Below are 288358 nucleotides of genomic sequence, written 5' to 3'. Positions count from 1 at the left end.
TTCTAAAAAAATTTAATTCAATGGGTTTTCTACTTAGTAACATCGTTTTCTAAGCGTTTTATAATAAATAGAAATGTAAATTTTGAAAAAAAATTAGATTCAAATGACTGCAGTAAAAAAGTGGCAGATTTTTTTCATTCGATCAAAAGTTACTTTTGTAGAGAATTTCATTCCCTACAAAATGGCACCTAGGACATTTTTTAATCAGTTATATTTAGTAAGGTATAGAACATTAAGTTGGGAAAAAAAATTTTTTTCGGAAAATTCTTATTTACGCGAGCGCTAACTGAAAAATGGACATATCGAGCTAAAATTTCAACACGATTTTTTTTTTGTGTGACACAACCTAATTTCCGTATGGGACCGAAAAAAAAATATCGATTTTATTTAGCACAGTCTAATGTTCATACAAAATGTGTACTCTAACGGAACGCCACAATTTAAAGGCAGGTCGGCTCAATCACGATATCTCAGCAACGGCTTATCTAAAACAAAAAAATTGAAGTGTTTTTAACGTGTTTAAATTATTTTTAAATAAAAACCAAAAAAATCTTACCAAAGTTTAATCTGCGATGCCTGCACCGTACGAAGGGCCTTCTTCTTGTTCAAAACTGTCGTTTGTTTCTAATTTTGCCTTCTTTCTTTCCGTTCTGTTCTCTTTTGATGTGTCCAGGCTGTGGCGGTTCATATATTCGATATACCTTTAAAATCGTGGTTGTCGACCTTTAGATTCAGAAAAATACACTTACACGGCTCGGATCTTCACAAAAATTTGACACTAATGCCTGGATGCATATACATTCAAAAAAACAAAAACGACTTTTCAAAAATGACCAACTAGACTACATTTTCAAATTTAAGTCAACTAAGTCAAATTCAAGTAATGTAAATGAGATCATATTTTAAAATATGTTGTTCATTTATTAAAAAATGGATCTTATACTTGACTATCTTTTGTCTTGCTTGACTTGCTTTATTTGTAATTTCTACAATTCCATCAAAATCAAGTTATTTTTCCGACCCGGGAAACCTCCTTGTCCTCGTGTAGGATTTGGAGGTTTAAACCACTTTTGTAATTCTGACTCAGACTCACTGACAACTGCACTGAAAAAAATCAGTCTGTCAGTTGACCCTGCGGGCCAGCCCCAAAACGTCCCGCCGTTTTCGAGCTCCTGGAGTTCGAAAAATTGTTGTGGATACATTTTTGAGCTCTTCGAGCTCGAAAATACTTTTGTATGCCTTTGTTTTCAAAAAACAACGTTTTTTACCATTTTTTCTCAAATGATATCTCTCGAACGAATAAACCGATTGAGACGGTTAAGGTGGCAATCGACGCGTTTTATTGAATTCTACAACTGATCATATTTCGAAATTGATTTATCGAGTCGTTTTTAATAAATTTTGAAAATACTAAAAAATTTTTTTTTTTTAATTCTTTCGACAGAGGTTTCTCTTGAAAGAATTAACCGATTTTGATGGTTGAAGTGGCATTCGACGCGGCTTATAAAGCTTCAGAGCCTAGTTGATTTTGGAAGCAATCTATCGAGCACATTACAAATTATCCAAAAAAAAACATTTTTGAAAAAAGTTTATTTTTGGAATATCTCTGAACGAGCCCTACCGACCAAGCTCATTTTTTTCAGCTTTTAGATATTGACAAGCCGCAACAAATGACACCTTGACGATCAAAGTCGGTTCATCCGTTCAAAAGTTATAGACATTTACATACGTACACTCGAGCATCATCGTGAAATAAGTCAGAATAGCTTACTAGAACCTCAAAACTTCAATATCTCTTAAAAATTTAATTTTCGAAAATCGGACTGAAACCAATAACTTCCTGAATTTTTGAGAATTTGCAATTTTCTTAGCGGGAAGTTAAAAAAAATATTTTTTCTTTCGGAATCCAAAGTATTATCGATTCAGTTCTCCTATAGTAAATAAACGTTTTCTTACTGCTAAGAACCTGGTATAATTCCCACAGCAATACCGAGTCTTATTGTAGAACTAGAACTTTATGCTATGCATGAATAGCATAGGAGATACCATAGCAAATGCTGTGGTATCTCCAGCGCTAATACGTATCCTATAGCAATTTCCGTTTCTTGCGTTTTTACCTCACAATATTATGAGATAGATATACGAGAAAAATGCAAGTGTTTACAAATATTAAAAGAAAGCGTGCAATGCTATCTTCATAATTATCGAATCATTGGCTAATGGTTATTTATTTCTCGACTCAATTAGTAATAATACATCTATTATAATAAAAAAATGCTGCTGATCACATAAGTCCACGCATTTCAATAAAGTAAGATTGTTCTTTTTATTTTGACTGTATATACAGTAGTATTATGCCTATAGTAATACCGAGTTTTTCTACAGTCAGTATATGCATTGCTCTGTGAAATAAATTTTGATATTCTTACCACAAGAATACCAGTATTGCTACCAAACCGAAAATTTACCGGGTGGAAAAGAACTTTTTTTTTAGTGTGTGTTAAAGACAGTCCATGTTAAATTTTTTTTTCGTTGATTAACGGCTTTGCCTCGGCCAACAATTACATGTGATCTAAGACATTTCCTACTTTACTGCTCTAGGTATGTCATCAATTGATGTAACGGAACTGGAGTCCCCCTCCATTTTACGGGAGGCCGATACCGCACCCTTTTGAGCATACTCGCGTTGCGTATCCATTACCTTCTACCGTAATATTATAAAAGTGAAATGTGAGCATAAGCTCACATTAGCTTACCCTTTAGGCATGCAATGCAAGTGGGTGCCTTACCTCCAGCCACCATGAGTCTAACCTCAATTGGCCCCATCACTCCTCCCATCTCAGGAAATAAAGAGACTCTGGTCGAAGTGGGGCTCGGAGTGCCCCCCCCCCATGCTACCAATTCCCTGTATTGAACTTCAGGTTGCAGATTAGTGGTGAGATGTTTATTAAACTAATAAAAAAGATTTTTTTTTCTTATGCTCGCTGCTTCATCCTATTGGCCTGGAAGCAAATTATCCTTCCGTCCTTCCATATTATTTTTTTCACCATGCCTACAGTGTGGCTGTGGACCGAGTTTGTGCTTCTGTACTGCATCATTACTGTGATTCCTTATACCCCACCTTTGCAGTGGGAATCTAGTGGCAAGAAGAAACCACAGAGAAAACCCATTGCCTGTACAGTTTTTGAAATGGTCGAAGTTCCAGTGATCAATATAATTCCCATTTTACCAATTACTAGATCTTCAGTCCATGTCTAGCACACAAAGACCTTTGTTGAAGCTTGATGCGTGGCTAAGCGGTCACCCAACCAAACAGCAACCATGCTCGATGCTACATAACTTTAGTTGAAGAATCCCAATATTATACTATTATTGAAATCAAAAGTTTGCGAATTAATGAAACGATTTATCTTATTAATCTTAATTGATAATAAAAATGAATAAAACATCTGATAGTCAATTGTGAACACTTTACTAAACAATTAAATTAAAATCATATTTACTAAAATTAGTAGTGGTACTCGGGCAGTCACGTGGTGACACTACAGGTTGCTAGGATTTAATGAAATCGATTAGTGTATTTTGAAAAAAATTTATTTTTAAAGCCAAAATCAATTAAAATTTTTATATCTTCTTCTATGACTTATTATCATAATCATTGGGAGGTTATGAATTTTAATTCTTTAAAAAAAGGATTTTAGTTTAATGCACCTTAGAAATTTGTGTCATTTAATTTTAATACAAAATTATTTTTTGTTTTTTGTTGTTCTGGAAAAGAGATATTACCTGTTAAATTTTTTCGTTTTAATTCCGTGTAAATATGAATTATATGAAATTTAGAGTTATTGCTCTTTAGTTAAATAAATATAAATATTTTTTGTCGTATGTAACTTTTGATAACATAAAAGAATATATGTAGATAAGTAAACATTAATAAATTTAACAGTAAGCATAATTCAAACAATTATAATTTCTATTTAATCAATAATGCTGAAGTATCTAATTAACTAAATAAAATTATCTTTAAAAATAAAAAAAAAATGGACATCGATAAAATAAAGATGACACTTGTATACATGTAGATATAATATAAAATAAGGTTTTGGATCAAAGTCGCAGCTGAGATGTAGTTCTAGTACGACTATGAATAGAATCTCTAACTCCTTGGCACGCGCACTACTCAAGTCATCCCTACAATTATCCGGTCAACTCATCTGGTACAGCTGTACTGCCTTTATAACATTTATACTACACACAACACAGGCAAGACGTAGAAAAGTAGTCACGCGCGATCTAAGTAGATCATGTTCTACAATTCAACCAGTGAATCTAGAACAAATGATGCTCTTTCATAGGTTATCATTCAAACCACTTCCGTGTAATAAAAAAATTATAGCAATATTAGCGATGGCGCTAATAAAAATACAATTTATATATATATATATATATATATATATATATATATATATATATGTATATATATATATATATATATGTATATATATATATATATATATATACATATAGTATTTTTAAATACATTTGTTATACATTCTTATATTATATCTACGTGTTACATTATATATATTATCTTTTTTTCACACGTGGATATCTTATCATTATACTGAGTGACAAAATTAAATAGCCGTGTAAATAATGACAACGACAATGACACTACACTAATATGACTCGTGGAAATTATTTGAATCGAGTTGTTCATTGTTTCCTTATATTTTATTGTTGACTTTTCATTTTAGTTTTAATAGACTAACACAATTTTTTTTTTTTTTTTTTTAATTCAGATACAAATTACTTTTTCAATTAAATTTTGAGTAAATATTATTATTTTTATACAGTTTAATTAAATTTAAATTTATTTTGATTATCAAAGTTATAATTATAGGGGCATACGGTTCAGTTTAAAATCTTTAAATAGTTAGATCAAGGGCTAAACACTTTTTTTGTACTATTAATAGCTAGTTGCCCTATATTCTAATATCTATCTACATCTATGTCTTGAATATATACTTACATGTTGTAGGATGAATCATAAAGTATGTGATATTTGATATGTAAACATGTGTATTAAATTTTATTATTTATTATAAATACGTGGGTGTATTCTGTACTTTTTTTAATTATTTAATAACTTTATATGAAGCATAATTTTACAATTTACGTAGAAAAAAAAAAATTCAAAAACGTTCACAATGGTGAATTTAAAAACTTGAGACAATTTAGAATATCAAATTGATGGTTTTTATTTTTCGAATATTCTAAATCAAGACAACGCTTGGCTTGTACTTATTTATATTATTATATTTTTCAAATGTATATGATAAAAAAAAAAATACACTAAATTTTTGAGGTCATACTAAACGAAAAGCTTAGTGCCAATAAATAGTGTATTTAAATATAATTATTGCTAATACTTTTTAATTTCAAAAGATTCAAAGAAGTTCAAAATTGTTAACGTGAAATTTACAATTTTCGTCACATGTGAACATTTATGGACCAAAATTTTTTTTTTTAACAGGAGGTTAATAATATGCAGATTTTATAATTTTTTAGTAAACGATTGTCTTATAATTTTTGGCGCTAGAACATGTTTTACATTTTTGGTAGAAAAACTTTTTGTAAGTATTCATTATCTGAATTTTTTTATTAAGAACTGGAAGAGTCTTACTCAGGTTTGTATACCTCATAATAAAATATCCTAATAGGATAGTTTTTTATACTGAGAACTGTCTCTGAGGTAAAATGGACCACAGTTATAGAAGAAAATATTTTTCACCGAAGAGGTTTGATTGACCATATTGTTTGGACTGATCAACTTGCCCCATCTTTTTCTACAAACCATTAACTATTGTTTCTAAACGAAAAAAAGCTATTTAGGAATAAAAACTGACTGGCTTATAATAAACACCTTTTGCTAATTTTTTAGTAAGATGATTATTACTTACTCTTTAATTCAGGGATGTAACAAATCACTCTAAATTCGTCTTAAAAGAAAATGTCAATATTAAAATGAAATATTATATTTTTAGGACAAAAAATATTTAATGAAAAAAGAAAAAAGTTACATTCTGGTGTTGAATGAGTTGTGTGCGACTGTTTTCATTTGAAGTCAGTTATGAGTTCAAATATTATGACGTTAATTATTTAGTGACGTCATGTGCTCATCAGCGACAACGAGGGTCAATACAAATGAAAAAATAAAAAGAAGATGATTACTGGCATGAGATTTGATACTACACAATACACTATAAAGATTTAATAGAAGTAGATATGTACGTTTTGTTACGGCTTACTAAAAGTATCTATAGTAAATAAGACAATTATCAAGCGACTTGATAATCGTATCAAGATTAAAAAATTTAAAAAAATTAAACATTTATCAATATTTCATTTATGGATACTAGTTTGTATGATATATATATGATTTTTCAAAATTTTTATAACTTCGTTCATATAAATTTAGGAACATTGCTTTTTATTTAATCTCATAATTGGCACATAAAATTACATGATCGAGCGAGCTCGCCGAAGGCTTATATTTTTAATAATAGGTCTGTTATAGAAGGTATCGAAATCATTAGTTTTTTTAAATTAACCAGCTGAATTTTTAATTACTTCTATATCCACACCTTTAGCCTTTGCTGAAAATGTAGATGCATGTCTAAGGCTATGAGGTGTAAATTTAGAACTAATGCCTCACTCAACTAAGAAAGCTCTAATCTAGCGACTTATAGAGTCCTTAGAAGCAATTTTGTGAGGTTTTTTGATGGTAATAAAAAGAGAATCGGTTGTCATTAATGTTTCTGTAACTCTCATATATTCTTCTAACACAGAAACAACACGCAATTTAGGATTTTCTTTAAATTTATATAGAATTAACAGGGGTTGAGACGCTCCAGGCCTAGATGTCTTGATAGAATCCGAAACTTATATCTCCAAACCATTGTTTGTTCTTTTAATATTACTTCTTTTAATTACAGGGTTTGCTTTCGCTGAGCGGTAATTAAAGATAAAATAATAACTAATTTAGTACTTAAATGTTTTAAATTCTGACTACTCAAGGGATAAATTTTCTCTAATTTATTCAAAACTGAATCCAAACTATAAATGCGCTCATACCTAGGCTTGGAAGGTCTTAACTTATAAATCCCTCTAAGCAAACGACAAATCATCGGACTTTTACCTATATATTCCCCACATAAAAAAGACAAAGCTGATCGACAAGTATTTAATAAGCTATACGAGGCACCCTGCTAAAATTTTATTCCTAACCATGCCATTATCCATAGTTCATTTGGTTTAAAAACATTGTAATTATTTTTGTAACAAAATTTTGTCCACTCCAAAATAGGCTTCTCATATTGTTTCTGAGTAGAAAGAGTGATTGAGTTCATTAATAAATTAATAATTTCTTTTTTTATTCCACGTTTTACGAAAGCTTACCTGATAATCTCTCTGTCATTAGAGTCAGCGTGCTGGTGAGTGGATGCTGTAGCCTCCTACTGGGATCGAGTGGTAAATTATCAGATGGTTCAAAAACAATGGGGGGTTGTATCAATAAAGACAACCAAAGAAAGTACCAGGGTCGAGTAAACCATTCTGGTACCACTACAATACCACAATCTTGGTCTATTTGAATTTTTCTAAGAGTCTTTAAAATCAAGGAAAAAGGTGGGAACACATAAAAATAAAAAGTATCCCACTTAATAGAAAAAACATCTATACAAAAAGCTTCGGGTTCTCTGTGTCAGGAACAATAATCAACACATTTCTTATTATTTACCGATGCAAATAAATCTATTTGCGGCTGACCAAACAGATTAGAAATTTGTCTAAAGGCCCAAGGAGCCAATTCCTACCCCGTATCAATATTATTAATTCTAGATATCTAGATGTCATTGTTAAATAAAGTTAAATGAAGTGTTACAAATATTATCCTATTGTCGATCCCAAATATTATATTCTCCATACCTTCCAACCACCATTCTTTCAACAGGTTATGGGCCCAGGCTTATAGAGAATATAATATCGCGAATTTAAAGTTTTATTCGGAAGTTTTTAATATTTCGTAGACTAAAGTGCTAAAGAGTGAGTGACTATAAAACTGTGAATACATTAAAAGTGTAAAAATACCTGACTCGTGGAGCATTAAGAAACTGAATGATAATAATTATGGAACGTGGAGGAGTAAGTTAGAATTACTTCTCATTAAAGAAAAAGTTTGGTACGCCATTGAGGAACCAGAACCAGACCCGACTACTGATGAATGGAAAGAACATAATAACGATGCCCGTGCAACAATTGGACTTCTAGTGGAAGATAATCTATTGGAACACATTGTGGGATTCAAATCAGCTAAGGAAGCGTGGGATGCGCTTAAAACTCATCACTGTAAGTCATCTTTATCAGCTATAGTAACATTATTTAGGAAATTATTCCGATCAAGTTTGCTGGAAGAAGGTAATGCCGAAAAGCATGAAACTAGTTTACTAGAAATAGCAAATAAGTTAAATGGATGCAGCGAATGCTTTAAGGACAGAACGGTTGCATCAATTTTACATGGCAGTCTACCAGACTCATATGATCCATTTATTATGAGTATTGAGAGTAGAACAGACGAACTTACATCAAAGTTTGTCAAGGGCAAAATAATTGACGAATTCAGGAGGCGTCAAAATAATGCTGTCCATAACACCGAAATTAGTGAAACGGCAATGAAGATCCAAGATAATAAGGTCGAAAAGAATAATAAGGTTTGTTTCTTTTGTAAAAATACCGGCCACTTAAAGAAAAATTGCTTTAAATATAAGGCATGGAAAAAGAAACCAAATAATTCAAGCGCGAATAAGATAATCGAAAATAATCAATGTTATATGACAAAAGCACATACGGGGCTGTCGCAAGAAACAAAAAATGCATGTTTTAAAGTAAAGGATATTAAAAAACGTAACATGGTTTTTGGACTCGGGGGCGACTAACCATATGGCGTGCGTAAAGGATGTTTTCGTTTCGTTCAGGCTTGAAAAAAGGGGTTTTGTTAGTCTCACAGATGAAGAGGTAAACGTCCAGGTCGAAGGAATTGGGAAGTGCGCCATAAATTGTCAACTTAACACTGAAATAAAGGAAATTGTTGTTGACAACGTTCTGTATGTTCCCAGGCTTAGCTCGAACCTAATGTGATTAAAGAAACTAGCTAGAGATGGTTATAAAATTATTCTCGAAGGCGAACAATGCAACATCTTCAAGGACGTGGAGTTGAAAGCGGTTGTAAAACCTTAGGGCGATCTGTACGAGCTAAATACGGTCGGAAAAGCGTTGATAATAAAAAATCCTAAGTGCAGTAAAGACTGTATACACCTGTGGCACAGACATTTAGGACATCGAAGTTTGGACGCAATAAAAAGCTTAACTGAAAAAGGTCTAGCGAAAGGAATAGTAATTACGGACTGCAAAGAAAACACAAATATTTGTGAATGCTGTATAAAGGGAAAAATGGCAAAGAAAAGTTTCCCAAAGGAATCTAAGAGCAAGACCGAGGAGCCTCTCGATCTTGTACATACAGACGTTTGTGGCCCGACTCAGACAATAACCCTGGGTAAAAAAAGGTATATTCTAACCATCATTAATGATTTTAGTTGATACACTAAAATTTATTTAATGGAAACAAAAGATCAAGCGACAAAATGCGTCAAGAATTACAATGAACTTACCAAGACAAAATTATCAAGAAAACCGAAAATTATTCGTTCGGACCGAGGTAAAGAATATGTAAATAAATACTTACAAGATTATCTAAATAAATAGCCATAATTAACAGCTGGGCAAGCTGCTATAATATTACCTATAAAACAGGCGAAATCTATAATTACACAGGTATCAATTATTTTAAATTTCTTAACTAGTTCTAGAATGTGTTCTCTCTTTTTTCAAGTTAATTCTAAAGTCATCGCACTAGAATCCAAAACAAATCCTAAGAACTGACAAGTAGTTGATGGACATAGATCGCTTTTGTCAACATTGATAACAAATCCTAACGATTCTAACAATTTTTTAGTGACAGAAACATTTTCCTTACAATCTTCCATTGTCTTAGCAGTTAACTACCAATCGTCTAGATATACAATTGATACCCATCCCAAACTTCTCAAATAATTGATAATGGGTTTTGTAATCTTAGTAAATAACCAAGGCCCTGTACACAAACCGAAAGGTAAACACACATACTCATACAATTGTCCTTTCCACCGAAATCTTAAATATTTACAATAATTTTTATGAATTGGAATAGTTAAATAAGCGTCCTGCTGATCAATACTGGCCATGTAGTGTCATTTCATCATCAGCTTCAAAATTTTTCGAATATCTTCCAACTTGAAATGTTTTGGATCAATAAAAGTATTTAGCTTCTAAAGATTTAATATTAAATGCATTTTCCCATTTCTCCTAGAAACCAGAAAGATATTTGAAACAAACTGCCTGTTACAATAGTTACATTTTCGAACTTCCCCTATTTTTAACAAATGACTGATTGCTTCAGACATTCCCACATCTTCTGCAGCAGGAACTGAAAATTCCGGTGGTTCGAATGATTGAACCGGAATAGATACAAAAGGAATTTTATAACCAGAAATAGTTGATAAAATAAAATTATCCGAAATAATTGAAGACCAAGCATAGGCAAAAAATTTGAATCGACCAGCAATTTTCACCTTTACTTGGCTGCTGGATTGTTGAATTGATTCAGACAACTCTGAGATCTCGTTGATGAACGAGTTGGACCTTGCTGAGCTGGAGCACGGTTAGAACGAGGGAATTCGTTCCGGACCTTTTGATTGAAGCTTGACTGTTGACGTCCGCTCTGAGCCACAGTCGAGCTCTTCCTGTTGGAAAAATTACGAGATTTTGATGAATCAGCCTTGTCAGGTTTTGTTCTTAAAGACAATCCTACTTTTTCCACCATTGTAGCTGATTTGATCCTTTTTCCAAGGTCCTCACCGAAGAGAAACATCAGTCTTTGAGTCCACAAGTACAGTCTTCCTCTTATAATCAACATAGGAAAAGACTTGATATTTACGAGTTTTGGAAAGCTGGTGCATAAGCTCACAAAATATCTGACTGGAGTCGCACAACCATTCCAACAGGACGTCCTTCTCGATAGGTTCCTTCTCATCGTTAATAATAGCCCAAATAGATGTTCCGAGTGCTACTAGACCGTGACCTCAAAAATCCTGACTTGAAACCAGGTGTTTGTCCCCACTCTTAGCAGTCTTGTAAAGAAGAAGAAGTAACTCCGGATTTAATTCCGGGGTGATCAAAGAACAATTACCTTTATTCGGATAAGTTTCCTCAAAAAATTTCTTAACCTTCTCATCGAAACCAGAGTCCAGAATCTCATTCCAGCAGGCTGGTAATTCTGGATGAAAATTAAAGGGCTGATCCTTTAATTGACGCTTGGCAACACCAATTAACAAAGAAGCCTTCTCACTGAGTTGTGTAGGCGGTTGCTCTCCGTCAACCTTCGTCTCTTGTAGCTCATGAGATGTTGATTGTGAATTTATTTCACCATCGGGACTCACAGTCTCCAGATCATCATTTTCTGAGCCTACAGAGCAACAGTCTAGGTTATAAACAACTATTAGAATAAATATCCTAATAGATCACTATATAACCCAGTCATCTGGTACAATAATGATGAAAAAAATCACATTATCCATGAAAAATAAATTTAAATGACTCTAGTCGAACGACTGAGTCAGATGGCGCAATTCAAATAAATTGCCCGATATTTATTTGAAAACTTAATTATTCAAAGGTATTTGACTTCCTCCATTAACTTTTGATATTTTTTTTAACTTTTCTGCATTAAACTGCATTTTCTCAGCAGATTCATCATTACGACGTTTACTTATGTTTAATTATTATAACTAATCGACAGAAATAAAATAAAAATATTTGAAAAAATAAAATTTATTAAGCAATCACACGGATTGGAACGTTCGACCTTCTCCCGTGGTGTGTATACAATTTTTCACCAGACCTGTACCTGAAAGTTTAAATTTTTACCTCTATCTGTGGGAAAAGTAGCACATGCGCTAATTTTTATCATTCATTTTCTCATACAAAAATTTGATTATAAATTCTGGCTTTCTTGCTGAGAATTTATTTTATTGAAGACACTGATTTGTTAACAACAATCTTTACACTTTTGTATTGAATGATACCCTCTTCGTCGTTAACGATTCTTTTGGTCTTCACTTTGTTCTCCACTCGCTGAGGTAAATTCACAGGCAGATGTGTAACTGTCTAACTTGTCGGCTTGACCGATTCTCTCTTCTTTAGCTACTATCTTACGCTTATATATCCTTACCTCCATCACTTTCGACAATTATCGGAAAACTGCCTTCTCCCTTAATTAAAACTAGAACCAAGATCTAAGCTTCTTCTATTAGCGCGCCTGAAGACAAAACGGAAAACTGATTCTGATATTTATTTGGGGTTACGGCTTGGGTAACTGACTAGCCGCAGAAATTACGATTATTCACGATGATAAATAAATTTTACCCCGTTAGTCCAGATGATGAGTTTTGTCCCACATGTTGAGCAACCCTCCACTAGCACGATCTTGGCCCTTATCTTTGTCCAGTATACCCTAAAAGATTCCCAAGACGAAAAGGTGCCTGGTAGTAAGATATTTTTGATATGTCTCAATGTTTCACAGATATATACTATATTTTGTTTAAGCGTAGTAATATCCAGAAGGTTAGTTATACTTCAACAGTTCAAGCAGGTAATTTTCAAGCAGGATAATGTGCTTATTAGATGAGGAAAAGGGATTAAATGGGAGAGGGGATATCATATATACATATATATGATTATATATAAGATTATATATAATTACATATAATCATATATGATTATATATAAGATTATATATAATTACATATAATCATATATGAAATTATATATGATTATACATGGACATACATGGAATTATATAAAATCATATATGAACCTATATATTATTAGATCTGATCAGATCTAACTGATGAAAGCAAGGTATAATCATATATAAGCCTATATATATATGATCAGGTCTAATTATATATGTCTATATATAATTAGATCTGATCAGGCTTCATTGATATGAAATCTATAAATATTTAATTACGTAGGGGTAGGGGGGGCGAAGCGGGGTACTTAAGGAAATACTATGGTTCCAAGGATTCAAATACGCTAAATTTTTTTGTTTTTAATGATATGTGAAGTAAATAAACAAAAATTTCAGTTGCCGTTGAAACAAAAAATTTTCACTTTGGCGGGCAAAATAGGGTATCCCCTAAAAAAGGCCAAAAAAAAAATTTCTGCATATTAAAAAAAATTGATCAAATTAAATTTTTTTGTGAGCAATTTCCATAACGAAACATTACATTTTACATGATTACTGGATGCAAAAGCAGAAAAAAAACTTTTTTCTGGTTTGTATCATAAATCAAAAGCCATCAACATTTTTTGACTGAAAGTCGATTTTTGAAAAAGTTTAACAAAAATATTTAAAATATTACTCAATTATGTTTACAAAAGTGATTTTGGAATAATTAAAACATAAAATTTTCTCTCATGAAATTTTGGGGGTATCCCGTTTTACCTACCTTACCCCTTTTGCGCCCCCTTCCCCTACATGGGTATATATATATATATAACATAATGTGACGATTTTAATATTAATTTAATTAAATTTTTATTTTGTCAACTATCAATCAAACTTAAATCCTCATTACTCGAAAAATATTCAAAAATTTCGGCAGCAATTTAAAAGTATAAATCGATATCGATTTATATATGGATATTTATAAGTTTATAGATAAAAAGATTTGATTATATATCTATCTGATGAATTCTATCGTCATTTATGTACAAAACTCAATTCATCATTAGGTGCATTATTTAAGTAGGATGTATCAATTTGACTATTTGAGTTAAGTTATACTACAAACTTTTCTTTATTGTAAGTTCATAACAAATTAGAGGATCAGACTACCATCCAGCGATTACCAAAGTTAAGCAGCATCGACGTGGATCAATAATTGGATGGGTGACCCCTTAGTACAAAAATAGTTAACCGATAGTAATTTTTTTTTTTTTTTCAATTTAAATTTAACCAACATTTCTATTAATGAAGACAATAAATCCTAATTTAATTACTTAAATAATAATTTTCAGATATTTTCAATGAGCTTTTAAGAATGACTATATTCGTTCATGCATGATTATATCTAATTATATATGATTATATATGATCGGATCTGGCCAATTTTCAGATCTGATTATATATGGATTTATATATAATTATATATAATTATACAAAATCTTTTTTTATCGGGTAGGGGAAAAGAAAAGAAAGAAGGAGCAAAGAAAAAGGATGCCGTTAGTTAAACAAAGAAAGGTCTATAAATATATCAGAAAAAAAAGAAGATGGTGATTGTCGGTATGGAGGTGAATAAATTATGGGGCAGTGTCAAAGAAGTGGTGGGAGGGAGTTCAGAGAAAGACTAGTAGTATAAAGGAAAAAAAGTTCAGAAAAAGTAAATGGTGGGATAGAGAGTGCAGGAAAAAGCCAAAGGAGGTGGAAAAAGACTATAAGAAATGGAGAAAGATTCAAAGAAGTATATATACGTAAGCTCAAAAGGTTTTGTGAAGGAAAAAAATGTAAAGATCAGAGGAGCTTGAGCAGGAACTAAAAGGATTGAAAACTAAAACGACGATGGGGAAATATCTTAAGAAAGGAAGGACAAAAAAGAGGGGGGAGATTGATGATTTAATCGAGATGAAAAAGTGGAGAAAACACTTCATACGATTGCTAGAAGACGTGGAGGAAATACTGAATTGTAAGGGAGTGAAAAGAAAAAGAGAAGAGAAGAAAGAGGAACTAACTGAGAAAGAGATAGAGATGCAAATAGGAACGATCATATGAGGCAAGGCAGCAGTGGTAAATGGGACAAAAGCTGAGGCATGATAATTTAGTCAAGAAAAATTAATGACAAAGTTGAAGGAGCTGGTAAAGAAAGTATGGGATGAGGAAGGGTTTCCATAAAAGTGTAGGGATGGCATTATTGCGCCTATTTTGAAAAAGAGAGATGCGGAAGAGGTGACATATTGTAGAGAGCTTACTTTTCCAAGCACTACATACAAAGGGCACGTGGTGTGCTAGCAGAGAGGTTAAGAAAGGATGTGGAAAGGAAAAGAATTCTGATAAAATCTTAAACAGGAATTAGGACAGGAAGGGAAACAAAGGATAATATTTACATGCCGCAGCACGGAATAGGAAGATTGATAGGTAGGACAGAAAGTATTGGGCGTTTTCATGGATCAAGTTGGCTTTTAATAGAGTGAAATTATAGGGCAATGAAGAAGAAAGGAGTGAGAGCAGTACTGATTGATAGAGTGAAGGAGGTGTATGAGAAAACATAATGTGCGGGTCAAGTAAATGGAAAGAGATCGGAATGGTTCTAGACTAAGGCGGGAGTTAGACAGGAATGCCCAATGAGTTAATACTTTTCACCCTTTTGATAGCGGATAGGGAAGAGGATATAAAGAAGGAATAGTGGGAAGAATGGGAGTGGAGAGTGAAAGGATGTGAACGATGGCATATGTAGACGACATTGTGCTGCTGGTAGAAAGTGAGGAGGTGATGGAGATGAGGAAAAGGGTGAGGATGTACGTAGGAAGAAAGAAACTGACGCTTTACGTAAAGAAGTCTACGATGATAATTTTTAGAAAAGGGACAAAAGAAAAAGAAAGATTAATACTGGGGAGAAGAAAGGATAGAGGAACTAGATGAGTTTAAGTACCTTGGTTTCTTGATGAAGAGAAATGGGGGAATAGGGGCATGGGTAAAAAAAGTTTGTGGGAAGGCGAACAGGACGATGCGGCAAGTATTGGAAATAGAAAAAAAAAAGGCTTAGAAATGACTTTAGAAGGAGGATAATGCTGTGTGACTATCTAGTGAAAAGAGTGATGTTCGGATTGGAGGTATGGTAATGGAGAGATTGGAAGCAGGTCGGAAGAGTGCAGGTGAAATATATAAAGTGGCCGCTGGGATTGGATAGGTGGACACCATATTATATTGTATACAACGAAACGAAGAGAAACGTAATATATGTAGAGACAGGAATCAGAGTGGCAATGTTTGAAGATAAAATAAGGGAGAGGCAAAAGGTGGTTGGTAGCGTGTTTAGAGGAGAAAGAGAGAGAAGTAAATGGAGGGGAGATAAATGAGAGAGAAAGCTACTACAGAAGGAACGCATATAAAGGCGAGGAAGTGAAGAGAAGTAGATAGAAAACGAAAAGGCTAGAGGAGAGAAGAAGTCAAAACAAGGACGTGAAATAAGATAATGGATTAAAGGTATAACGGAAAGGTCCGAAAAGTAATGAAAAATGGCAGACAAGAGTAACATAGTATCATTGTAACATGGAGGAAAGAAATAGGTTCTGGGAATAAGAGAAGGAAATGAAATGTAATATTCAAGGGATAAGAAAAATTGAAACATCTGATGGCACACGTAGGATGAAAGAAAGAGGTAGAGAAAAATGGGAATTGCAAGATGGAGGAGGTAGGAAAAGGGTTATCGAGCGGGTAAATAGATGAGTTGAGAATGGAAAAAGGCAGGAAAAAAGTGTAAATAAGAAAACTGATAACGTAGAAATAGAATTTAAAGGACATATAGAGTAGGGAAAACGAAATAGGGGTGGAAGAGAATGTGTGTGTAGAAAAAAAAAAACTTTAAAGAAATAAGTCCTCAAATTTGGCCATTAGATTGCTTGTGTCATTAATAAAAAAAATACATACAAAATAATATAAATTTGTAAGTATGCTAAAGTTAACATATTTTTTTTTTATTTTGATCATACGTATGTGGTAAATATCCAGATTAACAAAAATAGCAAAAAATTTAAGTAAAATAGTTATACAGTCATCGGTTTAAATAATTGCTTTGTAGTTTATCATATTTTTCACACAGATTCTTACGATCATTCATAGAGCAGTAAAAATAATAAAACTTCAAATTATTATGACAATATTTTACTGTAAATATAAGATTATTTAAAAACACAATATCAAAATGATTTTGCTGTAATTTTTTTTTTAAATTTCAATGATATAAAAAGATAAGGTGCTATAATATTAAACGAAATTCGATAAGCATTTAACGCGTGCTATCATCGACATAAAAAAATACGAACCTAAATAAAGAGTAGATAATAGGACATATTAAAATAAAATTAGTATCTAAAATTTAAAAAATTACATCTGGCAGCCAGAGTGGAAGGTAAAATTTCTCTGAAGAAATTTAAAAAAATTTGAATCATCAGATCAAATTTTTCACTTACTTCTTCAAATTTGAGCCCAAAAGTTTCCACATTGTATCGATATTTTCAATAATAGAGCCTTAAAACTGTATAATTTTGTTAACTCTATACTTTGATAGCTTGTAAGCATATTGAGATAAGAAATATCGAGTTTAGAAATTTGACTCTCAAGACATTTTTTTAGAAAATTTAATGCCCTACAAGAATATTTTCAAGCCAACTTTTTATCTCAAACGGTTCATAAGTTATAATATTTTTAATGAAAAAAATTTTTTTGGCATACTAAAAAATATATATCCGGAAATATATCCTGGTAAAATAGCATAGATACGACAATACTAAAGGTATAAGCCGGATATATACTAGTTTTCCGGGATATATCTTTTTTCGTGTGGATATTTAAATACGAAAGTTCAAATTGCCACCAATACCTTTTAAAATTAAGCTAAAAAATTATCTCAACGGGAAAATTTTTTTCTCGATACATAGGTCTTTTGAAATCCATAAATTCGATAGGTTGGTTTTTTTTTTTCACCCTAATATATTTGCATGTATATATGTATGTATGTATGTATGTGACTATGACAAAATTTTTCGAAAAATCTATCATGAGGAAAAATGTAATAGCCAGATTTCTTTGAAATATACTTGAACATTGAATACAATTAAATACTACAAAATATGTAGACGGAAGAAGGATAATATATGTATGTATATGCTACAGCTAAAGCCCGAATTCCGGATACTGCTAAGTTTAGCCGGATAAAGCTAGGTGCATCGAACGTTTTTGGATAAAGTTGACTGCAACAAAATTATATTATTAATTTCGGACTTTATTCGTCTAAACTTAGCATTATCCAAATTTCTCTGGCTAAAGTTGGAGTCAACGTTAGAGTAACTGAGAGTAAGCAAAATTTTGTTTCTCACAAATAATATATTCTTGTTATGAATTTTAAATTTTTAAAATATGCAACTACATAAGGTTTTTTTTTATTTATTTGTGCAGCTGTGGTGACATTTTGAATTACAAAGGACGTCTGCCAATTTGCACTTGCATCTCTTTGTGTTGCACCCTTACTTACAATTACACCCCTTACATCCTTGACCTCCAGTGTGTGATTGAATATTAGCAAGTTTTCGTAAGCTCTTTATTTCTTCGGATACCTCTGATAAATGGACAAGCTCTGCGTTGTATGGTGTAAATTGATTCCTAGTAAATTTTGTGTCTATTGTTCCATCAGCATTGCCTAATTTGTAAAGTCCTTTATCATCTACATGAACAATCACCATTAAAATATTCCTCCATTAAGTCTCCTCAACCTCTGTCGATGTCCGGTATCGGTACTCTGACAGTATCCCCATTTTTACAGATCAGAAATCGAAAATTTGACCTAAATGTTCCGTCGTAATTTGTGATTCCTCTTCAGTATGAAAGTAAACTTCTTTCGTTATCCAACAGTATGTAGCAAATGCTAGAGTTAGCCGGCTAAAGCCCAAAATTCCTCATTTTTATCAACTTTATCCAGTTGTTTTGGATAGAACTAAGTTTAGCTGGCTAAGTCCAGCTTTAGCCAATATTGGGCTTTAGCCGTAACATATATATTAAAACTTATCCGCATACGGTTTTTTTACAGAACAATCTGCAATAGGGTCAGCAGCCTTGTATTACATTATCACTTTTTATTATACATTTATATATCGTTTTTAAACATTTGCATATTCAGTACCATTGATATTATACAAATACATAAAATTTGTTACTATATTGTATTAATATAATTAAATTGCGGATCCTAGTAATAGTGGTACGATATACAGAATCCCAGAGTTCAGCGCATACACTTGACTAAATTTTATCTGTGATAACGTTAATTTGACTGATTTGAACTCTGCAATACATACGCGTGACTGATCAAGCATATCTTGTGTAAAAAAATTAAATAATAGAAGAGGAGGGGGCAAGACAGCCTTCTTAAGGATTTTAGTAGTTTGTTATTGAACTAATCTTTAGATTTTATCACGATTGACTCGAAAATTAGTTGTTCGTAATTTAATTGCCGCAAAAATTTAAAAATTGGTAATATAATTGATATATTTCAAAATTGACTCACCTCTAACGCTCTATGAGCTGCTTCGGATGCTGCCTCAAGTATCAGAATCGAAATAATCGTTCAAGAGATGTCATTGTCGAAAGATGTCAAAAAAGTTTTTTTTTTTAATAAACTCAAAAATACCAAAACTGATTGATTCTGAAAAATTTTTAGCATTAGAAGCTGAAAGCATGCATCCAATGCTGCCTTAAATCTCAAATACCGTTGATCAGGTTAAAAGATATCATTGATAACAAATTAAAAAATGAATAATTTGCTCTATTTTTTCCGGATAATATTATATAGCATTCCGAATAGTATAGCATTATATGCAATTCATCGTCTGTCCCAAAATTTATACCGGCCCTTAGTTTTTACAGTCTTTGATGATCGCTCCATAATTTATTGCAATCGACTTGTTAGTTTAAGTAATATCATTCACAAAATTTCGAACAATCATTGTTTTTGACATTGTTTCTCGTTTGTTTCATATAGTAACTCTTTGGATTGATTCAAAGCTCAAATTACTCTCCATCTTAATCATTTCTCAATCATATTTTCTAGCTCACAGAGATTGAGCATGGATTGGCAATAACGTTTTCAAGCTCCTTGAGCTCGAAAACAGCTAGACGTTTTGAGACTGTCCCGCAGGGTCAACCAGTTTCTAGAGTTTTTTTTTAATTTTAAGGAGGAAGCTGTGATAAAATATAATAAAGGAGTCTATTGCTCTTCCTCCCCTAATTCATTAATTCAAATAACAATTTTTTAACGTAGAAAATGCAGCAACTTTCACCGTGAATTTTATAACTTTTTCAAAAGTCACATAATTTAATTTCAATTCATTTTGTTACTCATGATTTCGTCAAAACATAAATTCGTTCAATTACAATTTAAAACAAGTTGATTATATAATTAGTAGTTATAATGTAATCCATTATAGATTAAAAAAGAAAAAATACATTTAAATAAAAATAAGTGAAGTTGTTCAGTAACATCCATACATTTGCATTATCAATAATACTAGTGTAGTTATTTTATGGAAGGACATGTACTAAGGCAAAAGTAATCGTGGTTGTGATGCTGCTTAAAAGTAGTAGTGGAAGTTGTAGTCCGGCCAGTCCGGCTTTCTCGACGAGAAGTGCACCTTGGCACACTTACTAACAACCCCACACCACTCTACGGCCAGTTAACTTGTATTGAAGCACGCGGTCTCTCCTGCTGAGAGATCTTTTCAAACTCACTAAATAAAACCCACAAGACTTGTTTGATCTGAACGTCCATTCACTTATATATTGGAATACGCAACATAGTCTGTCGATAAATAATGTAATTTGATATTATGAACTCATCCTAGACAACTTATATGTTGTTGTTGTTTTTTTTTTCTTATTTCAACTTTTCTACTTACTCCTTTCATTATTTTTTTACTTCTTTGTTTGTTGTTTTGAATGTTATGTAATAATAAAAAATAATAATAATAAACATTTGCCTGTTCACTAGTCGTGTATTGAATAACTTTTTTTTTTTTTTTTTTAGCAAAACTTTTTTTTTTCATATAGCGCATTGTTATTTTTTTTTTAATTATTAGAAAGGTGCGAACTATAAAAGAACTAGGGTTTTATTTTTGAAGTTTTTCGTTTAAAAAAAAAAATTTTTTTAAGGTTCTGATCACATTTCTCATGGTTCCATTCACGCAACGAAAAATTTAAATTTTTCTCTTTGGCCCCAAAGTTATGACCGTTTAAGTTAGTTTCTCTCCTCTGTTACATTAACGAACTATCTATCTAATGTCCCTTGAAAATTTTTTGTAAAAAAAATACAATGTTTTGTAATTATGAAATTATTGAGCAATAATTTCATTAATATTTATTACGAGTAATACTCCTGCCCACTTCGTTGGCTGTCAATATAATTTTTAGCTATAACTTTTTTTTATGATGAATTCAATGATTCAAAATCAAAACTCATGAAAATAATAAAGAAATTAAAGAATGTTTAGAAAATTGTAATCATTTTTCACTAAATTTTTTGACGTTTTCATCCATACAGTATCAGCTATATTTTTAAATATTTGAAAGTTTTTGCGTTTCGTGAAGAAGAGAAAGACTTTCCTACTCCACTAGTGTCAGTAAAATGGAACATAAAAATTTTTTTGAGATTAGAAAAAAAATATATCAATAAAATATTGAAAGTACAGATCACATCATAAAAATACCTTCTCCAGAGCTCACTGAATCTCAATATGATATGAGTTTTATGTTGATGTAATAAGTAGTTAGGAGCTTAGTATTTCGCGGTTAGTGCGGCTACAAAAGATTTCTCCTTATTTATCAATAATTATTTGTTAATAATAAATATATAAAATAATAGAAGATATTTTTAGAGAACACCCTCGTCTCCTCTTGCAACATTTTAATAGATTTCAGAAAAAACTATTGCATTTGTCCTTATGGTGGGATTTTCATGAAATTTTGCTATAGTCTCTGATATAATTAGTTGAATATGCTCCATAAGTACCATTGGTTCAAAATTTTTTGTATATATCTACATTAGAGTGATTTATTTTGAACAATTATTCTCTATTTACTTCCACTACAAAATATTGATGTTTTTATTAAGAGAATAAATCCTGGCCAAAATTATTATTTAAAAAATAATATTTGAAACAAATTTAAATCAAAGACGATTTTTCTCGCTATTGTTGCATACATATATATTGTAATATATACTTCGACTTTTACTAAAAATGAAGCAAAAATCCAATTTCAAAAGTTTCTGTGCATTTTAGTGAGTATCTTTTCTCAATGGCCAATTGGGTGAAGCACTCAATAATTTAAAAAAAAAAGTTGCCGCCTCCATCTAAATGGACAGTTAGGATATATTTTTTGTTTATGAAAAATTTATATTATTTCTCCGAGTAAAACATTTCTACTAAATAATAAAGTGTAAAGTAAATAACAAATTGAACACTTTAACTGTTCAACGCACTGAGCTATTGAATAATAACTGGTTGTTGTTGAATGATTTTGGGTTTTAGTACATTATGTCAATCATTCTCATCAAAGACAATAATACTTGCCTATAGAGTAATAATTCCCAATGATTACGACCGTGAGATAGCAACTACTACCATCGCTATGGTGTGAAAAATATTATCGAGTGATTGTCATATTTGTCATGATATAATAGTAGCTACTATTTTTATGATAATTATTAATACACTAATTTAATACCCGGGATGATAACTATTACCATCGTATGTTTTAATTATTAACATATTATATAGTTAAGCTTACAATAATTATGAGATTAATGTGTATCGCGAGAAAAATATTAATTTCACCTCAATGAGTTGATAATCACTAGCATAAAATTCTCAACGTGTACATATTAAGTTTCAAGCGGTTAGTATTTTTGAAGAAAATGCATACATATTTATAGCTTAATGGGCTCTCATTAGCTTCGCTCTGTATTTATTTATTTATCGATGGCCTCATAGCTGACGCCAATAATCGAGCTATTCCATATATATTGAGCAAAAGTTATAGTTAATGTATTGAGACAAATCGCTTTTTGTCTTTGCGATTTTTACCAGCAGCCACCAGAATTTGCGGGTTGAACCCTGACTTAGGCTGGCTTCCAACAAATTTTTATTTTACTGGGACAGAGCAATGGGCTAGGATTCTTGCAAACCAAAGACCCACACTTATTCACACACGACAACGTATGTAAAAACTCACTAACTTACCTCACGGCTTATAATTTATAGATTATTTTCTTATTGTTGGTTGAATTATCAATTATGAGTTAATTAATAATACTTTTACTAAACTATTTAAGAATCTTACCAGTAAAATAGGATATAAGAAGGATGAACAGTGATATATAGAGTAAAAGAAGTTAATTAGAAAAGTAAAAGTTTATTACCAATTATAATAAGATTCAAGTACTTACAATAAGCGTTTCCGCAAAATATAATATAAGAATCGTCCTGGTATAAACGCTGGAGGTTCAATAATTATCTACGTGGACAACGTAGTTACAGCACTCTGAATTTATTATTTGGCTCTGAGATTATTTATAACACGAGTATACCGTCGGTCACGTACAATAGTGGATACTTAGCTTAAGTTTCCCATACAAAGTTCGGAAATCGGCCCTAGATTGGGCCATTACTGGGCCAATAATGTCGATTAAAGGCTCGGCACTGGCAATTTTTATTAGCCGATAAACGGCTTAAAGCTAGGTTGATGACCTCAGCCCATTAATGGCGCTCGACTATCGGCCGATTAATGGTAGCCAACAATCCGCCAAGCAAGCAAATTAATTTAATTAAAAAAAAAATTTTATTTTTATTATCCTAGTAGAATTAATGATCATTAACATATAAACTATTTAAGTGTGGTAAATGATGTGAAAAACACTCGGTAAAAATTCTGCTGGGCTCTGGGCGCGAACTGCCGTCCTTCTGATTGTTGGGCCTGAACACTGGCTACTTAACGAACCTACTAAAGTTGAGCTGATACTTTTATATGAGCTAGTTATTCAGTCTACTTCAACCATTCAGTTTTATGAAATATAATAAGCAATTTCATTAATATGTTTAATTAAGAAAAAAAAAAACTTCGTATTATTATATTATAATTACATAATTTTCCAAAACAAAACTTATTAAATTTAATTAATTATTTATCAAGAACCCAGTATAATTATCTTGCTCTACCACCATTATTAAATATAACTTTTATTATAACAATTTATGACTTATTTTTTAATTAAATTAATTTTTGTAAGTAAAGGTATGCAATTGCGGTTGTTGATTCCATTTAATAACGAAGTAAAAAATATATAAATTGTTAGTTGAAAATCACTTTAATCGGAAAATTGAAATATTTATTAATTAAAACTTAGTTTACTTCAAAAATAAATAATTATTAATTACAAAAAACTATAATAACAAGTTATTGGAATAATTAATAATTGATTAGTAGATTTTTTTCATTTTACAACAATCAATCATGGAACTCGAACTCCCAACTGTAGCCCAACGTTGCGAACCGATAATCGGCCAGTCATAAGTAGCCATTCATGGGCCAGCCATCGGCAGCGTTGTACGACTGGCGTTTCCTTTATGGAAAGTCACATTTTGATATCAAACCAATAATACCGTTTACATATATATTCAAAAATTTTATTAAAAACTTATTTCGATATGACTACGCTATCTTAATAAAAAATGAAACGGCTACTGGTAATTAACCAGTGACGGCAGTCAGACATCAGCCAACCTACGGAATTTTTTCCATTAATGGCGGCTTTGTATGGATTATTTATAATAATTAACAACTAAACAGTAAAATATAATAGCGAAACTATTGCTTGATTAGTAATTAATTGTTAAGTATGATCAAAACTGCACGTGATTGTCTTCCAGAAACCTATAGAAAATTCTAGACCCTTGTGATTAGTTATTTAAGCATCGGATGTGTACATAATGAGTCAGTCATAGAGTTGGTTCTAAACGAACAGTATCGGATTATACCGAAATATTTCTTGTATTTATATTTAGTTGTACTTTATTATATTCAAATAAAATGCGTGCTTTGTAATTGTTAATTCAACTGGAGATTATTTATGTAACAACATTAATTTTTGCCGATAAATTGCCGGAATTCATACTGAACAATTTATAGAAAAGACGTCTATACGCTAATTCATCCAGGATCGAAGTGATTGACCGATAATTAAGGTCCTAGGACTTGCCTCGGGACTCTGTCCCCACTTCACCCTTACAGACATGCGTCGACGTGAGAACTTGCCATGTGACCACGGCACTATGACTTACAAGTTCAGACGGCAACGAGACGGGGAAAAACGGGAATCGCAAGACTGAGGACGACGAAGACAATTTACATTGTCTCAGTATATGATACTGAAAGTAGCAGACATCAAACAATTTCTTTATTATCATAAACAAGATACTTGTGAGTAAAATAAAGTTTTTTTAATATGCACAAAAAGATTGTTAAAAGTTATTAACATGCAATTTAAAAAATTTTTCTATGAGTATTTGTAAAGTGAGCGAATGCTCAAAAAGGATCTGGTTTAGGTGTGATGGAATCTTAACAACTAAAAAATTACACAAATTATAATAAGAAATGAATTAGATATTTATTGACACTATTTACACTTAAAACTGTGAGAAGATAATATGAAACAGCGAATGCAACAAAATATCTACGCGATAGCAAATGCAACCATGAATAATTATATTAAAGCAGAGCGGTTTTAGAGTACGAAGTTGTACTCTTGAATTCAGGAGCAAAAAGACGCCGGAGAAAAAGTTGTTGAAAGCGACGTTGAGTCGACGTGGATGCTTGGTGTCGACGTGGCAGCCTTGCTCTATAAGACAAATTTTCCGATTGGCTTAAAAGCGCGCCAATAGGAAGTAGTTGATAGCAAAGTCTCTCATTGGCTGGCCAATATAAAACGAATTATATGATTGGCCGGCTCGTAGCGGGTTCTCATGGCGTCTTGACACGGCCATGAGTTAGAAATTGTACGTACCGGGCCCAGATAGCGAGTGAACCGGCACTATTCTGACGTGCAGTCAGTAGCGAGTTCGGCAACTCCCGGACTTAGCGGAAATGCACGAAGCTTTTCAAATTGTCTAAGCTCGTGACTGAACAGTATTTTATTTGTTTACGCAAGGATGGGTAACCACTGGTATGGCCAAACCTGGGTTAGCTATAGTTCTTGCCCAAAGTTAGCTAATCATAGGAATGGCCAAGGTTGAGTACCCAGTTATGGCTCAAGTATGGGCCAATATAAGTTAGCCCAAGCTGGGTATCCCAACGTTGAGCCAGGAATGACCCTTCTGTCCAACTCTGGGGACCTGCATGGATTATCAGGTGATGAGCATAGGGTCGAAAAATTCTAAAATTTTATATACTTATTAATGTTATTAAAATACAATTACCATTAAAATTTGAATTCGATTGATCTACTCTAATTCGTGATATTTATAATCAAAGTTTGGATCATTAACATTGTGAGCATTGAGTAGAACGCGTTTCCAGTCGCGTTCGTGATTCTAATAAATAAAACTAACCGTCAAAAACTTCTGAGAAACTAACAGGAAATTAATAAATTGGTCCTGAATTTAAGAAAAAAAAATTATGCACCATCTCATTTCTGAGTTATAGCAACGCAAAGTTCAACAATAAATGAAAAAATATATATATGTCGGTGAATTGGACAGAAGAAATCTGACAACACTGTACGCGAGTATTGATAGTACTATTTGAGCGGTAAATTTAAACAAATACTCAGTATACTATACAGCAACGGGTAGAGCATATGCGACGTTGTCAGATTGTAATTTAAAAAAATGTTTAACAGTATTTGTGTATACGTATATGAGTAGCGTGTAGGTAAACTTCTCATGGGTACAGTGTCAAACAAAAACAATGTTTCGTTTTAACTACCACATAACCTCTTACCGTGCCTATAGCTCACAATTTTTTGACAAAATTGTATCAGGATAGCGGTGACACGCGTTAATATCCCCGGACAAAATATCCCCGACAAAACTCCTCGCGACAAAACATCCCCGGACATAATATCTCCGCGACAAAATATCCCCCGACAAAATATCACAATGGTTCGAAATTTTTATAAACAATCATGTTAATAGCTTTCAATGTGTAAGTATGTAACAAGCTTATGTGTTGGTTAATTTACGAATAAACACACACAAAAGCCGTGATAAAAGAGCACATCACGGTGAAAAGCTTATGTGTTGGCTTATTTACAAATAAACACACACAAAATCCATCACAAAAGGGCACAGCATGATAATAAGCTAATGATTGTTCTCTACTAATGTTTTTAATTCATTGAAAATTTTTTATTTATATGCTTTAATAGGCAAAGAGAAAGCAATAGACCTTGTGGGCCATCCCTGAAAAAATGAATCTAATAATAAAACTATTTTTTTTTTATATTTTATCACAGAGATATATTGTTTCTGGGATATTTTCTCGCGGGGATATTTTCTCGCGGGAATATTAACGCACGTAACCCATGACAACTACTTTAAGTGATATGTCTGTGAAATCTCGAGTGTGCTATATGGTGACATATGGATCCTAGCATGAAAATATGGCCAAGAGTGTTCAAAATTTTTCTTTGATTAAACTCTGGGACATATTTCTTACCTTTACTATAGTATTTTATATATAAACATCATTAAGTTTGATTATATACTATTATTTTTCAGAATTCAAAAAAAATACATTAACAACTTAAAAACGGTTTGAGGTCAAAATCATACCTGGTTTCATTTAAATAAAGGTTTACGTGATTTGCTAAGCTGGCCGTATTTTTGTATAAACCAGTTTAGTTGTTTTCGACGTTATCAAAAACTATTGTTTCTTTCCGATTTTTCGTTGAGGATTTCCCTCAAATGAACTAACCAATTTTCGTCAAATAATTAGTATTCAAAGTTGTTTATTCATTACTGAAATTGATTAAATTTTATCGTTAGTTAATTAAATCTCGTTACGAAAATATTCGAAAAAAAAAAGTTTTTTTTACCATTTCCTCCTCCCGTGAAATCTCTCAAAACGAATCAAATGATTGATACGGTTCAGGCAGCAATTCGTCCCCTTTCTACGTCAACCTCGTATCTGCAAAATCGTATTTTTTGGGAAATCAATAAAAACATTTATTATTACTTAACTTTTGTAAATAGTTCAAATAAATTAGAAATTTATACTCTTTATTTATTACTTTAATGGAATTAAACATAAATTATACGTGCCGCATCGAAATGCTCGTTTTATTTATAAGTTTGTGTAGATACGCGTTTTCGTCTCAAATATCCCGGTAACTTTTTTGTAGTTACGAGTTTATGAATAAAAAAAAAAAAATTTTTTCCCATACGATCACTGAAAAAAAAATTTTTTGCGCCCGATTCTCAATTAATTGTTATTTCATATGAGGGAAGAGGGGAGAAAAATAGGCCCTTAAAAAATTTTGGATGCCTCGAAATATTTAGGGGTAAAATGGGTCCCTAAAAATTTTTAACATGAAAAGTGTTGGGGGGGCGGGGGGTAAATGGCCTGCCTAGACTTCGACAACCTACGAGTATCTTTTAACCAAACGGGTTCCTAAAATTTTCAAAATGTTTTAAAACATAAAACAAGCGAGAAACATACATTGAGTTTTGTTGGAGGCCTGTTTTAGCCAACTTTTCAGGATTTTTTAATTTTGATAGACACAGCAAATTAACACAAAAAACTCAGCAGAAGGAAAAAAAAGTAAAACAAGCGGAAAAACTCACATTATAAAAATTTTTTGAGGGGGCCTATTTTGCCCTACATTTTTTAATTTCTTATTTTTAATGGACAGAATAAATTAAGGTCAAAAACTTGGCCTTGGCAAGTACTTACGGTAGATACGAGGTTTTTAAATTCGAACATGTAGATACGAGAAAAATCAAAAGTCTCTAAAAACAATTCTATCATCATCATCATGAACGTTTGATATTTTTTTTGCGTAAAAGTAGTGCTAAGGAATGTTTATAATTCATAATTTCAATTTCGAAAAAGATGGAGTTACGAGGTTTACGTAGAAAGGAGACGAATTGCGTTTTATTAAGTTTTAGATCTGATTAGATTTCGAAAGTAATTGATTGAGTCATTTTTGAGAAATTTGAAAAAAAAAAAAAAAAAAAACAATTTTTTTCGTATGCCTCAATTATCTTATCGCCTGAAATTTACAGAAAAATTAATGACTAATCAGCTCTTTTTATTGCCGCAAAAATCATTTCGATCGATTCATTAGTTAAAAAGTTATAAGGAGTTCACAGACAGACACATACACACATTCGGACATCATTTCAAAAGAGTCAGAATAGCTCCTTGAGATCTCGAAATGTCGACATCTGATGAAAACTCTATTTTCAAAAGTTGGATAAAAACAATGACTTCCTGAATTTTTTGAAACTTTTAATTTTTTTAATAGGAAGTTAAAAAGAATACCTTCGCCCTCTTTTTAGATTGCAAACAATATTTATGGGCCAAGAAAAAAATTCTTGAACCTAGTATCCTTATTTTTTATGCGTAAATACTATTTTTTTTGTAATCTTTATTTTATCGAATTTTTAACTTCATTGTTAAAATACTGTAAAAATCCTAATATGAATAAAACATTTGTAGATCATCGGATACTTTAAAAACTTATGTGTGGAAGGTGGGTTCCTAAGAGTGCTCTTAATTTTTAATTGTTAAGACAAATGATTTGTCATAAGTAAAAAAATTTACTAAAACTGTGACACAGTTTTCGGTTTTTGTCAATAGTTAGAAAATATTTTTTTCTGTATCGATATCAATAATGTTAGTGAATTATTATTTTCAATTTAATCAAATAAATTTGTTTACTTTTAATAATTTGTTAATAATTACAGTCACTTGTTATGACAAAGTTGTTATTAGTTCAGGTATTATTGATGTAGTATTCAGTGGCGGCACGTGTTACGTATCTAGCAAACGTATCATAATGATGTATAACTCAAGAATAAACTCTGATCGCAAGTTTGTGTGTACACCAAGTATGTATTAAAACACACAACACCCAACGCAGTGTATCATAGTTGTCGTACGTTCATTCATAAATTTGTAGATAAAACGACCATGACAAAGTACTTGACTTTAATCAATCTTCGTTGTTATATTTAATTTTATCCATATATATAAAAAAAAAATTTAATTTTTATTTTTCATCAACAAAAGTTGTAAAATGCATATTTTATTTTTTCTGATTTAGAAAATTTTTAAAATAAAACTAATATGATTTTTTCTTCTTTTTTTTCAAATTTTTTATTTTTTATATTGTCCTTAATTTATTTTATGTACAATACAACTGTATTACGACGGTGATGACCATACGTTAAATAAAATGTCAATTGGTCATAGCGCATGCGCATGAAATTGTTAACGAAACATTTTCACTTTCAACTTCAGGTCGTGGGACGAACTCCGTAAACTTCGATGAGCCATTCAGCTTTATGGTGACTGCCCACACAAAGAGTGATAAATAATACTGATAAACAAATGATCAACTTTCAAAGTACTTTTTTACCTTAGCTTTTATGATTTATCGTAAATATATATGTGTATATTTATAGTGATTGTGAGAATAGCATAATAACAATTATTGGGAGGTAGAAAGGAGAGGGGGAGGACCTATAAGAAAAATCTCAATTATGTCTACATGGTTCATTTTGCTTTCAATTAATTTTAATATATAAAAAAAATTTAAGGGCACATTTTGCCCCCTTCCCCTTTTTTGTTACTTACATGATTAAACAATTTAATTTGTACGGTCCGTCATCAAATTTGATACACGAGAGATTTATTCTAAATACCAATAATTGAACCAAAGATCGCGTGATGGTCAAAATCTATTTATATTTATGATTTGTTTCCATATGTATGAAAAATAAAATAACTTATTTGGTTCTGTTTAAATTATTAAATAGACATAAAAAGTGAAGAAAATAAAAAACTTAAAGATATAAGTATCTATTCTTTTTGTGGTGACTATATCAAACCATTTAGAATTTGACGAGTGTAATGGTTGCAATTATTATTCAATGATAGATTTAAGCACGTGGGCAATACTAACGTAGGTCGAAACCTACAATGCGTGTCATCCATCGTTACTGCACTTACAATCACTCAGTGGGTTTATATTACTACAGATTTTTAGATTAAAAAAAAAAATGTAATTATTAATTTTTATTTGCAATTTTTATCTTCCCGCTAAGAAAATTGAAAATTTTGAAAAATTCGGAAATTTATTGGTTTCGGTTCGATTTTCGAAAATCGAATTTCTATCAGATCTTGACATTTTGAGGTTCTAGCAAGCTATTCTGACTAATTTCCAGATGATGTTCGAGTGTATGTATTTATGTACGTACTGTACATACGAATGTAAAAAATCTGTAACTTTTGAACGGATGAACCGACTTTAATCGTCAAGGTGTCATTCGACGCGGCTTGTTAATATCTGAGAGCTGTGAAAAATTGAGCTTGATTAGTAAGTTGCGTTCGGAGATATTCCAAAAATAAAATTTTTTCAAAAATCTTATTTTTGGATAACTTTTAATGTGCCCAGTGGATTGATTCCAAAATCTAATCAGCTCTAAAACTTCATAAGCCGCGTCGAATGCCACCTCAATCATCAAAATCAGTTGATTCGTTCAAGAGAAACCGTTAACGAAGGAATTAAAAAAAAAAAAATTTTTTTTTTAGGTTTTTTTGAAATTTCTCAAAAACGGCTAGATAAATAAATTTCAAAATCTGATCAGCTCTAAAACTCAATAAAACGCGACGATTGCTACCTCAACCGTCTCAATTGGTCAATTAGTTTGAGAGATAATATCGTTGGAGGAAAGATGGTAAAAAACCTTTTTTTTTTAGAAAACAACGGCTCTTCGAGCTCGAAAATACTGTTATATGCAATTATTATTTTATGAGATTTTCAAGCTCTAACAAGTTACGTTTTATGCTAGAATTTGAAAATTTAAGAATCTAAAATCATTAATGAAGAAGCGGCTTTTAAATTTTTATTCCCGATTATGTTCTATGAAATAAATGTATTGAGGCAGAAATCAATGTCAGTAATCAAAATCAAGATTTGAATGTGTTTTGACTTAGGTCAGTGCAATAATATATGAAATATCCGAGAAAAATATTAAAAACTGAGTTTTTTCAATTTCTTACTGACAATATGATTAAATCTAAAGAACAAGTTCGATGACATGATATGATGATCGAAAGAGACTATAAAGAGAAAGAGTTGGTATGATTTCGGACACATTTTAGCAAATTATATTTTGATTTATCCGGAAAAAATAACATTTTATGTTATTTTTTAAACTTAAGCGCCGATATCTTTTAACTAATTAACCGATTTTAACGTTTGAGGTGGCAATCGGCGCATTTTCTTGAATTCTAGAGCTGATAAAAATTTTGAGTTGATTGGTTCAGCCGTTTCGAAGATATTTGGAAAAACCCATTTTCCACCATTTCTTTCTCCAAAGATATCTCTCGAACACTACAACCGATTAAGATGGTTAGGGTGGCAATCGAAGCGATTTATTAAGTTCTAGGGCTGATTATATTTTTAAATTGATCGGATGACTCACTTCAAAGATAATCGAAAAAAAACCGTTTTTTACCATTTCTTTCTCCACCTGAATAGAATTTTGGCTAATGAAGAGTTTAGAGCCAGTGACTAGCTCATCGTTACTAGCTAGCAGATTTAGCTAATAACGAGCTCACCGTTGGCTAATTTTTTTTTTAAGAATATTCTTAGCTCACCAATATCTCGTGAGTGAACAATATTTATTATTTACAAATAGCGCTGCACAAGAATTAAATATTGATTCACCATTGCCTCACAACTGGCTGAAAATAATTAGTTATAGATGGCGCTGTTATCTAATATAAAAATAGCTTACTACAAGCTGATAACTGGTCATTATTTATTATTTACATATGGCACTGTAGTGAAATAAAACGCTGGCCCATCATTACCTCACAGCTGGCTCAAAATAATTAATTATAGATAGCGCAGTTTTGAATTCAATAAATGACTCACTATAAACTCATTGCTGGCCACTATTTACTATTTACGGATGGTGCTGTATAAAAAGAATTTGCTAAGTCGTCATTGATTCTTAACCAGATAATATTTTTTGTTCAATGTAACCAATTTATAATCAGCTTTAGAAGCATCAACTATATGAAAACAATACATTAACCTAACCTCAAATAAGTATAGACAGCGCAACATAAAAATATAATTGTAACTCATTAGTATCTCATGGTTATCTAACAAAAATTAGTTATAGATAGAGTTGTACAAACAAAAATTTTACCTAACCAGTATCTCATAGTTATCTCGTCGCTAATAGTTACAGATGGCGCTAGATAAAAATATAACTGCAGCTCATCAGCATCTCATGATTGTCCAGTTAACATTAGTTACAGATGGAGCTACATAAAAATATAAATGTAACTCACGAGTATCTTATAGTTGTCTAGTCACTATTAGTTACAGATAGCACGACATCAAACATATATGGATCATCGAATAGTAGTCGACTCCAACCAGCTGTAGCAGCCCAGTGGATATCACGCGAAACTCGTAATCACATGGATCCAGGTTCCCGTCGCCGCCGAACTGGACATCACGGTTAATTCGATAATAGGCTGACGAAAAAAATCTAAATATGAATTGTAAACTGAAAAACGGACAAGCAAAGCCAGTGCAAAATAAAAAAAAAAATTTTTTATTTTTTATTATTTTTTTTTTTTTTAAATTGACGAGTCATCATGAACTCATATTTTTTAGCTAACCACTGGCTACTTTTCATATCTTGTCATTAGCTCATACTTTTTTGCCAGCGATTAGCTATTTATAATTTTACACTCACTACCTCATTGTTTTAACCTAGCTATTGGATATAAGTTTGAATCTATCCACTAGCTTGTTCTGATCAGTCAGCCATCGGCTTGGATGGCGTTACATAGTGAGGTTATGGCTGGCCAATTCTATTAGACAGTGATGAGGTATGCCTCAAATCTGTTAGCTACGGGCTGGCCAACTATAAGTTTCACTTCTATTTGGGCAACGATATCTCTCGAACGAAATAACCGATTAAGATAGTTGAGGTCGCATTCGACGCGGTTTCTAAAGTTCTAAAGCCGATTAAATTTTGAAGTCGACCAATCAACTCGTTTCTGAGAAATCAAGATAAAACTAAAAAAAAAAAAAATTTTCCGTAATTCGCAAATATTTTCGAGTCTACTTGATCAAATGATCTGAATTTTTCAGGAAAGTTGATGGCCAACAAACTCTTTCGATTGCCACCTTAACCATCTAAATCGGTTGATTAGTTAAAAGTTATAGACCATTCACACACACACACACACACACACACACACACACACACACACACACACACACACACACACACACACACACACACACACACACACACACACACACACACACACACACACACACACACACACACACTCGGACATCATTTTGAAAATAGCCAGAATATTTTCTTAGCAGAAATATTAAGTTTACAAAAAAAAAAAAAATCTATGAAACAGTTGAACCTGTGGGTTAACTTCAAAACTTTCCACTGTTTCCGAGCTCGGAAACGCTATTGTTTGTAAATTCTGAGCTCTTTGAGTTGAAAAAAACTGTCGAACTAAAAAAAAATTTCACTGACATGAAAAGTAATTTTTGTCCGACAATATCTTTGGCATAAATCGACTGATTTCCACACGTGCTTTATTTTATGGTAATCGAAAGTACTTGCCGAGACTTAGCTTTGATTAAATTTTGAAGCAAATCAGTCGAGCGGTTGACGAGTTATACGAAAAAAACCTCAAAGAAAAAAAAAATTAATTTTAATTTCTCGTATAACCTGTAAATTACTTGTTCGATCGACTTCAAAATCTGATCGGATCTAAGTCTTGATCTCCTTCGATTGCCACCAAGTACGTCCGAATCGGTTAATTCGTTCCAACGATACCGTGCGATAAAAATTAGTTTACACCCCCCCCCCCCACACACACACACACGTACATATTGGCGGACGGGTGGAAATAGTCAGAATAGCTTCGCACGACCTCAAAACGTCGAGATCTGACGAAAACTCGGTTTTCAAAAATCGGACCGAAACGAACGACTTCCTTTTTCTTGAAAATTTTCAGTTTTTGTAGCACAGTTAAAAACTGTGTACAAAAGCATAAAGCATCTTCTTTGTGTTAAAGACTTTAGCATAATTACCTCAGGAAAAGTCAAAAATGAAATATTTATTTTCAAAAAATTTAATAAATTATTTAACAGTACGATCTTACATTAATTTCAATTTTTTTTTTATTTTTCGAACAATTTTATGTGGGATTTATATTATTCTATATTTTTGAACATCTGTGTTATATAAAAATATATAATATCATAAAATAAAACAAATTACCTAGTATGTTTTCATCATACTTTTTTATTTCTTAAACATAAGGATGAAATTTATAAGAATATTACGATAATACAATTATAAGTGAAAACGTAAATAAGAATCAGATGATTTAATATTTTTCTTTTCTTTTTTTTTTTTTTTTTTTTTTTTTGCACAAGCATATTTATGAAAAAAAATGTTTTTTAATTTCAAGCTTATATAAAATTAAAAAATTTAATAATTTATTAAAAACTTTATCCTTGTGGTTGATCATGTCACAGAACAATCTATTTTAAATAAGTTTATAAAAATAATTTTTTATTAAATAACACTCATTTAAAAAATTAAACACAGATGGTCCCTCAAAACACTTAGACAAAATTTTGCAATAACGATGTATTGATAACCGTTAAACATAATTGTACAGTACGTGTCACATGTCTCGCCAGTGTCTGTGAATAATATTAAGATAATCTTTGATTTTATGTTCGTGTCTAGCGAAAAATTATAAAATTATTATCTATTTCTAAAATATATATGTACTTAATACTCAGATTTAATATAAATTATTAATATCAATAATCAATAGCATTACTCAATACTGAAATTTTTTTTATTCATAAAAAAAAATAATAGTACACATTTTATTCAAATTTATCATGAGTACTTAATGAACAATGAGCAAGTTATCAGTATAAAGTCAATGACCTTTATATATTCTTATAAGAATTCAACGAGTCACTTGCGACACGCGCACTTTTTTCTTATTTTCATAGAAGTGACAATTCGATTGCTGAGTTGTAAGTTATCATGTTTCGATAACGATGCTTACACTACTTCCGACTACGTTGCTTCCAAACCTGCAATGTAAACAAATAAATCTTGTAAAGTCTCTTTGCCTGAAGTCAAATCACTTTTTCCATTAAATAATACGCTTTTCAGAAGGAAAAATGAATTTATATTTTAATTTTACAAAACAATTTTAATAAATATACGCCACCAATTAAGAAAGATCAGGGTAAAATAAGACACCACTTTTGAGATAAAAAAAAAATTGTTTCTTGTATAAAAAAGGTTAGTTGCGGTTTGTAGAAACGAGAGGGGCAAGTTGATCAGCTCAGACAACGCGGCTAATTAAATATTTTCATAAACTTTAGTGTTTTTTTAATGTTTATTTTCAAAAATAGTTTATTGATTACTGGAAACAGCTTATTCTGAGGTGAAACGCGCGGGAAGTTTACTTTAGGTATAAAAAATGATATACATGTATATCAGATAAATTAGATACATAAATATACGTGTAGTATTACTGAAGGATTCACACTACCTACACTAAACGTATCAGACTAAAGACTTATTAATTTAAATTATTCGTATATTTTAGTAGGATAACCCACTTATATTCAGTTTCACTGTAATGTATAAGTAAGTCAGTCTTCATGCTATTATATATATGAATGCATGCATATACATGTATATATATATATATATATATATATATATATATTTAAGCTTGAAATTGTATATTTATACAGTTGTTGTATCTACTATTGTATTATGAGGACAAGAAAAAAATTTTATAAAACAAATAAAAATTATTACAAAATATTTTTTTTGTATTTAAGATAATAAAGTCTACTTTATCATAAGCGATATAAACTTTTATATGTATATTTTTTAATTGTTAACCTCATTTCGAGGCTTAAGAGTATGTTACATACAGTTGTAAACCTAAGAAGACAATAAATTAAAAATAATCATCTCCAAAGAGTTTCCAGATACGAATCAGATACTCTATCGATGCTTTTAACTTTTATATATAACATCTATATACATTTGATTATATAAATGTGTATTTAATTTTTGCTCACATATTATACTCCAACGATGCGCTATGTACGACCTTGTCTTACGCCTATGGTTCGCAAGCGTTAAAGCATATTATATCACAACTACTATACTTCTCTACATTTAATATGTGCTCCCTAACACTTATACACCTACGCTAATCAATTACGATTTATTAAAATTCTGTAAATTATTGTTTTCTTTTTTTATTTTCGAAATTGTCTGTAGCAAAGATTCATATAATAGAAAGTTAGGATTAATTAATTAAATAAATGTTTAATTACAGTGGTAAAAATGACATATTTATGAGTTATAATAAAAAATATACTTTAAACAGCAAAAAGTTTCGATAATTTAATCATTTAATTTATGCATATAATTTTTTTTTCTTTATTACAGTATTTGGAATATTATCTTCATTACAACAAAAAAAAAAGAAATAAAATAAAAATAAGAAAAGATGTATTTTCAGTGACTTAAGATTATAAGTCGCCCGGAAATCGTTCAGGTCAAATAAAGGCGAAAGACGTATATGATAGTGATAAGCACGCGCCAGATTGTATACACTTATCAATTTTTTTTTTGTTTAAAATGATTTAAATTCTGTATTTCTTATTATTGGATATTATATTTTTATAATAATTTAAGAAAATAATATCCATTATTTATAAGAAAGAAATACAACTAAACGTTAATGTATTAGATATAAATATTTACTTCCTTTATTATAACTTTGTCAAATTCATATAATTTTTTATTTCCTATGACTGCGCATGATAAAATGATTTAGAAATTTCGAAATGTGGCCCACCTAATGCACTCTAATGTTGTATACAAGACACGCTTTCGCTTAAAAACTGCCTAAAATTATCAACTTTTATCTACGCTTTCATTTTCACTTTCATGCTAGACGGACAAGCATATAATTAATCACATAATTTTGTCAGACATAAAAAAAAATTACTATACGAACTATATTAAAAAAAAAAGTACCCGAAATTTTGTTGTATATGTCGAAAAAAAAAATTTCCTTTAAGTTACAGTCCTTAACATTAATTTTAAATACTTTCCCTGAGCGTAAAAAGTTTTTCCATTTAAAAAACACCTAAATCAAGATTTTTATTGTTTAATTTCTATAACTCCAACAGGATTTTATGCTATTGAATCGAGCTTTGTCGCGATTTACTCAGAAGTAAACAATCTACAATAGTGTCTACTGTGGCGAAAGTGTAATTTATACTGACGAGTTGATACAAGTCATGAAGTTGATTTTCATCTAAAATTGTCGTATTTTTGAAGTTATCTCTAAAATAATCGACTTTACGAAAAAAATTGTAAATAGCAAATTTGTTGAAAACTCAATTTCCTACAAAAAAAGTCCTATAGACCTAACTGTTTAGACTACTATTTTCTGAGATATTGAACTTTAACTCATTATTGGTATAAAATTTTTATGGTTTATCGAATTTTGCAAAAGTGAAATGTAGTCGAAAAGTAATATAATATGAATAATCAATAATTTCAAACTTTTGATTCGATAAACCATGAAGCTATTTCTTTAAGTACCCCATTTTTCCCCCTCCTCCTATATATATATATATATATATATATATATATATATATATATATATATATATATATACATATATATTTTATTGTTTATTTATATACCAATTCAATATAGTGGACACCTAAAACATGCAAAACTTCTCAATAAGACAATTTATAGATAAATTGAGAAAAATATAGATAGCCCGAACTGGTTTGCCTATATATTAAAAACCGTAAGATGGACGGTTGAGTAAAGGACTTTCATGATATAATGTAATTTAAATAGTTATTATACTAAAAATTACGTTTATCATTAGAAAATTGTTATTATTAGTAAAATAATAATAATAATAAATTCTTAACATGTACATTAAAATGAATGAAAGTCATGTTAAATATTCATTAATTAATATTTAAATGTAATATATGTCTTACTGTCCATGTACAAGTATAAAGAATGAAAAAATAAATGTTACTAAGGTGATTAAAAATATAAAGGTCACATCATAAGATGATTCGTAACTTGTACTTACAGTAAAAAAATATAGTAATAATTAATGTAATTACAACTTTGGTCAAGAAATCTTTATAATTAATTGATCACCTATACTTATTATAATTTTTTAGGAATGTATCAAAGCCAACGACTTATTGCTCACTAATGTACTTGATACATTGCTGTATAAGGGCAGTAAAATACGAATTCCAATTCGTCAATACAGCAATTGTCTTATTACTTACCAGTAACCCAGGGAACGCCGTGACTCGAACATAACCCTTCCACTCTTGACGAAATAAAAATTGCAAATTTTCTAGCCAGTGGCCCTCGTTAGAATTCAAATAAAATAATATTCCATAGATGCTTCACTAGACCTATCAAGTGATAGATGCGCATATATACACTGTAAAAAATAAGTTACTGACACCAATCATCCCTAGGAGTTTGACGAATTTCCTCTTCAGTGAAACCAAATTCGTTCGAACCAACAAAAACTAGTTTGTCTCAAGAAAATCATTTTTATTGAATTAAAATCTCTACTCGATTATGAGAAATTGCTTAAGCGTTTATGGTAAAGTTTTTAAGTTTGACCGTAATTAAACTAACATTTGATTGAATAGTAAAATATATTTAAATTAAAGTTTGGATGTACTTGATTTAAAAATAAAAACTTCTTGAAGCAAACTTTTCAATTTTGAGAAATTTAACTGAAACTCTTGAAACGTTTGGTTTGACAACTACATATTTCAATGAAATTAAAGTAGTTTCCTATAATACCGAATGTGTTGTGTCAACCGACGAGTTTCTTGGAGAAAGAATCCGATGAAGTTAAAGGAACAATTTCACGCACTAACATTAAAACTGAAAAATATTCGACAAGAATATAAATGTATTCGTTACAAAATATCAAACTATATTTGAATGAAAGTCTTTATGTTATCGATTCGATAAAAAAATTTATTTATAAAAAGAATCACATATTTGTCTCGTTTAGATCAATCTATAAGCAGTTGTCTGTATATATCCATTTAATATGAAAACAAAGTACTAGAACCACAACTCAACTAAAATTTTTCTACTGGTTTCGTAGCGTAGCGGTAAAACGCCTGACTCTCGCGCGTAGGGTGCTGGGTTTGAATCCTCTGGATGTCAATATTAAAATTATTTAATTTTTTACTAAAAACTGTGAGCATGTTAGGATGATTTGTAAAGTATAATTGATGTAATATAATAATATATTTTAATTGTCCTAATACTTAATAAAAAAAAACGATAATAATAATAATGAAAATAAAATACTATTAAAAATAAATGAAAAAAAAATTTTTTTTAATTTAATTATTAATGAAATAATTGAAGGCAATATTCACTTGATTCAGATTACTGTTTTTTTTTTTTTTGATCAATGCAATATAGCAATTTGAAATAATTCGATTTTTTATTGAATCAATTGCAAAGACAGTTTCTATGGACCTAAAAAAATATTACATTTCCCACTAAAATTCATTAGCTTTAATAAAATTTTGACTTAACTAAAAATTCATATCTTCAATCACCTTACAATTTACTTTAATTGGAATTTTTAATTATTTTATACAAAACAAAAATCATTATACTGTCAAACGTAGAGGGCGGTAAACTCAATCGCTTGACGCGCTTGGCGTACTTGAGCCAAACGAATCTGGTTTGACGTTAAGAATGTTTTTTTATAGTGTAAGTAAATCACCGTTAACAAATTATACTATACAACTTTGCCGTTTATAATACAATTTGTACACATGTTTACAGTGATGGTTTAAATCAAAATAATAAAATTAAAAAAAATAGACTAATCTAATTTTTATGATTTGCTCATATATTGATAGTGATTGTTTGAATGAGAAAAAAAAATTGTTCATTTGAACGGCTGTTAAGATGTTGATATGTGTCTGAGGAGCAAAAGTCTGTGCGCTCATACGCCACTTAGTGGTGACTCCTGAAACTACGCCAAATGGATTCAGGAGTCACTAAGCGGCGTATGAGCACACAGATTTTTCTTCCTTAGAAACATGTCATCAACCTTTTAGCAGCCGTTCAAATGGACAATTTTTTTTTATTGTTATTCTACACAATTAATATTCTAAAAAAAATATAATTAATAGAATATCTTAATTTTGGAGAAAAAAAATTTTTAATTTCTTGACCTTGTACTTACTGTGTTCTTAATATTAGAAATATTAAAAATATTAGAAACAAATGTACTTAATACATTAGAAATAATAAAGTTTTTATTCAATGTACAGACTGTTAATATATTTTTTCATTTATTTTTGATGATAATAATTGATAAAGAGAGAAATCATAACAATCATATGATGAAATTTATTTAAAAGCAGCCTTTGATAACTTTTTTTTTTACTGAATTATTTTGACCAGGTTTTGGTTAGCTGAAAATGTCCTAAATACTTGTGTTAAGATGTGTTCAGTATCTATAAAAGTATGGAAGCGGCGAATGAATAGAAGAGCGTTACTTTTATTGAGAGATTATGAATAGTGAATGTGAATCGTAGAAACTTATGTTAATGGATCAAGTTATCTAAGTATTGAAAGGAAAAGTAACTATTAATTTCATTAAACACGATTGAAATTAAATGAATTTTTTCTCAGTTGATTTTAATTATTACTATAGCGGTTAATTGACTAAAAAACCATAAGAAGTCAATGTTTTGTACGTTTTTCAAATCCATGTTAAGGATGAAAAAAAAATATTTTCTTTAAAAAATCAAAAATGAGGCTGGAGCGGAATTTATTCAAGTTTCTAAAATTACTGTGCAACCATTAGTTGCTGAGATATCAATAATTAAAGACAAAAGGATCCTTTTTCATTTGAAGTCTGATATCTCAGCTGCAAATTGACATGCAAAGAAGAAAAAAAGCAAACTGTAGCTGAATAAATTTCCTAAATGATTCATGAAGTGGTTTTCTCGAAAAAAAAATTCCCGACCCCGTAGACCAAAAAAAAAAAAAACAACCAAAAAAATTTAGTACATTTTTGTCTCGAGCTATTCCTTACGATTACTCAATAACCGTGGCTCTAAAAGTTTTCGTGCTAAAAGATCTTCAAACTAGTGAATTCAAGCTTCAGATTGCTCTTTTTAAGTTTTCGATACGACCATTTTCCTCGAAATTACAGTCTTCCGAAAATCACTAAAAATTTTATAAAATTTTTTGGTTCTTTAAATGTTTTGGATAAGTGTATGACGATTATAAAAAAAAAAATTTATTTGGCAAATTTTTGAGGGGGTCCATCGTACCCTGATCCTCTTCTATTAATTTTCAATATTCTGGTTGTTTTTTAAAAATGTTAAATATATCATTTTATTGTATTTGTTTAATATTTTATTTAATAAGTTACCTTATAATTCCAATATTTATATAGTAATTGACACTAATCTTTTAATAAAAAAATTACAATACTAAAATAAAATAAAGGAAAGATTCCAGCTAAAAGGATTTTGATGTGTCATACTTGTAATAGAAGGACAATTGTCTTTTCCTTCACATTCTCTATACTATACTCTCAAACATGTCTGATTACTAAGCAATGTATCTTTTTTTTTTTAAGCTGTTACTATACGATGAGATCCAGTTACAAGCATATAACTAAACAGAGAAGATATTAGCTGTATAAAATGATTGCAAACTATTTGAAACAGTACAATAAAAAGTTCACAACAGAATGTATATTATGTTCGTGATTCGTTTCTTTGGCATTAAGATGGGATAAATCTCATTCTAATATAAGGGAATGTGTCCTTGTATATATTATATTCCGGAAGAGTAAGTCTAAGGTTAAAGTAATTTTATTTAAATCCTAGAGCTAAATACAAAATAAATGTAATTCTATATCTTAAAATGACTAAACGGAGTGATTAATCAAACTTGAACTTTACTGTTAATTATGAAAATTTTTAATCACCAAAAATATTATTAGGGGAAAAAAGGTTAAAACAAGCGTCCTAAAATTTTTTATTATTTAAGATTATAATGGAGCAAAATGGGCTCACGAAATTTTCTTTTTCAAAAAATGTGCAATAGACGCAACTTGACCTTATGAGGCAATCAGAATCACTCAAAATTTTACAAATCTTACAAATTTTTATTTAGATAGTTCGAAGTAAAACAGGATTCGTCAAAATCAACAAATATCGTGTGTAAAACGAACGGTTTATACTTATTTATGTTATTTTAACATGTCGTGAGTGTTGAAAAAGTTACACATATATATGTTGAAAGTAGAAAATTTTCCAAGAATTCTTTTGTGATGGTCGCGATTATTTTTAACATATTTTGAGGGTTGATTTGACAATAACATATAAAAAGTGTTACTTTCATACAAAATAACATTTTTGTGTGTTAAAAAATCAATCGATTGTGACAGTTCAAACGAGATAAATGCTGTGTGTTAAATTGACACACAAAAGTGTTAAAAACTCGACACTCAGAAATTTAACACACGCTCTTTTTACACATTCACGACTCGATTTTTACTGTGTTTAATTAAAATGGTTTTTTAAATAAATCAAAATTTTGTTGTTATTTTTTATTGAAAAATTAAATTTTTATAAAAAACTTATATATTCAGATTTGAATTTGAAACAGTAATCGAATATAGGAACAAAAAAAAGAATTTTTTCATGAGAAAGAAAAAAGTCAATTTCATTTCGAGAAAAGTACAAAAAGTTTTAGTCATTGAGAGAAGCCCATTCTGCTTTCGACGGCTAAATAAAAGTAAAATTAAGTAAATTATAACCACATATTGATCTTTTTTTTTGTGCCAAAAAAAAAAACACCCCGAAATTTTTTGAATTGAAATTTTAAAACTAAATGTTTTAAGTTGAGTTTCTTTTTCTCAAATGACCGTAATACAAAGAATGAAAAAGTGCAACATTAGAAAAAAAAATTATAGAACGTAATATTGAAAAAAACACACATAAATTTATACATAAAACAGAAATAAAATTTTTAATAAAAAATTAATTACAGTTCAAACGGATTAAAACACTATTACGGTTTTAAGTTTTTTAATATATCTTATAAAAACTTTATATCTCTAATCAAAGGAAAAAAAAAAATTTATAGTAACATCATGTTTGACACTCAAACTAATAAATTGTATCATGATAACGTAGACTTTTATTAATTTCAACTTAACTTTGAAGTTGGTATAAAAAAATATTTTTTTGACACACTTTGATATGTATATCACGCACGTGTATTTATATATATTGATTAAAAATATAAAATCCAAATAATGTATATTTGGACAACATTTTTAATTAATTGACTTTAATGAGCTTTAATATATTTGAATATATAAATGAATATATTTAAATTCTAAAACCGCCAGCTTCAAATTGTGAATTTACACTAACAATTAAATGCTTGAAGAATAATAACATGATATTGATATAATATATACATATATATATGTATATATATATATATATATATATATATGTATATATATATATATATATATATATATATATATATATATATATATATATATGTGTATATTACACTTGTGTAAATACACGTATCAAAAGATATTATATGTAGTTGCAGAAAATATTTTTTTACGACAGTAGCAATGAACTGTCGTCAATATGTCAAAAAATTAAAAGTTTGAGATAAAAAACATACATTTTGATAAATATACATAATTCAAAGAAAAAAAAATTTATCAACTGATTATTAAATTCACAAAAACTATAGATACAGATACCAATTTATTTTATTTATTATTGTTATTGTTAAAAATATTAACAAATGTAATATATTTTAATTCTTAAATAATATGTTGGTGAATGTCGGATGTAACATCACGTATGTAGTAATCTCAGCATGCATATCAGTTGTATCACAGTGAATTACGCATTCACACAATGCGTATAATTGAACGGCATTGAACTGTAACCCGCATCTATGGTATATACTCATAAGTGAGTAAAGAAACACTACTTTTACCATCTCTACTACTTCGCCCTCTCGACACTTATTTTCAATTAATCTTCACTGTCTCTTACATTTAATGTGTTTGCGTGATCTTTTAATCATTCACTTGAGCTAAATATAATAATTGGTGTTAAAATATTTTAATGCTTATTTTTTTTTTTTTTTTTTCGATGTAATTATTATGAAATTATTTTTTTTTCTTTTTTTTTTTAAATAAATTATTGCCCAAAGAAATTATTCACCAAAATAATTATACATTTTTTTTACTCATGTTTACATTTAATTCAACCTCTATATTTATGTATTTTATCACCAAATATTGAAATAAAAAAAAATAAAAGAAACAATAATTTATTCCGAACTTGTATCATAATTTTAGAAAACTTTAGCTGTTCACACAGTAAAAAATATTGTTTTAAATCAAGATAATCTTTGTGTTAAAAACAGTCCACACAATATTTGTTTTGTTTTTTTACACACACTATTTGTGTTGAATCTAAACACAAAATTTGTGTTAAAATTTAAACACAAATTCAGCTAATGCGAGAAGTGAATTTAATACTTTTTAAATGTCAATGGCAACGCAAAAAAAAATGTTAACTTATACATTTTAATTTTGAAAAAACATGGATATTAAGAATAATTTATATACATTTTAAGATTATCAAAAGCGATAACAATTATTATTTAACATCCAACTATTTTTTGATCATAGACAATGTTTTTATTAGCGAAAGTAATTTTTACATTGCATAAAATAATTCGAAATCATAACTAAATCTTTTTGATCAGTATGATAACCATTACAGTTTTCAGTAAATGGTTTCTTCAATATATGAATAATAAAAGTTTTCAGTTAAACTGACATTCATATATTTTCGATTTTACTTTTGTTTTTCTGTAATAATCCTTCTGTGAATATTGATTGAGTTTTTAACTTAGATTTATTGTTAATTTTAAAGTAACACTTAATAAATATTGACAATTAAAATTTTTGTATTAAGTAACACTTTTGAAGTATTAAATAGTAGATCGATTTAAACTTTTTAAGTAACACCGTGAAATATGTTGATTTAACACAAAAAATTTAACGAACCGTATTTTAACACAGATACTCGATCATTTTTACTGTGTAAAATAACTCCACCCAGAGCCAGATAAAGTCATCTTATGCATTATCATCGTTTCTTTTTCGCTCCCTTTATTCTTTTATTTTGTAATAAACATTTAACTGATACATATTTACACGTAATGCATCATATCGTAAATAAATAATATGGCGTAGTTAAATTTATTATTAAATAGTGCTGTATTTTCAATAAATAATCTTATTATTACGATTCGTTGTCTGACGTCGATCATGTTGAAAATATTGACTATTTATAATTCTTTTCATATGATAATTGTATACACAAATAATAATATTATCATATATTTATTATTATGATTATTATTTTTTTTTTCCTTTATCCTTTATTCACAGATACATTTATTTTATTATTATATTAAAAATAATAATATTAATTACAAAAAAAAAAAAAATATGCAATAATAATAAGTAATAATGTAAAATGTTTTGCAGTTAGTTATAGTTAGGAACGATAATTCTAATCCACAGTTAAAATAGCGTGTCGCTTTCTTGCAGCGCAGTGACCTGATTTCTTGAGTGCAAGAGTAAGAGTATTTTTCGAGTAAGTGAAAGATAAAGAGAGTAAATCGAGTTCTTAAGAGAGAGAAAGAGAGAGAGAGAGAGAGAGAGAGAGAGAGAGAGAGAGAGAGAGAGAGAGAGAGAGAGAGAGATAAAAAGGAAGAGAAGACTAGAGACTGTAGTTTAGCCACGTAATCCCCGTCACGGTAATAGTGCCTTCGATATTATAGCGTTGCTAATGTCATTAATTTATGATATAATGGAAAAGAAGGCTCGACTATAGTCTAATGCTCTCATGTTCACCAGGGGATAATACAACTCGTCGTTGAATGACGAAAGTGTAATTTCGCCTTCTATTCGCGCTCTGCCATCTGCGGCAAACCACATCCGGAGCACTTATTCTAAATATTAATTCACGTTATTAATGTCTCACGATTGATCTCCCGCCTCTTAAATTGCATTTTTAATGAATCTGCAATTTAAATATTATAATTACAAAAAATCTTTCTTCGACTATTATTTGTACACTTTTGATTTTAAGGTAACAAAATATTATTTATATTCATTATTGGAACTACAATTTTTTACATTTAAGAATTACTTTCATAAAAATATATAGGGATAGGGGGGAGGGAGCGAAACGGTACCTCAAAAATTTTATAAAAAAAGTTTTGTTTTTTAAACATTCCAAGATCACTTTTGCAAACATAATTTAGCATTATTAAAGTTTTTTTTTGTTAATTTTTTTCGTAAATCGAGTGTCAGTTGAAAAATGTTAATGACTTGTGTTTTACGATGAAAACTAATTAAAATTTTTTTTTTTTCCTTTATATCTAAAATTTAATAATTATGTAAAATGTAATTTTTCTTTATATACACTTATCCAAAAAATTAAAGGAACAAGAAAATTTTATAAAATTTTTAGCGATTTTTGGAAGTCTGTATTTTCGTGAAAAATGATCGTATCGAAAAAATAAAAAAAGCAAATCGAAGCTTAAAATCTCTAGTTTAAAGATCTTTAAGCCAAATAATTTTCTGAGCCACAGTTTTTGCGGCATCATATGAAATAGGCCGAGACAAAATTTTTCTAAATTTTTTGGTTTTGTTTTTTAGGTCTATGGGGCCGAGAAAATTTTTTCTGAAAAAACCAATTCATGGTTCGTTTAGGAAATTTATTTAGCTACAATTAGCTCAATTTTATTTCTCTGTACGACAATACACTGCTGAGATATCAGCCTTCAAATGAAAAAGGATTCTTCTGTCTTTGATTATCGATATCTCAACCACTAATGGTCGCACAGTCATTTAAAGAGCAGTTTGAGAAACTTGAATAAATATCCTACAAGCTCCATTTTCGATGTTTTTGAAAAAAAATTTTTTTTTCATCCTTAATATCAATTTGAAAAACCCACAAAAATTGACATTTTCTGGTTTTTTAGTCAACGCATCGCTACTTTGTAAATATCGATAAAAAAGAAAATGTTGCCAGGTGATTTTACAACTTAATGTACCCCCAAAAACCCTGGAGATTTTCAGATTGATGAAATGAACCGTTTATCCGGGCCGATTGCTCAAAGTTTTATAAAACAATTGAGGAACAAGTTTTGTTCCTTAAGTTGTGTAATCATTACCAAACTTAAAAAATTAATTTTTTTCGGATTTTCGCCCATTTTTACGTAAGTTATTCAGTAAATGTAAGGTAAAGAGAAAAAAATTTTTTTTTTTTTTAAAAACGAGATAATACCAGAATTTTTTACTTTTTCTTTTTTTACGTTTTCTATGTTATTCGGGGGGTTTTCTTTTTTTTCGTTTTTCGGAAAAAAAATTTTTTTTTCTCTTTACCTTACATTTACCGAATAACTAACGTAAAAATAGGAGAAAATCCGAAAAAAATTAATTTTTTCAGTTTGGTAATGATTACACAATTTAAGGAACAAAACTTGTTCCTTTAATTGTTTTATAAAACTTTGAGCAATCGGCCCGGATAAACGGTTCAATTCATCAATCTGAAAATCTCCAGGGTTTTTGGGGGTACATTAAGCTGTAAAAGGCCTATTGCTTATGATTCCGCAAAAACCGTGGCTCAGAAAATAATTTGGCTGAAAGATCTTCAAACTAGAGATTTTAAGCTTCGATTTGCTTTTTCTATTTTTTCGATACTATCATTTTTCACGAAAATACAGACTTCCAAAAATCGCTAAAAATTTTATAAAATTTTCTTGTTTCTTTAATTTTTTGGATAAGTGTAAATTACTTACACAAAAATTAAATTTGATCATATTTATTTAGTATCTGTAAAATTTTCTTTTTTCTCCATATATAGGGGGTACCCCATTTGTCTGTAGAAATGAAATTTTTTTTTTTTCAACGATAACTGAAAATTTTTACTGTTTACTATCAATATCATTAAAAAAAAAAAAGTTTTAGCGTATTTTGAGCCCTCGAAAACGTATACTATAATATTTCCTCAAGTACCCCCTTTTGCCGCTCTCTCCCTTTTATACTTTTTATAAAGTGCATTAATCATAGTAAAATCATAATAGTACCGCAGGTTCTTGAACTAAATTTTAAAAATAAAAATAAATATTACAATTTTGAATACTGTAACATTTTCTCTTTCAATTATTAAGCTTAATCACTTATTAATTATGACCAATTATGAAGAATATTATAATAGTTAAGGAAAGACGACCCAGGTACGATGGACCACCTGAAAAAATAATTAATTCTTGTGACTTTGAGCGAATAAAAATTATTTTCATCTATTTTGAAAAAATTCACCATCGATTTACAATAATTTTAATTAATAAAATCAGTAAATCGCTTGACCCTGCGGGCCAGCCCTAAAACTTCCCGCTATTTTCGAGCTCTTGAGTTCGTCTTCGTGTTAATGCATTATAAGCCTTACGCTCATGTCGCGACAATATGATTGTCAAATTATTCGCTCCTTTTAATACACACGTAGCATAAACTACTAATACTTTACAATATAATTGTACATAAGCTTATATACGGTATGTTTTGATTACACATTCTATTCACCATCATTGTGATTAAAACTATTTCGAAATTCAAGTAAATAAACATGCTATTAATTCACAGTAAAATTATTACATACGATACCATGCAGGCGTTAAGGACATTGACTTAACCCTGATTAAAAGAAACAATTCAAATCGATTCGGAAAATGGAAATTTCAATAATCAATTAAAAAGCATTCAAAACGATTCGGAAATAAAAAATCGAATACTTTTAAATCTACATTGAATCTACATCAACAATTAGATTGCATTAAAAAAGATTCAAAAAATCTAATCGTATTGCATCTTTTCGAATCGACAAATAATAATTGAATTTTTGCATCGCGGGGAGATTTGAAAAGATTTCCGAATTAAAAAAAAAAACAATTCGAATCGATTCAAACCGATTAAAAAAAAAGTTTTTTTAATCGTTTTGAATACTTTTGAATAGATTTAATCTACCATAGTTTTTAAACAGCAAATGAAAATGAATCGTTTTGAATCGACGTACCCAAAAAAGATTAAAAACAATCTAATTTTTCAAATATCAACAAATGCTTTTGAATCGACAAATAATCGCCGAATTTCTGGTTCGTCAAGACGATTTAAAAAGATTCAATCCGATAGAATTTTTTAAATTGTTTTGAATACATTTTAATCGACAACTATAGTAAACTAATTTCTTATTCGCAGGTAAATTCAAAATAATGCACAACGATTTGATGGTTTAAATAGTCTTTAATACTTTTGAATCGACAAATAATCGTTGAATTTCTGATTCATATAACGGTAATACGGTTAGAAAAATCTAATCGTATTAAATCTTTTTGAATCGAAAAATTCTGAAAATTATTGGTCGATTCAAAATGATTTAGGACGATTCGAAAAATCGAATCGTATTGAATCTGACAAATAATAATTACTATTTGTCAAAAAGTAATATAGGATATACTATATTACTTTCAAAAACGGCACATCACTCTGTCAAATGATCAAGGAGTACTCGTGTCAGAATTAGTCTTGGGTAGTTCGCGAACGACCTAGGTCGGAAGAGCGCTCCTTTAGGTGAACTATGCGAACTAGTTCATCGATGATCTCGCTCTTAGTTCTTTTTAAATTTTTTTTAGCGTCGGTTTTACTAGACACTGGCACTATGTGACCAACCGAGTTATTTACTTTTTCTGTGCGCGCCTTGATATTTCGAGAGACTATTTATATATTAGATCATTACTCAACGAAACTAGCTGTTGACTAATGATTAATATAAATTATTTAATTTTTTCATTTTTACTTAAGTAAAAGATTTGATGTGCTATAAAAAAATGTCAACTTTAATTGTAATAATTAGCATTTTTTAAATATTGTAATATAATTACGCATTATACTAGAAACGAGACTAGCTGTTGACTAATTATTAATATAAATTCTTTTATTTTCTCACTCTTATTTAAATAAAAAATGTTATGTTCCATAAATAAACAGAACCTGCAATAATCATAAATATATTTTTTTCTCTATTTATTGTTTTTATCAAATTATTTAAAAAAAAGAACTAATGAACTAAATTGAGCGCTCTCAGTGGTGACCGATTAGGCCCAAGACTAGTCAGAATCGCTGCTAAGTTTGGAATATAAAAGTTCTAAAATAAGTTTCTTACCAGGGACACTACGATTCGTAGGCGCGATCTCGTGGCAAGTACTGAACCACTCCCACTGCTGGTGCCTAGCACCGGTGACTCTTCTCTCCTCTATATGAATCTTTTCTCTCAAAAAGTTTTTCTCTCGGTTTAAGTAACTTTTTTTCTTAGTTGAAGCATACGAAATTTTATACGTTTAACGCCCCCATGGAAAAAATTGATGTACAATATGTATGTTAAAATATAAAAAATACATGTTTAATCGCTCTTTTATCCGACTATCGTATATATTTTAGATTTTTTCTTGTAATTAAAATATATTTGAAATTATAAAAAAATATATCGCCATAATGATATAAAAATATATTAATAATATAAATCAAGTGTACAAAAAAAAAGATTTGTTGGTGCAAAAAAATTTTTATTCTCTCCAAAAAAACTTTTACTTAGCCTAAGAAATTTTTTTGTATTAAAAATTAAAAGCAAAAATCATCTTGGAGCAAGAAAATTTTTTTGAGTCGAGAAAGAAATTTTTGCGCCAAGAAATCATTTTTTTCCGGTATAAAAAATATACTTATGAAAATATTAAAAACATAGTTTTAATTTGATCAACGACAAGGAAAAAAAAAATTATATAAATAATATAAAAAAAATTATATGAAAGAGATATAATTTTTTTTCCTATGTTGTTGAGTAAATTGAAAATTAATCTTAAGAATTCCATAATTATATTTTTTGTATATTTGAAATTTTATGGCAATATATTTTTTTTATATCATCATATCGATATTTTTTTTTATAATTTTTAACACATATTTGATATATTTTAATTATATTTTCATGCATATATTTTTCATATTTTAAGATATATTTTTAATATTCACTCATGCAAAAAATTGAAGGAAAGAAATTTCTAGAATTTTTTTTTTAGTAATAATTGCAAGGCTATAACTGTGTGAAAATAAATCGTATCAACATTTTGAAAAAGCATCTAAAAGCTTGAAATCTCTAATTTCAATCGGTTTAGCTAAAAAAAATTCACGGCCTGTAAACTCTTTAAAGGAAAAAAAAAAAAAAAAAAAAAAAATGGAAGATATTTGTCTCGCGGCATTTCTCATGTTTGCGCGATAGTCGTAGTTTTAAATAAATTTTGATAAAAATATATTGAAACTAGAGATTTCAGGCTTTTAAATGCTTTTTTTCAAATCTCGATAAGAGTTTTTTTCACAATGTTATAGCTTTGTAAAAATCACTTAAGAAAATCTATAATTTTTCTGTCCCTTTAATTTTTGCATGAGTATATTTAAATTACACTTAAAATATATTAAATGTATACCAAAATCGGCGAAAAGCTAGCTATTAATAATATACTTTTTATACATTTGTAAGATATATTTTTTATATTTTTTTAATGAATTTTTTTCATGGGGCGAATAGTGCTAGTTCCGAGAAATTTAAATTTCTTTAAACAAGAAAATGCAATATTACCACAAAAAACTATCACATCTTTATTCTTGAAACAAATAAAAATTTTTCTACTAAGTATCAAAATATATATTGACTTGAGGACAAAAAGTTTTGATTTTGCAAATCGTTAAGAAGTATAATTTTAAAAGTATTCGTAACAATTTGAAAAATTGAATAGTTTTCAATTGTTCTAAATCTCCTTATGAATCAGAAATTCAACTATTATATGTCGATTCAAAAGTATTTGAAACTATTCGAAATATCAAATCGTTATGAATTGTTTTGAATCTGCCTACGAATCGGAAATTAGTTTACTATTTGTCGATTAAAATGTAGTCAAAACAATTAAAAAAATTAAATCAAAGAAATTCAACTATTTTTTGTCGATTCAAAAGTATTTGGAAATTTTTGAAAAACTAAATTGTTTTAAATCTTTTTTAATCTTTTTGTTTACGTCGATTCAAAACGATTTATTTTCATTCACACTTAAAAAACAATGTCGATTAAGTCGATTCGAAAGTATTTAAAACGATTAAAAAATTTTTTTTTCGAATTGTTTCTTTTAATCAGGGAATTCAAACATGTATACTTAGTGTAACATACTGTCTTATCTTACATTTATCAAGTATGAAATTTAAAGATTAATGCGCCCTACATGATTTACCGTTATATTTTTTCTCCAAAGATGAAATAGTCAAAATAATTGAATATTCACTAATTTCAAGTGCAAACCGAACCACTAATTTCAAAAAGTGGTTCGATTGGCACTCAGAATTAGTGAATATTCACTTATTTTACTTATTCATGTTTAGAGAGTTCAAATTTATCAACATACATATTAGCTTAGGTCAGATCTTACTGGCCATTCCTTCATATAAAATAAATAAAAACTCACGTAGTATAACAGGTGAAGTAGCAGGAGACTCTCTTGAAATGTCCACTTGTCCCTGAAGGATAAAAAGCTTTATAAAATCTAATCTCAAATATATGTCATATAACTCTCTAAACCTGAAATAGTGAATTATCACTAATTCACAGTGTATATTCACTATTTACCACAGCTAAAAGTCGATCACTTGGAATCAGTGCATATACACTTATTTACCCAACGAAATGATGCACTTATGAAAACAGGGAAATTCACTTTAGTTATTAGTAGTAAATAGTTCTAATGATAATTATTTATTAAAAAGTAAAGTTTTTAATCTACTGTGTAAAAAGTAAAATTTTCACTATTTACACATGAAATTCACTTTTTTCCAGTGAATTAGTTGATCACAGGAAAAAACAGTGAAAATTTAACTATTTCAAGTTTAGAGAGTTAGGAATATGTACATATTTGACTGATTCAAAATAGTCGAATATTTTTTTCTCGAAACCCCTTATTAAATAGTTACAGGGAGGTGACATATTTAATTTCATAGGGAGCTAAGCAGTTTAAAAAATAAATCTCTTATCATTTTTGGATAAATTCATCTGTTCAAAAGTTATTGGAGCTTGAAGTCAAATTTATAGTAAATTTCGAGATCTTTTTACTTCTTCGGCGAAACTATCAGGCTTATCACAACATGTTATGGGGTCTTTTTAAGTTATTTTCATTTTAATGTGAAGCTCTCAAAAAAAGTAGTGTTCTGACCGATTTCAAGAACTTGACATTATAACGAAAATAACTAGAAAACAGTGCGGAATTTTAAAAAACTTTATCAAAAATAATTTGTAAGAAATAAAATTGTCTACAAAAATATCTAATAACATTTTATAATAAGCCTGATCGTTTCGCCTAAAAAGTAAAAAAGAACTCGAAATTTACTGTAAATTTTACTTCAAGCTTCAATGTTTTCGGAACAGATGAATTTATCAAAAAATGAAAAAAAAAAAAAAAAATTGTTTTGAAGCGCGTTTCATTCCTTAAAAAATTATATCCTGAACTTATATTTACAATGAGCCATTGCCGAGGTATAAAATTCCAAACTTAATTTTTTTTTTTTTTCAGTTATTTAAATGGGAAATAGAAAATTGTGATAAGTAACCTCAAAATATTAATATTACGAGCTCGTATTATAACAGGCATCTCATTTCACCTCCCTGCAACTATTTAATAGAGGGTTTCGAGAAAAAAAAATAGTCGATTTTTTTTAATCAGTCTGGTATTTATCCACACATGTTTTGTAATATCCGCTGTAGAAGTTTGATTTTCAAGCGCTGCCTGGCGGTAACAATACGCAGGATGATTCACATATTGGAGAGTATAGTATAGTCTTCCACTCTTTATTCATGCTTTTATTATACTTTTAAAGACTTACTTTCTTTGAATAAAATATTTATTCTTCCTAAAGTTTACTTAAGGAAAAAAAAAAAAAGGATAATAGAAATTCTAAAATAACATTTTTTTAAACAATATTGCACGACTCATGATGGGAAGCATCAGAGTGTGCTTTACGATCGAATTTTTCTCATACTTTAAACTTAGATATTTTTAGTTGAAAAAATTAATATTTAAGTTATAACAATTTTTATGTCAATCATAGATTATAAAAAAATAGATGAAGGTTTAATAAACAATTTTTTATTATTCTTAAATTTAAGTATAGAATAAATCGGTCTCATTTGAATTCTCGCGATTACTATGCGTATAACTCCAATGCGGCTAGACCGACATGACAATAGACGATGTAACAACTGGGGGCCGAATTCTTTTTAATTATAATACTGTTTGCGACGCGTTACGGGAAAGTGAAACTCTCGGAAACTAGGTCACACCCACACCAGAAACGTCGTACTTCAACCTGAAAGTTAAAATGTACACTCACAAATTTTAAGCAGTATAAACATACAAACATATCTATATATTAGATTGTTTTAAAAAAAACGACTAATTTTTTTTTTCTTCATCATATCGAAAATACTGTTGGAAATAACAAAAAAAGAATACTGTGAGAGTTTGAGCTCTTAATATTAAAATTAACAACTGCCTCATCGGAATTTTCGATTTCCTATTTAAATAACATGGGAAAAATTTTTTTTAAAGATTGGAATTTTATCACTCACCAGAGAAATCAGTGTATCGGAAAAATTAATGAATATTTTTGTTGAAAATTGAACGCTCTACAAAAAAGGTCAATTATTATTTTTCGATAAATTTAATTTTTCAAAAGTTATTCAAGGTCAGAATTTAATTCATAGCAAGTTTTTGTATTATTTGACTTTTTCGACGAAATTTTCAGACTTATGTTCAAATATTATAGGACCTTTTTTGTAGATCATTCTATTTTCTAAAAATTATCTCTCATCAAGTTTCCAAATTTTTTGTACGTTCTTTAGTTATTTGCATTTAAATGTTGATTCGTTCCAAAAAATATCCTGGTCGGTTTATTTACTTGCTTTCAAACGCAAATAACTAAAGAACTTACAAAAATTTTGGAAATTTGATGGAAGATAATTGTAGGAAATGAAATGATCTACAAAAAAGGTCTTACAACATTGGAAGATAAGTCTGATATTTTCGCCGAAAATGTCAAATAATACTAAAAGTTACTATAAATCTTATGAATATTTATAAAAAAAAATCTGGCAATGGTTGGCCCTTCGAGCCAGCCCCAAAACTTCCCGCTGTTTTCGAGCTCCTTGGACTCGAAAACGTTATTGTGAATACATTTTTGAGCTCTTCGAGCTCTTAAATCTGATTGTTTTTTTTATGAGCGTTGAAAGCTGAAACAAGCTACGTTTTATGTTAATATTTGAAAATTTAATAATCGAAACTAATTAATGATCAACCTTTTTTTTAAATTTTTATTCATGATTACGTTGCAAGAAATCAATGTATTCAGGTAGAAATCAATGTGAGTGATCACAAAAAGGATTAAAATGAGTTTCGTCTCAGATCAGAGCGTTAATAGTGTAGTAATTCGTAACTTATAATTTAATACCGTTTATATTACAATAATAACACATTTAAATTAGAAATAACAACACCACAATTAACAGCAGTAAAAGAAAGGCAAGAGATATATAGTTTATTTAATACAAGATGTATGCTGTTATGCTGTCAATATATGACTGACTGACTTTAGTCGCGCATCTATAAAACAAGAGAAGAAAGCATTTGTTTTCTAGTTATTCAAATATTTTAAAAGATCAGGTTCACATCCGTTAGAATATATACAATATCCGAGAAAATCGGTAAAAACGGTCTTTTTCAATATTTTTGTTGATAATATTATTTAAACTAACGAACGAGTTGCATTCGTATGTGGTAATCGAAAAAGACCATAAAGACGAAGGGATGGTATAATTTTAAACACACTTTGGCATATTATATTATGATTCTCCTAGACAAAAAGACATAGAAAGTTATTTTGTAAATAAATTTTTATTTATTGCCAAATTGGTCAAAAGCAATATGTATTAAATTCAACAATATGAATAGAATAACATATATCAATTATTTCAAGACTAATTGCTTCTTGTCAAATTGTCAAAAATTTCTGCGGTTCTCAATTCTTCCGGTTTTCAGGAATAGATTAAATTAATTAAAAGAAAATTATTTACTAATTTAAAAATGAAATAAATAAGCATTTCGTCGAATTTAAAAAAAAAAAATATTTTATTTACAACATTAATAAAATCCCTATATCTCGTGAACGAAGAATTCAAGCCACTAAAAGAACCTTTTTTTGTAGAGAATGAATTTTTTAAAAATATCGTTAGATGCATTTTTACTCTAAATTTCGTTATTTAATCAATATCAACTAAAAATCCAAATTATTATTCAAAAATCTGTCTATCGGTTGACCCTGCGAGGCAGCCTTTAATCTTCCCGCTCAAGGAGCTCGAAAACATTATTTTAAATACATTTTCGAGCTTGCAAATACTACTGTGTACCATTGTTAAAAAAAAAAATCCAGGCGTCGGTTGGCCCTGCGGGCCAGCCCCAAAACTTCCCGCTGTTTTCGAGCTCAAGGAGCTCGAAAATATTAATGTGACTATACTTTCGAGCTCTTCGAGCTCGAAAATCTTATTGCATGCGATTGTTTTTTTATGAGCTTTTCAAACTCTAACAAGTTACGCTTTATGCTAAAGTTTAAAAGTGTAAGAATCGAAAATCATTAATGAACAAGCGGTTTTTAAATTTTAATTTCCGATTATGTTCAATAAACTAAATGCATTGAGGCAGAAATCAATGTCAGTGATCGAAATTAAGATTTAAATGAATTTCGGCTTAGGTCAAAGCAATAATACATAAAATATTCGAGAAAATAATTAAGAACTGTGTTTTTTCGATTTTTTCGTTGATAATATGATTTAAACTAAAGAACAAGTTCGGTAGCATTATATGATGATCAAAAGAGACCATAACGAGGAAAAGTTTGTAAAACTTTAGACACATTTTAGTACAGTACATTTTGATTTATCTGGAAAAAATAACATAGAATGTTATTTTTTTAACTTTTCAACGCTGATATCTTTTGAACTTATTAACCGATTTTGACGATTGAGGTGGCAATAGGCGCGTTTTATTGAATTCTAGAGCTGATTAGAATTTGAAAGCGATCGATTCAGCCGTCTTGAAGATATTTGAAAATAACCGTTTTTTACCATTTCTTTCTCCAACGATATCTCTCGAACAAATTAACCGATTGATATGGTTGAGGCGGCTTATGTCTAGAGCTTATTAGATTTTGGCGTCGATCGTTCAATTGGTTTCTGAGAAATCAATAAAAAACTAAAAAAAAAATTTATTTTTTTCGTAATTCACCAATATTTTCGAGTCTACTTGATCAAATGATCTAAAATTTTTAGGAAAGTTGATGGCTAGCAAGCTCTTTCGATTGCCGCCTTAAACATCCAAATCGACTCATTAGTTAAAAAGTTATAGACCATTCATACACATGCATACATACACACACACACACACACACACACACACACACACTCTCACACACAAACATACAGACACTCGGACATCATTCTGAAAATAGTCAGAATAGCTTCCTAGGACCTCAAAACGTCGACATTTGATGAAAACTCGTTTTTCGAAAATCGGGGTGAAAACAATAACTTCCCGAAATTTTTGAAAATCATCGATTTTCTAAGCGGAAAGTTAAAAAATGTTTTTCAGAACCAATACAGAAAAAACAACTGAAGTTTGAGTAAAATTACTAAGCAAACTTATGAACAGTATTGAATTATTTACAAAATCCCGCAAACGGCGACCCGATACTTGAAATGCGGCTGAGCTATAGAGAATTGAAAAAAATTCGAACTTTCCGATGTGTTTTAAGTGGAAAAACTTCTCAATTAAATGTAGAGTACTTGGAATTAAAATTGAGAACTGAAACTTTTAGAGAATTTTTCGTCAATGTCTACAACAATATTTTGAAGTGGGAAAGGAAAAAAATAGTTGTTCCAAACGGACCACCCTAATATGTATGCTTCAATACTATTCATATATTAATTATGATATTGTTTACGAATAAAATCCTTTTTTTTTTCTTTTGTTTTTTTTTTTATTCATGAAAATAAAAGTAAAAGTCTTAAAATATAATATGGCTAGCAACGGTCATCAATTCATTGACTGGATGATTTATTCTGAGGTGTGAATTATGCGCGTTGTGTAAAACGCATAACGCTTAATCTAAGTAGTAATTCACGACGTAATCTCGATCAAGTTGATCGTAACTTCGCGCGAATGATTGGAAGGAAATTACATATTGTCATATGGACATAATGATCGTGCTTTTGTGATTTATGAATGAATGTAACAAGTTTCAGCGGTAACAAATAATTGCATACACGTAAACATACATCCATACATATAAAGATGCTACGGCTAAAGCTTGAATTCCGGATACTGTTAAGTATAGCTGGATAAAGCTTGGTGTATCCAATGTTTTTGGACAAAGTTGACTTAAAAGATATTATATTATTGATTTCGGACTTTATACGTCTAAACTTAGCCTTATCCTAATTTCTCTGGCTAAAGTTGGAGTCGACATAAGAGTATCTGAAAGTAAACAAAATTTTGTTTCTTTCGAATAATATATTCTCATCATGAACTTAAAATTTTTAAAACATGCAAATACACAAGTTTTTATTTTATTTATTTGTGCAGAATGTGACGGGGTGACCTGGTATTCGACTGCCAGGTCAGCAAAAATTAAATTTCGCGCCATTTTATTTTGCGCCGGAAGTGTTTAATTCAGCGGCGTGACGGCAGGGGGTAGATCAGGCACACCTCGTCGCCAGACGCCAGAGAAAAGAAGAATCGTAACCTGGAAGCCGAGCTGAGCAGTCGCTCAGTATACAGTACTGATTGTTCTCTAAATTTAACGGTGATAGAGTTTAATTGTCTGTTAAGTCTGTTTCTTGTGGAGTTTATTTGGTTTTCGTTTTCCCGTCCAGTTTTTGTCCAAGGAGGATCAGGAACATGGCTCAACACCTGGGACAAGTTGATGTAAGTTCCTTGGCATAGAGGTTAAATTTATTTTACAACAAAATACGTCAAACACGAGGGGTAATTTCCTAAGTAATTTTATCGTCTTTTATTAACTTCATTTATCTATATATATTTGATTGATTTTATTTGATTTATTTAATCGCTGTGCATGCAGAACTTTTATTCATCGTCAGTACTCTCCTCGTTACTGTACGAATAATCTTAATTAAGTTTAACGCCGTCATTAATAATTATAAATATAAATTCTTGATAAAAAAATTAAATGAAAACTTGATTTTCGGTATCGCGGGTATCCGAGTAAAAAAATCATCAGGCACCCGACGAAAGAGTGTCGCGCATGCGCAGTGGAATCCTGTAAGTTTCTGTAGTAATTAAATTTATAAATTATTTTTCCAAAGACTCTTAATTTCAACTATTTATTACTAAATAAAGAAACAATTAATTGTAAAAAATTAATGTCATTTATATTTATATCTATTCTTTAATTATTTCAACCAATTTTCCCTATCCTAAATCGAGCCGCATACTCGGCTATATCAGGCATTTCCGAACCCGGTGCTCAACGTCCACACGAGCATTTTCAGAAGGGCTGTCCGAACCTCCTGGTACATGGAAGCCAGGGCAGACCCTTACAAGGACAAACTGTGGTCATATTTTGAATTGCAAAGGACGCCTGCCACTTTTATCTCTTTGTGTTGCATCCTTGCTTACAATTACAGATCGTAAGATACTCGCGGGTAATAAGGCCTATCGGGTAATAAGGCCTAAGTGACAGAAATGATATTTAAAATAATCGCCTCCACTAAAGGCTACTCTAGTAGAAGGGTCTTGCATAGAGATGTTACGACAAATTTATAGAGTCCCGATACCACGTTCCCTGTCTTCTATATTTCATCATCCGTCATATGCTGTCGTAGCGCAGAAGAAATTATAAAAAACAATCTAGTCTTTTGACTCTTAAAAAGTATTGTTGCTAAATTTAAGTGATGATTCATCTCTAATACCAATTCTATTAAGTTTAGTTAAACTATTTCAGTTTGTTTAACCCGTAGGCCTTATTACCCAACCGTAGTAAGATAAGACCTATTCGTATGGTTTTTGTAAAAGTATAATTTTTTGTTTGTTTATGGTAAAAATTACCATTACTTCATTACATTTTATGGCTAATGTATTGAAATAAAGATTAATGATACATTTCGATAATTAAATGCAATATTTTCGATTCTATTCAAAATCTCCCATAGCTAGGCCTTATTACCCCCAGGTACCTTATATCCTTGACCTCCAGTATGTGATTGAATATCAGCGAGTTTTCATAAGCTCTTTATTTCTTTGGATATCTCTGATAAATCGACAAGCTCTGCGTTGCATGGTGTAAATTGATTCCTAGTAAATTTTGTGTCTACCGTTCCATCAGCATTACCTAATTTATAAAGTTCTTCAGTATCTACATAAACAATCACCATTAGACTAGAAATTATCCTCAAGCATACATTGCGAACCCATGAAGTATTGATGGGACAAGCTCGATGAGGTTCTTCCTATTGGGATATGATTAGGAACATTTCAGATAAGCCCAACATTAAAATAAAAAATATTTCTATCGGTTGACTCTGCGGGCCAACCCCAAAACTTCCCGCTATTTTCGAGCTCCTTGAGTTTAGACTTATTCGACTTAAATTTTAAGACGAAAAAGGTAAAATTAAGTCAAAATTGACTTGGTTTAGACTTATTTGACTTAAAATGTAAGGCCAAAAAGTCTAAATCAAGTCGAAACTGATTTGATGTAGACTTATTCGACTTAAATTATAAGGTGAAAAAGTCAAAACTAAGGTGAAATAATTTTTATATATTAAGGCAAAAGTAAGGTGAATAACTATCGTGCTCGAAGTAAAGACGGATAAGTTCAAACTAAGATCAAAAAATACGAATAAGTTGAAATAAGTCGAAAGTAAGATGAAAAAAGTTCAAAAAAATTTAATTTAAGTCGAAAAAGTCGAGATCTTATCGAAAAATCGTCGGCAAATTGATAACTCCAAAAGAAAATGAGGCGAAGCGAGCCTGCATCAAGTTTTATTTTTGACCCGGGTCAGTCTATTCGATTTATTGATTTGTGAACGAGTTAAAAAACTCAAAGCTTAAAAATAAAAAATTTCCTGTGTTATTTAAATAGAGAAATCAAATTTTTAAATGAGCTAGATCTGTAACTGAGATAGAATTTTTATTCTTTTGTGAAAGTTTTACTTTTGTGGTAAATTATGATTTTTCTACAAGCTCTTAAAAAAATTGTTGCTTTGAAATGAAGCACCCTAATGTATATAAGGTAAGAGGCCTAGTACCCAATCAGGTACTATAGTAATATAGTACTCGATCACTTCATGTATTTGTATATCTATATTTAGTATAATTTAGTAAATGAAGATATAAAAATGCACGAGTGATCGAGTACTAGTATTCTGATCGGGTACTAGATCTCCTACCTTAGAAATATCGTGAAATATTTACCCAAGAAAATAGGAACTCGAATTACTTGCAATTTAACCTAATGACTATGTAATGTAAACATGTAAATTATAAAAACTGTATAGAGAACGGAAGTTATACAGTTGAGATTGCAACAAAATAATTTTTATAATAAAATTTTTCAAATATAAATAAAATAAAATAAAAGTAATGAGTAAAAATAAAATGAGTGATGGAGGTGTGCACTTTTAGATTTCCCAATTTTTTTTTTCAATTTTTATCATCATTATCGTACTAAATACTAAAATTCATAACCTGTGGTGTGGGCCTGATAAGTTGAGTAGTTGGATGTCATTGAGGCCAGTATGTAACAAATTACGCAAATAAACTCACACGTTCCAAATGCGATTAGTACAATGATTCTATTTTCTCATGTGCATACTGTTAAAATCATTTACACTAATTATTAAACCTAAATTCATCAATTGTATTATAATTTTATTTATTCTATAATTAACAAAAGAAAAAAAAATTCTGATTATTTTACTGATAATTATTATTCACAATATTAATGATATAATTAAACTTCAAGGAATATTGACAAATTTAGCATAATTTATGTACAGTTTTTTTTTATTTGTTACACTATTCGACAAAAAAAAACAACACTCTTTTGTAAAAAATATCTATTAACATTTCTTGTATGATATTTATAAATCCATTGATAATTATTATCACTACTGTATTAATTGATTTTTAATTGTTTTTTTTTTCGATCAACCGTAATTCATTGAGCTGTTTGTATTTTTTTAAAGTTCTCATATTATTGCAAAAAAACAAAAAAATAATAAAAAAAATTAAGCTTCAAAATAATTTATACTATTGTTCTTTTTTATTTCTTACATGTTTTACTTGTTTCAAATATAGATTAATTTAACTTATTTTTTTCTGTCATATTGAGAAATAAGTAGTAAAAGTAACTTGTAAATTTCATTCCATCACTCCATCAAATAAAAAAAGTGGTTTTCCGAACTATTAACCCTTCGTAAGTAGCGTGTCTTTTCCGAACTAAGTCGGTCGCATGGTGAGCACTCCGCCGCCGTGTTAAATCGTACGCGCTGTTGCCAAATGTAACCGAATAGTATTTCCTTGTGAAACAAAAATAATTTTAAAAATTGGCATTCATTGTTTTTTTTTTTTTTTTTTTTTCAATTTATTTATCTGAAAATTTTTTTGTTTTTTTTTTTTTTTTTTTTTTTTATTTAAATAATGAGTAATATACAAATCCAAACATCTGTTAATTTTAGTATGATGTATTATACAATAATTTACTTACCAATTGTATTTTTATTATTATTTTTATATAAATAATATTTAATACGAGTGTAATTATTACATTATTTTAAACAAATCACATAAGTTATAATATGAACAGTAGAAACTAACCTCAACCATTACTTTATTTTCGTATTTCATTTGCGGTAAAACAGATTGAAATAGTGGCGGTAACGACATTTGGCAACAGCGCAGTTAGAAAATCTCCCGAAGGCTCACTCGCACCGGGCGGCATAGCGCCACCCGGTTCCGAAAATTAATTTTTTAATTTACTTTGTATATATTTTTATGCTTATTAATAACGTCACAATTTTCAGAACGGTTAAAATAACGCACTTAATTTTTTTCAAAATTATCAATGAACTCAATTTCGAGAAAAAAAAATACAAAAAAGGCGGCGCCGCGCTCATTATACGACCTTCGAAGGGTTAAACGATAGTTTAATAAGACCTCCACTATCGACTGCAGTGTCATTGATTAATCTGATATTATTAATAGTAACAGAAAAGTATAGATGGGATTATTATTTATGAGTAAATTTTTAATTCAGCATAACTAGAAGCAAATCATTACATGACAAATGTACTTTTGTAGTCAACAAGTCCAATGCGATCAAATTTTCGTCAAAAATAATCGTAATGACCACTAGTATAAATTTATGATTTCAACTACAATATTGGTTTAGCGCCTTTAATTATTTCAACAGAATAATTTATTAAAAAATTTTTTTTTCTCTATTTAAGTAAAGCATAGGGATTAACTATTTACGATATAAATAGGATAAGTAACAGATTATGGCGTAGGTCGGTTCTAGAATGAGCCGAAAGGTTGTGCTGTGTCACAAGAGAACGAGTGAGAATCTTAGCGCCCGAGCGAAATGAGTATTTCGCGGCTATGCAAAAAATGAAAATTTCACGTTTTGATGTCCAAGACCTCCTGGCTCTTGTTTCGTTAACTTTGCAAATGACATGAATTAATTCATTTTTGTAGAATATTAAATTTCATAGTAGATCTCACTGATCACAATGAAAAAAAAAATTTTTTTCATCGTTTCAATGGAGGAGAAATCAAAAGAAATGAAGCTTCTGAAAAAAAACCATCAAACTTATATATCATGTTTATCGGACATGGCTATAGGTGGCGAAGTTGTATAGATGTATGAAGAGATAGAGTACTTTTAATTGGTATTTATAAAAGAAAGACTGCGTAAATATTAAACCAGTGGTGTAAAAGTAGAGGAGAGAAGTTGGCGGTTTGAGCAGAGCAAAAGAGTTAAGTCGTTGGAGGAATAGATGAGAATAAAAACGAGGAGAGAAGACCGAGACGACCTCTGGAGACAAGCGTGACAGACAAAAACGTGGAAAAGAAGAAGAATAAGATGGATTATTTTCTGAGGAGGACCGGAAAAGGGATTGGAGTTACTGACACTATGCTGAGCGTGATGTTAGAATTTAAAGGCATGAAAATGCTGATGGAACGCAATAAGAGGAAATAAAAAGGGAGTTGAAGGCAGAAATTGAAATGATAAAAGAGAGTATAGAGAGAAGGGATAAAAAATCGCAGTAGGGAAAATCTAAATTGTTTCAGCGCATAAAAAGCAAGGAGTGGTTTGAAATTTGCGAGAAAAGATAGCAGGAAGTAACACCAATACAGGTGTCTGGTAGAGAAGGTGCAGATCCCGCACGAAAAAATATATATCCCGGCAAAATAGTATATATCCGGCTGATATCTTTAGTATTGTCGTATGCATGCTTTTTTGCCGGCACATATTTTCAAATATATCTTTTTCCGTGGGGGATGGAAAGTATTGAAAGGAGGAGAGAGAGAGAAAATAAAAACACAGCGAGTGAGAATTGAAGAGGAAGTTGATTCTGTTTAAAAATATTGATTGAAAAGAATTAAAAATGATGAAATTCGAATTCTTTTCAATAATTTCAATTCTTTTGTTTGTACATATAGATATACAGTTTGCATGGAGTGGCCGCTTCTCAATTCTTTTCAAGCAGTATTTTTAATCAGGGGAGAAGCTGGAGAAAATAAAACAGAAGCAACTGAGATGGAAAAGGAGAAATGACATAGTCATAAAAGGACTTAACGTGAGAAACGAAGAATTAAAAAAGTGAAACTGAGGAATTCTTTCAGGAAAATTCACAAGTGGAAGTAGAGCTGGTACAAGTGAGACAGCAGGGTACTCAGGATAAGAAGATAATAATAGCCAAGTTAGGAAGTTGATAAGAACAAGAGGAAGTAATGAAGAATAAGAAAAGGCTAGGAAGTAAGAAGATATACATTGATCATAAGCTCACAGTGGAAGAAAAACAAGTTCGGAGGAAAATGACTGCGGTGGTGAAGGAAAAAATGCTGAAAAAGAATGAGGCGAAAGCAAGCTATAGAAAGATGTGGTGGAATGTTAAGTTATGAGGGTGGGAGAAAATAAAAAGTAGAGGAAGCGAAAAAGGGGGTAAGGCGAATTTTTGAAAGAGCAAGACGAGGAGGAGGGGAGGTGTAAGGCAGTGCTTTGGAACGTAAAGGGGCATAATGAAAAAAGGCACTGACATTTTGTGTTTTATAAGAGATTTTAATGTCATTGACTTGATTGAAACCTGGGTAGAAGAGAAGTGGTAGTTGAAACTAGAGAAGAAACTGCCAAAGGAATTTGTGTGGAAATGTCAATACGCAAGGAGAGAAAAGAAGAAAGAGAGGGCAAGAGGAGGGATTGTCACCGATGTGAGGCGTGTGATTTGGGGGAAGGACGAGGGAGAAAAAAATATAAAAGATGCTATGAAGGGGCAGATTAGTTTAGGGGGCGAAGGCTGGTGGATAGCTACGGTGTATAACAGAGGGAGACTGAGAAGATCTTAAAAGAAGTGATTGGAAGTAGCTGGGCAGGACAAACTGATCATCGGCGGGGATTTTAATGCAAGGATTAGAGGTTATAGAAGTTAGTACACGGATGAGGTAGGGGAACCTGAAAGGAGATCCAAAGATAAAAAATGTGACACGGAGAGGATGATGATCTTCAGGACAATAAAAAACGAAGGCTGGTACATTCTAAACGGTAACACGCAGGGAGACAAAGACGAAGAATATACTCCATGTCGGAGGTGTGCCAGTCAGTAATAGATTATATAGTGTTGGGTGCCGATAGCTGCGAAGAGATAAGAGACTTCGAGGTGATAAGCAGACGTCAGATCATATGCCGATAACGTGCGAGATAAACCGAGAGTTAAGAAGAAGAAGTGAAATGGAACAGAGAGAAAAACGATGGGAGATTGGGACAGAGAAGAGGATAGGGAAGAAAAAGAAGAAGATCTAACGGATGATGAAATAAAAAGATAAGGAAATTAACGAAAGGCAAAGTGGTAAAAGAAAACAGGATACCGAATGAAGCGCTGATTTTTATGCAAGGCAGGACAGAGCAAAAGATCTGCAAACTGATGTAGAAAGTGTGGAGAAGGGTGGATGCCAGAGAAACGAAAGACTGTGTGATGTAGAATTGTGAGGTGAGGAAAGGGTTGCTCGAGTGAGTAAAGGAGATGTACCAGCAGACGAAGAGAGAAGTGAAGGCAGGGGGGGGGGGGTTGAGATGTTAGAGGAATTCTAGGTGAGGGAGGGTGTCAGACAGGAATGTCTAATGAGTCCAACACTTTTCATGATATTGTTAGGAGATATCGGGGAGGAGATGAAGAAAGAGCAGACGGGAGAAGTGGTAGTCAAGAAGGAAAAATTTTTGAGCCTAGAATTCGCGCATGACATTGTGCTGGTGGCTACGAGCGAAGGAGAGCTAAATGAGATGATCAGAAGGTTTGAAAGGTTTTTGGACAGGAAGAAGTTAGTACTGAGTGAGAAAAAGTCCAAGATGATGGTCTTCAAAAAGGAGGTAGGGAGGAGAAGAAAGAGTGGAAGTGGAAAGAGAAAGAGCTGGAAGAAGTTAATGAATTTATCTATCTAGGATACCTTTTTTAAAAGCAATGGGAAGGATCATGATCAACTGCAGAATTTAGTCGAGAAGGCGGCAGTGGTGATGGATCAAGTATGGAACATAGAAATAAGACTATTTAAAAGTGACTATGAGATAAGAGAAGATTTTAAATGTTCGTCAACTTGGTGGTAAGCGTGATACCATATGGGGCAGAAATCTGAGGGTGGCAAGAAACAGAGGATTTCGAGAGAATTCAGAAATACTTGAAATAGGTATTAATTAATTAATGTAATAGGACCGAAGTCCGACTCCGTTTTACGGGAGGCCGTTTCCGCGCCCTTTTGGGCATACACGCGCTTCATAACATCCCTATCTTCCACCATAATATAATGATAGCGAAGTATTGAGCATAAACGCATTATTGGCTTACCCTAGGATCGATGATCAGTTTAAGATCCTTTTGTGTGTGGGTGTCTAATCAACAGCCACCGTGAGTCTATACCTGTCTTGGGCTAAACACAACTACCATCTCAGGAAATAAAGAGACTCCGGTTGAAGTGGGCTTGGAAAGGCCCCCCGTGGTACCAGTTCCCTGTACTGGCGATCAGGTTGCTTCAAGATAAATGATGGAGACGCAACTTCTTCTCAATACCCTAAAAAGGGTTTCCTTCATTTATAATCACTAAAATTTTAGACATGCCATTGTCACATACTTATCTTCATTCATCACCAACTGATTATCTAATCTTCGAGCGTGTATGCACCGTGATTTTATAAAACAAATCAAAGTGTGTGGATCACTTGTTGATAAGATCACATCGGCATCTGTTAATTTCTTGCAACCCAGTTTTTAGGCTGTATCGGTTGGAGTACTAGTTGCAAACCCCACGGACGGTGCTTGCTGATCTGGCACCCATTAAAGAGCGCTTGACCTATTTCGCCTTGAAATGGGTACGTAATTAATTAATGTGACGGGTCCGAAGTCCACCAACGTTTTACGGAAGTCCGTTTCCGGCCCCTTTTGGACATACACGCGTTACGGGGTCTACATTTAGGGGTTTAAATGCAAATAACTAAAGAGCGTATCGGAATTTCGAACAATTTTTAAATGATAGTTTGTAGGTGATGAAACTATCTTAAAAAAAAAGGTTCTATGGCATTTTATTGTATTTAATAGTTTTACCAAAAAAGTCAAATGATATCGAAATTTATTGTGTACTTTAAATTTTAACTTGAAAAAACTTATAAACGGATAGATTTATCAAAAAATGATAAGAGACCTTTTTTGTAGAGCGTTCAATTTCCTGCAAAATTATGTGTTATTGTATTTGATCTATTGATCTGTTAACGAGTTAGAAGAACTCAAAGCTTAGAAACAAAATTTTCCTGTGTTATCTAAATGAGAAATCAAATTTTTCACTGAGCTCTTAAATCTGTATAGATATAATTTTTTTTCTTGCGCGAAAACTTTTCTTTTACGATGAACTATTATAACTGGGGTAGCTTGTTGGGCTAGCTCTTGTTCAGGCCTCGGTTACTACAATTAACTTAATTAATATAATCTTATGAGCTGGGGGGGGGGGGGGTCGCCTCGTTCCCTGAAATATGGGCTTATTAATTATCAAAAGTAAAGGAATGCCTGGTGGTTTTTTCAGTAAAAGATTTAGTTTTGCATTATAAAAGAGAAAATATTATTTTATTTGACCAAATACCCATTCACAATATTGAAATTTCCCCGACAGAATTAATTAGAATAAAATTAAGTATATAAGTTTTGATATTTTAATTTACGCGGGAGGAGACCAAGTATAAAATTAATTTGGGGAAGACGGAATCCCACTTATGCTGTACCTTACTGCATGCTCCATTCCTGTAGTTGTAGATGGAAAACGATCCTCGATAAGCGTAGGCAGCAAACGTGGTAGCAACGTTGTAGGCCCAATCTTCGGTGATAGAAATCGCAGGAAATGCCCAGCAATGGTGCTAACACTCACGAATTTTATTGGCACAATTCAAATTTAACATTAACTTTACTTAATGACCGTGTGTATAAATTTGACTCAAAACGTGGTTAATTAAAACGTTCTTCAAATAAATAATTTATAAAATAATTACTGCGGCTATTAATAACGAACAAACAAATTCAAAGATATAAAATAAATTTAATAAAATGATCACTGGACTAAATGACTAGATGTGACTAGACTTATCGTTAGGCCGGCTCAAGTAAATTGTATTGAGCTCTGGGTGTAGGGTAGGAACCTCGCTAGGCGTCATCAGTCCACTACCCAACTGGTCCACTCTGGGTGGTAGCCAGGGCCTAAGTCCTCGAGCAACTGCTTGCTAGCCCTTTTTGAAGAAAAAGTCTGAGGGTGGAAAACTACCCCACTATTGTCTCAGTAGAATGCGATCTCGGGGGCCTCTGAACTGGCCCCAGGTGACTAAAGAGTGTTAATTAATGTAAAATTATTCAAATAGATGGCCGTAGGTCAATTAGACTTTGGCGCTCGATTTTCAAATCGAACGCACTGTTACACTATAATTTTGAAAACCCGTGAAAATTAGACTTCTTAATATTAACATTAAAGAGTTCCGCATAGCACTTTTCTATTTTCCATAAGAATAACATAAAACAAACTTTCTTGGTATCTTCTGATTTTTATAACTAGCTAACGAGGCGTCGTAGAAAAAATCTGTGGACCTAATAATGCAGTGAATGAAATGTTCTACAAAAAAGCTTTCTTGTCGGAATTTCATAAAGTCAACCATTTAAAAGTTATAGTCGAACAAAAGTTAAACGACTTATATAATTTGAAAAATTTTTATTATCGAATTTAATTTTCTAAATAACGGTTTTGTATGACCCAATAGTTGACAAAAGTTTCTCAATTATAATCCCAAATATCAATTGAACAATACTTTTGATTTATTAATCGACTGTTAAATATGATGTTTTTTAGACTCTGTCGATAATACGATTATTTTTTAACGAAATTTAGAGCTAATTTCTACTGAAAATTTATTTTAAAGTGAACAATTTTTCCATCACTGTAAAAAAAAAACTGTTAATTAAAATCTATTGGCAATAAAATTCATTTTTTACAAAAAAATTAATGTCCATTTTTGTGATAAAACTGATAGTTCCTGCAAAATTAAAAAAAAACGGGAAAATTATACAGGTATTTTAACTTTCAATTAAGTATAACTTTAAAATGGTTAACTTTATGAAATTTTGGCAAGAAAGCTTTTTGAAGAGCATTTGATTCCCTACAAAAATAAAGCTGTGAATATGCCCTACGACACATCATTAGCTAACTAGTTGTAAAAATCAGAAGAAGCAAAAAAAATGTATTCTGTTATTCTCATGGAAAATAGAAAAGTTCGATGCGGAACCTCTTAATATTAATATTGAGTTTTGATTTTCACAGGTGTATGTTTATATATAAATGAAACTTTTGAACCTGTTTAGGAGAAAAAAAATTATTTTTTTCTTTTAAAACACACCAATATATGTATATAAATATTAGGGTGCATGAAGAGAAATGTCAAGTAAAGATGCCTATGCAGCATTATAATAATTAAATTACTCTATAGTTTGTGTCACGCTGCTCTCATGTGACTGCTTGTACAAACTATAGAGGTTCGCATGGTTCGTTTGGAACGACTACTTTTTTTTTTCACTCCCACTTCAAAATATTGTTGTCGTCATTGAAAGAACAATTCCCTGAAAGTTTCAGATCGTAATTTTAATTTTGAGAATTTTACGTTTGATTTTGAAGTTTTCCCATTTAAAATATATGAGAAAGTTTAAATGTTTTTTTCAATTCTCTACAGCTTATCCGCATTTCAAGTTATCGGGTTGCCGTTTGCGGCGTTTTGTAGGTAATTTAATGCTCTTCAAAAATATCCTCAGTTATTTCACTCAGACAAATGCCGCAAAAGACGACCCGATAATTTGAAAGGCGGCTGAGCTATAGAGTATTTTAAAAAATCCTTTACTTTCCTAGGTATTTTAAATGGGAAAACTTCAAAGTCAAATATAAAGTACTTGGAATTAAAATTAAGAGCTGAAACTTTCAGGGAATTGTTCTTTCAATGTCTACAACAATATTTTGAAGTGGGAAAAAAAATAGTCGTTCCAAACCGACCACCCTAATATATATATATATATATATATATATATATATATATATATATATATATATATAATGAGGTATTAAACACGATTCAAGGTATAGGACAAGGAATGTTTTTGGAAATGGTAATTTCGCAGAACGACCTGGCCGCATTCACGTATCAAGTGCATCATCACACTATTAGTTTTCACGCGAGCATTTACCAGAAAAATGTCCGTACGTGTAACAGCAAGAAAGACGCAAAAATTAAATCAACTAATATATAACTAACTTCGGTAGTATTTGATATACTTAATTATAGTATTTTATATCTTTGTGTTTGTATACATGTACACACATATAATATAAATGACCGCCAATGACAACGAGAACTCAACAAATTGACGTTAGTTGTATCATATGTATACAACGTATGTATATGTATATAAAACTTGGAACGTATGCTCGAGTGGATGAACAGTATTTTGGCAGAGTTGGCCGTAACCCATATAATGTCAACCAGAATAGAGACTAGGCAGGTAGATAAATAGATGGCTTAAATATTTTTATGTATAAATACTTACATTAATTAAAAATTCATAATGATTATTCCAAACGAATTATTTATTAATTGTTGTTTATTTAAAATTAAATAATGACTAAAATGAAAATTTTACAATTTTAATTAAATGAAAAAAAAATTTTCGGTAAATTGTAATATTTTTCATTGCATATCATTCGATATTATTGTATTAAAAATTATAATTTTTGTATATTTGTTCACAAAGCAAATGAACTATTTTGAAATGAGTTAAAATCTTGACGGAATCTTGACCTCATCGAGAGCTTGTAGACACTGCGGCATCAAAACTTTACATATTATGGAACTGTTTATTGTGATTATCAAACACTTATTAAAAAAAAAAATTACATGTATTGAAATAATTTTAATTATTCAATACTACGTAAAGTTATTAAATATTTTTTTTTTTTACTCATGAAAGTTGTTTTGATTATTTTATTTTTTTCAGATAAACCAGAGGCAACATAATTAAAATTCATTATTGGTTATTTTATTTTATTTTTCTTCGAACGATATCAGTATCAAAATTTAATTAACGAATAATAATAAATTACTACATTCAACTTAAACATACTTACAATCACCCTGAAGCAAATTTTTTATTTTTTACTATTAATATTCGAAATACACGATAAGATAAATAGAAATGATATTCAAAAAATTTCTAGCTATTAAGTATTTTCCTAGAAATAATTTATCATTTATTATATTTAAAAACTGATTTAAATTTTTAATAATTTACTGCATACTTTAAATTTTAAAAATAAAAATAAAATATATTTATAAAAAAAAAAAAAAAAAACAAATTATGAAAGTGAAGAATTTTTTTTTTAATTCAATATTTCCTCTTTACTAAGAACAGAAAAAACCTGTTTGACGAATATTAGAACGTATATTATCTCATGTAACTCACATTTGTGTACTTCTATTTATATTCTTCAATACATGTGAAGCTAAAATAGTGCGAACTAACATTATATTAAGTTTATATATTAATGCACGTAGGCTATGCACATACTCATATACAATATTCTATCATGACGCTGACTTACTCGCTTATATACATTACTTACTTACTTACTTACTTTTGTACGATGGTGTTAATCTATTTATGTGACTAACAACAAACTTATCTTCTGACTCACGTTAAGAATTGATTCCGGTTTGACGATGTTAATTTTATTAACTATTTGTCGATCTTTTTTTTTTTTTTTCGTCTGATTAAAAATATACTCAAAAAAATAACTTACCTGTTATGTAATCATTATTTTACTTTTTTAATGGAAGCTTAAAAATTAATCAAAAAATCGTATAATTTATTTTGTAAAAAATATATTATTGTCTTTAAATTAATATTAAAAAATTTTAATAACAAATTAATAAATAGTTAAAATAATTATTAATATAACTCAATAAAATATGTAAAGGAACTTTTTCTTTTTTTTTTTTTTTTTTAAATGAAATAAAAAAACTTTATACATATTAGTTTTATATCAAAATATATTTGTGCATAGACAAGAAGATAACTGTGACATATAATCTCATACTGGGCACACATCGCACATACGTATACACATAAAAACTATATACATTCATACCCACTAAATTACGTTGTATGTAAAAACAGAAGAAAACAATAGACAGAGAGAGAGAATTATTAGGAGTGAGAAAGTGAAAGACGGAGGGAATAGATGAGAACAAAAAAAAAGTAAAAGGAAAAATAAAAATAAAAACAATAGATGAGTCTATTATCATTATGTATTCTACTCGACGACTCAATCTTAATCCACATTCACGTATGATAATTATCAACAATCAAATGAATGAACAATGAAGCCCGCTTCACACATTTAACGGTAACTTAATGAATTTCGGCGATATATATTATTGTTTTACAATATATTATCAACCAGAAATAAAATATAAAGTATATAATGTATATAAACATAACGTTTTTTTTTTCTTATTTTTTTTTCTTTTGTATTTATAATTTTCCAAATTAAATAATATGTGATTCATTCTTACTCTTATACACACAAAAAAATAATTCATTCTCACTTTTTAAACAAATAAAATATATTAATTTTTACGTATATTTTTTTGTCATTATAATTAGTATTACGTTAACTATATAATACAAGGCTGTGCACATGTGTGTGTGTGTTTTTTTTTTATTGTTATTGTTTTTATTGTGCTTAAACCTTTTTTTCTGTATTTTTTGTTTATAAATTAACGCCATGGGATTTGCCACTGATTTATAATATTTTTTTTTGTTATTTCATGAGTAATGCAGATTTTTATTAAACTTTTAAAAATAACAATTTTTTTTTCAAAAATAAATTTCTATTAATATTTTCCTTTGTTTTTTGTTTTTAGAATTAAAATAAAATATTTTTCAAAATTATTATATTATATCGTACATAAAAATGAATGTCACGAGGTATACTTGAGTACAGTATTTTACACTAATTAATTTAATATGTTTATAAAACAATTGCATCTAATCACAACGCCATGCTAACAAAATATACAATTATATCTTTATGTTTAATTTTAATAATTATATATATATATATATATATATTTATATTTTTTTTTGATGATATATATGACATCAATAATTATTTTCTCTTACGAAACGTTAAGACCAAATATATCATAACTTTTCGCGGGTGACAATATCCCAGTCTTCCATATCATGATAACAATATTTATTTATTTATTGTATAAGGTACCAAAGAGTAAGAATTAATTAATAATATGTATGCCGCCATTACGGCGATGTAATAAATATTGCCACGCGTTAATATTGATGAGTGAGAGATCAAATAATGGCGGTATAATTGTTATTATTTAATAAAAGCGCCATATAGCAATCGTCAAAAAACCTGTTTACAAATATTTCTAAAAAAATATTAATCTTTGTTTATTTACTTATTATTTACATTAAACAATAATAATAATAATAATAGTAAAAGTGTCCAAGTATTATCCTAGGCAGGTTCAATGAACATAGTAAGAAAAAGGCACTTTTTAAAAATATTTTTGTTTAATATTAATATTTAAACTCATTAATGAGTAATCATATTATTATTAGTTTATATTTATCTATAAAAAAAATCGCGAATCCGACTGGAGTATTATTCTGTACATTATACTTTATATAAAATATTTAAATTAAATCGAATAATCACTAGGGAGATCACTAATGATCGATTCAAGTGTTAATGACGCACAAAATAATATATAATGAGCTTTCACAGCCGGATATACTCTCCAAAGTGTCTTGAAGGTCGCGAAAAATTGCACGCGCGCTAAAATGTTAAACTGCTACACTTGTTGATGTTAATGATGATGAGGTTTCTAGTAGTGGTGGTGTTGCTGCTACATAGGTCCAATTGCGTGTTGTTGAAATTGATCCAAATGCCTCGATAGTTCCCGATGCAGCTGTTCAGGTAATACGCCACAACTACCAATCAGTGATCTAAGCACATTTAATTCTTCAGTTAAAATTTCAACCTTTTTTTTCAACAGCTCATTGTCCTTAACAAGTAATTTAACTTTTTCTTCGGTTTCACGAGAACGCACTTTAGCTTTTTCACGACTTTTTCTTACAGCAATATTATTACGTTCTCGTCGTCGTCGATATTCATCACTTGCTTTATCAACAGATTTACTTTGTTTTCTGGCAACAGCCGCAGCGGCTGCTGCAGCAGCAGCTTGATGCTGGTGTGCTAGCACTGGTTTCATAGGACCCCGTGGCTGTTGATGCTGTGATTGTTGTTGCTGTTGATGCTGATGATGGAGTTGATGACCAGGAAGCGTTGAGGGTGTAAGGGTTGTAAATGTAGGGCCACCATTGGTAAAAGGACCACCGTTTGTTGGATTATAACCACTTGGTGGGTATTGTGGACAGTGACGTCTGTAATCTGCTGGATCAACAGGTTCTTCTTTGATACTAGGTGAATCTGATGATGAGCTATTACTGTCACTGCAGCTATTACTGTTTTGGTGATAACTAGCACCACTGTGAACTGGCTGAGGCATATATGCTAACGTTGTTCTGGGATATGAGGTGTTTCTAGCGTGTTTGAGAGCTCCATTGCCATCATTAAACATATCCAAGAGACCATCATTGAAATTTGGATCATCAATTAGCCTCTGTAGGTCTAATGATATTTCCGGCGTATTTAAATCCGTCAATTCACCAGCTGCAGCACAATGTTCAGCATATTGCTGATGAAGAGTTGCTTTACTTGCTGATACTTTACTAACTAAATTACCTGTCTGTTGATTATGGTTAACTTGTAACGCCGAATTATTATTGTTAGTATTATTGTTATTATTATTCCCAAGCATACTTTGTGACTTTTTCAAATCAGCAGTAGCTTGATTCTGGACCTGATGGCCCGTTGATTCGTACATGACTGGTGATTCCATTTTATTCAATCACACATTACAATTTATCTAGTACACACTTAATTTATTAAAATTTACTATCCCAAATAAAATAAACTAAATTTTATTTTTATTAATTTATCCTCGTTATTGCTGATAGTTTAAAGTTTTAATTATTGTGTTCACGTTTCTTATTTATTCATTATAATTTAAATAATAAATTAAATATCACTTGATAAAAATTTCACTTTTAAAAAATTTTTAGTTATTAAAATAATAATGAATTTTCTTTCTGTGCACAGTCGTTTAAACTTTTTAAAATCGTAAACCGAATGTCATTTGAACATCGTATATAAAATTAAACTAATTAAATGGACTAAACGTGCCAACACCTTTACGTCGCGTTTGTTACCAGTAATAAAAAGAACCGAAATCGACTAAACGAGTGTTAGCGCGCGACTGACTATCTTGGTGGCATGTCGCAAGATTTCAATGCAGTGCGCGCCAACTTAGAGTAACGCGTTTGATCTGAGCGCATGCGCACTAGATCGAGGTAATTTTTCCCTTCTATTCTATCTTGTCTTCGTGGTCTTTCTCGTCTATTTGGTATTTACGTCTTCTGTATCTGTCTTAGTATCTTCTTCCTCTGATATCTTTTCAGCTCTAGTACAATATACATAATTACTTTCTTTTAACATTTTTATTTTTATTTACATCAATAAAAACAATAATAATTGCTGTTTTGCAATCATAAATCAATCATAGTAATTATATTACGTGGTATTTTGTAATACTTATAGTACATTTTTTTTTCTTTTAATGCATTGAACTGATTATTATTTATAGTTATTCGAATTTAGTTGTCATTTTTTTTCTGATAAATATTTTTTTGACTGGCGTTAATAATAATAAAAACATTAAAATTATCAATAATAAAAATATTAAAATTATCAATAAACTGTTTTTTTTTATTTGTTGAAATTTATTAATGTTCAGGTGACAAATTTAATTAAAAATGATTTAAATTTCAGATTCATTGAAATCTTTGTGTAAACTGAAAATTCCTTTAAAAAAATTCCAACAGCTTTGGTTGAGATAAATTTGTAGATTTTAAATTTATAATTTTGAGTTGAGCTTTTTAAAATTTATCAATAGATACAATTGTTGCTCTGTTTAAAAGTTATGATTCAACCTTACGAAAACAAATTCTGACGCATTCTACTAGAAATTGAATAAGAATAAATTTGAAAATTGAGGTTTCTACTCTCTTGAAATAAATTACTGAAAAGCACTCCTCAATCAGTGAATATTAATTGGATAAATACCCTGATTAAAGAAAACGATTTACTCAATGATGAATGTATATATCCATATAGTATTAAAATTGAATTGTTCCTAATCATTTCTTTTTAATCAGGGTAGTTAAGTATATCACTGACTCAACCAGTGATATACTTAGGACTGATTCGCAGTGAATGTTCACTGATTTGCAGCACTTTTCACTGATCCATTTTAAGAGAGTATTATAAGATTCCATCGTAATTTTTCAATGGAGCTTAGAATTTTTCACCATACCTGCACCGAAAGTTTAAATTCCTGTCCTGTTTAGAGGGAAGAAAGTCATTTTTTTCTTTTATAAGAAAACCACTAATAAAAATTAGCGCATGCGCCATTTTTCCCACAAACAAAGGCAATAGTATATTATACACTTAAAGAGGATACAATGTTCCACCAGATCTGCACCTAAAAGTTTAAATTTTTGCCTCTGTTTGTGGGAAGAATGGCGCATGCGCTAATTTTTATCATTTGTGTTCTCATAAAAGGAAAGAACGAGTTTTTTCTCTCTAAACAACATTTAAAATTTCGGCGCAGGCCTAGTGAAAAAATTTAAACTTTCAGTTATACAGGTCTGGTGAAAAATATACACACGACGAAGGAAGTGCCTCGCCTTCAACTCGGATAGGCAATTATACACGCGGGTTGGAATGCCCTACTTTCCTCCTTCAGTGTGTAATATACTATTACACATTATTAAATTAAATAATTAATAAATAAATAAATTTTAACTTATGACCACTTGTTTGAAACTAATTTTATTTCATTAGTTACAGATTTTTGTTTCATTTCCAATAATATTATTCTTTATAAAAATTAATAGAATGGAAATTGAATTAACTTTACGAGGGTGATATTTCTAAAAAATTAAGTCAAAGGGATGTTACACGCAGACAAATTTTTAATAAAAATTACCCAAAAAATATGATACGAGGACATGTGGAAAATATCTAAATTTTTCCTATGCACATTGTAAAATGTACTACTCGATAGCATGTAAATTAAGTGGACTTTCTACTAACAACATAGTAAAAATTTAGTTACTGACTAGATGTCCTTACAGTACCAAATTTTATGGGTAATTTTTACTCAAAAATTCTCTGCGTGTAGAGAATAATAACAACTTGTTCACTTCATATTCGCTTGATAATTTGATATACTTGTCGATTCTCAACAAATATGTAAAAATAACTATTTACCATGAAACACAGATGTCATGTATTCTCAATAATATTATATTTTATTTTTGATTTATTTTTTTTTTTTTTTCTACAAAAATATCGTTATAAAAAATCAGCAGTAAAAACAAATTTTTAAAAGATTTGCCATTAAATATCTCGATTGTAGCTATGAAAATAGTTAATTGTACATGTTAACGACATCTTTTTTCAAATATCATCACTGCTAACATACCGTCTTGATAAATGATATATAATATATCGTCAATGCATAGAGGATAAAGAGACTCTATTCTCCATGCGTCGGTGTTACTACAATACCACTAAGCATCATTTTGCATTAAAGCGTGTTGGGTATACTATAAAATGAAGAATTCTATTCTGTGCTTTGGTGTTCAATCATCAATGAATTTATTCAATAGTTATTAAAATATATTTTTTTTCCCCTTTCTATAAAATTGTATTTTCAAAAATTACGAGAAATGACAAATCAACCAACATTAGTATTGTATCATTAATAATAACAAATACTGAAATTCAAACTAAACGCAAAAATTGGCATTTCCATAAATTGACGACAACTAGACGCCAACTTTCTGAGGAAGTTGGTGGCAAAAGTTAGCATTCCATTAGTTGATGGAAAGTTGCTTTCAACTTTCTGGGAAAGTTGGTAATAACTTGTAGTCAACAGTTACAAAAGCTGAAATTGTCGACAAATTGTCGTCAATTGGATCGCAACTAAAACTTTTCAACTATGGAGGATAGAGGTATCTCTACTCTCTATATTTCTGCCCTAATAGCCACACTTCAAATATAATTGCTCAGCAATTTCTGCAGTGAAACATTTTCGGCTAACTTAACAACAAGTTTCTGGTAAGCCTTGGCTGGATAATACTTGCGTGCAAATTAATGCAAATCAACTGCCGTCATTTGAATGTAATTTGACAGAAAAACTTGCCTTCAATTTGAAGTGAAACTTTCATTCAACTTAACGTCATTGTCTGACAGTAACACTTGTAGTCAAATTGAATTCAAGTTACAGACAATTTACTGTCAACTTAAAGGTAACTGCTTGCTCTTCAACACTTTCCTGTAAGTTGGCTTCAGAATACGGTCATAGCTTAAAGTTACGTATGATTAAGGTGGCTATCAGGATGACCAATAAGTCTAGTTGTCAGGGAACAGTTTCTCTTTACGCTGATGGCAGGACATTCTTGTCAGAAAGCTGTTGTCAATTATTTGCGATCAAGTCGACGACAACTTTCAGCTTTTGTAACTGTTGACTATAAGTTGTTATCAACTTTCCCAGAAAGTTGGCGACCAGCTGATGTCAACTTATGGAAATGCCAGTTTTTGCGGCCAACTTGGTGACAAGTTGCTGCTGTAGCTTTTCGCTAGCTTATTCCCTGATGATAGCCAGACTTTCTGGTTAAAAAGTTAGTGTATATTAGTTACGACCAACTTGACGACGAGTCGTTGACAACTTTCAGCTTTGGTAACTGTTGACTACCCACAAACTTGGCGACAATCTACTGCCGTAACCTGTCACCAACTTTCTGAGAAAATTTAAGGTAACTTTCCGTCAACTAGTGGAATGTTAACTTTTTCCACCAACTGTCTCTTAGAAAGTTGCCATCAACTTATGGAAATGCCAATTTTTGCTGCCATCTTGGATATCAGGGATTTACTTTATTATCATACCATGATAATTCAGTAGTTTTTTTTTTGTTAGGTATGTAAACATAGAGTTCTTAGAATAATTTTATACAAAAGGCAGCACATATAATATTCCAACTTTCCTTACAAAATATACACTTATTATCACAATATGACACATATTATTGTAAGAACAACGACAAAAAACAATAGTTAATAAGTTACTGTGTACATAAGTGTGACGAATAAAAACGAATATATCCGAATTTAACCGAAAATTATCATCACCGTAGGATCAGCCACAAGAAATAAATTTGTAGCATTCATCAGCATTCACACTTAAGTTTTCGCTACACTTTGTTGCTTTATACTATACAACAATACAGTTCACAAGTGTACATACACGATAAAATATATACATATATATATATATATATATAGATACATAGCTGCGTTGATACATATTTCGTATATTAACACGATTATATCAATACTAATTATTAATCTATAAATCAATATAATTTTATAAAATTAAAATAATTAAATAATTTCTGTTTCATTGATCAGCATCCGTTCAATGTAAGTACATTTTAAATAAATATAAACATTTATTCATTTTAATATTATTTTATTCGCGCGGCAAACAACTGGGTCCGCTTTTTTTTTTGTTATATAGAAACTTCTTCCATACAATAAAGATTTCAATAACAATATCCCATGCTTATTGTTATAAATGTTTATTTATATTATTGTTTAATCGATATTTATAAAATCATTGCGTTGATATTTTTAATTCATATTATTTTTTAAATTTCATTAATTCCATATCTGTTTTTAATATCTTATAGATTATAATGAACATTTATTTTAAGTTACTTAACCTAAAATAAAAATTTTTAAACAAGCATTGGAATAGTAGGAATTAAATAATTGATGATAGTATTGTTGGGTATATCTATATATATTTTTATATTATTATTTGTTTATTAATTAATTAATAACAATATTTTTTTTTTGAAGTTGGATTGGATTTTTAGTCGTTGAAAATAAAAAAGGAGATAATACGACATTAATAATGGCTGGTGAACAGCAACAATTTTTTCTCAAGTGGAATGATTTTCAATCTAATATGGTATCGTCGTTTAAGCATTTGCGAGATGAAAAAAGTTTTACAGATGTAACATTAGCATGTGATGGGCAAACTTGTAGAGCGCATAAGATGGTACTATCAGCATGTAGTCCTTACTTTAAATCTTTACTTGAGGTACGTTATTTTTTATGATACTAAAGTTAGCCGACGTCTAATAATTTTGGGAATTTTTTAAATACGATAAATTATTAAAAAAAAAAATTGGACTTGTAGTTTTTTAAATTTTCTACGTGTGCATATTTTTAGTATTTTTCTTTTTTTTTGTAATTGATTTGTTAACAAAAAAAAAATCTGAAAATTGTTTTTTGTCGATTTTGTCTTTTTTTCACGATATCTTTTATTTTCATGAGAGTTTTATTTCTCGAATAAAAATAAATATCATTAATTGTGGTCATTGAGAATTATAAAAAATTATAATCTTGCTGATATTAAAAAAAAAAATTTTTCTTTCTGATAAAAGTTTGATTACATCATAAAAATTATAAAACATATTTTAATAACTCAAAGTATTGATGGCACTAAACATTTTCATTAAAAGTAATTTGTAATAATTGAAATGAATGTTTTATTCATACGATACAGGAACTTTTAATTTAATTTTTAGTGTTTATTAATAAAGCAATAGATAATTTTCTAAAAATATTGAATACTTATAAAAAATTAGAAAAGATGGTAGTCTATTTTTTGGTATTTATGATTAAGTATTATTGATTATTTTTAATTGCAGGAAAATCCGTCCAAGCATCCGATAATTATACTGAAAGACGTAGCTTACAATCACTTACAAGCTATTCTTGAATTTATGTATGCCGGAGAGGTGAATGTTTCTCAGGACCAATTACCAGCATTTTTAAAGACGGCCGATCGACTTAAAGTTAAGGGACTAGCTGAAGCGCCTGGTGCCATTAAAAGGGAGGGCTAAAACTGCCAATATTTAGTTATGGTAAATTATTTATATTATTTATTTATATATGTATAGTTGATGATATTGAAATACCGCTGATTTTTTTAGTAGATTTCATAAAAATCTAACTAATGCACTTGTCTTCATGACGGAATTTTCGAAAAATTTTCCACCTCCGGACTCAGCTCGACGAGTTGAGTCAGGAAATATATATGGTTCAAAAGTTTATATATGTATGTATTTATATATATATTTATAAATTTATATGATAGAGCGCGGCTTGTCCCGACGGTAGTGTCCACAATTCTTAACGAATCTCAATGAAAATTGGTCGATTAGTTTAGAAGTTACAGCATTTCAAAATGTCAAAAAATTATTATTTTACTGATTCTTTCTTCAATATCTTTTGAATGTGACAACTTATCGAATTTCTATAAAATGCATTTGAAAGCTCTTTAAATAAGCATTAATTTCCATGCCTATATATATGCCTAGACCAATGAAATTACTCATCTTACCATTCGTTAAATGAAATTTTTTTATTGCATTTATTTCTAATGTTGTTCAAAAAAAAAATTTTTTGTGGCTTTTCCAATGCCTCCGATTGTTGCTATACACTTTATATTTATATATACCATGAAATATACTTCCATTTCGGCTGTCAAATGACTTTCTTTTGTAATTACTCGTAATTGTTGTGAATTTCTTTTGACTAAATTAAATTTTCAACAATATATTACAATTATTGATATAAAGATCATATTCTTTATGTGGGCTGCCCAATTACAAAACACAGTAACTGACAAAAATAAAATTTTTGAAATATGTATTGAATCATATTCACAAGACTCCACTAGAACTAAAAATAATCAAATATCGATTTTGAAAAATTTTTCCTTTACTGTGTTTTGAAATTGGGCAGCTAATGTGTGCTTACAATTAACGTTACCCTGAGAAAAAAAAAACTTTTTTCAAGTATCTGTGAGTTTGTATCCCCCCGAGTAAATAATTGTTCAATCATAATAAAAATATACTCCGACCGAGCGATATTTTCTTGGTTTTAGAATTCCTATATTTATTTTATAAAAAATATACTTGGTTGATGTATATCTTTATTAAGATTTAACAAATACATGGAAAAAATAATATAGTAGTGGCAACTCTCTGAGATAGTACTGAGTACTTCCTGTAAAAAAAAATTTCAGACAGTACTGTATGCTCAACTGTATTCACTACTTTCTGGAATAGTATTATTGCTAAGGCAATTGGTACAACATCTACAACAATATTTTGAGGTGGAAGTGAAAAAAAAATAGTGGTTCCAAACGAACGACCCTAATATATCTATAAATTTTTGAACCGAAGGTATTTTTCGGCATTTCTCTAGAACATTTTATAACAAAATTTTTTGAAATTTGCAACATGAGTCCACTATGAATAGCTATATTTTTTTTAGAAATTTAGCTTAAAATCTGAATGTTCATTTACTGATTAAGCTTTCATTAACTAACTTTGTCACTCTATTCTAAACGGTATTACATAAATAAAAATGCATATTTCTGTTATTTACAGATGTTATTAGAAGAGTGCGAAGTGAAAAAGTGTAATGAATGAATATACAAACGAAGTGATTGGATAAATAAATTGGAGCGCAAAAACATACATAGACACAATACACATAAACGTTAATAACATCACCTTTGATTCAAAAAAAAAAAAATCAGTAAAATAATAAACATTAAAACTATAATAATTTCATATTCTTAATTTTATTCATTTTATTAAATTTTTTTTTCCATTTATTTTATTAAAGATTGAACCAGAAATCATTGTTGATATATTTAATTTTAAAGTAATGACTGAAAATAAAAAATAAAATAAAAATGTTATTGAATTAAAGGTGAAATAATCAACATTAATACACCAATTATATTTTTTATTAAGGAAAGTGCTAAAAAAAAAGTGAAGAAATTAAATAATAAATAAGCAGGTCATCATAGTTTTATATAAAACCATGACCGTGGACATTTGTGAATCAGTACAAAAAATAATCGTTAATATATTAATTGATCAATTATGATAACTAAAATTTGAATTAATAATGAAACAAAGGCCTGATAAATATTTTATTTGCTTACTCAACTAATTATTTAAAGGCATTGTGTATATTCTGAAAGCCCTATATATTTGTTTAATATCAATTAATATAAGTATATAAAATAATCATTTAATAATAATAATTAATAGATTTACAAAAGTCCCGGCCATCAGATCAAAAGGTATTTAGTCAAGTTTACTAGAAGTGTTTAGTTAGTTTTTATTTTATTTTCATTCTTTATTCATTACTCAAATGTTTCATTATTTCCAAATAGTTTGAAATTTTATTTTATTATATAAATATAAAATAAAAATAAAAAAAAATACATTAATTAATTTTTTTATTAATGTCGAAGTGATAAAACAATATTAATATTAATAAATACTTCTAGTAATCATGATTTACCTTAACCAAATACTGCCAGGACTGTACCGGCGTATTTACATTATTACCGATAGACCAAATTTATTTATGATAATAATATATTAAAGGTTGTTTATCCTATGCCGTGGGAAGTTTTATGTAACATTAACTGAGGAACAAAAAAAATTGTTTTTTAATGCCAGAATACACAGTTCTTTTAATCATATTTAGAGCACAAATATTGTCAGTAAATAATTCTAATGATAAAGAAAAATAAATAAAAATTATTAAGATTAAATGTAGTTTAAAATGGAAAAAAGAAAGGAGCTCATTTATAAGTATTTCATCGTATAAAAAATCATCACAATTTAAACATTCATTATTTCCAATCACAAGGTGTAATTTATCAGATTTATTTTTGGAAATCATGTTAGGTGCGTTATTACATTTCTTCAATTTAAAATATAAATCATATAATTATCTTCCAGATAAACTTTTTTTTTCTCTATCAAAAATAAAAATTTTTTTCATTGAATATCAGAGATCATTTTACTGCGATAATTTATTATTATTTTTTAAAAATAATCTGGCAACTTTATGCTTTATCACGCACAATAATAAATCAACTTTTTCGATTAAATTTTTCGAAATTGAAATATAGCGATTGTAGATTTGATTTCTATTTTTATTAAAATATAGTCTTCATACTGGGTCAATTTAGCGATTACTTTTTTTACAGCATCAATTAAATAGATTTTAATTAATTAATATTTCTATAATTGATGAATGTTTTGTCTTCATAATATAAAAACTAATAAAATCGTATATATTTCAACAATGGATAAAACAAAATTATAATTAAATTCTAATACAATTATTTTTTTAGGTGTCCAAATTTATATGACTTGATTTATTATTATTTTCGTATAAAAAATAGTATAGCATAATAGTATTAGAGTGCTTTAAAAAAGTCGACTATTTATTTTTTTTTTTCGTTGATACACCTAAATATTGTTGTACACATCGAAAAAAAAAATTCCCTCAACGTTTAAGCCCTTAATATTATTTTTAAGTACTTCCTTTTTCATTTAAAATTTTTTCGATTTAAATAACATGTCAATAAAATAACTTTTTTTTTTTAATTGCTATTCTATCACTTAGCCGGACTTCAAGCTATCGTTTTGAAACCAGATTTTATTTGTAAAGTATTTTTTGCTTCTTCAAAGTGTATGAAACGATTTTGCTCTAACTCAATCCATATCGATTGTATCAGCTCCGAAAGTCAATTTTTTCACTTTTTTCATATATTTTTGTTAATAGTGAAAAAACGGATCATCTTACGAAAAATATGTATTAGATCAATCTTTCAGGAAATTTTATCCTCTACAAAATTGCTTACACTTATATTGATAAAGTGTATTGTTCATAAAATACAAGCAGTAGAAAATTTTACAGTTAAAAACATTTGTAAGCTTAATAAAGTATTTTTTTTTAAATGTAAAATGTTCAACTGCTTGTATCTTATAAACTGTACACTTTAGCAATATAAGTGTAACAAACCAGTTTGTAGACGATAAAATTTTCTAAAAGATTGGTCCTACGTAAATTTTTCATTACATCAGCCGTTTTTTCCCAATTGACAAAAATATGTAAAAAGAAAAGAAAAACTTGACTTTCGGAGCTGATACAATCAACATGGATTAAGTGAGAGCAAAATCGTTTTATAGACTTTCAAAAAACAACAAATACTCACAAATAAAAACTGATTTTAAAACGATAGCGTAAAATCCGACTGTTATAGCAATTTTATTCAATTTACATGCTTTTTAAATGGGAAAAATAAAAAATGAAAAAGGGAGTACTTAAAATTAATATTAAAGGCTCAAACTTTAAGCGAATTTTTTTTTCGATGTGTACAATAATATTTAGATATCTCAGCGAAAAATAAAAATAGTCGATTTTCTTAGAGTACTCTAATGTGTATGCAAAATTAGTTTAATTATGTGATCTCTGATAGTGGTTTAAAATTATCAAAATAAGAAAAAAAATACATAGTAATAAAGACAATTAAAAAAACTGATTAAATATAAGGATGAAAGCGCTGATTACAATTATGAAACAAATAAATTGGCTATTTAAATAATTGGTAATATTTCTCGATGTTCTTCCTTTGTTATTGTAATTCAATTTCTTTCCGTGACTAAATAGGAATATTCTTCTTATAAATAAGTCTAATGAGTCTTTATTTACTTGACATTGTTTAGAATTTAATTTTCTCTACAAATAATATGACTCGATGATGATAATATGAAGATGTTGACGTATAAAATAAATTGTGTAAATAAAAAAAAAAAAAATTAATGTTGTTTTTTATTTAAATTTGTATAAATTATTTTTGAATCGTCTATTGTGAGACAAAGGATGGAACAAGACGATTTCAGGTGTAGGTGAGTTGGTTGTTCGAGCCGAAGACGAAATGAAATGCCAGGGATTAAATAAAGTTAGTTAATTTAACGGGATTAATTATGATTTTTATCTAAAATATTATTAAACCCACGGAACGGAACTTCGATTAAATAAATATATTATTATAAAAATATTAATGACAATTCCCGAATAAGAAAATTCATTGAAAAAGCGTTGACTATTCTAAACTTCAAAACGTGAAAAAATTATTGTTCTGATCGAGAAAGTTAAAAAACGATCAACTTTTTAAAGTGAATCGCCTGTTATTTTAAGAATATTAAAATCAAACTATCCCAACAAACGAAAAAGAATTGGATCGGATTGAAAATTATAAGTTTCAGTTCAAAATCACATAATTTCGGATTGGAGTTTAAATTTTCTAATGCGTTTTAATCCGATCCAATTCGATCACTTTTTTCAATCCGTCTCAATTGTTTTTTTCGAATTCAGGTTAGGAGACTTCAATCCAATCGTATTCGACGACTGGTATCTATTCGTATCATTATCGATAATTATTTTCTATCCGCGTTAATACGTTTTAGTGCACTTAATTTACTCTTAAGCGTTGTAGGGGGAAATTAACTACTGGATTTTTTTTTATTGATAATATGTAAAAAATTCCGTAGATCACGAAAATAATAATAAGAAAGCTCAATTCGGCCGCGTTTTTTTAATAAATAAGAAAATAACAATAGGGAAGCCGAGACACCGTGAATTTTCATTAAAAAACTTCTGTCTATTGATGTAAAACCTTATGATGACTGGTATTAAAATAAAGGGCGATAAATTCTGAATAAGAAATGTCAAATATCAATCTCCTGGGGCTTATTATGTTCGCGAAAAAAATTAATTAAAAAAACAAAATAATTAGTTGTTTACATTTTGTCACGCTGTCGGTAACAGAGCTGCAGAAACTGAGCTAGAGGGCGCGTGAAAGCCTGGGCTCAGTGGTTGTCATCTATTGCAATTTAAAATGTTCTCACCATTCTATATTATAGAAATTATTATTATTTTTTTTATTATTTATTAATTCAATTTCATTTCAAAAAATTAAATTATAAATAATAAAAAAATAACCCTACGCGAATACTATTATTACGATGTTAATCTAAGAACGAACACCGAATGGTGAGAACATTTAAATTGTAATACATGACAACCACTGAGCCCGGGCTTGCACGCGCCCTCTAGCTCAGTTTCTGCAGCTCTGTTACCGACAGCGTGACAAAATGTAAACAACTAATTATTTTGTTTTTTTAATTAATTTTTTTTGCGAACAAAATAAGCCCCAGGAGATTGATATTTGACATTTCTTATTCAGAATTTATCGCCCTTTAATTTAATACCAGTCATCATAGGGTTTTATATCAATAGACAGAAGTTTTTTAATGAAAATGCACGGTGTCTCGGCTTCCCTATTGTTATTTTATTATTTATTAAAAAAACGCGGCCGAATTGAGCTTTCTTATTATTATTTTCGTGATCTACGGAATTTTTTACATATTATCAATAAAAAAAAATCCAGTAGTTAATTTCCCCCTACAACGCTGAAGAGTAAATTAAGTGGACTATTATTCGGATTGATTTACATAATTTTCTACCCGAAGCAATCCGACTTAAGGGTGTAGTCTAATTCGTAGGCTAAAAAAATAGTCTATTCTTTGGAATTTTTTGTGAGCTTGCTATGAAAGATAAGCATACAAACACTGTTAGAGATGATAAATTAAGTCTTGAATTATAAAAAAAAATTTGTTTTATTCATTTTTATAAGTATGTTAATGCAAAAGGTGTACTCTAACGGATCGCCATAATTTAAAGGCAGGTCCGCTCAATCACGATATTTCAGCAACGGTTTATTTGAAACAAAAAAATCGAAGTGTTTTAGATTCGGTATGACAGTGGCTACGAGGTAGACTAGCGATATTAATTTTGGATTATTTTTACTGATTTAAATTAACATAAATAAAAAAAGTTGAAAAAAAGTGTTACTTTTTCTCTTTTATTTGTAAAAAAACATTAGTTAAAATCAGAATTTTAACATGATTTTAGTCTAGCCTTTAAATCCTTATGTGTAGAATATATGGTTAAAATTTCAGAAGAATCAGCTCACGGGTTTCGGAGAAATCGTGATTGGCGTCGGCGAAAACATAGTTTTGAGATGAACACGTTTAAAGTTTTTTAAAATAAAAAAAAAAAAATGTACCAAAATTTAATCTGCGATGACTGCACTGTACGAAGTGCCTTCTTGTTCAAAGTTTTCGTTTGCTTCTTATTTGGCCTTCTTTCTTTCCGTTCTGCTCTCTTTTGATGTGTCCAAGCTTTGGCGGTTCACATATTCGATGTACGTGTAAAATCGTGGTTGTCGACCGTTAGATTCAGAAAAATATACTTACACTATTCGAATCTTCAAAAAAATTTGAAATAATATGCTTGGACACATATACATGTAAAAAAAGAACAAAAACGATTTTTTGAAAATGACCAACTAGACTATTACACTTTGAATTCGATCACTATTTTCTATCAGCATGAATTAAGCTCATATAACATTTAAATTATTTTTGTTGAATCTTATGTTTTTTTACGATATCTAGAAAAAATTTTGGTATTTTATTTATACAATTTATTTTTAATGTTAATACCTCTTTGTCTATAGACAATATATTGAAGAACAGTATTTATTTTTAAGTAAATATCATGCAAAATAAACCATATTATTAATAAAAACTATTTTTTACATGCAAATTTCAAATTTCTTTTAACTTACTATCATAAGATTATATTAATTCACAATATCGCATAATGAAAAAGAAAAATTTTGTAAATTAGTGTAAAATATAAGAATTCACTGCTTAAAAATAAAAAAGATTTTTGAATAATAAAATTGTTAAAATTAAAAAAAGCGTAATACAATTTTGAATCCGCGTTAATCTGATTGAATCCGTTCAGTGAATGTTTTGAATTCTTTTCAATCCGGAAAAAAATTCAGGAATCGAAATAGTTCGAATTCATGTTCCAATTTTTTTTTTTTTTGTTGGGTAATGACTGCACTACTGTTTTCGAGCTCGTTAATCTTAAGCATTCTTGACAAGAAGACTAGAAGCTGATATTATCGTCGGATATTTAATAAAAGTTGAGATCACCGATTATTTTTATATGAAAATATATCCGAATCTCGCTCTAAATCAGATATTTCATATTGGATGATATTACGAGGGAATTAAATATGAAAAGATGATGAACATGATTTTTGAAGGAATTTTTTAAAAAATTAGAGAGTTAGTTAATAAAAAATGCAGACAATAATTTTTCACTAATTTTTATGTAAATGACAAAAAATATTCTGAAAATTTAATTTATAATTATCAACAGTTTTGATTGCCATATTTTCTATTTCATTTTACATTTGAGTTTGATTTCATCAATTAATTTTAAATACATGTTAATTACATAGAAACTCATCACAATTCATATCACAATTATATTTAGTACTTCAAGAAAGTGGTGTCTCATCACATATCCATACAACAATAATAATATCAGAGTCATATTTCAATAAAAGTTTTACAAGAAATATTTTTATAATTTTCTTCAACAGCAATAACAAAGTAAATATATTTTAGCCAAGATTGCGTAGAATATTTAAAAAAAAAAAGTTATAATTATTTTTATTGTTTATGATCACTAGCAATTACAGAATCATAAGAAGGAGGAACTGAAAATAAAAATGATCTATTATAGTTTAAAAAACAATGAAAAATTAATTTTCGAACTTACGTTGCTCTGGCGGATAATTAAATGGCGACATATGATTTGATGGTGTAAATTCCATATTTTGGGGAGGCTGAAAAATGGGCGTGGATTGATGTGTAAATCCTCTACCTAATTGATGAAGATATGGAGCAGCTGCTCGTGAATATTGACTTGGACCAGATTCAATTGAATAAGGCGTAGAAAACTGAGGATACAGTGCAGAAGTTTCTTCATTTTGCAGTCCAATAGGAGAAGGCATTGGGTATGAAATATCTGGATTTAGAAATGCCGATGTAGGATCGGCCAATGGAGAATACTCAATTGGTACAGTTGGTGATGTTTCGAAATGAGAAACGGGATTATCAACTTGTTGTGTCGTCATCATTACTGCAGGTTTTGTTCCAATTAAAATATCATAGTATTTTTGAGTATTGCAGTGACTGTATAAATTACAAATTTGTGATTATTCGGTTCAAAAAGTGATAAACATTTATAAAGCCGTCAGGGAATTGATCGTCACAATAAATAAAAAGAATAACAATACACGGAGAAAAAATTATAGTAACTGTTCCTAGTACGTTTGTGAAATAGCATCCCATACCGTTATGGTAATGATTACTTGGAATTATGGGATATAGACCCAAACTTTCTGGGAAGGTTTCTATAAATATGGTAACAATTCCTATCATTATGGTAACCATTCCCATAATATTATGGTAACCATTCCCATAATATTATGGTAACTATTCCCATAATATTATGGTAACGATTACCATAATATTATAGTAACCATATTACCATAGGTACATAGTAACGATTACCATAATTCCATAGGAACTATTCCGATACCATATGGAAATTATACCCATAATTATAGGAACGGTTATCATAATATATATGGGTGCCGTTCCTATAATCAACATTTCAAAAAAACCGGTTACCATGCAGTATGGGAACCATTCCCATAATATATTGTAACTGTTACTATAATTTTCTCTCCGTGTAGTTTTTGTTAACAACCAGTAGATCAATAATGGAGGTTTTCTTAAATTAAGATTAAGGTAATCATATATATATATATATATATATATATATATATATATATATATATATATATAAATAAACTTATATATAATTATTAGGATACTTCATTTCAGAGCAACATTTTTTTTAAGGATTTGTGGAAAAAATCATGTTCACTACAAAAAACAAAAATCTTGATTACAGATTTAGGGGAGATCTGGGCACGACGGCCCCCTTAAGCCCGTAATTATTTTTTATGGCTTTTAATCTACAGGTCAACCTAATTTGGTCCTTTCTTAAACAAATTCATTAAGGTTTTACCGATTGTAAAAAAAAAAAAAAAATCTGTCTACCGGTTGACCCTGCGGGCAAGCCCCAAAACTTTCCGCTGTTTTCAAGCTCCTTGAGTTGTTTCAAAGATATTTGCAAATAACTGTTTTTTACCATTTCTTTCTCCCGCGATATCTCTTAGAAAAATGACCTAATTTTGATGGTTGATATGGCAATCGACGCGTTTTAATAAATTCTAAAGCTGATCAGATTTTGGAATTGTTAAGTTCAGTTGTTTCAAAGATATTCGCAAAAAACCGTTTTTTGCCATTTCTTTGTCCCACGATAATTCTCGAACGAATTATCTGATTAAGATGACTAAGGCAGCAATCGATGCGTTTTACTGAGTTCTAGAGCTGATTAGATTTTGAAGTCGATCGTAGTAGTCCTTTCCAAGAAATCAATAAAAAACTAAAAAAAAAAAATTTTTTTTTTCGTAATTCGCCAATATTTTCAAGTCTACTGGATCAAATGATATGAAATTTTCAGAAAAGTTGATGGCCAAGAAATTCTTTCGATTTCTGCCTTAACCATCCAAATAGGACCTCAAAAAGTCGACATCTGATGAAATTTCGATTTTCAGCAATCGGAGTGAGAACAATAACTTCCCGAATTTTTCGAAAATCGACGATTTTCTTAGCGGGAAGTTAAAAATATTTTTTTTCTGGAGCGCGACGGCCCCTCTCAAAAAAAAAAGATTTTAAGCACAAATATACTATTTCTTTATAATCCCATAGACTTCTAATTTATTTAAAAAAAATGTTTATTTAGCAGATATAATCAGTTTTATTAAAATGTTTATTTTTTGATTTTAACCACAATATAATCTATTGACCTGAAAGAGTTTAAATCAGTAAATTTTTCAAATTCATTTTAGTTAAAAAAAAAAAAGTTTTGCCTAGATATCGCAAATCAGCCTAAAATATCTTTAAAATATAAGAGGTATCATGATTTGACCGAAAATGAAAAAAAAAAATTTGTCACCAAAATTCGAGGGGAGCCGCTGTGCTCAAGGCAACCGTAGCGACCCCGGTCTCCCCTATTTGTGTATTATAGTCTATTCGATCAATTAATATGTTAACGAGTTAAAAAAACTCAAAGCTTGAAAAACAAATTTTTCTGTTATTAACATGGGGAAGTCGAATCTTTCAGTGAGCTAGATCTGTAATCGAGATAAAAAATTTTTTCTTGCACAAAAACTTTTCTTTTGTGGTGAATTATGATTTTTTCTACAAGCTCTTAAAAAGAAAAAAATGTTGCTCTGTAATAAAGCGCCCTAATATTTATGTATGATCTCTATTTCCTGATCACTTAACATGAAACAATTATACATATATTATATATTTTTTTTAGTTACTTACAATCTAGAAACCTGTATTTCAATATGAATTGCATAACTAATGTCTATAAGATTACAATATTGAAGTTTTGATGAAGGAATGGACGGTACTCGCAGACCAATTTTCACACTACATTGTTTAGCAAACGGACCAGAGTAACTATTTTGTTCTATCACATTTGTTTCTGAATTCGTTTTTGATGATGCATGGAAATCTAATCTCTTAAAAAAATTTTTAATAATAGCAACAGCATAAATTACCATCATTGTACAAAAATCAACAATTTTCTAAGTAGAAAGTTAAAAGTTAAGTTCATAGATAACAATGATATTTACTTGTAATAGTTTTGCTATGACCTTATTAACTCCAACAGAATCTGACTGACTGGTAATATTAACTGTCAATTGAATGACGTCACCACGAGTGTAGCCAATTGTTGGCAATCGAAAATTATAAAGCAAGCTTCCTCGACTAATACATGGTATAATACAACAATAATCCTCTTTCACTTCATCATTAATCCCAATCTTAAATATTTATTAACAATATTGGATGGTAATTAAATTTAAGAAGTGTCGTAAGTTAATTAGCTTTAAATTTCTATGCAAGTAATAATTAATTAAATTACCAACGAGCGAGATTCTGGATTCAATTCAAATGGTGTTTCTACAGTAAAAGCTTTTGTGGTTTCATGATCAAATTTCCATGGTCTGTCTATTATTGCTTTGATAGAATATTCGACAGAACCAATACTATGCTTGTAACTGTTTGGAATATTTCGTGGGAGTGCATAGTTAAAAGGAAAAACGTGATGGCCAGCTAACATTTCGATCGTATCACCGCCTTATTAAATTAATAAATGTATTAATAAAACTTACCTTGGCGGATCCGAATTACGGTAGTTTACCGCATTTGCCCGTCCACGCAATTCGCGTTAACTTACTATATTTTACGATAATTTTTAGTAATATAGGCAATTTACAGCATTTTTATAGTGTATTACGGTAAAATACGGCAATTTACTGTGATTTACGGCATTTTACTGTAAGCATCGTATAGTTTTTAAAATTTTTAATGTGTAATACTTCACTTTACAGTAAAATACTGCAGTCTTGCCGCAATTTATAGTAATTAATGCACTCTTAGTGCAAATTTGCGATAAAAATACCATATTCTTGCTGTTAAATACCGTAAGTTTACCGTAAAAGACCGCATATTTGCCGTAAATTACGGCAATTAACCTAATTCGAATCCACCAAGGTAGATGGTTGGAAACATTCAAAAATGAAAAACCTGACGATTTTTCCGTTGTGTACTATTCAACAATATAAAAACTTCATTGGTATAAATAGAATAAATTACCTGTACTTCCAAAAAGACAAAGATCACTATGAAAATATTCTTCTTCTCCTCGAAAACGAGTAGTTTGTACAGTTTTGCCATTCCCAGATCTAACTTCCCAATATATTTTACATCTTCCTTTGAATCTTAATTTAAGCGCTAGAAATTTTTTTAGTTCAAATTATTGAAATTTTTTTTTGGGTATTAAAAATACCCAAAATTCAAGCGTAAATAATTTTTAAATGCTTTTAAAATATTTTTGAGTAATTACAATTATTAAATACAAAAAAACATCTAAATTTAAAATGATTCGAAATTTTATAAAAATCATAAGTAAAATGACGATCGAATTTGAAACGTATTTTACCGTGTTTTGAGTTATTTCATGTATAATTTTTCGTTTATTATGTTCTTAAAAGTTTGTTCTGAGTTTTTTTTTAATCTTTTTCATAAAATTTAACAATTCCTAATTTCGAGTTCTAAAATTCAAATTCTAAGCTGTCCCAAATTCGAAAGTTCATCATCTATAATATAACAAAATATTTTCTTTACAGTTAATTTATTAGTTGACAAGACATTACAATATGTCATTCAAATTAAAATTCACATTAATTTAAAATTAGGCGTTTCAATTGTGTCGTAGTTATTTAAATACGAATTTTATTGATATTTAGGAATCAAGCTGAAAAATATTAAAAATGTACATAATAAAACTACTATGTGTTATCGATGTACATGCTGTGTTTAGTGTAGGATTTATTATTATAACTACAACTCAACTGACCTTGTTCGATAATAATTATCAAAATAACAAAAAATTTTTAATATACCACGTTTTAAAAACAGACTAACAAGTATAAAATAATTTCTTTGAATTACATGAAGATTTAAAACTTCATACAGATTACGAACTTCTTACTAATAGAATAAACTTATAAGCTTTAAAACGGAAAATGTGCGGTGCATGCAACAGATAATTAAAGCATTAATAGTTCAACTAACAATTTTATTGCACTGCAAATGATATGAACCGAGGAGTAAGTTTTCTCACTGATAGTTCCTCTCTACACTTCTTAAAGTTATTTATTGCATGCGTTCCCCGTTTTTCATTTAGAATTCTTACAAGTATTTTCATATCTATTGAAAATTTACAATCATAATCTTTCAGGATTATCTGTTAGAAATTATTTTATACTTTTAGTCCATTTTTAAAACGTAGTATATTAAAAATTTTTTTTTATTTCGATAATTATATTCCGTTTTTTAGTATTGTCTGTGTAAAATTTTGAAATCGATTTTAAACACCTTAATAAGATAACGTCAGAGACATGCAAGAAATTTCAGGTTTATTTCAGTTTCTTTTTACCTGATCATGCCTGAAATAGAAAATCGTTACATCTATCTACTTATAATACATCAAACTATTCAATTGTTTTTCTGTTGTTCTGAAAAATAAAATTAAAAAGCAATCAAAAACATTTTTTATAAAATTTACACTTAAAAACATTAAAATAAATTAAAGCCAGATCTCCTTTAGTTAAAAATTTGAATACATGTTTCTATTCATGGTGCTGGAGGTCCTAGTTGTTGCATTCTTTCCTTCTACATTGCATTTTCATTACACGGTGTTTTTTCATCTGTCATTCAGTTGTGAGCTATATTCAAGAATATAACTCATCCAGATGTTGGTTTCAAATTGATTATAAAAATTTATACTAAACAGACATACAAACGAATATGAATTTCATTTTTATTCCCTTTTTTTTTCTTTCACTTCAACTTCTTTTCTTTCTTATGTCTTTTAACATTTTCTTGCATTGTCGTCTAATACTGAGCTGTTCTAAATTTAAAGTTTCTAGCTCATCGGGAAAATAGTTTAAAATCAATTAGAAAATTCCACCCGAACAGCAAACTTACATGAAAGCGAGTTAAAAGCGTGGTAATAAAAAATTAGTATTAGTCCTTGAACAAAATATAAATAATTGATTATTTTCTGAAAACTTATTATTCACCGAAAAAAAAAAAAATTGTACTATTCAATAAATTATATTGTTTTTGAATTTCCGGCCATAACATTAAAAGTTGTTTTTATAATCGTACATTTGTATCAACGGAAATTAATTATATATAAAAAATTAAATATTTATACAATACCTCGCATACTTTTTGCTGTAATGAGATCAATTATCACTTGACCAGTAATTATCGCTCCTGATCCATACGCTGCAGTTGGATTACCTAATTTTATTTCAAACGTTTTTAATGTTGACGACATTTTTATATATTTTTGTTGCAATTGGTATTATGACTGTATTTTGTTGATAAACGTGATTATTTAAACTGATTATTCATAACTTTTTTTATGTTAACTGAGGTATGTATTCAGAGTACATTCTTTTCTGTTTTTTATTTTTTAACTTATAGTTACAATACAAATAAGATCGATTATGCGAATTTTCATAAATAATAGCACTCGTTTTCATACAATGCAACGTTGTCAGTAAGCAAATGCGCGTACCATAAAAATTATATATATATATATATATGATTCTAAAATAAAAAATCGAGAAAAATGTTGAATTGATTTACACATGCGTGTGCTGATTAATTAAATGCGCATGTACAGCATAGAAATTTTGGTCTCGATAATAAGAAAGGTTAAGTTCAAGCTGACGTCACATAAGAAAGCGTTTTCAAATCCTCAGTATCTTAAATTATTGAATAGGGATATACTCTACCAATTTCACTCCAATACTGTGCCTTGATATGGGCAGTAGTGATTTAATAGTATATTATACATCCAGGGAAAAAAGTAGGGCGTTCTAATCTCCGAGTAATACGTGTGGCAAACACGCAGATTGGGAAAATTTGAATATTCGCCTCCGTTTATTGGAAGTATGGCGTATGCGTAAATCTTTTTGATTTGTTTTTCACACAGACGCTCAATAAAGTTATGCTTTTGAGGGTTGCGTAACTTTTCAAAACTTGAGAGGCGTGGCAAACGATTTTGTATAGCCAATAGTCAACGATAATCGACATTTACTAATCACCTGAATAAAACTTGTATGTGTGCTTACTCCCGCAAAATTTAAAAATTTGTGAAAAACTACAAAGAAGGAAATAATGAATTATAGCATATTTTTATTCAATACTTGTCATGTAATTTATTAACAAACAATCAAAGCCATTATTAAAAAACAATTTTTTCGTGAGAGTAATGAAAATTCACTAGTCATATTTTCCAATAAGCTTAAAAAAATACTGCCACACATGGAACGATACTCATCACAATACTAAGTTATCACTGTATTATATATCCCTTGGTATCACAACAATCATATGATATGACTAATTATTACCAATAATTAGAAAAAAATAGGTATTAACTACGTGCTACAGCTATATCACATTTTACCTTTGATAAAGGTTAGGTATGTGTGTTTTCATTTACTAATCATGTTAGATTTCCAGCTTACCGACTCACATACATTTACCTATCAACAAATTCCCTTAATTGCTTCCAGAAAACAAAATAGAGTGGGAGATTCATTTAACCCGTTAGCACTCCCGTTATGAGCATTTTGCTCACAGGACACTATTCAACTTACAGGATGTCACTGAAGTGCAAGCGAGAATCTAAAAAACACGGGAGCGCTGAAAAGGAAAAAGCTACCCTGATAGCACGAGTTACTCGTGAATAAGTTGGTATTCATTAGTTGGAAACCAACTTGCCGACAAGTTGTCGACAACTCTAGGTTTTGTAACTTTTGGCTACAGGCTACCGCCAACTTTCTAAGAAAGTTAGCGCCAGTATGGAGCCGCAACTGGAATGCAGGTTTCTGAGAAAATTGAAGGCAACTTTCCGTTAACTTATGATTGCCAACTTTTGGAAAATCGGCACCAGAAGCATGTTGAATCTACCTTGCGCATGGCTTGCTCAAGATTTGTTCAAGTTGAAACTGGTGGGGGAAGGAATAGTATCGAGAGTATTGCGAGTCTTGAGCAGATCTTGAGCAAGCCATGCACAGGTATCTGCTGCGAGTTTCTTGGGCTTGGGCACCATGCTAGAAATATCTTCAATATTCTTGCCTACAGTACCATGAGTAAATTATACACAATTTTTAAGTCATTTCCTTGCTACACAATCTTCTTGTGCAAGACACATATGTAGAAGGAGATACTAGTATCTATGGGCCTTGCACAAGGCTCTTATACAAGAGCATTTGCTTAAGTACGTATTACTTAAGATGTAACTATATAATATTAATTTGATAATAATTTTTTATTTTATCACTTAAAATAATACATATTGATATTGAAAAATTATACTGTCAAAATTTCCAACAATTTACATAACATTAGGTATAACGTCAAATATATATAAAAAAAAAATTTCTTTTAACAAAGTTTTAGTTTTAATAATATTTAGTTTATATAATTCAGCAAATATTGCGTAAACTATTTTATAAAAAATAATTCGAATTATTTTTATTTCGTGTAATCCCTAGCAATTACAGAATCATAAGAAGGAGGAACTGTAAATAAAAATTAGTTATTATACTTTAAAAAATAACGAAAAATTAATTTTCGAACTTACGTTGCTCTGGTGGATAATTAAATGGCGACATAGGATTTGATGGTACAAATTCAATATTTTGAGGAGGTTGAAAACCAGGAGCAGATGGATATGTAAATCCTGTGCCTGGTTGATTAGGATAAGGAGTAGTACTTGGTGGTGGATATTGACCTGGACCAGGCTGAGTTGGATAAGGAGCACCTGGTGGTGGATATTGGTTTGAACCAGATTGAGTTGGATAAGGGGCAGCTGGTGGTGGATATTGATTTGGACCAGATTGAATTGGATAAGGTGTTGGACCTGGCATAGGAAATTGAGAATACGGTGCAGAAACTTTTTCACTTTGTGATGTAGTTGGAGTAGGCATTGGGTATGGAACATTCGGATTTGGAAATGCTGATGTAGGATTGGTCGATGAAGAATAATCAAATGGTGCAGTTGGTGCAGTAATTGGTGGTTGTCCAAAATGAGAAACTGGAAAAACAACTTGTTGCGTTGACATGATTGTTGCAGGTCTTGTTCCAATTAAAATATCATAGTATCTTTCAGTATTACAATGACTGTATAGATTAAACATTTGTCATTATTCGGTTCAATAATTAATGAACATGTAAAATTACCAGGAAATTACTTACAGCCCAGAAACATTTAATTCAATATGAATTCGATAACTAATGTCTATAAGATTACAATGCTGAAGTTTTGATGGAGGAACGGACGGCACTTGCAATCCAATTACTACATCACATTTTTTACCAAACGGACCTGATTGTTTACTTTGTTGTATCACATGTGTTTCAGATTTTGTTTTCCCATAAGGCGATCGTGCATGGAAATCTACTTTCTTGCGGAAATTTTTTAGTATAAAAAAATTACGATTTCACAAAGGTTAATAATTTTCTTAGCGAAGGGTTAGAAATAAAATCTATAGATAACAATAATATTTACTTGTTCAAGTTTTACGTCAATCTCATCAACTTCGACAGAATCGGATCGGCTGTTTATATTAACTGTCGTTTGAATGGCTTCACCACAAGCGTAGCCAGTTGTTGGCAATCGAAAATTATAGATCATGCTTCCTTTACTGATACATGGTAAAATGCAACAATAATCCTCTTCCTTCTCATCATCAATCCCTATCTTAAATTTTTATTAACAATATTGGGCGGTAATTAAATATAAGAAGTGTCGTAAGACAATTAGCTTTAAATTTCAATGTAAGTAATAATTAATTAAATTACCAACGAATGTGTTTCTGGATTTAATTCAAATGGTGTTTCGATAGTAAAAACTATTGCAGTTTCATGATCAAATTTCCATGGTCTGTCTACTATTGCTTTGATAGAATATTCGACAGAACCAATACTATGCTCGTAACTGCTTGGAATATTTCGTGGGAGTGCATAATTAAAAGGAAAAACGTGATGACCAGCTAACATTTCGATCGTATCACCACCTTATTGAATTAATGAAACATAGATAATTGAAAACATTAAAAAATGAGAAATTTGCAGTTTTTTAGCTGTATAATATCGACGTTCTAATTAACAAATGGTCTAACTCCATTTCAGAAAATCCTAGATTTATGCGAAAAAAAAGTAATTAAAAAATTTTTTTTTCATCTAAAAATCAATTCCATATCTAGTATATGCATAATATTTTTGTCTAGGTTACTAAAATAATATTTTTTCTGACAATGACTATCTGAACATTGCACAGAATCACCTAATGAAAAATATTAAGTTAGACAATTTGCTAATTAGAACGTCGATATATAACAATAAAAAAACTATTTAATAGTTTAAATAGACTAAAAGTACCTGTGCTTCCAAAAAGACATAGATCAGTACGAAAATATTCTTCTTCTCCAGTAAAATATGTAGTTCGTGAATTTTTACCACTACCAGTTCTTTTTTCCCAATGTACTTCACATTTTCCTTTAAACCTTAATTTTAGCGCTAGAAATTTGTTTAGTTTTAATTACTGTAAATTTTATTTCCTTTCACAAATAACTAAAATTCAAGCGTTAATAATTTTACGCTTATTTAAGTGATTTTCAATTACTCACTACAAAGGATATGAAAACATTTTCTATGTAAAAAAAAAAATCTCAAAACTATTCATTACACGGAAAACAATGGAGCCAAAAATTGTACGAATTTTTATTATGCTGTCAACCAAACTTAAAACAGGAAGTTGAGTCGTTTAAAAATTATTATGCTGCATTATAATTGTCATGTGAGCCTCTAAAAATTGTTTATTTTCTACTGTAATTCCTAATTTAGACGAATAATATTCATTACAATTTATCAATAAGTTTTAAGTATATTATATTTTTTGTAGTATAGCGTATTTATTTTTTGGCAATTCAACTTCCTGCTTCAAGTTGGGTCGACAGCATAATAAAAATTTGTATATTTTTTAAAGGCTCATTTTTCTCCGAATATAAGGAGCGTCTGCATTCGAGACAATTTGGAATTTTATAAAAATCGTAAGTAAAATAACGATTGAATTTGAAATATATTTTACCACCTTTTGAGTTATTTGATGTATAATTTTTCGTTAATAATCCCTTATTAAAAGAAACGATTTAAAACGATTACAAACAAAAAATTTTCACTACTTTTTAATGCTTTTGAATACTTTCAAATCGCCTTTCTTATGGACATTTAACATTGCAAATCGTTTCGAATCGTTCCTTTCAATTAGGGATGTACTTAAAAATTGAAAAAAAAAAATTTTTTTATCTTTTACACTAAATTTAACATTTGCTGGTTTCGAGTTTTAAAATTCAAGTTCCAAGTTGTCCCAAATTCGAAAGTTCATCACATTTAACAGTTTGTAACAAATTATTTTTTATAAAATTAATTTAATAGTTAACAATACATTGCAATTACATTGAAATTAAAATTTACATAAACTTAAAATCAGGCGTTTCAATTATGTTGTAGGTATTTATATACGAATTTTGTTGATATTTAGGAATCAAGCTAAAAAATATTAGAAAAGTACATAATAAAAATACTATGTGTTGTCGATGTACATGCCGTGCTTAGTGTGGGATTTATTATTTTAACTACGACTCAACTGACCTTATTTGATAAAAAATTAGTATGAGTCCTTAAACAAAATATAAACAGTTGATTATTTTCTGGAAACTTGTTAATCATAGAAAAAAAACTAATACTAAGGTAAATGACCGACTACCAGAATGACGAGAAGTATACGACTGATTATCGTTTTAAAAATATTAAGTAGATAAGAAAAAAAAATTATTACATCATATAAAATTGACATTTACCTATTCAAGAATAATCAAATTAATTAATATTGCTTAAATTTAGTTTATATAAAAATTTTTTTCTACGACACCCGAAAGACCCAACACCGGAGAGCTGAAAAAGCTTTGTCCCAATACCGGAATTCAGTTATCTTAATACCGGAACGGTAAATTAAATTAGTTAATTTTAAATAAATGGGTTTAAAAAGTTTTAAAACGATAAATTTCTTTTATTAATTAATAAACAAATACAATATTTTCAAAAACATGTTTTTTTTCTCTTCATTTCCATTTTTTCCTTTTTCGTTTTTCATTTTTATCTTCTATTAATTTAAAATGCATGTAATATTTTGAAATGATTTAATATTTAATAAAAAATTAATATTTTGAATTGAAGGATAGAAACAAAGCAAATGATTTGAGGTTATACTTGATAAAATAATTTATATATATATATATATATATATATATATATATATATATATATATATATATATATTGAACACCAAAGTTCATTTTTATTATTTACATGAGAGTTTATCTACATTAAATGCATTTTTTATAACAATGATATTACTGCATTAAATATTATGTCTCCAATGATAATTAATAACGCACTTTATTGTAGTCAGTCAATAAAATACTCCGCCAATATCTACTGGCAATAATCACATTGATTGACATGACTGACTGCTCCGATACTGGGCACCGGTTCATTTTGGTGCACCAATAGTGGAACAGTAGAATTAATATAATACAATTTTGTTCATATTGTTAATAAATTTTCTTGTATACTATGTAATTCTAGGATTCGTATAACAAAAGAAAAAGTATACTTTTGTACATTTTCTATAAGCTTAAGACCATTGACTGATTCCTCAGCAAAACCATTAAGACATGGAAAAGTCATAGATCCAAAACTATTGCTGTACTTTACATTTTATTTCATACTTCGGATATATTCAAAAATCTATTTTGTATTCTATTTTGTAAATAAAAGATGAAGGTTGGAAATAAAGAATGTTTTATTCAATTTCATCGCCTATGAGTTTAAATATAATGTAATGATTATCAAATCGTTCCGATATTGGGTCTTGTTACGGTACTGGACATTTACCTTATTTGATAATTTTTCTGTCTGTTAAAAAAAAAAAATTAAGTAAAATAATAACTTAATAAATAGATTTCAATTGCGCAGTACTTTATCATCATTAGATAAAAAATTTATAACCTCGAATTATTCGTAATATTATTTATAAAAAATGAGAGTAATTTATAAATTTCGAAAAGATTTCACATAAGAAATACAATATTGATAGAATACCTCGCATTTTTTTTGCTTTGGTGAGGTCAATTATCACTTGACCAGTTATCATTGCTCCTGATCCATACGTTGCAGTTGGATTATCTAATTTTATTTCAAACGTTTGTAACGACATTTTTTAATATTTTTTTTTACTTTGTATTGTTACTATATTTTATAAACAAATGCTATTATTTAACTTAATTTTTCATAACTTGTTTTATATCGAATTCGGTGTAAATACAGAGTACAGACGGAATGCGTTGAGGTCAACTGATCAACTTGCGCGTATCTACACTGTACAAGAGAGAGTATAGAAATCATAACATCCACACGTCTCGTTTTACACTTATGTTTCTTTTTTTAACATATAGATACAGTATATATATATATCTATATATATATATATATATATATATATATATATATATATATATATATATATATATATATATATATATGATACATTATGTGAGCTTTCATAAATTATAGCATTTGTTTTCATACAATGCAACTTTGTCGATAGGCAAATGCACGTGATATAAAATAAATAAATAAATATATATATATATATATATATATATATATATATATATATATATATATATTAGGGTACTTCGTTTGATATAACTATTTTTGTTTTCCAACTCTCATCTCAAAATATTATCGTAACCCGGGAAAAAAAGTTTTTATATGATCATATATAAACATATATATTCATATACAATTTATATATGATCTTATAAAATTTTTATAAGAATTCATATACTCTTATAAGGACTTAATGAAAATTGATATGATTTTATATAAAGGTATATATATAACTTTATTAAATTACTAGATAAAATTTTATATGCTGATATAAAATCATATATGATCATATAACACTTCATATGATCTTATAAAAATCTTATAACAATTTATATAGTTTTATGAGGATTTTATAAGAATTGATGTGATTCCATATAAAATTATATATTACTTTATAACATTACCAGAAAAAGTTTTATATGCTTTTATATAATCATATACGATCATCTAAAAGCTCATATGATCATATATGATTATATAAAAGCATATGAAACTTTTTCTGGTAATGTTATAAAGTAATATATAATTTTATATGAAATCACATCAATTTTTATAAAAATCTTATAGTAATTCGTATAATCTTATAGAATTTTTATAAAATTCCATGTTACTTTATATTAAGTTATATATAACATTATGTAATTACAAGAGCACGTTTTAGATGGTGATAAAAAACCATGTAAGATCATATATGATCATATGAAATCTTATATGACTTTATAAAATTTTTATAAGAATTCAGATAATTCATAAAAATTAATGTGATTTTATATAAAGTTATAAATAAATTCGTATAATTACAAAAGAGTTTAATAAGGTTATATAAAATCATATCTGATTATATAAAAGTTTATATAGTTTCATAATTTTTATATATAAATTTCTATGGTCTTAGAAGCAGGTTATCTTAAAACAACGTATAATTTTATATAAAATACATATGTGTTGAAATTTGATCATATTTAGTGCATTATTTTTGTAGGATGTATAAATTTGATTATTTGATTCAAGTAATATGTCATGGATTGTAATACTTATAAGTGTAAAGCAGACCAGAGAAGCAAACGACGGACGCGCGATATCCAAAGTTGAACAGCATTGAGGTAGTATATTAGTTGGATGGGTGACCCCTGAGCAAAATAGCAGTTAACCGAGACTATATTTTTTTTTTATTTAAATTCATTCATGCATGATTATATATAATTACACGTCATCAGATTCTGCCAATTTTAAGATCTAATCATATATAGGTTATTAGACAAATCCATTTTTTCCGGGTATACATATCTTTATATGATTATATAAGACTTTATATGATATTATAGGATTTTATATGATTTTATAAAGTCATACAAGTTTTTATAGGACCAATTTCATTATAAAACTTTATATGATTTTATATGAGTCACTTTTGTATGATTTATATATGATCATATAAGAACTTTTTTACCCGGGTACAGAAGAAGTTATGTAAGCCATTACCGTAGAGCTAGTACACGGAGAAAAAAGTATAGTAAAAATTACAATACGATAGTAAAATTTACTAAATAGTAATAATTACATAATAAGATATTCAAAATTACTTTGCGTAATGTATTTTTTGCTAAGACTATTATAATTTTTACTATTTGTATAGTAAATTTTACTAAAAGTACTATTAATAAATACAAATTTAAGAAAGTAAATTTTCTAATACAATATAGGATTTGTTACTATACAAAATATTAAAAATTACTATACGCAATGTATTTTTTGCTAACGCGATTATATATTTTTACTATCTGTATCGTAAATTCTACTATGTATAGATAAAATTAAAAGTTGGTGGCGATAGCATACACAAATATACATATTACAATATTACAAGTTCTGAAACTTTTGTCCAAAGGAGACATCAGACCATCAGACATAGGGAGCCAGAGCGGTAACGCGGCGCTGTTAACATCTCGATGTGACACCCATAATCAGTTATTACCCAAAAACAATTGTGAATAAGTAAAAAATTATATACTCGTCATTGTGCGATTATTAGTACTCTTATTTAAATCTTTAATATCAACAGTAACAGTAACAACAACATTCAACAGAATATTAACGAAAACAAATAAGGGGATTGCAGAGCTGGCGCTCAAGGTGGCGTCGGGCGGCACCAAGCGGAAAGGCCTCAGCGTGGTCAGTGACTTAAAACTCCCTCCTAAAACACTAAAAAGAAACTCCTCGAGAGTATTTACCAATTCTCTAATCATCGAAAAACAATTTAAAGACATTTTAAAAGAATGCAGTGTGACTTCCCCAAATCCAAATGCACCGAAGCCGAACTTATTAACAGCCAATAGGCATAGAGAAAACTCTGAAACATCAGCAATAGTAACGCCAGCAACAACGAGTCAGCATGGAAGTGAATGGATCTTACCAAGAAAAATGGCTAAAATACAACGAAATAGCCAGGATACGACTAACTTTATGGACTGCGATAATACATTCGAGGTAATCAATTCCGATTCTGAGAAAGAAACACCCGAGGCAAATGACGAAATGTCAGTAAAATAACAACCTACCCAACCAACAGACTAGCATCAACAAAACACGTGTCCCGCCGACAGAGGGCGACAGGCATCACAAAAACAATTAAGGCAACAACCCATTTTTATTATGGGAGATGACGTAAAAGACACTTGTGTCAAGCTAACATGTCCGGAGATTGACAAAAAAGAGTTCACAATTAAACAAAACAATGGTAGCCACACCATACAGGCAGCAAACCAAAAAACGTACGAAGCAATTAAAAAAATTTTCTCATTACTCGGAGTCCAATTCTACTCATATACCCCGAGAGAAGTCAAGCCACAAACTGTAGTATTAAAAAATATCTATGGAAACTACACAGCAGCCGACATCCAGGCAGAATTAACGGAACTCCAACTCAATGTTGTGATCACCAAAGTAATCCCAATTGAATGCAAAAAAAGTAAATATAAAAAGCATCACTTTATAATACAACTGACGCCAGAGAGCAAAAAAAGAAAACTGACAAGCATAAGGCATATTGCTAGCCAAGATGCCCACTGGGAACATCTAATAAAAAAAAAAAATTACTCAGTGCATCAACTGCCAGAGAGTTGGGCTCACCAGCTCTAGCTGTGAGATGAACTATCGGTGTGTCAAGTGTGGTAAGTCGCACGAAAGGGGAGCATGTCCAATTAATACAGATCAGGACAAAAGTATTCTAGTATGCGTAAATTGCGGACAAAAAGGCCATCCGGCATCATACAGAGGATGCCCATTCTTAAAATATGCGGACCAGCAGAGAAAAGACAGAATAGCGCAACAAGCAATGCAGCTAAACAGGAGTAGCACGATTCCTAACAGCAAAGGGGCTGCAAACACATCTAAAGAATCAAGGTACGAAAGACAAACACACAATCCCGTAGATCTGTCGAACCAAAGAACATGGTCAAGACTCCCAACGCAGCAGCAGGGTACGGCTGCCAACAATAATGTCCAGGGATGGCCATCCACACACGTGAGCACACAACCACAAGCAAAATCACACTCAACTCAATCAAGTGATGCTTCACAATGGGCTCAAAATATACTAATGGGAATCCAAGCTATATCGCGACAACTACAAAGTCAAGAGACAAAAATTTACGCCATTAGCAACAGAGTCAATTTTCTTTATAACACTTTAGGACTTGATTCTGGAGTATAACACAAAAAACCCGCAAAAAATAAAGATAAGTCCAAGCAATGATAACCTCAACACACTAAAAATAATTGCCATAAATGTAAATTCCATCCAGCATAATTATAGGCGATTGGAGCTACTTAAACTACTAGAATCAAAAGACCCAGATATAGCACTAATCTCTGAAACAAAACTGAATCCAAAACATGTAATTACATACAAACATTACAACCTAATACGTACCGATAGGCCAAATTCAAAACAAGGGGGAGGCACAGCTATCATCGTAAGAAAAGGAATTGAATATGAAGTTATCAACTCCCCTTCTTCAACTGAGAACGAGGTAATTGAATTTACAGCTATCAAACTTAAGGTAAACAACAACTATGCTAATAATATTTATATTGTAAGCCTATACGCCACCAATTCCAACAGAAAAATATTTATAGATGAATTAAATAATCTCTTTAATAAACTAAAACTAGAGTAGGATAAAAATGCGTACATGATAGCTGGTGTGACTTTAACGCCAGACGGATGGAATGGGGTGACCATGCAAATAACGACCGGGGACGATATTTGAGGAAGTGGGAAGATATTGAAGCACTCAAATTCAACGCCAAAATCCATACAACCTTAACACCCTCACGTCTAGATAGTCAAACATACCTCGATATTCGCATCACAAATCTACAAATCACTGATCTAATCGATAACAAAATTAACACGTGCTCTTATGACAGTGACCATCAAGCGCTGGAATTTACAATGAAGCTGCCTAACAAATTGGAGTATGTTAATGACTATCATGAACAGCACCGCTATAACTATACAGCTACCAAATGGGGTAAGTTTACTAGTCAACTTCATTCTAAATATGCTACAACCATCCCAGAGAATTGTAACCTAACTTTAGATGAACTAGACACTCACATCGAGGACCTCGGGCAAGTAATACTAAACACAATTGATAAAATCACACCTAAATTCAAACCCCACAACAACATTCATAAATTCATCAACACAAGGATCAAAAAACTTCACAAAAATAAAACTGAACTAATAAACAAAATGCACAAACTACAAAAAAAAAATTCCTATGGCATATCATTGGGAAATAACTAAAGTTAAGGAGACTATCAAGCTACTCAAAGCAGAGCTGAGAGCTGAATTTGCCAAAGCGACAACTAGCTACTATGCTAATCAACTAAAAGAAATTAATCACAAAGACCCAACCACTTTCTTCCCGAGAATCAACAAATACCTCAGAAACAGAAATGTTATTAAAATTGGGGACCAAGTTCTGGAGAAAAATGACCCCCTACTTGACAAGATCCGATGGAGTCTATCAAATGTTGATAAGAACAACAAAGTAATCATCACAGAACCTACCAGTAAAGTAGACCTAATTGGGGAGTTCTTGCAATCCATCAACTCCGCAAGATATTTAAATATTGGCACGAGACTCAAAGAAATTGTGGATCAAGAAGCAGGGAACATAGAAACAACACTGGAAGATTACCACAAAAATAATGTAACATATACGAACTTTATTGATTCCAACCCAGCATCATGTCCCAAGCGAAAAGAAGACAGGAAATAATTCTTTATCAATAGCTACTTACTGAGTAAAATCCTAGCCAGACTGCCAAACAAAACCTCAAGTGGAATAGATGGTATCCCGACAATTGTGCTCAAACATCTACCCGGCAATGTCATCCATGTCCTAACAATCATCTTCAACAACTCGCTGAATCGTTATTATTTCTCCAAGAACTGGAAGAGAGTAAAAATTTTACCCATTATCAAGAAAGGCCAAGACCCAGCAACGGCAACAAGCTACCGACCGATCAGCCTCACTCCTACCATTAGTAAAGTATTCGAATCAGTTATAAACACACACATCAGCAACTTTTGTACAGAACATAAAATCATACCCGACCAGCAATTTGGCTTTAAACATAACCACTCGACTGTCCATGCTATCAATAAGTTATTATCAGACATCCAGCAGCAATTACATTATAACCAACTAGTAGGAGCGTTGCTGATCGATCCTGAAAAAGCTTTTGATTCAGTCTGGTTAAACGGACTGATCTCCAAGTTAATTAGACTTGGCTTCCCAGAATGGTTGATACTTATAATATGGGATATGATACATGATAAAACTTTTGTAGTTTGGGATGGAACCAATACCTCAAACATAATCTTCAAGATATCTGAGGACCTCCAACAGGGCACTGTAAATTCGCCAATTCTTTTCAACATTCACACTGCGACTCTGCTCAAACTGTTTAAGCTGAACGCTGGAAAGACACACGCAATTGCATTTGCAGATGATTTAATAGTCTACGTAGCAAGTAAAGCACCGGAAACGATAAGAAAAATATTACAGGATATGCTTGATCACATAGACAAATATTACCAGGTCTGGAACCTGAGAATAAATCCAGCTAAATGTGAGACAATATTATTCCGTAAGTCCACACACTTCCTCTCACAAAATAGTAGGCCAGGATTAAATAAGTTTTCGCTCACAGTAAAGCTACCCGGAACGGACCAAAGCATCAACATCCCACACAAGTCCGTGGTGAAATATCTAGAGGTGCACCTGGACCAGCTTCTAAAACTAAATAAACACATTGACTTGCAATTGAATAAAGCCAAGGCAGCATTTAATGCCAACAGAAGACTGTTTTACTGCAAATACTTAAGCAGACAAGCAAAAGTAATTTGCTACCAGCTGCTTGTTAGGCCAATATTCACTTACGCTGCGCCAATCTGGTGGAACACTAGTGCGGCTACCATTGAAAAAATGAGAGTGTTTGAGCGCAACTGCCTAAGAGCATGCCTGCGATTATATAGATCCAGTGACTCCAATTTTAAAAAGCATATTAGTAACGAAATAATCTACAACATTGCTAATATCCCACCGGTTGACAACTTTGTATTAAAATTGTGCAGAGACTACTTTGCCAAGCTCCCAGCTATTAAAAATTTAGAAATAAACAAAATACGAGAGACTGCAGACGACGACGTGTTGGTACGAAACCATAATACAGCCTGCCTACCACCTCAGGCCTTTAGCTACTTTGATAAAATTGGCGTACTCCAAGACGGTAGTAACGTCTCAGTGATCTACCATTGAAGTAGACACTCGGCCCAAAAAAGAATCAACTTAAAACCAGAGGAAGTTACAAAAAAACGAGTACAGTTTACCTACTCAACAACTATGCCAGAAAGAGACATGCTGGATTTCCATAGACTTCATGAAAAGTACTGGTGGCTGACCGAGGAGTCGGAACATCGCAAAGTACTAGCCAAAAGAAGAGAGAGGAACTGGACAGCGATATGGTGGACCCCAAAATGTATATATGTATATGTCAAAACTCAAAGTTATTATAGTAATTTATTTATTTCTCCAAAATCTTTTTCTATTAACTTTTTTCTTCCTTCTGTTTTTTTTTTTTTTTTTTTTTTTTTCCTTTTCCTTTTAAACTATTATATTACGAGAATTAATAACGGTGTTTTTTCATTATTTTTCACCGCTAATACACAAACAATAGATGTCATTCTTAACAGATGCAGAAGCTTTTACCACATATTCAATAAGAAACTAATAATCAGAATCTCTCTTTATCAAAGATTCCATAAATGTAAGTAGCTCCAAACCAGGAGTCCAACATTAAAACACATGTATATATAATACTGATATGTAAAAGGCATAATGTTAAAGTTTTGTTTGCAGCCTAACAATGTATGAAGATGTAATTGTTTTTATAATAATGCAAATAAACTTTATGTATAAAAAAAAAACCATCAGACATAGTAAAGGACTCACGCACGGGAGATCAGGGTTCGAATCTCGATTGGGACAAGTGATTTTTTAAAAAACAAAAATCGACACCAACACCAATGCAGATGACACAAATAACAATAATAATCAAAATGATAACAAAATAATAATAAAAAGTTAAAAGCTAATAAAAATTTAATTTTATTTTTGTCCATTCCAATATAATAAAATTTACGAAACGGGATACTAAAATTTACTAAATATATCTAAAAATGAATATGCAATATACGAGATTTTCCATAGCCAGTATATGCGAAATTACTAAACGACTTGTAAAATATGCTTATCTGTTTATTAATTTTTCATATAAATCGTAAGCGTTTCAAGATTACTATTTAAATTTATTAATTATTCTCATATTTTTTAGTAAAATTTACTATATTTTTTTCTCCGTGTATTTTTCGAGATAAATCTAATTAAACATCTCAAAATTTGAAAAATTGCTGTTTTAACCAAGATTTTAGTACATTTTTTTATGAAATTATGGCCGAAGGAAGCATATATAATATAACCGAAATCACGCGTGTAATTGCATAAGTACACAAATGTTGATATATTTAGTTGTATGCATAAAAGTTGTTGCGTAAAAGTCGTCGCAAATGCGAATGATATGTTCACAAGTACATGTTTTTGAGTAGATAATTCCCTCCAAATACGTGTGGCTTTTCAGCCAAAGTCATAGCGTGTTTCGCCGTATTTAAAGTCGTGGCGTATTTGGCTCAACTCAAACCAAGTTGACTGAAAGGTTTCTTTTTATCAGTGTGCAGATACATAATAGCTTCCTACATGGATTCCCATACGAAAATGCAGGTAACAATTTCATTCATTTTTATGTTAGTTACTTAGTAAATGTAAAGTAAAGGAAGAAAAAAATTTCCAAAAAATTAAAAAAAAAAATTACAATTTTTTTCTACGAAAAAAGTTAACCACTAAAAAATTTATTACATAAGTGATAATTTCTATAAATCACATATAACTCAGTTTTTAAAATGTGATCTTAATTTTTGTTATGACAAGCTACGAATATTATAAGTACACAGTATACTAATTAAAAACCTTTTCCAAGTTTAGTAGACTAGCATAATAAAATTTGACAGACTTTATATAATTATTTCATGTATTTTTGAGTCTCATTTTTCTCCGTGTAAGTAAAACTCTGTATAAATACACAGAAAAAAAAATGGATTTCTAGGCGCAAGAAATATTTTACATTATGAATCGAAGCGAAAAATTTTTTTAGGATCATAAAAAATTCTTGGCGCAAAATTTTTTTTCTCGCCCCAAGAGAATTTTCGTTTTCAATTTATAACGAAAAAATTTCGTGGGGCAAGTAAAAACTTTCTTGGGGCGAGGAAAATTTTTTTATGCCAAGAAACCTTTTTTTTTTGTGTATATTTGCTAATTTTTTCAAGTTTTACTTAATCTTCTCAAATTGTCAATAGCCATCACTGTTTCATATGATGGTGGAGCTAAAAAATTTATTCAAAAAAATTTATTAGTTACACTGTACATATATATATATATATATATATATATATATATATATATATATATATATATATATTTTTTTTTTTTTTTTTCAAATTTAGAATACTCACGATCTTCTGAATCTGTGTGAGAATAAATTAAATCAATATCTCGAGTTGGTGCATTATCTACGGTAGCTAAATCAACGGGTGGTGGTGTTGAAAGTGACTGCAATGGTACTGATGGACTATTGGTATTTAAAATTTCTCTTGTAGGCAAAGGCATTGTTTCTGGTACATCTTTTGTTCCAATACAAATGTCATATGTCTTTTGAATAGGCTTGTGACTTAATTGTTTGTCATCAAGTATAAAAATAAATAAATATAAATTAATAATAATAATAATAATTTAAAATCTATAATATAATTATCAATTACCATCCAGAAACAGTGATGATAGTGTGAAGTAAGTATTTAATATCAATATACTTGCAGTATTGACAATGTGATAAAGGTAATTTTTGAACATCTATTTCTAATATCGTTGCGCTTACTTTTTGAAACGGCCCGTGTCGAACAACTCGTGTTATAATATTTGTTTCAGTTTTTGAATTTAGAAATGGCTCTCGATTTGAAAATTTCAGTTTCTAATAATAACATTTTTAAATTAATACCATTATTAATTATTATAATTTTAAATTAAGGATTATATTGCTGAGTAAAATCAAAACAACTTTAAACATCACAGTCATAATATCACAGTTGTAACATCACATAAAAAATACAGAGTGTCAAAAAATATCATACAATAAACTATTACAAGTCTAATAATCAATCGTTTAAATATCGCATTGTTTATTGTTTCAATATCATATGAAAAAATAGTACATTTATTACCATATAATATACTACTTGGGCATATATTGCGTCACTTTATATAATTTCAAAAGAGCATATTTTTATACGTTCTTTTGGCTTTAGGAAACTAAAACCAAAAGGACGTATAATGTTCTTTCAATGCCAATTGATTTGTAGACTTATTCTAAAGCTGAAAATTGGAAAAAAGTGTCCATTTTTTCTAAACTAATCGACCGATTTTGCTCGTCTCCAAACTTGATCGAGAAATTCGTTCAGAGTATGTTTGAAATTTCATTATGATCTAATATTACAAATAATATTGTCAAAAATTTACGGCATAATCTTTTTAGGAAATGAAGACCGGCCCAAGCTTGACCGAGAATTGGTCTAATACTTACAAGGAAAAAAATGCAGTTAAAATTAATAAATAATTATATTCATAAATAAAAAAATTCTTTTAGAAAAAAAAACAGCTGCCGGAGTGGGCGAAAAAAAAATTTTCGATTGTACAGCTTCGTAATGCTTCGCATCATGAGTCGTGCAATACAATCCAAACCAAAAATTACTATTATTAGTAAGCAATTCCATTTCATTATTGATTATTATTATCAGTATTATAAATATTATATTGACTCAAATTTTTTAATTGTAAAGGAAATAATATTTTTTAAACATTAATACATTTTCAACGTGTACTTAGCCCATTTTTTTTCCAAGAGAATATATTTTTCATATGATATATCAATATATTAATAATAATAGTAAAAAAAACGAAATAAAAACAAAGTTTACTTACTTGAATCAGAAGTAATGTTATAGTTGTTATCTCAACGGATGATAATTTATTATCAATATTTACCATAAATGAAATACGTTCACCACAAGTATAACCAGTAGAAGGTAACCGAATACGATATTTCATAAGTCCTCTTTTAATGCACGGTATCAAACATGAGAAATTTTCTACATCAGTTTCATCGATTCCTAACTTTAATAATTATTATTTTTCATCCATGCGATAAAAATTTATTAATGATTCACATTATAATTTATAATTGATGATTTAAGACTTTAGAACATACCAAATAGCTTTCGTCAATCGGTAATTGCCTTTCAACTCGAAATGATTTTTCAGTTTCATGATTGAATTTCCAAGGCCTTTCCATTATCGCCGTAATACTGTATTTTATTTCAGCGCAATCGTGTTTTAAAGTACTCGGAATATTGTAGGGTAAAGTAAAATTAAACAGATATACGTTGTGTCCTTGGTCGATTTTTATTCTGTTATTAGTGATGTGACCTAATAAATATTTATTATTATACTAATAATGTTTTCGTTGTTAATGGATTTTTTTTATTATTAAATATAAAATAATTATTGAAAATAATTAAATGACATTACTTTCTGCGTTATGAAGAATTATTACACTTTCAATGTATTTTTCTTTAGCCGAAAAAGAATCAACCTGGTAATTATTTTCTTTCCATGAAACTTCACATGTACCTTTAATTTGTAATGTGAGGGCTGTAAAATAAATTTATAAACAAATTAAATACTATCTTTCTGATCCACAATTTTTAATTATTTGAAAGTTTCAAACCTCCATACGGATTAGTACGAAATTAATACATTTCTTAGAAACTGTTGTAAAATTTTTTAATATGCACTGAGAAAAAAAAAACTTTTTTCACGTATATAAATATTTGTATCGTACCGTGTAAATATTTACTTAATCTTAGTAAAAATGTACTCCAAACAAGTATATTTTCTTAAAATGAGTACAGGAATTCTTAAATCAAGAAAATATTACTCGCTTGAAGCATATATTTACTATGATTAAGAGTATCATTTGTTTGTATAGTCCCGAGTGAATATTTGTTTAAATGAAGTATTTATACTTGAGAAAAGTTTTTTTTTTTTGTTTTTTCAGAATGTAGTCGAATTCTATCCCATAATTTGTATACTCATAGTAATGAGGCTTTACAAAAGTTTAAAAAAGTTTGAATAGCCTCAAATTTCGAAGTATGACTGGTCGAACTGTTATCAAATTTTTATTTGTATTCATTATAAACATGTTTTGAATGTACTGTAAGAATTTTAATATTCAGATAGATGTGCATATTAATCTTTAATTTTAAATAAATCACTGAAAGAATTTCATTATATAAATGTCATAGAAAATAAAAAACTATATAAACTTTCATATTCGGAAACTTATAAACCGCGCAAAGTTTGAATACGCTGACAGTTACGTTACGAAATTTTAACCTTACAACACAAACACCTTAAAAATAAATATTTTCTTTTCATTTTATGTATACTCTACATACGATAAAAGTTTTGGCAGATGTAAATTGAATTTCACTATTTAATAATATGATATAAAGAAATGTATAATACCTTGGATAATCTTGTCTTTATACAAATCTACAATAACTTCTCCATATATTTTTTCTCCAGGGACATAATTACTAGTTAGTTTGTGCAATTTTATTTTAAATGAATTTATCCCATGCGACATTTTAGAAACTTGTATAAAACTATTATTAACTTTAAGGATTTTTTCAAACCACAAAAATCATCCGCACTAATTAAACATAATAAAAATTAAAAATAAGTATTTAAATATACTGAATGTTTTACTACATTAGTAATGGTATACTATAGTTATATCTGGCTAGAAGTCATCAAAAAGATTTGGGTGATAAAACATGAAAAAAGTGGGGCATTAATACTTGCGTAGCCGAAGATAGTATAAATTCTTTCTACGCAGACATAATTACAAAGATAAACCTTGGTTTCTATTTAATTTATTCTTATATGTATATGTATATATATATATATACATATATTAATATAAGGATAATTCGAATTTTGATAGTAATTGAACTATTATTATTTTATTCTTCATTACAATTTCAATTGTCATTTATTGTCCATAGTTATTTTATTTCAAGGCCAAGTTCTACTTTAAAAAGTAATTGTTATAACAAAAAACACAAGCAAATGATATTTTGTTTGACTTTTCTACAGATAATTTCATCATCACAACATAAAGTTGAAAGTCTCAATTCAACAAAGTTTTTTTTTCGCGATTGCTTGTATAAAAATGAATTATTACGTATGATTTATAACAATAATATTTACTTGGATTAAATGTATCAACAGCGAAACCTGGATAAGTGGGACCCGGATAAGTGAGAAAACTCTGCAACTGAGACTTTTTGTCAGGTCCCGGTACCTTCACAACGATAAACCTCTCTATGTGATGCTGAGGAACCTCTCTAACTAAGACTTTTTTTGAACCTATTTATTATTATTTACTTTCATAGTCAAAGCTATTTATTTTATTGTAAAGACAAAATTTTTTTCATATGCGTACATCAATGTGTATCAGGTACTCGTCACGTGTTTATTATTATATTTACAAATCTTCTTATCATTTCTTTCTACTCTGGCATTTCGATTTTGTTTATTTTTACGTTTAGTATCCTTCGTCAGTCTTTGCAAAAATGCTGAAAAGGAAGCTACATTGTCTGACAGCGGGTGATGAATTAAATTGTATATCATTGAATAATTATTGACGGAACTTTATTTCAAATAAACTAAAATAACGGAGTTTTTAAGGTAATTTTGATGTCATTAAATGAAGAATTATTATTTAACTCTATATACATTAATTATATGTATTTAACTTTTATTTATCGTTACTGCTCGTCGTGATAGAGTTGTGCCTGAAATCTGTATAGTTTTATTTTTTAGTTCATCTTCATTTTAGTCTGTATTACCATCCTCTTGTAATTTATCTTCTGGTACTAATATCATTTTGCAAGCGTATTCCATGTTAATTAATGCGCGACTATTGTTGACAGTAATACGCCTAGTAATGGCGCTAGAAATGCCGGTAGAAAACCACCTTTCTGTACAATAATCTTTTTCTTATTATTTAAACTGCTCTGAGCCGATAATTTTCTTAAATACGGTGCATAACGTTTTAGTTTTTTGCAATCTTTTGATGATAACAATACATTACCACGTAATATATTGAGAGCACACTCGCAAATACAACGTACTAAAGCTGCGTCAGCCTTGCGTAGTATAGCTTGTCTTTGTTCGTTATTTGACTAACTGAGTGCGTGGAGTATAGCAAGCTGTTTCTTTTTAATTGGTCCGCGCTGCGCCATTATCGGTGGTATACTAGAACATTATAACTTTTAGATCTATTATTTATACTTTTTTTGGTTATATAAACAAATCGATGTTGATCATCTGGGAAAATACAGCAACGAAACCGACAATTTTCAGGTGTTGATTGTTTTAAATCTAGTAGTAAATAGCCGTGGAGGACAGATGTTGCATCATAGTATATTTCTTGTAAAAAACGTGTATTTTTAGGATAATCTTGCCTTGCAAGATATAGTTTGCGTTTCAGGATATATCTCTTTGGCCGTGCCCTTGATGAAAAATATTTTGGGTAATAAAAATAACACTTAGATTCCTATGATGACTGCCCTTCGTAAATAAATCTACGACGCTATTATTTGAGGTCTCGCGCATCAGAGCATCGATAATGTATAATTTCCGATTAATCGTTACTGACTCACTGTCCCTTTATAACTGAGAAATCTCGATATGTGATAAAAAAATCTTGGTCCCTTCGAGTCTCACTTATCAAGGTTTCACTGGTATACTTCAAAAGTGTTATGAAATTGAAAAATTTGAAAAAAACAAAAAAAAAAAAAAAAAAGTACCAATCGGCCAATTTTTCGCAAAAATCAATTTCTCGGAAACGGCTGGACAAAAAAAAATTGAAATAATCGTGGATACCTTTCTCAGTGGGTATACTAGAACATAAAAAATTATCGAAAACATCGGAGATGTAAAAGCAGAATGGTGTCCGATTCGGTGTGAAATGTTCCATACACTGAATAAAAGATTTATTTGAGCCAAAAATATCGTATATTTGGATATGGCCAAATAAAAATTTGATTGTCAAAAAGGTATAATACATTTAAGTTGTAACTGGTGTTACATTCTGGCTTATTTATTAATCAGACAGAATAATTTTTCATTGACCAGGTTGACGTCATGAGGGTGTCGATAGACCCCAGGTGCGTCAGCTGTTGACCTTACTTTATTTTATGCAAAAAGTTTAGTCATTTACCATGGTGGAGATTATGGGTCCCATAAGTCGGCTCAAATAATCCCTTTCTTGCGTAACTTCTTCTCCTCCGCCGGTGAGTATGCGTCTCTGCCGATGGCCTTGAAATAGGCCTCAGAATAATACCCGTAACGATACTTCCACTAGGTGGTTGGACGGATGGAACGTCCACTGGAATCAACTGCGAACCCTCGATGATACCAGTCCAGAAGACTGGGTTCTCCCGTGAATCCTCCTCTGCACAGGAAAGGCTTTGAAGACCCGATTTCTCCGTAAGGACGAGTGACTCCAGCTGATGGACCACACCACAAGAGCTCGACGAACTACGAACCTCACTTAGCGCGATACCCGAACTTGGTAATTTGTTATCCCGTTTTGGAACGGCCACCGTCACCGGATCGAGGAGAACTTCCTCGGCAACGATCTTTAGGCGGGGACGTTGGTGAATTGAACGACCGAGATCCTCGTGGATCGTTCGAATAATCCGGCGTAATTGGGCCTTTTTGCCCCCTCGTTTCTTTTTTGGCATAAGCTCGCCGTTGAGGCTTAGGGATTACCTGTACAGCCGGTAACGGCGCTCTGGTAGAGTACCAGGTCGCCGGTGTCAGCGTTCCCAGTAGCAAGACAGGAGGCGAGGATCGCCGGTAGCAGCGTTCCTCAAGGTAAAAGTGGTTTTTAATGATAAATACTACGTATGTAGTAGTGACAGCTTTATTGCTTAAAAATGAACGAAGAGGCAGGACCAAGTCAACGTAATTTTGATTAGAGTTCTAAGCTCTCTTAGATTTCGCGATCGACTGACTTGATTTTGTCGCTCCTTGGTATTATACATTATCGTAAGTGTTAACGTTGCATCTCAGGCTTCCTATGAGAGAATCGTCGTGGCCCGAGTCTCATGCGTCGTCATCTGTTTAGACTATCCACGAGCCACGGCGATTTTCTTATCGCAAGAGATTTCCGTTACATTGTTGGCGATGGATAAAATAATATCGCTAACAAAGTAACGATATATTAATTTATTATTTATTTATAATTCTAAGAAGTGTTGAACCATTTACTCACCCACCGTGGCGAATAAATAGTTCGAGACTTCAAAAAAAAAAAATTCCTAAAATTTTTATTTAAATTTAATTAGAGCGTAACACCAGAACGTGACACCGGGAAATGTAAATTCTATTTTTATTTGTCTTATTCAAATTTGCCTCGTTAGCCATAGTACGACTGCGTACTCGGCTTTAGAATTCACAGTAGTTCGTATCTAGTTTCCTGTCGACTACTTAAGTCAAGATTCCGAGGAAGGCTTGAAGAGCGCAAATTTCAACTATAGAGGGCGTTTCACCAGAGTATAAAAATCAGGATCACTCGGCTTCTTCCTCTTTCGTCGGCCGGACACCATTCTGGAAGGACTTTCCATTCCATCAGGCCTGGTAGGCCTCAATCTCTGTCACTGTCTGGAGACACTATATTTGGGTTGCGGTGCAACTTACAAAGTATTATGGAAACATTGGCCGTATCATCGTCAACTAAGAAACGTGAGCTAGACGAGTCTAGGTCGGCCGGAGAGCCCTTATTTACCTGGGTTATGGTAAATATTGTATCAAGTGCATTGGAAGGTCATGTCGTTATGGAGGATTGGGTCAATTCCAGCAGGAAGGATGGAAGCCTGGGCACTTCGCCTTGGATTTGGGATCATAAGTGTGTAGTAAGATTATATCAGTATATTGTACGCGAGGCAAACCGTTAATTGAAATATTGTTATTGTAATTAGTTTTTCGGGTAAATATGTAATTGTGAGATGTGTGAAAGTGAGTCAGCCTCGTGGGCATGAGTTTTAGTACGCCATTTTGGGCAAATATTACATTGAGTGAAGTAGAGTCCGTTTAATATTGTCAGGATTGAATATTAATGTTATAGAGTGACATGAATTCTATTAAATGTTCGAATTTAATAAAAATTAATAGTTAATCAATTGTTCATATTACAACCACTGAGTATAGTTAATCAAATTTCTTATCCTTCAATTAATTATTCCAAGTGGCCAGAAAACGGGTGGATACACGTCCCTGACAGTTTCATTATATATAAGCTAGCCTAACCAGTCGACTCAGTACCAAGAGGCTGGGCTGACTGTTAATAATAAAAAAATCTCTTGGTGGCGCCTAACATGTAATCCTTACCAGTCGCTATTGTGATCGTGACTTGGAGGTGTGGGTCACCTTAGCACACCAATAGGTCCACGGTTATAAAGTAGTTTAATTGTGTGAAATAAGTGATTTATTTGTGGTAAAGGAATGATCCAATTGCTACGAATAAATAAGGGCTTCAAATGTATGTATAGTATCGCCCAATTTTAGGTTATTTGTCACAAATTTAATATCTTTGTCACAAATATATCAATTATTTACCACAAATAAATGATATATTTCCGTCAAATTATAAAATTATTTAAATCAACTGTCATATTCACACTGTAAAAAATAAGTTACTGACATCAAACTCCCTAGGAGTTTGACGAATTTCCTCTTCAGTGAAACCAAATTCGTTTGAACTAACGAAAACTAGTTTGTCTCGAGAAAATCATTTTTATTGAATTAAAATCTCTACTTGACTATAAGAAATTGCTTAAGCGTTTATGTTAAAGTTTTCAAGTTTGACCGTAATTAAATTAACATTTGATTGAATAGTAAAACATATTTTAATAAAAGTTTGGATTACTTGATTTAAAAATAAAAGATTGTTGAGGCAAACTTTTCAATTTTGAGAAATTTAACTGGGACTCTTGAAACGTTTGGTTTGACAACTTTATATATTATAATGAAACAAAAGTAGTTTCCTAAAATACCGAACGTGTCGTGTTAACCGATGAGTTTCTTGGGGAGAGAATCCGGTGAGGTTGTAGGAATAATTTCACGCACTCTCATTAAAACTAAAAAATATTCGACAAGAATATAAATGTATCAGTTACAAAATATCGAAGTATATTTGAATAAAAATCTTTATGTTATCGATTTGATAAAAAAATTTATTTATAGAAAGAGCTACATATTTATCTCGTTTATATCAATGTATAAGCAATTGATTATATATATCTATTCAATAAGAAAACAAAGTATTAGAAGCACAACTAAAATTAAACTTTCTTACTGATTCCGTAGCGTAGCAATATTAAAATAATTTAATTTTTCACTAAAAACTGTGAGTATGTTAGGATGATTTGTAAAGTATAATTGACGTAAAAAATAATATATTTTAATTATCCTAATACTTAATAAAAAAAAAGAAATAAATAAATAAATAATAATATTCAAACTAAATAAGTACATAAGAAGAAAAGATTCATATTTATTTGTCACTAAGAAAAATTTGAAAAAAAAACCACAAATAAATTGATTTATTTGGGACAAATATTGATTTTTTTTAGAGTATATATACACTTATGCCAAAAATTAAAGAAACAGAATAATTTCAGAAGTTTTATAGTGACTTTTGAAAGGCTATAACTTTGTGAAAAATAATCTTATCAAGATTGCAAAAAAAGTATTTTAAAGCTTGAAATCTTTAGTTTTAATATTTTTCAATCAACATTTTTTAGAACTACAGGTATTGCGCAATCATGAGAAATATCGTGAGAAAATAATGTTTGCAATTTTTTTTCTTTCAAACGGTCCTTCCCGAGAAAAATGATTTTGCCTAATTATATATAATTGTGTATGATTATACATAATCATATCTACCTCTATATATAATTATGCATTACATTATATATAATTTGATATGATTAGATCTGCCTGATATAAACCCATATATTGGTCTATACATACCTTGATCTGATTAAACATGATTGATATAAACGTTTTTATAATTAGATATAGGCCTAAATATAATTGGATCTGATCAGCCATCACTGATATAAACTTGTGTAGTTATACATGTCTATATATGATTAGATCTGATCAGACTTCATCGATATGAAACCTATAAATATTTAATTATGTATATATATATATATATATATATATATATATATATATATATATATATATATATATATATATATATATATATATATATATATATATATATATATATTACATAACGTGACAATTTTAATATTAATGTTATTAAATTTTCATTCTGTCAACTATGAATCAAACTTAAATCCCTAATACTTAAAAAATGTTCAAAGGTTTCGGCAGCAATTTAAAAGTATAAATCGATATTTATTAATATACAGATATTTATAAGTTTATAGATAAATAGATTTGATTATATGTATCTAATGAATTCCATTGTAATTTATGTACAAAACCAAATTCATCATTAGGTGCATTAATTACATAGAATGTATCAATTTGACTATTTGTGTTAACGAATGCGATAAATTTTTCTCAATTATAATTGTATAGCAGACTAGAGGATCAGACTACAATCCAGCGATAATCAAAGTTAAACAGCATCGACGTGGGGCAGTAATTGGACGGGTGGCCCATTTCGCCCCCAAATCATTCGAGGCACTTAAAATTTTAAGTGGCCTATTCCCCCCTCCCTTCCCCTATTAGGGGAGAGTGGGGCAAAATTGAGCCCTGGGGGCAAAATGGGCTGACATTTATATTACATCTAAGCCCTCATTTCTTAAGGGGCCCATTTTGCCCCCCCCCCCTTCCCCTAGTAGTTAACCGATTGTAATTTTTTTTTTAATTTAAATTTAACCGACATTTGTCTTGACACGGAAAAAAATGATCGGTAGACGCTACCGTTTATTTCGGTAGCTATTACCAATTTTTGCGGTAGCTATAACTGACTTTTTCAATATCAATTACGTATATGTACACACTACACTACACACACACGCGTACTCGCACATACACGCGTACACACGCGCACACACCCGTACATGAAGAAACACACATGTGCACTCGTGCATGCCCGGACACACTCGCACTCACACACGTGTGAACGCACTCGCGACGTGCACATATACACACACATTCGCACACATGCGGGCCGAATTTTTTCCGACTGCTGTTACCGATTTTTTTGGTATCAGCGAGTGTTGGTGCCCGTGTATACGCGTACGTGTGCTTGTGCGTTTAAGTGCGGGCGTCCGAATGTGTATGTGCGCCCGAGTGCATGCGAATGTGTGTGTGCATCCGAGTGCGTGCGAATGTGTATATGCGCCTGAGTGTGTGCGAATGTATGTTTGCGTCCAACACTGAGAAAATTAAATGATTTGAGTTATCGTCTAGTGATGGTAAAATTTTTACTATCAATCTGATAGTAGTGAATATCATCTAGATGATTGTGTAAATCATCTAGATGATTGTGTAAATCATCTAGATTGTAATGGTTACCATCTGGAGGATAATTATTACGATCATGGATGTCAACTCGAGTTAATTAGGATTATTATCCTAAATAGTTATATTCATAATTTCTGATGGTAACTGGTACCATCAGAAATTATAATAGTTACCATCTAAGATAATTAGAATAACAATGAATTCGACCGTAATGAAACCATCCATCATTTTACAAAGGTAAAAAAATACTAAATGTTAATAGGGGAGCCTGGGGCACGAAGCACCCCTTCAAAAATTAGTTAAAAAAGTTTTTTTTTTATTTTCTGTCAAGTTACAACTTCTATAATGTTTTTATCATATTTTTAGGCCACTATGTGATACGTGGAGCAAAATGAACCTCTCGAAAAACAACATTGTAACGAAAAAAATTTTTTTTTTTTCATTTTCCGCCTACCCATAGAAAGTTTGGAAACCAGCTCTTGGATGGCACATCGCCGGGCGAAGTATGATGATTAACGGCCGGTCATTGACAATTTTTAGTAGCCCATGAACGGCTGAATATGCAAATGATAACCCCGGTCCATCAATGGCGCTCGACTATCGGCTGATTAATGGCAGCCGGCAATCAGCGAAGCATGCAAATAAATTTAATTTAAAAAAAGTTTTTTTTTGTAGTAACCTAATAGAATTCATGATTTTTAACGTTTAAACTATTTAAGTAGGGTAAATGATGTGAGAAAAACTCGGTGAAAATTCTGCTGGGTTCTGGGCGTGAACTGCCATCATTCTAATTACTGGGTCCGGACGATGGCTACTGGACGAAACTGCTAATGTTGAAATGACACTTTTGAATGATCTAGATATTCATTCTACTACAACCACTCGATTTTATAAAATATAAAGAGCAATTTATTTGATATTTTCGATTATTTAGAAAAAAAAAATTAAGAATTTCGTACTATTTTATTTCAATTACATAATTTTTAACTTCCCGCTAAGAAAATTGCAAATTTTCAAAAAGTCGGGAAGTTATTGGTTTCAGTCCGATTTGTGGAAATCGAAATTCCAACAGATGTCGACGTTTTGAGGTTCTAGGAAGCTATTCTGACTAAATTCAAGATGATGTTCGAGTGCATGTATATATGTATGTACGTGCGTACATCCATATATAAATATTCTGTAACTTTTGAATGGATGAACCGATTTTGATTGTCGAGGTGTCATTCGACGCGGCTTGTTATTTACTATAAACACTGGAAATTTGAGCTTAATCGGTCCGGTACGTTCGGAGATAATTCAAAAATAAAATTTTTTAAAAAATGTTTTTTTTGAATAACTTTTCATTCGCATGATGGATTGATTCTGAAATCTAATCAGCTCTTAAACTTTGTACGCAGCGTCGAACGCCGCCTCAACAATCAAAATCGGTTCATTCGGTCAAGAGGAACCATCAACGAAAGAATTAAAAATAAAAATTATTTTTAGTATTTTGGAAATTTCTCAAAAATGACTAGATGAATGAATTTCAAAATCTGATCAGTTGTAGAAATCAATAAAACGTGTCGATTGCCACCTCAAACGTCTCATTCGGGTCATTCGTTTGAGAGATATCGTTGTAGAAAAAATAGTAAAAAACGTTATTTTTCGAAAACAAAGGCATACAAAAGTATTTTCGAGCTTGAAGAGCTCGAAAATGTATCCACAACAGCTTTTTGAGCTCAAGGAGCTCGAAATGGGCGGGAAGTTTTGGGGCTGGCCCACAGGGTCAAACGATAGACCGATTTTTTAAAATAAAACTTATTAAATTTAATTGATTATCTATCAAGAACCCAGTAGAAATATCTTGCTCCTCCACCATTATTAAAAATGACATTTATTATAAAAATGTATGTATTATTTTTTTATAGAATTAATTTTTATGAATAAAGTTATAAAATTGCGGTTGTTGGTTGCAAATAATAATGAACTAAAAAATATTTTAATTGTTAGTTGTAAATAACTTTAATCGGAGAATTAAAATATATGATTGATTAAAAATTAGTTTGAATCCCAAAAAAACTAATTATTCATTAAAGAAAACTATAATAATAAGTTATTTGTACAATTAATAATTGATTAGAAGATTTTTTTATTTCACAAAGTCATGGAGCACTGATTCACTAACAGTATCCCAACGTTGCGAACCGATAATCGGCCAGTCATAAGTAGCCATTCATTGGCCAGTCATCGGCAGCGTCGTTGAAAATATTAAACGGCTGCTGGTAATTAACCAGTCTTGGGCCATTACTAAGCCAATGCTTGGCCGAGTGACGGCAGTCAGACATCGGCCGATATACGGCATTTTTTCCATTAACGGCGACCTTGTATGGGTAGTTAATTTTTTCGTTACAATTTGTTTTTTGAGTGGTCTATTTTACCTCACATATCTTATATTGGCCTAAAATATGATAAAAACATTATAGAGGTCATAACTTGATGGAAAATAAAAAAAAATATTTTTATTATTTTTTTTTAAGTGGGCCTTCGTGCCCCAGCTCTCCTAATGACCAAATTTTATTGATTGCTCAGTACTTGGATGATTCTTATTTCGATGAATATAGACAATCATTCAAAGCTATTGAAAGAAGCTCTTTCACTTGGAAATTTTTATTTTACGCTGATTTAGACGACTGTACAGTAACTTATTTCAACATTTTAAACAATAAAATATACATTACTAAACTATGGATTTAAATAGAAACTATATGTTTACAATTTAAAAGTAAAATTGAAATAAGAGTAGTACGCTAATAAAGATTTAATAATATAAATAATTTTAATACTTGTGTTTTAACTTTTAAAAAATTATCATTTTTTTGTAAAAATTTTATAAATAAAACTTGAGTATTTTCGTCATTATATTTGTATTCGAAAATCTACGATTTCACAAATCTAGGCAGCCCCCCCCTCCCCCTCCTCCTAAACACTTTTCATAACAAAAATTGGGGGGGAGGGGGCATTTTGCCTGTGGCCCATTTTGCCCCTCCCCTCCGCTTAAAACACTTTTCACGTTAAAAATTTCAGGGGGTCCATTTTGCCCTCCCTTCTCCTACTTGGAATTTATTGAATTTTCGATCAATTTTTTCATAATATCAATTATCATCCCTGATAGTAACTGTAATCATCCTGATGGTATTTGTAATCATCCTGATGGTAACTGTTATCATCCAATGATTGTTAATACTACTAACAAAAATTATAACACTAACTATCTTTGCATTTAAAATCGTTCTTATCATCCTAGATGATTGGGGCTAAAAATTTAGGATTATAAACACAATCATTTAATTTTCTCAGTGAAGTGCATGCGAATGTGTGTGTGCATTCGAGTGCGTGCGAATATGCGTGTGCGCCCGAGTGTGTGCGAATGTGCGTGTGCGAGTGTGAGTGTCTCCGTGCGTGCACAAGTGCGCGTGTGTGTTCCCCTGTGTACGGGTTTTTGCACGTGTATGTGGCTGTGTACTTGGGTACTCGAGTGTGTGTGTGTGTGTGTGTGTGTGTGTGTGTGTGTGTGTGTGTGTGTGTGTGTGTGTGTGTGTGTGTGTGTGTGTGTGTGTGTGTGTGTGTGTGTGTGTATGTGTGTGTGTACGTAACAGCTGCCGAAAATTAATCGGTAGCTGCTACCGATTATTTTTTTGCGTGGATGAAGACAATGAATCCCAATTAAATTACTTAATTAATATTTTACAAATGTTCTAAATAAGATTCTAAAAATGACTATATTCGTTTATGCGTGATCATATATAAACAGATCTGGCCAATTTTTGGATCTGATCATATATAAGTGATTATATATAATTATATATAATTAGGCAAAATCATTTTTTCCCGGGACGAGCTAGTAAAAATTTTTTTCGGCTAAACCAATGCATAGGACGGTTAGCAAATTTATCCAGCTTTAATTTGCTTTGTGACTTCTCGTTAATTAAACATGTTTAAAAAAAGGGAAATTATTGGTTTCGTCCGATGAAAAAATACAAGGAAAATCACTGTTTTTCACACTTTTCTCGGGTATTTTATATATTAACGCTCTGATCTGTTTCAAAACTCATTGAACTTTGTATGTAAATCGCATTTATTGATTTTTGTCTGAATTTATTAATTTCATTAAGCGAAATCGCGAAACAAATTTTAAAAACTGCTTGTTGAAGCTCGAAGAGCTCAAAAATATAAATATATTAAAAGAAATTGCCGAGCTCGTCAAGTTCGAGTAAGTATTTTGACGAAAGTGATTTCGAGCTCTTGGAGCTTGAATACAGCTGAAAGTATCAAGGCTGGCATGCAGGGTTAGCCTGTTTTTCAGATTTTTTCGTATGTGTTGTTGATTTCGGTAGATCATCCTGGATCATCCGATCATCTCATTCTTTTGATAAATATTTATCTGATTTAGTAAATGATATCAATATAATAAATAATCAATACTTATGTAATATATATTGTGCAACACGCAATTTATAAAAGTATATATTACAAAGTGATTATAATATATTTAATGTTTTTCATCCTTGCTATAAGATTAAAAAGCACATTTGACGACTATTCTAACAAAATTCTCACAGAGAATCGCTTTCACAATTTAATGTAACGAGTTCATATTAATCCCCGAGGGCTTGGAAAAAAAAATTCACAGACAAATTAATTAGTTTTGGGATAAAAATCTTAAAACTCTGGGTATTTGATGAAGTCATAGTCAGGTTACATATAGAAATATATCTATCGTGTATAAAATAGGCATAAGTAAATTCTCTTCATTATCCATAGAGTTATATAATAAATAAATGAATATTGCTGAGCAAATAAATAAACACTCATATTATAATAACTTTTCTCTAATTAAGCATACCTTCTTTTGCTCAACCGAAATGAATCGATATTAAGGTATCGTTAGGACGGCTGTATAAAATTAATGCTCATGCGCGAAGAAAATGAATTTAGTACTACAAAATGCGGATTATATACATATATACATATACATATATATTTATTACATCCATTATTCAATCATCGTGATGATTTAAAATTTTTATATACTTCTGATAAAAATGATAGTCATTATTCATTGATAATAAAAAATAATTAAGCATTAAAACAATGCAAATAGCGCTGCAGAAAAAAAAAATTAAATATAATTGAATGATACCAATTTCTCTTACTATTTTATTCAATAAAATTTCCCGTAAATAATAACATTTATAATTTATTTTCATTAACAAAGGATTATTCTCATTACCTATTTTATTATTTAAGATAATGCTGAGTCATTATTTAGTCAACACACGTAATCCAATTATTATTTGATGTTATGTCGTCACATTTACATACATGTATTCATATATTCATATAATTCATAACTGTTGATGTATGTATTTAATTAATGTCGAGCATATTTAAATCTCTATTAATCGTCAATGAATAATTATTGTATGATCATAATTAAAGGTTCACAAAAAATATTAAATATGTTAATGATGTAAAATAATGAATTGCGTAAATGAACAAATAATTGACAACAAAATATTGTTAGTTATTGTTTTGATTGAAATATTTTAGTTGAGGATTGAAATTAAATATTTGAAATATCATGTTTTGCATTTAAATATTTATATTAACGGATAAAAAAACCAGATAACTTTTGTTATATTTTAAATAAAAATTACTATTTCACCAAAGCAAAGTTAAAACGGTTCAAAAATACCAGAATTTCTTTTCAAACAAGTAAAGATAATAATCACTTAATCCTACAAATTGCTAAAGCATAAGTAAAATTACTTTGAGCGTACAAAATAAACGCATATTTAATGAATTCTACTGTTTGATTTAGTGAAAAATATATTTTAAAATGAAACTGTCACTTAGACTACTGTTGAATTGTTTCTTATCCAAATTGTGAAAATTGTGTCTTTGTGTGCCATAATGAATTTATTTTTTCCAATGATATACATGTATATATTTATTAGGGTGTGTCAGAAAATAATTTTTTTTTTTCAGGTTCTATAGTCTCAAAAGTTTATTTAAGACCTAAAAAAAATCCTTTTAAAAAACCAGAAAATAGTCAGAATAGCTTTTCCTAGGACTTCAAAACGTCGACATCTGTTGAAAACTCGGTTTTCGAAAATCGGACCGAAGTCAATAGATTTCAGTTCAAAAATATTTTTATTTTATTTATTTTTATTTACTTGTATCACTCATAGTGTTTTAGAAAACTACATTCAAATTCTCCCTTTTCTCGCCTCTTTTTAATTTTTGCAGCTGTGGCCCGACTTGTGCTTATGATATACTGCATCATAACGGTGATGCTCTGCTACCTCCCTTGTGCAATGGAGGTGCAGTGGCGTAAGAAAACCACAGAGAAAACCTAGCCAGCATAGTTTTCGGTTTGGGTGAAGCTCCAGTGGTCGGTAAAATTCCCATTTTACCGATCACTGGATCTTCATCCCACGCCTAACGATCAGAGACCTTCGTTCGAACCCGACGCGTGGCTAAACGGTCACCCAGCCAAGTAGTGATTCTGCTCGATGCTACTTAACTTCGGTGATCGCTCGAGCCACACGCGTGCCGAACGGCTGCCTCAGCCGCCTCAGTTGAAAAATAACTGAATGAATTAGCGCGGAACAACAATGAGAACGAGCGTGGACTGTGGAGGAAGAGCGCTCTACTACTCCCAAAATTATAGACGTCTCATTGGACTGAGCGGTCGTAACGCTAGTTTGACCCCCTCTCCTTTCAATCCAGCCACCAAATTAGAGCATCGATAACTGAGCTCCCACTCAAGCCTTTTGTGGTCTTTCTTACGACCACAACGGTCTTTTTCAAGACCACCCAAATATTTTTCATCGTAACAACCCCCCTTCAATAGAAAACTATCCACCGGCAGACATCTCCTCTAATATTTTTTGGTCCTTCGAGCCGGATAGCTCTCTAATGGAGTCAGGGATTCCTCATTAAGATATCAATCAGCCATAACTCTACACATTGCGGAGCACGGAGTTCTGCGAGGAATTACGGTTGACGATATTATCATGTTAGCTCAAGGCATGCTGACACCGGTACATCTTAGAGGTGGCTTCGGAAGCGGAGAATAACGAGATAGCAGTAGCCAGCATCCCCGTGACCAAGGCGAAGCTGGAGGAGATGCTCCACACTCATTAAGTCAAGGTCGAGAGTGTCCATGAAACGCTTACGTGTTTTAAATCTGACATCACTATAGAACATCAATACTTCAAGAATGAGTGCTATGAAGTTACGACGCAGTGCTACGTCAAAGCCTAGGCTGATCTTGCTACTTGCATAGCCGAGCTGGAAGTGATAAAACCTCTTCAAGGCGTATCACTAGCCAACTTACGCATTCCTGGGAAAAAATGATCAGACCTGATCATGCATGATCATGCGTTCATGTCGTGCATGATCAGACCTGAACAAGAGAACCCATAGGATTGCGTAAAAAAAACATAAAAAAAATTTGGAAAATCCAAAAGTGCACGACTCATAATTCTCATTTATAATGAAATAATAAAATAATAATAAAAAAATGACGGGAAGCACGAATAAATTTAAAATATACATAACTTTCTTCCATTAAAATTTGTTGTTTTTTTTTTTATTAATTATATTAGTATTTTTTTTATAATTTTAAAAAAACTTAATTAAAAATATCTCGATTAATAATAAAAAAATATATATGTAAAGTCTTACGTTCTGGCTCTAATTAGATTTAAATAAAAATTTTAGGAATTTTTTTTTTGAAGTCTCAAATTATTTATTTACCACAGTGGGCAAATAAACGGTTCGACACTTCTTAGAATTATAAATAAATACTAAATTAATATATCGTTACTTTGTTAGCAATATTATTTTATCCATCGCCAACAATGTAACTGTAACAGGGAATTTTGAATTTTCCGCGCTCAGTTGCCATGATTTTCTATCATGCGCACGGTCGATATAATCTATTACTGCCTCAGGGTTATCCGGGGCAGAGTGCGACTGTCGTCCCGAGCGGAAATCGTAGGAGCTTGTCTGTCAGTCCCACTTAGTACTAAGTAGGGGTGTCTAAGTTTCCGGAAGTTGCCGAATTCGGTCGAGTGGGTGCACAATTATAAGTGCAGAGAGAACCCAGGCCAAGACACACAACCGAACGAGACGCCCGAAGATCGAGACGCTCAGCCAACTCAGGTAATTAATCAATTCAGACCTAGATTCTCTTTGTGGAACCAAGCGATACTTCTATTAATTATTATAGATACCAGGCCATTAGCCGGTATCTTTGATAACATTATATTAATTATTTGGAAAAGCAGGTGAACGAGAGATACAAGGTAACGAGAGAAAAAAGGGCGAAAGGTACCGGACGAAAAAGACGAGAACAAGACCAGGAACCTGATGAGACGAATTACCGGACAAGGACAGGAAAACGCACCAGGAAATAAATCAGGTATTAATTAAATTATTTATTCTAGGCCTAAGCCAGAAAATTAATTTAACTTAATAAGTGCTTAGTCGTTTGTCGGGGCAATCCGCATCTAGGCCATTAGTTAATTAATTAGTCATAAAATTATTAAAATAAAAATAAAGCCAGACGGTTGTCTAACCAGATCCAGGCCTAATTGCTGGGTCCAGGGCGTCGTCTTATAATTCCAGGCTATTGCCGGAATTATATGAGTCGTAGAAATTTCTAGGCCGATTGTGAACGACACAAGCCAGAAATTTTTATGTTCTAGTCCACGTTGTAATAAATTAAGTATCAATTAAAATAATTAAATTAAACGAAATCAACAATTTATAATTAAAACTAGTAAATAAAATTTCGACAATAAAATAGAAATATACTCAGTAACAATTAAGATTGTAAAGTAAGGAGTCGAGTGGCCGCGAGTAAAGATGGCGGAACTTGAGTGAAGCGAGTATCGGGTAAAGATAACGGAGATGAGATTTTTACTGACCAAAACTCAAAAATATTAAGTCTCGTGATTTCGGATCAGTATTAAATTGGAGAATTAATCTTAGTTGCCGGAAAGGAGTTAAATTAAAATTAATTAATTAATAATAATTATTATTCTTCAAAAATTAATTTATTAAAGTGCGAAGTCTAGGGGACTCGAGTGCGCGTGTGTGTGTAGGAAAAGATTTTAAATTTAATATTGTAAGAAACAATTAATTCGGGAGGTAACCGATTTTTAATTTGTAAGTCCAAAGGTAGTTGGCAATAATTTTAATCGAGTGAGTGTGTGTGTGCGATGCCAAGGTAGTGGCTATTTAGTTTTAAGTCGCCAAAGGTAATTGGTGAATATTATATGGTCTATTGTTATAAGGTCTGGAGGTTATAAGGTCAAAAAGTATTAAGTTATAAGGTATAAAAAGTTATAAGGTCTAAAGGTATAAGGTATAAAAGTTATAAGGTTTAAGGTTAATGGTTTATAAGGTTTATGAAAAGTATAAGGCTTTATTTACAAGGTTGTGAAGTAAATAAAAGTGAATATTGTCATAATAAAAAAAAATTCTGTTATTTATAAAATTATCCTTCCTCTCCCCACTCTTACAATTAAATTTTACACCGACCCTGAGTATAAAGAACCGTTTCTGGAAGACCGTTTAATCCTTCCAGTGGCGCTCTTAAAAAGGTAATATAAGTATGACCAAGGTAACAGTACCCCTGTAATATAACGGAAATTTCTTGCGATAAGAAAATCGCCGTGGCTCGTGGATAGTCTAAACAGATGACGACGCATGAGACTCGGGCCACGACGATTCTCTCATAGGAAGCCTGAGATGCAACGTTAACACTTACGATAATGTATAATACCAAGGAGCGACAAAATCAAGTCAGTCGATCGCGAAATCTAAGAGAGCTTAGAACTCTAATCAAAATTACGTTGACTTGGTCCTGCCTCTTCGTTCATTTTTAAGCAATAAAGCTGTCACTACTACATACGTAGTATTTATCATTAAAAACCACTTTTACCTTGAGGAACGCTGCTACCGGCGATCCTCGCCTCCTGTCTTGCTACTGGGAACGCTGACACCGGCGACCTGGTACTCTACCAGAGCGCCGTTACCGGCTGTACAGGTAATCCCTAAGCCTCAACGGCGAGCTTATGCCAAAAAAGAAACGAGGGGGCAAAAAGGCCCAATTACGCCGGATTATTCGAACGATCCACGAGGATCTCGGTCGTTCAATTCACCAACGTCCCCGCCTAAAGATCGTTGCCGAGGAAGTTCTCCTCGATCCGGTGACGGTGGCCGTTCCAAAACGGGATAACAAATTACCAAGTTCGGGTATCGCGCTAAGTGAGGTTCGTAGTTCGTCGAGCTCTTGTGGTGTGGTCCATCAGCTGGAGTCACTCGTCCTTACGGAGAAATCGGGTCTTCAAAGCCTTTCCTGTGCAGAGGAGGATTCACGGGAGAACCCAGTCTTCTGGACTGGTATCATCGAGGGTTCGCAGTTGATTCCAGTGGACGTTCCATCCGTCCATCCGCCTAGTGGGAGCATCTCCTTTCACGACCCTCGTTACAGGTATTACTCAGAGGTCTATCTCATTGCTACCAGCCGAGACGAGTACGCACCAGCAGACGTGAAGAAGTTACGCAAGAAAGGGATTATCTGGGCCGACTTATGGGGCCCATAATCTCTACCATGGTAAGTGACTAAACTTTTTGCATAAAATGATGTAAGGTCAACAGCTGACGGACCTGGGGTCTATCGACACCCTATGACGTCTACTTGGTTAATTAAAAAATATTCTGTCTGATAAATAGATAAGCCAGAATGTAACAAAAAAAAAAAAAATAAAAAAAAAGAATTGAATTGAATAAATTTAGGCTTACCAATTTGCAATAATACAAAAAAAAAAGAAACAGCTGTACTAGGACAGTTATCTGCAAGCGCTTCTGGTGGAATAAATGTACGTATAATGTATAGATATATCACCATCCATGTCAATTTTACATATATATATATATATACATATATATATATACATATATATATAGATTTATACAGCCTTATGATTCTTTTATTAATTGTAATTAATCGACACTGAGTTACCTAGCTATTTTCAATAGGAGACCCACAAATCTTTCAAAGAATTTTTTTAAAAAAAATTTGATTTAATTCCTGGATTTTTTCGCAAGTTATTATGTATACAGGATCCGTATTTGACGGACAGGAAATTTTTTTGAACTATTTTTATTTTTTTTTTTCCCCATTTTTATTGAACTAAATAAATTTTTGAAAATCAGCAATTAATATCCATTAAATTGTCTTCAAAATGATGTGCGACATATCTTAATTCCGTGAACTAACAAAGGTATAATAATTGAATTAGTTGCTGAAGTGAGGCGAAAAACATTTTTCCGAAAAACAGAAAAAAGAAAAAAAAACCCCCCTAGTAAAACATAAAAAAAAATCTGAGCGTCGGTTGACCCTGCGGGCCAGCCCCAAAACTTCCCGCTGTTTTCGACCTCAAAGAGCGATTTTTTTGTTGATAATATGATTAAAACTAAAAACCAAGTTCGATGACATTATATGATCAAAAGAAACCATAAAAAAGATGAATTGGTATGATATCAGGCACATTTTAATACGTTATATTATGATTTATCCGGAAAAAATAACATAAAATGCTATTTTTTTAACTTTTCAACGCCGATATCTTTTGAACTAATCAATCGATTTTGATAGTTGACGTGGCAATCGGCGCGTTTTATTGAATTCTAGAGCTGATTAAAATTTGAAATCGATCGCGTCAGTCGTTTCGAAAATATTTAGAAAAAACCGTTTTTCACCATTTCTTTCTCCCGCGATAACTCTCGAACGAATTATCCGATTTTGATGTTTGAGGTGGCAATCGACGCGTTTTATTGAGTACTAAAGCTGATTAAATTTTGAAGTCGATCGTATGCGTCGTTTCTGAGAAATCAATAAAAAACTAAAAAAAAATTTTTTTTTTTCTTAATTCTCAAATATTTTCGAGTCTATTCGATCAAATGATCTGAAATTTTTAGGAAAGTTGACGGCCAACAAGCTCTTTTGATTGCTACCTCAACCATCCAAATCGATTCATTAGTTAAAAAGTTACAAAGAGTTTACATACATACATACACACACACACACACACACACACACACACACACACACACACACACACACACACACATACGTACACACACTCGGACATCATTCTGAAAATAGTCAGAATAGCTTCCTAGGACCTCAAAACGTCGACATCTGATGAAAACTCGATTTTCAAAAATCGGGGTGAAAACAATAACTTCCCGAAATTTTTGAAAATCATCGATTTTCTTAGCGGGAAGTTAAAAAAAAGTAAAATAAATTCTCGTTTTATCTCGTTTTTCGAATTTTTTTTTATTTTCACCTCATATTTACTGAATAACTAACGCAAAAATTAATGGAAATCTGAAAAAAATTTTTAATTTTTTCATATTGGTATTGATTACACACATTAAGGAACAAAACTTGTTCCTTCAATTGTTTTGTAAAACTTTGAGCAATCGGCCTGGACAAACGGTTCAACGGATCATTCTGAAAATATTCAGGGTTTTTGTGGGTACATTAAGCTGTAAAATCGGCTGGCAGTATTCACCTTTTCATCAATATTTGCTAAATAGCGATGAGATGACTAAAAAACGAGAAAATGACCATTTTTTGTGGGTTTTTCAAATTTATATTACAGATTTCAAAAAAAATTCATTTACTTGAATCGAAAGTAAAGCTTGTAGGGAATTTATTCAAGATTCTCAAGCTGCCCTTTAAATTAGTGTGCGACCATTAGTTACTGAGATATCGATAATCAAAGACGAAAGGATCCTTTTTCTAAACCAGAGATTTCAAGCTTCAATTTCCTTTTTTTATTTTTCCGATACGATCATTTTTCACGAAAATACAGCCTTCTATCAAGCACTAAAAAATTTATAAAAATTTTTTGTTCCTTTAATTTTTTGAATAAGTGTTCAGACAATGCGAATAGTCTTCGTCGTCCTCAGCCTTGCTGTTCCCGATTTTCTCCGTCTCGTTGCCGCCTGAATTTCATACGTCATAGTGCGATGGTCACATGACTTAATTTTCACGTCTACGCATGTCCGTAAGGGTGAAGTGGGGACAGAGTTCAGAGGCGAATCCCAGGCCCTCAATTATTGGTCAATCACTTCAATCCTGGATCAACTAGCGCTCAGACGTGTTATCTAGTATTAATTTGTGTTACTTACATAATAATATTCTCTATTAATATTCCACGTAATGAATTGCGTGTCATAACTGCGCCATTCCGCGTAGAGGAATATTGTATATTCAGCATCTACCAGGACACTCCACATATTGTCAATTGCGAAGCGTTTATTGTAAGTAATTAAACTTTATTATAATTGGCAATAAAATTTGCATCTTTCTAATTAATTCGTTTCACTCTATCTCTCATTCATATTATTTATTCTCCTATATTACTGGTAAGAATTATTAAATCGTCTATTAAGAATGTTATTAATTAAGTAAGAACTGATAAGTTGATTTATTATAAGAAATCCATTGATAAGTAATAAGCCGTGAGGTAAGTTGGTAAATTTTACATACGTTGCCGAGTTCGAATAAGTGCGGGTCTTTGCTTTGCAAGAACCCCAGCCCACTGCTCTGTCCGGTAAAATAAAGTTTTGTTAGAGGCCAGCCTAAGCCAGGGTTCAACCCGCGAATTCTGGTGGCTGCTGGTTAAAATTGCGAAAGTAAAAAGCGATTTGTCTCAGTGTATATTTGGGAACTTTCAGCCGCTGTCTGGTGCGGAACGAGTCAACCTACTCCTGAAATAATTATAATAAATCTTCCCGATTTCAGAATCAGCATCAGAAAATCTAAATTTATATTTACAATAAATAATTAATAGTTTATCAATTTGAATTTATCCGAGAAAATTTAATTAACTATGGTTATTTGAAACGAAATAACCAGGGCCCACCGTTATACTTTCATCGACTCGCAGCAGTTATCAGTCATCATCACACACTTCGATACGCAGTAGCACGCAGCTACGAAATCAACGGCGGGCTTTCATGCAGCGCAACTTACAGTCGAAGGGTTTGCTATTAATCATTATAATTAGCAAGTCAGTACGTACCTCACATTAACTATGTCTTTTCTGGGTAGATTCAATGCTACATCTATTGCTCAGCCAGTAATTCCCATACTGCTGGTCTTACTTCCATACACCGCTCTCTTGCTATCCGCATAGGAGATCAGGAATATCATGCACGTATCTTCCCTCTCTTATAATAATCCCAGTCCCATGACTTTCATCGCAGTTATGGATACCTGAGAACTGTCCACTCTCTCTCAGGAGCACGACTCCGATCGCAGTCGTGGATCTCTGAGAGCTACTCATTCACTCTCAGTTCAATGACTCAAATTGCAGTCTCTCCTCACGTCTAACGTGTGACAATCTCACTAGGACCTGACGTGGCTTACAGATATAAGTATGAGAATTTAAGAGTACGAGAGTTCGAGAGTTTCAGAGCTCGAGAAGTCGAGAGTTCGAGAGCACGTGAGTGCAACTGCACGAGAGCGCGAGCGAACGAGACAAGTATATGCTCGAGCAGATTTGGCAATGCGTACACCCGTCAGCCAAAACGCTGCGTAAATCACCTCCAGTAGCCGTATAATCACAATCCAGTACCAAGTTCTCGTTATACTTTCTATGATTTCTACTTTCACCAGGACCAGAAAATTCATCACCGTTGTATTGATTTTGTTAAATAAACAACCAACAGACAAACATAATTATTAATTGAAAAAAAAAGCAATGATATTGATTATCATTATCAATTTGGTAAGAATGTATTAATTCGATTCTTCAACTGATTGAAAGAAAAAAAATTTGGCATCGGTTGGCCCTGCGGGCCAGTGTTACGTTCTGGCTCTAATTAAATTTAAATAAAAATTTTAGAAAAGTCTCGAATTATTTATTTCGCCACAGACGATTCTCTCATAGGAAACCTGAGATACAATGCTAACACTTTTGATAATGTATAACACCAAGGAGCGACAGAATCAAGTCAGTTGATCACAAGATCTAGTAGAGCCAAGAACTCTACACAAACCTGCTGGCATGATCCTGTCACTCGGCCTTTGCGGCAAAATATACCTGTATTTTATTAAAATATGCACTCCTTATTTAACATTGGGCGCTGCTACCGGCAGCCCAGAAATCACATACCCCGAATTGGGCGCTGCTACCGGCAGCCCAGAAATCACATACCTCGAATTGAGCGCTGCTACCGGCAGCCTAAGCGTTTCCCTTCCGAATCCAAAATTCATACTTCAAGGCCGATGAAGCAGGTCAGGATGTTCAGTACAGCTTGGTAGCGGGATTCGAAGTGTCATCGCGGACCTCGCCAGAGGTCATCCGAGAATTCAGTCTGAGAAAGTTCTTGTTGAGTTTTCGATCTCAATTGTTGTTGAGCCGTCGAGCTCGTGTGGTGTTGAGCTTTCGAGCACGTGTGTTGTTGAGCTGTCGAGCTCTGGTGGTTTGATCGACCAATTGGAATTACTTTCCCTTGCGGAGGAACCAGGCTTTCAAAGCTCGTCTTGGTCACACTCAGAGGAGGCGTCAAAGAGATTATTTGGGCTGAGTTATAGGGCTAATCGTCACCATGGTAAGTCATTAAAAAATTTTTGCATAAAATAAAAGAAGGTCAACAGCTGACGCATCTGGGGTCTATAGAAACCCTAACGACGTCAACCCGGTCTATTTAAAAATATTCTGTCCAATAAATGGAGTAGCCAGAACGTAACACCAGCCTCAAAACTTCTCGCTGTTTTCGAGCTCTTCGAGCTCAAAATACCTCTGCTTCCTTTTTTATTATGAGCTTTTCAAGCTCAATAGATTTACGTTGTTTGTTAAAGTGATAAATTTTACAATCGAAAATAATCAATGAATGAGCTGTTACGTGCAGCTAAAAATTTAGCCGACGACCAGATTTTACTTTTTCTATTTATAAAATTCGGAATGCTTTTAAAAGATTTAGACTTGTTTGTTTTGACATTTGTTGAAATGCTAGAGCAAACAACTAAATGTAATTTTAATGACCCTTCAGGTAATTGTAAAGGCCCAGAGGCCACCTGGAAACACTTTAAACAAAAAAAATATATATATTTAAAAAATATTTATCAACAAAAGCGTACGTGGCGTAGGTAAGAGGTAAATAAATTTTAGTTGCAATAAGCAATCTTTACACAATCTAAATCCCTTACTTTCACTTTAAGTGCACTTTTGTTGAAATATTTTATCATAGAATAAATAGACAAAATTAGAGACGGACACAAAATCCTATGACGTAGAGGTCATTAAGGAAATAAAAATTAAACATTAACAGAAAATGTTAACTAATAAAAATGTTTAAATGTTAAAATTTTGCAACAAATTATTCAAAATATTGATTAACTATCAGGTTGCAAAATATAATCAAATCATTAACACTAACAAATAAATTTGAATTTGATAGCAAGTAAATTTTAAGTAGATTTTGATTTGAAATTTAATAATAACTAAATCTAAATTTTATAATAAACAAACTACAATAAATTTAAGTTGTTTTAACATAAATAGATTTGAAATTCAATAATAACTAAATATAAATTTTATAATAAATAAACTACAATAAATTTAAGTTGTTTTAACATAGGTAGATTTGAAATTTAATGATAATTAAATTAAAATTTTATAATAAATAAATTAAAATTATAATAATAAAGAAATCTAAAATATTATAATAAATATATTTAAGTAAATACAATAATGTACATGTGGGTGTATGCACGGGTGCGCACGCACATAGGCCCACATCGGGGAGTGTTTTCCAGGGCAAAAACCATGAGGAACGGGAAGGCCCTTAAGGAGCTGCGCTCCGATTGGATGTAGTCTTCCCCCAGAACAATACATTAGATAAACCAATTAGAAAAGTATAAAAGGTGTCACAAAAGAGAAAATGCTCTCTTCAATTTTAGTCCCGGACGAAACAGTTAGTTTTTTTTGTGTACGCACACACTTCAGTTTTCACACTAGTTCCGTACTAGTTTAGTTTTTTTGTGTCCACACACATACTTCAGTTTTACGCTAGTTCCGTACTAGTTTATATTGTACAAGTATTTTTACATTTACGGTATTAATCATCTTGCAAACATTTTATTAAAATCAGTGATTTGCCAAGTATAAAACTCAGCGGTCAAAATAAAACAAAAATAAGAAAAATAAAAGTAATACCTAGAGTCAGTGTAAAATACTATCATACAAACATCCAGTTGCAGCGACTACAGGTACTGTAAAGTTAAGTTAACACATAAAACAAATGAATGTCCAACTTCAATAGTAACTCGTGACACAATCCTATAGAGATAATTCTACATTTAAAATTTACTGTTTCGAATTAATTATTAATAGTTTCTGTGAAACGCAAATTATACGAGTAGGTATAAGCAACAACATACCTAATATCTCCGTATAATTTCGAGTTTATGCAAAGTTAATGTTAAGTTGACTAACCAATAAGGTATAAAGTAAATTTCAAGTTTATTGTATGCACAAATGAAGTTGTTTAATTGTAGAATATAGATAGTAAGTTAAATTATAAACTCAACGTCTTTATTTTATAACACCTCCCAGATAATTCCTCAGTGTGATCCCGGTCTATTGGTCGAAAGACTAGGGCCGAAAATAATAATTATAATAATATTGTCCAACATCACAGTACAAGCTACTAGTTGGACGTAACAGAGCGTTTTTTATATATTTATTCACAACTATATTCAATGAGAAGAAAAGCATATTTAGGTAAAAATCGATGTAAGGGATCGAAGTAAGGATTTAATTGAATTCTGACTCATATCAGAGCATGAACTCTGCATACATGAAATATCCAAGAAAAATATTGAAAATGGTGTTTTTTCAATTTTTTTGTTGATAATATTATATAAACGGAAGAATAAGTTATATTACATTACGTGGTGATCGAATGAGACCGTAAGACAAAGAGTTCTTATGATTTTGAATTTATTTTAGTACATTATATTATGATTTACTTGGGAAAAATTACAGAAAATGTTGTTTTTTTTTACTTTTCGATGCTGATATCTTTTGAGCTAATAAATAAATTTTGATCTTCAACGTGGTAATCGACGCGTTTTATTGAGTTCTAAAGCTGATTAGATTTTGTAATCGATTGATTCGATAGTTTTCGAAATATTCACGAAAAACGAAAAAAAAAATTTTTTTCTTTTTTCATTCTTTCGTCGTCGATATCTCTTGAGCGGATTATCCGATTGAGACATCCTTTCCGGCAGTTGAAAGATTTTATCTAGTTTTATGGCTGATTAGGTTTTGGAATTGATGGATCCGATAGTTTCCGAAATATCCTCGAAAAACAAAACAAAAAAACAAACAATTTTCAACTTCCCGCTAAGAAAATTGAAAATTTTCAAAAATTCGGGAGGTTATTGATTTCGGTCCAATTTTCGAAAACCGATTTTCTATCAGATTTTGATGTTTTGAGGTTCTAGGAAGCTATCTTGACTAGTTTCACGATGATGTCCGAATGTTTGGATGTGTATACGTACGTATGTATGTAAATATTTATAACTCTCGAACGGATGCACCGATTTTGATCGTTGAGGTGTCATTTGACGCGGCTTGGTAATATCTAGAAGTCGTGAGAAATTGTGCTTAATCGGTTAACTATGTTCGAAGATATTCCAAAAGTTAAATATTTTCAATAGTGTTTGTTTTGAATAATTTTTAATGTGCTCGATGGATCGATTCCAAAATCTAGTCAGTTCTAAAACTTTGTAAGCCGCATCGAATGTCATATCGACCATCAAAACTGGTACAATCGATCAAGAAAAACCGTTAATGAAACAGTTAAAATAAAATAGTTTTTTTGGCTTTTTTGAAATTTCTCAAAAATAACTTGATAAATTAATACCAAAATTTGATGAGCTCTAGAACTCAATAAAATGCGTCGATTGCCATCCCAACCGTCAAAATCAGTCAATTCGTTCTAGAGATATTGTTGGAGAAAAAATGGTAGGAAAAGTTATTTTTCGAGAACAAAGTCATACAAAAGTATTTTCGAGTTTGACGAGCTCGAATATGTATTCACAACTATGTTTTCGAGCTCGAAAACAGCGGGCTGTTTTGGGGCTGGCCCGCAGGGTCAACTGATAGATCGATTTTTTTAACTTCCCACTAAGAAAATTGTAAATTTTCAAAAATTCGAGAAGTTATTGGTTTCAGTCCGATTTTCGAAAATCGAATTTCTAAAAGATCTTGACGTTTTGAGATTCTAGAAAGCTATCCTGACTAATTTCACGATGATTTCCGAGTGTATGTATGTATGTACGTATGTAAATATCTATAACTTTTGAACGGATGAACCGATTTTGATTGTCAAGGTGTCATTTGACGCGGCTTGCGAATATCTCGAAGCTGAAAAAAAATTAAACTTGATCGGTACGGCTTGTTCAGAGATATTCCAAAAATAAACTTTTTTAAAAAATGTTTTTCTTTTGGATAACTTTTTATCTTCTCGATGGATTGATTCTAAAATCAAATAGGCCCTGAAGCTTCATAAGCCGCGTCGAATGCCACCTCAAACACCAAAATCGGTCAATTCTTTCAAGAGAAACCGTCGTCGAAAGAATTAAAAAAAAATTTTTAGTATTTTGAAAATTTCTCCAAAACGATTCGATAAATCAATTCTAATATCTGATCAGTTGTAGAACTAAATAAAACGCGTCGATTGCTACCTTGAGCGTCTCAATTTGTTTATTCGTTCGAGAGATATCGTTTGAGAAACAATGTTAAAGAACGTTTTTTTATTTTCGAAAACAAAGGCATACAAAAGTATTTTCGAGCTCGAAGAGCTCGAAAATGTATCTACAACAATTTTTCGAGCTCCAGGAGCTCGAAATAGGCAGGATTGGGGGCTTGCCCGCAGGGTCAACCAACAGACCCATTTTTTTTTTTTTTGAGAACCGTCGATAATGTTTTTAGAGAAATATGACTATGGATTGAAATGCATTTATTTATTGAACCCCATATTAAAATGCTATTGAGATATAAAGGATGCAATTTCTTTTTCACGAATTATCAACCACCGATCGGTAAATAGCCATTTCGGGTTGGCTTTGCAGATATGATAAGGCGCGATAATCGTGCATGCGTTGATTAAAGATATTTGAATGAGATGGGTTGAATGTAACATTCAAAATTAATAAAAATTTTATGTCAAATATTTTTCACCATATACCCGCACTGACAGTTTGAATTCCTGCTCTGTTTAGCGAGAAGAAAGCCGAACATTTCCACTGAACACATGACCTTAATATGATATTATTCATAGGTCTTATAGAGATCATAAACTTTTACGTAAATATGACATTATGGTGTCTCAACTTGTGATTTCAATATGATGTCATGTTGAATTACATCATTATGAATCATACTGACATTAAATTTGACTTTGATATGATTTCATCTTATGACTTTAATGTTACGTACAGCCGATATGATGTTCCAATCATATTGTGACGTGATGTCAAAGTCATGAGTGTATGTATTATTTACGTAACTCGTAAATCATACTAAAAAATAGTATGCAGACTGCAGAGGAAGGTAATACGTCCTAATCCGCGTGTTCACCATGTAATTGTACGATCAAACGAGCCCTCACGGGCGAAGTTCGATCGAAATTATGTTACACGTCTCGTTCGAAGATGATAACTTGTAGTAGTACTGATTATGTGTAAACCTTACAACGTAGAGTTTAAATTTGAAAAATTTTGGCATGCTTTGCGCCATTTATAAGATATACTTATCTGTTACCGACTGTTGTTCCTCATATTGTTCAGACCTTCCTTGTTTTCTTTTTTTTTTTCTTTGTTAACAATAATAACGTGCTTCGTAATGCTAAAAAATGCAATGAAAAGAAGATGATCGCGGATAAATAGTTGGGATTCCATAGAGAGGGACTGATCATCTTCGAACGAGATGTATGACATAATTTCGATCGAACTTCACCCGTAAGGGTTCGTTTGATCGTACAATTATATTACAAGTCTCGTTCTCGATGATAATTTGTAGATGTTTAAAGTAAATAACTTGCAATCTTAGTTCTTCTTAATATTTTATTTCCTTAGTAACAACTATTACTATATTCTGGCTGCATTAATTTTTATTGTTAATAATTGCACAAATAAACTGCTCTTTCGACTCACGAATCGGTTTATTATAAAACTTTGCGAACATCTTTGATCTTTCTGTCCATCCTGCGATACGGCAAATGGTGTCAATGTTGACTCCAACCTTCTAAGTTGACGACATTGTGGTGTGCCGTGGGCTGTAAGCTGAGAATTGTTTAGTGTTAATACCTGCTTTTCCTAGCAGTCCCTTAATCCAATGTCCCAGAGTTTGTGCCAAAACTGGTCGGTGCGGTTTGATTGTAGATATTAGTAGCCTTCAATTATCTGGGGCTCTTAAGTCCTTTGTATACTCTAGGTATTCTTTAATTATTGATGTCATGCGCACGCCAGGTTTATCTTTAAAATAAGGGGATACTAGTTCTGGTTGAAATGCTCCTGGTTTTGATAGTTTAATTGTCTCTGGAATTTTTATGGTGACCCCTGATTCTGAATATTTAATGTTATTAATATCAATCAACGCTAGGTTCTGTAATCTATGGGCAGTCGTTAGCGCTAACAGAGTGGCTACTTTTTTTTTCAATTTCCTTAGTAGTCAGGCTGTTAAGTGGATGAAGCGACTCGAGATACTTCAATACTGGGATTGTATCCCATGCGCAGTCGTATTTTTGGAGCTCGAGGCTTTTGTTTCTATATCTCTTTTATAAATATTGTAATTAGGCCATCCTCAGAGATCTTTTGTATCGATATCAAAGATATGGCTACCCTAGATGTATTTAGTGTACTATAATTAGCGCCGTCTTGCCATCTTCTAGTTATAAAGGCTATGCCATCAGTCGAATTTGCTTTAAATATGTCAGTTTTATTCTCTATAGAAAATTGAAACCACAATTTTAATGAGCCTTGGTATTGTTTTTTAGTAGCTGGACTGAGTGATTTAAATATGTCCTCTGTTGTGTCCTTAATCCCCTTCTGATAAAGCTCGCCAATATAATTTCCCCACAAGTAGAGAGAGATTGGATGCTAGTGGGTGTTTCTTCGACCTGCAAGGAGAAATTAGTAAATTATTGTTAAGCTCCAGTATCAAAGGGGGTTCAATAAGAAGAAAATTGAAGAAAGGATACTAAGACCGTGTTGACCACTTTGGTACAATCATAACACCCGCTGCTTTATCTATAATTATTTTCCTTAGAGCCTTTAGAATAAGAAAAAATGGAGGAAACCCAAAGAAATTTGTATTATTCCATGGAATCGTAAATTCATCTACGAATGATGTATCTGGATTTGCAAATCTAGAGCAAAATGTTTCGCACTTTTTATTTATTCGTGATGCGAAGAGGTCTATTGTAAATGGACCAAACTTCTTTTGGCCATTATTAAAATAGATTTTGGATAACTCCCACTCCGAGTCCATGTTAGTGATTCTGAAGCGGCATCTGCTTCCACGTTCTCCTTTGATGGTATGTATGACGCGACAACCCAGAGTGTTCTATCCTCGCATCATACCCAAATTTCTCGCGCCAGTTCGCTCAAGTGAGGAAAATGTACCCCACCCATCTTATTTACATATGCTACGGCAGTGATGTTGTCTAATCGTAACAATATTTCTTTCCCTGATAGGTGTGAAGCGAAACACTTTAATGCAAAGGAAACAGCTAACAGCTCTAAATAATTTATGTGGTGTCTTCTTTCTTCCTGGCTCCAAAACCCGAATACACTCTTTTTCTCACAGTGTGCACCCCAACCCGTTAAGGAGGAATCTGAGAATATCTCAAGTGTGAATTGTTGAGTTCTGATTAGATTTATCCCAATCTGAGCATTTTCAATCCACCACGTAATATCTTCTGCTAGCTTTTCCTTTACCAACATGTCTACTTCATAATTATTGCCATTTATGGCTTGAGCAAGAAATTTTTCTCACTCGAATCTCTTGCAATAAACTGGACCATAAGCTACCGCCGGACATTCTGCCATTAAAACACCCAATATATGAGCTATTTCGCGTATCTTATACCGATTTCCGATTTTTAAGTTTATAAGTAAAGAGATAATTTGATTTTTTTTTATCTGTTAGTTCTAAAGTTAAATCTTTTGTTTTAATATTAAGTCCTAAATATTTACATTTGTTCTGAGGTATAAGTGAGCTTTTATTATAATTTTTATAATAAGTATGGTAAGGGAGTCATCACCTAAAATCTTTAAGATTTTCTCCTTAGCTGCTGAGTCTTTTGTAGTCTCTGTCTTCTCACTACTGTCAGTTTTTTCTGTCGTGTTTACAGCTTTGCTGTTGTCCTGTTTCTTGTCAGCGAAATGACAACTTCATCTGTGTTTACTAGAGCTGCGTGTATAAACAGAGCACAGGAAAAATAAAAAATAATTCTTCCAATAAAAATCATAATCTACTAAAGATAAATTGTTTTGTCTTATCGACAGGCCCGCACTTATTGTATAACTCAAGACTTAATTTTGTTATTGTTGAACGCAGTCATGCGTATGGCTAGCCAAATATCGTGTGGATATTTTGGCTATGCTTAAATATTCGTGTAGAATGTTTTAAGCTATAATTTTTTACTCACCAGTATCAGAATTTATTTCAGATGGAGGTATATTCTTTCTGGTGGACTTTTTTTATTATTGCTCATTGTGGTCATCAGCGTACCCGCTACGTTAGTGAGGTTATTTATTTAGTTTTGCATTATTTGCAATTTTTGATCAGATCAGTTTCGACTTCTATGTCTTTTCCTCTCCCTTGATGATGATCTTGAGTGCTTCCTCTTCTTTATCGTTGAATAGTTGGGTCGTTGAAATTTAATTAATTAATTAATTTTAATAAAACTCGTAGATGTGTTTGTTTTACGCACAACGAAAAAATATGAAGAACAATAGTCGGTAACAGATAAGTACATCTTATAGATGGCGCAAAGCGCGCCAAAATTTTTCAAATTTAAACTCTAAACGTTGTGAAGTTTACACATAATCAGTACTGTTACAAGCTATTATCGAGAACGAGATGTGGAATATAATTACACTAGTTGGTGTAAATGTCCTTCCTCCCTCCTTTGGTACTTGATATATTATAAGGATCTATTATGGCATTTTTTATGATTTAAATTAGTCAAGAATTAACCGACGGTATGTAACATAACAATTGAATTTTCCAAGCTCTTTTATATAATTACTATATTCATATTTAATATACAATGAATAATGATTATTATTACAGTAAATTATTCGGTTTTAAGAATTGTTGCCTATTACTCATTATTTATTTTTACTTTTCATTAAAAATTAAGTAGTGTATCATGTGACAACTAATTGTGTTTTTTCCAGTGGTACACCTTGTATTTTTCATGATAAGGTGCATTGGAACTCACCATTTCAGGGTCAGCAACCGGTGAGCCACAAGCCAATTTAAGACCAATGGTGAGATCAACTATTAGCGTAAGCATAAATTGTTATTTGGAATTTATAACTAAGCAGAAACTATTAATACTATTTATTATTTACTCTCATTTTGATAAATCCCCCGTGTAAAAAAAATTTTTCCCGCAGGGATCCCGCATTTGGAACCTGCCGCTCATGAAACTGACCGGAACTTTAAGCGGAAGATTGGCGGAACCTTTTATATTGGTAGATAGCATATACCACAGCCATCAAATTTTAAAGAATAATGGTGGCATCTATTTTAAACGAAAATTTGTGAATACTGCTTACTTTCATGATGTTGAAGATTTTAAGTAGTGCTGCTTAAATTCCTGAAATCTTCCGATAAAAGTATTTTTGGTCCTTTTGGTCAAAACTGTGGAATACAAATAATAACAAAAATGCCGCTAACATTTCGGAAATCGTCCGGAAGTAATCTGTAGAGTGCTTTCAGGTGAAACTGCGGAACACAAAAAATAACCAAAGTGCCTCTAAAATTTCTGAAATATTCCAGAAGGAGTATGTAGGGTGCTTTCAGATGAATCTGCAGAATACGGAAAATACCAAAAGTGCCATTAAAATGTCTGATACCCTCCGGAAGGAATTCATAGGGTGATTTCAGGTGAAGCTACAAAACACATTATATAACAAAAGTGCCGCCATGATTTCTGGAATCTTCCGGAAGGACTTCGTAGCGGTGACTTCAGGTGAAGCTGTGAAAAACAAAAAATAACCAGAGTGCCGCTGAAATTCCTGGAATTTAAGTGGCACTTTTATCATTGTTCGTGTTTCGCAGCTCCACCTCAAATCACCCTACGATCTCGTTTTGGAAGATTCCAGGAATGTAAGCGGCACTGTTTTTATTGTTTGTATTCCGCAGTTTTACCTAAAAGTACCCGAAATACTCTTATCGGAAGATTTCAAGAATTTTAGAGGCACTAATTAAAATCTTTAACATCATGAAAGTAAGCAGAATTCACAAATTGTTGTTTAAAATAGATGCCAACATTATTTTTAAAGATTTGATGGCTGTGGTATATATATGCTCTTTACCAATTTAAAAGGTTCCACTAATCTTCCGCTTAAAGTTCCGGTCAGTTTCATGAGCGGCAGGTTCTAAATGTGGGATCCCGGTGGGATCTCTCCGGGAAAAATTTTTTTTACACGGGCCTAATCACGAAGTCAGAACTGTCATTTACGTAAATGAAATTAAAGATCTAAAATTACTATTAAACAAATGACAAATATCAGACTCGAAATTGCAAATGCCTTTAGTCAGCGGACAGAAACATTATTTGTTTCTTCCGAAAGAACGAAAAACATATATTTCTGCTCGCTGAGTAAATGCATACGCAATTTCCGCATTTACTAATATTTATCCGCGGCATTGGACTGAAATTAGCTGATTTCAGCTGAATGTAATTCACTAAAAATTTAAGTTTCGATGCTGAGAACATAAAAAAATTATTTATTTATCAACGCTTAATTATTCATTTGAATGTCAAATGTTGATTTATTGTAAAAATTTTAGAATTAAAATATTTTCTTTTAGTATTACAGATTTAAAGAATATATTACCGTATTTTGTGCTCCATTTCACCCTATTCTCCCTCGTATACAGAACGCGAAATGATCGAAGTATAGCGTTGGGGAGGTCTAGGGTCCGAGTGGATGCTGGATGAGGGTTTAGGGTGGTTTCAACCCCTCAGTAGCGTGTCGGTTGTCGAGAAAGCAACACCTCGTGCGTTCTCTTTTTGACTTTATGCTGTGTTTCTTTTCTTATAAACAATGATAGTAAACTTTTAGAATAACTATAATTCATTTACTAGACTTTATATATTTACGTTCGCTAAAGTTAAATATGTTTAAACAATTGAAGTAAATAATTCATCCCATCGAAATCAACAGGTTATAATTAAAAATAGTTTTTTCCTATTATTTACTTAATAATATAAAGTGCATAATTTTATTAACATATCACTTTTATAATTATAAGAATTTATTTGATTATTTGTTTTTTTTTTTTCGTTTATTTCATATGATGGTAGGACGTTATATTACAGAGTTTGAGTAATTTCCGATAATTGATAGTGTTTACTTTGACGATGTTTTCAGAGTTTATGCTATACATTCCAGTCGCGTTTATTTTATTTTACGGTGCATTACAAATTCGATACCAACGAAAACGTGATATTAATCATTTTAATTAACTCACCGTAGCTCGAATTGCATTTCAACGGAAATTAGTAGTAACGATTTGAATGGAAAAGAAAAATAATCATTTATCGATTTAAAATTATGAATTCGATATATTAAAATTGAATTTTGAAAATAATTAATTTTGTATTATTTATATCCTATATCATTATTTAAGTCTATCGTTGATTAATATTAAATTAAATATTGGAAACTGAAGACAGTAATTTTTATTTACAGAAAGAAAGAAAGTAACTTTTATAAAACGAATATTTTCTTGAGCAGTAAGTCAGTAAAAATTATTACATCAGTAATTTTATATATTAGAATAATTTTTTTGACCGACGAAAATCAAAATTTATTTACACTATATAAAAAAAAAATTAAACATATAAATAAAATCAGCATATTTCGATCTAAATTCAGATTTATTTGATTAAGCAAATGATTTTGAATGAAATCTTCGAATTTTTTCACTGAAAATATATTAGATTGAAAATTTTCAATTGCATAATTTTTTGTAAGAAACAAATATAATGTTTCTGAACGTTATTTTTTCTCTGAGTGTAAAGTAGAAGTTTATTGTCGCTATTTATACAAATTTATTTAATATTTTGCATAATATCAAGTTTAAATTTTCTAAATATCATACATGATAATTTCTACATATTTTTATTTTGAAAGCAATACATAAAGTTCATTCATCTATTCATGTAGTAACAATGTGAGTACGGTAACTCATATGAATAGTAACAACCATACAAATTTTTTAATTTAGATTCATTATTTATAATTAATATTGTTGAATAAATTTTATAATTATTATTTTTTGTTTATAGTTCACTATGTTACCGTACAAAAAATTTTATTTCAATTATTTAATTAAAAAAAAAAATTAATTTATTCACATGTTGATTATATTTATCTAAGAAAAATTTTGGGCTTAATATTTCTAGTTCATATCGAGTTTCAATGATCGTTTGTTATATAAAATAAATAAATATTTTATATGAGGGAAAAATAAATATTTCAAACATATGCATTTACTATTTAATACATCATGTTATTATATAAATATCTCATCCCCTATTATCTGTAATCTTATGTATCTAATCGAATTCATTCTCATATATAAACATATATTTAAATTGAAATAAATCATATACATGTCTGAACAACTGTGATAGCTTACATAAATATGTCATATAGATGATATTTTAAAAAATGATACTTCAGCTTAGTTCGAGTTTTAATTTCAACCGAATATTTAGTTATAAGAAGCTTTAAATAAATATTTAAATTTCTTATAGCTATTCATAATCCAAAACTTCAAATTTAATTAATGTCTAATTATGCAGTAAGTATGTTTTATTTATTAAACTAAAAAGAATCCAAAAGTTCACAACTCAATCGCTCTTGCTATAGTAAAAAATAAATGATAGACTAATTAAAAGTAATTCCATCGACTTTATATAAATCTAAAAAATAAAAAAAGAAATAAATTACTTATTCAAATAAAGAAATAAGAAAGTACATTAAGGATCGACTTTGATATGCAAATTATCATGAAAATTATTATTGATTCACTCTAATCTCTAATCTGTATTTTTTTTATCAAACAACTTTTTTTTTAATAGACTTTTTTAATTATTATCACTTCAATCCTTGGTAAAAATAAAAATAAAGGAGATGGCAACACAATTTTGGATGCGATATCGGTTCCGAATATTTTTTCATTATTTACGATTAAATAAAAGGATTTGCACGGTAAATTTCAATAGAGTTCGATTCATCAGAAATCCAACGCTATCATAAAATAAATTAGGCTGATTATTTCTTTTTTAAAAGTTATCGTGTTTTCAAATTTCATAACCTGAAAATGACAGAAGTTTTTTTTTTTCATATCAATCCGCTTCTTCAAAAATTAATGCAATAATATTTCTCTTTCACTCTGGAGTAGACAAACGGAACTGTCCTTGCCCTGCTTAAATAAAAAAAAAAACACGGTAGATTCTCATAGCTGTATGTATGAGGCCTATTCTTGACTATAACATTTTCTTGTAGAACTTATTCATTCTCATAAAACCTCTATAAAAATTTATGAGAATCTATGTGATTCTATGAGATTTTTTCAAGTAAAGTGTTACTTTTATACAGTAAATGTAGGCTTTCTCCACATTTTTCTCGTAAGCGAACGGAAGCTTGATAAATTAGACTAAGAATCACCAGATTATAAGTAGTACATCGAACCTTCGTACGTATCTTGTGATGAGAGCTTTCATTTAAGAGAAAAACTCGGAGAAAATTATTTGCAAAATCCTCTCAATTATAATTTCAAAATCGTTCCTTAGAATACATTTTTTGATATTACGATCTACATTTTTTCAACTGTTTTAGTTCACTATAAAAAATTTATAAAGAATATAACGCAAAGTAAAATAACTGAAAACTTTGATAGAAGCGTTTTTAATGCACACTCAACGTATTTCCACTCTTATTCATTTTAAAGGGTTAAAATTTTTCTAAATAAAGGCACTATCTTTTATGTTAGTCATTCTCTTGTAATGATTTTTAGTATAATTATTTTTCTGACTATACTTCATGTATAATTAGAATTATTGAAGTATATTTACACAAAGTTTTGAATAAATATAATTATTTATCAGTTGTAGCCCAAGTAAAAAAGATTATATATATAATTATGTACCGTTATGTATGATTCAAATATAATTGATATGAAAAAATGGGCCCTTGTAACTATGAAGTTATATATATAGTTATGAATAAATTAAAAATACCAACAAAGTATTAAAATTATGCTGAAGAAAAAAAATGTCGTTATGATTAGTTTTGTATAACTTTTAAATTAATAACTTTATTTTTTATTTTTAGTTTAATTTTGATTGTTTTCAATTTTTTTTGTAATATTCTACCTACTTTTTTAGATGTCGCTTTTTCTTACTATCATACTAGTACTGTTGCCAGTAGTTGGTGGAGAAAAAAAAATAACAATAATAAAATTAAAAAATGGCAGCTAAATAATTTTTTAGGAATTAGCGGTTTTTAGTTTTTTTTAAACTACACTGTGAAAAATTCCGATTAAATTTTACTATGAGTACATTGTAAGCCCGGACCATAAGAAAACTGGTACAAAATTTACAAGAGTACCATAGTAAACGTATGCGCATAGGTCCCAATAGTGTCGTCTGCACATACCGTTTACTATGGGACACTTGTAAATTTCGTAACAGTTTTCTTATGGTCCGGTGTTACGTTGCACCCATAGTAAAATTTGTTGGAAATTTTTCACAGTGTACAATTAACCAAAAAGGATTAGGATAGTAATTTTCAATGGAGTTATTGCAACAAAAAATACAAAACTAATTGAAAAAAAAATTAAGGCCAATTTATTGTATTTTTCGAGAGTTATCGTGCTTCCAAAGATATGTGCCGGACAATTGACAGCACTGGTTTCTTGGATTGGAATAATTAATTCATAGTCAATAGAACAATGAATCGATTTAATACCGGGCCAAAATTACTCCTTAACAAATTGTCATTGTACTAGTATACATTTTAATCCATTTTAGTGCAATCACAAGTATGCAAAGATGAGTTTATGTGAGTGAATTAGTTGAAAAAAAAAAAATAATTTCGATCGTAAGGCGCACATAGTGTGTTTGTGCTTGAAATGTGTGAAAATAGACATTAAATAATCCTTTTATATCGGCATTGATTTATAGTGAATGCATATTGATAGAAAAGTACTTTTAAAATTTCTTTAAAAACATCGAAATAGTGTTACGTGTTTACGATCCCTACACATTGGCGCGATATAAACTAATTAAATATAAATGCTATTGAAAAACAAAGTGAATAACTGAATTAAATAGTTAAATACAAAATAAAATATACTGTTAAATTGCTTAAATATTTTAAACTTCAAAAATGGCGATGAATAGTCCGGGTTCGTATACCAATTTAAAGTCTCCCAAAAGTCCACGACAGCTTCCTCAATTACCGCAACCAATTTCATCGACTTCTGGACAACGAAGTCCTAAACATCCACTTCAAGATTCAAGCTGTAAATCACCGAGTCCACCACGTGTATTTGAATTTCCACCAGAATATTATCCAGAAACTCCAAATGCAAATTTTGATTTTGAAGACTTTGGAAAAATAAATTCTGTTACATTGAGTTCACATAGTAGTCATTTACCAGAAAGTGGTTCATGTAGCAATTTTAATAGAAGTTTAAGTTTTTATAGTCAAAATTCATCTGGAATAAAAAGTCCACGCAGTTTTGAATCGAGTACATCACCGGTATTTCAATTTTGCAATCCGAAAAAGAATTTTGGTAAAACTTTAAGTTATCCACCAAAAAGTCCAGTGTCACCAAGTTCAATAGGTTCAATAATGCGAAGTAGATCACCATCGTGTGGTTCATCACAGAATTTTAATCAAAACAGTAAAAGTTCGGTGGAATATAATCGTCGGAATTCATGTTTAAATTTACGTCCCGTTAATTCACCAAAAACAATTGTTACTTCATCGTCACGTAGTCCAAGTCCCCGTGCTGCCGAAACAGATTGTGATAAATTTTACAAAGCATCAGAAAATACGGTATCAAAGAAACAGGATAATGACAGTCCAAAGAATATAAAAAAAAGATTGGGTAGCTTTCAACTTAACAAGAGTTATGGTTGTTTAAATGAGGTCGCAGAAAATATGTCAATGAGATCTAGTGTAAAAAATATTTCACGTCGTTCTACTAGTGATCTTATAGATGCTGCAGCAGTTGACGAAAATGAAACTGAAACTACTATACTATCTAGTCCCAGACGAAGGGGATCAATGAAAGGAGGCTTAGGTAAAATATATTTTTGAATTACTTTTAATTAGTTGATTAATTACTTCGATTCTTTACTTATCCAGCAACAAAAATAAATTAATGTTAATAGCTACTATTTTAGTGGCAGCCATTTAAATTATTTTTTTTTTTAACTATTGTAGTCTTTGATATTGATTTTTATGTAAATTTTTTTTTTTTATTAAAAAAATTGTTACAAAGAACCGGTTGTAGGAAATAAAAAAAAAAATACTCATCCTATGGTTCATTGTTATGGTATTTTCAATGTCTTTTTTTTAAATATTTCTAGAATTCATAAAAAAATCAGAAAAAATTGATTTTAATAGAAACTGGAAAAATTTATCTTTAAAATTCATTGCATACAATACGAATTACATTTTATATATTATGTATAAAACATTTAAAATAATGCGTTGATCTGAATACTCATAAACTGTAAAAAAAAAAGATCAGCGTTGAAATGGATTAACACCGGCACAGCATGGGCTCACACTGGTTTTTTTTTACAGTGTAGTGATAACAATAATAATATTTAAATGTTAAATCTAAAAATAATATAACAATCAGAATAATGGCTTTGTAACAAATAATATCTAAGTAGTTATTAATTTTTTTTTAAAGATAAAGATGTTACTCTGTTTAACATACACACACACACACACACACACACACACACACACACACACACACACACACACACACACACACACATATATATATATATATATATATATATATATATATATCTTGATCATACTGGATATTTGATGGGTAGACATAAAAGTGTCTAATTAACTTGATGTCATAGTTCCATATATTGAAAGATTTTTTTAAATTATTTCGTTTAGTTGAAAGGCATCCGACGGGCAAGATTTAAAACACCGATAAATAAAAATTGAAGTTCAATAATGGTTCATATAGTCGTTAAACTCGAGTGTAGTTTTTTTTTCGTTCCACTCAATATTTTAAATTTCTTTATCACCGTATGACTTGTTGGGTTTATTTCGATAAATTTATTGAAATAAAAAAAAAAAAAAATTCTTGCACACATAAATTTAGAATAGATAAATATTGAATATATTTCTTAAAGCTTATCATTTCAAATAGTACATGTGCAATTGAATGGTTCAATTAATGTTATTTACTTACGTGGGTTGTATGAAACACGAAGCTCCTTTTCATCCCAAATAGGAGCATTTCAGCCGAGCTTATTAAATATCAGCTAATCAATAACTATGTAACGTTTATTTATATACATTACAGCTTATTTAGCATCACGACGAGGTTCTCGAGATAGTCAAGCTTCGAATATCTCAAATATCAGCAATGAAGATATTGGACCTTTAAATTTTAGCGCCCATCCACGAGGTCGACAGAGGAGGACTTCGAATTTTCTTGAGCTGCCAGGTAAATTAAATTAAATTTCATACAAAATAAATATAAAGTTAATTTATTTATTTTTTTACGGGATAGATCTTATTATTACTTTGATGATTACTTTTTTTATACAGTACCCAAAGAAAAAAAAAGACCTCAGAATTATTTTCAGATAGATTTCTTATGGAATTATAAACTTTTGATAGGCATTTTAACATCAATGGTAGTGTTTTTTTTTTCTTGTTTAGTCTACACAAATGCATGCACGTACTTAAGGCGAAGTTAAATTTCGACTCAGATCTCACTCGTTTTTTGTTCCATATATGGGGCAAAAAAAACATACTCTGAAGTAAAATTATATTACTTTATTTTCGCATTCTCAAGTACTTCAAGCGCTTGGACTAACAGAACCTGTGCAGGAGCAGAAAAATTCTTTGTTATACTTCTTTTAACCATCATTATGTCTTTTTTTGTTTCCACTCAGTAACTAAGTCCAAACTTCTATACATTTTACTTTAATGATTAAACGAGCTTACATGTAAGTAAAGTTCAATCATAATTGTATGGAGCGCCTCTTCCTCGAGATCAAGTTGTTGTAGTACCTCTACTATGTGCCTTTGTCACCACAATTTTTCAAAGTGTAAAATAGAAAAAGTTGTGTCTGTGCATGACCTGTGCTGCCATGACACTTCATTCTTTTGAAAGTTGTGCCGTAACACAAAAGGGGTTTTTACTCTCTGGATAGATAGTAAGAAAAGGGGATTTTGTTGGGAGGGAGTTGATCTCTTCAGAAGAGGCGCTCCATACAATTATGATTGAACTTCACTTACAGGTATGCTCGTCTAATCATTAAATTGTATTTCACGCCTCTTCCTCGAGATCAAGTTGTAGCTGTTGAAAGTTGTTACGGTTATTAAATTCTTGTATATTCAATCAAGTTGTCTAGTAAGTAAAATCTTTATTAGTTCTGAAAGAATAATACAATCATTAATTATTTAATATACTTAAAGCAAATGCGCTCTTATCTTTAATCAGATCTCTTTTATCGAATTTTGCAAACGTTTCAGATTTTGATGACCATCCTGCTGTCTTCAAAATACAGTCGATGGAAATTTCACTTCTGCTGGCCGCCGACGTTGATGCGTGTCTCGTACTGTAAGCACTAAATATAGTCGTGTCTATACCACTGTCTTTCAGCACTCCCTTTATCCACCGACTTAAGGTTTGTGAGGACACGGCCTTGTGTGGCTTCCGAAATGAAATAAATGTTTATTCTCAGTTCCTCTCAATTGTTTGGTTTTATTTAGGTATAGCGTTAGTGTGGTAACAGGACAAATCAAGATTTGCTCTTGGTAGAACGGAATTGATAACAAGGGTTGATTCTTGTTCAGATCAGATGTTTTTATAGGATCTGGTATTTTTATTTCCACAGCACTCCTCCGTGTGCAAATATTTCTGACATCAATTAGAGATAGCGTCTGCATCCTGAGTCCTGTTACCAAAGCTAATAAAGACGCGAGTTTCAAGGACAAAGTTTGGAGAGTGAGTTTGTCATTATCACCCCATTTTTTTAAACAGTCTAAAACTAGTCCCGGATCCCACGTACAATCACATTTTGGTCTAGGTGGTCTTAGTTTTGATAAACCTTTAAAAAACCTTTTAATCTCCGGATTTTCCCCAAGCTCAGGACCATGAATAAGAGCAATAGCAGATCGAAAGCTGTTCAGTGACCGATGTGTAGCGCCATGATTATATTCCAATGTCAAGAATCCTAGTACATTCTGTTTTGTACTAGCAAAGGGTCTATTCGGTTGACATTACAGAAATTCCACCATTTTTTTAATTCAGTGTCATACTGCTTCATAGATCCTGCACTCAGAGAGGCTAGCATAACCTCCATGGAGTCTTCTAGGACAACTTTTAATCCGTAGGCTCTACTGATATAATGCCTGATACCAGGGTAATCCTCTGCCATACTGGGTGGGGGGGGGGCTGTCTGTTAAAAGTAAGAAGCAAATTAATGTCTGGTTTGAAGTAAATAGGCTCTGAATCGAGCATGAATAAAAAAACTGGAAACCAAGCTTGAGCGGGCCAATGAAGTACCACTAATACGCCTCGAGCTTCATCCACTCGGACTTTTTCCAGCACCCGTAGTATAGTGGAAAAAGGTAGAAAAGCGTAAAAGAATTTTGATTTCCAATTGATGGTAAATGCGTCAATAGCTATTGATCTCGGATCTTTTTTCCAAGACACGTACTGCGTGCATTTAGCGTTAGCTCGGGTTGCGAAAAGATCAATTTTGGGTTCTCCAAACTTATCTATAATAGCATTAAAAGCATAATCCGCAAGAATGTACTCTGTCTCTGGTTCGAGTCTTCTAGACTCAAAGTCAGCGATAGAGTTGTCTTTTGAGCGAATATAGGATGCAAAAATCCACAGCTCTCTTTTTTCACACCACGTCCAGATTTCTTTAGCTAACATGCTCAGCTGTGGAACGCTTATACCGCCTTTCTTCTGGATATACGCAATAGCAATGGTATTATCTACTCTTAATAAGATATTATAGAATCTTAAATCCTCACAGAAACACTTTAACCCAAAAAATACTTTTTTTAGTTCTAGAATGTTTATATGTAGGGAACGTTCATATTCTTTCCAATGACCATGTACTCGGTTGTCTTTAGAAACTGCTCCCCACCCTGACGTTAAAGCATCTGAGAAGATTTCTGTAATGGGCTTAAATATTCTAATAGAGTTTTTAGCTACCAACACATTTTTTCTAACAACTTTACTGTCCTAAAGCTTAAAATGCTCAGTGTCAATAAACTCATTGAGATTTTTAAGGTTTAAAATTAAACGATAACCTCCACCTGGCTTACGAACAAGGAAAATATTAGGCGAAAATTGACCGTGGGTAGCATTAGTCTCCGAAATATCTCCCTTTTTCAACAACTCATCTAATTGCTGGTTTATAGCTAACCTTTCCTGCCCAAACCAATGAGGTTCTGAAGGAGGGTGAGCTTGAAATACTTTCCTTGAAAAAGGGATTTTAAACCCACGGACCCAGCTCAAGATGGTCTCATCGGAGGTAATTTCCGACCAAGACTTAGAAAACGATCTTAAACGTCCTGTTGGACAACTTATACCGTCTTCCGTTATTATTTCTTGAACTGTGAGTAACTTTTCTTCGGCTGCTTGTGGCCCCGGTAAGTCTTCTGAGATGGTGTTGATTTTTACCCGCTCGTCATCGAGTTGTGGTGAGATTTGTAGGATGTGCGACGAGACGGGCCTCTCAAGTTTTTTGATTCATTGTTTGAACTTGCCTGAGCTGTTGGTTTGATCTTCTTGGCGGTTGACTCTAAGAGTCGAGCTGCCTTGAATTTTTTATCCAAGTTTCCGCCGAACAACCACTCGTTTGATGAAGTAGATTTAAGGATATCACGTTTAGCATGGTCAATATTTTTCAAGATTAAACTCCTTCTAATATCCGATTCCTCATGTTGCAAGTCTGCTAAAACTCTGGAAACACCACCCAATATCTCTAGCATGGCCAATTTTTGGTCCTGTGGAAGCTGCAGGGACATTGACATCAGCTTAGTTATACCAGTTAGACTTGATGATATACGGGCCTTTTTCTCTACAATGCGATCGTCTCTTTTTACGATACTTTCAGAAATATTAGTTTCAATTTCAAAATTAAGCTTTAGTGGGTCCATGAATAGACCATTTGCTGGAGGTGGAAATTTTTGCAGGAGAGTCTTTTTCTCGGCTGCCGGAAGACCTTTGTTAATGATCTCTTCGACTCTGACTGCAAGGTCCTTGTGAATAGCTGGCAATAAAACTCTGTCAGGATTCAATCGGTCTCCAATTATTTTTAGAACCTCTAGCTCCAAAAATTGCTCCGCCAAAGTTGAAGATGTAGCCACATCAGTAGCACTTGATGTTGGAGCTGGTGCAGTATTCTGAGCTTCCAACTCAGCTGTAGGATTTGCCTCATTATCAACAAGTGGCTGCGACGTTGGTGGTGTATTATTCTTGTTAATACCTTCAGTATCTGCCGATTTTGTTCCTCCAGAATTTTTACCAGAATCATCCACTGTTTTTTCACGACTGCGAGAACGATTCTCTGATTGACTGTCATGACGATCAGTCTCGCTATCATCGTATCTGTCTCTTGATCGTTCATAATAACGTCTTGAAGATGAGCTTCTACGAAAGTCACGGTGATATCTGTAATCCTGATCGTCTCTCCGAGAAGAATATTTGCGACGGTCGTAGTAATCACCTGTAGACAAATTTAAATTAAGTCCTATTTTTTTGACAGTCATAACCATAGCCTAGCAGAGGTTAGATTGTTTGACTAGCAATTGCATTTTAAACAACCCTTGCCGGGTATTGTTTATATTGTTATTACAACATAAATTTACGTGTCAATTTGATTGGCACTTAGATTTAAATTCACCAAGTATTTTTGTGACAAACCTTGCAAGGAATTGACAACACTACTTTGGTGTGGGATCACTCCAGCGTCGGTTGTACCGGCGAGGTTAGTAAGCAACTGTATGTTAATTATCTCGACTTACTAGTTGCAGACCAGTAGCCGAATTTTACAATATCAGCTTAATTATTATTATACATCCATATAATAACAACTAACGTGTAATATTTTATAATTATTATTTATTTATTTTTTTTTCTTACCATCGCGAATAAATTCCGTCATCATTTTTCACTTTGAAAAATTGTGGTGACAAAGGCACATAGTAGTGGTACTAGAACAACTTGATCTCGAGGAAGAGGCGCGAAATACAATGACTCGACAACATCAAAAATATGCGAAATATGAATTGTGTACAATTTATCAAGTATATTTTGTATTATTATTTTCATTTGAAAATCTTAAAATATATATGGGGCATTCTATGCCAACTCGTCCTACCAATGGATTTCGTATCTCCGCTGAAATTGGGGCACTTTTTTGTACCTCTAGAAAAAGGTTTTTATGAATTTTTTCAAAATTTTCATCCAGCCAATCGAGAGATATGAATTTTTCAAGATTTCGGGGCATTTTTTTAAAATAGCCAAAGTTAGTGGAAAATTGTCCAATTTCGGTTTTTTTTTTCAAAATTCGTTTTTTTTTTTTTTAAGAATTTGCTAGAAAATTCATGCAAGAAATTATTCATTATAAATTGGATTGATTTTTTTTTTATTTTAAACTTAAAACGGCGATTTTAAGATTGTTTGTATCCTTCGACTTTTTTTTTTAATTTTCAAAAATATTACTTCCCAAAACACAAATTTTAAGCCAGTCTCGTAATGGGATAATGATGGGTTATAATTTTTTTTCAACTTCTCGTTAAGAAAATTGAAAATTTTAAAAGGTTCGGGGGGTTATTGGTTTCGGTCTGATTTTTGAAAACCGAATTTCTATTAGATGTTGACGTTTTGAGGCACTAGAAGGCCATTCTGACTAATTTCACGATGATGTCCGAGTTTATGTATGTGTGTATGTACGTCCGTATGTAAATATCTATAACTTTGGAACGGATGAACCGATTTTTAATGTTAAGAGGTCATTTGACGCGGCTTATAAAGTTTTAGAGCTGATTTAATTTTGGAATGAATCCATTGAGCAAATTAAAACTTATCTAAAAAAACATTTTTGAAAAAATTTTATTTTTGAAATATCTCTGAACGCACTTTACTGATTAAGCTCAAATTTCCACAGTTTCTAGATATTAACAAAACGCGTTGAATTACCTCTTATCGATCATCCGTTTAAAATCGGTTCATCCGTTCAAAAGTTACAGATATTTACATACGGAAGTACATACATACACTCGGGCATCATCATAAAATTAGTCTGAATGGCTTTCTAGAACCTCAAAACGTCAAGACCTGATATAAATTCGGTTTTCGAAAATCAGACTGAAATCAAAAACTCCCCGAATCTTTGAAAAGTTTCAATTTTCTTAGCGGGAAATTAAAAAAAAAATTATAACCCATCATTATCCCATTACGAGACTAGGTTTAAAATTCGTGTTTTGGGAAGTAAAATTTTTGAAAATTTTTTCAAAAAAATCGAAGAATGCGGACAATCCTAAAATCGCCGTCTTAAGTTTAAAATAAAAAAAAAATCAATCAAATTTATAATGAATAATTTCTTGCATGAATTTTCTAGAAAGTTCATCAAAAAACACGAATTTTAAAACAAAAAAAAAAGACCGAAATTGGACAATTTTCCACTAAGTTATGGCCATTTAAAAAAAATGCCCCGAAATCTTGAAAAATTCATATCTCCCGATTGGCTGAATGGAAAACTTTGAAAAAATTCATAAAAATCTTTTTCTAGGGGTACAAAGAAGCACCCCAATTTCAGCGAAATCGGAGATGCGAAATCCATTGGTAGGACGAGTTGGCATGAAATGCCCCATATTGTAAGAAGGACACTTCAATATATTTTACTTGCTAGTAGATAGAACCAAATATTTATTTAACAGTTGAACATTTTTAAGCCCGACAACTTATCGTATGATATGGGCAGTTGATAATAAGTAATATAATGAAGGTAAGGGTGAGAATAGTCAGATGACGTCACGTTGGGTCCTCTTGAAGGGCCCCGTCAGAATGCCTCGTCTTCGTGCACCTTGATGTCCAACTCGCCCTTCGCAGAATTCAAAGACGAGCTTTTACCAGAATCTGAAAACGCCTAGCGTCAATGAGGATTCAAATAGTAAATATGTGCAGTTTAACATTCTTGGGTTGTTCTACTACTTTCCACTATATAAAATTGGTGTATTACCGTACGATGGACGGTGTGGCTCAATAAGTTATAGATCAAATTGAACGGAATGTAGTATAGTGCCGGATAGCTCAACTGGTAGAGCATTCGGCGCGATACAGACATGGTCTGAGTTCGATTCCTAGTTTGGGCTATCTTTATTTTTCATAATTTATCTATAAATTGTCTTATTGAGAAGGTTTGCATGTTTAGGTTTCCACTATAAAAAAATATATAAATAGTATTTATTAGTCACGAAACGATCCCATAGAAAACTCAATGAACAGTCGTCTCGAGTTAGGACAACGGAAATTCCCAGACTGTAGAAAATAATCTTACTGTATCTAATTATAATGTACAATTCTCTATATGAACTTTGACTTGAAAATCACGCTATTTTTGCTGAGTATCAATATATTGCGAACAATAAAAATAATTTTAAATTATTATAAAAATCAATTAAATCATATTTAATTGTTACTATTTTTACTTAATAATCTTTTGTATCAGAAATAATACAGGAATTAATTTTATATTAACCCTTCAGCACTCGCGTTTTTTTTAGTATCTCGCTTGCACTACAGCGACATCCTATAATCTGAATAGTGCCCTGTGAGCAAAATTCTTATAATGGGAGTCCTGACGGGTTACCACGATCGAATATTATTTTAGGTTAAATAAAAAATCAAATTTAATGTAGTGTCCTTTTTTACCAATAACAGACATTCTTTCTTACCATTCGATGCAAAAGATATTGTAACGGATTGAGTCGGCAGGGTTTTCGACACGTGTGTGTTGGCAACACTCACCTGATGGCTCGTGAACCAATCACACTCGCTATCAAAAGCACCTTCCACTCAACACGCTTACATACTATTTTATCGTAAGTGTTATTTTTCTCACAGTAAAACAGTAACGAAGGTTCAACTATTGAAATATTTTTCAAACAAAATAGAACTTACTCAACTTACTATCATTTTTCCCAATGTTAAAATAGCCTTCATGTTGAAAACAGCTGTCATGGTAGTTGTTGATTTTATAGATGCTCCTGTATCGAGTTTTTTCTAATCTCTAGCAACATTCTTCGTTTGATATGTAAATCATATTCGTTTTGTTTACCAGCTTTGTCATCATCTGTTAATTTACAAAATCCAGCACACCAATACTGGTCTTTGCGTGACTGATGAAAACCAATTTTTAGGTCTTCTTATTGTTTGGAATATGTTGTGCTTGATACTTGGCGATATTCATTGTTGATAGCATAAGATATACAAGTCATAAGCTGATTTTTTTGCATTAAAACCTTCCTAATATCTCTTTAAATCATTTCTTCGGAACTGGTGTGCCGGTACTTCGGCAACAAAGATAGATGGTAACGAATATTTTAAATATCATTCTGCGAAAATTTATATGGTGGCTGATCTTGGCCGCGATGATCGGGTGATAAAGATCCAGTAACACTACGCTTTTCTTTCGATAACGTAAATTAAACCTATTTATCGGAAATGTTCAAAATTATCAAAATAAAACTTTTGCATACTGTTACGTATTCATTATTGACTTTCAATCAGTACGTTATTATGTTCCTGCAAAGAATTGAATTAAATTAATGATCTATACAAGTAATAGTGGTACTGCTACTGCGACTGAGCTAGGATTTATATTTTAATTTAGTATTACATAGTTACTGTCGATTGCTGACTAATAATTACAGCCTTATAATCATTACCTATCAACCTAAATTTATTTACTTGCGTCTAGAGTTATGGTTTTTATTGGTTTCTACAATGAGCAATTTGTCAATCAGCTCCCGACGCGGATTGATGTCACATAACTTCCAAAATTCGCTAACGATCATTTCTCGTTCATTTTCATTTACACTGAATTCGCAATTTATTCTACACTGGCATGAAGATTGCATTTTTTTAGCTGGCTGTATAATTCCTTTTACTATAGTATATTCGAGTCCACAACTGCGATTAGCTTTACGCTTATTCCTCACCCATTCAAAAGGTTCTCTTTTTCCGACGATTACGTCTGAGAGGTTTAATACTCTCATCTTTATTAGCAGATGCCCGATGATTTTCTTGAGAATTGGCATCAGATTCCTCAAAATTACTTCTGGTAATGTCATCAATATCATATTAATTTCGTTCCTTTCACTCTTTAACGCTTCTGGGCGTTTCCCCTACTTTGTGGTCTGTCAAGCGGGCGGTGCGTATCTGCGTTAGTGTGTATCCGTGAGCTCTGACAAACAGTCCGTATGTAAAAATAAGAATTTAAAAAGAAAAGAAATTATGAGAAATTCATAATTAAAAAAAAAAAAAAATGTTGAATTTAAATTTCTTTTAAAACTTGAAATAATTGATTATATTGAAAATAATGAATAAAATAAAATCGTTGAAAACATTAAAATAGTAAATAAAAGGGTACTAAAGGAACCCGCCATATGAGTGAATTTCGGTAATGACTGAGCCTGAATCTCATAATCTGAGGTAGTGGGGAATGTGAGCGCACGCTGTAGGCTATCCCCACTTCGGCGCCGTGCGTACTATTTTGTCCGACTTCGTGGTTAAAGGGTTAATAGAGAAGTAGTATTTCTCCTTAATAACTTCTCCTCGATCCCCTGAAACGGATTTTTTCCACTTGTTACCATTCAGTTTCGAACATGCTATTATCCACTTGTTCAGTCTTTGATGAATTTTCTTCTTTCCGGGCTTTTAGGCCCTTTAATTATTTAAGGCAAATCAAAGTTGACAGCAGCTTGGAGATGGTAGATTGATAATTAATTATTGTAACGGGACCTAAGTTCGCCTCCACCAACCGAAGGCCGTTTCCGTACCCTTTTAGGCATACACGCGCAGTGAGATCATCCCCATCTTCCGACCCAGATGACACTCTTAGTCGAAAAATATAATCAAGTGACGACTAAGATGGACATTAACCGAAGGTGTAATCAAATATCCTCATTACACGTGGAATTTAACCACAGCTACCACGAGTCCTACCTCTTTTGGGCCAAACACTACCATCTCAGGAAATAAAGAGACTCTGGCTGTAGTGGACTGGGAAAGTGGTCCCCCGTGGTACTAGACTTCCAGCACTGGTCAACATGGTTGCTTATGGAAGTGGTGGGACGCAACTTCTCCCCATACCCTATGCAAAGGGCTTCCTCTACTTGTTCTCTTTCGGGTTTCCAACAAGCTATTATCAACTTGTTCATTCCCTGATAGATTTTCTACTTCCCAAGCTGTGAGACAATCTAATTACTCAAGCCAAATCAAAGTTCAGAGCAGCTCGAGAATGGTAGATTGGTAGTAGAAATATGATTGATTTTTAAGCAATACATCATTTCTCCGACATCGGAAGCCAGTCGATTATAAACAAATAAATGATGGATGGCTTTTAGGAATTCCGTTTTGAAACTATAAAAATCTGATATACCTACGGTAGAAGTACAGTGTTTCGACCACGAAACGACGATATAATGTTCCAATATTGACTGCACATTGACGGTGCCACAATAAAACAAGCGAACGGGGTTACCACTATATTAAAGCTCTAGATAAAGACTGTCGTGACCGTCAATTTTCAAATAAATCATCATAAATCTACCGTGTTCCAACCGTAGCCACAAGACCACAAGGGATGCATGACCATAAGGTAAGTAGGAACCTTGACAAAAATCACGACCTTAATACGGTCAAAGTAATAAGGTTATAGATAGGTATACACGGAGAAAAAAAAATGGGAATTTTTCCAATTTTGCTTAGGGAAAATTCATTCGTTGACATTGCAAGTTTTAATTAATCAACATAGAAAATTTTACTAGAAATAAATGAGAATATAACGATTTTTTATAGAAACTTTACCTAAATATTATAGGGATATCTTCTATATTACCATTAGAAAAATTGCCATGCCGACATAGAAAAATTTCTCTGTTAACATTGCTGAAACTCCTATATTGACATGAGTATTTTTACTGTGTCAGCATAGGCATTTTCCTTATGATACCAGAGTAATTTTTTCTATATCGACATATGAATTTTTTCTAGGTTGGCAAAGAAAAATAACTGTTAACATAGGAAATATTCCTACGTTGATGTAGCCTTGCGGTTTTAGCGCCACGGTGACGTCACGGTAAAAACACCGTTGAAACACTGAGGAATGACTGTGGAAACGTAGTTGTAATGCGATGAAATCAAGGTATTTTTTGTGCAGTCACGCCACTGTCTTCTGACCGCGTTTCCATTGCATTTAAAGAGTGTTTCCACAGTGTTTCGACCATGAGGTCACAGTAATCCCACGGTGATTTCACGCTAGCTCCACAGTGGTTTTCAGCGATCTCCACGGTGAGTTTAAAATGGCTTTCCAATGGCTTGAAAATTTTTTAACCATGAATTCACCGCATTTCTACGGTGAGTTCGTCGTTTCATGGTGTGTCCAAAAATTTTGTAACAAAAAAAAAAAAAAAATTAACGTTGACTCGGGGGATCAAACCCAGCGCCTTTGCATTCAAAGTCTACACAATTATTTTTTTTTCAAAATAAAGTTTATTTGCATTATTATAAAAACAATTACATCTTCGTACATTGTTAGGCTGCAAACAAAACTTAAACATTATGCCTGTTACATATCAGTATTACATATACATGTGTTATAATGTTGGACTCCTGGAAATCCAGCATGTCTCTTTCTGGCATAGTTGTTGAGTAGGTAAACTGTACTCGTTTTTTTGTAACTTCCTCTGGTTTTAAGTTGATTCTTTTTTGGGCCGAGTGTCTACTTCAATGGTAGATCACTGAGATGTTACTACCGTCTTGGAGTACGCCAATTTTATCAAAGTAGCTAAAGGCCTGAGGTGGTAGGCAGGCTGTATTATGGTTTCGTACCAACATGTCGTCGTCTGCAGTCTCTCGTATTTTGTTTATTTCTAAATTTTTAATAGCTGGGAGCTTGGCAAAGTAGTCTCTGCACAATTTTAATACAAAGTTGTCAACCGGTGGGATATTAGCAATGTTGTAGATTATTTCGTTACTAATACGCTTTTTAAAATTGGAGTCACTGGATCTATATAATCGCAGGCATGCTCTTAGGCAGTTGCGCTCAAACACTCTCATTTTTTCAATGGTAGCCGCACTAGTGTTCCACCAGATTGGCGCAGCGTAAGTGAATATTGGCCTAACAAGCAGCTGGTAGCAAATTACTTTTGCTTGTCTGCTTAAGTATTTGCAGTAAAACAGTCTTCTGTTGGCATTAAATGCTGCCTTGGCTTTATTCAATTGCAAGTCAATGTGTTTATCTAGTTTTAGAAGCTGGTCCAGGTGCACCTCTAGATATTTCACCACGGACTTGTGTGGGATGTTGATGCTTTGGTCCGTTCCGGGTAGCTTTACTGTGAGCGAAAACTTATTTAATCCTGGCCTACTATTTTGTGAGAGGAAGTGTGTGGACTTACGGAATAATATTGTCTCACATTTAGCTGGATTTATTCTCAGGTTCCAGACCTGGTAATATTTGTCTATGTGATCAAGCATATCCTGTAATATTTTTCTTATCGTTTCCGGTGCTTTACTTGCTACGTAGACTATTAAATCATCTGCAAATGCAATTGCGTGTGTCTTTCCAGCGTTCAGCTTAAACAGTTTGAGCAGAGTCGCAGTGTGAATGTTGAAAAGAATTGGCGAATTTACAGTGCCCTGTTGGAGGTCCTCAGATATCTTGAAGATTATGTTTGAGGTATTGGTTCCATCCCAAACTACAAAAGTTTTATCATGTATCATATCCCATATTATAAGTATCAACCATTCTGGGAAGCCAAGTCTAATTAACTTGGAGATCAGTCCGTTTAACCAGACTGAATCAAAAGCTTTTTCAGGATCGATCAGCAACGCTCCTACTAGTTGGTTATAATGTAATTGCTGCTGGATGTCTGATAATAACTTATTGATAGCATGGACAGTCGAGTGGTTATGTTTAAAGCCAAATTGCTGGTCGGGTATGATTTTATGTACTGTACAAAAGTTGCTGATGTGTGTGTTTATAACTGATTCGAATACTTTACTAATGGTAGGAGTGAGGCTGATCGGTCGGTAGCTTGTTGCCGTTGCTGGGTCTTGGCCTTTCTTGATAATGGGTAAAATTTTTACTCTCTTCCAGTTCTTGGAGAAATAATAACGATTCAGCGAGTTGTTGAAGATGATTGTTAGGACATGGATGACATTGCCGGGTAGATGTTTGAGCACAATTGTCGGGATACCATCTATTCCACTTGAGGTTTTGTTTGGCAGTCTGGCTAGGATTTTACTCAGTAAGTAGCTATTGATAAAGAATTATTTCCTGTCTTCTTTTCGCTTGGGACATGATGCTGGGTTGGAATCAATAAAGTTCGTATATGTTACATTATTTTTGTGGTAATCTTCCAGTGTTGTTTCTATGTTCCCTGCTTCTTGATCCACAATTTCTTTGAGTCTCGTGCCAATATTTAAATATCTTGCGGAGTTGATGGATTGCAAGAACTCCCCAATTAGGTCTACTTTACTGGTAGGTTCTGTGATGATTACTTTGTTGTTCTTATCAACATTTGATAGACTCCATCGGATCTTGTCAAGTAGGGGGTCATTTTTCTCCAGAACTTGGTCCCCAATTTTAATAACATTTCTGTTTCTGAGGTATTTGTTGATTCTCGGGAAGAAAGTGGTTGAGTCTTTGTGATTAATTTCTTTTAGTTGATTAGCATAGTAGCTAGTTGTCGCTTTGGCAAATTCAGCTCTCAGCTCTGCTTTGAGTAGCTTGATAGTCTCCTTAACTTTAGTTATTTCCCAATGATATGCCATAGGAATTTTTTTTTTGTAGTTTGTGATAGCACGATGATAGCTGTGCCTCCCCCTTGGTTTGAATTTGGCCTATCGGTACGTATTAGGTTGTAATGTTTGTATGTGATTACATGTTTTGGATTCAGTTTTGTTTCAGAGATTAGTGCTATATCTGGGCCTTTTGATTCTAGTAGTTTAAGTAGCTCCAATCGCCTATAATTATGCTGGATGGAATTTACATTTATGGCAATTATTTTTAGTGTGTTGAGGTTATCATTGCCTGGACATATCTTTATTTTTTGCGGTTTTTTTGTGTTATACTCCATAATCAAGTCCTAAAGTGTTATAAAGAAAATTGACTCTGTTGCTAATGGCGTAAATTTTTGTCTCTTGACTTTGTAGTTGTCGCGATATAGCTTGGATTCCAATTAGTTTATTTTGAGTCCATTGTGGAGCATCACTTGATTGAGTTGAGTGTGATCTTGCTTGTGGTTGTGTGCTTACGTGTGTGGATGGCCATCCCTGAACATTATTATTGGCAGCCGTACCGTGCTGCTGTGCTGGGAGTCTTGGCCATGTTCTCTGGTTCGACAGATCTACGGGATTGTGTGTTTGTCTTTCATACCTTGATTCTTTCGGTGTGTTTGCAGCCCCTTTGCTGTTAGGAATCGTGCTACTCCTGTTTAGCTGCATTGCTTGTTGCGCTATTTTGTCTTTTAGTCTACACTGTTATCCACCGTGCCAATTGACACACTTGAAAGTTGAAGTTGATTGTATTTACATAAACACAAATGAACTTTAGGAAATTAAAGATATCTAAAAAATAAATGATTGATTTTCAGATTTGTATTATATTCAATTATGTAATTATTTATATAGCAAGATCAATAGCGATGTACCTACTAATGGCAGGGCAACAAATACTTTTTTTAGTAAATTATGTAAATGAGAAGTTGAAATTTTTTAAACTTAACAACAATATTTTAAATTTAATATCTTAGTTTTTATAACTGAATTCATTATCGAAACATCGAAATGCCCTTAACTAAATTGATAGAAGAATTTATTAATTAGTAGTAAATTCATTTGTTTGGATGCAATTATTTCATTTATTAAGTATTAATATATATTTTTGAACATTTAATAAATATTTCTGGGGAATAGAAGTACATTTATTAACAGTTGATAAATACTTATTGTTATGTCAAAAATGGTAGTTTGTACCGTAATATTTGGACAAATAATTATTATTATTATTTTCGGCCGTAGTCTTTCGACTGATAGACTAGGATCACACTGAGTAAATTATCTGGAAGGTTTGTTTTGAAGTGAAAGATTTTGGATATATAAATTAAATTACTATATATTATATAGTAAAAAATTATGATGATGTGAATACAATAAAATTTGATATTATTTTATGAAAGTATTAGGTGGCTAGTCAGCCGACTCTAATTTACAATAAAACTGTTACGATAAAATTAATTTCAAATACTAGAGAGGACAATAGAATTATGAATACAATACAACTTTTTATAATATTTCCGTGTGTTGGAAATGTTCTGGTATTTTGAGATAAAATAAACTTAAAATTTACAGTATCTGAATTTGTGGATTATTATATTTTTGATTTCACTGATTCTAATGTACTATTCGCGGTTACAATTTGTTTCGACGTTAACTTGATGTTTATAAATTATTTAATCGATAACTGAGACAATATTGATCTAAACACTATTAAAATAGTCTATTTATTTTGTCTAACTCATTTTGTAAGCTTAAATATGAATTTCAAGGAAATGAGTTATGCCTTATCAATTAGAAGTTATTAGAAGACTAAGCTGCAAAAATAAGCTTTTTTTATTTTTTGTGAAATTTTTGATATCATCAAATTGTTCGAAAAGATGCTTGAAAAAATCAAGTATTGCAGTGAAAATTAAAGCTAATTGTTCAAATTTTAAGATACTTTTTACAGAATTGAGTTATCATTTTCGGTTCAAAAGTTATTTTAGGATAAAGCCAGAAAATTCATTTATATGAAAATCAAAAAAAAATTCAAACACCCACAACTTCCAAACTAATCGACCGATTGGACTCATCTTTGAACTTGATCAAGGTAATCGTCCAATAAATAAGTGTATAAAATTTCATTAACATCCGTTAAGAATTTCGGGTGCTATCGTGATGACAAGGTGCGTTATACTGTGTATATATATACATACATATATAAACTTTTGAGTGGATGGTATTTTTTGACTCTACTAGGTAAAATAAGATATATGGTGGCAAAATTCTTTGATAATTCGATCATGAGACCCATTGCAATAGGCCGATTTCTAAAGAAATCTACTTAAAAACTAGTGCGGGACTAGTGCCTAAGTGGGAGAACACTTGTACTTGAATTTTCTCATCCTTACTGACCCAGGACTGAGAACTGAGACTAAATTGAGACTAGGTGAGTGCAATTTTTTTGCGCTAAGAAATTCCTTTTTTCTGTGTGCTTATATTAATAAGATAACTTAAAATGATAAGCTTTGTTCATTTTAATAATTTAACAATATACTTTAGCAAAGATAATTATCAACAAAACTGAGAAAATAAAAAAATATGATTGACAGCGATTTGAAAACTATAAGAAAAAAATATATCAATGGTGAAGAAATTATGAAATCATCGTGAAAGCAACGAGGAAATACCAAACTACCACTGTGAAAACGTTGAAAAATTGACGCGAAAATACTGTGGAGCCACCGTGGGACCACCATGATCTCACCGTGGAAATTGATGCAAGCCACCGTGAAGCCACCATAAGAACACTAGAAATTCACCGTCAGAACATTATGAACTCGCGTTCGAAACACCCTTAAGCCACCGTAAAAACACAGTGGAGACATGGTTGGAACATAGTAGCGTGACTGCACAGAAACCACCGTAAAATCATCGTCGAATCTCCGCCGCTTCACTGTCAGAACACTGAAGGGTGTTTTCACGGTAAAAACACCGTCGTTCGACTGTGTTTCGACTGTCGCGGTGAAACCGCTAGGGTAGTAAAAATAACTATATTAACATAGAAAAAAATTTGTATGCCAACATAGAAAAAATTTCTATGTTGCATAGGAAAAGTAAACAAAAAAATCGGTCTGTCACTTGACTCTGCGGGCCAGCCCCAAAACTTCCCGCATATTTCGAGCTCCTTGAGCTCGAAAAATTATTGTAGATACATTTTTGAGCTCTTCGAGCTCGAGAATACTTTTGTATGCCTTTGTTTTCGAAAAAAAAACGTTCTTTACCATTTTTTCTCAAACGAAATCTTTCGAACGAATAAACCGATTGAGACGCTCAAGGTAGCAATCGACGCGTTTTTTTGAGTTATACAACTGATCCGATTTTGAAATTGATTTATCGAGTCGTTTTTGACAAATTTTCAAAATACTAAAATTTTTTTTTTTTAATTCTTTCGACAACGGTTTCTCTTGAAAGAATTGACCGATTTTGGTGTTTGAGGTGGCATTCGACGCGGTTTATGAAGCTTCAGAGCCCATTTAATTTTGGAATCAATCCATCGAGATGATGAAAAGTTATCCAAAAAAAACATTTTTGAAAAAAGTTTATTTTTGGAATATCTCTGAACAAGCCCTGCCGATCAAACTCATTTTTTTTAACTTTTAGATATTGACAAGCCGCGTTGAATGCCACCTTGACGATCAAAATCGGTTCATCCGTTCAAAAGTTACAGATATTTACCTACATACATACATACATACACTCGGACATCATCGTGAAATTAGTCAGGACAGCTTCCTAGAATCTCAAAACGTCAAGATCTTTTAGAAATTAGATTTTCGAAAATCGGACTGAAACCGATAACTTCCCGAATTTTTGAAAATTTGCAATTTTCTTGGCGGGAAGTTAAAAACAAAACCACCAAAATACCAATTATTTTGGTCATTATCGTTATTTAGGCCTTAAAGCGATCAAGTAGAAATGTGTGGTTTGAAAGTATACGAAAATAGAGTTTCAAAGTTTCGAAAAAATTTTGTGTAATTTAATCACAATTTTTTTGTAGCACCTACCAATGAACAAATATTTTTACAAATTCAATTAATATAAACGTGTAATTAAAAGTTAATTACATCGTGTTTTCGACATTATATAATCATCAATTCAATAATTTAATTTTGATTTACTCAATAGATTATGTAAAAAAACCATCAGTTTACAAATATCTTATTTTTACATGTATGAAATTTTCTACTTGAAACGTCGTCATCTCACGGAAATTCGATTTTCGAATGTCAGGGTGAAAACAATCTCCAAATTTTTTGAAGGTTTTCAACTTTCCTTGTGCGTAGTGAATAAAAGAGGAAGAGAGAGGGCATTAATAATAATCATAGTAATAAATGACGTAAAAAAGATGAAGAGTGTATAAAATTTTTCTCTTTTATATCAATGCATGTTGTAAATGAAGAACAAGAAGATTGGAATCTTACAAATGAACTGTGCAGTCATATGAATATTTATTGCTATAGATCATTTTGTCATAAAAGGGAACGTATAAAACTTATCAAGCTCTCATATATATATATATATATATATATATATATATATATATATATATATATATATATACATGTATATATATATAGATATATATACTAGCTGTTACTCGCTCGTTTCGCTGGGCATTTTGTAATGTTAGATGACGGTATATTATTTTTCATTATTGATATCAATATCCTAGCGTTTACGGGTTGAACATCCCGAAATGTTCTTAATCTTTCGCATTTTTTTATATAAAATAAAGTTATAGCTGATAATAACGTAATATTGAGTAAATCTTAAATATCTCGACTAGCCCCATAAGAGTCAGTGTTATAAAAAAAAAATGCACCACTGATTTTTTAATTACATAGACAATAATTATTTCGAGTTTTAAGTCTGTAATCTTTAAGACCGAAGACTTGAAAATTTTCATTTTTTTCGTCCCCACAAACCTCAATAAATGTTAACTTTCTGAAAAGAATCTACACCATTAATTTTCTCTTCTCGAAACAAATACTTTTATGACAGAGAGACTAATCTTGCCAAGTCTGGTCGCACCTAGTATTATAGTCGAATATTAGGGCGCCACTGGAAGATGGACTCGGCCTTCCAGAACCGGATGTTATATGATTTTATTTTAATTAAATTAATTTTATTTATTACTCAGGGTCGTTTGTAATATTTTGTGAGTGAGAAGAGGAATCGTAGAGTAGGCTGAAATAATGTTAATTCAAATTTTATTTAATTTAAGCACCTTGCTTTATTTTCTTACCCTGTGACAATATTTATTTCTTATGGCAAACTAATTTTACTTATGACAAACTAGGATTCTTATGACAAACTAATTTCTTATGACAAACTAATTTCTTATGGCAAACTAAATTCCTCGTCCCCTGGACGGTTACTTATGACAAACTAAATTTTCCTCGTCCCCTGGACGGTTACTACACCCACACACCCACACACCCACTTAAATTATCTCGTCCCCTGGACGGTAAGCCTTAACTTCAATTTAAAAACATCCCCTGGATGTATAATTATTTAAAATAACCTTATCATGTCCACCGGACCTAAATCACAGACACAGTTTTTCTTTACTTAAAATTATTGACTCTACTTTACTTTATTTAATTCATGACTTCATTTTCTTTTACTCAATTTCTAAACTCGACATAAAAATTTCACCAATAAAAATTCTCAGTATAAAAATTTCACAACTATTTAATTCTTATTTATTTTCCCTGATTTATTTAATTCATTTATTAATTTTCACTGTCTTATTTAATTCAATTATATTTATTAATTAATTAATTTTGGTTTTATTTTAATTATTAACTAATTAATTTTCCACTGATAACTTTCCCATTAATATCTAATTCCAAAATTTATATATAATTAATTTACTCCAAATTACTAATAATTATTTTTACTCAACTTAATTTACTGACAAAATAATCCTCCTTAACTTTTACTCGACACAAATTTACCGTAATTTTCTAGCGTCTTACTTTTGATTTTATAATTTTAATTAGAATTATTTTAACATTATTTTATAAATATTTTATGACTAAATTTTACGACTAGAATTACGGTTAAAATTGACTAGAACATTCGGCCGGTGAGTTGGCGTCGCAAGGCCTTAATTTACGATCTTACACGCGGACAATTATTGTCTAGAGCGGCCGACAGGCCTGAATACTTTTATTAAGTTATTGAATTTAATTGAATTTAATTATCAAATAATTTACGCGGAAAAATTTATTTTATTCCAGCCGAGAGGCCTCGAATAGAATAAATTTAGAGTTGCGACAGAACAACGAGTACCCGGCAAAGATTTTACGGAAATTTCGAGGGCGTATTCAACTGGCCGACGGGCCTTGAGATACCGATCTAATTTACGTAACCAGTAGAAAGATGTTAAGTAATGAATTTATAATTAATTCGGCCCTCTATTAATCAAATTAGAGGCCTTAATCAATTATAAATTTTACCTTGCGAAATCCAGACGCGCTAAGTAATTTTCTGTTGCTGCTGTCTTGGTTCTGCTGGTGATGTCTGGGGGCCTCTCGAGTTTACCGCCTTCTCTCTCTCTCCAAATCAATTTTTCAATTTATAACCTGTCAATGAACAGTACGTATTAGTATTGTATTAAATAATTGCTTATTATAATTATCGGCCTAAAGGCCTAATAATTTACAGAATAGAGAAAATATGAATTAATAAATCGCCTCGTTCCACGTGAAGCGTGAACGGACTTCACTATTTACCTGAGGGTTTTCTTCCTGGCGTACTCGTCGTCTCGATAACTCTCTTTCTGCTTCTTTCTCGTTCCGCAGTCCATTATATCATTTCACTCCCGTTCACTATTCCGGAAACTTATTCCCACTACCTTAGACTAAGGAAATGACGAACGGACGGGCCTTAGTGATTCATGCGACGCCCGGTGACTAGTCGCAATACTACTCGTAACTTACGAGGTCATCGGCCGGTCATTGGCGGGAACGAAATTCAAATTCAAATTAATTTAATTATTCATGTTTATTGAAATTACCCTGTTACACTTTTTTTAAATTTCGAGTTTACAGGTCTCTTAGTTCATAAAGGAAGGAATTTCGATCCTAAACACCCTCTTTAACTTTTCTAAGAGTAAATTTCCGATAAAAAGTTTTCAATATCAATTTTCTTGTAGCACAGCTAATATTCATTTCAAATGTCAACACTGGAAGTATTTGGGTCGAAATAGAAATATTTACTCTGCTAAAAACCCCCATAAAATTTAATTCGGTAAAAAAAAAAAAAATTTAGATTATATAATTTCTCGTGTTGTAACTAATATGCATTTAAAATTTTAAAATCGTAACCTCTTTGTTTAAAAATCAGACAAAGTTACATTTTTGACGCCTTCACAAACCAACAAAAAAGTAAATTTGTAAAGTTTAATATATATAAATGCATAGAATTGCATTGATATATATCCTTTGATTGGCGTACAATATTTAAAGAATTTATAATTGATGGCAAATAGATGATAAACAAAGAAAAAGAAAAAAAAAGAAAAAATATGCATATAATAAGAACATATAAAATAAGGTATATACTATTCAATTAACCTCAATAAAACACGTGCTTTTAAAATAATATAATTTGATAAATTGATTCCAGATTAAAACTAAATAAAATTGTAAAAATCATGTAAAATTGTATAATTTAACAGTTGGTCTGAAGATGTTGGCATGGAGGGGCCAATGAAATATAACTAATAAATATTATTGAATATTATTATTGAATATTATTGAATATTATTGAATATTATTGAAAACATAATTACGCTATTGATTTCCTTATTTCGTGGGTAATATTGATTCGTAAGCTTAATTCTGTATGTTTTTTGGCTTAGCATCGTGAATACTTACAGATTTGAAGTGCCCATAAACACCATAGGAGTCGATACATTTTATTTATGGAACGATTGAACAAGCTGGCACCTTAGCCATCAAGTGATCAACGTGTTTTGGTGTGGTTTTCGTGTATAACGAGTTTTGGTATTTAACAAGCAAATTACATTTATGTACGTTTTAATAATTGCAAAGAGAACGAGTTATCGAAATTAACTTTATTTTTTTCGGAAGAATTCAACGAACTATGGATTATCTGTGTTTTGTTCGTCAGTCGATCCTGCATAGTCGTGTAAATACTCCGAGGTCACTAGTCACGTATTTAGTTAAGACGTATGTTGAATGTGTCTATCGGAAAATAAAATAATGTTTCATTTTATTCGTCAACCGAACTTTCGTACAGAATATGCACTGATGTTGTACATTAGATTAAGTACGAATGTTATACTTCGAGCATCATTGTTAATGATATCCGAGACTGACGAGTTGTCTTTTATATCCGGTTTAAGTGAACAATTTGTATGTTGAAAGGATATGAACCGTATGATCAAATGAGTTTTTGTTTTTATCGAGTCTTAAGCCGATACCGGCGAATTCTATCTTGTGTTGTAAATCGATTATTTTTATTTGTGAAAATGATTAACTTTTTTTTGTGTTCAATATATGATAATATTAATAATTTAATTGTCATCTTGAGTGTCTGACCTTTTCCCTATCCGGCACTTTTAGCCGTTTTGTGAGATTCGTTTATTGGTGATTTAACAATTATCTTAAAATGTTATAGGATCCCGGATCAAAAACAAAATTTGATTTAGACTTAGTTTATAAAGTCGAAATTTGGAGCCGTTTTTCACAAGACAAACTCGATTTTTTATTACAGAGATATGAAATACATTGAGTTTTCGCCTCGGTTTAGACTCAACTGGCATTCTTAGTCACGATTGAAGACAAAAAAGTTGAAATCGAGTCGGAATTGAGTTGGCTTAGACTTATTCGACTTAAAATGTAAGGCGAAAACGTCTAAATCGAGTTGAAACTGACTTGAAGTAGACTAATTCGACTTAAATTATAAGGCGAAAAAGTCAAAACTAAGATGGAATAATTTTTTTACATTAAGGCGAATAAATAACTTTTTTATCATTTATGCAATATAAGTGCTATCTTAGCGCAGTCTCTTTTGTACGCCAAATAGCTGTTTGCTTGTTGCACGCAAATTTACTTCTAGTCGCATGCAGATTATCGTTTCACCCACAAAAATGTCGCGGCAACAGTTGAATCAGCAAAAAGCTACTTGGGGAACAAAAGAGCGAGTACTAAAATAGTACTCATATCACATTAATGATAAAAAAAATATGTTCAATTCGTACGATGTTGTCGATTACCTACACGAACGATTGAGCGCACTCACTTCGTTCGTGCGCTCAACTTCGCTCTCCTGAACAATCGATAACTTACCGTACTAGTTGTACAATATACTATTTTTCGACTTGACTTAGCAAGTCCAAAGTAAGGTGAATGGCTATCGTGCTCGAAGTAAAGATGAATAAGGTCAAAGTAAGACCAAAAAATACAATTAAGTTGAAACTAAGATGAAAAAAGTTCAAAAAGTTGAAAAAAATTTAATTTAATTCGAAGAAGTCGAGATCTTATCGAAAAATCGTTGGGAAATCGATAACTTCAAGAGAAAATAAAGCAAAGTGTCCCTGAATCAAGTTTCATTTTTGACTCGGGACCTTTTTTGTGGATCATTTTATTTCCTACAACTTGATTCTTACGAAGATTTCAAAATTCCCGAAATTTCTTTAGGTATTTGCATTTAGATGCCAATTTTTTTCAAGAAATCTTATTCTAGCCGGTTTTTATTAGTTTTATATGCAATAACTAAATAGTTTTTAATAGCTTTGAAAACTTTGTTGTAGATTATTGGTAGGAAATAAAATAAACAATCCGAATAAAAGGAAAATGTAAAAACCGTATAAAGGGTCCCGACTTTCCCCTGCGTTGGAAATCTTAAAGTTCTTTGTCCCACTAGAACTTAGCTACATACATGAGATTATTAATTTCATAGAATCTCTAGTATTAAATTTGATCGGTTGACTCAAGGCATATTTTGTTTGGCTAAACAAATATTTAGAAAAAAAAACTTTTTTTCGCATAGTGATCGTAGAATACATGAAATAGCAAGAATAAATATATAAGCTAGAATGCAGCAATACGCTCCAGAGACCATACGAACAGTTATGAATGACGAAAATTACATTAGTCTTTTTTTTATTATTTAGTTTATTTAGACAATCACGGTCAGCATATATAAATTGTAACGTATAAACGTATACTTTTATGTTATATTTTGTTAACCGTGATCACAATTACCAGCCCTCTCGACTCTAAATGTGTCCACACACTTACAAGGCTAAGGATTGGCTGGCCTGTCAAACCTCATAGAGCCTTTGGTAAATATAATCTATATATACCAAGAGCAGAGTGTGGAAGATCCGAGTGCAGATATCTGCAGTGGATCTTCACATTTAACCGAGAATATATATAGTATCTATATTATCTATATTACTTGAGAGAATGTGTGAGGTTTAGCGAAAGCCAATGGCTAGACATCTATGTATATTAATATTCACATGCACTAGCAAGTCTGTATGAATCGTAGGTGGAAAATGGTCCTGAACACAGAGAATACAGGATGTAGATCATCTGTCGTAATAAGCAATAAGCATAAACTTAATACCAATTTCACAGGAATATTTTAATGATGAAAAAAATTATACTTGAAATTCTTAATTTTCATTTGACTTGGATACAATTGAAATATTGATGTCATAAAATCTTTTGTATTCTTTTTGTGTTTCATTTTATTTTATTATTTTTTTTTTTTTTAGGTCATAAGCTTTATCCGTGATTTCTATCCCTCACGCACAGTTATATATACACCGGAGTTAATGTTTCGCGTAGAATAAATGTAAAATAGTATAAAGTATTGAAAGTATAAAGCTTTTTGTCCTAGAACATTTACAGAAGGATGTGTATGTGTACCTCTAAGTAAAATCGATGGGATCTTCTCTGTGTGTCGATCGATTAATTTTTTTTTTATTCTGCCTGATCATCTTACATTATTTTCAAGGATTTTTCAATGTAAAGTAATATAAAATACTGAAACGAAAAAAATTGTGAGACCTAGATCCTTCACAGATTCATCTCTCTAGAAAGCGTCTGGAAAGTTGCTTGCCATTTCCTCTGTGTGTTGATCAGTTATTTTTTTATTCTTTATGCCTACTGATTATTAACTCACATTATTTTTGAGGCTTTTGTCATGTAAAACAATAAAAAACTAGAACTTATGTGTTGTACTTAAGTGCGCACGTGTCGCTTTTCATATATTAATTTTAATGTATACTATTGTGCAAATTGTATACATTTTTATGCTGTCTTCATGAAATCAGTTGTTCAGAAAAGAAGCTTCACATACATTTCATCTTATTTTATTATACAAATACTTGGTAAAAGAGGTACATACTAAGAGCTCCCGTTGAACCAACTATCACCACACGGAAAAAAAATTCGACGAAAAATTCCAATATTACTATCGTAATCCTGGACTATACATCTGTAACTTTCAAATATATGATACGAAAATTTACAGTTTCTAAAAGATTTTTTACTATTCACTATCGTAATTCCATTAAGAGTTTGTTGTATAAAATTCAATAAGAAATATTACAATCTTACTATCGTAAATAGTAAAAGAATAAAAAATAAGATTTAATTATAATATTTATTCTTTTATTCTTTCTCTTAATTTACAGTGCTGCCTCTATGTTTTTACAATACAAGCCACAAAAATTACGAAAGTTGGATTGTAAATTTTCTGAAATGGTATAGTATATGCTATCTGAAGCGTTTACGTATGAAAGACAAATGTTGTCACAATACCATGATGTAATGCTTGCGTGAGAGTATATATGTATATACAAATGATGACATCTATTTCGTTCGTATTATTTGTGGTTCAACTATATATATTTATAAATCAGTGCATCTTTACCTCCACTGTAGTGCAGAAATAGAGGTTATTTTTCATGACATTCTTCGGATAATGATAAATAAAAAATTAAAAAAAAAAAAAACTGTGCTTTCTTCATGACAAACTTACATAAATTAAGGAATATAATAATTTGGTGGTGTAAGTATATTTATTACTATTCATTTCTTATTAAACTAAATATTCTGTGGGTATTTCGTTCGTTTCAAAATTATTTATCTGGATATGAAGTTTATTTTTATAAACAAGTAGTATCATTGTCATAGAATGATTGATTCTAAATGAATGAATTTTTTTTTTTTCTTAATAAATTCAGTTCTCCTAATTTTGTTACAGAATATTATTTATTTGTCGACAATGAATAATTTTATCCGACTTGGCGATGAGGTAAACATTTCAATAACTTCGAATTATGGACATTTAATGTTTCTTTCTAAAGTTAGCCGACGCCTAATAATTTTTGGATTTGTTTAAAAATGATAAATTATTAAAAAAAAAAATTTCTGAAAAAATTGCACCTATGGTCTTTTTAATTTCCTACATGTGCATATTTTGGATATAAAGGAATGTTATTTTTATTCAAAAAGAAACAAGTATAATACTTTTTGAACCTGATGTGATATTATAACTTATAAGTTAAATTAATGAATAATTAATAAATTTTATATACCAAAAAAGTATATTTCAATAATATTAAATAAATGTTCTATTATTATTACTTCAACATGTTTTATTTTTATTTCGATATTGTATTTACCTTCTCAATTTAATTAAAAAAAAAAAAAAAAAAAATACAAAATGATAAATTTTCTTTTTTTTTTTTATTGTAAATTCTACTTTTTTAAGAAAACAAATTTTACTTCGTTGACTTCTAATTATACTTTTATATTTAAAGAAATTCTACATTACCGACTCATTCATTTTACGATAGTTGCATTGTTATTTTTATTAACACAACTTGTATAATTTACTCTATAGTATTTGATTTTTTCTATCTTGTAGTAGTATTAATTATAAAACAAAATTTACGATAGTCTATTGTAAAAATTATGATTTAAATTTTATAGTCCACCGTTACGATACCATATAATGAAAATTACGATAGTTAAATCGTAAAAAATCCGGATGAATTTTTTTTCCGTGCGGATAGGATTTTGATGCTGTGAATGCTGATGAGCAGAGATAATAGAGTTTCCTAAACGTTCTAGGACCCGTCCTTTTCGTCTGACTCATAATTGAAATGTTCATTTATCATGAAAATTGATTATTTGTTAACCGATAATATGGTCATATTGTTTTTATAAATTATAGTGGAAAGTTTTTATAATTTACCAAATTTCTATCATTTGAATTAAAAATTTTTGTTTTGAAATTTTTATTAAATTTAATTGACACAATTCAAGTTTATTGTTGTTATTGTTTTTTCATATTTAACAAAGTGATGATCATTAAAAAAAAAAAAAAGAAACAATTATTAAACGATGTTAAAGGAAAGTAAAAAAGCCATCCAGCCTTACTTGGAATGAAAAGGTATACTGAAAAACGAGTCTCAAAAATATTTTAATATTAAATATATTTTAGCAAGAAATACTAATGCAAATCAATAAGTGCATTACTTTTACAATTTATTACTAAACGTATAGTAAAAATCACAAAATAGTAATTAATATATAGTATACTATATGACTATTTAAAACATTACTATTTTATTACTTTTGTTACTAACTCATTCGTATTCTTTCTTAATTGAACAGCAAATTTTGTAAGGGATATAGGCTAAAAGTACCATTTGCGGCTACTGCTCCATTTCTGGACATTTAATTCTTTTTTTAGTTAGTGAAAAAGTTTAAAACAATTTGTATTGTACACTGAGAAAAAAAAATACTTTTATTGAGAATATTTACTTGATATAAGAACATATATTCTTGATAATTTTCAAGAATATATAATTTTGTCTCAAGAATTCGTAGAATTGAAGGAAATAATTTTTATTTAATTCAAGTAAAGCTATTCTTTTGTTTACTCATAATATAATATCAAATTCATATATTAACAAAAATAAATTTGATGCTCTTTTCTCAAAAAATTGATAATTAATAAAAATAATATAAATATTTTGAACGGATTTCTTGAACCAAGAAATTCTTGTTTGGAAAATAGTACTTTTTTTTCTCAGTGTAATAGTAGAATAAAAGTGTTTTTTAAGAAATTTATAAAATTAATTATGCCATTGCATATTTATCAACTAGTATTAATCAAATTTTTTAAGGGTCTAAAACTGGCCCTAAAGTGACTGAAAACGATATCTCTACTCTATTAAATTATTACTAAACGATTAGTAACACTTTTTATTACATATTTCAACGGTTTTTATTATTTGAGAATACAAAAATCAACTGAAACTACGCATTAGGTACTCAACAGAATGCAAACATTATAGTCTGTTTACTAATTTCTGAAAACAAGATGAATATTGTAGTATTAGGTATTATCCGTCAACTAAAAATTACTCAACAGTTTGTAATTTTTCCAAACCAGATCGATAAAATTAAAAATTAGTAGAGATAGCGTACATGAATATGTATTACAAGTTCAGAGACCTACTTTTAAAGGAGACATCGGACCGAGAAACTAAGAGAAGGACTTTCGCGCGCGAGAGCAGGGTTTGAATCTTGGTCAAAACAAGTGATTTCTCCAAATAAAAATTGATACCAATACCAGTACAGATGCCCAATGATTACAATAATAATAAAAATAATACTAATAGTAATAATAAAATGTTAAAGAAATTAATAAAAACTTTGTTTTATTTATTTTTCTTCTAACATGGTAAAATTTACTAAACGGGATAGTAAAATTTGCCAAATATACAGTCAAGTTTACCAAAGCTATTTATTAAACTGTTTTTTTATTTGCGACTATTTTTTTTTTCGCTTCCATCCTGAAATTTTATTGTAAATACCCCTAGAAAAATTCCCTGAGAGTTTGAGCCTTTAATATTAATATTAAGTACTTTCCCAGAGCAGGAGAAGATTCCCCATTTAAAATACACGTAAACTTGGGTTTTTATTTTTTAAACTTCTATAATTTCGCGGAATTTTATGATATCATCTCGCCCAAACTCGGGATTTTCTCAGAATTAAATGCTCTACAAAAGTGCCCATTGTCGCATAGTCGTAACTCGTACGGGTGGGGTAGAACGGACCGCTAAACCGAATTTTTTCATTGAATTCTTGTTTTTTCTCTCATTATCTCATAAACAACAAGGCCTACAGAAAAAATATAAACGACAATTTTATAGAACATTTAATTTTCTACAAAAAAGGTCCTTAGCACCAAATCACTAAGATTGATATTTTCTGAGATATTAATTATTAAAGTTTACGTAGCATTGAGTTCCCATAAAATGTTGAATCAAATCTTAGAAAATATTGATTTTTTATTTGTTTTATATCTCGGAAAATATCATTCTAAGTGATTCGGTGCTAAGAACTTTTTTTGTAGGAAATAAAATTTTCTATAAAATTGCTGTTTACATTTTTTCTGTAGGCCTTGTTGTTTATGAGATAATAAGAGAAAAAACAAGAATTCTATGAAAGAATTCGGTTTAGCGGACCTTACTACCCCACCCGTATGAGTTACGACTTCGCGACAATGGGCACTTTCTTAGAGCATTTAATTCTGAGAAAATCTCGACTGGGCCGAAACGATATTATAAAATGCCGTGGAATTATAGAAGTTTAAAAAATAAAAACCCAAGTTTACGTGTATTTTAAATGGGAAATCTTGACCTGCTCTGGGAAAGTACTTAATATTAATATTAAGGGCTCAAACTCTCAGGGAATTTTTTGGGGGTATTTTCAACAAAATTTCGGGATGGGAGCGAAAAAAAAAATAGTCGCAAAAAAAAAAGCAGTCTACTATTTATATTTATCTCCATAATCGAATATTAAAAATTACTATGTATTAATTAATGTAACAAGACCGAAGTCCACTTCCGCTTGACGGGAGGCCAATTCCTCACCCTTTTGGGCATACTCGCGCTGCGTAACATCCCTATCCTCTACCATAATATTATAAAAGCGAAATATGATCATAAGCTCACATTAGCTTACCTTCGGATCAATGATCAGATCAGAGATCTTCATGCAATGCACGTAATTTCCTCACCGCCAGCTACGACGAGTCCTACCTCACTTAGGCCCAACACTCCGTCCATCCCAGAAAATAAAAGGGTTCTGGTCAAAGTGGGGCTCGGAATGGGTCCTCATTGGTACCAATTTCCTGTATTGGTCTACAAAAAGCAGATTAGTGGGGAGACGCAACTTCTCCTCAATACCCTAAAAAAAGTTTCTTCCACTTATAATCACTAAGATTTCAGCATGCCATTATATACACTTGCGAGGACAATCATCCATCACTTGGTGATAACATCTTTGAGTTTTTTCGGACGCCATGATCTTTTAAGACAGATCATGGCAGGTTCTGGCCCACTCGAGAATAACTATATATTGTAACTGTATTTTTAGTCACCTGTGAATCCGTCAGCTGGCTGAATACGACACACAAATTTTAGCTTACCGTATTTACAGTTGGGCGCCATGTGATTCACTAATGACCAATAAACAAATTTCGTGAGACAAGGACTAGGGTGGCGAATCGGGAAAACGTTAGGCACTTAATTTTTCGAGTAAATGATTTTTCAGAATTTTAAAAGATTATTAATTTTCATATATTGAACAAACAAAAGAATTAATCGAATGATATTACAAATACAAATATTCGGCTTACAAAATAAACATAATGAGAGCCGAAACTCGGCTTATGACTCAATAAGACAAAAACAGACCAGCATCAAAACGAATCCGTTTAACGAACGATCATATTCCATCCAACATAAAATTTCGTCACACTCTCAGTAGTGATCAACACCACTTGACATATTAATCCTGGAATATGATAATCCGACTTGATCTAATCTACAACATCCTCCGTTCCATACACTTCATACAAGAGTTCTGTTGACACTTTAAAATGAGTTTATTTTATTCTTCCAATACACAGAGCCAAATGTACGTCTTAACCCATTATCTACCAGCCAAAAAAAATTTTAGATTTTAATAAAAATATAGCTTGTTTTAAACTATTTGATCATAAAAAATGTCTAATTCAATAAAGAAAAAATTTTTTCAGTCGTTGGTTCTAAGAAAATTCGTGTTCGATTTTTCGAATACTCGTCATTTATCATTAAGTAAAAAGTTAGTAAGTTATGATGAGACTACAATTATAAATTTATCTTTTATTACACTTTTTTATTGAAAAACAGATAACTCATTACATGAATGATAATTAAAATAAGAAAATATATAAAAAAAAAACATTGGAAGTAATATAAATTACTGCTTATTTATGATAATCATTAAAGCATTTGAAGTGCATATGCTTATCACATTTTTTGCACATGTAATAAGTAGGCTTTCCACATCCTTTTAACTGGCATCGTCGCACTTTTCCTTCATTTTCTTTAACAAGCGTATGCTTACCTGATAAATATATCAAATTGTCTGGTCTGTAATCAATATCAGTATTATTATTTACCTTGACACTTTCTTCTGAGACTGATGTAGTAAGTAAGTGATCCGTCATGATAACTTGAAAGTTTTTCTGTGACATAGGTTTTTTATTTTCTTTTTGCGCAACAAAACAATGTCACTTCTGAGCATTCCCAATTGATGTGTTTAAGACCGATAACCAGAGCGGTCAGCACCACTTTTTTGCTTTAATATTAACACGATAATTTTGTATAGCATTGTCATGCAAATCAACTTCTCCCACACCTTTGTTATAGTTTCTTAAAAGTAGTGTTTGTTTGACATCTACATATTTACCAGGCTCAACAAAAGCATCATTTTTGTATCTTTTTTCTCTTTAATCCATCTTTTTACTGTATTCATCGGTTCGATTTGATCGTAATTTGTGCACATTGTAACTTCACTGTTATCTTGCCATCGACGGACTGGAATCATATTTTTTGAATCATAAGCGTAATCGTTGTAACCTTTTTTTGAATTTTTTCCAGTTTTCAATATTGCTCCTTCAATTCTATTTTTTCGAACAGTTCCGGTAGCACAAAAACGTTTCTCAGTTAGAAGACACATAAGATATTACGACGTAAAGAAATTATCGAAAAAAATTTCGTCTCATTCTGGGAACTGGACATTTTTTAAAAGCTGTAAAACAACATATCCTCCTAAACCTACTTGCTTGTCATATTTATCTAAAGAACTAGAGTATGGTATACACTGATACAAATAACCAGAAGATAATTAAAGACACCACAATTTGTATCCAAATCGAATCGGTTTGCCTTCAATATACATTTTACAAGAATGTCTACCGAAATAAGGGACCATATGTTCATCGATTAATAATTCTTCAGACCATGTACCAAATTGCAGGAGTTTTCAATTAATAATATTAATTAAAGGACGAATCTAAAATAAATATATATAATAAAATTTCAATTTAATAAGTTTAATCAATTTTCCTTACCTCAGCCATTTTATCAGTTTTATCTGAATCGTTATTGTTGTTAGAATGTAAGCTACGTTTAATATTTACGAATCTGTTCCTCGTAATACACTGCTTTATAATGGGCAATCCTAGAGTTGGATTTTGGACCAATAATCAGAAATAACTGGAAGTGTATGATATCCTGATAGTAATAGTATACCTAAAAATCGTTTTAGCTCAACTTCAGTCACTATAGTTCCTAAATTATGTTGTTGTGTATATAAATTCTATTGGTCAACGATAAATTTCAATACTTCTGCATCAAAAAATTTTGCAAGCAATTCAGGTGGTGACAAATTTTTCAAATTTTGATCAAGTTCTTCACGTACAACGTCCAGAGATTTAGAATTAGGAGCAAGATCATATTTAAATTGCTGTGCTTCTTCTTAGTCCACTTTGGATGTCCAAATTTATTTAGAGGAGTTTAAGTACGAGATCTTAGATCAATTGCTGACTAGAAATTGATTGTTTTGGTACTCGTACAGGATTGCCTTTTTTTCTTTTTAATGCGCTTAGTGTTTAACTTAATATTGCATTTATCAACGTGAACACTATTATTGTTATTAATATCATCAGAACTAATATTAAAATCAACAGAATAACTATCAACATGACTAGCATCATCACTGTTAAATTTATCATTATTACAAGTCATAAATTCTAACGAACCCGCTGTAACGGGGTGGAATGCCGCATTTTAATTTAGATTTAATTTTGACTCGCGTCAAAAGATCCGCCCTCCTTCTTCAACAACTGTCAATATTGAAGAAAATACAGACACTGATGCGCCGGGGTCGCTACGGTCGAGCTTCTCGACATTTCGTTTTAGGGGTTGACCAACCTGAGTGGAGAGGTACGAGGCCCAAAGACGACGAGCTGTCGGTCTCTTGGCTCGCAGCGACCGCCGTAGACGGACATGCTCTACCACTACTACCACTACCATCTTAGTTTTCAATACAACTACCATCTACTACTGCTACTACACGTGCTGAAATTTTATACTTATAATAAGCCAAGAGCATATAAGCCCACCTCAGGTGGAAGCTTATTCTTTACTTAAGTTAATTAAATTTTGTTTAAATTATTTATACTATTAATAATTATTGTGGATTGGACTTGGTGGATTTGAAAAGTTTTGGAATGGATTGGTGGACTTAGAAGGAACTGGTTGGAGGTTTTGGTCATGGAGGAAAAGGATCGGTGGAAAGAAGGACTGGTTTTGGATTGGAGTTGTTGGAGTAAGTCAAGTCGTTTATTTATTGTCGAGTTAACTATTTTACCTGTTAAATAATATTTTATGATTGAGAAGTCGTATATTTAATCAATTCAGTCAAGTCAGTTTCATTGGTCATTTATAATTATTGTTCATCTTTTCATTATTCTTGTGTAACGCGACTTCGTTAAATAAATGCTATAGTTTCATATTCAAATTTAGAATTAATTCAAAAATTAAATAACAACCTTCCTGATAAGTTAAATATAAGATCTCTCTCTAATTTTAATACTGCGTGGTCCAGTACGGGGTTACTCTCGTCCTGAGATTTACTGAGCATAGCTAGACAAGTACGTAAAACACCTCTAAGTTTTACACATGTGTGGGCCCTTGTTTTATTACGACCACATTAGTTAATTAAATAAGTGGACCCATTACATCGCTAATTCTTGTAAAGAACTTATATCTTCATTCATGACTATGTAATCTTCATCCAAATTCTCTTCATCAGTCACATAATCAACATTGGTAGGTGGTAAAACCATGACAGCGTCAATTTCATCATTGTCATCATCCCAATTGTCAATTTTTTTGACCAATTCCTCCATCGTGCCATATTTTACTGAAAATTGATCAATAATAATTTTATAAGCAACAATGTTAGCATAACTTTTGAAAATAAATATATAAAAATATTTCATAAACTTACTGAGATAATTTTTTGAATTACATTAAAATTACAGATTACAATAATAAATATTATGTAATATACATGAAAAAACTTAACAAATTTTTTCTTTAAAATTAAATATCACTATTTAATAGTGATTAACTTATATTAATTAACTTATAACGAAAAATTTACAGATATCCAAGCTAACCCATGTTTGTTTATATTATATTTCGAGGTTAGTCTCCAAGAGCGCAGAAAATAAAAATGCTGTGAAGTGACCAATGTTCGAAAAATCGAACATGTACTTTTACGTTTTCTTAGAAAATTAAAAATGTGTCCTCGATAAAAAGTAATTATTAATAATAAAACTTTACTCTTTTTAGAATAAATTTCAATTATGAATAAACATCAAAAAAATTTTTCATTATCATAAATAAATTTTTGTAAATACCTCTATAAAAGAGACTTGATAACAATTTATTTACCAATTAACGTGTAATTATCAAATAATTATACAAGTTATTTTCTAAAAGTACAAACTTGAAATAATAAGACAATGATAATGATTATCTATAAATTAATAATTATAGTAGCTAAAAAAATGTCTAACTCAGTATTCGAAAACTCGAATACTAGGTAGATAATGGGTTAATGAAATACTTTTCGAATGATGTCAGAGTACAATACAAGGCAAGGCTCACCTGTCGTTACGGACAAGGTGCAGATAATCCACAATTTTCCTGTTCATATCTGATGTCATGTCTGAAGCGTTCAGTACTTCAGATCTGATCACGCACAGTCAATTCGGACTAAACATGAAAAGACATGATCATGTCTAAAGCGTTAAATACGTTCAGGCCTGATCGTTCATGGTCATGCATGAACATGTCTAAAGCGTTAAATTTTTCAGACCTGATCATGCATGACCATGCTTGTTCATGTATGATTCAGCCCGATGATACATTGGATTAAATTTAAGAAACTTAGTTACATAGCGATAATTATAGATGAATTTACCCTACAGTAGGTTTTCGATGATGGCTAAAATAATTTTATAAATTGAATACTATAACATACCCATCACTACTGCGTTTTTTTTTTTTTTTTTTTATGTTATTTGTTGTCTTTCAAAACAAATCACTTGTATAATTTTATACAATCGTTTTTGCGATTTCATGTATTTAAATATAATTCTATACAACTATATATCAATAATTGATAATGATAATTAATAAATTGCATACAAAATTTTGATGACTAAAAATCTATAAGATATAAAAAATGTATAAGATGTACATTGCTTGAAGTTCATGAGTAACTATCTTTCCAAATCAATCGTTTAAGTAAACGGGTAGCGGGTCAATCTCTCGAACGCGAGGTTCACGATTCTATTCATGTACTCGCCCGAATTGCTTTTTTTTATAGAAATTATTTTAGATAGTTGTGTATAGTTATACATAATTGAATATAATTATATAGGGCCATTTTTCATATATAATTTTTTTTTTTACCTGGATGGACATGGACATAATCAGGTCTGATCATACCCGGTCATTTTTCATGTCTGATCAGGTCTGATTATTTTTTCCTGGAATCACATAAAACAATTACAACTGATACTACAGGAGCTGTAATTGAAGTTATCACGAGTTTAAGTGAAGAAACGCAAACAGCAACTTGAAATAACGTCAACCACACGTGTGGTAATACTAACTACTGTCACCAAAAATTAACATAAGTTAAGTTGTCAGTGCTATTTATGTATGTAGTACTCGTATTGCATTGTTTTGTTAGAACATTGTGTTTGAGAGAGGCACCATTTTTATTTCCTTGTATTGATTTAGCAATTTATGTAATGTACTTTATTCCGATAATTGTATTGTGCATTTCTGTCAAACAAATTAGGTAAAAAGTGATAAAATTACAACATTGGTTAAATATGCAATTACTCTGGGCAATTTACATTTGACCGTGGCTGACTTAAAACTACTCCCGTAAAGTCGGCTAGTTATGGAGTGAGAAACGTTGTTTCACAAATGTTTCAAAGTCAATTAGCTATAATATGAGAATATAATAAAAGATGATATATTTTTATATCATTAATAATATGATTGCATTAAATGAATAAATAAAAACTATAACTTTATACTGTTCGATAAGTATAAGATAATATAAACATGAATTTAATTGTTAAATAATTTTTATGTTTATAGTTCCTGATCATATTCGACCTCGCGTACATAGTTTACCAGAAAAAGCGTATAACCCACGTGCTGGTGATGATTTATATAGGCTCAGGGCATTCAGTATTACGCATAAAGGTGTTGTGAATCGTGGAGATTCCATTATCTCTCGGCGTAGTAGAAGCAACACGTCGGTCAATAGTAGCAGGTAAGTAATTTCACCACAAATCCCTTTTACTATATAGCTTTAAGCCCCTCAAATCTCTATCTCTTGATCCATCAGCCGTAAGATATTTGATATTTTTTATTACTTTGCTTATTTTTATCTTTTACGTACGATATCGATCAAACATCAAACTTTACTTTGATATAATCATGAAATCTTCGCTTTCGTCAGGACAAATATAGTCTCATCGGTTTTCAATTTACACTTAAATTGAGGTATATACTTCAGTATAAAGTAGTAGTGACGTATATTGAAATTCTTTAATAGATAAATATTTGAATTTCCGTATGTATCATTATTATTTTTTTTTAATATGGTACCTTATCGATACCGTGCGTCTGTTGAAGGTAGTAATAAAGTACACGCAGAGTAGCACTATGACGCAGAATATATGCTTTTTTACCCAGCACCGGGCATGTTGACAAGAGATTCATAAATGTTTCTGAATGTTGCTTATATACCCTACACAATGTGTTGGGCAGCTGCATCCGAACACTTCAGCCCGATATTATTTTTTTGTTCTATGTTGTGAAGGACATACAAAAATTAATTTTTAAAAATAAATTGATTTATAGATAAAATTTAATTTCTTTCCGTTCAATAAAAGATGTTTCCTAAGGATTGAATCTATACTAGTGAAATAAGTGATCGAAGCAAGTAGAAAAACTTAACATTACGACGAACACTTGGATGTTCTTATATCTCTATGTGTGTATTGTCAAAGTTAGGTGATTGTGAAAGAGCTAGAGGGAAGAAAAAAAGTTTAATTCTCTTATATATTTTCACACTACTCAATATTGAATCGTGCGTGTGTGACAGCCATAAAATAATCATGTCAACTGATCCCCCAAGGCGAGTGACACAGGGTTAGAATCATATGCCATTTCTTTAGATGTAAGAGATATATCTTTCTAGGTAACTATGGTTTTATTCTCAATATGTATTTTAATTTATTATATTCAGTATTATTTTTTGTAAGAAAACTAAAGTGTCTATATTGTTTTTGTAAGTTTATCTTTTATATTCTCTACTTTTTTTCTTGTCGAATGATTTAGTCTTCACTCTAGAGAATACAAATTTTATATAAATTCTAAATTTTATTAAGCATTCATGATGACTTACACATGACAGTTTCTTTATTGAACGGTTCAAAAATGTAAATTTCGCATTTGAAATTTAAATTCAGTTGATAATATTTAGTAGTATATAAATAAAATATATAAATATTTAATAATATTTACTGTCTGTGAGTAGATTAATTTTAACAATTATAATCTAGACTTTATGAATATAATTTAAAAAAGAGTTATATTTATCTGACAATATTTCAAAATACTAGCATATTTTATATACTTGACTTTAAACGTCTGATTTTTAATATTTTTTTCCTTTTAAGATTTTTATATGAAATATTATGAACTTTGTGAGACTGATGAAGATAATAGAGAATATTTACCAAGTACCAAGATTTAATCAGAAATATTACCTCGTTTCTGCTCCATTACTCTGCTGTAATCTGTTGATATTCTCTCTCGACCATGTTCAGGATTAAAAAATAATTTTCAAAATGTATTCTTAAGCATGAATAATTTTTTTTTCATTAAAGTAAAATTTCTCTAATAAAGTTTATCAGGTTAAGATATTAAATGGAAGTATTATTTTTTAAAGCAATTTTTAAAATAAAAAAATTATGTGGAATTTTTTACTGTGAAATTTGTTCATCTCGAGAAAAATGAAACCAAAAAATAAAAAACTATGGATCTATTGTTACATTTTCAGAGGCTTTTTGTGTCTCGAATCCCTTTGTGTCGAGAGGGTAAGAAAAATAAAGATAAATGATCATCTAATAAAATATGAATTGTAGTTGAAACAAAATGAATATTTATAAATAATAAAGTGCACCTTGTTTATATATTTAATACTTGGGTGATTAAGTATTTATTCTATAGTTTCCCCAAATGAATTATTCAGAGATTACTTTAGTAATTACTAACAATAATTATACCTACAATTGAAGTTTGAATATTTATAAACGAGTTTTAATATTTTTTTATTAATTCTGGATTATCTTCAAATTTATAACTAAGGAAACAATTTTTAAAATCACAACATTATATTGTGCTATATTATTATATATGTATGTTAGGGTGCTCTAATAAAAATCGATATTTTTATTTTTCTCTTAAAAACAGTCAACCCTGCGAGCCAGCCCAAAAGCCTCCTACTGTTTTCCACCTCCTTGAGCTCAAAAACATTGTTGTTATCAATACATGTTCGAGTTTTTGAGCTTAACAATACCATCAAATTCATTTTTGTTTTCGAGCCCTTCGAGCTGGAATAAAGTGATATTTTGTATTAACCTCTGAGAATTCAAAAAATTAACAATAATTAATGATGATTGTTTTTTAAAGGTTTGATAGGGATTATGCTTGATAAATTAATTTTTTTTTGTTTTTTTTTCAAAAATTTATAGTAATGATCGATAAAAAGAGTCACGAGAGCTTTGAATTAAACGAGTGAGATAATACATGAAACATCTGGAAAAAAAATCAGAAATACACGGAAAGACAATTCCACTTAAATTTACGATGTTACCATGGTAATCGTGGACTATACTTCCATTAGCATCAATTTTCAAATGCCTTATTTCAAAATTCAATTTGATATTGTTTGTATCCCGGCAAATTTTTTGTCTGTTATTGATGATATCAGTATTTGTATATTTTTGTTCATAAGTTTCAAGGTTAGAATATTTGTGTACATTAAGCTTCATCATTAAACTATTAAATTATTATTGATTATTAAATTTAAGTCCGTAATAATTTTAGATCCGTACTTATGACATAAGTAATTCCTTCATATTTATTGTGTAAAATTTATTGTTCATTCATTTTTTGTAAAATCAAGAAATTAAATATTCGTCATAACGTTTTCTGGTACGACCGAGCTAAATAAATACCGACCGCCATTTTGTCGAACCTGAGATATGACAGTCTGAAGAATTGACGATAGTTGATTTGTACGCATAACAAGAGCGCCGCGTTACCGACCGTATCCGTTGTCAACTGAATTGACGTCAAGTCGACACTAATCAATACCGAGGCCGATTACTACTAGTAATCTTGTCATACTTATTTTTACTGCATTAAATATTGAGAAATTACGAATTTATGATTTTCTTTGTTGTCAATAACTAAAATTATTAACTGATTTCAATTATATCAAGTCTTCACTTTTTGTCTTGAATTATATCGAGTACACGGAGAAAAAAATATAGTAATTTTTACTAAAAAATATGGGTAAAAATTACTATATTTAGATTGTAATGTTGAACCGCTATTGAAAATATAGGAAATATTATTAATCACATTAGTATATTTTACTTATCGTGGTTAGTAATTTTTACAATACGAATAAAGGAATATTTACTATACTGCTTAGTAAAATATACATCTCAAATATGAAATAGTATAAAACCTCATTAGTAATAATTGTAAGTGGTTTAGTAATTTTGAAAGTACGAATTTTGGAATATTTACTATACTGTTTAGTAAAATATACATCCCAAATGTGGAATAGTACAAAACCTGCTTAGGAATAATTGCAATTAATAATTACAATAAGCTTCCGTAATTTGAAAAGTAAGAATTAAAATTAACTGATTGTAAAAAATAATATATTTATACGAATTGTTAATAAATGCATAATGCATTTTTTTATCTTAATACATGAATCTTTTCATACTTATAAACAAATATATATATGTGACTATTATAAAGATTTATAAACAATTACATTTTTAAAGTATAATTAATTAATTTGAAATCATTGATTCGAGCATAGTTGACTGTACACTAGTTGACAATTTAGTGTTAACTAGATTTGTAACTATTTATCTAATTTAAAAATTATTCATCATAAAAAATTCAGTGAGTCTATAAAGGATAAATAAATGATTCAATTTGCTATTATTGTTATAACAAAAAATTTAATTTAAAAAGTTATTGTCATAGTACAATATGTTGTGTATTTGTAGGAAAAGACATTAATTATGATTATATATAATAATATAATAAATATTAAAAAGTAAATAATAATAACTTATATTATATATAAACCAAATTTATATTAAATATAAACCAAAGGAGCGTCTATAACCGGTAGTTCCATTTTCACTTTTCTTAATCACAAGCACATGCATATATATTTCACCTTCACTCAAATAATCACTATACAATTTTATAGGTTATGCTTCCTGAAGACAGGTTAGCAGTACACACTATTCCAAAGCCGTTTAGGCAGAACTGAGTGGAGCGCATGCCGGGTTACAACGATATGGTTTCAACATAGTACAAAATTACTAAACGTTTAGTAATTTTTGTATACTATCCCTCGCGGTTTTGGAAATACCGAAATAATACCGGAATTATACGGTATAAATACTGTATAAATATGGTATTACTCGAGTTATTTTAGCCAGTTTTTTTATCGCATTATTACCAAAAATTTACGAAATAAATTTCTAATATTTACGGTAATAAAACAGAAAAAATACGGTATTTTCACAGAATTAAAACAGTAATTATACAGCATATTTATAGTATATTTTCGGCATTTTTGCAGCATCAAATCGTTCTACCCGTAAAAAAATTTATATATAATTATATAAAATTTTATTCAGTTATATATAATTTTATATAATTATATAGAACTTTATAAAGTTATATATTAAATAACTGTCATGAAAAAAAAAAAATAAATAAAAACACCCGTTAACTCGTGGACTCGATCCCGAGACCTATTTGTTCAAAGTCTGATCTGGTAGCTATTATGCCAAAGCACTTACTTGAAATGTGTTACTAATTGTATTCAGATGCATACAAACAAACTTAAGAAAGTTGAAAACATCAATTTTCACAGATAGTTATTTTCACTTACATGTTTTTGTTTGAGTAAGAATTGTGTGAACCAATAAAATAAAATAAAAAATATTACATTTTGCACATTTTCGATGATTTTAAATGCAGAAGCGAACAAAAAATAAAACCATATTTTTTTACAATTTTCTATTTTATCAGCGTAAATCTGGCGAAATTGCAGGATACTGACGGTATTATTATCACAAAAACAACGATTTAATTATTATAACATTATCGTATTATAGTTTTTATACAGCATTTTTTTGGTAAAAGTTCGGTGTTGTTGCAGTTTTTTTACAGCATTTTTTCGGTAAAAGTTCGGCATTTTTATAGTAATATTACTGTAGTAATCTGGTAACTCTACAGCATAAGTGCAGTAAGTATATGGCATAACTCCAGGAAAAAAACTGGCCAATATAACCATATTAACACCCAATTATTACAGTAAATTTACGGCATGTGCACAAATGCCGAAAATTTACGGCATTTTTACGGCATTCGCAAAACTGCGAGGGATGTAGTAGTATTTCTTATGCGCATAATAAAATTCATAATACACGTAGTAAATTTTATTTCATGAATAGCAAAATTTATATTCCGTTCAATAATTTATCAAATCTCAGAAATGTAATATTTACTATATTGCTTTGTAAAATATACTTTCCGTTGTATTGTATTTATTAAAATTTAATGTAATAAAATTTACAACTCTGTTTAAAAAAAATTCAATCATGATAGTAAAAAATCTATTACGTATAGGAATTTTTCAAAATCTGCATATTGTAATAATTACTGAACTGTAAATTTTACTAAACGTTTTGGAATAATTACAAAATGAAATGTATTTATTCATTTCTGTTAGTATATTTTACTAAAATATTGTAATTATTACTATATTTTCGAGACTCGTTTTCTCCGTGTAATTAGCCGAACTCTGCCTGAAAATGTACTTGTCGACTAGTTATTGTTAATTTAGTGCAATTAGGTTACTTATTTATTTTGACATTATTTATTTCACGATTTAACTGCTTTATTTTGTTTTGGTACAACATAATAAATTACCTGTAACTTTGCCCGACACTTTATTTGAAATAAATTTAAGTGCCTATTCTCTTCTCAATCCACCACTTTTTAAACATGAATAAGTGGGATAAGTAAATATTCACTAATTCTGAGTGCCAACCGAACCACTTTTTGAAATTTGTGATTTGGTTTGCACTTGGAATTAGTGAATATTCACTTATTTTCAGTAATTCATATTTAGAGAACACCCTGAGCCAATGACGATGATTTTTGTTCATCGGTGAGTGTCACTTGTATTTTATTGTGAACAAAGTAACCAGTAAATTTTACAGCTATTTTATATTCTAAAAGTATTTCTTTTATTATTTATAATGTTTCAATATCGTACCTGTACGTCCTATAATTATAACTGGTCTTGCCATCGTAATAGCGATCACAATTGTAACGGGGTAAATTCATATTTACCGCGTTCAATTAAATTCAAAATAAAATGTATTATGTGTACTGTCGGTCATGTGACATTACCACTCAGGGTATTCCGGGTAGGTAGCGACTAGTCGTCCGGAAATGGAAATTTCACTTGCTCCACCGTCGACCCCACTTAGAGTTAAGTAGGAGAGAAAGAAGGACAACCATAGTCAAGTGTGCGCGAGCAATTATAAACGGGGACCAGAACGAGAATCGGGCATTAACCGTCTGGACATCCGAACCATTGAGACGTGGGAGAAAACGACTAAGTCACGCCGTAACCAACGCCATAACAGACGCCGTTAATTTAATTATAACAGGTAATTAATTAATTATTAGCTTGAGTTTACTGTGGAACCAAGCGATGATATTCTTAATTTTTATTAACAAATACCAGGCAGGTAGCCGGTATTTTTATAAATATTACTGATTGCGTCTGATTATAACAGGTTGAAGGAGAGAGAGAGAGAGAGAGGAGAGTATAGAGAGAGAGAGAGACGGAACCACAATAAGACCAACAAAATTTTACGAGGACGATTAATAAGACGAGACCCGGACAAAGACGACGAGGAAAGGATCCGGAGAATTTTAACTGTAGAAGTATTTATAAAATTTATTCCAGGCGGTAAGCTGGAAAATTTTATTAAATAGGTAGTATACATCCGGTAGCGTCGTGTCTTAACATTCGGAAATTATTGCTCGTAGTTTAAATAAATAATTCCTTAAATAAAATTTCATAAATTAAACTCGGACGTAATTATATGAAAATAAGAAATTAATTAACTCCAGGCAGGTAGCCGGAGCCATTGCGTCAGTAAAATAATTCCAGGCTGGGGGCCGGAATTATTCTAGAAGTTTCCAGGTAGGTCGAGTAACTCGCGCACCGGAACTTTCGCATCTAGTCATAGCCGCTAGTCAATTATTAATTAATTATGAGTAAAAATTAATAAAATAAATAAAATCAAATAAAATTGTCTCGGAAAGATAAGAAAGGTCTGCGGTCAAAGTCGTCGGAAAATTAAATAGGAAAACTAAGTAATTAATGAAATAATAATTAATTAAATAGAGGAAATGACTAAAGAAAAGGTATTAATAAAATAAGAATGGTTATAGTGATGATAAAAGTGCCTGAAAGAACGCGTGTAGGAAACGAAACAATTGTGATGGCGGGACTTCGAGTATGAAAAAAATTAAGAAACGCGTCACTAAATTACTGAGTAAAAGTCGTGATATTATTGAAGTAAAAATAAGTGATAACAAAGTGATAAAAAGGAAAATCAATAATAAATTAATTAATAACTATATAATTTTCTAAATTAATTAATTTATTTATTGCGGGAAAATTAATTTAAATTAAGTGTGTGTAAAATAAGTCCAGGGACAGAGTGAGTGTGTGAGTGAAATAAATGAGAATTCTAATGGAAAATATTAGTAATTAAGTATCGCGAAGGTTAAGCGATTTTTAACTATTGTGTGTGTGAGTGTGTGGAAATGCCAAAGGTAGTTGGCTAATTTTAGTGAAAAATTTAGTCATTAAGTATCGCGAAGGTTAAGCGATTTTTAACAATTGTGTGTGTGAGTGTGTGGAACCGCCGAAGGTATTTGGCTGATTTTATTAAAGATATTATTGCGGGTAATAAATAAATTAGTAGATTAAGGATATTATTGTGGGTAAATAAATAAAGGTTATAAGGTCAATTAAGGTTATAAGGTCAATTAATGTTATAAGGTTTAATGTTATAAGGTTTATTGTTATAAGGTCTATATAAGATTATAAGGTTTATAAAAGGTATAAAATGAAGTTATAAAAGGTCATAAGAAAAGTTATAAAGGTCAAAAAAAGGTTAAAAAGGTTATTGGAAAAATAAAAAGGTTTAAAGTGTTAATCGGAGAATTAAATCATTTATAAGTTATCCTTCCTCATCCTTCTCTTGCAATTAAATTTTACACCGACCCTGACGATCTAAGATCCGGTTCTGGGAGGCCGTTATCACTTCCAGTGGCGCCCTTAAGAAGGTAAATTAAGGACGACCAGAGTAACAGCATAGCCCTGTTATACAATTATGATCTCATACTAATTAAATTTTCTATACTTTGTTTACATGAAAGTTAGTTTGGTACATTACCTATAGAATGTTTTGTCAAATCAACTATCTGAAGTTCTCTATCGAAAATAGTCGTTGTCTCTTTTACTCTCACTCTTAGAAAACGAGCCTAATTTCATATCATGACTATACACTAACATGTATCACAAGATATGTATGTATGAAACATTTTATATAGATTAATTGGAAAATTTACCTTCCATTTTGGCTGCCGAATGGTATTTTTTTCACATAGGTTTTCCATAGAACAATTTTAAGAGAATGTTTCTCAATATAATATTCTACTTATTTGAGTCAAAAAACCTTCTAGAACGTTTTCGAAGAGTCTCGGTTGTTCTTTCCAGTTTATTGTATAAACCGAATACCCGAAATCCCAGGCAAAAATAGTCAGTTGTCTCTGCCCTTTTACACCGAGCACATCGAGTGTTTCCGGTCTTGTTAACTTCCATAACTTGCTTCATACAAGTCAATAAGCAACAGTTCAACTAATTCTTTACTCAATAGAGTGAAATCAGCAATAGCTCAGTCTTGATTAATACTTAGTTTCACAGTATTTTATCAGTAATTATCCACGGCAAAGGGCCACCTGTGATCTCTCTATCTCTCTCTCTCTCTCTCTCTTTCTTCAAGCAACAATCAAGAATCAAGTACGCTGCATCCTGAGCAAGAAACAGTTCTCGACTATAAACAAGCTGCATCGCACAATCCCGCTTTGGTGTGAGCGTAATATCCAGTTCGGCTTGTCTCAGGCTACCAGCTCTTAATCATAAAGCTCAGATCTAAGTAAATCATAACCTGGGTTACCTTTGGTATGTAAATAGATTCAATTACTAGTCTCTCTAGTATCGTGTCAACACTTTGATATTCTCACTGGGTCACACTATAATGACTGACCTTCAACTGTTCTCACAAGGCCTTCGTGATCTGATCCCTGGTTCTCGGTGACCGGGATACCTCCTTGTGATTCGTTAGTGGTTATAGAGGACCATATCTACTCTGGGAAATCCTTTCGGGTATTCTCTCCTTACTTTACCTTCTCGGCTTTACTCAGAACGGTCCCTGGTTCTCTGCGACCGGGATATCGCCTGGTGACCCGTCAGCGGTTATGGTGGATCGGCTAGATAAGAAGTAGGCTTGTCTGCATCTGACCTCTCTCAGTCTGTCACGAGGTCTTCCTCTGAGTGTTATCCTGGTTCACCTGCGGCCGGGGCACTACCTTGTGATTTGTCAGATGCCTTAGCAGACACTTGGTGGAAATTTATGAGTCTTTAGCGCAAGACTCAAAATCCTAAGCCATTTCTAAGATCGCCTGATCACGCCAGCAGTTGCTTGACTTTGTCAAGTTACAACCAACAACGTACGTCAGCTGCCTACTGCGTCTCGCTTGATATAGCAAGATCCTCAACCACGAGAACATTTTGTCTGGCACAGCGAAACCATCACCAACCAGAACTACCAGTCATCGGGCCATTCAGGCTTGATTCCAGTTCATCATCACCCAACGCCGATGAAATCAGAACACGTTCGCTCTGTTACCACCACCTCAGCCACGAGTAATCCAGTCTACTGAGTGTTTACCAGCACCAGAGTTATCAAATACAGTCCACTACTTTAATATCCATCTGAGTTCATTCTGAATTTACAATAATTAAACTACAATATAATTTGTTTTTAAAAACCAATAAATTTGTCAATTATTCAATCTAGTTCTTGCAAGGGCCCTAATAGGGATGTAGTAAGCCGTATTAACGATTACAGCAATGATATAGGCGAAAAAAACGCATTTAACCATGAATGGATCATCACTTCCACTATCAGATACAAGAAGTCAGTATTGCTGGAGCAGATGTGACTTGAAGCAGCTCAGAGGGCTTGTTAACTGTTATACGAGCCTAACACCCAATTGTCGACGGTATATCTAATTGATAATTGATCCACGCATCTCCGAGAGTCGACTGCAACGCTATCGCCGACATGGATGTAAAAGACGGAACGAGAAGAAACCGATGATTCCGGCTTGGACGACGACGGAGCGTGTGCCCATTTCCGTGTTTATCGTATTAAAAAATTGTTTCGCTTAAATTGAAATTATTTTATTAAATTGTACTTCGTTAGTTGGTACGCGATTGATGAATTATATGTCGTTTATCTTGTAATAGATATGTTTACGTAAATAAGATTTGACCTACGTTAACTAACGTTCCTGATTCAGGATGATCATGGAGGCTGATATACAGCAAGATTAAATTGGTAGGCATCTTTCTCTTTGAGCTTGAATCCAGAGCATTTAGAGTCTTGTAAATTTTATCAATTGGAATATTGTATTAGTAAATTAATTTATGCGAGGATTCAATGCTCTGGCATTGTATTAAAAAAATTAAAGTATTTGTTGATTATTGTGAAAATCAAACGTGTTCAAAATGGCGGGTGATTGCCGCCTTGTTTTAAAACGTTCGTCAGTACTCGTGACTTTGAAGTACTTTGAGTAAGCCGTCGTATTTATTCTGGCAATAATATTTCGAGTGAAATTGACTGGTTTTATTCTGTGCGGTATGAATGACGTATCCAGTGAACACATGACCTTGTTTTGACGTCATACGTAGGTCATAGAAATGTCACGGCATCTTATGTAAATTTAAAGTCAATCTGACGTTCTACATGACTTTAATATGATGTAAAAAGTTTACATCATATTGATGTAAGCATAACTCTTGTATGACGTTACAGTTATGACTTTTGTGTTACGTACGCTTGACATCAAATTTACATTACATTGTTACGTAGTAATATAGTCATTATTGTATATCATAATGACGTAATTTTACAATCATACATTTATGTGAGTAGCAAAGTCACGGTTATACGTAATATGGATGTCACTCTTAAATCATATCTTTACATCAATGACAAGTCAGTATTTTATGCAATGCTGATGTAATTTCTAAGTGATAGTGTTTTTATCATTTATTTATTAAAATAAAACAATCATAGAATTAATTTTCAAAAATGTGTAAATGTGTAAATATTACAACTAAATGTCGAACATTTTTGGAGCCAAAGTGAAATTATTTAATGTTTCGCAAAATTTTATATAAGATTTTTTAAATTTCACATCACAACAAAAAATTAAAAAATTTGAAGTAACTTAATAAATTTTTATATAATTTTTTATAATTATCATCGAGGCCGACAAATAATGTTTTTATAAAATTTCATATAACTTCACGAAGTTTTTTTAAATTTTGTATAAATCCATCACGAAAACTTATGAACTCTGTCTTTACTGGCATTTCATTCTAAATACATCAATTAAGCACAAGACTTGAACTTCTGTGATGTGGACCAGTGATCAACGTTCAGGACTACCAGCCAAGAGGAGCCGCGTTCGAACCCAGCAGACGCCCAGGATTTTTCCATCACTTACTGCTATCGATTCGTGTTTCTGAATTTGTAATGCGTTCGCGCGGTAATAATCAAATCAAAAATTCGGTATTTAATTTTTTTTTTATTTTTTTTTGTGGATATATACGCATTTCATAACACCCCTATCCTCCACCATAGTATAATAACAGCGAAATATTGAGCATGAGCTCAATATTACCCTACCCTAGGATCGATGATCAAGACAAATGTCCTTTTGTGTGTGTGGGTGCCTCACCAGCAAGTCACCACGAGTTCGTAACTCTCTCGGGCCAAACACTACTGCCGCCCCAGGAAATAAAGAAGCTTGGAAAGGCCTCCCGTGGTACAAATTTTCTGTATTGATTGACAGGTTGCTTCGTAATAAGTAGTGTGACTCAACTCCTCCTCAATACCCTAAAACGGCTTTCTACTTATAATCACTAAGATTTCAGACATGCCATCGTCACTAACTTGCCCTTTACCATCACTAAGTGATCTCTAATCTTCGAGCTTTTTCGGGCACCATGATTTTTTAAGACAAATCACGGCGGGGAATGGCCCACTCAGGATGAATAAACATATTAGCGCAAATGAAAAATAATTATTGAATTGAATCAGATTGGTTCGGATAGAAAATTAAAATGTTCTATCCGAAATAACGGATTGATACGAATAAATACCAGTCGTCGAATACGATCGGATTGAAGTTTCCGAACCCGAATTTGAAAAAAAGAATTGAGACGGATTGAAAAAAAAAACTGTCGGATTAAAACGCATTAAAAAATTTATACTTCAATCTAGAATTGTGTAATTTTGAGTTGAAACTTTTAACTCTCAATCCGATCCGATTCTTTTTCGTTTCTTGGGGTATTTTTAATTTTATTGAATTTTCGTAATTCAAGGCAGACAAAACTTATTTTATGCTCAAAGAGCTCAAAAAAATAACTGTACTGAAGAGTATTTTCAAGCTTGAAAATGGATTCATAATAATGATTTTGAGCCTAAGAAGCTCAAAAATAGCAGGAAGTTTTGAGTCTCGTTCGCAGGTTCAACAGTTTTCCAGATTTTTTGAGTGATTTTCAATAAGAAATTGAACAAAATTTAGTTTAAAGTTGTTGTGAAACATTCAATGCCAGAATATTTTTTATTGATAATTGAAAGATACATTCTGAAAATTCGTAAAAATATATTTAATGGACAAAAAATAACATTTAAATAATAATATCTCTAATGAGAAATTGACGTTGGAATTTCTGTCTAATTGTGTAACTTGTGATATTAATGGCTTTTTTTTGGATGTACTTGACCCTTCTCATACTTTGTTTTCAATCCCTTCGTGCTAAAAAAATAAATAGTTTTTCTAACAGAAAATTAATCATAAACTTTCGTTCTCCTTAATAAATGATATAGCTATTGTTTGGAATAGAGTCACAAATTAGACGAAAAATAGTTGAATTACAATTTTGAAACTTAGCGATTGTAATGTTGTTAAATCCATATAACTGGCAAATTTGATCATTTCAACAATTTATTTATTGGTTATATTTCATGAACCTAATGCTCATCTTTCAGACTTTTTTTTAATTATTGTATTATTTTTGCGATTATACTTATATAGTCGAGTATAACTTTTTCTTACTTTATAAATATAATATCCTAATATAGTTTTTAACCACAAAGTTATTTCAAATATTGGAATAATATATATATATATATATATATATATATATATATATATATATATATATATATATATATATATATATATAATTATCGTCATAATCGTCATAGATTTTCAGATTTAATCGTCCTAGATCGTCAAAAGACGATTTATTATTTTACGATTAAAAACGACTAAAATTTAAAATCGTCATGAATCGTCGTTAATCTTCATTTGAAAAATTTAATCGTTTTTAATCATCAATTGACGATTTATAATGATTTATGACAATTCAAAACGATTAAAGCAATTTTAATCGTCACAAATCGTTTTGTTCAATCAGGGAGACTATTGAGCTCGCGAGCATTGAGTGTAGAAAATATAGCTTACTCATAAAATATCTATATAGTAGAACAATCGAAGTTTATAGTAAAACTGATGCGTCTATTATATATCATTTTTGTCATATAACATACACGTCCCACGCATCGATATGCGCTATTGAAAGCCTATAACGAAAATGGGTTATGATTAATACTTGTTTTTTTTTTTTTTTTTTTTTTTTAATGGAATTTTGATAGAAACTACTTTTTACGATTGATAAAAATGAATGAAAAACTATAAATTGCGATTTTAAAAGTCTAGTACACCACTACAATAATCAATAGGACAAATTACGATGTCAGCACCGTAAATTTAACTAGAATTTTTTTCCGTGTAGTAAATTACTTAAAAGACGTTAACACTGATATGACCGTATTGAACTCATACCCTTTAATTCGTGATGTTGTTATAAAATTTTATACTCCAACACCATCTTCAGCGTCTATCGAGAGATTATTTCATCGTTCAAAATGACTGACTTACCGCAATAGAATTTTTTATCAAATACTAAATTTGAAGAAAGAGTTACAGAAAAAGCTAACGCCAAATTTCTTACGTTTTGAAAGAAAAAAGTATTAAAACAATAAATGAATAAAACCAAGGTGAAATGAATATAATTATATAAAATCAACTTAATTAAAGCAAAATAAATGATAAAAATATAACATTATTGTAAAATTTTAAATAAAAAGTTCTTTTAGAGTTAAAAAGTTAAATTGTTTTAATTGATTATTGGCTTAACTTTTATAGTCATTCTGAAAAATACTCTCGGAGTTTTTAATTATTTTTTGTCAGAAATACCAATGGTCTAGTGCTTAAATACAACTTTGAATCTCAGTATAAATGTACTTAGTACTTGAACCATTCTATGAAAAGTATTCTTATTTAGTTGGAAAATCAAATACTAAATACTATACCCAGAGAACACATGACGTTAATTTAACGTCATACGTAGGTCATGCACTGATAGAAGGATTTTTTAATATTTAATAAGCCTTATTAACTGTTATTAAATGATTTTTCAACATGAGATGATTTAATAAATATTTATTAACAGTTAATAAATCATTTATTAAATGTGATTTATTCATCATCATTTATTAAGAAAGTTAAATAAAAAGTAAGCATAAAAGCTTTACTTTGACACTTTTTGTAACCTCAGAACTTCAATAAATAATAACATTTAATTAGATGAGATAGATTTATAGTTTCCTTATAGGAAAAATAGAGAAAATGGAATGAATCATAAAAAAATAGTTGTCATAAATTACATTTTTTTTTGCGGTGAAAATTATTAGGGTAACATAAATTAAAATGATTAAAAATATTTATAAATAATATTCGTTTCATTAAAATTTTTTAATTTTTTTTTTTAACAACAAATATACAAAACATATAATATGTATGATGGTAAATTAATATTTACATAAATATATCTTAATTTAAGTCACGACGAGAAAAAACATGAACTCTGCTTGATGTAACATAAATTTCATTTCATCTCTATTATTTTCTATGATTCTTTCGGAGTATCTAAATCAGTTATATCATGCTCTACAGAAAAATAAGAAAAACTATTCAACTAAAATGATAATTATTTTTATATTAATAAGTTCAAAGGTTTCCGATATGTATGAAGACTTTAATCTTATTCGTTTGATTGTGCTGACTCATTAACATTAGATATAGTTCACCTAGATCTCATGAATTTACCAACACATTCATTTCAATCAATTTTTAAAAAACTTTATGGGCCACTTTAAACTTTTTTATTTAAAATTCGACAAAAAAATATGTGTTTATGTTCAGTATTTAGTATCATATCTTTGTTAAGAAGGGTAATAGCGTTATTTGTTTATGAATGATCTTCACGGCGCACCGTAAAAAAGACACATTCACTCCAAAAGTAATTTATTAACTGTTAATAAATATTTGTTAATTACTAATGCATATTTATTAACTGTTAATAAATATACTTTTATTCCAGAGAAATATTTATTAAATGTTAACAAATATTAATTTGTACTTAATAAATAGAATTATTGCATCCAAACAAATGAATTTATTAACATTTTATAAATTCTTCTATCAGTGTAGAAATGTCACGACATATTATATGAATTTAATGCCAATCTGATGTTCTACATGACTTTAATATGATGTAAAAGCTTGACATCATATTGATGTAAGCATGACTCTTGCATGACGTCACAGTTATGACTTATGTATTACGTACGCTTGACATGAAATTTACATCACATTGTTACGTAGTAATAAAGTCATTATTGTATATCATAATGACGTAATTTTAAAATCATACATTCATGTCAGTAGCAAAGTCACGGTTATACGAAATATGGATGTCACTCTTAAATCATATCTTTACATCAGTGACAAGTCAGTATTTTATGCAATGCTGATGTAATTTCTGAATCATAGTGTTCTTATCATCTATTTATTAAAATGAAACAATCATAGAATGAATTTTCAAAAATGTGTAAAAATATCAACTAAATATCGAACATTTTTGGGGCCAAAGTAATCGATTAAGTCGATAATAAATTTCAGACGTTTTAGATTAAAATATTAGCGTGAGCATAACAGAAGTAACTTTTTTTTTTTAGATGATATACCGGAAATATCATTGAGAATGAAATAGAAAATGTGACGACAGTTTGAAATTTTTTGATATTAAGATTGTAAAGTGTAGTATTGCAATTTTTCAATCGATTGAATTTCATACGATTTTGTAGAATTATTCAATGTTTCGCAAAATTTTATATAAGATTTTGCAAATTTTACATTACAACAAAAAAATAAAAAATTTGTTATAATAAAAACTTACAAATAAATACCCTCGCAGATTTGAATCACGGTGGAAACACCGTGGGGTTGTTCCATTTTACCACTGTAATTACGCAGTGTGTCTACCGTGATTCCACGGTGGCTTTACCACCGTGTGTACACGGTGTTAATTGGTATAGTGGAAACCAATTACCAATTTAATATAGTGGAAACCTAAAACATGCAAACCTTCTCAATAAGACAATTTATAGATAAATTGAGTAAAATATAAATAGCCCGAACTAGGAATCGAACCCAGACCATATCGGTATCGCGCCGAGTGCTCTACTAGTTGAGCTATCCGGCACTATACTATATTCTGTTCAATTTGATCTATAACTTATTGAGCTACACCGTCCATCGTACGGTATTACACCAATTTAATATAGTGGAAACCTAAAACATGCAAACCTCCTCAATAAGACAATTTATAGATAAATTGAGTAAAATATAAATAGCCCGAACTGGGAATCGAACCCAGACCATGTCGGTATCGCGCCGAGTGCTCTACCAGTTGAGCTATCTGGCACTATACTATATTCCGTTCAATTTGATCTATAACTTATTGAGCCACACCGTCCATCGTACGGTATTACACCAATTGTTACCACTGTGATTAGGCAGTGGATACACCGTAGAACCACGGTGGTGAAATTGCACAAAGTCGCCGTGGAATTACGGTAGATACTTCGCGTAATCACAGTGGGAACACGATGTATACACGGTGGTAAAGCCACCGTGGAATCACGGTGGATACACAGAGCAGTCACAGTGGATACACTGTGTATACACGGTGGTAAAATGGAACAAACCCACCGTGTAACCACGGTGGATCCACTGTGTTCATACTTCCACGGTGTTTCCACCGTGATTCAAATCTGCGAGGGTAATAGTGATTTTATCGTTACATGCGTACAAAGTTGATAGCGATTTTATTACTTGTACGAATTGGAAATATTTAACTATTGAAGACTTAAATTACTGTTCAGTTACTCACATAACTATCAATAAAAGCGACGGATTGATCCGCGACGAGAGCCCGGAAAGGACTCGGAAACCACCTCTGGGCTGTGAGTATGTCTGGCCATCGTGCCGAATTAAATGCATTCTTGAAATCGAATGTCATCATAATGCATACTGGACGGGACCGATGGTTTCCCGTCCAAGCTCTTTTGGCAAATGAAAGCGCTTCATAAATAGCACTGATTATTCAGCGACCAAGCCGAAAACCATGTTGGTTTTCCGCTAAGCCACCGGCATTCGCCACTTCAATTCTCAATCGATTTTGAATTAACGACTCGAAAATTTTTCCTGCAACGTCCTGCATGCAAAGTGGCCTGTAGGACGGAGGATTGTAGGGCGGACCCTTTCCCTTGTCTAACAGGACTAACCCTAAGGAAAAACTCCAACCGAAATACACGAGTTGTAAGTACTCAGTTGCATTTCTTCATGCTGGGGTACAAGAGCCTTATAGACCTCCACGGAGATACCGTCGGGGCCCGAGGCCCTGCCTCCCTTGAGACCTCTTGCAACCCGGCGTAGTTCAGCTGCCGAGAAAAGCGGGCACTCGTCATCGGGTATAGTCCAAATAGGACTGTCCCGATCTTCCCGCTCCGGAAACAGGACATTAACTATCTCCTGCATCGCATCAGGTTCCATAGGAGATACTTGACTGCGACCCATGAATTTTCGAGTAACAATCTGGTAGCCAAGGCCCCATAGATCATTATCTACTTCTTCGCAGACCGCCTTCCAGCATCTCCCTTTGCTTTCCTTGATCGCCATGACCAGTCGCTTCTTTGCTGCCTTATACTCTTCGTTCTTCTGCTGCCCAGTATCACGCTTTCGCATCCTGAGTGCTTGCCTCCGAAGACGCAAACACTCAGCCCTGAACAGCGCAATCTCATTAGTCCACCAGTAAGCTGGCTTCCTTTGTGAGCCTGCGGAACGTCGAAGCATAGAAGCGTCGCAGTCTGAGACGAGAGCCTTCATCGTACGGTCAACAATCATCTCCACATCTTCGCGCGTCTCAGCAGGCAGAGGAAGAAAAGCCTCGACGCTGTCAGAGACCGCTTTTTGTAAAGCACCCTCATCCAGCCTCGAAACTTTCCAACCCGCCCGCTTCATTGAACGCTGGTACACTATTGCAGAGTTTCCCCGTAGATTGCGCACCGTATACGAGATGTATTGGTGATCGCTGGCCGTAAACTCCTCAAGAACGGCCCAGTCCGAGAACACAGCAGCTATCCGTTGAGTAGCAAACGTAAGATCTACAATAGATCCACGTGTACCAACTCTCCGGGAAGTTGCCGTGTTTCCCTTGTTCATAATGAGAAGATGAAAACTTGCCATCATCTCCAAGAGCTCAGACCCACGCGTGTCGGTACATTCCATCCCCCAATCGGTAGATTTCGCATTGAAATCACCACCTACCACGTCCCACCACATCCCTCAGGATTGCGAATTACTCTTTCGAGTTCATTCACTCTCCTTCGAAAGGCCGCAATAGGCTCATTGGGTGTGAAATAGCACGACACGAAGGTGATCGCTGGCGTGACTACCCATACAATACCACCCCTGGATCAACTATCTTTTACGGAAACAGACCCCAGGTCCGGAATCCAAATTGCCGCCGTGCCCGATGGGTCACAGAACCAATTTGGTCCGGACGCTGAATGGTATTGTTCTGAAACCGGAACAATATCCATTCTGCAGTCTTTTCTCCGTGCCAGAAATAGATCGAGCAATATTCTGCATCGTTGTAGATTCGCCTGCAGTACCTTAGCCATTTTTGTGGAAAGTGCACCGCACGACCGACCAACTCTTCAGGCCTTTTAGGTGGGCTAGACGGCTCGCCGTCTTTTCTTGGAGGTACCCTTTTCTTCTTTTTCGGGGTTTTCTTTTGAGCTGCCTCCTTCCGAAGTTGCTCCTGTTGATGCAAATCCTTTATCAGACGCTCACGCTCCTCCGCCTCCACTGTCACGTGTTTCCTCTGGGCATCTTTCCAGTTCTTGCGGTGCGTCAAAAGCTGCGCTAGAATCAACGCGGCCTCCTTTACTCCTGCAGTCACCTCAGACGCCACGGTCCTCTTTCTGGCGATGGTTCGGAGGGTCTCCTTCAAGATCTCCTGAAGCTCCTGGAGATCTAAATCCTCCCTAGAGATCGCCGCATCTCTCGTCGCGGGACTCTCCCTCGAAAGCACGCCAGGATCTTTGGCCTTGCCTTCACTTGGCGTGTCGACGTTTTTTCCCTTGGTCAAGTGGTCCACCAAGGGCGTCGAGCAGTCACTAGATAACGACCGCGCAGGTGCTGCTGTGCCACCTGACGCTGCCGTGGCTGGGGTATCCTTCCCCTGCTCCGTAAACAAAATTTCCTTATGAGACTTCCATCATCATTAAAAATCGAGACACCTGAATCATCACGCTCGTCATTCATTTTAAGGAGTGTAGCTTCTCCTGAGTGGTCCGTGGTGAGTCTTTTTCAGGTCACGTCCCAGTTGTTAGACCGGTAGTAACCCTCTATGGAGCTCACTAACCCAAACTTTCCTCCACGCGAAAAATCATCAAAGATGATATCGTCTAGGAGTACTCATAAGGGCCATTCCCTTATCCGCCACCCGGGGACGTGCTCGGTTGGTCTCAAGCCCTGACGTTAACATGAGATGGTAGATTTCTTCATCTGCCCGGGTAATGACGTCACCATCATTATTCCTGAAGGATTGAAGAGAGTCACCCTCATCATCACCGTCAACTTCCGCACTGGACACCAAGTTGGCCAACAACAGTTGGTACCTCCAATAGTTGATAATGGATAGATGATTTTTACAAAATTTAAAAAAACTTCATGAACTTATATGAAATTTTATAAAAACGATATTTGTCGGCCTCGATGATAATTATAAAAAATTATGTAAAATTTAATTATATTAAGTTACTTCAAATTTTTTAATTTTCTGTTGTGATGTGAAATTTGCAAAATCTTATATAAAATTTTGCGAAACATTGAATAATTCTACAAAATCGTATGAAATTCAATCGATTTAAAAATTGCAATACTACACTTTACAATCTTAATATCAAAAAATTTCAAACTGTCGTCACATTTTCTATTTCATTCTCAATGATATTTCCGGTATATCATCTAAAAAAAAAAGTTACTTCTGTTATGCTCACGCTAATATTTTAATCTAAAACGTCTGAAATTTATTATCGACTTAATCGATTACTTTGGCCCCAAAAATGTTCGATATTTAGTTGATATTTTTACACATTTTTGAAAATTCATTCTATGATTATTTCATTTTAATAAATAGATGATAAGAACACTATGATTCAGAAATTACATCAGCATTGCATAAAATACTGACTTGTCACTGATGTAAAGATATGATTTGAGAGTGACGTCCATATTTCGTATAACCGTGACTTTGCTACTGACATAAATGTATGATTTTAAAATTACGTCATTATGATATACAATAATGACTTTATTACTACGTAACAATGTGATGTAAATTTCATGTCAAGCGTACGTAATACATAAGTCATAACTGTGACGTCATGCAAGAGTCATGCTTACATCAATATGATGTCAATCTTTTACATCATATTAAAGTCATGTATTAGGTGTACAAAAAAGTTCTACCCGTTTTTTGTCAAAAAAAAATATATTTAAAAATTTTAAATAAAATACAAATTTTAATCAAAATAACCACCATCAGCATCTACTACCCTTTGCCAATGCTCAGGCAACTGATGGATCCCACGGCGATAAAAGGCTTGATCTTTTGTCGAAATGAAATCATCTATTGTTTTTTGCATTTCGTTTTCATTTTGTAAGTGTTTGTCAGCCAAGTAATTTTGCAATGAACGGAATAGGTGAAAATCACACGGTTCAAGGTCTGGTGAATACGCCGGGTGCGGTAAAACTTCCCACTGTAAATCATTTATAGTGTGGTGGACGATTGAACTTCTATGAGGCCTGGCGTTATCATGCTGCAGTATCACTGGTCGAGGTTTTTGTCCCGCAAATCGTATTTTACTGTTGATTTCATCTGCTAATTTTTTTAATTGACAACTGTAGCGTTCTCCAGTAACGGTTTCTCCTGGTTTGAGTAACTCATAATATAGCACGCCCCACTCATCCCACCAAATACAAAGCAATATTTTTTTCCCAAAAACATTACGTTTTGGTGTTGATGTCGTTGGTTGTCCCGGGTCTACCCAATGTTTTCGACGTTTAGGATTCTCATAGTAAACCCACTTTTCGTCCCCTGTTACAAGTTTCCACAAAAAACTTTTTTTTTTATGTCGTGAAAGCAACGACAGGCAAGTGTCAACTCGTCTCTCTCGTTGTTCTGGAGTTAATTCATGAGGTACCCATTTTCCTTCTTTTTGAATCTTACCTAAAGCATGTAATCTTTCAGAAATAGCTTGTTGAGTAACGTTTAACTTTTTCGCAAGTTCTTGTTGTGTTTGTGCAGAATCTTGATTCAATAATTCTTCCAATTTCTCGTCACTGATTGTTGAAGGTCTTCCAGAGCGTGGTTTATCATTTAAATTAAAATCTCCGTTTGTGAATTTCCGAAACCATCTTCGACAAGTACTGTCATCAATAACACTGTCACCATAAGTTGCACAGATTATTCTTTGAGCTTCAGCAGCACTTTTTCCTTGATGAAATTCATATAAAAGACAATGGCGGATATGCTCATTACTTACTTCCATTTTTAACTTAATAAAAAAATATATATATCGAAGATTAATATATTAAAAGTTTGATGAATTTAAAGAGTACAAACAGCTGTGCATGTACATATACGTATTCATAGCTAACCTATAAATAGCTGTTAGATAACTCCATCTTTGAAAAACGGGTAGAACTTTTTTGTACACCTAATAGAACATCAGATTGACTTCAAATTTACGTAAGGTGCCGTGACATTTCTATGTTCTACGTATGACGTCAAAACAAGGTCATGTGTTCACTGGGCTATTATATCAGAATAATACCACTTAACACTAATTTTGTACCTAATGTATTTTACATTGTTTTTGTATTAAATATACTATTGACGACAATAAATTATATGCTTTAATATTATTATAAGCTATACAAATTTTATTTCGAATTTATTTTTTGCAAAATATTCAAAATTAAGATGCCATTAATTTTTTGTTCATTAAATGGATTAAAAAATATCATTTATATTATCTTGTTATCAATATTATTAAAAATAATATACTTGAAATATGCATTGGGTGATACGAAAGATTTATTCAGAATAAATTGATTTACATGCAAATCACCAAAACTGAAAAAAAGTTTTCGAAATACCTTCAATTCTAATATAATAAATTCGATAGTTTCGCACTGAGTACGCCAACGTACACATCAGAAAGGCTGCTGTTGATGTACCTCATTTTAGAATATGTACATACTAGTACTATGGAAGTTCAAACCCTGTAGTTGGCTTTGGTGTATTAGTTCGGAAAATATTGGTAGGGAATACTGGCGTAGGTTTTTGTAATTATTTACATGCTACACTGTAAAAAATAGGGATTAATTTCGGAAGGACGCGGATTTTATTCCAACCCGCATTCAGTCCGGTTCAGAGTTTTAATATTTAGATAGATTTATATTCAATAAAACTAACTATTTATGATACAGAATTATTTCAGTAAATAATTGATTCATATATGAATAATTAAATGTAAAATATTGTTTTTAATTTTATAACGTTCCCTACTATTTTACGCGTCCCACGGCGGAGTGTGGTTGGCGCTTAATAACCGTTATGGCTCTCCGTTGGTTGGAAGACTGAAAATAAAAATAGTAACGAAACACAATGTCCCACCTGGAGATATCTTGAATCTCCCTGGACCCGCAGCTCTGCTCAGGCTGGGTTAGACAATCCTAGTTGGGCGCCAGTTCGTGTGCCTCACGAACAAAATTCAAACAAAATAAACACAACGGAGAAAAATGAAAATGAAAATAAAAATAAATGACAGGGTAACAGTTTCAGATTTTAGAAAAAGGAAAGCAAGAAAAAGATAGCCGTATTGTAAATAAATAAAATTTAAATAACTACCGGGTTGATGACCATTCGTTTCAAATATATTTTAAATTATAAATTAAGTAATGGTATCGCATAACCAAATAAACAATATCAAAGATAAAATAATAATAGTTCACTTACAACATTAATACGGTATGCGTATACAAATTAAGAAAATGATAATACTGAATAAACAATAAATATATCATCCACAAAATCATTTATCGCATGTAAATAATATTATCACTCGCCCGTGATACTCAAAAACTAATACTCTAATCTTAGGATAATCTTTAAATATTTTAAGTAAATATTTCATACAATTAGACCACTGGTGAATGCTATCCACTATTCACAAAATAATAATCGCAAAATACTAATATAATAATAATACTTAGAATTTGTAATAATTACGTAAAATAATATCTAGAAACTCGCGTATCACTCACGCGTGATATTAAAAAAATAACAACAGAAAATAATAATTATAGCAGTAACAATTTACATTAATACTAAATGATGATGAAAAAAATAACCAAATAATTATCACAAACAGTATTTGGTAAAATAATAATGGATATTTTCACTGATTGTATTAGTATTTCCTGGGTACAATAGTCACGCATTCCATCATATGCTTATGACAAATTATTAATACTCAGAATTCACTATCTCTCTTACTCTTATGCTATAGACAAATGATCACCAACTCGGGAACCAAATTACGGGCCAATGTATTAGCCAAAAAAGTACTTACAGTTTACGTATCATTCAACTCCCTTGGTTGCACGCTAATACAGTAAATGCATTTTCCTTTATGCGATTTATCAAAATGCTCAAATAATGCCAATGGGTTTATATTATCTACTCAAAATACCAAATGGCGACAAATTTATAATTATTTTAATGTAACAGAGCACACACGCTACTCTTACAGAGACTTTCCCACGTCTGACCATGGCAGCACGTGAATCTCATGCCGGCACCTAGGCCGACGCCATTTTGTCGTATATCTCACTTTGACCAATGGAGATATGCAACTGTCGCATGTTATTTCTTTACAGTACCACCAACGTTATACATAAATTTGGCCGTGTAATTTATCAAGGTCCCGACACTAAAAGACCAGTTGCCTCGTTCATAATTACTTATGAATATGATTCAAAGATAAATCAATCAATGATTTATTCGCCAAACTAGTAGATTCATCCATAATAAATACATTTACTGATGCCAACTATTGCGTTGACGCGCATGCGCCAACCAATTCAAACTAATCATAAGCACATAAATGAAATGCGCAACTATTTTCCCAGCGCTACAAAAATCCAAATATATACGCAAATTAATCAGTGAAATCTCCTGATTCAAATACAATTTATGCCTAAGAAACCAATAAAGTATAATTAATGCAATAATTAAATAAAATCTTACATGTAAACAACCAATAATTATAATAACAATGTCGGATAAGACGTGTGAGCAGCGTGTGCTGCCCTCTGTTGCTCATCGACCTGATGCGAGACTGCCGCAATATCTAAATATCGTGACAATTTATAAAACGTTTTAGTAATTCAGGAAGCGACTTGCTTTTCGATAAATTATTAACCACCGATCGGTAAACGGCCATTTAAAGTTCGCATTGCAGGTATGATAAGGCATGCGTCGAATAAAAATAATTATTACATTGTACTCTTTAAAAATTAAGTAAAGAAGTGAAATATACTGCGAAATAGTAGGCATGTATTGGGAACCGCTAGTTGAATTAGTGATATACTTATAACTGAAGAAAAAGTGACTACCTACTGATTCGCAGTGAATTACTAATTAAAGTAACATTGTTCCAGGTGAAGGACCCAGTTTCTGACTTTTTACGATTGACAGCTACGGTTATTCTCTGATAACTAATATAAAATTCAATTTAAGTACATAGTATTCTATATAATCAACAAGTTAAGAATTTTCAGATAAGGTCATAAGCGCAAAATAAATGTTTGGAGATAATTAATAATTTAAATTAATGTTTCAAAAAGTGATGTTTGAAGACCTAGTTTTTAACACTCAAAACTTTCCTGTGCTGTAGTTTCTGACTCTGATAATTGAAAATGATTTGTTCCTTGTTAGGTTAAGTGATATTAAGTTTAGACAAACTAGTTATTAATTGAAAAATAAATGAAATATTTATTATAAATACAACACACTTTTTGTGAAGACACAAACAATTTAAATTATGTTATAAAATACTGGTAAAGATATTCACGTAAGCAAACACATTATCACCAACATTGAAAATCATGATTTAATTTAAGGCTCAATAACTGTGACATACCTATAAATAAAGCTTAGTTCTTGACACTCACATTTTAATTTTAATTGAACACAAAAGCTAATTATAATTGAGACAAAAAAAAATTATGCAGTCCCGAATAAGATATGTCTATAATTTATGTGACATCCAATTAAAGTCATAAATATATATATAAGAAATTAAATATCCCTGTAGAAATAAATAAGAATACGTATTTGTTCTTTGGCAAAGTTTTAAACTACTGGAACAATGCCAAATACTTTTACTCATAGTTCCAACATTGTTTTTATTTCTTTTTATTTTCTTCATCTTTATTTTTTTCTTCGATTTTCTGTATTTCCCGTTTTAAAACGCACATACACATGTCCAATGCACAGATGACAGTGCCAGTTATTTTTGTGATTCCACGAACAGATGATTGACCGTGAGTTTGTGATCTTGCATTTTTTTTATTATTAACTTTAATTGTCTTTTATTTTTAATTCCTACAAGAACGACGTCAATTACTTATTTTTTTTTTTTTAAATAAAAAAAACTATATTAATTCTTTCATTGATAAAAGTCTTTTTTTTTCTGTTCACGGTTCCTTGTTTTACAGAGATGTAATAAAAGTTTATCTTTCATGCGATACCTCATTTAATAACTCAGTGAAAAAAAAAAAAAATAAATAAATAATAGGATATTAAAGGGTAATGAACTTTAGATACAATAAATCGTCGAGTTTTTTTGTGATAACTATCAAATTTCAAAGGGATAAACTCAAGTGGTACGTGAAACACTAAAAAAACTCACCAAAGATTCTACTAAATGGATTTTTCTTTTACGATTACCAATAAATATATATTTACTTCAGAAATAGTTCAATAAAGTACATTTGAGTCTTTTAAATGTGTTCATGTGTAGGATAGATTGAGTTTTGATTACTAAACGAAATTACATGATGCTTTTAGAGTTGCTGAATGTCTATCAATACAATATTTGTATAAAAAAAAAAAGTAAAAACATTACAAATTTTCCATTACCGTAATGTATCATTGTTCTGCATTATCAGTGAGTAATGTCTGAAACGGATTTAAAAAATATCAAATGATTTCGTAAATATATTTATGTTACGCATCTTCTGTGTATTCTATTTCTTCTTCAACTTCCATTGACTGGTGGGATTCCATCGAAGATGTCGTCACAGATTTAACACTTTTCGATGACTCAATTACTTGTTTTGTCTGAACACTTTGCACAGTTTTTGAAGATTTAACTGATGTCATTGCTGAGCTAATACTCATATTAGAAGATTGTTCCATTAAGCTGGCTGTCGTGTCATTTACTGAAAATATAAACAATATATCTGTAAGTCGTTTAAGTAAATACAGACGTACGTGATAAATTATTTTTGGAGGACATCCCAAATAAAATTCAAATTAGATATAGACTATTGTATTATTTTTCATCTATTTATTTTTTTTTCTACCGAAAAATTTCTGATTATAAAATTTAACGATAAAATTTATAGCATAACAATTTATTTTCGATAAAAGCAAACGAATATGATTCGACAGGTATGAAATTGCTGAATATTAGAAGTAAATCTGGTTTAGCTGCATTTTCTCTATTTCTTACAATATTTTTACCCTTTCAAGAACTCTTTTCGATGCCATTATTGACGCCCGGGGATTACGTGGAAACGTTAAGTGCCATCTTTTATAATATTTATTTACTTTGCTCTTAAGTTTATAATTTATATAGTTAATTTCTTTTATTAAAAGTGATTTGCTTTCTTCAGATATTTTTCTTTTTTTTTTTTTTTTTTTTTTTAAATAAAAACAAGTAGTTAAATTCATTTTTTTTAATTCATTTGAATTACAAATTTAAACATGATATGAAACAAATTTGACAATACTTCGTTGTTATCACTAATTTGTTTATTCAATTTTTACAATAAGTAGTCTTTAGAAATAATTATCTTACGAGAGTTTTCTCTAAGTATTCATGATTTACGATAGATTCTTTATTTGTATTTTCTTGATTGTTTAACAAATTTAAAGTTCAATCACAAAAATTCCAAAAAATTTGTATTATACTATTCTTTTACTTTTTTTTATAAAAAATAATAATTATTGTAAGTAAAGTTTATCTTACCTTTGGCGATCTCCATTTTTATGATAGATGATGAATTTACTAAAAAATGAAGTGACAGTGATGTGATTGAGCTCAAGAGTGAGTGGAATCACAGCGAGTGGTTAAGTTATTCTAATCTGAACCAACGGAGATGAGTACAAAAACAGTAGGAAATGAGAATTACGTGTTAAGAGTATAAGAGGGGGCTGTCTGATGACTAGTTTTATATTTTTCGCGGCCAAGTAAATATTCGTGGAATTTAAGCATTAGCACATCATAAATATAAAGTTTTCATTTTATTTTTCGCAATATATTATATTTTGTTTTTGATTAAACAATTATAAATTATTATATTAAACAAAATTAAAAAATCTTTATTATGTATATGAGACTTTCACTAATTGTTTACTTTTTTAATGAAATGAATTTCATTATTGCATAAGTGCAAATATTTTTTTTTTTTATTCAAAAAGTATAATCTCATTTTAGTATTAATAAAATAATTTTTTTTCTAACGTATTATTAATAAACATTGTTTAAATAACAGTAAATTAATATATATATTAGGGTGACCGATAAAAACCAATTATTTTTTTTCGGGTCTCTTATGAAAATTGGCTGGTTTACGATATTTTAAGAAGATTCTCCAAAAATCAGCTCGATAAAAAATTTCCGAGAGGTCGCTCCCGAATTTTGAAATAATCGACATTTGAATTTTTATTTCAAATTTTTTTCTTTTTCGTGGCAGCAATAATTTATATTTGTAAAATCATGACTACGCTGAAAATTCAAGCCCAAAATTTAAATATTTGAACCTCGCTCAAGAATTTTGAATGTTTCCAAGTGCTGTCTTTTAAACGTTTTCGAGCGACCCTTGAATATAAATAATAAAGCTTCTCGATTTTTTCACCATCAATTTGCATAACAATAAATGAAAATATAACCCGAGAAATAAAAATAATAAGTTATTAACATACTTTTTTATTTTTTAATTCAGTTTTTAGGTTTTTTCGCTTATTCAAAACTTATCAAATTTTATTGTTTAAGACTGTCCTGTATATTTTTGGTTATGCAAATGTTATATCTTAGTGAAATGACAATACTTGGGTTATAAAAGAATACAAAAACTAATTCAAAGTATTAGTTATACATTATCAATTAATGTTCAAAATTCTTGAGCGCCGTTTGAACATTTAAATTTTGGGCTGAAATTTTCAGCGTAGACATGATTTTACAAATGTAAACTATTGCTGCCACGAGAAAGATGAAATTTAGAAGTAAAAAATCTAAATTCAATACTTTTTTATATTTTTGAAATTCGTGAGCAACATCTTGAGAATTTTTTATGGAACTGATTTTTGGCAAGGATTCTTAAAACATCGTAAGCCAACATATTTTCATAAAAGCCTCGAAAAAAAAATAGTCGGTTTTTTTGTGTCACCCTAATATATATATATATATATATATATATATATATATATATATATATATATTTATATGTGTATTTGTTGACAATAAAAACATTTAAATTCAACTTACATATAATATACAGTAACAAACAAGAAAATGACTCTTTTATAATATGAGTTGAAAGCAAAGATTGCGGTATATAAAGAGATAGAAACATTTTACGAAAAAAAATAACTAGATAATTTAATTTGTTAAGGCTTTAATTATTTCTATGTATATTTTATAGTTTATGATAACGATAGAGTGCCATCTAAAATATATACTTTCACCAATTTTTTTAAAAGTTATAACCCAAATATTTTTGATAACTTTTTCACTAAAAACATCTTTAGTCTCTTGTAAAATTTTGTAACTGTAAACTACAATATTTTTTTAAAAATTAGTAAGGAGATATTGATATTTTTTATCATTTTATTTTAAATATTTATTTATAATTATTTTTTCAATGATGATTCAAAAAAAATTTTTAAATACGGCTTAAAATTTGTATTCTTGCTAACTTTGAATTGTAAAAGTTTCGTTTTATTTTCTGGTAAAAAAGCGTTAAGAATAAACTTTTGGACGAATTTTTAACTCTCGAAAACCATTGAAGTTAATTTTAGAAGTTCCTAAGCCCTCGGCGTTTGTTCGATCCAAATGATCCAGATACGAGACGAGACTAATAGAATGAAATTTATCTATATGTGGTAGGTAGGGGGGGGGTATATATATAAACTTTTTTTGTCCGACGATATCTTTGGAACGAATGAACTGATTTGAAAATACGCTTATCCAAAAAATCAAAGGAACAAGAAAATTTTATAAATTTCTTAGTGATTTTTTGACGGCTGTGTTTTCGTACAAAATTATCGCATCGACAAAATAAAAAAAGCAAATTGATGCTTGAAATCTCTAGTTTGAAGATCTTCCAGCAAAATCATTTTTTGAGCCACGTTTTTTGCGGAGTCATAACAAATAGCTCAAGACAAAATTTTTCTAAATTTTTTAGTTTTGTTTTTTGAGTCTACGGGGCCGGAAAATTTTTTTCTGACAAATCAATTTATGCCTCGTTTAGGAAATTTATTTAGCTACAATTTGATTTTTTTCGTTTCTTTCTATGACAATTTCTTGTTGAGATATCATCCTTCAAATGAAAAAGGATCTTTTTGTCTTTGATTATCGATATCTCAGGAACGGATGGTCGCACAGTTATTTTTAGGGCAGCTTTAGAAACTTGAATAAATTTTCCATGAGCTTCATTTTGGATTTAAAAAAAAAAAGTAATTTTTTTTCATCCTTATTATCGATTTTAAAAACCTACAAAAAATGGAATTTTTATGGTTTTTTAGTTAATCAACCACTGCTTTAAGAATATTGATAAAAAGGGTAATGTTACCAAGTGATTTTACAGCTTAATGTACCCCCAAAAGCCTTGTAAATTTTCAAATAGATCCATTGAACCGTTTGTCCGAGCCAATTGCTCAAAGTTTTACAAAACATTTAAAGAACAAGTTTTGTTCCTTAATTTGTGTAATCATTACCAAAATGAAACAATTATTTTTTTTCGGATTTTCTTTCATTTTTGCGTTAGTTATTCAGTAAATATAAGGTAAAGAAGAAGAAAAAAAAATTTCCGAAAAACGAAAAAAAAAAAAATAAATAAATAAAAACCGAAGTAAAACACAAAAAAAAAGTAAAAAATTTTTGTTTCATCTCGTTATTCAGGAATTTCTTTTTTTTCTCTTGACCTTAAATTTACTGAATAACTAACGCAAAAATGAAGAAAATCCGAAAAAAATCGATTTTTTCTATTTGGTAATGGTTACACAAATTAAGAAACAAAACTTGTTCCTTTAATTGTTTTGTAAAACTTTAAGCAATCGGCCCGGAAAAACGGTTCAATGGATCGATTTGGAAATTTACAGGGCTACTGGGGGTACATTGAGCTGTAGAATCAGCTGGCAACATTACCCTTTCCATCAATATTCGTAAAGCAGCGGTTGATCAACTAAAAAACCAGAAAAAGTCCATTTTTTGTATGTTTCTTAAATTGATATTAAGGATGAATAAAAAAAATTTGTTTTTTTGAAATCGAAAATAAGGCTTGTGGAAGATTTATTCAAGTTTTGAAAGCTGTCCTCAAAATTACTGTGCGACCATTAGTTGCTGAGACATCGATAATCAAAGACAAAAAGATTCTTTTTTATTTGAAGAGCGATATCTCAGCAGCAAATTGTTGTAGAAAGAAACAAAATGAGAGTAAATTGTAGCTGAATAAATTTCCTAAACGAGCCATGAATAGAAATTTCTGAAAAAAATTTTTTCGGTCCCGTAGACACAAAAATCAAAATCAAAAAGTTTAGAAAAATGTTGTCTCGAGTTATTTCTTATGATTTCGCAAAAACCGTAGCTCAAGAAATTATTTTGCTGGAAGATCTTTAAACTAGAGATTTCCAGCTTCAATTTGCTTTTTTATTTTTTCGATACGATCATTTTTCACGAAAATACAGCGTTCCACAAATCACTAAAAAATTTATAAAATTTTCTTGCTCCTTTAATTTTTTTGATAAGTGTACTTGGCGGCAATCAAGAGCTCTCACCAAAACTCAAAACGTACGAATTTGAAATCAATCGGTCAAATAAAAGTAAAGATTTCCACAAAGCACTCGCAAATCAGTCAATTTTTTTCGAAGATATTGTGAGACTTAAATTACTTTTTTATCAGCAAAATGTATATTTTTATGTTCCAGCTATTTTTTGAGCTTAAAGAACTCAAAAGTTCCACAATAATAACGTTATTAAACTCTCTGAGCTCGAAAATAGTGGGAAGTTTTTGGGTTCACCCACACGGTTAACTGTGTTTCAGATTTTTTTTTCTTCTATGGATAGAGAAATAAAAAAGTTAATTTGGAATAATATTTTTTTTAGAGTAATTTGGAATTATAGTTTTTTCATGACTACGGCAAATGTCATTATATATGTGGGCAGATCCATTAATTCCCGACGAAAGTGTTCGCACAGGGTTCGATGATTTTTATGCTGATTTTTTCCTCGGAATTACACCCTAAAAGGAGACGATCCTGAAAATTTGAACCCGTTATGTGCAAATTTAGCCGCTGGAGAATTTTTTTAATTTTTAAAAAAGTCAATTTTTCACGAATTTCCAAATATTTATATCTCAGCTTGTATATAATTTAAAGACTCCTGCCCAGCGATATTCTTCTCAGTACGACATCTACTTTTATAAAAAAAATAGATATTAGGTCTGAACTTATATCGGACTCAGCTAATAGCTTCTAACTAAACAACTGTTTTGGTTAACAAACTACTATCTATCCACAACTTGTCAGGTGGTTCCGGTCGTGGGACCTCCATGGCTACTACTTTTTTTTTTTTTTTTTTTTTTTGAGAATGGAAACAAATTTTTTTCTATTAAAAATCATTAATCGCTACTTTTTTCATAATATATTATTTTTTTCATCGTTTTTCAGTATTTTCTTAGAATTCTACGCAATCAAAGGATTTTTCAAATAGCTCGTTAAATTTGTTTACTTTTAAAAATGTATTTTTTAGCAAACAAAATCTAGTAAAAAAAATAAATAAAGTTTTCATCCCTGGTAATTTATGCATTTCACATTATAATCCAATTCCGACAGTTATATGTTGTAACAATTGATACACATGAATTACTTTTAATCCCAAATAATTCGGAATTCACTCAATTAAATTCTTATTTTAAAAATATTTTTATAATTCAAAGCACATTCAATGATTTGAAATGTGTTGGACTTGCTATGAATCAATTAAAAATACGCTGAAATGAACAATAACTATAAAATCGAAATATAATGGTATAATATGTAGAGAAAAAGAGAGTGAAAGAGAAGTAAGAACAAACGGATAGACAAGTATCTGTCTTTCTCTCTCATAAGCGCATCTGCACTGCAATGACCGGTTTACTAGGTAAAGTCCTCAACGGCAAACAGAGGACTATTTCGATCACTTTCTTCATATTTCTTACTTAAGCCTTAAGTAAAATTTGTAATGCGGTAAAATTAAATAAATTCGAATATTTTGAATTTAAATTGTCTTTGAATTCCTCGCGGTTAGTTAATTATCAAAAATCAATCAATCCCGTGATCTAGTTTATCGACTGGTCCCCGGAAGAGCCAATTTTGGAGGCTCGTTCTCCCACCCCAATTAGAAATTAATGAGAGTGGGAAAATTTACGAAAATTGCAGAGGGGTCGCGAACTTAAGTTTTATTAGTGAGTGCACGAGGAAAATCTACACACAGTCGGACGGACCGGCGAACGAAGCAGACGGGGGACCGCGCACTAAATGTTCAGGTAAATATATAAGCTTTGGAGAGGTTATGAATGGAATCTTTCAGAAGCTATCATCATATTAATTAATTGTAATTCTTGTATCCGGCAGGAAGCCGATACAATCAATTAAAGATAACTAATTTGTACTGAATTGTTAACAGATAAGCATAATTATTGGAGAGAATTGGGAGAAACGGAATCAGGAACAAGGAAATCGGCGGAAAAACTGGAAGAGAAAGAAGGAACACCATGACACTTCGAGAACAACGAAGAATATATAGAGGATTATATTCTCGGCAGAGAGGCCAGGATTTATTTATGATTAATTATAAATTGAGGAAGAATTTCACGGCAGGAGGCCAGAAATTACAATAGTTATTAAGTTATTGTTATATGATAATTTAATCAAGATTATTTAATAAGGTATAATAATTAATAAGACTGAGAAAATAAATCCAAAAATCAAGTGCTGTGAAAATAATGATAAAAATTTTAAGATTTATTTATTTAATTTTGAATAATATATTGATGTCAGTATATTAGTAAAATTGTTAAAGAAAAATTGAAATTGAACGCGAAGAAAGAAAGACACGAAACTGAGAGAGATAGAAACAGACGCGCAAAGCAGAGAGAGATAGTGTCGGTCGCTCGCGTCAGTAAATTTCATCACTTCATTACTAAAAATTAATACTGGAAAAATTTGGTAAAGTTGAGTAATGTCGGGAAAATAATTATTATAAATAAAAGGAAAAATTAATAGTCACTAAACTTAATTTTTAAAATCGGAAATTTAAAATTACAAAAATAAATTGTGTGTGTCTGTGAGAGAGAGAAAATAATTCCAGGGGAATTATTTTAATTAATCATTCAAAATTTAATAGATCCAGGGGATCTGGCAATTTGCCAATTTTATTAAAGTTGTTGTAAAATAATTGATTCAGGGGATCAGGCCGGTGGCCAGTATTTTAGTCCAGGGGACTCATTTAGTTAAGATCCAGGGGATCAGGCCAGTGGCCAGTTTTATTTATAATTCCAGGGGAGTTCTTAAATAAAGTAATTAGTGAAGTCCAGGGGACTTAGGATTGTAAAGCATAAAAGTTGAGTATAAAATTTTGTAGGATAAATTAATTATAAGTAAAATAAAGCCCAGGGGGCAGTATTATTGTGTGATAAATAAAACTTGATAATTGTATTGTATGTAATATTGTGTTAATCATTTAATCCCTCAATTTCCTCACTCTGCATATATTTCAATGACCCTGAATTCTTATATTAATATATCCGGTTCTGGAACGCCGAGTTTTATCTTCCAGTGGCGTCCTTATTAACATCAATTAATGAAGGGGCCAAAACTTAGCAAGGTTAAAAATTGCCTTGTTACAAATTTTAATGTCTAAACTAAGTTAACTTAAAATTCTCTCATAGACTTAAATTTCATTACCTGAGCACTTAATTTAACATCATCTAACATCGATGAATATTTCAGTTTCCACGAATTACCCTTCGATTTTATTTAACCGAAAAGTAGAGTAAATCTTAAGAGCTCCTCTCTTTTAAAACAAGATTTTTTTTCTTTCTGTCTCGCTTTTTGTTCCGTCGCGAACGTAGATTTAGTTATAAAATTTTATTTGTATAATTATTTTCATTGTAATGGATCCACTTGTTCAGTTAATTATATTTGTGGCCTTAATTGAACAAGGGTCCACACATATGTGAAACTTAAGGTGTTTCACGACCTTTGCTCGACTAGTCAGCCTCAGGACAGGATTTTCCCCGTATTGGGCCACGCAGTATAAATTTTAGAAGAAAGAAATTATTATTTACTTATACTTATAGGGAAAATTAATTAAGGAGTATTTATTTAGTAAATATGTAAATTAAAATATGTGACTATGGCATTTATTCAGACGAAGTCACCTTACAAATAAATAAAATGAGAATGAACAATGTATAAAGATGGCTGATGCGATTTGACTCGACTATTTAGAATATTTCAACACGACTCGACTGACAAAATTAATTATTGCTGACTCTATTGATTTAATTATTTTACAAATTACAAATGACTCGACCAATTTTTAATTAATATTTCACAATGATTTTAACCAACAAGAACAACTCCACTCACTTCAAACTTTATCACTCCTTCTAACACTCCGACCTCCTTTCAATCCAACGTCCTCCAGATCCTCCGATCCTCCAATCCTCCAACAATTCTCCAATAAATCTAAATCCAAATCTACTCCACAACAATCTCCAATGTTCCAAATAAATTAATTAACGTATACTGAATAAAATAAGCTTTCCCGACACGAGGGCTTATAAGCTCTTGGCTAAATAAAATGGCGTATATAACTGGTACTTGATGTTGTAGTAAAAGTAAGAAAGTAGTGGTGTGGTCAGGAAAACCGTTTGCACCCGGTGGCTGTCAATAGTCAAGAGGCCGATCGCTTGCAACCTTGGGGCCTTATACCCCTCACTCGCAAGCTGGCCAACGTCTAAAAAATATCAACTGCCCGAAACTCGACAGCAGTGACCTCAGCAATAAGTGGAAGGTTACTTTATCGGCCATTGTTGTGGAAGGAGGTCGTTTCAGCTTTTGACGCGAGTCGATCTCAAATTTAAATTTCTTTAACAAATTTCTACCCCGTTACATCATTCAGCAATTTTATTATTTAAAATATTTTCTTCGAATTATTTTTCAAGACGGAATATTATGTTTTTAAAACCTTCTTTCCCTTTTATATATATATATATATATATATATATATATTACTAAAAGACATCTGTTTAGGCTTAAGTTATACATTTTATTTTTATTTGTTTGTCCAAATATTTATTGTTTAAATGCAGTACTCGAAGTAGCTTCACTGTCTAGGAATTAAGTTTAAATTTTTTAAATTTGTAAAATTTCCCAATCTCCTTATTTACAACCACTCTATTTCATATTTTGAACATTTTTTAATTCCTGCAATAAAATCAGTCTAGACAGATGGTCCCACGTCCTTGTCCTTCTTAACCGATCTCATCATGCCCCTTCCTCTTACCACGTTCCCACGCTGGGTCAGCCCTTTTTCCATTTTTTCGGATACACCCCATGCCTGAAGCCTTCAATCACAACTCCTGCGTTCTCATTTTTCTCATTTCCACTTACTTGGGCCTTAAGCATTTTGTAAATTGTTAACTCTAAGAAATTATTTTTAAGTTTTACAATTATCAGTTTGAAACTAGAATCTTCACCGAGCCGCAGCTTGGCACTCGGTTAAAATAAATCATCAACTTGCAATCAGCAAGTTTTAATACTATAAAATATTCGTTCATTTATTTAATAAAATAGTTACAACTCATTCCCGGCAAACTAGTCGCGGATTCATTCACTTTTAATAGAATTATAGAGTTCATATCCGCAGCTAATGAGACTAACACTTTCTCATGGACTCTGGTAGCCGATAATTTTCTGTCATGATACAATTTTCAGAGGTCTAAAATTAAAATAAATGTTACTTAAATTTACGATTTCCTGTCATTTTCTATCATCTGCATACTATTCTATGATACGGAGATCGGAGGTCAATTTTAAAATCTTTTCACGTGACGTCCACCGCCTAGGTGACCGGAGTCCTTGTTTGGGAATAGTGGATTCTTTTAAAAATTTAAAAATCATCATAAACTCACTCGAAACCAAAGCCGTTTCATTTGGGTAGCGTGCAGTGCGTTCGAGTGGGACGGATTCGACCTGTGAATCGTAATTAAATAATACTATCATAAACATTGTAATATATTTGTGCACAAAATTCAGATTGGTGAATTTGGAGTGAGTGTGTACAAGTGTATCAACCCTTATGGGTAAGTCCATTATTATAATATTTCTTGTAAAATTTAAGACAACAATATACTACACATGATTTTTTTATACCTTTGTCGCTTTATTTGCTGTCCTTTTTCTCCAGTATTCAAGTGCTAGTAATTTAAGTCATAGTAAAATATGAGTAAGACAGAGGAAGAACACGGTTTTCTTGAGGGCCCATATTTACCGACCCAACAGCCCTCTCGCTCAGAAATTCTCGACCTATACCCTAATGCCACGCAGGTCATTGAACGGGATGGTCTATAGTACTTCCGCTCGGTACGAATAAACAAACAATACGAAATTATAATATTCTAAAATCAGCCTCATAACATCAAATTCTTCTCTTAACATTGAACTCCTTGGCTGAGTTAAGAACGAGATATTTGGCATTCCGATATTAAATAATAAATCACAATAACCCTTTCGCCCGTCGCCGTCACTCACTCCGATCATGACAATGTTAATGTGAACTAACTAATCTGTAAATTTTACAACTATTATATATTTTATATGTATGCCTTTTATTACTTATAATGTTTTAAACGTACCTGTACGTCCTATGATTACAACTATAATTATAACTAGTCTTGTCATTGTCATTGCGCCTACGATTTATATTGGATCCTAATAAAACTTTCCACACTTATTCTATAGGTGATTATCTAGAGTAAGTTCGAAGATGGGCTAAATCGGTTGATTAGTTCAGAAGTTATAGCCGCTTAAAATTTTCACGATTTTTTGAAAAAATCGGTTTTTCACTATTAATGCATTCATAACTTATACATGATAATCTAATTGCATTGAATCTTTCTTTTAGTTACCAGAATTATCTTTTTCACGATATCTGCGCTGAAAGTTTACATTTCTGCTCTGTTTAGAGGAAAGAGAGTCGTTCATTTCTTTTATGAGAAAATATATGATTAAATTAGCACACGCACCATTCCTCCCTTAAACAGAGGCAAAAATGTAAACATTCACGTGCAGATCTGGTGAAAAATTATGTACACACCACCGAGGAAGGTAGGACGTCCCAATCCACGTGTTTGTCGTCCGCGCTTTCTGCTCAGGTAGGCTATTATACACGCGGGTAGGAATGTCCTACTTTCCTCCCTTGTTATATAACAGACTAATTAACTTTACCACTATTTCATTATTTAAATATTAATTCTGACGTTACAAACAAGCATGTATAACCTATTATGAATGTAACGTACCTTGTTGTCACCATAGCCTCCACAATATCTTTTCGGATCTCATTAAAACGTTGTGCATTCATTCTTCGGGCAATTACCTCAATCATATGCGAAGATAAGCTGAATCGGTTGATTAATAATTATAACAATATATAGACTTCCCAGTAAACATATTAACGTAAATTTGACGTCAGAGTGACGGTACGCTACCGTGATTAAAAAAAAAATGATTTGGAATTATTCAAAATAATTTGAAATGATTTGTCACGATATTTAAATATCGCGGCAGTCTCACATCATGTCGTTGGGCAACAGATGGCAGCACATGCTGTTCACACGTCTCTTCATACATTACTATTATGATTATATTGTTACATGTATAATTTTGTTTTAAGTAGTACTTTATTTTTATTAATCCGATTTGTTATGCATAACTTGTGGTGTAGTCATGAAAATTCACTGATTACTACACGCATATAGTTGAATTTTAGGATGTTGGGAAAATAATCATGCATTTGTTTATATGCTTGTAATTATTATAGTTGGTCAGCGCAAGCGCGTCGGCGCAACAGTTGGCATCTTTAAGTTTATTAATTTATAAATACATTACCTGTTGTTACGCATAAATTATTGATTGATTTGGCATTCATAATATTTCTAATTAATAATGCGGGAAGCAAGTGAAATTACACATTTAACATCCCATATGTTGGTGGGGGTACTAATTGAATATTAGCATGAGACGGGTATAAAACTCCATTGGTCAAAGTAAGAGAGAAATATAAAGATGGCGCCGGCCGAGGTGCCGGCATGAAACTCACGTGCTGCCATGGTCAGACGTGCATAATCTATTGTTAGAGCAGTGTGTGTGCTAGTTGCTCTCGCAAACAATTAATAATTAAAGGCAATTTGTGTGACGCCATTTGATTCTGATTGTATAAATACATATTTATTATTTTGCCATTTGACTGGTAGCGTATTGGGGAAATACGTAGTTATTTTTCTTACTGAGGAGGTTGCACCAATGGAGCCCGTGAAGGTTTTATACGTCGACGACGACTGTAAGTACCTTTGACTAATTCATTGGCGTGTAATTTTGCTTTCCCGCGTTGGTGGCCATTTGCACTCGCGTGATCGTAACAGAGATAGCAATTCTCTAGTAATAATATGGGTTTCAAGCATATGATGAGGTGACTGATTATTGAACCCAGTGGATGTTTAAGTTTTGATCGAGAATATTTATTTTTGTTTATTAATACCGGATATTAAGTCTGGGGAATATTTTGATATTATTTATATTTTATGTCACGTGGTGAATATTAATTTTGTTGTGACGAAACATATGCGACTGGGTTCTCAATATATATAATATACGACTATAGTTGCTAAGTTATCATTTATTATTAATTTGAGTTATTAGTATTATAATTATTTTTTTGTGCGTATTATCATTTATTAATTTCTTTATCACGTAAGAGTCATCCAAGGGTATAAATATTATTTATAATTATGTTGATCCAAGACTACGGTCCCATATTTATTATTTGGGTATCGGATAATATTATTTTGTGAATGCCGGAAAATTCACCATTGTAAATTACTGGGAATTTTTATTGGAAATACTTTAAATTCCTATATGAGATCATCTTATTTAATATTTTCTATGGTCACATGCGAGTGATATAATAATTTATAATTATTGAAGTATTATTTTGAGATTGTTCTCAGTTCATTATATTTATTTTTTTTGTTTATGTTCACGTGCGAGTGAAATTATTATTTACTAGTATTTATATTTTCTTATGAAAATCACAGGCGAGTGATTATATTCTGTATATGCGATAAATTATTTTGCGGCTGATATACTTATTGTTTATTCAGTATTATTATTTTGATTATAATTCTGTATACGCATACTATTATTCTTTTTTTGTAAGAGAACTACTATTTTTTTTGTGATATTGTTTATGTGAGTATGCGATATCCTTGATTAGTTAATTTATCATTTAAATGGAAATTAAATGCAAATGGTCAGCAACCCGGTATTATTTAATTCTATTATTTTAATCGCTGCTATATTTTTCTTGGTATCCTATTCCTAAATCTGAAAATCGCTATCCTGTATATATTTTTATTTTCATTTCACTTTCCTCCGTTGCGTTTTATTTTGTTTAAATTTTGTTCGTGGGCACACGAACTGGCGCCCAACTAGGATTGTCTCACCCAGCCTGAGCAGAGCTGCGGGTCCAGGGAGATTCAGGATATCTCCAGGTGGGACATTTTGTTTTGTTATTATTTTATTTTCAGTCTTTCAACGAACGGAGAGCCATAACGGCTATTGAGCGCCAACCACACTCCGCCGTGGGACGCGTAAAATAAAAGAGAACGTTATAGATTTAAAACAATTTGAATCGACTGATATATAGATGTACACTTAACATGGAGCAAATAATTTTTCTTAATCAGGGTATATCATCAATTACATAAGATATAAGTCATGAATGAGTCAGGTTTGACTAATTATTTCGCACTTTTTTACGTAAGATTATGATGTAAAACTAATGACGTATACATGACATAAATTTGGTATCTGTGTGACATTCTATGACGTCATTATGACATATGGGTGATGTCGGAATTATCAATCAGGGAAAAATATTTGAAGAAAAAAAAAAATTGAAATACCGAATTTTTTATTTCATTATTACCGCGCGAACGCATTACGAATTCAGAAACAAGATTTGATAACATAAACTGATGAAAAAACCCTGGGCGTCTGCTGGGTTCGACCACGGCTCCTCTTGGCTGGTAGTCCTGGACGTTGCTCACTGGTCCACATCACGAGAGCTTGTCTTGTGCTTAGTTGATCTATTTAGAGTGAAATGCCGGTAAAGACAAAGTTCATAAGTTTTTGTGATGGATTTTTACAAGATTTAAAAAAACTTGATGAACTTAAATGAAATTTTATAAAAACAGTATTTATCGGCCTCCATGATAATTATAAAAAATTGTATAAAATTTTGTTAAAATTTTTTAATTTTCTGTTGTGATGAGAAATTTACGAAATCTTAAATAAAATTTTGCGAAAGATTAAATAATTCCACAAAATCGTATGAAATTTAATCGATCGAATCGATTAAAAGAGTTCAAACTGTCGTAACATTTTTTTTCGTTATCCTAAATGATATTTTCCTTACATCATTTAAAAAAATCGGTCTATCAGTTAAATAATCGATTATCGAGTTTATCGATTATTTTGTCCCTCAAAATGTTCGACGTTTAGTTGTTACACATTTACACGCTTTTGAAAATTTATTCTATGATTGTTTTATTTCAATAAATAGATGATAAAAAAACTATTACTCGGAAATTACATCAGTATTGCGTAAAATACTGACTTTCCACTGTTGTAAAGATATGATTTAAGAGTGACATCCGTATTACGTATAACCGTGGCTTTGCTACTGACATAGATGTATGATTTCGAAATTACGTCATTATGATGTACATGGAAAGAAATGTCAAGTAAATATGCCTATGCAGCACAGTAATATTTACATTACTCTATAGTTTGTGTCCTGCTGCTCTTACGTGACTACTTACACAAACTATAGAGTAATGTAATTATTACTATGCTGCATAGGCATGTTTACTTGAATTTTTTCTCTGTGTACGATAATAACTTTATTGCAACGCAGCAATGTGATGTAGATTTTATGTCAAGCGTACGTAATACATAAGTCATAACTGTGCCGTCTACAGGGGTCATGCTTACATCAATATGATGTCACAAGTGTGTATATCATATTAAAGTCATGTAAAACGTCAGATTGACGTCAAATTTACATAAGATACCGTGACATTTCTATGACCTACACGGTGAAAAATTTACGGTCGAATTTACTATGGGCACATATTATCCGTGAACTATAATGATACTTTGTAAAACTTTAGCTTGAGACTGGGCTCAAAATCAATATGAATATCCAACGCTGGGTGATAATTATCTTCAACAGTAAGAGCTAGTGCTCTTTCAACAGATATGCCTAGAGTACTGAAATATAAGTCAATTAGGTTATTATTATTATGAATATGGTCAAGCTGCTGACATGCCAGTAGAGCTGCATTTTCATGTAGAAGCCTCTCACAATCTATACGAGGAACGCTACTTGGCAAATCGTAGTCACCTAATATCAGAAATTTGGTATCTGGGAATTTTTCCTTTATGTAATTCAATGTTACTGTTTTATAAATGTTTTATAAATATTTTTTCAAGCTTATCCACGGAGAAGTCGTCCTCATATACAGTGATCCAATCCACCAGGCGACTCTTTTTTTTTATTTTTCATTAAGTAAAGAGAACAAAATTTACTTTTTGATTCTTGACAAATTTTTAAGATAAACAATAACTGTTTTCAAATTATTTTAAGTGTTTAATTGAAAAACTTTTTTTTTTTTTTTTTTTTTTTTTTTTCAAAAGTATTAAACTACACATAATTATTTTTTACTCGAATTATGACAACGATTCCACCGATGATAGAAACCTCTAATCCTTCCAAATTCTTTATTATATTACAAATATATTCAAAAATAATTTGGAATTATTAGAAACATTTAATCACTGAAAACTTTTTATAGCTAAAAATATAATTTAAAATAATTTAAAAGTATTAAAATTTGGTAATCATTCCAAAAACTTTTCTAATCCTAAAAATATAATTATAAATAATTTAAAAATATTAAAAATTTGTCATTATTCCGAATACTTTTTAATCCTGAAAATATGATTAAAAATGATTTGAAAGTATTCAAAAATTTTTTTTTTCATTTTAAATTATTACGTTTAATCAAGGCCACAAGTTTTTTGTTTTCAATCTTACAAGTATTTCCATAGCTATTAAAAATTCACAATCACAAATTTTCAGGACTATTTGTAAAAAGTTTAAAATTTGTATGGGGTTGAATTATTTAATACTTTTTAGTCCATTTTAAAAACGTGGTAGATTTGAAATTTTTTTTATCATAATAATTATTTAACTTCAATTTGACATAGTTGTAATTTGGTACTAAGTAAGACAACTTTGTCAAAAGCAAGCCAATACCTAATGTGTCTTCATATCTTAAAATATGTATTTCTTTTATCAAAAATATCTTAAACTTGATTTGCTTGCTCGACTTGCTTAATTTTCAATTTTTGAACTAACACCAAAATTAGGTAATTTTTTTGACCCACCAGGAAAAAATTTTTTCATGAAATTTGATAGATTCTCACAAAATTTTATGAAATTATACTATTGAAATTTTGTGAAGTTTCATAAGATTCGATGAAAAATTATAAAATTTTACATAATTTTTATTGAGATTCCAAAAATTTAATGTTATGAAATTCTTTATTTTTATAAAATTCCATGGAATTAAATGAAGTTTTATGAAAGATTATAAAATTCTATAAAACATCATGTAATTTTACAAAATTGAAGTTTTGCAGTGCTTTTTTTTTAAACTCCAACACTCTGAGTGACCGAGTGAATTGGATTCGAAATAAAATTCTTATTTACTCTAGATTTTTTACAGTGCATAAATTTATTTTAAAATATTCGTACTAAAATTTATTTTCTATTTACATTCCTTTGCCTCTTTTTTTTAAAGTGATGAATATATTATTTTTCAGAAATAGTAATGTGTCTGGTGAAAGGTCACCATTTGAAGGATCATGTTGCAGTGGACAAGGTGCTGTTTGCGACAGTAGTGAAAGTGAAGCTGAAGAAGGTTCTAAGTACAGGGTAGTTTTACTTGGTGATTCGGGCGTTGGAAAAACTGCATTGGTTTCACAATTTATGACTAGTGAATACATGAATACTTATGATGCAAGTCTAGGTAAGATTAAAATTATAAAAAACTTACTTTATAAGTTCATATAAAAATCATCTCTTTTCTAATAAATTAAAAAATTGTAAGTAAATTCCGATTTTCTTCTGCCAAGAAAATTATTCTTCAACTCAAATATGGAATTAATAATGTAATAATTTTTAATAATTTACTACTTAAAAAACTACTTTTTTTCCAAAAGTTAATTTTTTTTTTTGTGTAATATTAAAGGAAAAATCTTCAAAAAAGAATACCTTCAAGAAATAGAGCTATGCCCATTTTTCACATGTTTTGTGTGTGTTAAATTATAAAATACATAAATCTGTACGCTAATACGCTAAATTTTGCGCTAAAACTTTGTTCTCTATCTTTAGCCTCCAATCTCAATACGAATAGGGCACCAGGTAATTTTTATTACTGGAATCACCAACCCAGTAAATCATGATAATTAGATAATTTTTGATCTGTGAAATGATCACCAAAACCACGCATAAATAAAAACTAGATAATTTGTAATCTGTGAAATTATCACCAAAATCAGGCATAAATAAAACTAAAACTAAAACTTAACAAAATGCTCAAAACTTATAAGTAAAACAAAAACAGACTGGAAAACTAAAAACAGAGTTACGGTATGCCATGGTGTCGCTCAGTGTGTAGGTTTATGGAGAGAGGGAGTGGTCCGGGTTACATCATTCCAAATTCATGTAGATTATTGGCGAATTTGCAATTTTTATTAAACAACTAATAATCTCCAAATCTCTATTTAAGGATAACAAAATACTGTAGCGTCGTACAAATAATTTTACTTTATAACAAAATACTGAATCTGATAATACTAAAATTAATCTTAACAGAAAATAAATTGACATCTCAATGATGCGTAACAAAACATCGGATATAATTAATTACTAAAGCTAAACAATTGTCACGATATTTAAATGTCGCGGCAGTCTCGCATCAGGTCGGTGAGCAACAGAGGGCAACACACGCTGCTCACCCGTCTCATCCGATAGTTTGTTAATAGGATTATTTTGTTTCTTTATAAGATTTTGTTTTAATTATGGCGTTAATAATATTTTATTAATTTGTTAGGTATAAATTGTATTTGAATCAGGAGATTTCACTTATTTTTATAGCGCTGGGAGAAATAGTTGCGCATTTCAATTATGTGCTTATGATTATTTTGATTGGTTGGCGCATGCGCGTCAACGCAATAGTTGGCATCAGTAAATGTATTTATTATGGATGAATCTACTAGTTTGGCGAATAAATCATTGATTGATTTATCTTTGAATCATATTCATAAGTAATTATGAACGAGGCAACTGGTCTTTTAGTGTCGGGACCTTGATAAATTACACGGCCAAATTTATGTATAACGTTGGTGGTACTGTAAAGAAATAACATGCGACAGTTGCATATCTCCATTGGTCAAAGTGAGATATACGACAAAATGGCGTCGGCCTAGGTGCCGGCATGAGATTCACGTGCTGCCATGGTCAGACGTGGGAAAGTCTCTGTAAGAGTAGCGTGTGTGCTCTGTTACATTAAAATAATTATAAATTTGTCGCCATTTGGTATTTTGAGTAGATAATATAAACCCATTTGCATTATTTGAGCATTTTGATAAATCGCATAAAGGAAAATGCATTTACTGTATTAGCGTGCAACCAAGGGAGTTGAATGATACGTAAACTGTAAGTACTTTTTTGGCTAATACATTGGCCCGTAATTTGGTTCCCGAGTTGGTGATCATTTGTCTATAGCATAAGAGTAAGAGAGATAGTGAATTCTGAGTATTAATAATTTGTCATAACCCAAACTCTACTATATCAGTAACTGGAGGCTTATACCTCACCAAACGTACTCACTAAACCTGACTTTGAGTATGGATATCCTTGGTAGTTGCTCTCCTGGAACAGACTTCAGCTGGGATCGTAAAACTTAAAACTAAGTGACCTATGACATCCTCAGCGATACGAGTGGTCATAGCTTGTCCTCTAGGCCTGTCAGACTAAATAATTAAAAATGACCAAACGGCTTCCACAACAGCAACGGTCACAAAATTACTGTGGAGGCTTGCCAAACCAAAACTCAAAACTGATCCCATTCTGCATTCGTCACATTTCTTATACACTGAAGGGCTAGTATTTCAGCTAGATCTCTGTAATCTACCAAGAAGTCTCATAGGGATAGAACTGGGTTCTATCATCAGATGATACCGGGTGACTAATTCAAGTCCCACTCCACGGTAATACTGACATCTCCACATACTCAACATTCCAAAACTGTAAACCAAAACTCAAACTTTTTCATTATCTCAAACTTTAATATCAACGATATTCCGTACTTAATTTTTATATTTCTGATTCTAATTCTTAATTTTTCTTATCAAAAACCCATAACTGTAGCCAAACGTTACTCCAAATTTAATTCTTAAACTATAACTCAATCGAAATTCTGTATCAAAATCGTGAATACCTATACGCTAAAGTCTAAGTCTTGAGTTACCATGCTCATAAATACAATAAAATCAGTTAGTGTTTGTGACGTTTACTTTGATTTAACCTCCATACGAAAAATTACATCACAATATATATATATATATATATATATATATATATATATATTTACACTTAAAATAATACTGTGTTTTTTGTTTTATAAGTTAACGTGAAAGACCCGATACTCGATCAGGGAACTAGTACCTGATCTCTCCATGTATGTGTATATCTATATTTAGTAAAATTAAGTAAATATACATATTCATGCATGATCGGGTACTAGTTCCCTGTTCAGGTACTGTTTTACGTACCGTATTTGCACAGAAAAAAATAAACTTAAGAAATTAGTGTATAAAATTATAACCCGGAACCTGGGTGTCAACATAGGAAATTTTAACATTTCGAACAATACATTTTATAATACCGCTAGGAACACAACTAAGGCCGTGAGCCCATCATGGAGTCATCAGTCTGCACCTTTAATAAAATTACCTCTGTTATGTCCAACTAGTAGCTTGTACTGTGATGTTGGACAAGTTATTATTATTATTATTTTCGGCCCTAGTCTTTCAACCAATATACCGGGATCACACTGAGTAATTATTTGGAAGGTTTGTTTTAAATGAAAGATGTTGAATATACGAATTTAACTACTCTATATTATACAATTGAAAATTTTGATGATGTGAATACAATAAACTTGATATTAAAATTATTAGGTGGCTAGTCTGCCGATTCTAATTTACAATAAAATGGTAAGGATTAAATTGATTTCAAATACTAAAGAGGACTACAGAATTTTGAATACAATACGTTCTTTTATAATATTTCCGTGTGTTGAAAATGTTTCTATATTTTGGCATAAATAAACTTAAAGATTACAGTACCTGAAGTTGTGGAGATTGGAGTATTTTTCTAGTTTACACTGAGTTTATTGTACTGTACTATTCGCGGTTACAATTTGTTTTGACGTAAACTTGATATTTCTAATGTAATTATTCACTAACTGAAACAATATTTACTAAACGCTAGCGATATAATTAATAAAATAAAGTGTGAGGACACTTATACAATTAAATAAAACAACAAAGTGTGAGAACACTTGTACGATTAAATAGAAAATAAAGTGTGAGAACACTTGCAAATAAAATAACTAGTACGGAACTAGTGTATAAGTGTGAGAACACTTGTACTTAAATTTTCTCATCCTTACTGACTCAGGACTGAGAACTGAGACTGTAACTCTGACTGAGAAAACTGCTGCTTAAAAAAAAATTAACTCTTACTATTTTAGATTTTGCGGCCCTTTTTATGTGTTTTACTTTGTCCTAATTTGTCTATTGTTTGAGGAAAACTGTGTCCAATCGGAGCACAATTCCTTTGGGTCCTTTTCCTTTCCCTAGGATTTTCCGTTAGGGAAGTGGTAAAGGCCCACCCCGATGCAGGCCTATGTGTGGGAACATACACACATATACCCACATGCACAATATTACATGTATAACGATATTGTAACTTATTTATAAGAATAGAAATTTATATCTATTTTATAAATTTTTCTTATGAATATTTACTTTTATTTATTTATATAAATTTTATTTATTTAGGTTTTATTGGTTTACTTATTTACTTATATAAAATTTTATATCTGTTTGAATGAATCTTTTCTTATGTAAATTCTATCAGTTAATTTATTTGTTCATATAAAATTTAATATTTTTTTCTCATAGTTTTTACTTCTTTAAATTTTATTAATTTATTTAATTATTTATGTAAAATTTTATATTTATTCTTATAATTTTTATTTATTTGAATTTTATTAATTTATTTAATTATTTATATAAAATTTCATATTTATTCTTACAATTTTTATCTATTTGAATTTTATTAATTAACTTCTATATTTATTTATATAAAATTGTCATTGAATGGCGTCCCGTATATTCATGTACGTATTTTTATAAATTTACTCATGTAAATATTATTTAATTTATTTATTTGGTTGATAATTATTATTCATTTTGATATTATTTATTCAAATAATTCTTTTTGTTGATTTTTTCCATTAAGAAATTATTTATTCGAATTCCTTTAAGTAAGATTTATTTTGTATATTATTTACGTGAATATTCTTCGATAAGAGTCTTTTATTTAGAATTTATTGCATTTAATATTATTCATTTCAATATTCTGAACCACGTGTCATTAAATTCATTTCTTTGGGTATCTGTTTTACGTTTACGTGGGCACTGAAATATTATTATCTACAAACGTGCACTTACAAATGTAAGGCTTATAAGATTATATACTTTGTTTATTTTATTTATTTAAAAATGAGTCATTGTTAAACTTTCAATTTTTCTTTTAAAATATTTTAAGTACACTTTTGTTGATAAATATTTTTTGTTAATTCCCAAAAAAATTGTTTCCAGGTGGCCTTTGGGCTTTCATTCTATTGTGACCCGAGGGGTCATTAAAAATTCATTTGGTTGTTTGTTCTAGTATTTTTTTACGTGCGTCAGAGCAAAACTGGTTTACTAATTCTAAAACTTTTTTTACAACTAAATTATTTTTTATCGGTCTAGAATTATTAAAGAAAAATAAAATTTGCTCGCTACGTAATTTTAATATGAAAATAAAATTTAATATAAAAAGTTCAGCATCTGAGCTGGACGTAACACCTCCGATCAACTCGCCTTGATTCGATAGTAATATTGAGAATTGGTATTCTTTTCGGGATCGATTCGCATTGCGATTCAGTAATAACTCGACTATTCCACCTATCGATAAGTTAACATATTTTCAATCTGCTCTGTCCGGAATAGCATTGCAAGTAATAAAAGATATCGACAACATGGCAGATAATAACGCTGTAGCCTAGGAAATCCCTGAAAATAAGTACCATAATTCACGTGTGGCTATATTCCATCATCTAGATGTACTACATAAGTACCCGTGACTCAATCGAGACACTCCTGAAACTATTAAGGAGTTGATTGATACCTTTAAACAACATTTACGTGGATTGAAGACATTGGAATAGTATTATGGTTTATTCAATTCTGAATAAAATTAGTTATAATAGCAGATGTCAGTAGGAAACTATCTTGAGTGATAAAAAATACCAACATACACTTCGTTAATATAATTTTTTGAAAAACTGGGAAACTACACTTACAGCTCTTCGCAAAACAAAGATAATAAAGATAACAAGCATATAAAACCAGCGTGTAAAAATGGTAATCATCAAACGCGCGTGCACACGTTTGCCACGAACTTAATTGTTTACGCAAGCACCATCGATTAAATGAGTGCAAAGGGGGCACTTTTCGTGTTTGTAATAAAAAGCATAACATATTCATACATCGTACCTACAACAACTCTCTCAATAAAACATCTCTCAACCTATCGGTACGCAATTTTGCGCTGAGTACGTTGTAACATGATGAAAAATTCGACATCGACTCGTGGTTTGAATTTATTTCAAATAATAAATAGTTACCCGATGAGCAAATTCTAGTGACATCTAGAATCAAAAATGTCGATTTCGACCAAGCAAACGATCCACCGCATGGATTGAAACGAGAGATCCGGGATAGACTTCGTACTGAACGGCCGCGGTTGTGTATTTGAACGATTTGACTCCGACCAAACGAACAATTGTGATTCCGATTTGAACAATTCGTTTATCGATCAACGATTAATTAAAGTGGCCGACCAATAAATTGCGAGTGAACAATAACCCGACGACTGTGCCTCGGCACGAGAACTGATCAAGCGTACGACCGACTGATTTTGTTAATGAACAAGTGAAACGCGATTGGTGTAAATAACAATTAATTTAATAATTAATTATGTGTACTAATTATGTGATAGTGAAATTACGCGTTACCGAAATGTAAAATATAATTTTATTTTATTTTATTTCATTCGAGTATTTCTGAGAACACGGATTATCTCTTTCTCATTCGTTGCGGCAGCCGAGTCTTGCCATGTAAACTACTCTGACGTCACCGGTCGAGTGTGCTTGTGAAATAAAATAAGTGTATTTTAATTTCGACAACCGACTATTATTTTTTTCCGAGCAATGAACTAACTTTGTTTCGGTCAATTACGATTTTTTTCTATTTATCATTTTGTTTATATCGAGTCAAGCCGACAACGGCATTTATTATTTTTTTTTTGGTAACCGATAATTTGTGTGAAACCGATCAATTATTTTGTTTATTTAATATACGACTGATTTGTTTCATTTTGATCAATCATTTACCGTAATCTTCAGTGCCTGACCTTTCCCCGATCCGCTACCCTGAGCCGACATTTTTGATAATCGTTTATTCGGTGATTCTCGAATCACCTGGCACCCAACTTTAAAATTTTGACCAACAGTGCCAACTAGTAAGTGTACTTGGACTTCACTCTGGTAGATCCCCGGTGGTGAAAAACCTGTCACGTAGCGATTCAAACGTGAACCGCTGCGCGCGCTTTTCCATCTCGCCGTAAATTTGACAACACCTCCTAGCTCAAATCAAGCGCATTTATTTATTATAATTTATTATTATTCAAATATTTATATTATTTTGATAGATTATTTTAGTATGATTTAATTATGGATTTATTGATATTATTGTTTATTATGTTTATACATATGTTTTGATAATTATTTTGAAAATTATGTACTTAATCGATATATTCATTTCAGTTAGTAGCACACGTGCGCGTATGTTATAGATAAAAATATCGACCGAAGGGAGCGTAAGTCGATATAGTGGGGATAAAAATCAATATTTTTCTCCAGCCACGTGGTGCACTAAATTAATTATTATTTTATTATTTGAAAGAGATAGTAATGATTATGTTTATGTTTATAGATAGGAAATATTATTCAATTTATTATTATGATATAACTCAGGTCGTGTAACAAGTTTATATGTTTTATTTTAATTGATAATTTCGGGTCCGAGGTCATGAGAGTAGATAACACGTGAGTGATTACCCTCCCTCGGAAAAATCAATGAAAAATATAGTCAGAGAGGACCGGGATTTTGTGAAGGTAGGACGTGTTGTTGTCCGTGATTATTTTTGAGAAAATTGTTCTGGCCCAGTTGCCGTAATTTTGTAAAATTAAATAGTTCAAGTTTATTTAATTTGGATAATTGATATTCTGTTATATAAAGTAAAAATATAGTTCATATGATATTTATTATCCAAAGGCTCCAGAAGTTAATTGTTATCAACGCCGGTAAGTCAGTTGTATCTTCATTTGTTGCATCGGCTATCGCTGGCCCTTCAGTAGAGTTGATCGCGGTATTTGCTTGATAAATAATTGACACTGAGTTATATTGTTATAATAAGTTGAATTCGTTCAGCGTACGTTCCATGTATGTAGACGCGTCGAGCGAATTCCTTAAAGGATTAGACAAGGATAGCAAGTGTGGCTCCTTGTCTTACACTAGTATTTCATATATTATTTTAAAAGTATAGTTGAGTATTTAATATTATTTCTCTGGGTAAAATTTATTTTCTAATTTAATGGTATGCAACCCAGTGTTGCCACATATATGGAATACCCGCGTCTTTCTCTCCCCAGAGTAAATAATTTAAAATAAAGAAAAAGATTATTATTAATTTAATTCGTTTACAATTTATATGTTATATTGAGTTTGAATATTTGTAACTCGTATTTAAATTTCCCAGTGAATGATTTAGTAATATAATTTGAATTGAATGTTATCATTATCATTTCGCTAAATTGAGCATATTATTATTTAATAAAAATTTATTATGAATATTTGGGAATTGCAATCATTTGTTGAGTTTATTTAAATATATTTTGAATTTAATAATTTAGTTAAAGGAACCCAGTGATAGCCAATATTTATTTGTTTGTTTCCTGGATATATTTAGTAGTAATTATTCCTTATTATTATTTTTATTCATTATATATTTGTTTAATTGTCATTCCGCTTGGTGCATACATTCTCGCTCAAGATTTTGTCCCGTGATCTCTTCCCTGATCGTTATTGGTTTTGTCAGTTTTGTAAAAACGGGCTGGCGCCCTCGTGCACTAACCCAGCCTGAGGAGCTGGTCCAGGCACACCTTTAGTTTGTTTATAATTATTTATTATTTTTTAGTTATAATTATTATCGTTATTTATAATTTTTTTAATACACTTGGGTGACCACATACGACTCCGGGTTTATTTCACGTCTCCGTCGTGAAAATAAAAACGGTTTACGTTATAAACCCGTTACAACGTATACAAATGACATTATACCAACTGCTATCATTCAAATATTGAATCATACTGCAATATCTAGATCTTGTCGTGCTATTATAGATTCTGCCTCTACCCAAAATTTCATCACTAAAGAATTCGCAAAAATTCTATAATTGCTTACCGCTAAAACTCATGTACCAATCCGTGCTCTGAATCAATTATCCACCATATCACGTTGCGTACTTACTGCCATCATGAAATCACATCATAACGGGCATCAGAAAAAACTAGAGTTCTTAATAATTCCAAGTATAACTCCGTATGTACCAGATTAGCATTAAGACCGCAGTTCAGTTAATTTACCGTCAAATATTCAACCCATTGATCCCAAGTTTCGTAAACCTGTACCAGTGCATCTCTTAGTTGGAACTGGCACCTTGTTATCAATTTTATGTGTCGGACATATACGTCTATCATCTCATCCAGAACCAGATTTGATTCTTCAGAAAACTCAGTTTAGTTAGGTGATTGGGGGGGGGGGGCTTACCGACTTATAAAGCTCCTAGGAAAAAAGCGAACTGCTTTATTACCGTTATGCAAAATGATCCCTCTAGATTCAGGGAGATTGAAGAAGGTGAGGCTATAACACGTAGATCACCAGAGGAACTTGAGTGTGAAGGACATTTTAAAAATTTTACGAAACGCAATCCTGATGGAAGATACCCAGTATCTCTTCTCTTCAATAGTAAGCGCAATTCATTGAGAAAATCGTACTTTATGGCCTTACGACGCTTTCAGTCTCTCAAACGACATTTCAGTAAGGATACACAGTTAAAAGAATATACCAGGGTCATTGAAAAATATTTGAGCTTAGGATACGTGGCCAAGCTCGATGCACCATCGCAGAAAGGATTATATTTGCCACATCGAGCCGTAGTAAATAAATGCAGCATGACCACCAAATTGCGGGTTGTATTTGACGGTTTAGCTACATCAAGCACAGGAATTTCGTTAAATGATGTATCATTAGGTGGTCCTACAATACAAGATGACATTTCATCTTCGTTTATACGCTTTAGACTCCACAGGCATGCGCTAACAGGTGATATTGAAAAAATTTATCTCCTGAAATTGCAGAAGAGGATAGAGTATATCACTGTATATTATGGAGAACTGCGGATGGATCTCTCCTTACATACCTATTTGACGTTTGACCTTCGGATTAAAACCTGTGGGCTATCTCGCTATCAGTTTTATTCATCGTCTTGCAATTACACGGTTTTTATGATGCTAGTGAGAAGGCATATGGGGCAACTCCAAAGGGCTTTTACTTTAAGAATCAAAAAATGTCAAGATTTGAAGACGCGGTCCAACCTGGTTATCACAATGGTATTCAGATTGACTTTTGCAGCCTACCATCAAGCAGTTGGAAGAAGATGGACTACGTAAAAACATTTGCTTAAAGCTACTATTGGACGACAGTCTTCTGAATCGATATTCATCATACATTCGGTTACGGCGTATCGTAGCTCGATTTCTACAAGTAAGCCCAGCTATCAGGTATCAATAGAATATTCATATTGCTTTGTTGACTGAAGCCTTCAAAAGAATTGTTCGTCTAGTACAGCTATCGGAATTTGCAGCTGACATAAAGTATCTTCGCAAACATAATAGTCTTCCAGACACCAGCAAGTTATGAAACCTTAGCCTCTTTCTGGATAATGAAGTTATGGTAAGAGTAGGAGGTCGCTCGCACAATTCTTTATATCCATACCAAAAAAAAGACCCGTATCTGATGCCCAGATTTCATTACATTAACAAAATTATAATCCCGCAAGCACATTTAAATGTGTACCTGGTAGCCTGCAATCGACCCTATACGCCGTGCACTTTTATAGCTCATCAACGGTCGTAATCGAGTACGAGATGTCATCTGTTCCTGTGTGAGATGCGCTCGAGTAAATCGTAGCAGTCGAATATGCTATGAGTCATTTGTCTAAAGTAAGAACTGCTGAAGTAAGACCATTTACCAATGTGGATGTGGAATATTGTGGTCCCTTCCAGTTGAAAGAAATCAAATTTCGAAATGAAACCTTTATTTCATTCGCCTGAACATTAAGAGAAGGTACATGACTGTCTAGCTCAATAAAAAGGTATCATGGAAATTTATTTCTCCAAAGTCACCACATTTTGGTGAACTTTGGAAGGCTGTGGTCAAGTCATTTAAACAACATTTAAGAAGAGTAGTCGGGAATAATACATTTACGTATGACGAATTCAATACTCCTGTGATAGAGATAGTCCATTTTAAATTCATGCTCCTTAACTCCTAATTTTTCTGATCCTAAAGATTTTACTGTTTTAATGCCCTTCCATTTTCTTATTGGCGATTCTTTATCGAGCTCACCCGAACAAGATTTTGTGGACACTCCAACAAATCACTCATCCATCTGGAAACGTATGTAAAAAGTCATGGGAGATTTTAAGACCAGGTGGCATAAAGAATACATAAATGAACTTAACGTGAAGACAATTTGTCACTAGTTCTAATGGTGTTTAGGAAGAATCCTAGAAGCCTACAGAGGCCTCGATGATGTCGTGCGCACTGTGCATGTTGTAACGGCTAATGTGCCGGCGTGAATATACTCGCCGGCGTCCAGGGTAACCAACGGAAATTTATTTGGAGAAACATTTTATTTAAATCATAATAAATGATAAGTCTCTTTATTGTTTAGTTACAACTATCATATACAGTTATTTACATATAACGCGCGATACGATTGGATTCTTTCCGAAAATAGCCCGTAATTTACCTTACCGACTACGGGTTTCCAGTGTTGCCAATGGGTAACTTGTGGTCACCCCTTTGCCCCTAGGACGAGTGAAAGGGTAATTTTTAATTTATTATTTAATGTTGGAATGCCGATTTTCTCTGCTCTATAACTTAGCCAAGGAGTTCGATTGAACTTCACGTGGTTAGTGTGAGAACGTATGAAGAATCGGGCACCGATTATTAATTTATAAATTATACTATGAAATTATTTTTATTCTGTCATTCAACCAAGGATTTGTAATCACGTGGCTAATATAAGAATGTTATAATTTCGTATTCGTTCTTGTGACGCACCATGCCTAGTGGCTACCGATTGGCAATCGGTAGCTGCTGCCGATTATTTTTTTCCGTGTGCCCAGGAAGTTTTCCAGAATCTTGAACACGATAATCCTACGAGCACTTGCTATTGGAAAGACTAAAGAGAGTGAGAAAATAAACATTCTAGTATTCTACATAGACTATTTACATGTCAAACCTTGAATGTTGACGATAACCTCCCGGTCCCATTAAGTATGACCCATACGGAGACATTAACACAAACAAAAAAGTTAATAAATACGATAAACTACAATGAAAATACACTTTTACTCGACAGCTCTGAAATCAGAGAATCGCTAGAAGGAATTTCGGAAGACTTTCAATTAGAAAAATTAAGAAGTGCTTGGTCAAGAGAGCGATCAGAAAACCGTCAACTGGAAGAAACAATTAAGATTGAGGTTGGAAATAAAAACGGTCAATTTAATAACTTAAATGAAAATGATGAAATCTCAGCAATTGTTGAAAAAAAACCTGTACGTGTCTCAGAAGAGAAAAATCTACTAGAAATTCCGATGATTTATCCAAGATTTGAAAATATCATCGACCATCTATCACATCAAATAGGTGAGGGACTCAGTAACCTATAATATCGTGAGACCACCAAAGATGCCAGAAATTTTCGTAAAAATGAAGAGAAGCTAAGGTAGAATCACTTTTATGGATCACATGGTGAATATCTTGTTGGCAGTTTGTGAAATTTTAAAACCTGTTCCTAAATTACTAAAAGATTCAATTTCTATTAAAAGCAAAGATCTAAAGGCATCAAAACCCGCCTTAGGTGACATTCTAATCACTAAAGTAGGCAAAGGTTTCATTTTTACCGTAGTCATGAAAAATCCACTTTTCGACAAAATTAACCATCAAATTCTAATTAGAAGTTTAAGAAATCTCCAAATAGCCTTAATTAAACACGGGCTCTATAACTTTTGTGTTGCAAAAAAAGGGAACGAATTGGACAACTTGAACATAAAACTTTATCTTATGAAAGAGTTAAGTGACTGTCCAGATACAATAACCCTCTGCAAAGGCAATATTGAGGTACCAACGGAAGATAAGTGGGATGAAATGATCAAAGAAGCACACTGCACCCTAGTTGGAGGCCATAAAGAAGAAGTTAAAATATACATAAAACAAACGATTCAGTCGTTTTCGAGAAATCGTGCTCACCAACTTGGAAAATACCGTTTTGAAAAAAACGCTATCAAAGTTATAGAATAAGTTCACTCATGTTTAAAATTTTTCTTTCAACTTACATTGAGTCACCTATTCCAGGGACATAAATGAATCTTCTTCATCAGCAACTTCTAATGAGTCAATTTGATGTTATTGCTTACAGGCAATTTTTCTCTTGCGCGTGCTCTCGTGCCCTCTCAAGTTCGAGATCATAACGCACTCTGTATCCTCCTGTTTGACATAGGTATGAGCGTTGGGCTTAATTGATAATCCCATTGTATTCATGTAGTACAAAAGTGACGTTGTTTCTTAACCCTTTCCCGGTTGACCTTAAGTCTCCACTCTGTACGAGTTCAACGAAGAGTGAGAAAGCGGCAGGGTTAGTGCTGTAACTAGTATACAAATAAAGACCTAATCAAAATCGCCATAAAACAAAAATAAACCTTAAATGAAAGAACACCATTTGTTGGTTTATTTAATAAATTGGAATGATTTATAACAATGTACATTATGTAATAAATTTACATTGTATGTAAATCTAAAGTTTATTGATTTATATTTGATTGATGCTAAATTTTACTCATATGCAACTTTTTAATCATTTTTATCTTCAATTGTAATAGACAAAAAATGGCGTCGTATACCATTTAGATACTATAATCATCACAATTATATTTATATATTTTGAATTACCACGTTCATCACAATTGAGAGCTCATTATTTGCTATGATATTCATCAAAGCAAAGAAGCTTGCACGGATAAACTTGACATTGTTCATACTGCTATGTTGTTCTGGTATTATTGTTACTAACAGTATGACTGCTATTCATTCTAAATTCTAGTTGACTTGTTGGGTGGGCAGACTACTATGATCTATTCATGAAATCATGCAACTCATAAGCATTTTAAATGCTAGAGTCAGTTACGTAGTTCAAAATGTATTTCAGCTATTTTTTAGTTTACCTGCTTATAGATAATAAGTACGGTATTGGTCATTTAAATCTAATTTGCCCATACCCATTGTATACTGTTGGACAACCACAGGACATTTAATTTTAAACTTATTTTTTTTTTGTCTCTTCTCAACTTTAGTTTGCTCCAGGGGGTTCAAGACGGCAGAAAGCAACGATACGTCACGTTTATCATGCCAAACTGTTGCAATAATGCGTCGAAATTGCATAATTCTTGAGTCACTAGGTTTTAACTTCTTTGGCTTTTTAAATTTAGCTGGCTAGTCTTGTCTGTTTAATCGGCCCGTCTCATATTCGTAGAGACCTTTGTCGAGCAAAAACTTCATAAGTCTAACAGAATTGAAAAATTTATTGAAATAAACCTAGTGATGTTGGCTAACATATAATTCCGTCATTTTTAAAACTACTTGTTCCACATTTTTTTTTTTTTTCAATTCAACATCATATTTCAGTAGTGAAACATCGGAAAATTAATTTTTTTTTTATTGATTTTTAGTTTATATTTTTTTTGTTTGTTTGTAAACTATAGTTTTTCAGGCTTTGATCGATTTGATATGTTACAATTCCCCTATTTCGAATAGACTTATTCATGTTTATCTAACGAGAACAGAAAACAGACAGATAATAATAAAGAATGAGAGGGAAGATAATAGAACTTCACAATTTAAAAGAGTATTAGAGAGTTCTATCAATAGAAAGCTTGTCGATTCGCGATCAATAAGTAATTTATCATACGTATTGTGGACATTGCAACACATTTGCTTTCATAAATATCATCATAATAGTATGTGTTTTGTAAAATTCATGTTTTAAATGTCTTTTTTATATTTATAAAGACTGAAGGTTACGATTTATAAAAGTATAAAAAATTGGACGTACTGCACGATAAAGTGAGCATTATTCTATTGATTCTTTCAAGTTACAGTGATGATTAATTCCAATAGTTGTCTGAACAAATATGCTTATTTATTACTGAAATTATTTCGCACTGGCTGAACTAAAATTTATCACACACATATTTTTTATCGATTTAATAAGTATTTATATTATTCTCATCATCATTGAGCTTAGTTAAATTCGAATGTTTCGAAATCATCGATTATGTCTTTACAATCTAAGAAATATTATGAAACTCATCCAGAAATGAAACATTACGACGGGAGAATTCGATATTCGATAGAATTATACTACTTTTGTTTAAATAATTTTTACTACAATTAAATTAAAATATAAGTATTTTCATGATGCCACTAAGAAATATTTATGATTTATCGAAAAAATATATTACTTTATTTGAATATTTACAATAATAAAAAATGGAAAAAAAAATATGTTATATTTCGGTATAATATTGTCACGATCGGAGAGAGTGAAGCCGACGGGCGAAGGGTTATTATTAATTAATTATTTAGTAAAACTACCCACAATATTTATTCTATTACTCAACCAAGGAGCCTAATAGGACCGTCACGTGGCTAGTGTGAGAATGTTTAATATTTGGCAAGTTTTGATTACTAAATAAGTCTATTTCGTACCGAGCGGAAGTACGATAGACACTCCCGATTGTTGACCTGCGTGGCTTTAGGGTAGGTCAGGGATTTTAAAGTGAGAGGAAAGCTGGTAGGTGAATATGGGCCCTCGAGAAGTTTCTGTTCTTTTACGTCTATCTCTTTCTGTACCCGCTGACTTAGGAATGTTAGAGTAAGAGGTATAAATAAGAGAAAGATGATTTAAAAAAAAGAGAAGAATCTATATATTCTTATTAAAATTATTATATTGTTTTACATGTGTGTACTAAAATTAAACAAATATAATTAACTTACTACTCAGCTTGAGGTGGTTTACTATCTCGCTGATCACACTCTCTCACAATTCACCACTTTGAATTTATGATGGCGGAACTGTTTTTGTTTGATTCGTTAGGACTCTGCCCGTGGCTTAGGGATTTTATTCAGCGGAATTTGATGCACTTTTCGGACTCGGAGCTACTGGGGTGCCAAGTGGATACACTCCCCTATCTGTCGAGTACGAGTGTGAATATTTGAGTTTATTTAGGATTTCGATCTAGGAGTCTGGATTCCTAGGCTATAGACCGTCACGAGACCGATGATCCTGGTGAGTCGAATCGGCCGCGATTTTTGCAAGATTAAAATCTAGGTATTTGGCCAAGGAGCCCGATTGCCTAGGCGGTAGACCGTCACGTGGACAACGATTAAGTCTTTATCTCTGATTCGCGGTACTAGTCGGACTTGGGCCGATAGAACTAATCGGAGATTTTGAACTTATAGAACTTCGGAGCGAGAACCGGCAGAGATTATCTGGCGAGTGACTCGAGATCCGACAGAAGTTGGTTCTGATTAGCGATTGACTGCCTTTGGTAGATTTTCGGCAGTTTATATACTCTAATTTTGATGGGAAAGTCATATGTTTTCTTATGCAACCAACCGGTCCATCTCATCATTTCGGACAACAACATGATGAGTGAGTATATGGATCCGGTTTAGGTACCCTTCTAAAAATTAGAAAAGTCCATATATGGAAATTGAATTTTAATTAGAAGTCCGGTGCACACGTGCAGGTGTCCTGCTGAGTCGCAGCTAAACTTGTTTTTGGGTACTACGCCCGCACACACACACATACACACTCTCTTATAACTGTATTGTAAATAGATGAACGCAGGTAAGTGTGGAAGCAAGATGAGTATACGGCTAAAAGACGTAGTTGGGTTTGAGCATAGACTCTGTCCCTTTTGATGGAGAGAGAGAGAGAGACAGGTATATTATCATACGTGTCGATCTTCGTCTATTCTTACTCATCGTGCACGCACTTACATAGGTACCTGCGAAAGGTGAAAGGATCTCGATGAGAAGAGTTGGGGTGTAGTTTGGTAAACCCTTCTTGAAAGAAAATAAAAAAAATGGTTAAATTGCGATACGTATATATCGATTGTTACAATATAAAATGATAATTTTTGGTATGATTAATGTAAGTCATATGAAAAGATGTGACTCAGTGAAAACTATATTGATAATGGAAAATGAAAAATTGATTTCTAAGCTTCGTAAGCGTTAAATTTTTTCTCAGTAAAGTATAACCGGAGGAGCCTGGTTTGGCTAGCTCTTGTCCAGGCCTCGGTTACTTAATATTAATTTAATTAATTTATTCTTCTGAGCTAGGAGAGGGGGGGGGGGCTCGCCTTGTTCCCTGAAAATTAGCGCTTATTAATTATTAAGGGAAAGGAGTGCCTGTTGGTTTATTCAGTAAAAGATTTGAGTTTGCATTATCAAAGAGAAAATATTCTTTTTATTTAAATAAATACCCATTTACAATATGAAAATTTCCCCAATAGAAATAATTAGAATAAAATTTGGTATATAAGTTCTGATATTTTAATTTACGCGGGAGGAGACTAAGTATAAATTTAATTTGAGGAAGACGGAATCCCACTTACGCTGTACCTTACTGCGTGCTCCATTCCTGTAGTTGTAGATGACCCTCAATAAGCGTAGGCAGCAAACGTGGCAACAACGTAGTAGGCCCAATCTTCGGTGCTAGGAAATCGTAGGAAATGAACAGTAATGGTGTGCTAACACTCACGAATTTGATCGGCATAATTTCAATTTAATTTTAACTTTATTAAATGACCGCGTATAGAAATTTGACTCGAAATGTGGTCAATTAAAACGTTCTTCAAATAAATATTTTATAACAATCACTATGGCTGTTAATATCGGACGAACAAATTCAAAGAAATAAAATAAATTAAATAAGACTGTTCACTGGACTAAATGACTAGATGTTACAAGACTTATCGTTAGGCCGGCTCAAGTAAATTGTATTGAGCTCTGGGTGTAGGGTAGGAACCTCGCTAGGCGTCATCAGTCCACTACCCTACTGGTCCACTCTGGGTGGTAGCCAGGGCCTAAGTCTCCGAGCAACTGCTTGCTAGCCCTTTTAAAGGAAAAGTCCTGAGGGTGGGAAACTACCCCACTATTGTCTCAGTGGAATTCGGTCTAGAGGGCCTCTGACATGGCCCCGGGTGACTGATGAGTGTAAATTAAGGTATAATTATCACAATAGATGGCTGTAGGTCAACTAGACTTTGGCACTCGATTTTCAAGTCAAACGCACTATTACAAAAGATCAGTAAGTTAAAGTAGAAATAATTCTAATAATTCTAAATGTGCCTATAGAAGAATACGCAAGAGAGATTGTTAATAAAATTAGTCCTGAAGAGGTACGTTTTATCTCAAAAATATCAAACAACCGAGTGTGTATTTATTCGTTGACTGAAGAATTGGCTGATGAAATTATTAAGGAACACAAACAAGTATTGATAAATGGTAAATACTTAGATATTAAACCTTTGGTTATTCGGAATACGAGGATTATTATATCCAACATTCAGCAGTCTATCCTTTACTACGAATTGAAACGCATACTACTAACTAGATGCAATGTTAAGTCTAATATCACACTCCTATGTGCGGGAATTGGTAACCAAGCTTATGCCTAATATTTCAGTTTTTAACGACAAAAACCTTGCAAAACCTGAAGATGGTGAAGTGTTTCCAGGTACATTATAAGTGAACTATGAAGGTATAACGAACTGGATCTACTGGTCTAGCGATAGCATGAAATGTTTTATCTGCAAAGAAATGGAGCACCAAAGAATTGCACTAATGGCAAAAATCACCTGCAAAAAGACAATAGCCCAAAAATAATCCCACAGAAATTAACATTACTCCAAAGAAATAAAACACATACAATTTAAGAGATGAGAATGAAATAATTAACAAATGAAGATGTAAAAAATGAAATACCACCTCCACCACGAAATATGCAAGTTATAAATCTTGGTTATTTTGTCCACGGATATATTGTCGTGAGGATGTTTTGTCCGCGGTTATTCAGTCCGCGGATATGTAGTCGCGGCACTATATACTTCGGGCATTAGTACCGACTATATAAAAGATATATATGAAGAAAATATAAAAAATAGAAGACTCACAAACATCTCACTCACCAAATACATTCCATAGACTAGTCATTTATGTAAATTGAGTAAAATGAGACAGATAGTGTCTTGTACTTTTTATTCTCAGAGCCACTAAGCCTATTCTACACATCTTTCAACCGCATATAGCAAAATGTAGAGTATTTCAAAAAAAGGTAAATGTTTAGAAGTGGGGCTCATCCATGTTTAAATTAGCAAAACCCTTATTGTAAGCAATAAGCAATGAAATCAGGTTGGTCATCATGCAATTGTCAGCGGATTGACCATGTTTTTACTTAAATTAAGTATAAATCAAGCGTCGATATTCAGGTGTTTGTAGTAAGGTTTTAAACATGATATCTTAATTTCTTTTTAATATGTTTCAATGTTCCGCGCTATACTGCACCAAATGACATAACTTTCTTATTATTCAATGTACTGACTCTTAAGTCAACCACCAATCTTAAGATATATGCCAGTTTTTGCCATAATGTGTGTAGTTTCGTCCTAAGTACGTTAACGGACTCGTTTTTCTTTTTTTTTTTTTATAAAAATTTATTTGAACTACAAAGTACAACGTTTTATCAGTACAATGTGTGGATCAAACTAATTTAAAAAAAAACCAATACACTATTATTTAATGGACTATTGGACTACTAGTGTAGTAACTCGTAGTTTATCTTTCAATAAAACTTGTCTGTTTCTAATATAGTTTTGTCTAATGATGGTCCCTAGGTGGGCAGCTATATGTCTCCTCAGAGTGATCATAAGTGGAAAAAAATTTTGTGTAGAAAAACCGCTTGAACAGTAAATAATTATTAATATATATTTATATATATATATATATATATATATATATATATATATATATATATATATATATGTATGTATATATATATATGTATATATATATTAATATACATATATATATATATATATATGTATATATATATATATATTAATATATAATATATATTAATATACTATATTAATATAATCTTATAACTAAGGGTGACCAGTGGGAAAATGAAGAAGGAATGGGTCAGGGTGCGGGGATATATACAGAGAACGAATATTTACACTATTTACACTGTTAAAGCTATATGTACAGTAGTTTACCGATTTTGGTTTAATAAAGTTTTTATGCAGTCTTGCTTTCTTTTTTTTAAGCTTATCAAGATGTTTGGAGTCATCGGAAAGCCACCAGTATTTTTTTTTATCTGTTCTGTTGAAGTCGACTAGTCTCTCGCCGATAGGGCCGTTGAATATAAGAATGACTCTTTGTGTTTGGCGAAGTCATCCCATTTCATTGATATTTTTTTGTTGGACGGATGTCACTTCCAGTGGTATAGAATTGGAGTGTTATCTATATCTTGTATTAATCCTTTTGTGTCGGTAATAATAAAAGCTTGAGGTGGTAAGTATCCTTCATAATTTACTTTTTCAAACTTAGTAGCATCGCAGATGCCTAAGGATTTAATCAAGGCGTCGCTGCTGCTTGGAAGTTTGGCAAAATAATCACGAGTGAGTCGTATTGTGAACAAGTCGATCCTTGGGATAGCAGCTGTATCGTATAAGTCCTGACACGAGATGTATTTGAGATAATTAGTTTCCGCTGAGCGGTACATACCTGTGCAGGACTGAAGACATTTTCTCTCAAATAGCCGGAGCTTTTCAATGACTGACGGACTCGTGTTCCACCACATGGGTGCAGCGTAGGTGATGATGGGCCGGATTAGCAAGAGATAACATTATTTTTGCCTTTCGGCTAAGTTTTTTATCGTGAAATAATCTGCCGAGAGATCTGAATGTTTTTTTCGCTTTTTCTAATTGTATTGTGATATGTTGGTTGTTACGCACTAGGTAATCAATATTAAACCCCAGATATTTGACTCTATCTCGACGTCGGGTCTGCCATTTTTATGTTGAAGCTTCTGCATGGTATTTGGTTAGATTTCGTACAGTTCTTGGCTGGCTTACGAAATAAGATGGATTCGCACTTGGTCGAGTTTATTTTTAGATCCCACGATACGTAGTGGTTCTTAATTTTAAAAACCAAGTCAGTGAATTTGAGTTGGATTTCTGCTACGTTCCTTCCTGCGACATATGCTACGAGGTCGTCCGCAAAAGCTATCGAATACGTATTGTTGTTGCTATTGAGATTGAATAAGTTTAAAATTTCACAGTTATAGATATTAAATAGGTTTTGTGAATTAAGAGCTCTTCGCTGGATTCCTTCTTTTATGAGGAATGGAATTGTGCTGATGGTCGTACCGTCCCAAGTGACAAATTCCTTATTTGTGATCATAGTAATAATTAAGAAAATTAACCGAATCCAGAGTAATTTATTAGGTGTACAAAAAAGTTCTACCCGTTTTTCAAAGATGGAGTTATCTAACAGCTATTTATAGGTTAGCTATGAATACGTATATGTACATGCACAGCTGTTTGTACTCTTTAAATTCATCAAACTTTTAATATATTAATCTTCGATATATATATTTTTTTATTAAGTTAAAAATGGAAGTAAGTAATGAGCATATCCGCCATTGTCTTTTATATGAATTTCATCAAGGAAAAAGTGCTGCTGAAGCTCAAAGAATAATCTGTGCAACTTATGGTGACAGTGTTATTGATGACAGTACTTGTCGAAGATAGTTTCGGAAATTCACAAACGGAGATTTTAATTTAAATGATAAACCACGCTCTGGAAGACCTTCAACAATCAGTGACGAGAAATTGGAAGAATTACTGAATCAAGATTCTGCACAAACACAACAAGAACTTGCGAAAAAGTTAAACGTTACTCAACAAGCTATTTCTGAAAGATTACATGCTTTAGGTAAGATTCAAAAAGAAGGAAAATGGGTACCTCATGAATTAACTCCAGAACAACGAGAGAGACGAGTTGACACCTGCCTGTCGTTGCTTTCACGACATAAAAAAAAAAGTTTTTTGTGGAAACTTGTAACAGGGGACGAAAAGTGGGTTTACTATGAGAATCCTAAACGTCGAAAACATTGGGTAGACCCAGGACAACCAACGACATCAACACCAAAACGTAATGTTTTTGGGAAAAAAATATTGCTTCGTATTTGGTGGGATGAGTGGGGCGTGCTATATTATGAGTTACTCAAACCAGGAGAAACCGTTACTGGAGAACGCTACAGTTGTCAATTAAAAAAATTAGCAGATGAAATCAACAGTAAAAGACGATTTGCAGGACAAAAACCTCGACCAGTGATACTGCAGCATGATAACGCCAGGCCTCATAGAAGTTCAATCGTCCACCACACTATAAATGATTTACAGTGGGAAGTTTTACCGCACCCGGCGTATTCACCAGATCTTGCACCGTGTGATTTTCACCTATTCCGTTCATTGCAAAATTACTTGGCTGACAAACACTTACAAAATGAAAACGAAATGCAAAAAACGATAGATGATTTCATTTCGACAAAAGATCAAGCCTTTTATCGCCGTGGGATCCAACAGTTGCCTGAGCGTTGGCAAAGGGTAGTAGATGCTGATGGTGGTTATTTTGATTAAAATTTGTATTTTATTTAAAATTTTTAAATATATTTTTTTTTGACAAAAAACGGGTAGAACTTTTTTGTACACCTAATATTAATGGAATGAGTTGTTGAATGATTATGGCGAAACCCAAACTGATTATCGGGAATGACGTTGTTTTCTGTACAGAATTTTTTGATGTGGTTGTTTATTATGGTTTCAAACACTTTGCTAATGCAAAGAGTTAAGCTGATTGGCCGATAGCTAGACGGGTTAGTTGGATCTTTGCCTTTTTTAATATAAGAAGTACCTTGGCTTTTCTTCAGTTATTTGGAAAGTAATAATTGTTGATGGAGTCATTGAATAAGATTGTGTAGTCTCTGATTAATCAGTTTGGAATTCTTTTTATCACTATAGGAGGTACATTATCGAGTCCAGCTGATGATTTGTTCGGTAGGTGTTTGATGATTTTGGCGACTTGTATTTGTGAGCAGAGTATGTGTTCAGGATCTGCTTCGACTGTCGAATTGTCGGCTTTATTTCTCTTTGAGAACGATTTTATTGTTACTTGTTTGTCAATTATGTTTTTTAGCTGATTTTTGACGTCCGCAATACTTTCTAGCACTAGTGTTTTTGTTTCAGATCTCTCGTTTAGCTGGCTCAGTGAATTTATTGTTTCATGAAAAGCGCCTATCACATTGAGCTTCTCGATTGGTTCAGTGAATATAGTTGGATTCGTTGTCTATTGGCAGCTGAAGAATTTTACAATCACTACGGTTTAATATACCTAGATTAGTGTTTTTAATTTTTAATTAATTGACTGTGAGCGGCTGTTTCGGATGCAAGATGCTATTAATTATCGGAAAAAAACTTAATGGGATTTTTGTGATCGATTTGTTTGATTTTAGAGGTCCAATAAGCATCCGACGTCTTGCGTATCTCCGTTTGGAGCTGTTTTTGGCATCTTTAACCAATGCCTTTACTCTTCTTGTCAGTCCCTCCCTCACTGCAGGATCTTTTTTCTGGAGCTTGTGAAGTAAAGTTATTAACTGCGATTTAGCTTTTTGGAGTTTGTTGATTTTGTGAGAGACGTATTTATGAATGTCGCTGCTCTTTTTATATTTCGGCACAGTTGATTCGATGGTTAAACGTATGGCCATATTAATGTCTTCTAGATGGACGTCTATTTCCGAATTGGTTAAGTTCTTGTCCGCTGGAATTTTTGCCGTGTAGTTTTTGTTGAGCGCTTTATTAAATTTTTTTCAGATGATTGATTTATATTTATATATATTTTGCTGGGGGAATGTGATTATATTAAGTTCACCGTCAGTTGGCAAACTTACTGTAAATGACACTGCCTTTTGATCAGTGTCGTAGCTGATTGTAAGTAATTTGTTGTTACTAGCATCATTTATATGAAGTATATAATCAATCAAGGCCATATCAAGGTAGATTTGGGCTAGGATAAAAGCGGGTTTAGCTGTTGTATAGTGTTCTGTCCTGTATTTAGTCGCGTTCTCGTCGAGTCATTGGGTTAAGCATCTTCCACGGCCAGTTGTTACTCTGTCGCCCCAGTCTTTGGATCTAGCATTTAGATCCCCGGCTAATATGTAGTCATTCTTTTCTCGATCTAACGCTAGTTCACGAAATAATGTACTTAGTTCGTTTTTAAATATCGTTCTACAGTCATTGTTACCGTAAGAGCTTATGATAAAAAGGTTATATCTGGCTTTCGTAGTTAATTTTATTATAGTAAATTCTAGTGTTTCGTTTTTGCTTGATGATGGCCTGGAGATAATTTGATATTTAAGATTATTCTTTATAAGCATAGCTGTCCCAACGCCTCGGTCAGCGTTTGGACGATCCGTTCGTATCATGGCATAGTTGGCGAAACTCGGCTTGTGTTTTGGCATTAATTTTGTTTCCCATAGGAGTATTATGTCATGAGTGTGTTTGTTCATAAAGCTGAGTAGTTCTCGTCTTCTATCATATGCTATAAGTGAAATGATATTAATCGCGGCTATTTTGAGATTGTGTTCTTTTTCTCTTGGCGTGAGAGTTTTCTGGGTTTGGATTGTTGGTTGAAACGTATTATCCATAATGAATATTAAGGTGCATGTGTAACCTTTCTATGTTTGAGGCGTTTTTTGAGATCTGTGCTGCCATCGTGTTGAGTTGATGTTTGAAAGCGTTAATAATTTCAAACTTCTGGTTTTGGGCCCACTGCGGAGTTGCTTCCGCTGTAGTTCGGTTATTTTGGTTGTTTATTGATTCTGCGTGGGTATGAAATGGGGTTGTATTGTGTGTAGCGATGCCCTGTCTAGCTGTTTGCGCGTACGAAACTTGCGATGTAGTATTTCTGTAAATTGATGCAGATCTTGCTGTATTTTTTTCTCTTTGTGCTGTAGCTTTGTTTTTTGCACTTGGTGAGCAAACTTTATGAAGGGGCATCCTTTAAGGGACGCGGGGTGGCCCTCGTCCCCGCAGTCAGTGCAAATGAGTTGCGCTTTGTCCGGGTCCTTTTCGATTTTGCAATTTTTCGGACCATGATCTTGCCCACATTTAACACAGCGGAACGGCATGTTGCAATTCGTGCTGACGTGGCCCACATGCTGGCATCTTTTACACTGAAATACTGGTTTCTTTCGTGGATGTTCCCATCTGACTAGCTGGTTAGCCAACGCTCTTATACTCATGAGATGACGTGTTTTGCTCTCAGAGGATAGCTGGACAATGGATTAATATGCATTAGGGCTGTTTTCATCATAGGTTATTTTAGTCAGTCCAATTATCTTAGTGCTTGGGAGATTATACTCGTTAATTTCAGCGATTATGTAATTTACATCATATTCACCATGTATGCCTTTTAATATGATTGTTTTTGGTCTAAGTGACTTTGGTGTAAAGCTAAAATAATGGAGATTTTTGGCTTTCAGTACCTTAATTATTTTCTTGTGAAGATCCAGGTTTTTGGCGGTAACTTTTATGTTTTCAGTATCTTCTTGTTTGATTTAGAATGAGCCTTTTACTATGTTATTGTCTGTGAGAAGCTTTATCATTTCAGTTAATTTTACTTTATTGATAAAGATTGGAGGAAGCTTACCTTTTGGTACTTCGTTCGTTTCATCTTCTGTATTCCCTAGGGTCGACTGACCTGTTGGGGAATGTTGCGTATTTGGATCGATTTGCATATCCAATGGATCGTCTATATCCAATGACGCACTTGAAGTCTGCCGTCTGCTTCTCTTTTGCGCTACTCGCCGCTTAATGATTTTTTTGGGAAGTTCCCATAGCTCTGTTGATCTGCCTGGTGCATTCGTTCCTTGAGTATTTGGATGAAATTCGTTTGAACGTGATCTGGATCTAGCTGCCTTGAGATTTGGTGCTATTTTTGATACGGTTTTGTTTACGCCATATTCTCTGACTGCATCTCTGTGCATCTTCTCTAAGTTGATAGAGTTAAAATTTTTTGTTGTGTTAATACTTCTTGTGCCTGTATTCGGTTTTATAAAAGGCTGTGACCCGTTTTGGGTCCGGTTCGCTTTATCCATAGTGATAAAATCCGGCACAGCCAGATTTTTTAAAGTGAGGTTATGCCTCGTATGCGTTGTGATTTTTGGTTTAAAGCAAATGTGATTTATATGACTTTTTTTCGAATATTAATTTATTTATTATAAGAGTACACGTTGTGTCACTTATGGCACCACTCACCATCACCCCGTTAACGGACTCGTCCATAAGGCTATGTTAACGCATTCTTGCCTTAGATTACATCTCTTACTAGTACGCGCCGGCGTAAAACAGTATTGTGAGATTCAGCCAGACACTATACTAGCAAAGGAAAGCAGATACCATCCAAACTGCTTGCACTAAAATACTATGTGAGCTGTTGTACACATTTAAAATACTGAAATAACATAAATATGGTGATTTTCACTATTACAAGAATTCAAAAATTATTTGTAACTCTTAGATAGACCTTTTTATCGTCACCGTCCATCTTACGGTATTATATAAAATTACTTATATTTATTAGAAAAATTTATTTTTGAAAATTAGCATAATTTTATGTTATTTTTATTAATTTTGTACATTTTAATTGCAAGGTCCAGATAGATATATAGTGTTAGAGACAAAAGCTCATACAGAGTTTAATCCGCCGTGTAGCTGAACACGTAGAAAAAATTTAATTATAGATATTTAAGGTGTAAGCCCTTGAAACATTGAAAAATGTGGTTAGCCCGAATGTAGACAATTACCCAAAAAAGATATAATTTTTGAATTTAATAAAAAGAAAGTTTAGTTAAAATTTAAATCATAAGAAATATTTTTATTTTCAATGTTTACGAATGAATACAATATAATGATTAAAAGTCCAATTTGAAAACTATTAATGATGTGTTAATAAATAATTATATTTCGGCCATTATGGCTGCTCCATTCACACACATAAATAACACGGTCTAGCCGTTTTCGAGGAATCGTGCTCACCAACTTGGAACATACAAAACAAAAAAATTGAAACTTGTTTTTTGTGGTCGAAAATGTTTTCTTTGACTTTTTTCGACATTTTTTGGAAATTTCACTTTTTTTTTCTTTTCCTCACATTTAATGAGTAACCAACGCAAAAATGAAAGAAAAGTAAAAAAAAAATTATTCTTTCATTTTGATTCTGATTACAGAAGTTTTGCTCCTTGAATTGTTCAGCAAAACTTTGATCGACCACCCCCAAAAGACGTTTCGAGAGATCAATTTGAAAATGTACAGGGTTATTGAGGGTACATTAAGCTAAAAAAGTCCCTGGCAACATCAGTCTTTTCGTCGATATTTACAAAGTAGCGGTTGATTTACTAAAAAACCAAAAAAAAATCATTTTTTTGTGCTTACTTCTAATGGATGTTACAAATAAAATAAATGATGAGTGTCTTGTAGGGAATTTATTCAAGTTTTAAACGCCGCCCTTAAATTCACTGCGAGATTGTTGTTACCTGAAATACCGATAATCGAAACCAAACAGATCATTTTTTGTTTGAAGGCTGATATCTCAGCAAAGAATCGTCCTACGAAGTTTAGGAAAAAGCCAAATTGTAGCTGAATAAATTTGCTAAAGGACCTATGCATTGATTTAGATGAAAAAATTATTTCGCAGCCCTTGTATTCTCTCAAAGAAAACAAAAAATTTCGAAAATTTTTATCTCGCGGTAATTCTCATGTTTGTGTAATAGCTGAAGCTCTAAAAAATTTTTGATGAAAATGAGCCGAAGCTAGAGATTACGAGCTATAAAACGGTTTTCTTAAATACTAATAGATTATTTTTCACGAAGTTACAGACTTGTAAAAATCACTGAAAAATTTTTTAAATTTTTAAGGATGAAAATGTGATCGAAATCGCGGATAATAGCCGCTGCGTTATTGGTCATTCGTACTCGTAGTTACTTTGAGTAAGCCGTAGTATTTATTTTTGCACTCATATGTCGAATGTAATGTGACTGGTATTCTTGTGTACGGTATGAATGACGTATGTCATATTGAATGCGTGAGTATTGCCGAGTTTGGCTAAGATATTTCCGAGTTGTTAACTTAAATAATTGTTAAGTTTGTGATAAATCGATCAATTATATTATGCCGAGCAGTCGTTGTTTGTCTTATTATGATCAATTTTGTTAGTTATTGTGTCGATCAATCGTGAGTCTTGAAACTCGATCAAGTGTTATAATGTTATTTTGCCGAGCTACAAAACGTTATGTTATTAGGCTCAAGTCTGATTTGAAATGTTATGAAATAATTAAATTCATTGTTATTTTTTTTAATTGCGGAATTTATTTTATTTTATTATTTGCCGTGTTTATAGTGTAAGTTTTTTTTTCAGGTGCGTATCATCATTTGACCTGACGTCCCTCTACTGATAGCAGAGCTGCCGAGCTGATCAAGATCATCGATGGTCGAGATGGTTCCTCATTAAATTAACCTGGCGTCCAACTAGAAATTTTGTCGTTACAGGTTGCCAATTACAAGTGTTCCTGGACTTCATTTCCGGCAGGTCCCATTTTTTTTACCCAATTATAGACATTTATAATACTTTTAGGTCATAGATATTTTGTGGAAATTTTATCGTATGAAATTAATGTCCGAAACTTTATAAGCTGTTGCTGGTCCATGTTGTACGCTTCCGGTAAATAATGTATTGGAGAACAGCAAGTAAGCCAATTTCAATTGTCGTTTCTTAGAAATTATTTTGCACACATTTACTTTTGAGTTTGACGAGGCTAGAGTAGCCTCCGAACCTTGATGCATTGATTCAAAGCACATACACTACATGAAAATCAAAGTACTCGATTGATCTATTACAGTACCGTAGTGAAGACGATGATGATCGGTAGCTATTAAATTTCGTTTGAGAATTTTTCGAACTAATTGATGGTGTTCTGAAACTCAATTTCTCGAAGTTATACTACATTACACCGACAAATTATTAGTTGCATCAAATCTGAATATCTCATGAAAATCGCATTCAGACTTAATACCACTAGAATTATAATCATTCAGTTTCATATCTTCTACGTAAGATATTTTATCTCTTGGAAAGAATTTATCTTCTGCCGTAGCTAATGATATTTGAATTTTATTCATTTTACACATACGATATGAATAATTTGCAACAAAAAATTCAACAAATCCAAACGAAGAATGTAATCTTATGATATCTCAAAGTATGAGATTTAATTTAAAATAAATTTTTTATTTTCTTTTTGGTAGATTGATCTCTTTTCTCGTCGTTTCTAAAAATTGTAATTCTTGGATTAATTTTCTGAAATCAGCATTATTGCCAAAGCGTACTTGGTTCTTCGTGTAAAATAAAAGAGCATGAAAAATCGAACTCAAAGATGATCGGTTCTCGTGAGGAAATCAAGGAATAGAAGTAGTTAGTAATTAACTTTTGATGGATTCCACGAAAGAAGAATCGGTAACAGCAACCGATTGGCTGTTTCCTTATCTCGCCCCATTGCCAAATTTCTCTGACAGCCTTGGATACCTCATTCCACCAGATTTGTTAATATAAGCAATCGCTGTCGTATTATTTATATAAAGAAGGACTTCACAGTCACGTAACTCATGAACAAAGCATTTTAGCGCGAAGAAAGCTGCTAACAGCTCTAGATAATTAATGTGACACTTCTGGTCCTCTAGGTTCCAAAAACCCCTTGTAACAAGACCTCCAGCCTCTGCTCCTCAGCCTGTCTTGAAGCATCTGATGTTACCACCAGCCTATAGTTATACGACTTTATCCTACTGATAGCTCCCATTATATTATCTTTCCACCAATTAATATCTTCTAAGATACTTTCACTTATTGTCATAAATCCCTCAAAATCATTAGTATTCAACGTCAGAGCTAACCACTTTGCTCTTTCTCATCTCTTGCAGTATGGCTTTCCATACTCTACACCTGGAATACATGCTACGAATACACCGATTAACTAAACTATAATTCTTATCTTATACTGTTTTCCTTGCTCGATGGACTCCAGTAACTTCTTAACCTAGACTTTCTTCTCCATTGTAGTTTCTATACAATATTTCTCGGAGTCCAATACAAACCCAAAGTATTTACATCTCCTATCAGGGCCCTTGTACTCTTACGATAGTTAAAAATAAAACCGAGACCTCTAAGAGTTTTATAGTATTCTGCATATTAGCCCTGGAAGCTTCGTAATTATTGCCTATGCATAAGAAATCGTCAAAATAAACTACTGATAAGAAGCCTTGTGATCTAAGCTTGTTAACAACCGGTTTCATTATCTTCGTAAAACTATAAAGACTAGAGCACAAACCAATCGGTAAACAAGTAAATTGATAAAACTGGTCCTTAAACCTGAACTTGAGGTAATTTCTACAAGACTTTCTTACTCGAATCAAGGAATATGCGCCCTCTAAGTCTAGATTAGGCATGAACGCGCCCTTATCAATAAGATGCCTAGCAGATCTCAGATCTTCCATCTTGGTTTGTCTCAATAAACTCATTCAATTGTTTTAAGTTAATATTAAAACGATTCGACCCGTCTGACTTCGGTACTAGAAAATATTTTGAAATGAATTGACCCTCTAGTTCTGAACAGGGCTCAATAGCATGCTTCATTAGAAGCTTCTCAATAGCTTGCTGGAATCTTGTCTCATCACCCGAGGACCACTCACGTTCTCTGGGCTCTACCAGCTGTATAGGATCGAATTGAAAAGGGATCTCATAGCCTTTGAGACAGTCAACGATGAATTTATCGTCCGATATACCTTCCCATTGCTCTGTGAGCAGACTGTCTGCCTGCTAATGTGTTTACCTTTTGTAGCTCCTCCTTATCGGTCTCAACTACTTCCTATCCTTTTCCGTGTGGGGCTTCTGTGATGACTCCGACGTTGTTGCTGTTGGTATCAGGTTGAATCTCGTGTTCGAAAAAAATTTTCTCTGATGGTGAGCGCCCACCTATCTGAACTTCGCAGGTGGGTCTCTCAAGTTTCCCTGGGATGAGTTCCTAGATGCTTGTATTTTGACAGCCGTTTTTTCAGGCGGTTTTAAGGATGCAGCAGCCTTAGTGATGACTTTTGCATCCTTAATCTGATCATTTAGTTTCTGACCATAAAGCCATTCATCGGGAATGCTAGCTTCTAGTGTTGGCTTTATGTCCTTATCGAAAGTTGGGATAATGAACGATTTCCTCGCTACTGACTGTTGATGAAACAAATCACTTGAAATCTTTCCAGTGTCCCAGAAATATTTCATCAGACTAATCTGATCAATCTGCTCCGATAAACTTTCTGATAATAGTGATATGTCTGAGCTTAGTGACGATAATGCCGACCCTACGCAGCTCTGCGTCTTGGTAAAGTGTTCATCTCGCATCTTGGCGATATTAGTCGTTGAACCTCCAGATTAACTTTAGGAGCTTCAGTTCGGAATTCCCCATCTCTAGCATGTTTTTTAAGCAGCACCTTTCTAACTTCCTCAGGCAAGCCCTCAGACATCCAGCTTTCCTACCATTTCTTCAGGATGTCATTTAACTTGACTGGTGCATCTGTTGCGGGAATTTTTTCCCCAGTACTTCGCGAAGTTCATCATTCAGATCATACTCGTCGTCTCCAGAAACCCCTCCTTCCTCGACAGCATCTACGTTAGGTGGATCTGTGACTGGGGCATCATCAACTACTACTGTGATAATCGATGTTCCCGTACCCTCATTTGGTAGTACGTTTTCCTTGTTGGAAATTTTGTTATTGTCTGTAATATAAATTGGACAGCAATCATTATACTGGTAATTCAATATCAAGACTCTTTATTCTTTCATGATAAACATGTATTTCGTGTGAAAATAGTGTTCAGTATAATATTACATGTTCATATAGAATTAGGTTATGTTGGTGCGGAAATAACCTGTGTGAAACTTCGTATGAAAGATGCACACACACATATTTTATTTATGTGTAATATTTTGCTATTAAAAAAAATATTAATTTTTACCATTTTGTGACTCCACAGGTTTTCCTGCTGTTGCCTGGGATTCCTGTTGTGATTTTATTCATTCCTGTACACTTTTTGCGAGAGATTCAATTTGATTTTGCAAATGTCTTTTTGACAACTTATGAGATCTACTACGATCACTTGAACATGAACGGGAACGTTTCTTCGATTTTCCCATGTTGAAATAACAAGTCTTTTGTTATTGTGCAATATAAATAAACAATTTTTCAAACAATATGAGGCCACAAGGGCGCATGTCAAGCCGCGGGAACTACTGGCGAGGAAATTTTTTGAAATTAAACTCTAAAAGTTGTGTAGTTGACACGTACTTGACAGTACTACATGTAATCAATCAATTTATCATCGAGAACGAGACGCTTAGTATAATCTTAATGTTAAGAGCTCTAAATTTCACAGGCGTATTTTAATGTCTAAATAAAATTTTTTAACTTGTTTCCGAAAGAAAAAAAATTTTTTTTTATACATCCTAGTATGGATATATAAATATAAAGTTATACATTGATGGTATTTTTATTGTTACAGATGATGAATTTGGAGAAAAAACAGTGTCAATTCTTCTTGATGGCGAGGAATCTGAAATGATATTTATTGATCATCCTCACGTAGAAATGAGTGTAATTATTATAAATCATTTAATTATTATAGCAATAATAATTTCAATAATACAAATTTAATAAAATGAATATTACCAATTATTGATTTTATAATGCATTTATTTAATGCTAAAAGAAACAGTAAATTCAATTAATATATTAATAGATAGGAGAAAATGGTATGTGCAGAGACAGCTCTTGAGTAAATCGAATGAGGAGAGTTGAAAACGCCCATTCAGTTTAGTAACTTTAAATTAAAAAGTGTTAAAGGGATTTAAAAACTTATAGTAAAATACGTATATAAAATTACTATCATGAATAAATAATAAATAAATTAAATTTTAAATTTCATTTGATAAATTTTTATTTTATTTAAAAATAGTTATTGAGCTCTTCTAATCAGAAACAAAACTTTTTTTTTCATTAAGGTGCTTTTCTATGACAATTCTACTAGAAAATTGATAAAATTTTTGAAAGCGTGAATAAATTTAATTTTAAAATAGTAAGTAATATTTTTTAATGATATTACAGTTGGAAAATTCATTATCTACTTATGAGCCGCATGCTTGTGTGGTTGTCTATTCAGTTGTGTCACGTCCAAGTTTTCAAGTAGCAGAAGAAATGCTAAATTATCTTTGGCGCGAGCAATATACTCAAGATCGATCTGTTATTGTTGTCGGAAATAAATCTGACTTAGCTAGAAGTCGTACCATTGACGCTAATGGTGAGTATTTTTATACTTTTTCGATAACTTCAAAAATATTTTTGAATACTAAATAAATTGATTTTATATTTAAGAGGGAAAACAATTAGCTACATCACGGGAATGCAAGTTTATTGAAACATCAAGCGGAATTCAACATAATGTTGACGAATTACTTGTTGGAATTTTGAAACAAATCCGTTTACGAGAAACACGGGATAAAAAATTACGTAGACAAGGTAGTAAAAGTAAAATTCTTTCAAAACTGCATGGCAGTAAAACTGCCCTTAGTCTTAATCTAGCACGTGAAATTTTGAACAAAATGTGTATGAATGATAGTAAAAGTAAAAGTTGCGAAAATCTACACGTACTTTGAAAAAAAAAAATTCTAAAATATAAGTAAATATTGTTTATCAAAATAAAAATTAAAATAATTTGAATGAAAACATATCTAACTTACTGTATCTCCTTTATGTTTTCTATTTAAAAAGTAAATAAATATACAATAATATTTACTAAAATAAATATAATAACTGGAAATATATTTTTATCAGAGGTGTTTTGTGTCCAAAATGTCTAATAACGCAATATGACGACTTTGTTATTTTTTATCTTTTGTAACAAATATAATATATTCTATGTGTGTTTGGATAATTTATTGAATGAGGGAAAATGATAAAAAAAAATCATGTTATTCTATAAAAATAAAATATAATATCGTGATTACTGTCAAATAGATTAGTATTTTCAATTTGAGTAATTTTTTCATAACGAATCTAATTAATTTTGTATGACAGCAAGTTATTACTTTTCGGATAGTCTGTTATGAAAATTAAAACTACATTTTCAATTCTGTTTGAATAATAATAACGGAGAAACGCATTACAGATAATTTAATCTTGTAATAGTTGCTTAGATAATAAAAAAAAAAAATAGTATATTACACACCAAGGGAGGAAAGTAGGACATTCCAACTCGCGGGTATAATTGCTCGGCAAACCTCTGATTACGAGAAATGATTTAAGGGCGGCGGGAGGGGGGGGGGTTCGGGCTAAATCATGAAAAAACGCTTTTTTTATGAATTTTTCTTAAGCGTATGGATTGAGCTAATTTATTAAAACCTTTTGAACATTATTATGTATATATTCAACAACATTAGGTAATTTTTTTATGTAAAAGTATCCGCAAACAAGCCAGTGACGGAGCTTTTCCCAGAACATCTTTAAAAAAAAGATGATTTGCGGTGAGTAGTGTATCTCAGCTGGAAATTATCTGAAATTAAAAACTATTGGAATTTAGTCAAAGCATTATTAAAACCTCCCCCCAACGTTCCTTGATTATTTTTTTTTTTTTTTCATTTTTTTATTTATCAATGGTCATTTAAGGTAGTTTGGCACCCACAGCTTTCAAACTTGACCCCCAATTTTTTTATCTTTATTTAAAAAATTATACTTAAATGTACTTAAGAAAAAAAAATCAGAATTTTTTACCACATCGTTTAAGAGTTATAATTAATTAAAATCATGTAATTATACACGGGCTCTTATGGTTGTCCTTATTCAATTTTACCGAAAAACAATAGTTTGTAAAAAATTGACAAACTTGACCCATAAAAAAAAACTTCTTATTAGATAATTTGATATCTAAAGCGTATAATCAAAAAGTTTCAGAATGATTTACCACTCGGTTTTTTTTAAATTAATTTTTTAATATGATGATTAGCTATCTGTCTTTGTTTATAGACGGACACTTACTTTCACTTATGTTTACTAGGGAAAAAATGGCAGCTTCGTTGTGCGCGCTAAATTTGAAATATTCACTGAGAGACTAACTTATTGAATATAAATAAAATTAATGTAAAGACAATAAATAATGTAAATAAATTATTTACATAAATCCAGTTGACATTTGTTATGTAGTGGTTATGTTTAGCTATTTAAAAAGTAAATAAACATAACATGTTAGAGAGATTATGGTACCAACTGTAAAAAATTTATGACGGTATAATCTCGAACTACCCTAATAGCCACTTTGCGTTGAAATTGACGGTAATTTAATGTTGCAATTACTTGAAATCTACTGCCCGAATTTGCGGACAATTTCACAGCAAAAGTTTAAAATAAAAATTTACGGTTAATTTTTCTTCAATTTGAAGGTAAACTTGCCCTGATAACACGAGTTGATCGAGAAAAAGTTGGTCATTCATTAGTTTCCGACCAACTTGACGACAAGTTATCGACAACTTCAGCTTTTGCAACTTTTGGCTACAAGTTACCGCCAACTTTCTCAGAAAGTTGGCGGCAGTATGGAGCCGCAACTGGAATGCAAGTTTCTGAGGAAATTGAAAGTAAATCTACCGTCAACTTATGATCACCAACTTTTGCAAGCAACTTTTGCCACCAACTTTCTCAGAAAGTGATCGTCAACTTTTTGGATTTACAACTTTTGCCACCAACTTTCTCAGAAAATGTCCATCAACTATTGGAGGTATCAACTGTTGGCGATCAACTTGGTTCCAGTTGCGGCTGCAAGTTTCTCGTCAGTTTCTCGCCAACTTGGCTATCAGGGTGTACGAAAAAAAACGGTCGGTAATGTTCATTCTTACCATTTCAGAAGGTAAGCAAATTTATACATAAAATTGTCTACGATTTGAGCGTAAAAATATACCTAACAATTTTTCAAGTCAAATTAACGATAAATTGACATTAAATTTGCGTGAAAATTAAAAACAACTTTTTTCGAGTCAACTTTTGAAGTGAATTTGCATTGTAATTCGGGCATTAAATTTACCTCAAATTCAATAGCAAGTTGTATACAACTTGTCGTAAAGAATTGAAAATTCCGAAGTTGACGGAAATTTGAAGAAAAATTCAACGAAACTTTTGTACAGCAAACTTTTGCTCAAGCAAACTGTGCTGTTAGGGTATTCTAGTTCTAGTCAATGTAGTTTATGTAAATTTGGTAATTATAATTATTTAACTTTAATACATATTAATTTTGTCTTAATTATTACTAATATTAATTATAATGATAATTAATGGAAACAGTTGTTTCACTATTTGTAAACAATAGAAAAGTCATTTTTTTGACTTGGGATGCGAGTACCAAACTACCTTGTAGTAAAAACTGCTATTTTTTGCGAAAATTTGCGCCGTTTTGGAGATGGAAAACACCCGTGATGTAAAAACAAATTCTAACACTCAACGTTGGGGTGAGGTATATTAGACGTAGAAAGTGTGTACCAAGTTTAAAATAAATCGGCAATGTTGTTTTTAAATAGCAGTGAGCACAGTCCATGAGCTCGAAAACATTGTCGAGAATACATTTTCGAGCACTTCGAGCTCGAAAATACTTTTGTATGCTTATGTTTTCGAAAAATAACGTTTTTTGTCATTTTTTCTCCAACGATATCTCTCGAACGAATTCACCGATTGCAACGGTTGAAGTGGCAATCGACGCGTATAATTGAGTTCTAGAGCTGATTGAATTGTAAAATTGATTTACCAAGTCATTTTTGAGAAATTTCAAAACAACTAAAAAACAAATTTGTTTTAATTTTTTCGTTAACGGTTTCTTTTGAACGAATGAACCGATTTTATGCACCCCTTAAAACTATTTGAAACAATTAATACATACATATACACAGCATGGGTTAAATAATTTTTCTTAATCAGAGACACGTGGATTGGGATGCCTTGCCTTCCTCCGTGGTGTGCATACAATTTTTCTCCAGATCTGCACCTAAAAGTTTAAATTTCTTACTCTGTTTGTAGGAAAAATGGCGCATGCACTAATTTTTATCATTTGTTTTCTCACAAAAGAAAAGAACAACTTTTTTCCCTCTAAACAGGGCAGGAATATAAACTTTCGGCGCAGTTATAGTAGAAAATATATTTTTTAATAATTTAAAATAAATGATTATAAATTATAAGAAATTTTATTCGAGAATTTTTTCTCAGAGTTTATTTAAACTGATATCACATAAAAAATAATGGATATATAAATACAAACCCGAGTCAAAAAACAAATTTTAGTTTGGACCTCAAAAAATTCAATTCCTTTGATCTTTTGTTTACTGGACGAAAAATGATAGGATATTGGCACTCTAAATCCTCAGTGAGAATTATGAGGTCTAAATTAAAACTCTTCATTGGTTTTAAATTCTAATGAAGCTTTCAAGATCATCAAAATAGTACCTTAGATAACCAGTTCCATCGAGTACAATACTCGAGTTCGGAGTTTGGGAACACGAGCAAAGCGAGTGTTACCAACCGATCGAGAGTATTATACTTGATGTCACTAGTTGTCTACGATATTTTATATAATAAATGCTCAAAATTAAAACTTCGTTAAATGCTTAACGTCGGTATCAAGCGGTTGCGATCATTTTAATAACTTGTCTTCATAGAAATCAATGTTTTTTTTTTTGGTTTAGTTTATTTATTTATAAAAAATTACTTAAATGTTTATTTATTTAATTATTAAAAACTTTTATTTCATAGTTTTATTATAATCAATAAAATGAAAACTAACCTAATAAAAAATCTAATACATGTTGTATTATTTAATATAAAAACTTGAACAATTTTTTTTTCTCAATATAAAACTAAAAAGTCTTAAAATTTTAGGTTAATTAATATCCTTCTTTGATTCCATTTTATTAAAATGTAGTATTTATTTTTACTTTTAATCACTTTAATAAAATTAGAATTCAGGTTATAAATTTAAGGTGACACAAATTTATCAATAAATGACAACCCACAATCGTTAGCCGATCAATTCAATGCGCATGTGTAATCTAGATAATTTTTTTTGCTAGTAATGCAGCTTTAGGTTCGGTGAGTTCACTCCGGTAACCTATCTTAAACATTTTGATAATTTGGATTATAGAGTAAAGATATATCACGCTTATTTCAGAAAGTTTAAACACTGCATTCGACCAATCAGAAGTGATGAGTGTTTCATGAAAAAGTCTATGAGGCCGAGATAAGGCATTTAACGACGTTGATTTTGAGCATGTTTTATATAAAATAAATTAGCGTTTTCTGCACTTAAAAAATTTTCGAGTTGAAAAAAAAATCTGAGTACTCACAAAAATTTATATGTCTAATAAAATAAATTCATTAATTTATTATTATTATTCGTTTTTATATATTTCTGGACAAACTTTTAATAGATCTCAAAAAAAGTTTTTTTTTAAAGTTCCTAAATAATATAGAATACGATATCAAATATTTTGTCCTCAATAAATTTTTGTAATTTAATTGAATAAATGTATACTAAATTTTCTTTCGTTTAACTATTTTTTTATAGTAACCATTATATTTTTTTTGAATGATGGATATAAATGAAAATAAATATTCGCTTTCATTTGTTATACTTTATAGAGGCTCTGGTAATTTTTCTGCATATTTGTAATTAATTATTTATTTTTGGGTTGATTTTTTGGAAATTCTTGGTCTAAAGTATTTATTTCTTACGGAAAAAAGTGAGGGAACCTACATAAGTTACGTCATTTGAGAAATTGAGGTTTAAATCTGGAGCAGTAAATTTTTCTATATTACGAGGATTTTGAGGTCTCCGCAAAATTTTTTTTATAGCAATTTACCCATCAATTATGTAAAATCGCCCGTAACTATAACATTGAGGCCTAAACTAGAATTACTTTCCATACAGTTCTCAATCTCTAAAGTCCTACTTGTCCCTCAAATACCTCCTAAGTATTTTCAGGTTTGAACTGGAATTTGTTTTTTGACTCGGGAATATACAAATTGAAAATTATTTTCATACGTCATTATGGCCTCTAATACCTACACTAGCAACTATAAGGGGAAATAAACCGATGTTCATATTGGAACTCACTACTTACTACTTAGGAGTATAAAAATTAAAAAAAAAATTAAAATTGTCTTAATAGGAGCTTTTTTGATAATTTGGTAATTGTACAAAAGCGGGGCTGCCTACGCTACTGATAAATAAAAGCCAATTTTATTCATATTGCTTTGGACGAAGGTTTTTCAGCAAATATGTGAGGGCGAATTGGAAAATTTTTTGCTTAGTTAGATCTTTCTTAAACATCAAAATAAATTTTTACATAAAGTATAAAATATACTTAATTGCAATATTGTCTTTAAAATTTTCAAACTTCGTGCAGCCATAAACTATTAGCCATAATTTTCTTATTTTTTTATGTGTTAACTCATAAGCTAACCACCAAAACTTGCATCTTTGCGATAAGTGAGCTGTTGTACACTGTAAAATTAATCAAATAATAGAAATATGTCAATTTTCAAGTGCTCAAGAGCTCCAAATAATTGTTGCTCTCAGATCAACCTTCAAAACTCTACCGTCTATCTTACGGTTTTATATGAAAATAATTATTACACTGTAAAAAGAGCGGTGTTAAAAATGGACTCATTTTAACTCCGCCCGGTGTAAAGATGAAATTACACCGGTGTAGGAGGAGTAATTCATCGGTGTTAAAAATACCGGTGTAAAAGCGGAGTAATATCGGTGTAAATGCAGGTTAACCGGTGTAAAAGTGGGGTAAACTGCGCCCGCTTAGAGTATTAACTTTAAAGATTATAAAACACAAAAAATGTTAGTTGTTTATGAAAATTTATAAAAAATATCATTTATTAACAAGTATATATAGCGATCAAATAAGTAAAATTATTCACAAAGTAAAATATTTTAACATCGGTAAAGAATACCTACACCGGCGGCGGTGTTATTTTAACACCGGTCTAGAATATTTACACCGGCGGTGACGTTATTTTAACACCGAAGAATTTTTTTTAACACCGGTACAGAGTATTTACACCAGTGGCGGCGTTATTTTCACACCGCTTTCGGTGTTGAAATTTAACACCGCCAATTTTAACACCTACACCGCTTGGACTTATCCCGGTGATTTTTTACAGTGTAATTATTTATTATTAGTTTTAGAAAATTTATGACTATGTTTAATCAATTTTTTATCCTTTGAATGCAAGGCTTGGATAGGTATTATATGTTCTAGACAAAACTAAGACCAAAAAATTTGATCCACCGTGTGTAACTAAATACGAGAAAAAAGTTTATAAATATTTCAAATGGAAGCACACGAAACTTTGAACAATATGTGCAGCCTCACTTTTATGTAATTACCAAATTTGTACTTTTATATTTTTATACTTCTAGACGAAAAAATAAATCGATCTTAGAAAAAAAGTTTTTGAAAATCCAAAAGTGCACACCTCAAGTGCTCATTTTACGTTTAATCATTACTTTTACTTGATTTATTTTTTTTATTATTCATGCGATATAAGTAGTATCTTGGCGCACACTCTTTTGTTCGCTAAATAGCTGTTTGCCCATTCAACTGTTTCCACGGCATTTGTGTGCGTTATACGATTATCTGCGTACGAAAAGTAAATGCTAATATAAACTTGTCGCACGCTAATTTACTTGTCGCATGCAGATTATCGTATAACCCACAAAAATGTCGCGGCAACAGTTGAATCAGCAAAACGCTACTTGGAGAATAAAACAATGAGCACTAAAATAGTACTCATATCGCATTAATAATAAAAAAAAGTATGTTCAATTCTTGCGGTATTGCGGATTACCCACATGAGCGAATGAGCGCACTCACTTCGTTCGTGCGCTCAGCTTTGCTCTCATGGGCAATCGAGAACTTACCGCACTAGTTGTACAATGTACTATTAAATTAAAAATTTTATTTTTTCATTTCTTGTTTTCAGTTTATTGTTTTGTTTTTTTTTTTTTTTTTTTAATTTTGCACACCTTAAACGCGAAATAGAGAGGTAATGCTCTATTGTTGTCAAATTGAAAATTCGAGTTTCGATAAACTTAAATCATCTCCAAAAATTTATTACAACCCTTAAATAGGAAAAAAAATACAGTGGTGTTAAGAGGATAATCTATTGAACAACTTTTATATACTTAAAAGTTCTTTTACTAAGTTGATTATTAAATAAATAATAACAATAGCAAAAATAAAAATGGCAGCTAAATTTTCTAATTTAACAATTTAACAATCAAACTAAAAGGATCTAGATAGTTATTTTTGAAAGGGTTTTGGTGGTAAAAAATACCAAAATAATAAAGAAAAAGTTAGGCTGACTAATTGTGTCTATCCGGAGTTATCGTGTTTACTAAGTTTCATAGATGACAATTGACAACTCGTGTCTTTGGGATTAGAATAGTTTATATTTAATTAATGGAGTAATCAATCGACTTAATATTGGGGCGAGATTATTTTTTAATAAATTGTCTTTGTAATACATAGTATATAATTTAAATCATTTTAATGTAGTCAAAAGAGTGCTCTGCTTACAAAATCCGACAGATTCTTAAAGCTGTATGTATAAGGCTCTATACTTAACTGTAGCACTTCTCATAGAACTGATTCATTCTTATAAAATCTCTATAGGAATTTATGAGAATCTATTGGATTCTATTAGATTTTCTAAACAGGTTGTAGAGAGAATTTTATGTGATTGAATGAGTCGAAAATAATAGATCAATCATAAAGCACCCTCAGCGCATTTGTGCTCAAAGTGCGCAAGATTTAACATACGTTCTCACGTTTTCTCAACGGTATTCTTTTTCAGGATATGTTATTTAATAAGTAACTTCATCTGGTTTAAATGTAGTGATTTCACAATTTAATGAATTAATATTTCCCCGGTAATAGATATAATTTTTTCATGAACATAAAACTAACCAGATGCTGGCCGTCTTTGAATTTTTAATATCAGTAATCGTTATATTATAAATAGAGCCAGGAAGTTTGCCCTGCTAAAAATAGCGCTAAAAAATTTTTTATAACGACAATTTTGATTGGCTCGTTTAATTTTTAAATTAAATCGAATTCGAAGAGAAAACAAAAGAACGGTCTACATTGAAAATAATTTTAAATATTAATAGTATATTTATAAGAGATAACTTAGAATTATTTCAGTCGAATATAAAATCCAAGAGGAACCAATTTATTTTTTATACAAAAAAAACTAAAACAGCAAGGAATAAAAATCAAAGAACAAAATTTTTTTTTATTGAAAAAAAAGTTGATTAGGTCTAAGTTTAACAGCTCGACCTCTTGTTACTCCAGTTTATTCGTCCAACTACTCCAACTTTTTTTCTTTTTTTTTTTGGAGGAAAAACCGGTCTTGCTCGTGATTCTGCTGGCAGTCTTGCTCGTGATCTTGCTCGTGCTCTTGTTGACAGTCTTGCTTGCGATCTTGCTTGCAATCTTGCTGATAGTCTTTCTCGCGATCTTGCTCGTGATCTTGCTGGCAATCTTGCTCGCGATCTTGCTGATTTCATTTAAAAAGTAAATGAGCCAATCAAAATTGTCGTTATAAAAATTTTTTTAACGCTATTTTTAGCAGGGCAAACTTCCTGGCTCTAATTATAAATAAACAGTTTGTGTAATTGAAATAGTATTATAAAATAATTCTTATGATGTTTGGATAAATATATGTTAGACTATTTTGTATAAAAGATATTTAATGAACTGACCAAGCTATATTTAAAAGACTATTGGAATATTATTTTTAAATATTTCATCTTGCTCGTGTTTGCAGTCGATACTTTTAATAAATTGAATTTGTGTCTTCTAGCCTCTTACAGCCATCAGTAAAATCACTATCAGTATATAAGATATGAGTAGGGCTTATGATCAAGACTTAAAATTGTTAACCCGTGTAAAAAAACTTCGTTCTAAAAATGTTTCAACAAAGTTCATAACCGTGAACTTCCACATTTGAGACAATTTGAAGTTTGAGTTGATCATGTTTGGAACCTCGAAAACATTCAAGAGTAAAAACAATTTTCGAGAGAATATTTTTTAGACACGTTTTTCTAAATTTGAAAATCTATTATGAACGTTTTTTTGACTTTTTATAAGAATTTTTCAAAAACGAGGCTTGGAGATTAAAAGTTTTTTTCATCTTAAAATTTTATGAAGTTCCAAAACTAATCTAATGAAAGTTCAGAATTGCTTCAAATTTGGAAGTTTAGCATTATCAACTTTTTTGGAACGAGCTTTTTTTACAAGAAAAGCTTAATTTAAAATATGAAATTATCAGTTTCTAAAAATAAGAATAAAAAGTTTTTGTATTAACTATATACAGACAATTATTTAACAATTTTTTTAATTTTTACTGACAAGGCTCAATCAAAATATTGACGTACAATGAGTAAATGATAAAAAAATCCGTCAGTTGACCCTACGGGCCAGCCCCAAATCTTCCCGCTGTTTTCCAGCTCCTTGAGCTTGAAAAAATTATTGTGAATACATTTTCGAGCTCATCGAGCTCAAAAATACTTTTGTATACCTTTGTTTTCGAAAAAAAAAACGTTTTTAACCATTTTTTCTCCAACGATATCTCTCGAACGAATTAACCGATTGAGACGGTTAAGGTGGAAATCGACACATTTAATTAAGTTCTAATGCTGAACAGATTTTGAAATTGATTTATCTAGTCGTTTTTGAGAAATTTCAAAAATACCAATAAAAAAAAATTTTTTTTTTTCAATTCTTTTGTTCACGGTTTCTCTTGAACGAATGAACCGATTTTGATGGTTGAGATGGCATTCGACGCGGCTTATAAAGTTTGAGAGCTGATCGATGTATTGAGCAAATCAAAAAATATAATTTTTGGAATATCTTCAAACGCACTCGACCGATCAAGCTCAATTTCTCACAGTTTTTAGATATTAAGAAGCCGCGTCGAATGACACCGTAACGATGAAAATCGGTTCATCCGTTCAAAAGTTACAGATGTTTACATACGTTCATACGTACGTAACTACGTACATACACTCAGACATCATCGTCAAATTAGTCAATTGTGAATAAGCTATTGAGCTTCCCAAAACCTCAAAACGTGAAGATCTGATAGAAATTCGGTTTTCGAAAATTAGACCGAAACCAATAACTCCCCGAATCTTTCAAAATTTTCAATTTTCTTAACGGGAAGTTAATAATAAAGAAATGAAACTTTATTCTATAAATAATATCATGATTCAATACTCTTATCATAATTATATTAAAAATAGTTTCTGTATACTTTTTTTTCTCAATCGTATGTAAATATTAAAATTTTTGTGAAATACTTTAATATCTATTTATCGCGCATAATTGAAAAAAAATTTATGAATGAAAATAAAACAATATATTGTAATCGAAGCAGTCAAGTAGCCGCGGCCTAATTACGTTTAAGCGACATTAAAAAAGGAGTAATATAGTCTTCAAAGAATGTCACTATTTAATAATTGTATGTTTTATTGTAGTATTGTTTTTTTTTTTTTCGGTAAAAAGTGATAAAAAAAATTGAAACAATTTTATAAAACATATCCTTATGCCCTAAAACGTAAATATTTAGTGAATATCTCCAGTAATAACTATTACTTTGAAAAAAATTAGGTAAAACATGTATGGTAAAAATTATGAAGCAAATTGATTATTAATTATTAATATACATTTATATTGCCGCGCTGAAATAACTGCGACAAAATAACCGAATGGCAAAATATTCAGATACACGCAGAGAAATATTAAATTTCTCTCCGTTTACTATTGTTTCAAAATATATACTAAAAAAAAAAAAAAATAAATTTCAGAAACATCCTGGGTCAAAATAACTAGCCTCAATCTAGTCTCACCGAACTCAAGTAAGCCTCAATCCAGCCTCACTAAATAAAAAAAGCATTTTGAGCCTCAAATGATATTCAAAAAGCCTCAATGAGACTCAAATGGTGATCAAAGAGCCTTAAATAACATAAATCGAATTTAAATTACATTGTCGAGACTAGGTTCAGTTGAGGCTCATCGAGGCTTATTGAGGATTTTTAAGCATCATTTAAGACTCATTGAGGATTTTTGAACATCATTTGAGGCTCAAAATGCTTTTTTTACTCAGTGAGGCTGGATTGTGGTTTACTTGGGTTCGATGAGTCTAGATTAAGGCTAGATATTTCGATCCGGGATGGCATTTTCTTCCGACAAAAAATTATGTCATCAAAAATTTTTCATCTCGAAAAAAAATTTGAGTCCATGATGCGGCATAAATAATTTGGTGTTAAAACTTTCAACACTGCTGGTGTGAAAGTTACACGACGCACGGTGTTAAATTTTGGACTTAAATTTTTCTAAATTTCAAAATTAATCAAGTTTTGTCTGCCCATAATGCAATGGTTTTTTTGAAATGACAGATCAGCTAATTCAAATACAGACCAGTTAGTCCAAATCCGGTCCACTTAGACTAAAATTATATAAAATTTTTGGACTTGGGAACACCGAACGGTGTAGAAGGGAACTCACATCACATTGAAAGCACACGTCAATTTACGCCAAACAAACCGTGTAAAGTCCTCGTAGTCTGGTCAACAAGTGCCTTTTTGACGAAAACCTGTTTAACTTCATCGAAAATTATGATTTTGGTCTCATTCGATTCGAAATGGCATCTGAAAAAAATGTTTAAGTGGAAAATTGGGGTTCTCAAAAATTGTAAAAGTTATAAAAAATTAAGTAAAAAAAAAGGGGGGGGGGTTGATAAAAGCGAAATATGAGCATAAGCTCACATTAGCTTACCCATTAGGCATGCAATGCATGTGGGTGCCTCACCAATAACCACCACGAGACCGTCCTCACTCGGACCCAAACACTCCTTCCATCTCAGGAAACAGAAAGACTCTGGTCGAAGTGGGGCTTGGATTGGTTCCCCCATGGTACCAATTCCATGTATTGGTGGACATGCTGCAGATTAGTGGCGAGTTACAGCCTGCACTCATTACCCCAAAAAGGGTTTCTTCCACATTATACTCCCTTGGATTTAAGACAGCATTTAAATAAACTTGCCCTCGTTTATTATTATTACTACCGAGTGATTATCACTATATGCTAGTGATAGTATTGTGTACGGGCTATTACCCTTAGAATTTTAAGACGTTCAAAAGGGGGTTTGCTTCGCCCACGCAGAGGTACCTATTGGCTTCCTGCAACCACGGAGTTGCCGCATGTTACGGGTGCAAGACATGCGGGCACCGCTAACGGTTGGAGTACTGGTCCCAGAACCCGCGAAGAGGGTGGTACTTGCAAGTTTTGACGTCCCCTAGAGGGCGCCAAAACCACTTCTGGGCCAAAACCACTTCTGGGCAATAGCATGATGAATAAAAATCATTTTAATCGATTAAATATAAATATTAAGAAATAGAAAAAATGTAGTACTTTCAAAACACATGAATAAATAATAATCCGCCGAAAAAAAATTTTCACCCCGATTTTTCAATTAACTATGCTTTTGTTAATGAGTTAATTTTTACCTGTTGAAAGTTTACATAAAAACCATGAGTATTTGTAATCTGAAAACCCAGAATTTTTTTTACATCTTGGAGCTATTCTTGAAAGGGTTTAGAAAAGATCGCCGTTGGAAAAATTAAAAAATTTTGAATTTTCACTTTTTTATTAACAATCGAAGGCATTGAAAAATGAAAAACGTAAATAAAGTAATTAAGAAAATTTTTTTTTTATTTTTTTCATTAATTTGTTTTTTTATCGCTAAAAGCTACATAACAGTAATTTTTTTTTTATTTTTACTTGCATTATTTAAATAATTGATATAAACAAATGCATTGTTAATAAGATTTTTGAAAATTACTTTTTGGAAATAAAATGCCTAATGAAAATAATGATTTTTAAGAAAAAAAATCGTTTCTTAAAAAAATTTATTTATTGCAAAAAAACGCCTTTGCTAATTAACAATTTGTTTTCGTTTCTTAATATTAATATTAAGATACCATTTTTTTTTCTAAAATCATAATTTATCATGTTCTCTTATATTGTAAAAGAAAAAAATTTTTTTTAAACTTTTCTTATTTGTTTATTTAACAAACAATTTGTTATAAACAAATGAATTTTTACGCAATATTTTTTTTTAAATGCTAAAAAAAAAACTAAAAACAGTCATGTGTATTTTTTATTGAGAAAAC

General features: G+C 31.3%; 6 protein-coding genes across 7 annotated transcripts; 2 read left to right on the top strand and 4 right to left on the bottom strand.

Annotated features, from left to right (window-relative positions):
• Positions 1-74549: 74549 nt before the first annotated feature.
• On the bottom strand, positions 74550-77939 carry LOC103575309 (CCAAT/enhancer-binding protein). Its single transcript, XM_008555039.3, has one exon. It carries the CDS (start codon positions 77505-77507, stop codon positions 76452-76454), a length of 1056 nt encoding a protein of 351 aa, XP_008553261.1. The 5' UTR covers positions 77508-77939; the 3' UTR covers positions 74550-76451.
• A 3837-nt stretch (positions 77940-81776) lies between these two features.
• LOC103575308 (longitudinals lacking protein-like) lies at positions 81777-89472 on the top strand. Of its 2 annotated transcripts, none has more exons than XM_008555037.3 (4): positions 81777-82213; positions 82655-82898; positions 83512-83727; positions 85261-89472. In XM_008555037.3, the coding sequence occupies exons 2-3, from the start codon at positions 82710-82712 to the stop codon at positions 83704-83706; spliced, it is 384 nt and encodes a 127-aa protein (XP_008553259.1). In that variant the 5' UTR covers positions 81777-82213; positions 82655-82709; the 3' UTR covers positions 83707-83727; positions 85261-89472. The 2 variants fall into 2 exon arrangements, with proteins under 2 accessions (XP_008553259.1, XP_008553260.1); XM_008555038.3 differs by lacking the exon at positions 81777-82213 and adding an exon at positions 82324-82583.
• Positions 89473-92049: 2577 nt separating this feature from the next.
• Positions 92050-98875, bottom strand: LOC103575307 (arrestin domain-containing protein 17). Its single transcript, XM_053737335.1, has 7 exons — positions 98557-98875; positions 96424-96561; positions 95690-95904; positions 95397-95588; positions 95083-95282; positions 92393-92808; positions 92050-92330 (listed from the first exon to the last, which is right to left on the bottom strand). Exons 1-7 carry the CDS (start codon positions 98675-98677, stop codon positions 92284-92286), a joined length of 1329 nt encoding a protein of 442 aa, XP_053593310.1. The 5' UTR covers positions 98678-98875; the 3' UTR covers positions 92050-92283.
• Positions 98876-100712: 1837 nt separating this feature from the next.
• LOC103575306 (arrestin domain-containing protein 2) lies at positions 100713-105882 on the bottom strand. The gene is made up of 7 exons (XM_008555035.2): positions 105583-105882; positions 102799-102936; positions 102220-102434; positions 101927-102118; positions 101614-101822; positions 101000-101538; positions 100713-100937 (listed from the first exon to the last, which is right to left on the bottom strand). The coding sequence occupies exons 1-7, from the start codon at positions 105695-105697 to the stop codon at positions 100891-100893; spliced, it is 1455 nt and encodes a 484-aa protein (XP_008553257.1). The 5' UTR covers positions 105698-105882; the 3' UTR covers positions 100713-100890.
• An 8745-nt stretch (positions 105883-114627) lies between these two features.
• Positions 114628-118682, bottom strand: LOC103575305 (arrestin domain-containing protein 17). Its single transcript, XM_053737341.1, has 7 exons — positions 118422-118682; positions 117423-117545; positions 117103-117320; positions 116817-117008; positions 115601-115809; positions 115295-115509; positions 114628-115165 (listed from the first exon to the last, which is right to left on the bottom strand). Exons 1-7 carry the CDS (start codon positions 118540-118542, stop codon positions 115104-115106), a joined length of 1140 nt encoding a protein of 379 aa, XP_053593316.1. The 5' UTR covers positions 118543-118682; the 3' UTR covers positions 114628-115103.
• A 38593-nt stretch (positions 118683-157275) lies between these two features.
• On the top strand, positions 157276-274882 carry LOC103575310 (uncharacterized). Its single transcript, XM_008555040.2, has 7 exons — positions 157276-158197; positions 159461-159604; positions 195834-196011; positions 240805-241010; positions 273584-273675; positions 274186-274378; positions 274453-274882. Exons 1-7 carry the CDS (start codon positions 157276-157278, stop codon positions 274731-274733), a joined length of 2016 nt encoding a protein of 671 aa, XP_008553262.1. The 3' UTR covers positions 274734-274882.
• The last annotated feature ends 13476 nt before the right edge of the window (positions 274883-288358 follow it).

Source organism: Microplitis demolitor, chromosome 3 (assembly GCF_026212275.2).
Source record: "Microplitis demolitor isolate Queensland-Clemson2020A chromosome 3, iyMicDemo2.1a, whole genome shotgun sequence".
Taxonomy (NCBI): domain Eukaryota; kingdom Metazoa; phylum Arthropoda; class Insecta; order Hymenoptera; family Braconidae; genus Microplitis; species Microplitis demolitor.
This window is presented reverse-complemented; position numbering and strand designations above follow the sequence as displayed.

Coding starts and splice junctions, on each gene's coding strand:
- LOC103575310 (XM_008555040.2), top strand. CDS start 157,276: ATGGCGATGAATAGTCCGGGTTCGTATACCAATTTAAAGTCTCCCAAA. Junction 159,605..195,833: donor GAATTTTCTTGAGCTGCCAG/GTAAATTAAATT, acceptor TTATGTTTATAG/TTCCTGATCATATTCGACCT. Junction 196,012..240,804: donor ACGTCGGTCAATAGTAGCAG/GTAAGTAATTTC, acceptor ATTATTTTTCAG/AAATAGTAATGTGTCTGGTG.
- LOC103575306 (XM_008555035.2), bottom strand. CDS start 105,697: ATGTCGTTACAAACGTTTGAAATAAAATTAGATAATCCAACTGCAACG. Junction 101,823..101,926: donor TTGACGTAAAACTTGAACAA/GTAAATATTATT, acceptor AATTTCCGCAAG/AAAGTAGATTTCCATGCACG. Junction 100,938..100,999: donor TAATTATCCACCAGAGCAAC/GTAAGTTCGAAA, acceptor TTTTATTTACAG/TTCCTCCTTCTTATGATTCT.
- LOC103575308 (XM_008555037.3), top strand. CDS start 82,710: ATGGCTGGTGAACAGCAACAATTTTTTCTCAAGTGGAATGATTTTCAA. Junction 82,899..83,511: donor ACTTTAAATCTTTACTTGAG/GTACGTTATTTT, acceptor TTTTAATTGCAG/GAAAATCCGTCCAAGCATCC.
- LOC103575307 (XM_053737335.1), bottom strand. CDS start 98,677: ATGTCGTCAACATTAAAAACGTTTGAAATAAAATTAGGTAATCCAACT. Junction 96,562..98,556: donor TACAGCAAAAAGTATGCGAG/GTATTGTATAAA, acceptor AAAAATTTCTAG/CGCTTAAATTAAGATTCAAA. Junction 92,331..92,392: donor TAATTATCCGCCAGAGCAAC/GTAAGTTCGAAA, acceptor TTTTATTTTCAG/TTCCTCCTTCTTATGATTCT.
- LOC103575305 (XM_053737341.1), bottom strand. CDS start 118,542: ATGTCGCATGGGATAAATTCATTTAAAATAAAATTGCACAAACTAACT. Junction 117,009..117,102: donor CGATTGACGAAAGCTATTTG/GTATGTTCTAAA, acceptor TAATTATTAAAG/TTAGGAATCGATGAAACTGA. Junction 115,810..116,816: donor TAACATTACTTCTGATTCAA/GTAAGTAAACTT, acceptor TGTTATTATTAG/AAACTGAAATTTTCAAATCG.
- LOC103575309 (XM_008555039.3), bottom strand. CDS start 77,507: ATGGAATCACCAGTCATGTACGAATCAACGGGCCATCAGGTCCAGAAT.